The following is a 284,098-nucleotide window of genomic DNA, read 5'->3' on the forward strand; positions in this document are numbered from 1 at the left end:
CTTTTTTTTTTTTTGAAGAGAAAGTACTGTTTTACTTTTGCATTACATAAAAAAACAAAACAAAACAAAAACAAAAACAAAAAAACACCTATAATCTCTGGAATTTCACTGTCTTAGTTCAGGTTTTATTGCTGTGAAAGAGACACCATGACCAAGGCAACTCTTTTTTTTTTTTAATTTATTTATTTAATTAGGTATTTTCTTCATTTACAGTTCAAATGCTATCCCAAAAGTCCTCCATACCCTACCCACCCACTCCCACTTCTTGGCCCTGGCGTTCCCCTGTACTGAGGCATATAAAGTTTGCAAGACCAAGGGGCCTCTCTTCCCAGTGATGGCTGACTAGGCCATCTTCTGCTACATATGTAGCTAGAGACACGAACTCCGGGGATACTGGTTAGTTCATATTGTTGTTCCACCTATAGGGCTGCAGACCCGTTTAGTTCCTTGGGTACTTTCTCTAGCTCCTCCATTGGGGGCCCTGTGTTCCATCCAATAGATGACTGTGAGCATCCACTTCTGTGTTTGCCAGGCCCTGGCATAGCCTCATAAGAGACAGCTATATCAGGGTCCTTTCAGCAAAATCTTGCTGGCATAGGCAATGGTGTCAGCGTTTGGAGGCTGATTATGGGATGGATCCCTGGGTGTGTCAGTCTCTAGATGGTCCATCCTTTCGTCTCATCTCCAAACTTTGTCTCTGGAACTCCTTCCATGGGTGTTTTGTTCCCAATTCTAAGAAGGGGCACAGTGCCCACACCTTGGTCTTCATTCTTCTTGAGTTTCATGTGTTTTGCAAATTGTATCTTGTATCTTGGGTATTCTATGTTTCTGAGCTATTATCCACTTATCAGTGAGTACATATCATGTGAGTTCTTTTGTGATTGGGTTACCTCACTCAGGATGATATCCTCCAGATCCATCCATTTGTCTAGGAATTTCATAAATTCATTCTTTTTAATAGCTGAGTAGTACCCAAGGCAACTCTTATAAATGAAAACATTTAACTGGGGCTGGCTTACAATTTCAGACATTCAGTTCATTATTACCATGGTGGGAAGCATGGCAGCATGCAGGCTGACTTGGCGCTGGAGGACCTGAGTGTTCTACATCTTGATCTGAAGGCAGCCAGGAGAGTACTGTCATCCACAGGGAGCCATGACGACGCACTGGGTGGAGCTTGAACATAGACACCTTAAAGCCCCACAGTGACACACTTCCTCTAACAAGGCCACACCTCCTTCAATAGGCCATGCCTCCTAATAGTGCCACTTCCCTTGGGCCAAGCATATTCAAACCACCACATTCACTGTTCACCACATTCTATCAATTATTTGGGAATTTTATACAATACACGTGGATCATACTCACTTCCCATTCCTCCCAAGTCTACCCTTCCACCCTTGTGCTCTCCCCACCAAAAAAAGAAAGAATAAGAAAGACTCCAATTTGTATTGCTCATAAATTCATTGAAGCAAGGTCAAAATCCCAGTGGCCAGCCCCTTAAAGAAAACTGAGTCTTTTCCCACCCTCACTAGAAGCGGTCGACTGTGAAGAGTTCCACTTCAACATTGTTATCACAATTTTTTAAGAACTACGTTCAACAGATTCGTAGATCTGGACTGTTTCCTTTGGGGTGGGGGAGGGGGCTCGAGGAGGTTGTCACAAAAGCCTTCCATGTCTTCCATTCTGAGTTTGCAATCATTGATTCCTCTGCAACAGAAACTTTCTGGCTCATAGAAGCTGGCGGCAGCATGGGTCATGGACTGCCACATAGTTAGTTTCCAGTGGAAGAATGGACTGTGGATACATGGGTATTAACTCGGTCTCTGTCAGCAGCTTAGATCATGGACATCAAAATGGCCTTAGTGGCAGTATGGCCCCCAGTGGCAGCACGGGATCCGGACATCAACATGATCTCCTGTTCATGATCATGGACATCAACATGGTCCCCGGCAGCATCACAGACCATGGAAACCAACATGGCCTCCAGAGGCCACCACGGACCATGGAGGTCTTTTGAAGAGACTTAATCCAGAAAATGAACCATCCATTTAGATGCCTTGTTGTTGCTCCGAGCTAGGGTGATTGTGTGACTGGACAGCACATTTAGAGCTCCAGACTACTGGACAACACCTGCCCTCGGCACTGGCTGCTCTGCATGTAACCCTGGCGCTACCGACGGGTTTGCGGCTCTCCGCCATTGCCGCTCCCATGCCTTCTCTCCAACGGCGAGCAGCAGCAGCAGCAGCAGTAGCAGCAAGCAGACAGACAGGCAGGGCCTTCAGGACAAGCAGCAGCCCTGGCTTAGTGGGTGGCCTGTGCCTTCTGGTGTGCCAAGGGCCAGCCCTGTTGGGGTCCTTTGTCTGCTATGGCTGCACTCCCATACCTGTTGCTACAGCTGCAACAGTCTTTATTCTACTTCTCTGCCACATACTCAACTCCGTTTGTGTCATCTTTTTAAACAAACAAACAAACAAACAAATCCACGAACTTTTAAAAAAGCATCTTCCCATAAGACTTGCTTTGTTTTTGTTGTTGTTGCTTCAGAGATACTGTGTGCTCATCCTCTGTCACCTATTGTCCCCTTGAAACCTCCGTGGGTCTCTCAGGCCCCTCCAAGTGGCCTTGTGTCCCAGCAGTACCTCCAGCCTCTGCTGTCTTGAATCAAGACCGTTGGTATTATGTTTTAGAGCTTTCGGGTGCGCTGCTACGTTGTTACTAATGACTCTTCAAATTCTTTCTTTCTTTCTTTTTAATGTTTTTTTATGTAGGCACTGAGTGTTATGAAGTTACCTCTTAGAATTGCCTCCATTGTATCTCATAAATTTGGGTACATTGTGATCTAATTTTCATTCAGTTCTGTAAAGCTTTAAAATTTCTGTTTTGACCCTAGGTTGTTTCATTCAGTAGCTACTTGTTCAGTTTCTGTGAGTTTCTGAGCTTTCTGTTGTTTCTGTTGTATCAACCCAAGATGACTCCACAGTGGTCAGACGGGATATGGGGTATGATTTGATTTTTTTTTTTTTAGTCTGTTGATACTTCATTTGTGTTCAAGTGTGTTGCCAATTTGTGAAAAAGGTCCAGGAAGTGCTGAGATGTTATATCCTTTTGTGTTGGGGTGTGTGTACTGTAAATATGTTAGATCCATTTGGTTCGTGATGTCTGTTTTTTTTTGTTTGTTTGTTTGTTTGTTTTTGTCGGAATGACCTGTCTATTGGCAAGAGTGGAGTACTGTAACCAACCTTTATCACTGTGTGAAGACTGATACCCGGTTTAAGCTGTAGCAGTGTTTCTTTTATGAGCTTGGGCGCCCTTGTATTTGGTGCAGAGATGCTATGAATTGCAATGTCCTCTTGGTGGATTTTTCCTTTGATGACTTTGTAGTGTCCTTCTCTAGCTCTTCGGATGAGTTTTGGGTTGAAACCTCTTTTCTCCGATGTTAAAACGGCTATACTGACTTACTTGGAATATCTATTTCCTTAGAATATCTTTTTTTTTTTTTTTTGTCTTTTTACCGTGAGGTGATAGCTCTCCTTGACATTAAGGTATGTTTCTTGGATGGATCCTGTTTTTTTTTTTTTTTAAATCCAGTCTGTCAGTCTGTGGCTTTTTACTGGGGGACCAAGACCATTGATATTGAGCATTATCATAAGTTATTGATGAACAGTGCTTGTTAATCCCTGTTATTGTGGTGCTCTGGTGTGGGTCCCTCCACCCCATTCTTTTGATTTGATGGCCTGATATTATTTATTTCTTGCGCTTCCATGAGTGTGGGTAGCCTCTTCAGGTTGAAGTTTTTCTTCTAGCACCTTCTGTACGACTGGCTTTGTAGATAGATACTGCTTAAATTTGGTTTTTTATCGTGGAATGTCTTTCCTTTTTCTTCTTTTGTAATTGAAATTTCTGCTGGTTATAGTAGTCTGGGCTGGCGTCTGTGGTCTCTTAGAGATTGTGGGATATCTGTCCTTCTGCCTTTTAGGGTCTCCATTGAGAAGTCAGGTATGATTCTAATAGATCTGCCTTTGTTTGTTATTTGGTCTTTTTCTGTTGCAGCTTTTGTGTTTGGACTATAAAGTGACACAGGGAATTTCTTTTCTGGTCCAGTCTATCTGGTGTTCTGTATGCTTCTTGTACCGTTATAGGCATCTTCTCCTCTTCCTCTTCCTCTTCCTCTTCCTCCTCCTCCTCCTCCTTCTTCTTTTTGTTTGTTTGTTTTCAAGACAGGGTTTTTCTGTATAGCCCTGGCTGTCCTGGAACTCACTTTGTAGACCAGGCTGGCCTCGAACTCAGAAATCCACCTGCCTCTGCCTCCCAAGTGCTGGGATTAAAGGCATGTGCCACCACCGCCCGGCAGCCATCTCCTTCTTTAGGTTGGAATTTTTTTTTTCCTATGAGTTCAACAGAAAATATTTTCTGTGCCTTTGATCTGGGTTTCCTTTCTTCCTCTCTCCTTGTTATTTGTAGATTTGGTCATTTTAGAGTTTTCCATATATCCTGGATTTTTAAAAAGATTTATTTAGTGATTTTATGTAAATGAGTACACTGTCCCTATCTTCAGACACACCAGAAGAGGGCATCAGATCCCATTACAGATGGTTGTGAGCCACCATGTGGTTGCTGGGAATTGAACTCAGGCCCTCTGGAAGAGCAGTCAGTGATCTTCACTGCCGAGCCATCTCTCCAGCCCTTAGAGTGTGTTTCTTAGTATTGGAAGCTGGCACTTAGGGATGGAGATGGTCTGGAAGTGGTGGGGTGTATGTACCAAGAAGATGCACAGGAGACAGGAAAGCAAGGTGTGCCTTGAGCATCTGCTTGTTTCCTGGAAATGGGTGCAGATAGAGGCACAGACAGTCTGCCACAGAGCTGGGGTTGGGACTGGGGGATTGGGTTTGGAGGAAAAGAGGGAGAGCAGAGATCTGAAGCTCTCACTCCTACCTGCTCCCCTGCACGCTCTGCTTCCCTGGCCAGCACAGCCAGTGAGTTCCAGGGAGTTGACTGAATAATTTATAAAGAGCATAAAATTATTGGCTCACAGCTCTGGAGCATAGGAAGTCTGATATTAGCGTTTTGGCATCCGTCAGGGCCTTCTTGAAGCATGCTAACATGATGGGAGGCAAAAGTGCTGGGTGGGGGGAGAACTGCCTCTTTTCTAACAGCCCCACCCACACTCCCACCACCACCCATGACTGTGGGAGCCCTGATAGTCTCATCTCCTCTCAAAGGTCTCACCTCTTCATACAGATTGCAACGGCAATTATAGTCCAACCTGAATGTTAGAGAGGACATTTAAATCACAGACCCCAGCCCATGCCAGTCATTTACTATGATTCTTGGTTTTAATAAGAAATAAATAATACTAGGGATGAATAATTATAACAAATAGGAAAGAAATAACATCCTTTAATTAAAATTTTAAAAGAGTGGGGCAGTGGTAGCATGTGCTTTTAATCTCAGCACTTGGGAGACAGAGGCTGGGAGACCTCTGAGTTTGAGATCTGGTCTATAGAATGAGTTCCAGCACAGCCAGGGCTCTGTTAGACAGAGAAACCCTGTCTTGACAAAAAACCAAATGTATACACACACACACATATATGTGTGTGTGTGTGTGTGTGTGTGTGTGTGTATATATATATATATATATATATATATATATATATATATATATATATATATAGTGTTTTGAATAGGTTTGGCCCTAATAAACTCATGTGTTTGAATGCTTGACCCTCAGGGAGTGACATTATTAGGAAGTGTGGTCTTGTTAGAGGATGTGTGTCATGGTAGAAGTGTCGGCTTTGAAGTCTTAATTGTTCAAGCTCCCTCCAGTGTCAGAGTCCCCGACTGCTTGCATACAGATCAAGTTATAGAATTCTCAGCTCCGTATCCAGCACAGTGTCTGCCTGGACATTGCCAGGATGATAATGGACTAAGCCTCTGAACCTGTAAGCCAGCCCCAATTATATGTTTTACTTTATAAGGTCATGGTGTCTCTTCACAGCAGTGGAAACCTTAACTAAGAATGTCTGTATATATGTGTGTGTGTGTGTGTGTGTGTGTGTATGACAAAATAAAACAAAACAGAATTCACCTTGAAACTGGGCTTGCAGTCTCCACATCCAGGGAAAGCAAACTTGAGTCATGTACCCTGACCAATCACACTAGCTGAAAAGAAGAAAAGAATTGCCCTTGGCCAACCTTGGCTCAGGAAGACTGGATCATGCAGCCAGAACAAAGGGCAATGTTGTGGACTTTCGTTCCTTCATTCATGTGTTGAAGCTGTAAACCCCAGGACTGCTGTCTTTATAAAGAGGAAGGAAGTGTGTGTTACCCACCCCATTTTACCCTCTCTGCTCCCCGAGCACTAAGAGGAAAGGTAAAGAGGAAATAACAGGACGAGTCCCCTCACAGGCTGCCGAGAGGCCACCTCAGAGTCCAACCTAGAGGCACCTGGATATTGGATTTCCAGCCTCCAGTCCTATGGAGTGGCCCATCTGCCATTTCATCTTCTTAGTCTATAGTATTTCGATATGACAGCCTGAACAGATGGATAGAGAAGTGGTTTCCCAAAGTGAAGAAGTTATTGGGGGACGGGGCTGGGTGGGGTGGGGTGGTACAGGCAAAGTGTCTTAGTGCTGTGTACTGGCTGGTTTTGTGTGTCAACTTGGCACAAGCTGGAGTTATCTCAGAGAAAGAAACCTCCCTTTAGGAAGTGCCTCCATGAGATTCCACTGTAAGGCATCTTAGTGATCAAGGGTGGGAGGGCCCAGGGTAGGTGGTACCATCTCTGGGCTGGTAGTCTTAGGTTCTATAAGAAAGCAAGCTGAGGGCTGGTGAGATGGCTCAGTGGGTAAGAGCACCTGACTGCTCTTCCGAAGGTCCAGAGTTCAAATCCCAGCAACCACATGGTGGCTCACAACCATCCGTAATGAGATTTGACGTCCTCTTCTGGAGTGTCTGAAGACAGCTACAGTGTACTTACATATAATAAAAATAAATAAATCTTTTTTTAAAAAAAAAAAAAAAAAGAAAGAAAGCTGAACAAGCCATAAGTAACATTCCTCCATGGCCTCTGCATCAGCTCCTGCTTCCTGACCTACTTGAGTTCCAGTCCTGACTTCCTTTGGTGATGAACAGCAGCATGGAAGTGTAAGCTGAATAAACCTCCCCAGCTTGCTTCTTGGTCATGATGTTTGTGCAGGAATAGAAACCCTGACTCAGACATGCTGGGAGAGACACTGAGGCAGGGCATGCTCGCTCCACTCCCAGTTTGTGTCCCACTCTTCCTGAATGCTGTCAACAGGAATGTGGGTGGGGTGAGGCAGTACCCCCTGGGATGGGGGTTTATAGACATGGGTGGCTCTCTCTGGCTTTCTCCCACCCTGGTACTCTTATATATGGGCTCCCATATTGACTCCACACACTTCCTCTGGGGTCCTTTAGATCATTTAGTCACTCACTGGTGAGTATCCACACACACCTATGCAGACACAATTTGGGTTCACACTGGAAGGTAAGGGACGTGCTCAAAACACTGCTGGGAATGTGTCAGAAGGGCCGACAAGCTCACTCAAAGGGATTCCCAATGGCTGGATCAAGGACAACTTGAAATGAAAATTAACAATGACAGGGCAGGGGCATTGGCTCTGTCAGTAAAGGGCTTGCCTTGCAAGTACCAGGACCTAAGTTTGGCCCCCAGAACTCCCCATAAACTTGACATGCTTTGAAAAAGTGGGTGTGGTGGCATATACTTGTGATCCTAGCACTGGGGAGGCAGAGACTGGCTGATCCTCAGGACTTGATGGCCAGTCAGCAGAGCCTATTTGTGGAACTCTAGGTCAGTGAAAGACCCTCCTCAAACAGGGAGAGAGAGAGAGAGAGAGAGAGAGAGAGAGAGAGAGAGAGAGAGAGAGAGAGAGAGAGAGAGAGAGAGAGAAGGAAAAAGAAAAAGTGGGGCTGAGCTTGGGAGATGGCTCTGCAGGCAAAGGTACCAGCTGCCATGTCTGGCATCCTAAATCCCATCTCCAGAACCCACATGGTGGAAGGAGAGAACCACTTCCTGCACGTGGCCCTCTGACCTCCGCATGCATGCTGTGGCATGCACAACACACATACCCCAAACAAGTAAATTTAATTTCAAAAATGAACAGCATCTGAGGAAGGACACTGTGGTTGTCCTCTAGTTGCCTGCCGTATAGGCACATGGACACACAAGTGAACCTGCAGGTACACATTCACACGCTCACACAAAGACACAATGGTAGTAATGCATTGGAAGCTATGGGGGGGGCAGAAGAGCTCTAGGTTCACACTGATAGAAATAAATAAATAAATGGAGAGGAAGACATACTGTGTGCCCTGTGTAGTGGTACAGAGGGCTCACAAGGCTGAGGGACAGATGACAAGAGTGAGGCTAGCCTAGGCTCTTCGGCAAGACCCTATCTCAAAAATTAATTCATCAATGAACGGGGAAAATCTTTTTCCTTTGCAGTGAAGACTGAGTCAGAATATCTCCAAAGGATGGTAGAACTTGTAGGTGACAGCCTAGCATGGAACAAGATATCAGAGTGGCCTCAGAGGATCACCCCATGTTACTAGCTACAGAGGGGTGCATGGTAGCTTTAGAGAGGAGTCTGCTCTCACCAAGAGACCAAGGTCCGTCAATCTGATCTATTGGGTCTGACGCCATGTGCTTCCTGATAGGTGCACGGCATCATGGTTGTGCCAAGGGGAGTCTGCACTTGGGGGTCCTCTGATGTCCATGCAGCCATATTGGATTTCAGAAAATGTGTGTGTGTGTGCGTGTGATTGCCAGAAGACATCAGGTGTCCTCTTCTCCCTCTTTCCACCATATTCAGGACATGGTCTCTCACTGAACTTGAGTTTGGTTTTCAGTAACCCTATGGTCTCCATCCTCCACAGCCCTGGGTAGCCAGACTCCGGTTTTTATGTGGCCGTGGAGAATTCAAAGTTAGTCTTCATGCTTATGCAGCAGAACCCTTGTCCCCTGAGCCATCTCTTTAGGCCTCAGATTTAAAGAATAACCCAACAGACTAAAATCCATTTGCTTTTATTACTGGCATGTGCCAATAATTTGGTGATAAAACAAACAGACGTCCTTGAAAACATTTGACACCAATTGCTATAAATGGGCATACACACGGACTTGTGTGGGCACACTTCCAGACCGTACAATTTAGCAAGTGTTTTGTTGTTATTTTTCTTTTTCAGCTCCGGTTGTGGAAACTGAGCCCAGAGCTTCGAACGTGCAAGGCAAGGGCTATGTAACTGAGTTGCATCTCCCGCACCACTGGCAACATTTAATTGCTTATCTAGTAAAGCTGTGTGTGACTTTAGCTTGGTATCTTTGTGTACCCCCGTAGTCCCAGGATCTGAAGCTGAGGCAAGTGTAATACCAGGTTGAAGACAGTGTGTGCTTTTCATAGTGAGACTTTAGCTTTAAAACAAACAGACAGACAGATAGACAGACAGACATACGAACACACAAACAAACAAATAAAGCAAGCAAGCAAGTGTAAGGTTATGAGAAGTCCTAAATTTTAGTGAACTATGTAAATGGGCTTGTGTGCCTATCATCTATTTTCTGATAAAGTTCAGTTGGCTTTTTCCCCCAGGAAAACCAACGTGGGTGGGGTCTGTTCCCAGCCTGTTGTGTCATGTGTCCCTGTGTGTGAAGAGGACACTGGGACCAGGGGAGGCTAGAAGAACGATGAGCAAGAACTGAAGAATCTAGTATCTGTGTGACTTGGGGGTTTTTGTTTGTTTGTTTGTTTTTTGTTTTTTGTTTTCCTCCCAGAGGTGATACTGTGGGACACTTAGGGGAAGCTCGATCATTCTTTTCAGTCTCCATTCACTGACAGGAAACGCTGCAGGATACAGTTGGGAGAGTGAAAAGCCTTCCCTGGACAGAACCATGTGTCTCTACACGGAACTGAGTCTGTAGCAGAGACAGTGCGTGGAAAGTTAACCTTATGTTTGAAGTGCGAAGTCGTCTGAAGGGAGAGCCCTCAAGCTAGCACTCTGCCAAAAGGGAAGACTTTCCCACCCACTGAGTTGTCTTTTTTTTTTTTTAAGTGAGAAGTTACAGGGGAGGTCAATCAGACACAAAAATATTCCGTTTCAGCTACAATCAGCCACTTTCAGTAAAACTGCAAGCTTTGACGAAATTGCTCCTCGTATGTTCATTCCAGAGGTCCTCGGGTTGTGCACGCAGTGGCAATGTGAAGGAATTGAGCGTTTACACAGTAGGGACAATCAGCAGGCAAGGAAAACTGCAGAAAAAGAGAAGTGCTCGCCTTGGGTTGTTAGAAGAATTACAGGGGAAATCCTGAAAGGCATGGCCACCTTCATCAAGAACTGGGTCCTCTTCAGAGACGATGGAGCCGTTAATACTACTGTGCAGCCATTTTTTCTGTTCTTGTAAAAGAAACAAGACATTTTGTTTTTCTCTTAAACATTTATTTACATTTGAGTGTGTGTGTCTAAGTGTGTGTGTGTGTGTGTGTGTGTGTGTGTGTATACATACCATGAGTTTTGAGGTCAGAGAACAACTTAGAGGAGGAGTTTCTTCCCTCCCACCATGTGGATTCTTTGGATGGAGCTCAAGTTTTCAGGCTTGGTGGCACGTACCTTTGCCCACTGGGCCATCTGATTTTTTTTTGTTGTTGTTATTGATTTGCTTTTTGTTATTTTTTTTTGTTGTGATTTTTTTCTAAAACCAAACATAACAGAGATAGCTGGGGGCTGGCGAGATGGCTCAGTGGTTAAGAGTGCTGACTGCTCTTCCAAAGGTCCAGAGTTCAAATCCCAGCAACCACATGGTGGCTCACAACCATCCATAACGAAATCTGATGCCCTATTCTGGAGTGTCTGAAGACAGCTACAGTGTACTTACATATAATAAATAAATAAATTTTTAAAAAAAGATTACTTTCTATTTTTTTAAAAAAAAAGAAATAGCTGATGAATCTGTGGTAAATACATTATGTTTACTTATTTGTGTGTATGTATGTATGTGGTATCTGTGCATCTGTGTATGTGTGCCTGCATGTGTGTAGGTACACAAACGCTTCTGTGTGTGTGTGTGTGTGTGTGTGTGTGTTTGGAGGCCAGAGGTTGACATTGGTTTTTTTTTTTTGTTTGTTTGTATTTTATTTACTGAGACAAGATCTCCTTCAGAACCTGGAAATCACTGACTCTGTGAGTCTAGTAGCCTCCTTGTCCCAGGGGCGCCCCCACCCCTGAGGTCCCCCCTCCACCTCCTGATTACTGGCTCTGCACGTGTGCCATCATACCCATCTGACTTTTTCTGTGGATGATGAGGATCTAAACCCTGGTTCTCATGCTTGAAATGGCAAGCACTTTAGCCACTGCCTCCGTGTTTATTTATGTTTGAGACAAAGTTTCACTATGTAGCCCAGGTTGTCCTGCAAAGCAGGGTCTTCCCACACCGAGACCTGACTGGTGAATATATGTTTAGCGGGAACTGCTTAGTGGAGGAGTGTTCCAATCAGTATCAGTTCCAAAGAAGCAGCCACGGGACTAGAGGTACTGCTCAGTGTAGGTAGAGCACATGTGAAGGCCTGAGTCCATCCCTATCACCGTTATAATAGATAATAATAATAACAATAGTCTGTCCCTAGTAGTAGCAATAATAGTAACAATTAATAATAACAACAACAAATATTTTGAAAGGAACCTTTGTTTTGTTTTAAGACAAAGTGTCACACAATGTCTAGGTTGGACTGTAACTCACTATGTAACCCAGATTGTCCTTCAACTAGCTGCAATCCTCCTGCCTCAGCCAAGTCTTAGAACTGTAGGCATGAGTCACCATGTGTGCCTTGATAGGAAATTTTTACAAGTGCTTTTGACACTACAATGTTTAAGGTACTTCTTGTCTATAGAGCAAACAGCTAGGTTCTTGTGAAATGACTCATGAAAATTAAAATTAATAAAAAATACTTTCATCAATTATGAATACAAATGTATAAGTGTGGCCAGACTTTTACTACGTGTAAATATCAATTTTGATGAAAAATTTGTAGAGGTGAAGGTACAGAAACAGTAAGTATGGATTAATTCTGCGTCTCTCAGACCAGTATATAGGTCCACATTTCCTCCCTTCTTTTAAAAACTATACCAATAATTAAGAATCATAAATCTGACCTGAGGAAATGGCTCAATGGGTAAGCCATCGGCTGTGTAAGTATTAAGACCTGAGTTCAAATCCCCAGAGATCAGGTAAAGTTGTATGTAGTACCACACGTCTATAGACACAGCACGCTGCTCTGGGAGGGGGACGGGAGACCAGAAAATCTCCAGGGATGTATAGGCCTGTTCTTTTGGGAAGATTCATGAATGAATAGCAAAAACCACTGTCTCTCACAAAGTGGACACCGAACGTCATCCACTGACTTCCATGCTAAGGGTCTATGCTGTGGATCAAGTGTGCCCCCCCACACACACACAAGCATACACACATGACATACATGCACACACACACACACACAAATTGTAAAAAAAAAAATCACAAATCTATCAATTTTGTGTGTTAAAATATCTTACTTTCTGATATTGTCACTGGCATCTCTGTTTCTTTTGTAGCCATTATCATTTATATAACATTATGATTATTTCTGAAAATATTTGTGTCATAGGAAAGAGAATATTAATAAATTATCTGGCCTGGGTATTGAATGCCCGAGGACAATCACCAAGGATGTAGCTTTCATTTGATTCCTATAAGAAGTGTACAGTACACTTCTGAAGGCAAGGAAACATCAGACCAAACAAACTGAAAGACATTTACAAAGTAACTCGTCTAGAAAACCTTCCAAATGTCAAGTTGTTCAAGGAAGATGGAAACGGTCCTTACTGTTTCAGATTAAAGGAGAAGGGAGTGGGGGCGGTACACACAAACACACCATCTTGGGTTATATAACTCAACCGGAAAACAAATAGTTCTCAAAGGCTTTATTGGCGAGACCGGTAACATTTAGCTGTGGACCGTGGCTTAAATACAGCTGTTACCCCGGTCTGATTCCCATTTTCCGTGATTGCAGTTTTGCTTCTTCTGGGAACTTTGTTCGCAGGGCGCACACTCTGAAATGTTTAGGAAGCATGATGCTTTCCTCTGCATATTTTTATGTGAAAAATATGTGTTTACAGAAAGCTGCAGTGAGCGCGCGCAAACCAGCAGAAGAGACACCCGGGGGTTCTCATGCTAGCTTGCAACTTTTCTATAAAGTCGAAATTACCTTAACAGGAACGTTTAACTCTTCCCAAAAACAAAAGAAAACAAAACAGCCCAAACCATAAACAGACTGTGCTCAGCGGTATGCTACACTGGGGATTGTTTTGATTGGGGGTGAGGGACAAGGAGGTTGGGGGCAGGCTACAGTGGGTTCTGTGGTTACTTCCCAAAGATAGGTTCACATCCTGCCTCCCAGAACTGAAAAAGATAAAGTGAACTTATTTGGTAAAAGGATTTTTGCAAATGGAATGAAGTGATTTTTTTAAAAAAAAAAGGATTTATTTATTTTATGTATATGAGTACACTGTTACTGTCTTCAGACACACAAGAAAAGGATCAGATCCCATTACAGATGGTTGTGAGCCACCATGTGGTTGCTGGGATTTGAACTAAGGACCTCTGGAAGAGCAGCCAGTGCTCTCATCCACCATCTCTCCAGTCCCAATGAAGTGATTTAAAAAAAAAAAAAGTGCTGTATTTATTGATGTGAAGATGTATGAGTTGAGGCACGTGAGAGTGCAGGTATGTATATGACAGACCATGGGGAGGTCAAAGGCCATCTCTCAAGAGGTGATTCTCCCCTTCTGTCCTGGGCCTGAAATTTGGGTCACAAGGCTGTCAGTAAGAGCTGTTACCCACTGGGTTATCTAGCGGACAGGAGTTACAGAGACCAACTCCTTTGAGCTAGGATGCAGCTCAGCGCTAGAGGTTTAGCCCTGCTTTCAATCTTCAGAAGCACAAGAAAGAAAAACAAAAAAATCATTCTGGATTTCCCATTTGGATCCTCACCTACTGACTAAAGTCCTTCGGAGTGAAAAGATGGAGAAGGGCGGAGGGTGGGTGAAGGTGAAGATTGGAGCTGGCCACACATCGGGGGTGAAAGGAGGAGCCTGAGGTTGGAACTCTGGCCTATGGGCATCTGCTTTTGGACTCCCGGCCTCCAGAAGGAAGAGAATAAATCCCCATTGTTTCAAGCTACCATTATGGTAACTGAATGTAACAGCCCCGGACATTAATACAGCTGCCCAAAGGGAAATTTGACTGTAGCCGAAGGCCTGTGGGGTGGCTGCACTCTGGGGCAGCTGTGGCCAGGCAGGAGGGCGACTGCCTCTCCCCTCTGTTGTTTCAGATGGTTTCCTCCCAGCAGCTCCAAAAGAAAATGCAAAACAAGGGGTGATTGGGCGGGCAGGCTTGTGTCATGGGGCCCATTAATCCCCACTAGAGATGAAGGGTGCCTAGTTGAGCCTCACCCACAAGAAAGGAGCCTGTGGGCCATGAAACACACAACAAAACAAAACACTGCAAAAAGTGTTTCTTTCCACAGTGGGTGTCCAGCCAGAGGAGTGGCTTCTGAAGTTAAGCCTACCTCCGAAGTTCCGGCTCTCTTTCCTCCTCCTGGGTAAACCTCTAGTATTTCTGCATTCCTGGAAGTTTCTGTTGTCACTTTGGTTTAAAGACATCTTACCTAGCCTATTGGGCAGGGCCAAGGCAGAACATCTGTTCCCGCTGTGAAGCTACCTAACTTCTTCGGGCTCCTACTTCTTCTGGGCCTGGCCCCTTCTCTTCCCTCCCCTCTGAAGTGACCATAGGGGGTGAAGAATGTTGCCCTACTGGCTGCAGATGATTAATCCGTAGGTGGTCCCCTGACTCAGGCAAGGCCAGTAAAGGCCAATGCCTTTGGGTGGCTGTGGCTCTGAACTGTGGACTCAGATAGTGAGAGGGAGAAAAGATTTTTGAGTCATGGTCCTGGAGAATCCAGTCTGATGGCCTCATTGCATTTTGGACCACATCCTTGCCGGAACGCATGGTGGGACGATGCTTCTCACTTCATGGGCCGGATTTGGAGACTAAGGTCTAAATATGCCCCTCAAGTGTACACCCACAGCCAGCAGAAGACCCCCTCCCTACGCCTCACCCCTTCAAGTCCCTGTCCTCCCTAGGACTGCAGGATGGAGAACCTAGCCTTCAGCCATGGCCCCGTGGAGGCCATTCCACATCTGAACTGAAATACTAAGGTCCTGGATTTGCTCACGGTTTCTGCTGCTCACCCCCTCCCCCTTTTGGATGTGGCCTGTGAGCCTAAGATAAGAGTTCTGTCTTTCGCAACATGGAGCATGCAAAGAGATCATGTATGGGCGGAGTAAAACTTGGAACATCCACTTGTGGCGAGTGAACACAGCATTACAGCCGCAGTGTTGGGTTCAGCTCATGATGCACGTGGGGAAACTGAGGCCTAGAGAAGAGAGTGAACCACTGAGGCCACAAGCGTTTGCCCAGGGGACCTCAAACACACCTCCTCAGTCGTCTGCCATTCTGAGCCCCTCTCTAAGGACCTTCTCTAACTCAGGGGTTTGTGTGTAACGTAGGGTGGCTGGCTTTATTTTTATTTGCCACAGTTTCCCTATCCTGCCCCTATGGGCTCTCTGTTCCTGGCAGAAGGGAACCAGATGTTACCATGCAGTTTGTTTTGAGGTCTCCAGGGGACAAAGGCCATGATTGTTTAATTACTGCGAGTGGTAATTAGAGGAGAAAGTAATTGCTTGCCCTTTCATTAATGGCACTTGCACCCATCTCTCATAGCCTCAGGCCAGGAAGAAAAGGGAGCTGGTGAGGCTCTGCTAGGTGGGTCCCGCCCAGCCCTGAGGGGAGAAAGGTCATGAAGGTTACTGCCAGGGGCATCACCTTCCAAAGGTGGTTTGTGGGTCACTCCACCTTCTTACAGCCTGGAGCTCCTCCAACCCTCTTAGGAATAAGGATTCCTGGGCATGTACTTGACATGGGTCTAGGTACCCACTCTTCTCTGGACAAATTCTTCCACCAAAAGCCCAATAGATGCCTTGTTTACAGCTAATGCTTGGCATTTGGTGGTGTGTTCTAATCCTGACACCCTGCCCTGTTGAAGGGAGATTGCCATACCCATTTACATACTAGAATCTCAGGGCCGGAGGAGGCAGAGCTCACTTGGAAGAGTGTTTGCCTAGCATGCTCTGGGTTTGATCTCCAGCATTGCATGTACCAGGTGTGGCCGCATATGTGATACCAGCAGGAGGATTCCAAGTTCAAGGCCATCCATGGCTACGTACTGAATTCAAGGTGAGGATGGAGGTGGGCAACGTCGAGGGGGAGCAGAAGACTGACATCTCCTAGGGTCCTATAGCTAGTGGAAAGCAAGATTTGGCCCCTAAGTGCCCGATCTCAGGACCCTGGTATTCTCACCATAGATGGAACTTGGTCCTTATACTATTGGCCAATTCTCACATGAAGAGCTTGAAGCCCAGATGCACCAAATAACATGCCCCCGACAAGCTCAGGAGGATAGCTAAAAGGAGGCCTTTACCACTGGGCAAGTGAGAACCAAGCTGAATTGCAGAACTGGAGTTACAGACTTCTGGTGGCCTCTGGACTGTCATATAAGCCCAGTCAGGACATTCCTTCCTCTTGTTCGAACCCCGGGTTCCTCAGCCTTCCGGATTTGGATAATAGTTAACCAGAATTTCCTCCATACCTTGGTAGAAATCCAATAATGTGCTCAAGAGCTTTTCAGTTCCCAGTGATTTACAAAGTCCCGATCACTTCTCGATCCTGCTTTCTGATCTCAGCACATCTCCACTTGTCTTTACTCCCCACTCAGCCTTCCCACCCCACTCCCAAGAGCCAAGCTAGGATATCTGGTGCCACCCGACTGATCACAGTGTGTGTGGTCCATTTTGCTAAATACTTAAGGAGACAGAAGATGTTTACATCACTCCAAGGCAAGGGCAGCAAGCAGAGCAAGAGATCTCCTTTCTCATACAGGGCAGTGAGCTATCTCTCTCCTCAGGGTCTCCCCTCTCCCCAGTCACCACACCCATCAAGTAAATATTGGATTACAGATTTCAGCTCATCCATTCAGAGCACCTTTCACCTTCAAAATTTTGATACCCATTACATTCTTATGAAATAAACGAGCACAGAAGCATTGAGTTTGCAATCTGATATCAGAGTCAACTATTAGGAATCTGAAGACAGAATTATAGCTGCGCTAGTTGTGTAAAAAGAAGAGAGTCTCATGAAGCTACGAGAGCAACCTCAAGGTTGTATAAGGCTGTCCTTAGAATGCAGCTATGGGCCCTGACAACAGGGTGAACAAGGGTTTCCCTAGGTGAACAGACTGTGGGTGTGGTTAGGTAGAGCATCTATTCTGAGCAAAGGAGGACTGTGTGTGCAAAGCCTTGCCAGAAAACGAAATAATATGCATTGCTCAGGTTTGAGTGGCTGGAGACAGACGCCAAGATGGAAACTGGTGATAATTAAGGACAAAGATCAGTAAGGGCCAACGTCAGATTGGGGGCTCAAATCCGCCATGTAAATCAGTGCAGAGCTTCTTCAGTTCACATACAACTGTGGATTATCCCAAACTCTGAAGATATGTCTGCTTAATAATGATCTGGGGGTGGGTGGGTGGGGTGGGAGATGGCTCAGTGGGGAAAGTGTTTGCCACATGTGATGGGTAGCTTTAATTGCCAACTCAACACAAGCTAGAATCCCTGGGAAGAGATTCTCAGGCAGTGGTGGACCACATTGAGATGGCCCACGGGCGTGTCTGTGGGGTTCTCTTGATTGTCATAATCGATGAGGAAAGAGCTGCTCCAAATGTGAGTGGCAGTTTCATCTAACTGGTCTCTGTCGAAGTTGGTTCCTTCACTGATATGAGAACAGGCTTCTTCAGGCTTCCAAAGGTGAACGGAGGACCAGCAGCTCTCCAGGAATCTTCTAGGCTGCCAGTGCCAGACTGGAACTGTTGAAGCAGCCAGTCTTGTAGTCCGAGCAACTACTGAGCTGTCTGCCTTTCCAGTGTGAGACAGCTATATTGTTGGGCTACCCAACCATATTATGTGAGCCAATCTAATAAATTCTCTCTCCTCAATATTTACTCTGTAGGTTCTGTTCCTCTAGAGAACTCCAACTAATGTACCATGCAAGTGGAAGGACTTGAAGTGAAATCCTTAGAGCCCACAGAAAGCTGCACAGACAGCGTCTGTAATCCAGTGTTTCTATAAGATAGGAGGTGGGAGGCAGGAGAGTTCCTGTAAGCATGCAGGGTGGCAAGTCTGGCATAGAGAGGTAGAAGGTGAGGATCTACATCTGAGATTAACCTTTGACCTCCACGTGTGCTGCGGCACCCATACCCACTCCCACACACACCCCACACAAGACTTTTTTTTAAATAGTGAACTAAATACTCAGTCTCCCTTGAGAATGTGGGCTACCAGGGAAGCCTCTTGCTTCCCCCACGCCTGTCCTGCACTGAATTAGAGTGTCTCCACTTCCGCCAATACCACGTGGTCCAAGTTGGATTCATCCTTCCTGAAGAAGACTTTGAAAGTCTCCCCATTTGGTACCCCTACTTCCCCGCTTTGTCCCATTCCAGTCTGTTTGCTTCCCGTGACCATATGACCACTTCTGATAGAACTTGGACCAGAAGTCATGCCTGTGATCTTTCCTAGGGAGAGGTGAACGAGGAAACCTCTGTTCATCCAGATTGGGCACCAACAACCGGCCAAAGAATCCATCCTACTGGAGTGACTCTAGTCTGGCAAACAAAGAATTGATGGGGCTTACTTAACAGGAATGTGGGTGAAGGGCTCATAGGTGAGCCCCAAACAGCCTCATCACTGAAAAGCCCTTCTCCACCATGGGTGATGCTCTTAATAAATAAGTTAAAACGGGGGGGGGGGGCTTTATTGGACTGCCCATCCCAATTAACCACCACCCTTTAGCAATTCTAAATAGCACCTCCCAAGGCCAAATGCAGCTAAGACAGGATTACAAGGATGCCTCTTGGAGGGGTCAGGAGCAGGTGGGTCTCAATCTCAGCTGAGGCTCCAGTGAACTTCCCTACCCACTTCTATTTGAGAAGTCTTTGGGCCACATGTGTGTGATCACAGCTTCTGTGATTTCAAGCCAGCAACACCATGCCATACTCAGAAGACAGAGGGCCATAATAGAACTGCTACGTTGCCTTATTTCTATAAAACTGAAACCCTAAATCCTCTCCTCCTTGGGCCCACACGAAGCATCCATCCCTCTGAATCATGTCACGGTTGCCTCGTTTGGTTGCAGGTCTGTTATCCCTTCCGTGTGGCAAGCTCTTCTTTGCTCTGGGCCTCTACATGCCAGTCTCTCTCCTAGAATCGCCCTCTTCCTGGTTTCAGCTTAAATCCCTTTTCCTCTGGAGAGTTCACCACGATCTCTTCTGTCTCCCGGCACTTCGGATCTCTCCTCTGTAGTGCTCATGAGCCCTAAATAAATAATCAGTAAAGGAATTCTTTGCTGAGCCCTGTCTCTTGAGAGCAGACTTTTGGAGAGTTCACTCACTCACATCACGAATAGCCACCGCGCTTCCTCACCGGGAACTCCATCTCCCAGCTTCTATTGCGGTTGAGCAGACCATGTGACTAGTCTTGGCCAATGGATGGTGAGGAGTGATATGAGTCATTTCCAGGCAAGAGCAGTTGAAAACCCATGCTCTGGCCATTCAGACAATCTTAAGTTCCAGTAGGTACTGTTCAAAGATGTCTGTGACTAGCCAGTCTAAGGTCCTCGATGACTAGAGCTGGGGACCCATGTGGGCAGGTGGTACAAGCCGGCAGCAATCTCCTGTGTTCTACACCTGAGGTTTGGAGCTCTTTGTTCCCACAGTACAGTTTGGGTAGACTGTGCTCCGTCTGACTGGGGACCAGGGTTTGTCCTCTGCTGCCTCTCCAGAACCTCGGGCCTTGAATAAGGCCCCTGAGTTGGCACTTGGGGAATGTGTGCTGAATTATTAAAAATGTAAGTCATGGTTCCTTCCTCAAGCAAATTACCCTAGCCTGGCCTGAGGGTATATGCGTTTAATCCTAGGACTCAGGAGACAGAGGCAGGCAGGTTTCTGCACGTTTGAGAGCAGTCTGATCTACATAGAGAGTTCCAGGTTAGCCAGGGTTACACAGTGCGATCCTGCTAATTTTTTTCTTAAACTCATATTTATGGAGCAAATACATCTACAGAGCAGGTAGGATGTAGTCAGGAGCTGCACTGTCCACATTAGAGACACGGGACGGGGAGAGGAACAGCCTCAGCCACAGAGGCTTCCTAAGGGAGGGTAAAAGGATGCGCATCGTCTGTAAGTAGAGTTGCAGGCAGTTGTGAGCCTCCCATGGTGGGTCCTCTTAACCACTGAGCTCTCTGTCCCGCGCCTTCACCTCTCCTCATAGCTTTTAAGTGGCTAGGCTAAAATCTGAAGGGTGAGTTGAAGCTGGTCAGGGAAGTTAAGCCTGGGTTGTTTTCTTTTTAGGCTTACTGTGTGTGTGCGTGTGTATATACATATATATGTATGTATTATGTGTGTGTGATTGTGTGTGTGTGTGAATATGGATGTATGTGTATGTGTGTATTTAGGGTCTCACTGTGTAGCTCTGGTTGGCCTGTAGATCAGGTTAGCTCCAAATTCACAGAAACCCTCCAATTTCTTTCCCTGAGATATGCAACACAACACCCAGTTAGAATTTATTTTTAAGGGCTATTTTAATATTTACCAAAACTTGGAGTATATAGTAGAGGGTTCCCCTTATATACTCCCACCATTCTTCCCTCATTACCAATATATTATGACTAAGTGATACAGTTTTCCACAATTATTGGTAGATAGTTTTATTGACATAACTGATTAGACTCTATAGTTTGATTAGAGATTCTTGGTTTTGCTTTAACACCTATTTCTCTGCTCCAATACCTCACCTAGGGCAATCACAGTACACTTAGTCATCCCGTCTCCTCAGGCTCTGCCAGCCTGCGACTTTCAGACTTCTCTGTTTTGGGTTTTGTTTTGTTTTGTTTTTTTAATGATCTTGACAGTTCTGAGAAATTAGGTATTTTGTTTCAGCACTAGTGGAGTGTGCCTGATATTTTTTTTCCTCGTGAGAAAGAATACCACCGAGGTAATGTGCTATTAAAATAAAATCATGTGGGGCTGGAGCGATGGTTCAGCGGTTAAGAGCACTGACTGTTCTTTCAAAGGATCAACTCCCAGAACCTCCATAGCAGCTCAGAACTGTCTGTAACTCCAGCTCCAGGGGATCTGATGCCCTCACACAAATAGTAAACCAGACAAAGCTCCAATGTGCATCAAATACAAAACAATAAAAATAAAGAAAAATATTCTGCGTGTGTGTGTGTGTGTGTGTGTGTGAGAGAGAGAGAGAGAGAGAGAGAGAGAGAGAGAGAGAGAGAGAGAGAGAATATGCACATTTGCAGGGTTTTACTGCCGTGAACAGACACCATGACCAAAGCAAATCTTATAAAGGACATTTAATTGGGGCTGGCTTATAGATTTAGAAGTTCAGTCCATGATCATCAAGGTGGGAACATGGCAGCATCCAGGCAGGCATGGTGCAGGCAGAGCTGAGAGTTCTACGTCTTCATCTGAAGGCTGCTAGTGGACGACTGACTTCCAGGCAGCTAGGATGAGGGTCTTAAGCCCACACCCACAGTGACACACCTACTCCAACAAGGCCACACTTTCTAATAGTGCCACTCCCTGACCCAAGCATGTACAAACCATCACATTCCACTCCCTGGCCCCCATAGGCTTGTTCGAACACATGAGTCTATGGGGGCCATACCTAAACATTGCATAATGCAAAATACATTTAGTCCGATTTCAAAAGTCCCCATAGTCTATAGCAGTCTCAACAATGTTAAAAGTTCAAAGTCTCTTCTGAGATCCATCCAATCACTTAACTGTAATCCCCAAAGCAAGGCAGGAAACCAGCTGGGCCAACTCCAAGTTCTTCACATCCATGGCTGAGGTCAAAATGATCTTCAGCTCTCCAACTCCTTTTTCATCTTTGTTGACTGCAACAAACTTCTTTTCCTAGGCTGGCTCCACTCTCTGTTAGCAGCATTCCTCATCAGATATCCTATGACTCTGGCATCTCAAATAGCTTGGTTCTCCAAGGCAACTTCAGCTTCACAGCTTCTTGTTTCAATGTCTGGGATCCACACATGATCTTCTGGGCTTCTCCAGAGAGCTAGGGTCACTTCTCCAGCTCTGCCCTCTGTAACACTCTAAGCTCAGGTTGGTGCACTCCACTGCCTTTGCTGTTCTTGGTGACCATCCCACAGTACTGGCATCTCCAATACACTGGGGTCTTCTGCTGCAGTAGGCTTCATCAATACCCTCTCATAAGCTTTCTTCATGGTGCTAAGTCTCAAATCCTTTGCATGACCCCTTCAGTCCTGGGCCTTCAATTGCAACTGAGGTTGTACCTTCACCAGAGTTTCTCTGGCTTCTGCCCTGCCCAGGCATCTTTTGGGTCCTAACATGTGCGTTCGTGCTCCACCCCACCCCACCCCCACAGCATGTTGGGGGAGACTGGTGGTGACCCCTCACTGCACTGGAGGGGCCTCAGGATCCCACCTCGCTGGGGGGCCTTCACCTTCATTGCACCACGGAGGCTTTTGGATGAGACCCTGACTGGCAAGAAGGGAGTGTCTGATCTCCTGGAGGTGGAGTTACAGGCAGTGGTGGGCTCTTTAACATGGATGCTGGAATCTAAACCGTAGAACCATGAATCCTGACCAAGCCCTCCAGCTCTCCAGCCCCTAAAGTTTTTTTTTGTTTGTTTTGTTTTGTTAAGAATGTTTATTGTTTTTAATTATGCTAGGGGAGGTGGTCTGTGCATATATGAGAGAAGGTTCTGCAGGAGTCCAGAAGAGGGCATCTGATCCCCCGGAGCTAAAGTTACAGGCAGTTGTGAGCCACAGGGCCTGGGTGGTAGAAACCAAACTCAGGTCCTCAGGCCCGGTGCATTCTAGCTGCAGAGTCATGCCTTCAGCCCCGGAAGGCTTGCTTTTCATCTCGTCAAATGTGCACACCGTCAGCATGATTCATGGCTGCTGATGTGCCCTTCGTTGGTTTTCTTCTTCCTTTTCTGACTGTGCACTTTGGAAGGAAGTCACTCTAAAACCCACGCCCCACGTCCGCACCTTGATTCTTGATTCTTCTACACAGGTGATTTCTCTCTTCATTCCCATTGCTGGCTAGTGTTTTTCCTCACAGAACCTTCTCAACTCTGGGCTAGTCTTTTTGTTTCCAGAACAAAGGTGTTCCTCTCTTCTCCAGGCTCATCCCAGAGCCATGTTCTGAAAACAGCCCCTATCTCTCTAGGAGAGTGGCCTTCTCTGTGTTGTCAATACCATATCATTCCAGTTCATTCTTGCCGCTTGTTTATTGTGCCTCTGCCTCTGCCCAGAATTGTGTGCTTGATGCTTTGAGAAGGAACCAACGACCTCCGTGGGTCCACCCTCCAGCTTCCCCAATGTGTGACATCCTGTGCTAAACTGGAATCCCCACGAGGACAGCGACTTTGTCCACACTTTTTAGAACTGTGTTCCCAGCCAACTAGCGCACGTGCCTATGAACTTTTACTTCCCAGAAAGCAGGATGGTTTTTTGTGTCTTTCCTTCTCTGGGATGCTTAGGACAACAGAGGCAGCCTTCATCCTCTAGGCCTGCAGGTGGACAGCAGAGCGTGCCACAGAAATCTAAGCGGGTTCGGAATCGGGAATGCCTGCCTCCTCAGGTAGAAGTGAAGTTTAGAAGTTGACACAGCCCGCGAGGCCGAATCAAGAGGACTTGGTGACTGATTGGCTGGGGAGGGTGAGGCGGGAGGAGGAGTCGCGCAGATGGCTCTGAGGTCTGGAGCTGGGGGGACAGCCGGTGCCACCTCTGATAGACTTTCCAGAAGTGCTGTCAGCTCCTGGTCGCCCCACCGCTGAGACTCAGGCCTAGGGTTGGGAAGCGGTGTCCTGGCTTGTGCAAACTTCTGCACCCCCACCCCGCCCCCACGTCCTTTCTTCAGAAATAAATAACCAAAATCTTAGCAGGGATCTTGAGCCTGGCCGTTTGTCACCGGGGGTGTGCGGGGGGGGGGAGCACCGTGGGGGTCTGCACCAGCCTGCGGTTTCCCAAGGAGGGGCACCCCCACCCCTCCCGGGAGCAGCGTGACCAGCCAGTCCCGGGTCCCCAGGCCACCGCCACCCGGGAGCGGAGTCTGGGCGGGACAATGGCCGCGGCCGCCGGGGCCCCGGGAGCCCCCGTGCTGGGGAAGGGGCTGTCCTAGGGCCGGGCGCCGGTGCCCTCCCCGCGCGGCTCGGGCGGGCGGAGGGGGGCGCGGAGTTCCTTTGTGGCTCAGCCTCCGGCGCGGCGCGGCGCGGGCAGGGGGCGCCGCGCAACTTTCCTTGGCGGCGGCGGCGGCGAGCGCGAGACGAGGCCCCGGGGCCGAGCGGGGGCCCCCAGCGCGCGGCCCGTCCCCGCCCCGCCGGCCCCCTCCCCTCGCCGTCGCCAGCGCCGGGCGCTGCCCACTCGCCGGAGCCCCGGGGCCGGGCGGGCTGCGCAGCCGAGAGGCGGGGGGCCGGACACGGCTCGCTCGCGGGGCCCAGCGCGCCGGGGCCGCGCGGCTGCACAGCCGGCCTCCGCCGCCGCGGCGCCTGCAGAACCCAGAAGTGAACAGCAGGCGACCCGGAAGGTTTGCGCGCCGCTCCGCACCGAGCCCCAGCCGCGCGCCGCCGCCACCGCCACCGCCGCCGAAGCCGGGAGCCCCCAGCCCGGCCCTGCTCGGGCCGCCGGGCTCGGGGCTGCGGCCGCGTCCCGGAGCGCCGCCAGCACTGCCAGGTCCGTGCGGGCCCGGGGCGCGCGGGGGAGCGGGCCCGCCCGCGGGAAAGTTGCGCCGAGTTGCGGGGCGGGGGCCGGGCGGGCGCGAGCGCTGTCAGCGCGGGGCGGCCGCGCTGCGTGGGCCCGGGGGTCGCCGGTGCCTCAAGCCGGGCCCCGGGGCGGCCGCGGCGGCGGCGGCTGCGCGCGCGGGGTAGGCAGCGTCTCCCGCGGCGTGTCTGGGGCTCGTCTCCGAGTGTGTGCGTGTGTGTTTTCCTAAGCCGGGCTATTCAAACCTGCTGCAATTCTCCGGTAAACAATGATTCATGGGGCTTAATGCAAATAAACGGATTGCAAACGGCGCGGTTCGCGCACTTTGCAGCCGGCCCGGTGGAGCGGCCAGTGCCGGATTTCTCCGTTTTTTTGCAGATCTGCAGAATATGGCGTCCCTGTCCTGTTTTAAAAATAAGCCAGGCTGCCATTTTTGTTTTTCTTTTGTCTGAAGATTTTAATAAAACTGTCTGAGAATGTGGGAGAGGCGGCTGGAAGCAGAGGGGGCACCCGAAGGGTTGGCTTTTTTCCTTTTCTTTGGAGAGAGCCGGGAGCCTTTCGGGGAGGTGAGACACAATACAATTACACTTTAAAGGAAAAATAAGGGGGAGAGAAGCTGCCGGGTGATTTGGGGGGAGGGGGCTGGGAATTTAAAGTTAACTCTGAAAGTTTTCTTTTCTTTCTTGCTTTTTTTTTTTTAAGATTTTTTTTTCTTCCCCTGAGGGCCCTGAGATGCCGCGAAAGGATATGGGGGCCCATTTCTCTGTTTCTTCCCACCTAGCTAGTCGCCTTTGCAGGGTTTTTGGGAAAAGTTAACTGCCGGTTTCCCCAGAACTGCGTGGGTGGGGATGTCGTGTGTGTGTGTGTGTGTGTGTGTGTGTGTGTGTGTGTGTAGGGCTGAGGTGAAAGGTTTTGGGAGGAGTCGTTTGGACGAGGCTCTGTATCAAAGTGGTATTGTAAGGAACTATACTGTAGCCCCAGCTTTGGGGGAGTTGGCTGGCTCTAGGGGCTTAAAGTGGGCCCAGGGTTTGGAGTTAAGATCCCTGTCATGAGGACATGACCCTTCTTGCCACCCTGTCCTCCAGCAGTGTGGATCCTTTAGGAGCTGTGTGTGTGTTGGAGATGGAGGGAGGCTTGCCCCTTCATGGGTGGCCAGAGCCCCCTTGGTGGACAGGAAGTTTTGGTAGCCCCCTCTTGGGGCAAGTCTGGTTGATTGCAGTGGAAGAACCCCCTTCAGGTATGGGTGGTCTTCTTAGCCTCCAGAGATGGCCTCTGTTGATGAATGTCCTTAGTGGTGGGTTTTTAGCTGGGTACAGGCCTGCAGCTCCTGTGGGTCCCGATATACACAGGAGTAGCTGACTGCCTGGCCCTTGTGATCTGGGCCTGTCCTCTGCTTGTGTTAACTCCTTTATGCCACCCGGCCTGCCACTTTGAAGTCTCCTGATTGGACATCAGTTGAGTTTCTGAAGTGGCTGACTGGACTGGCTGGTGGCTGTGCAGGCAGCAGAGTGGTATGAGGCCAGGCCCATAAAATCTGAACGTGGTCTTTTCCCCTTTTGGGGGAGACTCTGTCCTAGGAGGACCCTGTTCTGTATACACGCTCTGAGCCTTTGTGCTTATCTAGGGCCCTCCCCCCTCCCCCCATTTCCTGGAGGGAAAACACTCCGAGTCTCCCTTCAGAGCAGTGTCCTGGCTTCACCAGGCCAATGTGAGCTCCCCAAGGGCAGTCATGGGAACAAGGTCTGAGAGCGTTGAGCTGCAGAGCTAGGCATGCCTGGGTCACCCAGTTCTGAACCAACAAGGTTTTAGATGGAAAAACTGAGGCCCAAGAGTCACTACTCTGCCCAGTAGAGGAGAGCTGAGACTGGAACCCACGTTTGGGTTCTGTCTACTGTCCTCTGTTTTGGAGTGCTCTCACCCCCAGCATAGTTTGCTTCAGACAAAACTGAACAGGAATAGACAGTGTGACCCCCTTCCTTTTCCCCCTGGACCCCATTATCATCACATTTCAGGAAATCAAATGTTACAGTGTGTACCATGTCCTATGTGGTTGCAGCCATGTCAGGCGCTCCCCAAAACTGAGTTGAGCTCAGATGTTCAGGTGGGGGCAGTTGACCTCATTTTAAAATTAAGAAACTGAGGCTTAGAGAGGCTGGGCAGTGACGGAGGAGGGCTGGCCTGCAGACTCCCTGTGTGGGCCTTTCCTAAGTGGGTGGTGCTGTGGGCAGGACCTTTCCCAACTTCTAGTTTTTGGTCTGAAATTCTTCTGCTGACCCCAGTGGCTGTGTAAAAATCCAGAGGCTTACTCCCACCCCAAAGAATGTCAGAGATGAAAAGGCCCCGGGAGGTCATCTGGACTCAGAGAGGAAAGCACTGGCTCCAAGTCTGGCCCTAGCCTGTTCTGGAGCCCCGATCTCCTGTCTCCTTTTTCTGTGAAATGCTCAGAGAGAGAGGGAGAGAGAGAGAGAGAGAGTGAACCACTGGGCTGGGTGTAGGGGAGCTCGCTGGTGCAGGGGCTGGTGGGTAATGGCCACACTAGATAGGTTGGTCCTAGGGGCTAAAGGATAGTCCGCGGTGACCTTGGGAAACAGAGGCCAGCTTGGTCTTAGGTGGGAAGAAACTGGTGTGTGAGCAAGTTGTGGCCTCTGTCTAAAGCAAGCTTAGCCCTGCCCTTCCCTAGGCAGCCATTCCTTGCCTCTCTCTTGTTGCTCCATATTCTTACTGTTCGTATAGTCTCTCATTTATGACTAGGCCATTCATTTGTTCTTCCACTGTCCACTTCTTAGTCTATGGGTTAGTCAGTTCAGTAGTCCTGCCTGTCCCATCATCCATCCATCCATCCATCCATCCATCCGTCCGTCTGTCCATCCATCCATCCTCCATCCATCTGATCAGTCCAGCTCCCCCAGCCCAGGCTGGACAGATAAGAGATGCAAATGTAACCCTGGCCTGTTGAATACCAACAGAGGAGAAAAGCCAAGGCTTCGGGTGCGTTCCTAGGGATTGAGAGTATCAGAGGCTCTTTAGCATTTGTGTCTCAGGGCTCTGAGCATGCCCTGTACCTCTGTGAGCTTCCACCTGTACAGTGGGCGCTGTCCTTATCTCACCGATGATGGGGGGAGATAATAACAGTGGCTCTGATGTCTCCCGCCCCGGCCAGGCATGTGCTGCTGGACATGTGCTCAGGACATGGTCACTGCCCCATAAGGACCGTCATTTACTTTTCTAGGCCAGGCCTTGTCTTTGTGAACCATGGTGGGGATTTTCAGAATGCCAAGTGATCTGTAGACCCTGACAATCCCATTCTTCCCCTTTCTCCCCCTGCTGAAAGTTCCACTGCTTCCTGAACATTTAGAAGAAAAATAAGTAGCCTAATTCTGGCCTACGGGGATGGGGAGGGGGGGCTTCTGTAGTTTCAGCCTTGCCCGCCTTTCAACCTCTGCTTTCACACGCCAGCCCTGCTCTGCCCACCCTCATATCTTACCACCTCTGGCCATGCTAGCTTCTTCGCGTACCTTCCCTGACCTGGAATGTTTTTTTTTTTTTTTTCCTGATTCCGTGGCACCATCGAACATCACCTCCTCAAAGGGGCCTTTGCTGACCGTCTGCTGTAAATAGCTTCCCACTGTTACATGAGCCCCTGCGTATTTTCTTTTGTGGCTCTGGGCATCTGAGACCTTCTCATTTGCTTGTTTGTTTAAGCAAACACATGTCTGCCCGGGCACATGTTTAAGTTCTAGAGCAGCTTAAGGGCCACTCAGGCTTCCAGTGAGGTGTGGCCGGGACTTCGGCAGAGGTGAGGAGGGACTGTGGAGCCAGGTGTGGTGGCAGCCGTGGTGTCCTGGCAGTGCCTGGGAGGTGATGTCACATCGAAGTCTATCATCTTCCCCTGGGAATGTTGGGGTTGTTGTTAGGCAATGGTGAGATGATTGGATCACAGGTCCAGACTCAGAACGGTAGAACCCAAGCAGCTTCCCCACCCAGAACCTTTGACACTTTGACCATGACCCCATCATGAATTGTCACCATGTGTTTAGGGAGCAACAGAGGGTGGTCACTTTGAGCCAGACCATGTTCTCTGAGGCTTTGTGCATATGGAGATATAGTTGTCACTGTTATCCTCTTTTGCAGCTGAGGAAGTGTGGGTATGGAGGAGTCAGGGAGCTTATCTCTGGGGAGTCGAGGGGCGTCTGGTGCCAGGTGGGAGCACTGCTGGGTCTGGTTAGGATCCCACAGTTATGGGGAAGCCCAGCCTTACCTGACTCCTGCCCACATCCTAACCGAAGAGCCTCTGCTCTCTCTCCTAGAACTCCCTCCCTCCCTGGAGCCCTTGTCACCCATGTAGTCAGGTGGCTGTCACTGCTGGGACACTGTTTCTTCTTTACACACTTAGAGTTCCTGCACCTTCCAGTGAATGACTGTGGGAAGCCAAGCTAGAGTGCCGGCTTCCGGGAGTGTTGACTGGGTCAGTCTGGTGGTCTTGGTGCACAATATTGAACATGTGAATCAATGGGTACACAGAGACTGCTAAGTATTACCTGAGCACCACCCCCCCGACCCCATCCCACTCCTGTCTCTGTAGCACCATGCTGACACTTGCTTGGGGTCCCTAGAGAGGCTTGATGTCCTCAGGGAAATGAGACCCGCTTTCTGCTCCTGTAGTGACCATCTGATGATGCTTGTGTAGCCAATGTCGTCTTCTTTTTTTTTTTAATTTTAAAGCTTTTTTTTAAAGATTTATTTATTTATTTATTTATTACATGTAAGTACACTGTAGCTGTCTTCATACACTCCAGAAGAAGGCATCAGATTTCATTAAGGATGGTTGTAAGCCACTATGTGGTTGCTGGGATTTGAACTCAGTACCTTCAGAAGAGCAGTCAGTGCTCTTAACCGCTGAGCCATCTCACCAGCCCGCCAATGTCTTCTTACTCACTGGGGGAACTACAGGGTTAGGGAAGAGGGGTGCTCTGTGCCTAAGACTTGTATGTGTCTCCTGAGGCTTTCTTTACCTCTCTGATCATCACCAGCCTTTGCCTGGGGGTTCAGGGGAAGCAAGAAGCCCTGGCGGGAGTAGCGGTGCCCCATTCAGTACCACCCCCCCCCACCTCGTGGAGCAATGGTCCTGAAGCACAGAAAATTTCCCCGACACTGAGGAAGCCAAGTGTTGTAGATGTGTGTTGGGAACAGCTGTGGTGTTAGGAGAGCTTTCTGGAACCCCAGAGCAGAGGTGGGCTTCAGAGACTTGGCAAGTAGCTAGGTGGTGTCACTAGTAGATCAGGTGTGACAGACAGGCTGAGAGTCTTGGCTCTGAGGCCTAAGGAGTCTTCAGTCTGCTGGTTCTTGCCTCACCATTGTGGCCAGCAAAGGTGGCCATTTGAGCTTTAGGCAAAGGCTTCAGGCTTGTCAGAGCAGCCGTTCTCAACCGGTGGGTTGTGACTCTTAGTGGGTGTGTGTGAACAACCCTTTCACAGGGTCACAGATCAGTTATCCTGTGTATCAGATCTTTGCATTACCATTCACAACAGGAGCAACATTTCAGTCATAAAGTAGCAACGAAAATAATTTCATGGTTGGGGGTCACCACAACATGAGGGACTGTATTCAAGGGTCACAGCATTAGGAAGGCTGAGAACCTCTGCCTCAGAGGATAGTCTAGTTAGCCAGGTTCTGGGCTTCTGTCGGGGGGCACCTGGCTGTGGTGGGTAGACTCCCCATTCCACTCAGACATACACAGTCATACACATATAGTCATCTGTTCTGCCGCCATCCCTGAGTCTTCATGCATCCCATCCCTGAGTCTCCATGCATCCCATGGCATTACGGCGGGCCAGTGTCCACCCCTTGCCTGGATCTGCCTGGGGAAGTGGAGTCGCTCATGAACAAGAGAAGGCAGTAGAACTGAGAACCTGGCGGGTTGTGAGCTACCAGGTAGGGTTGGGGATAGTTCAGACCCCTTTGTAGTAAGTCTTCCTAGGTCTGCCCGCCCACGTGGCCACCCAGTCCTTCTGCGTGGGGTCCACATCACTTGCTATCCTTTACTCAGGCCTGAGCCTTTCCTGGCCTGATCACAGACGGCCTACACGGGAGGGGAAGGGGCTACTTCATGGAGGAGTTATGAGCACATGCTAGGGTTCCTAGTTTGGGACCTATCTTGAAAGACAGATGCGTCCATGTCAGCAGAGCAGCCCTGATGTGGGGAGTAGTCAGAAGAGCTGAGGGAAGCTCCCGCACCTCAGATACTGGCGCACGCGTGTGAGGTTCCTCGGACCTTAGCAGCCCATCACTGGCAGGGTAGCATGTGTAGTGGCTGCATATCACAGAGCTAGGCACCATTCTGGAATCGTATGCCTCTTCACCTGTACTGGCCTCCCTGCGTCCCTGTGGCCTGTACTTTGACACACTCTCTACCCTCACCAGTTACAAATGGCAACTTTGAACTCTGGGCTTTGTTGTGATCCCGAGGCCCAGGCCTAGCTGGGCTCTCTTGACTGTAAAGTCCATCCTTTCAACCTAGGCCTACCTCTTCCTAGCTGTGATTGGTTGAGCCCCTTCACTTCCTAGAGAAGGACCCAGAGACCCAGAAAGGTTTGCCAGAGGTTTCTGTTCCCTCGGCCCTCATCAATTCGGGAATTTAAGTGGCTTGGTAACCACAGAGCATCGTGCCCGACCCTAAATCAGGAAACACTCTGAGAACCAGGAGGGCAGGGGCAGGGTTTATGGAGCTGGGCAGATCTGTAGGAAGGACAGGGTAAATGCCCCCCACCCCCACCCCCACAAGATGTCCTGCAGGATGCCTTTGATACCTTAGCTCAGGTGTGTTCTAGACATCTTTCTGGGAGTGTGCCACACTTCAAAAATGTCCACAGCATCTTTCTTGCGAAGTTGGGAGGGAAGTGAGAAAGACTTGGAAAGCATCTAAAGGTATCTGGGAGAAGGAAGGGTTGGGGACTGTCACCCTGATCAACCTGGCATCCCCGAGGGAGCTGCCAGCAGAAAGTCAATAAGGTGATGGCGTCTCAGGCTGCTGCGGAAGGTTCATTGCCCTGGGTTGTCACTGGGTGTCGGTCGGGAGCTGGGTGTGGAGCTGCCGAGGATACAGGGATGGGGGAGTGGAAGGTCAGGAGGTCACTGTGTGCACACATGGATCACCCCTCTCTGCCTTCCCAGGCCTGTGGGGCTACAAACCCTGCCCTAATCAGATCCAGGGTCCTCAGTCTTGTTCCTCACGGGAAGTCCACAGAAGCCAGTTTCTGAGGCTGCAGCTTGGCCTGGCTGCAATTTTAGGGGTAGAGTGGACAGGGCAGCAACAGGACTTCATGGAATGGGGGACATGGAGGACAGAGGGGCGGTGGGAGGCAGATGTTCAGAATGGATGACTGGGTGGGTCTCACAGAGCCAGGCAGAAGGCAGTCTCACCGAAGCCTCTCTCCTGCAAAGCCTCTTGCTTGTCCTTTCTCCGGCATCCCCCTGGCCACATAAGGGTTGTTACTCTGGACTGCTCAGGGCCCTCCCCCAGTACATGAACTGCTCAGGCCATTGCCTGTACCTGCCCTACACTCACCATGCCGCCATGGGGAGCTCCTGATTCCTGCCTGTGCAGTTCTGCTCTTCTGGGGTGGGGTGGGGGAGCAATGTTCCCTCTCTGTGCTGGGAATGCTTCTGTCTGTACCCCTCTGCTCTTCTCCAGGCCTTATGTAGCACCAGTGTGAACTGAGCCCTGCCCATCTCCAATTCGGAGGGTGCATGGCTTTGCTGTGATCCTAACCTTGAGTGTCACTCTTGGCTGTTGAGGTGACCAGTGTATTTAGAGGTATGATAAAGGAAGGATAGAAATTTGGAAGTGGGTAAACTGATTCCTGTTAGGGGAAAGATCAGAGAAAATTTGCCTTGAATCTAAGACCCGTCAATTGAGTCATAAGGCCCTGTTGAGGACCAGGGAATATAACCATGGACCCTCAAATAAGCCATCTTCACCCAGCCCATGGCTCGTGTGGGGAACTGGATAGACAAATGACCAGGCTATTCACCCCTGGCAGTGTGATCTCAGCTGAGATTTGATGTCAGGATTCTGGCTCTAGAACCTTCAGATGGTTGACACAGGCTGGCATATAAAAGCAGCTTGTTTAGGGTGGGTGGTATAAGTGCTGATAGGGGCAGAAGGGTAGGTGCAGTGGTTGGATGGCGGGAAGAATGTGGCCGACAAGGACCTCTGGAGACCTTGGCTGACCAGCTGCAGGGTTACGACTTCCCCAAGCAGTGGACCTATAAAGGACTTTCTGCGGGAGAATGAGTGACAGATAGGCAGGCTGGGCTATCCCTTGGCCTATCTTCCTGGCTGGAGCCCCTGGATGCAATGAGACTTCCTCACTGCCCTCCCACTGGGGGCATGGGTGGTGCTAGGGCTTACAGTAGGACCCTTATCTTCTCTTTTGGAAAAATTTGGAGATCTTCATAGTTTGGATAGGAGGCAAGGGCGTCTTGCTTTCCAAACAAAGCTTGCAAAAGCTTCAATTTTATTTTAAAGGTATTCTTCGAGGCAGCCACATAGGCACACTGTAGAAAAGTCATAAAAGACAGCTATGAAGTACATCAGCCCCCGGCCCTGTCTCTGCCCTGTTCCAACCCTCACCCTGCTGTTAGCATTCAAGTCACTTAGTGGCATCCCGTCTTGAGAGTGATTTTTATCTTTTGGCCTCCTGACTACTGTCCCACAAGTATCTCCTAACTGCCCATGGAGGGTTATTAACTATACCTTTTAATGGGTGCGGTAGTCTGAACTCCAGATCCCCCATAGTCTGGATCAGAGCCCCACATTCCCTGCTTGCCTTTGGGCAGCTGCCCAGTCCCTCTGTGCCCCCGGTCCCTCATAGGCTCATGTGCACATTGAACAAGTCACAGCAGTGCCACTGCGGACAGTCACAGAGGAGAGTCATTTCAGAGCCATCTCTATCGCTTGCAAGTTTCGTCGTTCTAGGTTCTCGCTCCTAAGAACCCATGACCATAAGCAGTGTCATGCATAGAACTTCAGGTTGTTTTCTAGGGACAGCTAACCAAGACTGGCCTCGCTAGGCCGTGGGGTCTGAATACCTTTTGAGCTCTTCATATATCATGGGTCGATCCTTTCTGGTAGTGCTTGTTCCAGTTCACACTCCCACCGATCACCCACAGAAGTGTCGCTGTCCTCCCTGCGCCCCCACCAGTATCGGGTGTTCTCGGTTTTTCGTAGTTCCCTTTGCTCTGTTGGCAGGGGGAGCCCGTTGGCTTTTCATGGCTGGTGAGGCAGAACCGCAGGCCGTGTTCACTAGCCACTCACATCTTTAAGGATCAGCACACACGCCGCCCCCTGCTCAGGCCAGCAGGGATGGGGTTGGGCAGATAGAGGCAGCAGATCCGAGTGTACTGCAAGGGGCTTTCAGAGGAGGGAGGGCATTTACTTCTGTCCAGACTGTAACATTTTTAATTCCCATGCATGCACACTGTCATTCATTCATTCACTCATTCACTCACTCATTCGAACACCAGGTGCTGCCAAAAGGTCTCTAATTCTTTCTGATGGAGTCCTGTGACTAGGGTGGCTAAGAAGAGACAGATATGGGAAGTGCCTTGATGATGGGCATGCAGGGCACAGAGCCCATGTAGGGTTAGCAGACTCCATATGCAGGAAGAAGAAACTGTGCATCAGGAATCATGGGAAGGGGGAGGGGTAAGGAATTGGACTTGGCCAGTGAGTGGCCCTGGGGTCCTTGAAGGATAGAAAGCAAGAAGGGAAGCAGATGCTGTAGAGAGAGGAACTGTCAGCCTGAGTGGCCATTGTTCACTGGGTCAAGCAGTAGGGACAGAAGACAACCAATGACCAGCAAGAGCTGGTCCCACAACCCAAGTCATCCTTACCATGTCTGAGTAGGGAGCCCTGAAGTCGTAGAGGTAGGGCGCGGTGCAGTGACTGTAGTAGACTTAGGGTAGGGTGAGCCTGCAGGGGTGAGGCTCTTGCAATAGCTGAGGCCAGAGCTGAAGGACTGGGCCAGAGACCTACATTGCGCCCAGCCTGTGAAATTCTAATCATGGTCAAAGAGCAGATTGTGTTGCCTCTTTCAGGAAGCGCTCCTATATTCCCCCAGCTTAGTTTTAGGGTTAGGTTGCGAGAGGCCTGATGCATGGTGGGTCTGGAGTGCCCCCATCAGCTGAGCCGAGCCTCTAGCTTAGCCCCTTAGGCTCACAATTACACACGCTCTCTCTCTCTCTCTCTCTCTCTCTCTCTCTCTCTCTCTCTCTCTCTCTCTCTCTCTCTTTTAAAATACTAAATGCATTGTTTTCATTTTAAAAGAAACGGAATGCCTTGACTGAGAATTTGGAAATGAGAGAAACAAAGACAAAACCCCAAGCAACTGAGGCTAGCACCGCCCCCTCCTGCCGCTGAGGCTAGCACCGCCCCCTGGGCTCCGTGCCCCTGTGGGCGTGGTTCCCTGAAGCCTCCTTATTATCAGGGGTCCTGCTGTCTAGGTCCGGCTCCTCCCACTTCCCCCATCCCTGCCCACCCACCCTCACCCCCATTGGCCTTTTCAAAAGCCTGTTCCCGTGTAGGACTGGACAGATCTCAGTTTTATCGTCTGTGGTGTGGCTTTGGGGGTGGGGTGGGGGTGGGGCCTAAATTTGTTGAACTGACGACCCTCTCTTCCTCCACCCTAGCAGCAGTGCTCCCCTACTACCTACAACCCACTATGGGCTGTGTCTCCTCTGTGTCCCCAGGAGGCAGAGCCTGGTCCCTAGTGTGCCCTTCCCTCTGGAGTTTGCTAGAGTGGCCTCCGAGGTTTTCTGGGAAAAGGTGACAGAGGGACCTGCTTTGAAATCTGTACTGAGGCTTTGTAACCTCAACCTGGTTGCCTAAGTTGTCTGGAACTCAGTTTCTTCATCTGTACCATGGGTCTATTGTTGCTGTAAATATCCTGCCACAGTCCTCAGCCTATTGTAGGTGGCCACCTGGGTAAGACACTGGCCCAGGTGAGATGCCAGATACCAGCCTACCTGGGAAGAGCTTTTAGATTCTCCTAGCGGCTGCGTTAAGAACCACACCAGAGTGCATGTGTCCCTTTAGGGCTGGGCCAGGGTTGGGTGGCACCCTCACTCCCTCACTCACTTGCTGTGTGACCGAGCAAGTTGACTGGCGTCTGTGAGCTGTACTTCTGTCAAGTGCTCATTCCACAAAGTCACCGGGAAGAGTCAATAACTTGATTCATAAGATGTTCAGCACATTGGTGTTTAAATCAACAGTAGCTGCCATTTTATTGTTATTGTTATTGTTATTCCCATATACAAGGTGCCGTTGGGAACACAGAGGAAGTGACTGACTGGGGGTTCAGGGCAAGCTCCGTAGAAGAGGGAACCCTTGAGCTGGGTCTTGAAGGATGAGTAGAAGCTCACCAAGTGGGAAAGGACCCTCTAGGTAAGGAGCCTGTGACTCCAGGCTGCGGGTCTGTTAATGAGGGGTTTGTTCTTTGGGGATCAAGACACTGTGTCCATAAGAGTCCCGAGTGCCCCTCACTGCTGTCCTCTGAGGGGGTCAATGGGGGAGGTATGCTTGCCCTGTTAGTGTTGGTGGCTTTGGCTTCCCGTTCCCATGGGTTCATGCTTGTGGCCACAGGTCTGTGTCTGTCCCCTGTCTGGGTTTGGTGCTGTCTGCATGTTGTGTTAACTGTATTTGTCTCTGTCGATGTCCAGAGATCTGGGCCAAACTGTGAGGACAGCTGTATACTTCCCTGGCCACATGGCTCTCTAGAGCCTCCAGGCCCCTCGGGTAGCCAGGCCCCTCGGGGCCCAGGCTCAGTCCTAGACTCAGACCTCTAGCTGGGAATTCCCCTGCCACCCACTCTGGCCTCTCTAGAATCTGCTGTAACTGACAGGTCTAACTCGCCACACATTTGTCCCCTTTACCTACTGCTGCAGACCTGGACTCTGGGCCTAAGAACTAGGGGTCAGCCAGGCCCTGGCGGACTGCCCAGGCTCATCTCTTTGCCAGGCTCTCTGAGAGGCTGCACCTCCCAGGCACCACACGTGTGCGTTGCTTGCCCACAGCCCTTTGCAGACACCGTTCCCGCTACCCGAATGCCTGCCCCCGCCTTCTGGTTGAGTCCCACTCACTCTCTGAGACTCCAGGCAGGCCTCATGTCTCCCCAAGGCCTCCTTGGCTCACCTTTCCAGGTTAGGCCAGCATCTCCGCAGCTCATCCCCTTATTTGGAAGTTGAGCAAGAGACTTGCCCAAGGTCGCACATTCAGTGAGGTGGAATCAGGATTAGAACAAGAGCCTGCTGTTTCCTGGTGGGAGGGAAGTGCTCAAGGCCAGACTGCTGGAGAGGCAAGAGTGGACTGGAGAGTGTCTGAAAATAGCCTCTCGACCCATCTCAGCAGGGACTGGTCTGAGGTGGGAGGGTCACTGTGTGTCTGTGACTTGCTCAGAGGTGAGTCACTGGGGGAGGGGCTTGTTACGGGAGAAAGTCAAGACCAACGCAGGCAGACTGATACAGAGAAGTTTCTAAGATACAGTCTGGGAAAGGGCAGGGGCCCCAGGGAGCTGGGCCTAGACTCAAGGTGGAGGGTCAGGTTGGTTGGTACTTATAGCTCCTGGGTAGAGGGCCACTGTTGCTGAGCTGCTACGGAATGGGGGTCGTGCCCAATGCTGAGGAGCCCAGTGTGAGAGGCTGGGTGGGAAATCGTGAGAGAGATGGAGAGATCATGAGGGGATGCATAGGGACCCTTCATGCGCCCAGGTGGCTCTGAAGGGAGTGGCCTGGTGATGTGTAGAAGGCCTCATAGGTAGCAGCTCTTTCCTGAGTCCCTGTTCACTGCTCCCGGAGGCAGGCACATCCAACTAGATCTGTTGCTGGTCCCTGGTCTGGCCCAGTTTGTGAAACAGCTCCAGGAGATGTTAGTCATCCACGGTTAAACTTTCTCTACCTTTTAGAGCAAGAAAGACAAACGGCAGCTGTAGGTGGGCCGCAAGGGTCAGGGTCAATGTGTGTGGCTCCCTGCCCCCACTCTCTGCCCATTGCTGAAGGCCCCAGCTGACTGCTAGTGTGTTTCCTCTGCCCATCCAGTGTGGACACTCAGCCCTGGCAGGCTTGGCTCCTGCTTCTACCCCAGTATATTCCCACTGCCCCCCACCACACACTTGGTGTCCCCCCCCACCCCCTTGCCACATTGCTCCCTTGGTCTTGCATGCTCTTTGTTGCCTTCGTTCCATCCCCTGTCTCATCTTGGCATTCAAGGCCCTAAGGCTGACCTCAGTGTCCCGTGCCACCGTAATACTGGGAAGGTGCCCATCTTGCTCATCTTCCACATCACTGCACCTTCCTCCTCCTCTGTCTGTCCGGAGTGAGTACCCGTCCTTGCCTCTCTCCTAACATCCTTCCTTAGGGCAGGTCTTACCCACATGCCAGATTGCCTGTGAATACCAGGCAATGGCCCCGTCCTCCCCCTGTATCTGGCACACAGTAGGTGGATACCAGGGCAAAGGTCATTGACAGACGCCTAGCTGCAGAAGGGCAGAGAAAGACCAGGAAGAGGATGTGTAGTTCCCTGCCAAAGCCTCTTCTTATGTGCTTGGCTGTGCAGCTAAGGTTGTCCCTGGCTCCTCAGTGGTAGATGATAAATGGTAGTGTATATTTCATTCTAGCAGTGGGACCCTGGGCAAGCCCTCGGCTCCCTAGAGGAGTGGAGGAGTGGAGAGTAACTTCCCCAGAACATTCTGGAAGCAGCCTAGTGCAGTGGGCAGAGAGCCCTGGAGCAGGGCAGCCTGTCTCACCCATCTTACTGATGCAGAAAACAGCTCAGGGACTGTATTGTATCCAAGGCTGCTGGTACCAGTCCTCGCAGCCTGGAACAGGTGTCCTTTCTAACGACTGGTGGGTTCCTCCATGAAATGGTGACAGAAAGTTGTCCCTGCTTGTCATCCTCGTGGGCTTCTGAAGAGTTCACAGAGGGCACTTTGAGCAGCTAGAAAGCAGGAGGACTTGCCAGTCAGAGAATTTGGAATCCTAGTCTCTGTTCATTCCTTCCTGAAATTCACACTGATGGACTCCGGTCCTGGAGGCCGGGGCCAGCAGGAGGAAGAGACAGGTGGACCTATTCCCAAGCTACTGCAGGTTAGCTCCTCAGTCCCCCCCTCCCCACACCTCCACCTCATGTCCACTCATGGGGATACAACCATGCCTCCCTAAGGCAGGACACACCTACAAGCCTACAGCCCTCTGGCCTCTCCCTGAACAGTTCAGGGGCGAATGCACTGGACGTGGGGTCAGGCTAAGGGTAGCGGAGTCTCAGTAGTAGACTCACCGGCTGTGTGATCTTGAGCCAGTCACTCTGCCTCTCTGATCTTTGTTTCCTCCCTTCTAAAAGTGGGCATGGTGAGAGTTCCTGTTCTAGGTGTCAGGGTGCTTGGGACAAGGTGGACACTTTGTAATCCGCAGCCTCCTCACATAGTCTCGCGTGGAGGTTTGTTTTCTGGGAGAGAAACCTCAAAGGCCTGGCCAGTCGGGGAGATGAGCAGACAGAATAGGCTTTTTGTCTGTAAGAGGCCAGCATGGGTTTGATGGGCAGAGGGGCCTCCAATGCCTCTGGGGCCAGAAGGCTGACAGGATGGAAAATATCCTGGTTACCCCTCGTCCCCAGAGTTCTGCTTCAGCCCAGGGGCTGAGACCAGACTCTGCTGAGGTCAGGAGTGAGGGGTAGGACTTTTACCTTAGAGCTGCTGGCCTCCTTTCTACGGAGGACTGGAATTCATAAAGCAAATGACCAGGGACCGCAGCTTGAACAATCTTGACTTCCACGCTAACGTAGCACCCTAGAGGTGCTGGGCGGCCTCCTTCCTCTCTTCAAACCCCCAGCCTCTTCACCTATAAGAGGTAGAGAAGGGTGCCTTTTGTGCCCCCTTGTCAAGCAAAGATCACAGAAGGGAGCTCTTTTTGAAAACACTCAGATTAGACTGTGTCCGAGTGGCAGCTGTCCTCAGACTCTGCCACGGTTCCAGGAGGGACTTCCAGGCTCATCGGAGCAAGCCAGGTTGCAGTTATTTCTTTGTGGTCTAAAGCTGCAATACCAGGTAGGGTTTGCAATCAGAAGTGATTTCTGAATGATTACCTCCGTCTACATGGATAGGAAGCAATGAGTGAGGGGACACCTGTGTGCACCCAGTCTCTGCACATCACTTGACTGACTGGAACCACAGAAAACTCAACCTCTCCACCCCACCCCCAACTCCCAACCCCCTGCCCCCGAGGAAGGACAGAGCTAGTCTTGAGGGCCTGGCCTTTGTATTGCCCTGGTTTAAAAGGCCCTCCAGACCATAGGCTGCCAAACTTGCCAGCAGTGGGGACCGCCGGGTACCCTTGTCACATCATGTCGACCCCTGGTCTCCCCAGCCTCCCCCCTTAAGCACAGCATCCTGACACCCCATCTTTGCAGGTCAGATGTTACACACCTGTCAGTCAGTGCCTGGACTTTCCAGAGTGTAATTGTTGAGACGAGAGAAGTGCTTATTTGGGGCTGTGTAAATTCTTCTACCACCTCCCTTCAGAGAGGCCGTGTCTATGCCCCATCTCATGTATTCCGACGGGGATGTCTTCCCTAAGGGAGAAGGCAGAAGAGCAAGGAGGCAGAATGGGTAGTCAGTTGCCTCTGCTCTGTGGCTATTAACAAAGGTGTTCCCTGGACTCTCCAGGTTGTCTGGGGTGGGGGAGGGTTCTGTGTAGAAGAATGCTGCTATGTTGGCTCTGAAACCTAGGGGATGGAAACTGGCCTGGCAGCATGTCCCCTCCCCCAACCACCCCCACACCCCACCCCCGACTGGGAGCACTCTGGTCTGGATGTAACCTTTGCCCCTTGAGGTCCACCCAGGGAGACACTGAATTCCTGACTTTTCAGCCTGGGAATATGGGTCTCTGGGCTCCGTGGGAGGCCCACTTGGCTGAAGAATTTGGGTCTCACGGGGTAAAGAGGTCTCATAGCTGATAGTGACAGGTGCTCTCCCTTCCTGCAGGATGGCCGAACCTCGATTTAACAACCCGTACTTCTGGCCCCCTCCTCCCACCATGCCGAGCCAGGTAAGACTGACATCGCCATTCCCTGCTGCCTTCCATGGGAGCTACTATGCTTTGCTTGGGGCTTGGGCAGTAGCTTGCAAGAGAGAGGGCCCTGGGGTGCGGCCCACCCATTCCAATTTGGCTCCTCTCCCTTCTGCAGCTGGACAACCTGGTCCTGATTAACAAGATCAAAGAGCAGCTGATGGCCGAGAAGATCCGGCCACCTCACCTGCCACCCACCTCAGCCTCTTCGCAGCAGCCACTGCTAGTCCCTCCCGCGCCCGCCGAGAGCAGCCAGGCGGTCATGTCGCTGCCCAAGCTGCAGCAGGTGCCCGGGCTGCACCCACAGTCCGTGCCGCAGCCCGACGTGGCACTGCACGCGAGGCCGGCCACCAGTACTGTCACAGGTAACCTGAGTGGGCGGGGCTGGAGGTGGTAGGGGAAAGTGGGTGGGGCCTAGGGAGTGGGCGGGGCTGGCAAGGTCTGTTAAGAGTGTTGGGGCGGAATCTAGTCCAGGTAGGACTTGACTGTTTGAGAACAGGGTGGGCAGGGCTTGGGGTTGTAGGGGACACTTGGCAGAGGCTAGTGGAGCTAGCCATAGCCCCCAGGCTTCTTCCTCTGACCTTGAACTATGAGACTCTCCTCTGTCAGATGGACACTCACTAGGAAAGTACTATCTAGAGGACTCAGACCCTCCAAAAGTTTGAACAGATGTAGGAGACAAGAGACTGCTTGAGAAGAAAAAGGAAAGGCTCAAGGCAGAGGAGAAAAGCAAGGCAGAAGACAGTGTGCTCTACCCCACAGCTGGCTGTGCTCCCTCAGTGCCCAGACTCTGCTACCAGCCAAGTGCCTTTCTCCCCCTTCTTAGAGATGCCCGAAAATTGTGGGCTCTGTGAGCCTCCCCAGGCCCCAGCTGTACTCTGCACATTTCCCGTTATTATGATTTTATTAAATTTATTTTTTCATTGTAAAAGTAATATTAAAAAAGCAATATACGCATATTAAAGGAAATTTGGAAAAAGGAGGAACTGAGAAAAAAATTATTCATAATCCCAAGTGCCTAACCCAGAATCTTTTTTTTCCCCTTTAACCCAGAATCTTAAAGACTCTCTTGGTGCATTTTTTTTCTTTTCCATATCTTTTGTTTATTCTTTAATATGCGTGTGTTTGCTATGATTGTGGGTGTCCATGACTTGTTTTGGGTTTTTTGTTTGTTTGTTTGTTTTTGCCTTTTGTCTTCACCCCCTCTGCAACCTCCCAGACATCTTTATTGCACATCTATTGTAAAAGCAACAACGTAGTCATTACTGAAAATTTAGAAATTTCAGAGAACCTAAAAAAGGAAAAACAACCCAGGAGCCTTGGCCACTTTTGTTAGCATTCTTACGTGTTTATAATTTATCTTATCTTCTGATCACAGATATTAAGAAAGATAAGTGAATTCACCAAGTAAAAGATTCAACTAATTTTGAAGTAGACAAACAAACTACGGAAAATCCCCCATTACCAAACCTTTCCCCTCCCTCGGTAAAGAGGGCTGTGTTAGCCGGCTGGAGCGTCCGGGTCTAAGTCCATACTGGCTCGCTCACGGCAGGCACGTCCATGCATGTGGTTAGAGTGTGCTTTCTGGGGTAGGTGGGCCCTCATGGGCTTGCACAGCCTGGCGTTCCTCTGTGTTCCTTGCGTTCCAGCTCACCTATCTTGGAGACTGTACAGGCCCCGTATCCATGTCCATAACCCACGCTGAAGACAAGCACTTTATATCTTTGTGGGGAATCGTGGTTTTGTGTGGAAAGCCCCTGTGTGGAGATCCTTGTGGTCAAGGGTGATCATTTCTTTGTGGTGATTTCTAGAAGTAGAATCAGTTGCCTGGCTAAAAGTTATGAGCATTTAAGCTTTTAATAGTTAGTTATTGTCAAACTGTCCTCAGTGAATCAAGAAGTGTGCATTCCTGCTGCCGGTGTGAGCACAAACCAGGCTCACACCCACGCTGGATCGCATCTTATTTGCTTAACACACAGATTCTGGCTTTGTTAAAAATATAGAGGGATATAAATAAATTGAGCCAGATGATAAATACTAGGATCATATTTTTTATCTACTATAAGAGCATTTATCTATAAATGCTATTATAAATGTTTGTAGGGCCTCCCTCCCTTCCCGATGGGCCTCAGTGTGTAGTCTAGGCCGGTCTGGAACTGACCTTCCTCCATCTCAGTGTGCACTCCCAAGTGTGTGCATTACAGGCAGCAGCTATCCCTCCACTCCTGCCTTTATTTCTAAAAGAAGTAACTTTCAGCTGAGCATAGTGCTTATGTGGAAGGTGAAGGGAAGAGGTTTAGGTCTTACAGACCAGGCTAGCCTGGGCTACACAGGACCCCATGTCAAAAAGCAAAACTTCGATAAGAGAGGTAAATAAATAAAAACAGACATTTCAGAATTTGGGAGGGTTTTCTTTCTTCTCTTTTAAACTTCATTGTATAAAACCAGAAAACAGTTAAACTATTTTAAAACACACACACACACGTATGCATGTCACCTATCGTTTGCCCCACCACCACCACCACACGTATGCACGCCGCCCATTGATTTTTCCTGGGCTTATATCCACAGTCTTTTGAAACAAAGACAATGGGAAGTTGGGGAGAAAAGACTGACCCATTTGCTCAACCCTTCCCCAATTTGCATAATTCAGTTTTCTCTGAGATCTTGCTATTATAAATAACACAGTGGTGAGCGTCTGCGTGCCTGGGACTTTTTCTGTGGGTGGATTTATTTCCAAAGTGCTTCTCGGTTTCGGTAGTGCCTGGTACAAAACCGAGGCCTCGTGCTCGTCTGCACTCTACGAGTGAGCGATACCTTCAGCCCCTACGCTGACTTTTTAATATAACTTAGCCCAGGCTGTCACTTATCTAGGGCATTTTATATGTATGCAAGCTGTCCTTTAATTACCTCTGAGTAATCACTTTAGGACTGGGAACAGCTCAGGAAGGCAAGAGGACCGGTCTGTCACAGAGCTGGGTGACCTGTGGCTCAGTTGTCTTTAACCCAGTCCCCATGTGTGTCTTCCTAGGTCTGGGGCTTTCCTCTCGGACCCCTGCTGTGAGTACATCTGAGTCAACCCCAGGTACTGGCACAGGCACCAGTACCCCGTCCACACCCACCACCACCAGCCAGAGCCGCCTCATCGCCTCATCCCCCACCCTCATCTCAGGGATCACCAGCCCCCCACTCCTGGACTCCATCAAGACAATCCAGGGCCACGGTCTGCTTGGCCCCCCCAAGTCTGAACGCGGCCGGAAAAAGATCAAGGCAGAGAACCCAGGGGGTCCCCCTGTCCTTGTTGTCCCGTACCCCATCCTGGCCTCCGGTGAGACCGCAAAGGAGGGCAAGACATACAGGTGGGTGTCTCTTCATATGGGGCCTGGCTGAGGTTGTGGGTGTGTGTGTGCCTGGACCCAGAAAGTGTGGACCCAGGAGTAAGAGTGGAGAGCTTAGATTCAAAGAGCAGAGTAGACCCACACCCATGTATCAGGGAGAAGATGGGAGAGGAAAAGAATTTAACCCCATCAGAGGTGACCCATGGCAGGCAGGACCCTGGGGTGCTGAGAGCGCTGTCCTCCTGAGCCACGTTAAAACACCTTGTGCACTTTCACAAAAAGCTACCGCCAGGGCTGGACCTCTACAAGGTCTGACTTAGTTGGGTGGAGGTGGGAAGGTAGGTACATGTACTTGTCAAAAGGTCCCAGAAAATTCTAACACACAGCCAGGTCACAATGATTTAGCCTGTCAGAACCTCCTTCCCCAGGGCCACAGATATGGCCATAGGCAAGACCTTGCATGTTTCCCTGTGGCTGTATGTACGGTCCCCCAGATAGCTGTTCCCAGATGTCAGAGCTCCCTCCAGACTAGAAGGTGCCTGCGCTGGAACTTGCCCCTGTCTCTCTCAAGCAGGCCTGTGTCCTCTGGACTCCATAAGTAGAATCTGCCCCCTGCAGAGAAGGTCTCCCCGGAGACCTGCCCTTTGAGAGAGGTCTCCCTGGAGACATCCTGATGTGGGTGGGGATCTTCCCAGTTGTGAAGCCGCCTCTTGCCTTGCAGGTGTAAGGTCTGCCCGCTCACCTTTTTCACCAAGTCTGAGATGCAGATCCACTCCAAGTCGCACACCGAGGCCAAGCCCCACAAGTGCCCACACTGCTCCAAGTCCTTTGCCAACGCCTCCTACCTGGCCCAGCACCTGCGAATCCACCTGGGTGTCAAACCCTACCACTGCTCCTACTGTGACAAGTCCTTCCGGCAGCTCTCCCACCTCCAGCAGCATACCAGGTGGGTGCCTCCCTCCCTCCCTCTGCTGTGGGCCCCCGGAGCTCAGCACCAGTGCTAGAACGACTGCAGTCAGGGGGAAGGGACTCTCGGATGTCTGTCGCTCCCAGGGTCAAGACCAGAGTCCTCTGATGGGCCTTTTAGGCCACACTGGATGAAGCCCTTCACTGAGAGTGCCTGGATGGAACCCTCTAGCCTCTCTCATCTCCAGGTCTTTGCACTTAAGCGTGCTTTACTTGACACACCCTGGCCGCCTCTTCTGCACCTCTTCTGCTTGGTCCCATCTCCTCCGTCATAGCTGGAGTGTGGCTTCTGTGTGCCCACAGGTCCTGAGCATCCAAGGACCACTTGTCCCCTTTGAATCAGGGGTAGGCTGCCTCATGCTTGCCTGTGCATTTTTCTACCTCCCTCAATCTTTTGGGAGCTGTGGCAATTCAGGCCTTGGTGTCCTGTATTTCTGTGTCTGTCCCCCGTGGGCAGCAACATGCATGAGTGTTTAGGCGTCTGTTAAGTATTTGTGGAATAGATAGACCCAGTTTGGACATCGAACGTGATTCATCCATGTAACAGACATTTACTCAGTCCCTGTGCTGTGCCAGACAGACTTCTAGGAACAAACCAGACAAATCTCTGCCCGGTGGTGTGCATAGCCTAGCTGAGTGCGTGAAAGGAGGTTTAGGGAGATGGCAGCGTGCTCAAGGGAGAGCAGAGGGACGCCGGAAAGACCGGCGAGTTTAAAAGAGAGAAAGGCTTAGAAGGTCTAGTAGGTGTGTTCCATGCGTTCAGAGGGGAAGTACAGCTTGCTCATGTGACTTAAGTAGGTCGAATGTTACCAGTGCTAATGGGAAAGGACGGTTTGATTGCAGAGTCTGTAACTACTGACAGCTAAAGTTTTCCCCTCCTGTAATGGACTAAAGCTATATATGAAACCGTGTTTTATTGTGAATGTTCCTTTAAAAATTGTTTGGCCTTTGGTGTTAGGAATCAAACCTTTGGCCTCGTGTGTGCTAGGCAAGAGTTCTACCCCCAGCCCTGGTAAATTTTCATTGTGGTGATTTATTTATTTATTTATTTATTTGTACCATGGATTAAACCTAAAACCTTGTGCTTGCTAAGCAAGTTGGCTACCACAGACATTTTAAATGTTCTTTTTTATCCTTTTAAAACAAGGACTTGTTCTATGCTGCTGCTGACGAACCTGCCATTGTCCCTCTGTCTCCGTAGTAGCTAGCTTAATAGTGTGTGCCTGGTCACAGTCGGCCTGGTCACAGGGTTGCTCGTTGCTCGTCTGCCGCCGTGGTCTTTGCAGCGTTTATCTCAGGGTGCAGATGGTTTGCCTTGTCTGTTGTTCTGCTGTGTGTGTAGGTTCAGTGGTAAGAATGCATCGGCCCAGAGAAAGCCATCAGCCTAATTCCCATCTCTGGGCCTCCCCAGTCACAGATTTGACTGTGGATATGTTCCAGCAATTTTCTGATGGTGTCATGCCTTGATTTTTTTTTTTAATTGGCTGCTCTAATGTACATAGGTATGTGAGACATGGTATCAAGGAATAAACAAAGAGCTTCTGGTAGCATGGTTTGGAGAATTACAGCATTTGGTACAAAATACTGTCAGGAGACTCTGCCAAGTCCCCGGGCCAGAATTTTCATCATTGTGTATATGTGATTTAAAAAAAATATTATTAGGGATCAGTGAACAACTAACTAAGTGATTTCACCTCTGCCCGATTGTAGGATAGCAGGGATCCCCCCCCCACACACACACACACACCTTTGGGAGACCAAGGCTCTTGTGTCAAGGCTCTCGGGCTGTTTCTTGTTCTGTTTGGTTTGTCTTTAGAAAGGGGTAATAAGGCACAAGTAGCAGAGATAGGAGGATCGGGATTTCAAGGCTAGCTTCAGTCACATAGCAAGTTCAAGGCTAGCCTGGGCTACATGAGATCCTGTTTCAAGAACAGAACAAAACCAATCAACAATTTTTAAAAAAGACTTATTTATTTTATGTATGTGAGTATGCTGTCGCTCTCTTCAGACACACCAGAAGAGGGCATCAGATTCCATCACAGATGGTTGTGAGCCACCATGTGGGTGCTGGGAATTGAACTCAGGACCTCTGGAAGAGCAGTCAGTGCTCTTAACCGTTGAGCCATCTCTCCAGCCCCTGACAACCTTTTTTTTTTTTTTTTTAATAACATAAGGCTTTGCCTCCCCAGGCTGTGGAGCATATCCAGCCATTTACCATGGTGGCCTCACTCTCGCAGGACGCTCTGTCCTATCAGACTTGTCATGCCTAATTAAATGAGATTTGTCTTTAAATGTGACATTTCTGGCATGGTCACGGTTACAAATTTGATTTAGACAGTTGTATCCTGTTAGAAAGGAGGAGGCTCCTTAGGAGCCTGCTCACAGAGCTAATGATGGTGAAGTGTGTGTGAGTGTGTGTGTGTGGGGGGGTCTCCCCAGGCAGAGAGAGGGTCTCACTGAAGTGCCATTCTGTGTGGTTTTGTAGATGAGGCCAGTCACGTGCATCCATCGTTTTTTTCAGAAAGATGTGATTTTAAATTCTCCTTGGTAGTTTACTCGTATCTAAGGATGTGAAGTTTCTGTAGCAGCCCCCCTCCTCCGTGAATCTGAAGGGTTAAATGAAGCAGGCTGTTTGGAGACTGTTTCATTCCATCTTGTTAAATATAGCTTCCTAAATGAAGAGTCGGAGGCAGACCACGTAGACCAAGTAGAGGGTGGTTCTCTTGGGTTCTTTAAACAATGAAATATTTAACCACGATGAAATTGGCTTCGTTCTCCTTGGAGATAAATCCCTGTCTTCTGACACCATGTCTGTCAGTCCACTGGGCTATGCTGTCCTTATCAAGAGCAAAGACTCAGGCAGGCAGCGTCAGTTCTCAGGCTGATAGCACATTCAAGGCCCGGGAACTGAGGTCTGCTCCAGGCCTTTCTCAGGCTCCATTTTCTTGATTTTCGTTGGGAAGACTCTGGAAGTTTCTGACCTGCTGCTCAGGGAAGAAGCCCTAAGGCAGACGTGAGGGGCCCAGAGAGCTTTGGATAGGACTGCATGGTTCTGCCCCATCAGCAAGATCTGGAGGGAGCGTGGAGCCCACCGTTAAGGTCTCTCCTGTGCTATCCTTTGTACTAAGAACACGATGCACGCAGTAAGGCTGGCTCACCACCTTCAGAGGCCTTCAGTTTATCCTCTATAGCTAATTGAGAAAGGCATTTTATATCTAGGAAGAATTCTTGTGTGTCTGTGGTTCAGGGGATCAAACCCAAGGCCTTGGGCAAGCATCTACCACTAAGCCGCATGTGCGCACATGCGTGGGTGGGTGGGTGATGTATGTATCTGTGTATACACATACGTGGATACATCCATGAGCACATGTGCAGAGGCCAGGGGAAGAGATCTGGGCCTCTCCTGTCATTGGCAACCTTACTCCTTGAGACAAGGTCTCTGGCTGAGCCTGGGGTCATGCTGGCATCCAGCCAGGCCTGGCCTTCTTCCTGTCTCTGCCCTCACCTTCCACACTGGGATTGTGAGTGTGAGTTTAGCCACACCCAGCTTTTGTGTGGGTGCTGGGGATTCAGAGTAAGGCTCTCACGCTTGCCCCCTGGTCCCCAACCCTGGAGACGTGTAACAGTCTGGTTTTGATTGTCTGAAACGGTCTCACTATGCGCCTTTGGCTAGTTGGGAACTGGCTCTGTAGTACAGGCTGCTCCCAGACTTCCAGAGATGCCCTTGTTTCTGTCCTCTAGGTGCCAGGATGAAAGGATTGTGGCCCTGTGCCCAGCTAAGATATGTTTTGTTGACATGTTCTGGGGCAATATCTGTACATTAGCATCTTTGGTCCATCTTAAAAAGTATATGCTGTGGGCTGGAGAGATGGCTCAGTGAGCAAGGGGACTTGCAGCCAAACCCACCTGTTATTCTAGTTATAGAGATCTGGAATTGCCGTGGTGGAAGGAGAGAACTGACTCTTTGCAGTTTGTCTTCTGATCTCTGCACGTGCACTGTGACATTAGGGTGTGTGAGCATGCATGCCTGGACACATACATCCACAAAATAAATACATCAAGGCAGTAAACTGTTTTCGGAAGAACAAGCCATGTGTGCTGGGATTGGGAGCTGGAGGCCCAAGTGTCAGAAGTTCAAGGCCACCCCCAGCTACTTAGTAAATCAGAGGTCTGGGTTATATAAGACTCTGACTCCAAACAACAAGCAGAATGGGAACAAAAGATCTATTTGCATTAGATATGCGTATATGTATGAAGTGAACCCATGGGCACTTAGCTTCCTGTTTGGGGATTTGCTCCGTTCTGAGGCTGTGGACTTCATCGGGCGTTTGTAGTCTTATGTCCAACTAACTGGAAACAGGGAGGGTGCACACACACATATTGATAACTACAGCTAGGAACTGAGTCATTTGGCTTTCTTAAGTCTGTTGACAATAATTACAATATTAAACAGCTGTTCAGCACCAAGGGGCCCCTAGGCGCCCAACACACAGTGCTTTAACACAGGCGGAGCCCCTGAAGTCTTTGTGTGTGGTGAGTGTATTTCTTCCTAGGAGAGGGTGTGAAAGGAGAGAGAACCCTCAATACTGACTTACTCCATCTACCCTCATTTTAATTATGAAATACAAGATAGTTAAAGGCACACAGTAGTAGGAAATGCCGGAGTGTGGGGGCTCGTGTCTGAAATCCCAGCAAGAAGGAGGCTGAGTGAGGCAGGAAGAATACCATGAAGTGCAGGCCAGCCTGGGCTAGAGTGAGACCCTCCTTAAAAACAAAACAAGGGTTGGAGAGATGGCTCAGCTGTTAAGCGCACTGACTGCTCTTCCAGAGGCCTGAATTCAATTCCCAGCACCCACATGGTGGTTCACAACCATCTGTAATGGGATGTAATGCCCTCCTCTTGTGTGTCTGAAGGGAGCAACAGTGTACTCACATACATAAAATTAATAAATCTTCAAAAGGAGGTTGGTGAGATGGCTCGGCTGGTGAAGACACTCTGCCAGGCATAATGATATAGGGTTTTGGTTTTAGGTTTGGGTTGTTTGTTTGTTTATCAAGACAGGGTTTCCCTGTGTTGCCCTGGCTGTTCTGGAACTCACTGTGTAGACCAGGCTAGCCTTGAACTCAGAAATCTGCCTGCCTCTGCCTCCCAAGTGCTGGGATTAAAGATGTGCGTCACCACTGCCTGGCAGTGACGTAGGTTTGATGTCTGCAGCTCACATGGTGGAGAGTCGTCTCCCCTAACCCTGCGATGGTGGTTTTTAAACAGCCTTAGATGGAATCTTTTGTACCCACGAACTTCATCATTATCCCTATTTTATACATGAAGACTTGGAACTCAGGGAGACAAGAAGTAGTGGAAGTGTGATTCACTACGTGGCCTGGGCTTCAGGAGGAAGGGAGTGTGTGTCTGGGTCTGTACTGCTAGGGCCGTGTGGAGGGCAAGCATTAGGTAAGAGAGCGGGTCTGGTTTTGAGGTCCCCACATGGGGCTGGGATCATGGGATTCGGGGTGGGGGGCAGGCAGCATACCTGTTTCTGCTGACTTGTCTTGTGTTTGAAGAGGGACTGGCCCGAGGTCAAACTGAACATCCTACCTTACAGATGGGGGAGCCAAGGCTGTAAGCTCTGCTAGCAGGAAGATGCTAGGAACAGGATCCTGGTGATGGGCGTGGCCTGACATTCAGGGCTGGAAACTGAGAGCTTTGTGGGTAGTGGGAACAGGCAGTCCAGTCCTTTGTCCAATGGCTACCCTCCTTGAATATGTTTCTGAGGTGTCCCTGAGCTGGCAGCCTCATACAGGGATAAGTCAGTGGGAGGGGCCAGGCCTTGGACCAAGGGGATCCCCTCCATGATTCCAGAGCGACAAGGCCAGTGTGTGTGGACATGGCCCCACGTACCAGCAGAGGGCAAAGGCCTTCCTGAGGCTCAAGGCTATATGTGTGCCACGGAAGGAAATGTAATACAGAAATCAGGGACAGAGAGGAGGTCTCAGAAACTAAGGCAGAATGTGAGCCGGCCCTGAATGCTAGGATAAGGGCTGAGGACCCTGTTCCAGACAAACAGGGACATAGTGGGGGTTTCTGAGCCAGGACACAACATGGGCAGGCTCTAGGGATGATATCATATAGCTGAAGTCAGGAGGCTACTGAGACTGAAGACCTACGGCGGACGCTGGGCAGTTGGAACAGTCGGGTGCTCAGAGGCCAGAGTGGGTAGTTTGCTGGTGAAGAGCCCAAGTCCCTGGAGGACCACACGGTAGTCAACCAACCAACAGTCAAGCAACACCCTCGGGCAAGAGCCTGAATCTTATATGAATCTTATTTCTGCTGTCAGTGGCTAACTTTAGAGGTGAGGAACCTTCTCCGTCTGTAGTCCCCAGCTGTCTATTGCGCTATGTCAGACCCTGGGGAGAAGGCAGAGAATAAAACCCAGAGAGGTCTCGCTCTCACGGAGGGAGCCGAGAGAACCGAGACTGTAGGCTATCACAGGGATCCGAGGGAGTGGGAAACTGTGTTCAGACCAGTGGCAGAGTCCAGAGAAGGATGCTGGCGGCCTTTGCAGCCCTAGCTCTTGTTTGGGAGCCTACTCTTGACCACCAGAGAAAGCAAGTTGAAGGCTGGAGAGAGAGAGAGTACTCCAGCAGCAGAGGTGTAGCTGCGGCCAGGCTCGGGGGCTGGAACTGCTGTGGGGTGTGGCAGGGGTAATTCCCTCACTGGGCATGCTCTTGCAGAATCCACACAGGCGACAGACCCTACAAGTGCCCGCATCCTGGCTGCGAAAAGGCTTTCACTCAGCTCTCCAACCTCCAGGTGAGTGCCCCACCCCACCCACCCCCCACTACCACCCGCGCCCACCCCCTTCCAGGGGCCCAAGCAAGGGGGTGGATGTTGGGTAGAGTCAGCGCCTCACAGCCCCTTACCGTGCCCTTTACAGTCTCACCAGCGCCAGCACAATAAGGACAAGCCCTACAAATGTCCCAACTGCTACCGGGCCTACTCAGACTCCGCCTCCCTCCAGATCCACCTCTCCGCCCATGCCATCAAGCACGCCAAGGCCTACTGCTGCAGCATGTGCGGGCGGGCCTACACCTCGGTGAGTCTTGCTGCCTGGCGCCAAGTTCCAAAGCCTAGGGGCAGGACTGTGGGCCTGGGATTCTCTTCTTAGCCTAGGAGCGTCTTAGCCCACGCTTCCTACTTGGGACAGCTGCAATACCCGCCAAGTCCAGCAGGGGGCACAGTCCCATAGCCAGAGCCACCTATCCTTCGGAGAAAGGGGACCAGAGATGGTTCCTGGGTGGGAAAATCCTCCAGTGGAGAGCCTTGGATACTCAAGTAACTCAGTTATGCGCACGCTTCTAGCCCTTTGACTGTTCTGGGAACACCACCATAGCCAAGAGTGTTCACGAGTAATACTGTCTCCTCTCCTCCCGCTATCGAGTGGTTATTCTCAGGGCTTCTGGCTAACAGGCATATCAGCGAGCCAGTGACTCATTCGTTAGTGTTCACTGGCCACTGAGCCAGACACTAAGGAGACAGGAAACGCAGATCAGATAGGGACTTTAGGGACTACTGATGGTGGCAGGGATTAAATACATTATCACAGGTAAGCTTTTACTGACAGGCAGAGGTTACTGTTTCAAAGCAGAGCTGACTGCTCAGATCTGCCCCAAGGACCCTGAGCAGGAGGCTCTTCTGGGGCTGGACACTTCCTTGTGTCTGGTAAGAACTAAAGAACTAAAGAACTTCTGTATCTACCCACTGGGTGCCAGTAGCAACCTCTCCTTTCCAAGATGAGGTCACCAGAAGCATCCAGACACTCCATGTGTCCACCGGAGGGGCAGCCCTCTTTTCTTGTTGAGAGCGAGTGTTTTGAGAGACGGTAAAGAGTCTGAGGAGACAAAGTTAGGGACAGTCCAAATAATAAGGTCTTTTGAGGAAGGGACACATAATAGCTTTCTGTCATGGTAACAGAATACCCCAGATGGTGGATTTAGAAGATGAACGGTTTGTTTTGGCTCCGGGATATGAAGGTTTCAGTCCACGGTCAGGTCCTCGTGTTTTCTCATCGTACACGTCGCTGACTGTCCTCAGCCCCTGCTCTCTGAAGCAAAATCCAGACACGCTATTATTTTGTTTGTAAAAGCTTTATGTCTCAAAGGGCCGTGGCTCCTTTTTAAAACATACCCATAATATCTCTATAACCCTTATTCAGAGGCCCGTTGTCCAGTACCCAGACAGCATAGACATATTCATTTGTCTCCTAAATGCCATATTTTTATTTATAGAATTTATTTTTTTTTATTTATTTATTTATTTTTTTTGGTTTTTCGAGACAGGGTTTCTCTTTATAGCTCTGGCTGTCCTGGAGCTCACTTTGTAGACCAGGTTGGCCTCGAACTCAGAAATTCGCCTGCCTCTGCCTCCCGAGTGCTGGGATTAAAGGCGTGCGCCACCACACCCGGCTTAGAATTTATTTTTAAAGAGCAAGACCCAAATAAGATTCCTATATTATCCTATGTCTTAATTAGGGTTTTGTTGTTGTTAAGAGACACCATGACCACAGCAACAATTATAAAGGAAAACATTTAACTGGGGCTAGCTTACAGTTGAGAAGTTTGGTCCATTATCGTCATGGAGGAAAACATGGCGGCACACAGGCAGGCATGGTGCTGGAGAAGGAGCTGACAGTTCTACGTCTTGATCCACAGGCAGCAGAAGGAGACTGTGTGCCACACTGGGTGTAGCTTGAGCATAGGAGACTTCAAAGTGCCGCCCCCATAGTGACATACTTCCTCCAACAAGGCCACGTCTCCCAATAGTGCCACTCCCCATGGGCCAAGCATTCACACACAGGAGTCTGTGGGGGCCATCTCTGTCCAAACCACCACAGCCTGTGTCAGTGTCTTTTAGGGCCCAGCTTGCCTCGCCCCACTCCTTACCTTGTACTCACTGGAAACTGGTTTCTGTCGTGGCTGTTGCTGACTGCTTCCTCTGGGATATGTAGCACCTTGCTACATTCCTAGGCTCTCTCAGTCTCTGCCTGGCGACCTGTCTTGAGTGGCAGCCAGGGTATGTTACCTTGCTCCTGGCCAGAGCCAATGGAGGATGTGGGCATGCAGACAGACAGCCCAGGTCACCTCACCGATCCAGTGATGATGCCCCAGGGCAGGGCAAGTGGGGAATAGGATGACGTGGGTGTGGCTTTACCCCCAAGAGAGGGTCACCTGGAGGTTTACAGGGACTCGGACTCCTGCTTCTAACTGGAATAAAATGTTAAGACTGGGAAGGAGTGTCCCCATAGGGCTCTAGAGACAGCTCCTACTTACAGAGGAGGAAATGGAGGCTTGGGAGCAGGTCGGGGGACATGACTTGCCCTGATGCTAAGAAATGGCAGAACTCAACTCCTGCCAGGCCCCTGCCTCAACCCCACAGGGAACACACAGTTATAGGTTGGAATGGCAAGCAGAGCTGGAGATTGCAGGGCTTGGGTGGAATCTGTTGAGGGTGAGCGTAGTTGCCAGTCAGCCTTGTCCCACTCCTCCAGCAAGCACTGTGTAGGACTGGACTCCAGCAAAGCAAAGATCACCCCAACATCAATAGAACCCTTAGAACCCATTCCAAGGTCCACCTGAGCTCCAAGGCTGTGGCTGCAGTGAGCTGCCCTCTAGTGGCTGAATTTGGAACTACAGCCTCTGTTGTGATGGCTTCTGCATATTCCTTCTGTCCACAGGAGACCTACCTGATGAAGCACATGTCCAAACACACAGTGGTGGAACACCTGGTGAGCCATCACTCACCCCAGAGGACCGAGTCCCCCGGCATCCCGGTGCGAATCTCTCTGATCTGAGCCACCTGCGGCGGCGCCCCGCCCACTTGGCAGACACAGACCCAGGCAGCACCCAGCCTAATTCCCGCTGGGGCCTCCAGGAACCACCAAGCTCTCTCACGACCTTCCAAACCTGCCAGAAAGCTTGGTCCACAGAAGCCCTCCCTGGCTGGCTCCTGGCAGCCAGGCCAACTGCAAGATTCTGGACTGTTCTGGTGGCATCCAAAGACGATCTCAGAGCACTTTGAACCTGTCTGTTGGGTTTTCTTTTTGTTCCCCCTCCCTCACTTGCTTCACTGTTTCTTGTTTTTAAGTTTGTTTTGGAAATAACAAAAAGGATATTTATTGGCCAGAATGTTGGTGCTGCTAAGAACGGGAAATTAAAAGGACTGGACAGACGGATACAGAGAACCAGAGGGCAGCGTGGGAACTTCTCTGGCCAAAACCTCAGGTCTTGAGGGGAGGCCTGGGGTTCTGGACTTCAAAGGGGACACCCTCCCTCAGGTGGGAGGAGACAGGAGACAGCTGGAGTGAGCCCTTCACCCGTCACCCAGTCAAACTGCCTGAGCTTTGCCCTAGCCTTCGTGAGCAGAGGGCACAGCAGCTGCCAGGCCTGCCTGGCTTTAGGGCACGGAAATGAGAGAGGTCTGGAGACCCGCGGGACCAAAGGGTGCAGTGACGGCTGGGTGGCAAGCCCAGGGAATGGGTTGGGGGCGTGCCAGGTGAGAACTGGCCCCTCCCCTGCTGCCCTGAAGACCACCCCAGTCTACCTCGGTGCTGGCCAGGAAACCTATCGGCTACCTCTCCCACCACTCCAGACTGTGGGCAGGGGGATGGAGAGGGAGGGGGCCTGGGACTAAGTGCCCTTTCCAGAATTTCCTTCAGAAGGGTACAGTGCCCAGGGAGGGGTTGTCCTTCTCGACACAGATGAGGACTCCCCAACCCAGACCCCAGGCCCTGCGGCAGGGATAGGAGCCTCCAAAGGAGGACCCAGGAGCAGACCCTGCCCCCAGCCCCCCAAGACATATCCCAATCCGAAAGCCATGCGTGTCCGTGTATATAGGAACTATGTACAGAACCCAGAGAAGCCCCCTTCCACATCACCCCCAGAGAAGAAAACTAGACAAAACTCATCTATATATTCTGTACCTGGAGTCCGTTTGAATATTAACTGTGTTATTTTTATACACTTTTTAAGCCTTAACTCGCCATTGATTTACCAGTTTAACGTTTCCTGGGGTTTCTTTTCCACTGGGAGGGGGGGTCTCAGCCCCCCACCCCCACCCCTTTGTTTGACTTGCGTCGTCTGATACTCCGTATTGTAGCTTTTGTCCGCATGTTACTACCCTGTAAATATGCTGTTCCAATACTGTTAACAGCCTTTGCTTTTTTTCTATGGGACCTCCAGGCCACCATATTTAGAAATAGTTACCTTATTAAAAAAGAGAAAACAGTCTGTCGGCTTTTCAGTCTGCATCTCGGTGGCAGGGAGGCGAGGGCACGTGGCCCTCGGAGCACCGGGACAGGAGCTTCTATTCTATTCAAAGAAGGCAGTGAAGCCAAAGAAGTTGGGTGTGGGAGAGGACTTAGGGGGGCAGAGAGGACGGGATGCAGTCGCTCTGCTCCTTGTATTTGTCTGACGTGAAGAATGCACTGCGTATACTCGCCAGGTGGTGGCGGTGAGGAGAGCAGGCAGGACCGCCTTGGCACGACTCTGCTCCAGGCTAGGGAAGGAAGGTGATGGCCGCTCACTGTGAGCTTTCATGCTTTGTGCTGGAATGCTACTTAACGTTCCCACCCCCAACCCCAGGAAGGGACTGCATTTTGCCCAGTTGAGTGGCAGGGGAGTTGCACATAGCCAGTTTTTCTCATTTTGAGATGGGTACGCTGCCTCCTGTTTCCCCACCTTCTGATCATCCACCCCAAGGTCTGGTTTGTGGAAGCTGCTCTAGGGTTGGGGTAGGATGGGCTCCTGAAATTACATCCACATAGGTTTTCCTCCATGGTGGAGTTAGTGTGTTGATGTCTAGAAGGAGGAGGAGGAGGAGACAAGAATTATTCCCACCGAGTTGACCAAGGTTGGCCCTGTGGAGGTATCCTACTGTCTCGGCTCCTGGTCATCACAGAGCCGGTATCTGAAGTTCATCTCCCCAGGAAGGAATCAGAACATGTGTTAGACTCTGTCACTGTGACAAATACCTGGGATGGGGTGGGACAGTTCACAGGAGGACCGATTGTTTCTGGCTTCTGGTCTCAGTCCAGTGGCTCTTGGCCATCAGTTTAGGCCTGAGGCTTGAACATGGAGGGGAGAGGGGTATGTAGTGGGAGATGCTCACCCCTGTGGCAGTCAGGATGCAGAGAGACAGGAATGAACGGGGATGAGGTATGCCCTCTATTGTTTCTGGGTCTGTATAGGGCCAGCATCAGTGTTGAAGGATGTGGATGCAGGGGAATGGATAAATTCTCTGCCTGACTGTAAAATGGGGGGGGGGCTTCAGGTTCTCACAACAGCGTGCCCGTTCCCGCCTAAAACCCAGAGAGCACAGGGTCCGGTTTTCACAGTCCCATCCACACTCCAGCCTTCCAAGCTCCCAGAAGACTTTCCCAAGAGCTCTGCCTACAGCATTCTAGGCTTTGTCAAGACTTTTCCCAAAATCTTCCCACAAACCAATCCCAAAGGCTTCAGATAGTCACAGTGAGGACCTAATACTCTGGTATACATTTTCCTTTTCCTTTTCCTTTTCCTTTTCCTTTTCCTTTTCCTTTTCCTTTTCCTTTTCCTTTTCCTTTTCCTTTTCCTTTTTCTTTTTCTTTTTCTTTTTCTTTTCCTTTTTTTGGTTTTTCGAGACAGGCTTTCTCTGCGTAGCCCTGGCTGTCCTGGAACTCACTTTGTAGACCAGGCTGGCCTCGAACTCAGAAATCTGCCCGCCTCTGCCTCCCAAGTGCTGGGATTAAAGGCATGTGTCACCACGCCCCGCTTCTTTTTCTTTTTAAAGATTTATTTATTTATTATATGTGTGTACACTGTAGTTGTATTCAGATACCCCAGAAGAGGGCATCAGATCTCATTACGGATGGTTGGTGAACCACCGTGTGGTTGCTGGGATTTGAACTCAGGACCTTCGGAAGAGCAGTCAGTGCTCTTAACCCCTGAGCCATCTCTCTGGTCCCCCTGGTATAAATTTTTCATGTTACAGACTTTTCATCCTTCTCATCCTGTAACAAATACCAGATCGTTAATAGGTACAGCCCCTCGCTGGCTGGCTGGGACTGTGGGAGGCAGAACATCCATGTGGAAGGGTATGGCCGAGTACAGCTGCTCACCTCAGAGAGAGGGAGAGAGAGAGAGAGAGAGAGAGAGAGAGGTGAGAGGCATCGTGACCTCGTGGTTGACATGTGGTTGATGACCTGCTTCCACCAGCCAGGCTCTATGTCCCCAAATGTCATCATATTACAAGTTCCTGAATGGGTAAATCCATTGATTGCATCGCAGCCTTCAAGAGTTGCCTCCACCCTTGAGGACTAAGAATGGAAGTAGCATAGACCCACCATGTTTTGGGAACCTCACAGGCCTCTGGTCTTTCTCTAAGGTTGATCTCCTCTGTTCTTGTATGCCAGAAAGAGCTGGACTCTGGCAGCTGTATCTGTGTCACATTACCAACACGATTCACAGCTGATTGGCCAGAGATTGACCACCTGACTCAGTAAGTCCCCACACAGAGGCGACCAGAAGTGCAGTGGCCGCCCTGGCTCATTAGAACAGGTGGTGCGTAGCTCCTCCCCAACTATACATTCAGGAGTGTTGGTGGCTTGCCATTAACCATGATGTGTTTGCTGTGTCCACAAGTGTGGAGGCCAGAGGTTTACCTCGAATGACCTTCTTCAGGCTCTGCTCTGTGCACTGTCTTAGTCTTAGGCTATCTCACTTCCCCGATGCTTACTGAATGGGCTGGCCGGCCCGGAGCATAAGAATCTGCCTGTCTTTGCCTCCCCAGCTCCAGCCTTTGGATCCTCAGGCTTGCACAGGAAACACTTGGCCAGCACAGCCCATCTCCTATTTTCCTGAAGCATCAGTTGATAAGTATTTACCAGCAAGTCATTGTTTGACAGTGCCTCTCCAGTCTGCTGCTCCACTCCCTGTTAGTTAAGAGATGGTGGGTAGCTGAACTGGGAGATCCTGGAGACCAGGTGCCGGGATGGCTGAGTTCAGCCAGACTCAAGCAGAAGACAAAAGAGGCAGAGCATGTCGAAATGGCCAGAGGAGACTGAGAATGGTGGTCGCCTCAGTTCCGAAGACTCCCAGTCTTCAGTCTCCGGCCATATTTCATTTCCTGTTTGTCCTTGGCGTTCAGGAACGTAAGCTGTGAGTGGTGTGACCATGCGTCATTTATTTGGCCTCTCAATGCCTGATTGCACCTTTTGTCAAATGAGATTAATAATAGCAGCCATTAGGAAGGTGGATGTAAGGTAATGCCAACCCGCAGGTGTGAAACACGTGAACATGTTCCAGGCATGTAGCATCATCACCCCCACCCCTACCTCACACCACCACCACCACCACCACCACCACCACCACCCCCCCACCCCAGCCCCGTCCATAGACAACTGGAGTTTCTCAGGAGTTTCAGGGTAGGACCTGTACTGGTACAGCAGAGTGGGGGCTCCTGGCCACATCTAGATTTTGGCTGTAGTGCTGATGTAGTCAATGAACAAGATTCTGATTTTCATCCTCTCTGCTAGGAGTCTACGGGCAAGTCCTGTGAACTCAAGGACAGCGGTGGCCATCATGGAAATGTCTGTAGAGGTGGGGGGTTCCTTCCTTCCTGTTTGGCTGCCAAGCATCTGTAACTCCTGCCTCTAAGAGGGGCAGGGAACTAACTGTTCCCAAGGAGGTACCATCTTACTCCACCCTGCCCTTTCCTGCATCCTCTCCCCCGTCCTCAGAGGGTCTGCCTCAGAGTCTGGGTCTTAGAAAATCTTGCTCATTCTATAAACCTTACTCCTCTGTAAACCTGGGATCCTCTGTTCTCAGGAGCATTAGTCTCTCTCTCTCTCTCTCTCTCTCTCTCCTCTCTGACCTTGCTTGCCATGGGGACAGGCAGAGAAGGGGAGGGAACAAATAGACACTTATTTGACTGAGCGAACCCCAGCGCCCCGTGTCTGTGTCTTTCTTACAGAATGGTACTGAATGCATGGATGAGGGACCTCAGCCACTTCCTCCTCTTCTTCCTCTTCCTACTCTCTCTTTCCTTCTTTTCCTTTCTTTTCTTTTTTTAATTATCCACTCAATAGAAGAAAATATCATACGGAACATTTTGAAATTACTTGTTTGTTATAGCATTCCTCAAATATGCACAAGCTGTGCTGCGGCCACGGGAGATAATGTATGACTGGAACGCCTGCTTGCCTTTCTTAGTGGCTCCCTCCTAAAGGGGGTTGGGCTGGAAGGAAGATCTAACTCTCATTCTTCCACGGCTGATGTCACAAGGGCCCGAATGGGTCCTGTGTCTGGGCAGTTTGGTCCCTCTTTGTGCCCCAGTCTCCTCATGTTAAAAATATCACGGCAAAAGAAGCACTCAGGAAGGTCAGAGGTGAAAGGGGCTAGGGGAAGGGTCTCATCCCTTCCTGGGGCCCTGGGTGGTGGTAAGCAGTGTGGAAAATCTCTCACAATTAGTACACGTGTTAACAATAAGTCCTTCAACCCCCTACTGTTAACATTCTCCTGGAGCTCGCTGTCCTGGAAGTAAGCACTGTCAACTTGACTCCCATGCCAGCAGGTGTTGGACTACCCCCATGCTGGCACCCTTTGTCTTGCACAGCCCATGGACACCTTGAGAGTCCCACACAACAGTCAGAGCTCCTTAAGGCACAGCCATAAAACCATGGTGATTTGAAACAGACCTTCTGCTGCCAAAGCCTTTGAGAACTCCAGAAGACTCCATACCCATCACCACACAGAGAAGAGGTCTAGCAGAAGGGATACCTGGGAATATCCCAGAGAGATGAGGCTGGGTCGGTTCAAACATCTCACTTATGGCTACTACACTGGATGTTCAGCTGCCCTTATGGGCCAGCCTGCAGGGGTTGGGGAGGGGAGAAGGGCTGACACTCTCCTGCTGCTTTCCTGACACCGCACTGTTAGGTCCCATGAGAGACTTCCCTTGAATGGCCTTGCCAACAGTGAGGGCTGTCCGGTAACAGGAAGAGCCAGCATAGCAGTGGTGGTGGCAGAGGCAATGACAACCGCGTGACCTGCCAGCCACACAACAGCGGCAAGGGAATTGAAGGGGAAGTGCCCATGGGGCAGGGAGCCAGCCACGCTCCAGACAGGAGAAGCCTGCTTGACGGTGGAAGAAGAGGCAGTCGAAGAAATAAACGCAGGCAGGGACCTGCACACGAACAAGAGGACCAGCAGAGGCAGACAGGACGGAGAGCTGAGGCTGAAGTCGGTGAGGTCCAAGGGATGAGAAATTGCAGATCCTGGTCACAGGAATGGCTCCAGACAGTTGTCAAGCCTCAGATACTAAAGGCTCTGTAGGAGCAACCCTGGTCATTGTCAAGGTGTGGGAACCCCAATATCTAGGTCCACTCAGAAGCTGAGACACTAGCCAAGGGCTAAGGAAGGCCTTGTCCCCAAGGCCTCTGCAAAAGCTTTAATCCTGGTAGGTGGTACTTGCTGCACACTCCCCTGCTGACAAGCACCTGGGATACAAAAGCTGCCAGAACTCTTGCCTTTCCATAATTTGCATCTGGTTGGAGCAAAAAGGCTCTCCAGTCAGCTGACAAAGGGTCTACAGGCCCCAGGCACAGGATCTCTTTTCAATATCTCTGAGTTCCAAAGTCCCCCTTCCCAGAGACGCTAGAAGTGGCTCTAACTGACCAACGGTAGTGCCAAAGATGCTGGGCGCCTGCTTGGCCAGGGAAGGGCTGCTAGTTTCGCACCAGCGTATACTCCTTGGGTGCCCAGAGCAGGCGTGGGTGGTGGATCTCTCTCCTCCAGCTAATTTCCTCTGTCCAGCAGAACTCAGGCGACAGCAGCTTGGTAGGCTTGTTCAGCCAGAAGAACTTGTTGAGGTGGCTCTCGTCGTGCCAGAGCGCCTCAATGCCGCGCTTACGGTCCAGCTGTTGGCCAGTCGCACAGTGGGCCGTCAGCTTGAGCAGCGCAGCCACACTGCCGCCAAACACCGCAGCGTGGTAGTAGAAATCGCCTTCGCTTAACGACAGCGCAGCAGCCGATCGCTTGTCCCTCTCGTAGGGCAGCAGCCACCGTGGCCAGCGGTAGTGCCAGGCGTGCAACTGTGCTACCAAATCTGCCAGCACCTCGGGCCCGAAGTTACCGGTGAAGTACTGGTCCACGTCCAGGCAGAACACAAAGTCAGCTTCTTGGCCCAGCTGCCCTCCCAGAGCCTCGTGTAGCGTGGGCATGCGTGCCATGGACACGTCCTGCCAGCGCCTCTCTCGCTGCACGGGTTTCACCCGCAGCAGGCGACCCTGGCCTAGAGCCACATAGGGCACTGCTTCCAGGCGATCCGTAAACACATAGTACACCACGTTCTGGCCGACCATGAAGTGCTGCTCTGCCGATACCAGGAAGTGTTCCAGGTACTTCTCCAGGTACCTGCCAGGCAGTCAGGCCAGAGTCAGTTCTGACATCCTCCAACCCTGCCCATACCATGCCATGCAATCCCAGATCTTCTGCTTTAAGGCGGTGCATTAAAAGATTGAAAGCTGTCTGTTGGGTGCCTGGATGCTGTCTGTCAGCTGCCTGGATGCATTGCTCTGCCCTGTTTCCCTTGAATATGGACTCCTGATTCCTCTGACCCAGGCAGTACTGAGCTGGACAACCCTTGGGGTTCAGGAGGTGTCTGAAGTACTCTGAGCCTTGTGAAAGGGGGTCCCAGGACCAGAGGCTGCTATGATGTAAGCAAGCCTGTGCTGTTTTTTTTTTTTTTTTTTTTTTTTGGTTGTGGTTGTTGGGGATTTTTTTTTTTTTTCCAAGTCAGGGTTATCTGGGAAGAAAAAACTTCAGCTGAGAAAAATGCCACCATCAGAGTGGCATGTGGGCAATAATGTGGGAGGGACTAGCCTACAAGGGCTACAAGGGTCTGTCCACCCTTGGGTCCTGGGGTGTATAAGAAGGCAGGCTAGAAGCCATTGTGGAGCAAGCCAGTAAGCAGCACTCCTCCATGGCCTCGGCTTCAGTTCCTGCCTCCAGGTTCCTGCCCTGACTTTTTTCTTGATGGGCTACCAACTGAAATAGCTGAGATAAACCCTTTCCTCCCCAGCTGTTTTTAGTTGTGATGTTTATCACTGCAATAGATAAGCAAATGAATTCAAAGCCCAAGCCAGCCATGGAGGGAGCTTATGTGAAGTGAGAGGTATCCAGGGGTCTTTAGTTGTTGATTTCTCGGTTGAGACCCAGATATTCAGTGGTGAACAGCCCCTCTTGTGACTTCCTGAATTCCTGACTATAGCAATTTATTTTAAGCCATAACGTCTGTTGCTTTCCCTTACAAGCATGCTCAGAATACTGATAATTTGCATCCCTCAAAACCTGCAATACCAGAAGTTTGAAGGAATAGTGACCAAGTTGAACAGTTTGAATGTTTGCCACATAGCACGTGCTGCTTTTTTTTTTTAAAAGCTAGAGTCACTTGAACAAATATACAGAATTCTAAGGGGTGGAGGCAAGAATTGTGCCCAGCTTGGAGTTGGGCCAGACCCTTGACTTGCATATGCTCTGCTTCTGGTGGACCCTGCTAAATCTGGGGTCATGGGTCAGCACCTCAGAGTGTAGGGCTCACAGTCCAGGAACTCAGGGAGGTGTCCTGAAATCTTAGTTTCTGGAGCTCCTGGTCCCTAGAGCATTTAGCTTGGCCCCCTAAGGCACACAGGCACATAGGCCCAAGGGTGCACAGCTCTATCCCCTTGCTCTCAGGCCAGCCCTGTGGATCTTTCAGTCACCTTGTGTTGCAGTGGCTCTCCTATCTCTCTCTCTCTCTCTCTCTCTCTCTCTCTCTCTCTCTCTCTCTCTCTCTCTTTTGTGGGGTTGGGTCATGGTTGGCAAAAACATGTTTTCTGGAGTATCTAGTGGCTCAGAATTCTTTGCCTGGGTTTTTTTTTTTTTTTTTTCTTCCTAGGTGGGTGTTCCCATTCATTTTGAAGGAGCCTCTCCCTACCCTGTCCTGTATTCCATTGCTCTGTGTCTTAGGGTTATAGGTCTGACTCCACACCCAGCCAGGAATCCCCTTTGTATCACTTTGGAAAGTGGTCATCACCCTGAACTCTCCCTCTCGTCCACAATGGGAGGGCACTGTCCTGCCCTTTTCTCTTCCCCCTACCAAGCTCCTTCTATAAGCTTGGGGACTACCCTTTGTATTGCAGGATATTCGATGATGCCATGACCCCTGAGATTATGTTATGGTATGGCTCAGTCCTTAGCACACACCTTTAATCCCTCTGGCTGGAATACAGATATGCCCTTAGTATAATCTTTAGCTCCAAACAATTAAGGTAAAGTTAGTTTATAGAAGGAAACACTCATGCTTAAAAGTGATGTCTAATTAAGTGACAGACAAAGTGATGAATCAGAGAAAGATTTGACAGAATAGGTGCTACATCCACTCCAATAGTGACTCGCATTACAGGTTTAGAAATCTGGAAGCAGTCCTAAGGCAAAGAGTTTCACAGAAACTTAGCCTCCTGGAACCTTGGCATTCCCATAGCACGTATACTCAAAACCTGTCCCCATGTTAGTCTGGTGTATGGATCCCTGTGCTCTCTTTCAGAATTGTTTTATTATACGTGCCTTTAAGGATTGATTTTGACATATAGCTAAGCCTTCGAGAGTGTTCCAATGTCCTAGGCAGTCCTTAAAGCTGACCCTGAGCTTTGAATTCAGTAAGAATGTTACCTATTCAGTAACATTGAAATTCAATTCTAGTAGAGACAGTGAAAATAATTAGGCATTACAATTTACTTGAACAGAGCTAGAAAAGCTCAGGGCTAATCTACATAGTAATTACTTAGAACAATAGCCAAGTCACACCCAAACACAGGAATACACAATGGCCTAGGAAATAGGTAGGTTGTAGTATTATTCATAAAAGGGCTAATAGAAGGGAATTCCCCTGGTATAGGTTTTTTCACTAGGCCCAGAGGAATAACATAATCAGGTATTTACTAACAGACCCCCAGTGGTGGTTTTAACAATAGACTAGTGTAACCTCCCCGCCCCCCAAGCCTGAAGCCTGGCTGAACAGGTTTCACTGTTAGCACAAAGAGAGCATCGGGGGTGGAGTCAGCCACCCTATCGTTCTGCCACTCCCACTGCTACTGCCTGCCGCCTAGCTGTTCCTGAGCTATCACGTGGTCACCTGAAACTGGACTCCAAGGATGATTTGGCGGGAATGGGCCCCTTCCCCTTCTTCATAACCCAGTGTCTGGGAATAGTAAAATTGAACCTTGATCAGACCATTGTCTTGGTTTCATCTTTCTCACACCGCCTAGTTCCCTCTTCTCTTCCAGATTCCAAGATGCCTCCCAGACTAGAACCCAGACATGTGGGCCGCTGGCTGGCCACAACAGATTTGGCGCCCAACGTGGGGCTGGGAAACGGCAGAGGACATTTGGAAGAAGCACTGCTGGTTTGGAGCTCCATGGAAAAAGAAAATAATTAAAGGAAATTTGTACCGGAAAAGGTGGGTACAGTCTAAGTTGAAACAGCATTAAACCTGTGCGGTAAATTCACTTAGGTTCAGCAGTGAGGTTTATCAGGGGCTAGGAACGTAACAGGCAGTTAGCCGTAGCTCCCAGAAGCTACATTTTTAGGCGTGAAAAAAGAAAGGGTTTAATAAAAGGGATTTAATAATCAGGCAGATGGCCACAGTTAGAAACTGCATCATGCGGGAGGAAAATGTCCCAGAAACAGAGAGAAATTTCAGGAGTGCCCTGATTTGTTCTCTCTGGGCTTTACAACAGAAGTGTTCTGCCCTTTTTTGTCTTTGTCTAATGTCTGGTGCACCGATCTGTTCACGTGTTATCCAAATAGGGTTTTCCGTGAGAAAAGTTAGGAAATCCCACTGAGACAGGTTTCTTCACTAGGCTCTAAAAGTTCAGGCAGAAATTAGAGCATAAATGAATTTTATGCCTCAGCCCAGCCTTTTCTTTTTTATATTAACAACAGGGAGGAGATGTAACCTCCCCCCCTCAGCCTGAAACCTGGTTTCACTGCTAGCACAAAGAGAGCACGGGGGGGGGGGGGGGGGGAGGGGGGAGTCAGCCACGCTATCGTTCTGCCACTCCCACTGCTACTGCCTGCCGCCTAGATGTTCCTGAGCTATCACGTGGTCACCTGAAACTGGACTCCAAGGATGATTTGGCGGGAATGGGTCCCTTCCCCTTCTTCATAACCCAGTGTCTGGGAATAGTAAAATTGAACCTTGATCAGACCGTTGGTTTGGTTTCATCTTTCTTGTGCCACCTAGTTCCCTCTTCTCTTCCAGATTCCAAGATGCCTCCCAGAATAGAACCCAGACATGTGGGCCGCTGGCTGGCCACAACAGACTAGCATTGTATCAGAGCATTCACCTTGCTCCTGTGTTTAGCTGATCTTAATTAGGGTTGTTCCTATTCTCAGTTGTAAACACAGCCGGGCTCCCGCCATCTTTTAATGTATGCATTCTTTTTTGTTTTGTGTCAATGTAACTTGGCAGATGTGCTTGCCTGACTTTCTTGTTTTTCTTCTGTATTAAAAGTCTGGTGTTTTCTTGGAATTCAGCCCTCCCTTGTGTCTGTGTCTGTTTGTCAATTCTTGCCAACTCCATGCCCACCTGCCGGAACCCCTAATTTCCCATGGATTGAGGGGAGCTGATTGAGACCAGTCCGTGGCAGAATGGTGCTCGAAGAGGGACTCCCGGACAGGTAAGACTTTATCTCTTTTTTCTTCTTTATTTCTCAGGCAAGGATAGGATCTTGTTTTGGTGCTGCAGACTGACTGATAAAGGCTAATCAATTTGAGGATGACGAATAAGCTTTACCATGGGGCAGTCTGACATTAAAACATGTTTAGACATCTCACCAGCCATAGTAAAGGCCTACGCTGTAGTGATGAAGAGACAGAAACTCGGTGCCAATTTTAAGAACACTTGTGAGAATGAAAAGCTTTCTCAAGGAAATAAAGCTGAATGTTTCAGTTGTAAAAAGCCGGGACACCGGAGGAAGGATTGTAAAAATTCCTTGGGAAACAAGAAGGGCCTTCCTCCAGGTCTCTGCTCACACTGTGATGAAGAGAACCTTGGATGAATGAATGTAAACCAAAGTCCCATAAAGATGGGACTCTGCTCACTAAAGAAGCAGGTAAGACAAAAAGGGGCAGCCTCTTAGCCCCATTCAGGAACTGTGGACCTTGTTATAGGACACAGCCCCAGTTATAGGAAAAACTTCAATTTGTGGATTCTAATACTTTAGGTAAAATTAAAAGTTATGGTTAAAGAATAAAAGGAAACTTCATAAAGGTCAAATTATAGCTCAGTTCTTACTGTTACCTTATTTACAACTTCCCAATCCTACATTGTGCCAAAAATTCGTAGATAAGGCTTTATTGGAATTTAGGAAATCATTTCCTCAAACATATATAATTCATTTTGTGGTTGGTGTTTTTGTTGGTTGCAGAAAGTGGAGAGCAGGCTTTGCAGATGGCTGTAAAATGTTTGACTAAGTGTGGGCTGATGGTGCCTTCAAAAAAGATTCGCATGGTAGACCTTTAGGCTATTTGAGACATTTAGTGTATAGAGATTGTGTGTTTTCTCAGAGACTTGCCCTCAGATTAAATAAATTGGAAGCTTTGGATGCTTGCCAGAAGCTGTTAGAGAATTTTGGGTTTTAATCCTGGTTTGACAAGCTGTCTCTTACAAGCAGGAAAGGAAAGGAAAGGAAAGGAAAGGAAAGGAAAGGAAAGGAAAGGAAAGGAAAGGAAAGGAAAGGAAAGGAAAGGAAAGGAAAGGAAAAAGGATAAAGGAAAATGGATTTTGGAACTCTCCCAGGAACAGAGAAATCGGGAGACATCCTGTTAATTCTCTCTGGCCCCTAGAGGAGAAGTTCTCTACCCTCTTTGTATTGTCTATGTTTGGTGCACCAATCTGTCCACGTGTCAATTCATGTATATTTTTGTCTGAATGACTGACTGTTCTATGTTTCATGTTGGAAAAAAATGGTTAAAACTTTATCTGCTGATTCAGTCTCAGTTTGCACAGCAGATCCTGAGAGTGGCCCACACTTTAGCCAAAAATCAAGCACAGCAGGAGAGGCCCTGCTGTAAAACTGTTTTATAAAAAGGAGTCTGCAACCTCTTAGTTCTAAGACAAATAAGCTGATAGTTGTTTTTTCCTAGAAAATTCTCTGCAGTTGTGATTATTGTGTTTAGCAAATGACCAACTTTTTATCTTGAAATTATAACTAGAAAAAGTAAAATTCTTTGATTGGTATAAATTTATAAGATTCGTGTAGCTGCTTCATTTGGTTTTTGACTGGTCTTAAAGGTATATAGAGTATTAGCTTATAAGTTAGGATTTGATTAAAAAGGTATAACATCGGTAATAAGAAACTTAGCTTTAAATTGGTAATTCAGGGTTGGAGTCATTGTAAATAACAACATGTGGCAAAAACCAGCCCACAAAACTAGGCCTCTAAGGATACTTCTGATTGAGGTAATATTTAATGTGATTCTTATCCTAGAAATTAGACTTATAAGAGATAAGATTCAAAACAATGTCTCTTTAATAAAGCATTAAAATTTACACTGTCATGCATTCATGAATTGGCAACCAAACTTCATAACGTGATAGTGATGTTTCTAGTATTGATTTTAAAGAGAATAAATTGTTTAAAATTGGGTTTTGCTTCCAAAAGTTGTAGATAATATTCTAACATTGCAAAAGAAACTTAAAAATCATGGTTAATATTGCCAATGTTCCATTGACTGCAGTTTGCAGTTTGATGGCAAATTTAAGATCTTTTACTCACCCATATATTATTAATTAAGATTATTACAAGAGTAGTCATCTTATGAGAGCGCAAATGCAGCTCATTGCGGCCATCTGGCCATACAAAGCAAAGACAGACTTATCTAGATATATTCATCTTTGTGTAGAAATTAGACCCTCACACAAGCAGTTTGGCTATGGTTGCGGCCTTGCAGGACCATAAAAGGTTATAAAAAATGTTTTAAGTATAACTCTTCTTAAGAAAGACTGTCCAAAATTAGAGACATAGACAGACAGTCAAATTGTTCCCCTAGAATCTGTCCTCACTGCAGGAGGGCCAAAACTCAGAGAGTATGCTTGGATTAAGGAATACATCTGAGTTAAGGCAAAGTTCAGAGGAGCCTCAGGGAAGCTTGTGTGGCATTTCTTTTGTTTTGCAAACCATGCCCAAGGAAGTTCATGAAATCTCACCTCTCCCTGCCTTCAGGGCAATTTCCTTTTAGCTAAATGACTTTGTACCCAGGTGTTGTTCATAATAAAGTTTAAAGTTTAAACTTAAGATTTATAAAAGGTCAATCAGGCTATAGAACTTATAAAGGCATTACCAGCTGGCTTGCCTACTCCATATAAAGTTATTATAGATTTGAAAGTTTGTTTTTTCCTTTGCATCCTGATTGTAATTGTAAAGTGTTTGCTTCTAGTGAGCTTGTGATCACTGGAAAATTTTGCCTCTAGGTATGGCTGATATAGCTTTACATCATGTAAGAAAAATGTTTATTGTCTCTGCTTCAATACAAGAAGCTAAGACTTTGAATCTTTCAGTGTATATTGTTTCTTTTCTTCTTTTTCTTTTTTGGGTTTTTGTTTTGTTTTGTTTTTGGTTTTGTTTTCAACAGGGTTTCTCTGTGTAGCCCTGGCTGTCTTGGAACTCACTCTGTAGACCAGGCTGGCCTCAAACTCAGAAATCTGCCTGCCTCTGCCTCCCGGGTGCTGGGATTAAAGGCATGCGCCACCACGCCCGGCTTGTATATTGTTTCCTAATTTATAGTATTTTATTAACAAATGCCTTTAAAGGGAAGTTTATTTCAAGTCTTTGCTTTCACATAAAGAACTTTAAAGTTCTGGGGAGTAGCTGTTGCTCCAGAAATGACTCAGAGGCAATATCTTTTTAATAATTAGGGTCTTAGTTATCCTAGAAAAATTGTGGTACAGAAAATTTAACATAGAAATGATGATTTGCTTACTTCAAATTATTTTCAAAAGCTTCCAGGAGATGTTAATTGGCTAAGACCTCACCTTAAACTCACCACAGGAGAACTTAAGTCTTTGTTAGGTTCTATCAAGTGAGATTCAAATTAACTGGTGAGAAACAAAAAGGCTTTGCAGAAAATAAAGATTCTGTGATCAATTGTTATCAATTGTAATCAGTACAAATCAAGTATTAGGTGTGTATTCTAGTTATTGTTACTCAATTTGCACACAGCAGTTCTTTGGCAAAGAGAACATTAATGTAAAATCATCTTTCTTCATCTCCAAGTATCCTATTATAAGGCTGCTGTAGTGCTAATTAAGAATTGTAAGGTAGCTGGGCATGGTGGCACACGCCTTAAATCCCAGCACACGGGAGGCAGAGGCAGGCGGATTTCTGAGTTTGAGGCCAGCCTGGTCTGCAAAGTGAGTTCCAGGACAGCCAGGGCTATACAGAGAAACCCTGTCTTGGAAAAAAAAAAAAAAAAAGTAAGGTAAATTCATGTATTTTAGAAAAACTCTAACAAAAATTGTGTCTTAAAAACCTGACAAAGTGTCTGTTTCTTGTTCAGCAATCAAATTGGTTATTGCAGAATATTGATATTTGGTCTATTGCATACCATCATCTTAGATAAAATTGATAATCATCATCCTAAAGATAAGTTAAAAATTGCCTTTATGCATGTTTTTGTACCTTCTATAAATTCATGCATGCATGCATCCCATTTACTGTATTTAAAAACAGCCCTTCTATGGGAGAAAAGTATATGTGAATTGGATCACATGTTTATTCTTTTGAGATTCCTCCTGCTTCAGCACAGATAATTAAATTGTGTGCTGTAGATGGTGTTTTAAAATGTTGAATAATCAAGTTTTAATTTGTATATTAATACAGCTGAATATTATAGATAAAAATTGAAGGCAAAGGTTAAGTAGTTTTAACAATAGGACAGTATATAGCAAATATTAAGGCTAGAAAGGCAGAAATTTCAGATATTAGCAGAAGTCATTGGGACACTTGGAACATTGATGAATTGACCAGAGATTTAAAAAAAACCTAAGTGCATTGAATCCCTTGGATTGGGTTCAATATATAATCCTACTTGCTATTATTATTGTCATTATTTTATTAGTAATCATTGTGTCTCCACTCATCTTTAGAGTTCTTCTGAGATCTGTAGTGGGACATTCTGGAACTTTGGCTGAAAAATAATAAAAGAAAGGGCTTTTGGCTACATCCACTCCAGTAGTGACTCGCATTACAGGTTTAGAGACCTGGAAACAGTCCTGAGGCAAAGAGTTTCATGAAAACTTAGCCTCCTGGAACCTTAGCATTCCTATAGCACGTATACTCAAACCCTGTCCCTGTGTTATTCTGGTGTATGGATCCATGTGCTCTCTTTCAGTATTGTTTTATTATAAGTGCCTTTAAGGATTGATTTTGACATATAGCTAAGCCTCTACCAGTGTTCCAATGGTTCCTAGAAAGTCCTTGAAGTCGACCCTGAGCTTTGAATTCAGTAAGAATGTTATCTATTCAGTAACATTGAAATTCAATTCTAGTAGAGACAGTGAAAATAATAAGGCATTACAATTTACTTGAACAGAGTTAGAAAAGCTCAGAGCTAATCTACATAGTAATTACTTAGAACAATAGCCAAGTCACTCCCAAACCCAGGAATACACAATGGTCTAGGAAATAGGTGGGTTGTAGTATTATTCATGAAAGGGTTAGTAGAAGGGAATTCCCCTGGTGCAGGTTTTTTCACTAGGCCCTGAGGAATAGCATAATCAGATATTTACTAAAGAACCCCTGGCTTTAACAATAGACTAGCATTGCATCAGAGCATTCACCTTGCTCCTGTATTTAGCTGATCTTAATTAGGGTTGTTCCTATTCTCAGTTGTAAACATGGCCTGGCTCCTGCCATCTTTTAATGTATGCATTCTTTTTTGTTTTTTGTCAATGTAACTTGGCAGATGTGTTCGCCTGACTTTCTTGGTTTTCTCCTGTATTAAAAGTCTGGTGTTTGCTTGGAATTTAGCACTCCCTTGTGTCTGTGTCTGTCTGTCAATTCTCACTAACTACATGCCCACCTGCCAGAACCCCTAATTTCCCATGGATTGAGGGGGGCTGATTGAGCCCCATCCGTGGCAAGTAGGCTGTTCCCACCTAACTCTCATGAGGAGAGAAAAGAGGGGCTCCCTAAGATAAAGAAGTACAGAGAGAAACAGAGATGGTTTTCCTGGGGGAGTTTTACAGAGACAGGTTGAAGAGAGAACAAGCTAGACACAGGTGAAGACAGAATGAGCCAGAGAGTGAGAAGGATTCAGAAGATTAGTTCAGATTGCTAGAGTTAGTTTGAGGCCAAGTGGAGCAATTCAAACAGCAGCAAGAGGAGCCAGTTTGAACCAGTCAGCTTGGACCGGAGTTGGAGCCAGAGCAGTTGAATTGAACCAGCCAGGCAGAACTCAGAGAGAGCTAGAATAGGCGAGCTGATTGAGCAGTTAAGTCTCAGAGGCTGAAAGCATCCTAGGCTTAGATTAGATTGTACAGAGGCTGGAAGCTTCCAGGACGAGGCCTAGGTTAGCAGACAGAGGCGGCAAACCTCTGAGACAACGATTACATTTCAGACTTAGAAGAGTTTTACATTTAGGGCTGGTGAGATGGCTCAGAGGTTAAGAGCGCCGATTGCTCTTCCAAAGGTCCTGAGTTCAAATCCCAGCAACCACATGGTGGCTCACAACCATCTCTAACGAAATCTGATGCCATCTTCTGGAGTGTCTGAAGACAGCTACAGTATACTTACCTATAATAAATAAATAAATAAATAAATTTAAAAAAAAGAGTTACATTTATACCTTTGTATGCCTTACTTGCAATGATTTTGTCTTTCTCAGTCACCTGCTTCTGTGGCTGCCCCCTTGACATGGTCATTATTAATGTTTCACTTCCAAACAGTGACTATGTCACTATGTGAGAGCCTCTTTCTTTCTTTTTGTTTTGTTTTTGTTTTTGTTTTTTTGTTTTTTGTTGTTGTTTTCTTTTTTCTTTTTTCTTTTTTTTTTCAAGACAGGGTTTCTCTGTATAGTCCTGGCTGTCCTGGAACTCACTCTGTAGACCAGGCTGTCCTTGAAATCAGAGATCTGCCTGCCTCTGCCTCCCAAGTGCTGGGATTAAAGGCGTGTGCCACCATAGTTTAACCAGTTGCTAGACCCCCTTTTCTCGTCATTGATCTGAAAAGCTAGTTTATGCCCTCACGGCAAACCCCCAGTGTTTCCACGTATGCCAGACCTAACTCCAGGCACATTTCTTTTTTAGGGGCCCTGGCTGCTGGGCTAGGTGGACTCTGGCATTGATGTCCAGGGAGTAGGGGACAGTTGAGAGTGCTTCTGTGCTTGCCTGAGAGTCTGAAACAGTGGGTACAGCCTATAGCTGCACTGTGAGCTCCCATGGCATGGAACAAAGTTTCATGAATCCCTGTCCATGGGCACATCCTTCTGTTCCTTACCTACAAGCATGATCTCTTCCCTGGGCCTTACCTGCCTACAGCAAACACAGTCAGCCCGATAGTGAGGTTCCGCCGTCTTGCCTCTTTCTGGGCTACATGAGGGTCGAAAGTGCCATCCCAAATAATTGGTGCTCCCCAAGAGGTACAGGTCAGGACTTCAGGCCGGGCCCTGGTCAGGAGCAGGTGGAGTAAGAAAAATAGTTGTATTCACTCAGCTGCTTGGCAGCTAATTATTGCCACTGCCCCATTGCTGGGCCCTAGGGACCCACAGCCATATCAGACCTGTTCCCTAAGCACCCCTGTCTTAGAACCAACGTGATAACTTGGGTGGCATGTGATCTGATGGGCCCCCTTTGGATTCCCCAAACCAGAATGCCTTTGTGTGGGTGAGCAGAAAGCCAGGGACCAGGGGCAGACCTTTATAGTTTGTGGACATCCTGCATATGAGAACACTGGATACTTACCAGTGGTGCAGTACTCCTGTGAAATTGTCCCTCAGCAGAGGCATTATGGCTGTAGGGCAGGTGCCTATGGGGATGGAGCCTTCTATGAGCCTGGGCATGGTGGAAGCAGGAAGAGACATTAGGCGTGCTCTTTGTTGGGTAAGGAGAGCCCAAGCTGAGCCAGCTACCACCCTTCCCTTCCTCCAGGAGGTCCTGGGAAAGATCCACTTTAGCCCTCGGCCCAGGGAAGGAATTGTACCTGATAATAATGAACCTGTAACAGTACAGGCCTAAGAAACCAAATGCAGACAGGAAGAACCGCCACAGGAGTCTCTTCTTGGCCCTGGGGAAGTGGGAATGGGGAAGGGCATCAGAGACTGACTTAACACAAGGAAAAATGATTGCCTGATTTCCCTGCTTTGTTTGATTTCTGAGTTAGAACCTACTCTTCTATTCACACAGGACCAACATTCAAAAGGATTCAAGAATTTGCACGGCACAAAGCCTTTGCAGTTCTGCATAGAGGTGATCAATGGTATCGTTGTGTCACACATCCTTCCAGAGATGGTCTGGGCAGAGAAGGCACATACAGATGTTATAGCATACTTAGTTCTCTGAGTCCCCCCCCCCACACACACACAGATGGCATCACAGTGGACATCTGTCCTACATCTTGTAGGTTTTGCTGACTCTCGTATGTTTCTGCTAATAAATAAGGCGTCTTATTTATACCTCAGCATTTAAAGATAGCATTGTCTTTACAGTGCTAGGGGATCAAAGCTAGGGCCTCACACATTAGGCAAAGTTACCACCACTGAGCTGCGCCCAGCTCCATCTCAATACTTGAAGAACCTCCCATCCTCTTCCCAGCTGCCCTTCATGCCTTGGGTTGGATGAGCTCTTCTTCCTGGCAGGATCTGTCTAAGGAGCTCTGAGTCTTGTCCTTGGCTTTGGACAGCACCGTGGCAGGGCTGTGAGCCTGCAGGCAGGTAGGACAGTGGCATTTGGGTTTGGTGCGCTTGACATGTGGTGAGGCTGATCTTGGATGGGGCCCGGTGAGGTCCAAGAGGAGAAAGGAATTTGTGGCTTGGTAGCTGAGAGCAAAGAACTGGGCAGATACAGGTCGGTGGCATCCAGTTCCACCTGGGCTGGTATTCCTCCCACATAGCTCAAAGGCCCAAGACCTGGCTTGGAGGGAGTGGGCACTGGAATTTGTCCATGGTTAGGTCTTTTGTTTGTTAGCTTTGTCTGTAAACATCTCATCTGTAAGAACAGATACGGGGCCCAGGTATCTGGTATCACATTTGTTAGCAACACTCGCTGTCTGGGCATCAGTCCTCATGTATGAGATGGAGTAATGAGAATAGCATCCTCAGAGGCTGAGCCTGAACTTGGAGTTAATACCAGCCAAGTGACTGGAGCAAGCCTTTGCTCCACTGACTTTAGCTGCTAAGGGCACTGGCCAATGCACCCCACTCACATGGTCTCTTCCTTCTGATAACTCATATCTCCATCCTCCACCTGCCCACTCCCCGCAATAGTTTCTACGATCTCTTTCAAGAAGGCCACTTACATCAGATTCCCTAATCTCTTGGAGTAGCTCCACACCGTATGTGCCTAGGATTTACTCAATGAGCCCGCCTTGCGCTTATGCTCCTGTGGGAAGCACTCTGCATAGGGTGCCTCAGAAGGGTGACTAAGCCAGAAACCTGCATGCAGCCCAGTCCCTCCCTCTGCCACACTCACTTACCGTGAAAGTCCACAGGTTGGCTTCCCTAGGCCTCTTTGTCTCTGTCCTTCTTGTTCTCGGCAACTTCCATGTGACCCTGGCCAGCTCACTCCCAACTCTGTCCCCAGAGCCATTTCCTAAGAGACCAACCTCCTTTAACAGTGCCTATGGCAAACCAGAAGCTTAATTCTAGAAGGGGGGAAAATGTATTTAGTAGTCAAATAAATGGAAAAATGTTCACCTCACTAGTAGGCAAAGACATACAAATTAGAACCCACGGACAGGTTTTGTTTATAAAAAGATCGCCTTAAAAAAAAAGAGCTATGGCAAAAATAGACAGGTTGCCAGCATACAGTGTGAGAAGCCGTCTCCTGGGAACTGTCTTGGCCTTTTAGGGAGCTGCTTAGCTTTTGGTCCTTGTCCTCTGATGTCCAACAGCGCCAGCCTCTGTCCATCCGTTCGAAGAAGATGCCTTTTTGTATAGAAGATGGTCATACATCAAGATGTTTGCCAAGGTCTGTTCGGCCCTGCTCATGGTCACATTGTGGCATCAAGCCTTGTGCTGGGTCCAAGACATCAAGGTAAGTGAGATGGAAAGACAAAACCTGTCTTCAGGATGCAGAGTGAAGACTGAGGCAGGTGGAGTAAGAGCAGGGCTCTGCACAGTGAACCCAGGGGAGGAGGCGACACACAAGGAATATTGGTTAATGAGCCTGGGAGGGGATGGGAGTGGGCAGGAGGCTTTCAAAGACTTCCTGGAGTTGCTGACCTGTAAGCCAGGCCTCAGAGAACTAAAAGCTACTTAGAAAGGGTTGTGGAGGAAGGGCAGCCTCTAACAAGGAAATACCAGTGTACCCTGGGACCTCCTCCCATTAAGGGAAGGTTTTTACTGTTGGGTGGTGATGGGGTGGTGTTGGGGTAATTTTATTTGGAAAAAAAATATGTAGAAGTATTCAGATTGTACTCTGTACGTAGACATAGTGGCTGAGTGGGAGGGCAACACTAGAGATGAGAAACCCAGTTAGGGGCCAGGGATCAATAGAGAGTCCTGGCATTCATCAGGAGCATAGGAGGGAGACAGAGGTGCAGGAGGCCAGCCCAGGCATTGGGTGCTAGGTTTGTGCGTGTTAGCTAAGGGGATAGAAGCCAATGTAGGTGAGAGGTGGTATAAAAGGGTGTGGAGGGCCATGATCCTTAGCTGGACAGTAAAGAGTAAAGACGGGTGGAAGCTGAAGAAGCCAAAGGTTTGCAGTTGATGGAGACACAGCTTCGTTGGCAGCTGCCTGGAAGGTATTTACAGAGTGGGTCTCAAGTCTGGGACAGGCCTTGTTTGAGCTGCTTGTAGACACCTGAAAAGGGCTCCTGTGTCTTGCCAAAAGGAGTAGCTAAATGCATCTGTCATGAAGATGGGGAAAACTGCTTTTCACGGGAACAGGAAATGACAATGGTGGGAACTAAAAACAACACGCATCATTGACAGTTACTGAGCAAGAATAGAAGTACACCCCAGAAAGTGGGGCAAAAGGAACCCCTTAAGGACATGTTACAATCATTATAGGAGGGGTTTTCTGCATCTCCTCAGAGGCTGTGTGTCTGTGTTACGTGTATGTGTTCATGAGTATACAGATTCATGCATGTGGAGGTGTGGAAGTGTGTATGTAGTAGAACCAGAGGTCATTCGAATGAAACTCTTAAGTTCAATTCCCAGCACTGAAAAAAGGGAGGGAGGGGGAAGACAGGTTTTTAGAAGGATACCTGGGGTTGACCTCTGGGTAAATGCCTGACGTGCATCTGAGGGTGGAGGTCTGTGTGGCCAGTGAGAGGCGTGGCTGAGGCGTGCGCACAGCAGAGCAGAAACTGGACCAGAACTTCATGGAGAGGCAGGTCTCACTTCCAGGGGGCAGGGCTCTTCTAGTGTGGCCACAGCTGATAGGCACAGCATCCCTGATCGCTGTATTATCATCTACTGAGGGATGCTAGGACAGCAAAGCCCCCAGGACCAAATGTGATCCACACACTTGAGACACACTGAGACATCACTGAGTACCCACGTTACAAAAGAGACGCAGGTGGAAATTTTTACGGACTTTTATTTATACCAACATATCCATCCAAAATGTCCTTTGAATATGCAATCAGTGTGAAAATTGATATATTTCCTTGCCTATTTTTTTCTAAGTCCTAAGTCTGATTTCTACTTTCGACTTAACACAGCGTGTTTCGGCAGCTCAGCTGCCACATGTTGCTGCTTGCTGTTAGATACAGATTATGGGGGACCCACCGGACTGGTGGCGGTGATTGTTGAAAAGTTCCAGAGACAGAGGCAGGGCCTGTTAAAACTGCTTTTGACTCAGTGCCCTCTGATTGTCTTCAATGATGCACAGTAAGGCTCCTCCCCGTCTGTTAACTAGTGTAATGTACCTACCATCCCATATTCCTGAGGCAACAGCCACAGGTATCTTTCTTTCTTTCTTTATTTTTTTTATATTTGTTTATTTTATGTATATGAGTACACTGTAGGTGTACAGAGGTTGTGAGCCTTCGTGTGGTTGCTGGGAACTGAATTTTAGGACCTCTGTTCACTCCAGTCGGCCCCGCTTGCACTGGCCCAAAGATTTACTTATTATTATAGATAAGTACACTGTAGCTGACTTCAGACACACCAGAAGAGGGCGTCAGATCTTATTATGGGTGGTTGTGAGACACCATGTGGTTACTGGGATTTGAACTTAGGACCTTTGGAAGAGTAGTCAGTGCTCTTTACCCACTGAGCCATCTCACCAGCCCCAGCTCCAGCTCCAGCTATCTTGTATCCTCAAGATTGCTGTGTCTGTCCAGGTGTTACCCACACGCCTTAAATTCACAGCATCTAAACCACCAGTTTGTGCGTTCCTGCCTGATCCATCCTTTCTCTCCTTGTGTTCCTGGGACCCCCCCAAAGCCTGTTCTCCCGTGACAACAGCTGTCTCCAGGTTCTGCTGTTTATACACGGAAGCTCCTCTCAGGTTCACCTGCAATCTCCCCTCCCTCTGCCTTGCTGGTTTACATGTGGATTTGTGTAGCGACCTCCCAGTCAGGCTGCTGGCTTCCACCCTTCAGCCCCAACCATTCCGTTTCCTGGGTTTGTCACTAGCTTCCTGGGATTGTCACCCCTGACTTTGCCCAAGCGCTTCCCCCAGCTTCTGTCACTCATCTCCAGGATCCTTGACATATGGTCCCCTTTCCTATATCGCTACCTTCACCAAACCTCCCCTTTGGCCTTTGCCTAACCCGTGTCTGCCCTAGGAACTCTTCATTATCCTAGTAGACTCTGTAGTCTTGGTACCAAGTCCCAGAACCTGTTGGTGGCATTAACAATCATTTGCTAGAATTGAATGAAGTCATGAAGTGTAATGTAGATTTAACTTCACACTTTCCCCACCCCACTGCAGCTTCTTTGATTAAAATTCCATTTGCTCCAGGAGATAAGTGCCTGGAGAGGAACCTGGATTGCTACCATGCTGTTAGTGAGGAGACTGGGTCTCATGTGCTCAGGAAAGTGGCTGGTACGTGCTGGGGCTGAGCCTTGACCTACCCAGTGTGATTCTCCGTTCCTCTCACAAAGGTCCCTGGATCCCGAGGTCTCATGCCTGGCTAGTGTGGCTCCTGTGAGAAGCCTGACCCTTCCCATTCTGCCTGAAGCCTACTCTGAACCCCGATAGCAGGCTAGAGTGGCCCCGCAGCAGGGACAGGGAAAGGCTGGCATGGACCTCTCTTTGTCACCGGTGACTGTCGCACATTCTTAGCCAGTCTTCCCCCTTGTCCTCTCCCACACCAGAGTAGGGAAACCAATGCTTATCTTGGACACTGGGTCTTAGTGGGGGCATTCAGGCAGAGCCGGCTTGGAGTGGCCCGAGCTCCAAAGGGATACATGCGGACAGCTGGGACCCAGATGGCTCTGGGATGACTGTACTGCCCTGCCACTCTGCTCCTCCAGGGCACCAGTTTGGAGCTTTACTCCAGAAAGACCTGTGTGGCCTTCACATTTCTTGGTCAGATTTCGCCAAAGGACCTGTGGGCTCCAGCTCATTGATCCCTTTCCCTGCTCTCGAGAGCTCTCAGATACAGGGGGTAGAGCAGCCCTGAACCCTGGCTTCCTGCCTCACGGGGGGGAGGGGGGGGGACAAAGGAAGTGATCTCCTTAGCTTGCCTCTGCCTTCCCCCCTCTCTCCTCTCCTCCCATCTTGTTCCTGGAGCTACACTGTTCCCTCAGGTACACTACCTCCTGATTGAACCCCTCTTGTGTCAAGTCAGTCTGGAGCTCAGAATTGTAGCTCCCACCTGGCCAGCACTGAGCTCACTCACCTGAATTCAATGAGAGCCATTGGGAGAAGCCATTGGTGATAACCGGCCATGCAGGGTTTTTTTTTTTTTCCGGCGCAGAGAGGTAGAAGAAATGACCTACTCACAATGAAAATGACAAGGTATGGGGGAGGGGGGGACCAGTTCCTTTCTGCCTCCTGGGCTCAGGAACCACACCCCGAGGCAGTCTGGGATGGACCACCAATAAACTCAGAAACTAAGAGTGAGGCTTACAGGAAAGAATTGATGGCTAGAGCTGGGAAGTCCCTTGGGGCCAATCATCTACAGAGGAGTGGGCAAGTGAGCCTAGACTGACCCATGGGAAGGCCTGAGTAGCCATTTGGTCTGTTCCTCCTCCTCCTCCCTTTGGGTCCTAGAGCTCTCCATCAGGGCTTGTTTCTGGGAGGGGCTCAGGTCAGAGAATCGCATCATCCCCCACGGGGCACTCACACCAGCTGGAGCCAAAACCCTCTGCACTGTGACTTGGCTAACTTCACTCCTCCCCAAGTTCTTTGGCTCCCCAGTAATGTGGGGTGCACATAGCTGTCACCAGGTCTCGGTCACGGAAGATCATGACTCTGAAGCTCACACTGGTAGTACGCTAAAAAGCTGAATTTTTTTGGATAGCCCAGAAGCCAGCTAAGTGGTATGATAGGTATTTTTATGTTAGATAGAGAAATGATTGACAGAGCATCAGAATGTTGTATTTAGCCTTTCCTTTAGGGGAACTATTCATATTTGTGTGTGTATATGTATATATGATTTATTTATGTATGAAGTGTTGTCTGTATGTATACCTGTATGCCAGAAGAGGGCATCAGATCCTAGTATAGATGATTGTAAGCCACCATGTGATTGCTGGGAATTGAACTCAGGACCTCTGGAAGGTCAGACAGTGCTTTTAATCTCTGAGCCATCTCTTATGTGTATGTTTAAACATGTGCACGTTTAAAGTGTGTATTTCCAAAGTTTAATTAAAAAAATTTTTATGAGACAAGGTTTCTCTGTATAACCACCCTGGTTGTCCTGGGACTCTCATTTGTAGGCTAGGCTGGTCTCAATTTCAGATATCTGCTAGCCTCTGCCTCTGCATGTTGGGATTGAAGGTGTGTGCCGCCATACCCAGCAGAAAAAAAAAAAAAAGTAAATTGTGGGTCATGACCAAACCTTTGTGAAAGTCTAAGTAAAGTGTAAATACCAGGAACAAATGTATATTCCAGAGTATGACCTTCAAATTCATGGGAGCAGCCAGGAGCAGGCTCACTCTTGTAACCCTTAGCACCCGATCAGCTGTGACTACACAAAACCAACCATGTTGGGTGGGCCCTTTCATCTGAAGTGATGGACAATTCAGCCAACTTAAATTCACTGATTTCTGAGTAGCCTTGGCTTCCTCTCCATCACACACTTAAAACTTGAGTGGGACCTGGTTTTGTTGTGGTTTTTCCTAACAAAGGAAAACAGAGGTCCCAGTGGCAACACTGGCCAAGGCCATCTAGGCTGCCTAAGCACACAGCCCACAGTGAGCAAAAGGACAGGTGGATGGCTCTCTTGACTCGGGGGGCTCCCTGGGATTCACCCCACTCAGGCTAGTTCCCCCAAGCTCCCCTGGCTTTCCAGCTCTGAGACAGCAGCCGGTCCAGGTCCTGTTCTCACAGGGGGTTACTCAGTATCTCCTACAGTGTGCAGTAATCCCATTTTATTAGGTCCTCAGGGTTAGGAGTGTTGATTCTCACATGACCATGTCCAACCTCCCCTCAGAGGTTCTGATGGGTTCAAAGGCACCTTAAGAAAGGCCCAGCGGACTGCAGCTCAGTGGCAGCCAGCTCCTTAGGCTACACACACCCTGGGTTGTCACCTTCACACAAGACACAGCCAGCCAATCCCAGTTAGCACCTGGCTGTGTTCAGCTCCGTCTGGCCAGCTTTGGTCTCATCTGCCCTCACTGTGCCTTTACAGTATCACCACATCAGCTATCTTTCCTCTCTGAAAGGCTAAAGTGCCTCTTCTTCAATGTACATCTCTACTGCATGATTAGCATACAATGCTTGGTCAGTGCTGGGTGGAGCCGAGCCATTCTCAGGTCCCGCTCTCTTGTGAACAAGGAGCAGCTCCATCCAGACACACCTCCTGGAGGCAGGAGTCTGAGATGCGGCCTCTCCAGGTGGCCTTGGTGGGAATGGCAGGTGAGGAGGCTCAGAGCTGGGTTTTTCCTTTGAGGGATGTTGATCTGGGGTCTGGACAACTCAGTGATCCAGCCCTAGGCAGGTGCATCCTTCCCCAACCCAGGGCTCGTCCTTTTCCTCACCTTAGGTACGTTATCACTGGGAGAAAGCCACAGAAGAGGCAAATTTTACAGATTTATTTTTTAAAAACAAAAGAAAAGGTTAAAAAAGTCCTTCATTTCCAACCCTGCCTGGAGGTATGGGGAAGGGGTTATAGCAAGCTGAAAAAGTGCCCGCCCCTCTCGGGCAGAGCTGACTTCCCAGAGTTGGTAAGGACAGAGGAAGGCCCTGGCCCTTCCTGCCTTGGCCCTCCTTAGGTAGCTGGTACACGTTTCACAAGCAAGTGTGGGAGTAGAAAGCCAAGGGCTGCTTCTGCAGTGCCTTCAGCCAGTCTTCAGTCCCACACTCCCTGCCACGGGTGTATGTGCGAAGGGTGGGCAGGCAGGTAAGCCACAGGAGGTGCAGGCTTGGCCACATGGTCCAGCCCTGCAGCTTCCTCGTGTTCGCCAACCAGCTGGACATACTGCAAGCCTGCTGTGAGGTGACCTCCCTAGAAACCTCCTGCTATCTGGAGGGGACCTCTAATCTCCAACTCTTGGGGTCTGCCCTTTCTATTCCCCAGCCTCAGGCTGAGTGGAGTCCAGGACAAAGCACTAAGTGGCTGTTTGCTACAAAAAACCTGGAGATGCCAGCGGGTAGCTCATGGCCTGTCAGCCGGTCCAGGCTCCCAGTCACACAGTCATCCACACAGAGTTAAGGCGTCTGTGCCAGCAGGCATGGCCAAACTGGGCCCAGCTTCTCTCTCTCCACCTGCAGAGGGTACAGGGGTAGAACCCCCGGTGCTGTGGGAACAGGCTGAAGTGGGAGAAGCTGGCAACGGAAGGTTAACCAGGCTTAGGGGGGTGGGGGGAAGAGAAGGCAAGGGCTTTCAAGACCTCTGTCCAGGCCTGCTGGCTGCCCTTGGAAGTAGCCCAACTCAGGTTGGGGAGCCCTGACCATAAACCCCCTGGAAAATGGGGGACAGAGAAAGGAGAAGAGGGGGGTGCTAGAACATTGGGACTTTGGAGGAAGCCAGTGCTATCAGTATTTACAAGCGCAAAGCCCCATCTTCTGTGCCACCTACCTCTACCCCTTCCACAGAAATGGCCCCTGAGAGCCACTGAAGAGGTACTCGGACCTCCTCCCAGCTGCACCCCTAGGGAGAGCCCCTTCCCTCCAAGCTGGCCCTTTCCTGGGCTCCTCAGGAATGTCCGTGAGGCTCTGCTCCATCCGGAGGCGGTGCCTGCATGGGGTTAGAATCCTGGCTGCCTGGTGGTGCAGTGGGCAGGCAGCAGAGACTCTAGGAGTCCTTGAGCATGCTGATGCGTGCGTAGATCTTCAGGGCAGGCCCCAGCTTGATGTTCATGGCGCTCATTAGGTGGTCCTCCTTGAGCAGCAGCAAGGCTTGCCCATCAATCTCCTGCGCACGGAACTCCTCTGCGATCTCCTGGCAGCCTAAGGACCATGGACGAACAGTAGCAGTTAGAGACAAGCCCTGGCTCAGGAAGGCCTCAGGATGCTACCTCAGGGCAGTCCTGCTTTTCTTGTCTCAGCCTGAGAGGCTCACCACTGAGCCAGGGAGTCTTGGACACACCCTTGTTCAGACCTCTCCCTCCACTAAATGTCCTAGGGTTGCTGCAGAGGGCAAGCATGTGGCTGCTGAAAGTTCACAGGAAGAGCAGCGGCTTTGTCTACCCTTTCAGGCAAACTGACCACCACATCAGAATGCTCCATCCGCCCCCTGTAGGCAGATGTTGGTAGATAGCAGGAGAGGCCTCATGGATGCTCCCACACAGCTCTGAGAAAATGAATGGGTCATTACTGCTTAAAGCTAAGTTTTGAAGTGATCTATGTCATAGAAATATATCAATAATACAGATTTTGTACCTTACAGAGAGGTAGAACATTAAAAAAAATTTGAATTTGTAGGGATAGCACTGTACTGGCCAGGAGCAGCTAGGATAGGCAGAGCAACAATGACTGCCTAAGGTAATTTGGGGCCCTGAGTCTTGTAGTGCAGGAGGACATTGTTGGAGAGAGGAGTTGCTGGTAGGTGGAAGGGCTGGGATTCCACTGCATCCAGCCAGGAAGCTGCAGATGTGGCAGCATGGGGCTGGGAACCAAAGTGTAAAGTTCCCAGTGAGCTGAGTGGCAAAAGACATTTCAGGCAGAAGGCTGAGGGTGCTGTCTGGCTTCTTGTTGGAGAAAGGAGGAAGGGAAAAGGAAAGAGTGGGCGCTTCTGTACTCCATGACTAGTATCTGCTGGCTCAGGAAGCCCTGGGCCCTTCAGATGGCCAATAGGTCTGGGGATTAGAAAACAGTTTCCAGTGTGGTGGTGCACGCCTTTAAACTCAGCTCTTGGGGGGCAGAGGGGCAGAGGCAGGCGGATCTCTGTGAGTCTGAGGCCAGCTTGGCCTACAGAGAGAGTTCCACAACAGTCATGCATTTACATAGTGAGACCCTGTCTCAAAAAACCAACCAACCAACCAACAAATCAACAACAAACAGAAAAACCCTAAAGCAAGCTGTTTCTAGGCTAGGATGAGGCCGCCTGTGAAGCTGACGGTGTAAGTTATGTGTTTCCTTTAAGCCTCTGCTGTGGTGGCTCTCGCCTGTAATGCAAACACTGGGAGACTCAGGCAGGAGGCTGTGAGCAATTCAAGCCTAGCCTGAGCTACATAAGAAATCTTGTCTTAAACAAAACGCCAGCCTTCTGAAGACTGGAGGAGAGAGCTCTCCATGGTGTTCCTAGGCCGGCTTCGTAGATTCTGAGCAGTTGGAGATGCCCAAGCATCCTAAGAGCTGCAGAACAAGCCCAACATTATAGAAAGACTTATCTGAAAAAGAATTTGGGGTGTATTTTTTGTTTGAGGGAGTGTACCCCCAACAAGACTCAGAGACTATAAAGATCTTAGGAAAATTAAGAAATATTTCCAGGTGGGACTGAAAAGCTCAGAGGTAACACAAAATAAAAGCAGGAATTATAATAAGCACTGTAATTTAAGTTGCACTGAACACTCAGGCTGCCTTTCACAGAAATGGCAGGTTACTCTGAGGGTGGGACCAAGCACAGGTGGTAAGAACAGCTCCAGGCTTTAACTCCTCAGAAGGAAATGGCAAAAAGGGCTGCCCAGGGCTGGTGTGGGTCGGAGCTGCTTCCATGTTCCCTTTCTCTCCTTGGTTACCTATTAGATACGGGGGTGTGGTGTGGTGGGCAGGAGACAACCTGCGTTAGTTCTCAGATCTCTAGAGTGGGGAACCACACCTGTGCAACAGGGCCAGAGATCTTCCTGCCTAGACTTGACTCAAGGAAATGCCTCCTGAAGGGTATTTTCTTAATCAGTGACTGATGGTGGGTGGGGTTACCCCTGGGCTGGTGATCCTGGGTTCTGTAAGAAATCTGGCAGAGCGAGCCGCGAGGAGCAAGCCGGTGAACAGCACCCCTTCATGGCTCTGCATCAGCTCCTGTGTTCAGGTTCCTGCCCTGCTGGAGATCCTGGGCTGACTCTGCAGTGACGGATTACACGTGGACTGTGAGCCTAATGAACCCTTTCCTCCCATCTTGCTTTTGGTCGTGGTGTTTCAGCACAGCAATAGAAACCCTGACTAAGACAGCCTGGGGGCTCCCGCAAAGGACAGAGCTTATTTGTGTGACCAATGAGACACTGTAGAAACAGCAGAATGTGATTTCTGAAGCTAGGCCCAAGAGAGCATGATGGCCTTTTCTGGCTGCTCTCTAGTTATGGGGAAACCCTGCTGTCGTCATGCTTGCTACACAAGGCTCAACAGTCAGGCCCTTCCTGCAAACCATGTATGAGAGGACCCTATGATCCCAGAAGTCTCCAGGTTGTCTCAGCCTTGGCTGACAGACACAAAGTTGCCCTGTTATAAGGGACCCTGAGGCAGGGCTGCAGGGGCTTCCTAGTCTTCACCATAAGTACCTGGTCTGTGACAAGTGTGAGGTCCAGTGATGGACAACAGACACACTGGGCTACGTGAGAGTGCTACAACTAGATCCAGTCCTGTCTGACCTCCAAGTCTGTGCTCCTAACCTCTATACCACACTCTATCCTGGCACAGGCTCGTGGCCACCAGTGCTGCTGACCTGGCAGTGGATGCATGAGGCTAGCAAAAAGCTGAGAAGTTTCAGGGTTCCCCTGGAAGAATCTGAAATACTAGATCATTTGCCTTTCCACGTGTGAGTCGTGACAGCAGCCTCGGCACTATCTGCCCCCCATCCCAAGGGCTATGCACAGGCCCCCTGAGCCAAGCATGCTTGTCCTTGCCCTTGCTCAACTGCTCCCTCAGGCAGTCTCCCGACCTGCCAAAGCCCGCTTCAGTTCTGTCCTCAGGGTCTGTGCTGTGCTAAAACAGATGCGTTCACATGCAGGAGCCTTCTGGCCCTCACTGTTGCACCCTGGGTCCTGCTCCTCCTGGAGGGAGGCGAGGTGCCCCACTCCCTCTCCGTTATCCTATCAGGGAAAGACTTTCCAAGGAGCTTACCTGGCAGAGAGCGGATGAACTCATAGACATCCTCTACATTCCATTTTGTGGGTTCGCTCGGCAGGAAGTGGTGTCCCACGCCCACAAGGTCCCTCATGTGCATGTCAGGGAGCTCCAGGTCCCTCTGGCCTTGGCGCCGTCGTGAGGTGGACGAGCTGGCTGAGATGGGTGACAAGGGCTCCTCATAGCTGGAGTTATCTGAGCACCGGCTGGAGTCCTCCTGGCTGTGTGCCAGCTGCAAGGCGGCAGTAACTGAAAGGGGTACAGTGCCTGAGGGCTGCGAGCAGAGAGAGACATGGCTTCAGGACGGCGGCACAGACCGCTCCGGCACCAAGAGGGGCAGAGACAGGCCCAGCTCCCTCTTCTTCACTCTTTCTGGAGGGGCAGCTTCTGTGTTTCTTGCTCAGAGCCCTCAGTCCCTCGGCACTGCCACATGTACTGTTCCGTGTGCGCCACAGTGGTCTGTTCTCCATGTGGTGTCCCACGTGACTTGGACTAGCAAGAGGGACTCCTTGGAGTGTGTATATTCTGAACTGCAGCTTTTAGCAGATTCTTAACAAGGTGCAAGACAAAGTTATTACCACCCACTGACAGCAAGACAGACATAGGATGAAGGCTGCCATGCTAGGGTGTGAGTCTCTTTAGGACCATGTCTTTGGATCATTAGTGCCTACCAGAGTTCCTGGCATGGACACTGGGAAAATATTTAATAGCTGAATACCCATGGCTCTGACAGAGACCTGCAGTCTTCACAGGGGCACAGAGGTAGTGGGGGACAAAGGGGGCTGCTGCCATGTCTCCAGCCCGACATAGAGGGAACAGCCTGCCTGCACAGGGCCAGCAGGGTGAGACCCAAGAAGTAAGAATGGATAGCAGCCCCAAGAGGGGGTAGTTCTAGGAAAAGACTACCGGAAAGGGTAAGGTCTATGTCCTCAGGCCCCGGGAGGCTGGGTATGAGACCTGTCAGAGGGGAGAGCGGAGTGCTGAGAGGAGCAGCCGCTGAACCCGGGAGCACCTGTGGGAATAGGCTGTGTGGCCTCTTACCTGCTTCTTGGTGTCCTTGGTGAGTGTGGGCAGACTGGCCTTGCTGGCCCGTCGGCGGTTGTGGGTTGTGGTCCCTGCCTTCTGCAGCTTGCTTCGGTCTGAGTGAAAAAGTCCCACTCGTTTGGTGCATCCCACATTATACCTGTCAGACAGGAGCAATCGAGTCAAAGCAGGGGCCACTGTCTGGGAAAATCCCAGCTGTCTACAGGTACAAATCCTGACTCCAGGGCACTGAGACTCTGGGCAGGCACTTGAGCTCTGAGCCCTTCTTGGGAGGCAGGGCGTGATAACAGTTGCCTTCTAAAACTGGTCTCATGAAGACATGAAGGACTGCCCCTGACATGCTTAACTCCTCAGAGCATGAGTGCTTGTGGTTACCACACACCACGATGCTAGGAAACTCGTGTTTACTGTCCTGCTGGAGTTTGGCCTGATAAAGCTTGACCGAGGGGCTCTGGCTCCATCAGCACAGCCTGGGCGACGTGGCTGAAGACGGACTCCAGCGCATCACACACAACACCCTGCATGAAACCTACAGGGTTCTTTTCGGGCTCTCGGCTTTCAAGGCAGAGCTGCTCCTACAAAGGGCACAGGGCACGTGTGAGCCTAAAGCCCTCATCAGCTGGCTTGCCTGCGTTGTGCACAAGCGCTCCTTCATGCCTTAGTTTTCCAGCCCGGATAGAGGGCACAATTACAGACAATGCTGACAGCAGTCATGGCTGCTAACAGAGACGCTGAGACACTCCTCTGACCAGTACCAAGTCTCTCTGTCTAGCTGTCTGCCAGCCTGTTCCTTGTTTTGGGTTGAGACAAAGTCTCCTCAGGTAGCCCCTACTGTACAGTGGATTCTAACTTCATTCTTGAGTCAGTCCTGCATCAGGATTTCAAGTCCTGGGATTACAGCTCTGCAGCACCATGCCCACCCTTGGAGTAACTTCTCAACAGACACAGAGGGTTTTTTATCATCATCAATTTTCCAGGCTGGATAAAAGCTTGCCATGGCTCTGGGCTATGCTAGTTCTTGGGGCACAGCTAGTGGACTGCTTTCTGTGCTTGGATAGCAGTTCTTTCTCTCATAGCACTCCCTTCTCCTGGTTTCCTGGGCCATGTGCACCCACCTGGTGCACTTGAATACAGTGCCTTAACCAGGCAGGCCAGGGAACGGAGGATGGATGAGCTACAGCATCCAAGGTTTGATGACTATGGAAGAAGGACACTAGGTACAACCCTAGGGACAGGACAGGGGCGGGGCACGGCAACGGGGCTCAGACACTCACCTCTTTGCACAAGCCATGGAACAGAAGCGCTTGGAACGCTTGAACTTGTAGGCAAAGTCCACCCGTCCACAGAGCTCACACTTGAGTTTGAGGGGAGTGCCCTCCTCTTTGGATTCTGTAAAGTATGGAAATGACTGAGTGTGGGTGAAATTGTGACAGGCTCTAGACCGGCACAGGTGCTCCCTATCCTGCCCCTTCATGTCTCTGGGGTGTGGCACCCAGAGGCATCCACTCAAAAGATGACAGGCTTTGCCTCTGCCTTTGCAAGGTTAGGTCTCCCACTGGAGCTGCACAGCGTGTTTCGTGATGGATCCTGCACACTGAGCCAGGGCACAGCAGACATGGGCAGGGTCAGCATCCCTCTCCCTCTCCATGAAAGAAGCAGAAGGCTCACACGACCTAACGTAGTTCTTGCCTGCCCATGGCCTTCGAGTCATCCCACCTCAGAGTCAGGCTCTTGAGCCAGCAATGGGGTTGGGGCACCCTGACTGGTGCTACCTTACTCTCATTCTAGAACTTGGCAACGGCCACTGCAGGAAGTGAATCGGAAGCCGTGTGGTTGCCGGAGAGGCAGAAAACGAAGGCTCTTATTTCTCCTGTCCCTGTTCTACAGAGACAGAGGTTGAAGGGTGCTTGCTAGTGAAATGCTCAGTGGGAAAGGCTGTTACTTAGTCCTGGTCAGGGTTCTTCCAGATACCGAGAAAGGAGAAGTGTAAGGTCTGTCCTTCCGCCTATACCAGGAGACCTGCGCCCCTGAACGTGACTGTAGCTCGTACCTTGCAGGTAGGGCTCCTCCATCTCTGAGTCGGTGGTGGTGGTGTGGTCCTGCTGTGGAGGCTTCTCAGGCAAGAACCCTTGTGCATACTTCTTCTTGAGATTCCCTACCAGCAGGGACGAGCGTCCCACCTAGAGGACAGGTGACAAGGAGGCCCCAAGGGTTAGAATCTAGACTCCCTGTAATGCAGCCTCATTATATTACAGGTACAAAGTAACCAGGCAGATATCAGCCCCACCCCTCCAAGCCACCTGCATGCCACCATCCAAGGATGCTCCACTCAAGGCTCTGTTCTACTGTTTGGTTCCCAAAGCAAGAAGCAGTGGGCACAGAGTACAGCGACAGCTCAAGAGGTCAGAGGTAGTCTCTGCCCAGGTCTGCCCAAGGGGAGATATCACATTTTCCTCACCGTTCCCCAACTAGGTGCCAGGTCCTATACTTAGAGGACACCAGGAGGGCATGGCTACATGTGAAAGTAATCATAAGAGACTCAGCGCCCTGATTTGATTTCATACTGTTTTATAACTGACCACAGCCAAGCCAGAGGCTCAGGCAGCCACATGGGAGAGCAGGACACACTGACCCCAGCCACAGAGGACATGCCCTGTGGCCAGCAAACCCCCAAGGCCAGCTTTGCCTCTCTTTGGCCCTTGCTTTGTTTGGGTAACTGGTGGCCAGCTCACAGAGTAGCAGTATGGCTCCAGGATGGTGTGAGCTGCAGTTCTATCTGCCTTCACGCTGCAGGCTCAGGGGTTTCCAGTGTTTCTCCACAGGTAGGAGGAGAACCGAATGGAGTAGAGAGGGGGCAGGGACCAGAGCTAGCTCCTTATACAGTAAGCTGCTCCCAGGAGATCAGCCATTGGATCAACTTTCAGAAAGAGAGGCCACAAATGTGCCTGTCTGTTGGTGGTTCACCGAGACTCGTCCACTGCAGGCAGGAATCCCACTTAAGTCTTGTGGCGACTTATAAAACCATGGATCCAAAGCATGAGTCCCCAGGAGGGTGGGGGTTCCAATCCACACAACCCTCCTGAAAGGGCCCTGTGTGAAGGCCCCTTCAGCTCACTCGCTGTCTTTTCAAGGTCTGCTCCCAGAAAGCACATCTCAGATCGCACTCCCATGCCACCATTTTGATTTCTAACATGTCAGAACTCTGTACTAACAAGTTCCTTTTGCTAACTGGCCAAAGTTTTGCTGTTCATGTTTTGGCATTGAAAACAATAAAGTCTAATTTTCCAAAGCCCACTGTTTTTCATCAAATATCCCCAGGGGAACTAAGTCCCTCTATTTAAGGGGTCTCAGGTCACCAGTCAGGAGTACAGCTGAACCTGTGTGCATAAACTTGTAACCAAGGGGTCTTGTCTTATCAATTAGCCTTGATCACCAAGTCGGTTCAGTCCTAGAGAGAAATTACTCTAACATCTGGAGATAGGGGAATTAGCAAGGGAAGAACAAACTGTTCACATTTTCAGAAATTTTACATGGAATTGTAAAAATATTCTAGTACACATCCAAAATATACTTTTAAAAAAAAAGAGGGGAAAAGAAGTAGTCCGTACCGGGAAAGGCTCCGCCCCCTCCTGGATCACAAACCCTTCGATAACATGCGTCAGGATTTGGGGTTTCACAATGGCCTGTGGTGGTTTATTCTCACCATTCTGGGGGGCAGTGCCGGCGATGCTGGAGGCAGAGTTTCCGTTCCCTGAGGTCATGCCGGGGCTGCTGAGGTCGGTCAGTGCATGAACAATGCCCTGCCCTGTCTCTGTGAGACAGAGAGAGAGAGAGAGAGAGAGAGAGAGAGAGAGTGAGAGAGTGAGAGAGAGAGAGAGTTAGTTTAATCAGAACAGAGGCCAACTTGAAGATGAACAACCAGCACTCACAGTGCACACCCAAGCCACAGCACCAACCAGGCAGTCCCCAGCCCCACAACCCACTGGCAAGTGCTGCAGCGCTAACGGTCGCACTGCCCAGTGTGAATGCGATCAGTTTTACAATAATTTGGCTTTGCACCCAGCAGCATTTCTTAAATATTCTTTTCAAGACAGATCTAACCAGGTGGACGAGGCCTGAATTCTGCCCCTGAGGAGGTAAAATTTCAGCCAGTACTGGGTTAGACAGAGCAACACTCAGTTTACAGAGAATTCCAAATAGTGACCAAGATATTTAAAGCCAAATCAAGAAGCTCCGCTAAACATAGGCTCATGGTATCACAGAGCAGCTTGGTGGAGAGAGGTTAAAGGAACCTTCTATGAGATTCCTTGGAGGGTCGGACTTTAACAGCACTGTGAAATGGACGCCCAGGGAACCGGGAGGCAGAGACCCCAGCAGCGCCTCCTTAGGAGGCCACCGCACTGACTTACAGGGTGATTTTGTTTCTCCCATGCTAAAGCTGTTGGCACTGCCGCCACTTTGCTCTGCTGACTCCTGCTTTTACTCAGACCTCTTGCTCAGAGTGCAGTGTACACTCCACTCCACCCAGCCCTCCGCAAACTATACTCCCTCCATCTCTCTGTGGACAGCCTTCCTAACCTGTCCTTTGGAAAATTCAACACAATGCTCTGGAGAGTGGGATGGGGCCCTTCCCATGCCCATCAGGACCAGCCTCCTCCCCTTCTGCCAGTGATGTGTCACACCCTCTCCCCAGTCCCTTTCCCAAGGCTGTTTTCTGTCACCACCAAGTGCTCAGTGAGCTGAGGTACCTTTAACCTGGAACTTCCTAAAAGAGAGATGCGGAAAAAGCTGTTTCTTTACTGCAATAAGCCTATTACTATTAAGCATAAACCAGTGGTATATGACAAAGTTAAAACACTATTAAAATAATAAAAGTAACTGCAGTAACTATTGTTACTTAGGTAATTTTTGTACAACACTTCCTAAGAAGATGTTATTTCATTATAAGAACCCAAAATATTCCCAGGAAATGGAAAATCATGCACACAAGGAAATAAAAACATAAGCACTTTAGTAACGATTTCTAGCTGGGCTTCAGCACACCTCTGACTTCTGCTTCCCTTTCTTACAGCACTCCTGATTGAGAACACCAGGACCAACCTTTCCATCTGACCAAGTACAGGCTATGCAAACATTGTCTTTGGTGCCTGTTCCTACAGACACTAGTGAGGAACAGCTGAGCAGAAGGCACCCAGGAGAGGTGGCTGGTGAGGGGCTCAGTGGGTGTCAGTGTCTTCCAGCCTTCTGACCGGAGTCTGACGCTTAGATCCTAATGTGGAGAACACAAACCTCAAAGTTGTCCTCTGACCTCCACACCACAACTTTAATGTGTGCTTGTGCGTGCGCGCGCACACAAATAATTTTTTAAAATCTTAAATTTTGTTTGACTCAAAGCCACACCAGCAAGTTTAAAAATATCCTTTCAGTGTTTGTGTTAATGTGAAATAAATGTTATCAGGTTTAGCTTTTCTGTGGAAAACTAGAGACAGTTCGATTTTTCTTTTTTTATTTCTTCTTTTGCTTTGGATTTTTGAGATAAAGTTTTCATATTCAGTCCTAACTGTCCTCGATCTCACTGTACAGACCAGGCTGGCCTCAAACTCACAGAGATTCTCCTGCCTCTACCTCTTGAGTGCTGGGATTAAAGGTGTGGGCCACAACACCCAGTTGGAAATTCTCTTGTCTAGAATTATTCTTTTTAATCAGTTAAAGTGTTTAGAAATGGGGAGAAAACCCACAAAATTTTATGATGTAATAAATCTCCAACCCCAATAAGCCCGTGTAAAGAACACACAGCTGAGTCATAGTACTTATCAGCTGCGCGCCTAGACTGGGCAGATCAACCAGTGCTCTACTCTGTTCCCAGCTATGGGGTCCCTGCTACTCGTAGCTCCTCCAGGCCATGTGGTTCTGCTCCATCTTCCTCCCATCTCCTCTTCCTCTGTCTTCTTCTGTCTCCTTGTCTCCCCCTCCTCCTTCCTCTCTCTCCTCTCTAAAACCTCCAGCCCCACCTTTCCCTTCCCCTGCCCAAACACAGGCTTTCGCCTTTATTTGTCCTGTTAAAATGGGGAGAAGGTCCACAGAAAACCGCCTGAGTATGTGATCTACTCCTTGTTGGGGCAGCCCCTCTTGAGGAAGTAGAATTAGCATCAAATACAAACAACACCATGGCAACCTACAACATTTCCCCCTTATTGCACAATTAAAAGGCTCTTTTCTCTCAGATATAAATTGAGCACAACTCTTACAATTATGTAATTTGTAAAGTATGATACACTTAACACCCAAACATCAATTTTGTCTATGAGATAAAGCCCTCTACCATCTATCCTAACTTAAAAGGCTTACAATTCTCTACCTGACTTATGTCCTGGTTTTAGATTATATACCATCTGGAAACCATCCTCTCAAATCTATATCATCTCTCTCAATGCTAAACAGCTTGAGTTGGCTATGAGACTACAACCAGTTCTCAACCTCGTCAGAAATCCGAGAATGACTTAAATATTACCTGAAAATATAGGAAGCACAAAAAACATAGCTTCCAAAACGTAACTAATTTGTAGAGACATCTGACTACCTCAATCTTCAAAATGTTGGAGCATCAGTCTTCAGCCTTCTGGACCAGGAGATCATCTGACAGAATTCTGAAGGACTGCTTACCCTGTCTTGGCAGAGCCATAGTCAGAGCTATTCTGACTATGTGTGACATAGTGTGTCCTTTTCTTGGAGAACACTTTTGTCTGTAGATGAACTGAGGCAATTCTTGCCTAATGGCTGTCTTGCTACAACTGGAGCAACTCCACTGATGCTCAAGAAAGGGGTGCCGTCTGGAGCAGACAGTGTCTCTAGTCAAGTGATCTTTAATAATGAAATGACCTGAGGCTGGTGAGGTGGCTCAGTGGGTAAGAACACTAACTGTTCTCCCAAAGGTCCTGATTTCAAATCCCAGCAACCACATGGTGGCTCACAACCACCCATAATGAGATTTGACACCTTCTCCTGGTGCGTCTAAAGTCAACTACAATGTACTTATGTATAGTAATAAATAAATCTTTGGGCAAAAGCTAGCAAAGACTGAGCGAGCAGGGCTGACAGGAGTGAACAGCGGGCCTAAAAATTCAATTCCCAACAACCACATGAAGGCTCACAACCATCTGTACAGCTACAGTATACTCACATACATAAAATAAATAAATAAATCTTTAAAAAGAAATAATGAGGGCTGGAGAGACGGCTCAGTGGTTAAGAGCACTGACTGTTCTTCTGAAGGTCCTGAGTTCAATTCCCAGCAACCACATGGTGGCTCACAACCATCTGTAATGAGATCTGATACCCTCTTCTGGGGTGTCTGAAGACAGCTACAGTGTACTTACATATAATAACAAATAAATCTTTAAAAAAAAAAGAAAAAGAATGAATGAAATGACCTAAATGTCATATTCTATGGACTTCTGATGCCTTTGAAGACTATGCAAAGCATTTCTGAACTGTTAAACCTTGACTACTCTCAGTCATTTCTAATTGAAATATCTTGAAAATACCCTTTTATAATTAACGCAGAACCATGAATTTGCTATCTGGCCCTTAACTTGTATTGTTTAATCATCTAAAGACAGTGTGTAATAGCAGTTATAGAAGGACTGGGTCTAATCTTTGTATTCTTTTTTTGTTTTGTTTGTTTGTTTCGAGACAGGGTTTCTCTGTTTGTTTGTTTCGAGACAGGGTTTCTCTGTGTAGCCCTGGCTGTCCTGGAACTCACTTTGTAGACCAGGCTGGCCTCGAACTCAGAAATCCATCTGCCTCTGCCTCCCAAGTGCTGGGATTAAAGGTGTGCGCCACCACCGCCCGGTGAGGAGGACTTCTGAGAAGAGAAACCCTGTCTCAAAAAAAAAAAAAAAAAAGAAGTCCTCCTGCCTCTGCCTCCGCCTCACAAGTGCTGGGATCAAAGGGGTGTGCCACCACTGCCCAGCTTGGTATGAATTTCTTATATTGATACAAAATTGAAATTAATATTGCTACTCTTAGACAGGCATTGTGCCTATACAACACATTTAAGAATACAAAGATTAAGAAATTATAACTAACTTTGCATCACTTATAAAGATTTCTACCTATGTAAGAATTTACAACATAGAAATAGCTAGGATGGAGCTAATAACACAAGCAATCAAACTAAATTTCTCTTTTAAATTTTAAAGTCTGTGTTTATTCACAGACTTTATGTTTTTACTTGCTCTTATGTTCTAATATTTTAAATATACAAAGAAATATAGATTTTATTTAAAATGATGGACAAATGTTGTTCAAATATAAGAGCTGAACGATACATTTGATGGCTGTTTCCTCCTAATTACAGCTTAGTGGAACAGCCTGTGTGGATTTGAACACCCTGTGGATCAGAAAAAGCACAAGACCAGCTCCAGTCTCTTATCAACAACATTCTCTACAGTGCTCCCTGTCCAGTGACTTTTAGCCATTTGTCTGTCTGAACGCTTCTAGCAACAGAAGAACTAACTCAGAGCAGTCTACTGCTACCTTAGGGAGTACAAGTTCTTCATAATGAGCACAAATCTGTCTTTGTTAATTTCTGCCCAGTAACCCTGGCTATGTTCCTTAAGACCAGAGACAGAATCTAATACACTGTCTATACTGAGCAAGCACAGGCTTAGACAGGGTCTGGGGACTGTTTCCATCAGTGGGTGGATTATGCCCCGCCCTGGCCCTCTCAGCCTGTTCCATGGGCTACCTTAACACGACCATCAATTGTGTATCTCAGAGAGCTCACTCATAAGCTATTTTTGGTTCATTATTTGTCTCCCTATCTAGAGAAGGAGGTCTCACCTAGTTGCTCAGGCCAGCCTTAAACTTGAGCCCCTCCTGACTTGGCCCTGCTGGGCTCCTGCCGGCCTCCCAGTGCTTGGATCACAGCTGTGCACCGCTGCACCTGGTTACTGTTTGCTTCTCAACAGCCACTTTGGGGCTTGCGAGCACAGGCTGAGGAAGAGAGTACTTTCCAAGCGCTGGTGTTCATTATGGGATAAACTGGAAGGAATGTGCTCTCCTTGCCACCCTGCCCACCCACCGTCACTGAGTCACTGACACTCGCCCCAAGCTGCTCCGGCTACTCTTCTGTGGGCTCTTTCTAGCCCTGTTCCAAGCCCTTTCTTACTGTCTTAGAGCCGTACCTGTTGCTGGACCCTGTGAAACAGAGGAGGCCAGGCTTGCAGGCAGTCATCTGCTGAAGTTACACATCAGTGCTTACAGATGGGAAGCAAGGGCTGATCTCAAATCTCCAGGCTTTTTCTTTCTTTCTTTCTTTCTTACTTACTTTTCATTTCTTTTCTTTTCTTAAGGTCTTATAACAAGAAGATAAACTCCTTCATGCTGACACCAGAAGTTCTAGTGTCCATCATAATCCTGGGACAGATTACAGGAGGCAGAACCCCAGGGGCAGCGAAGGGTGTGTGTTCTGTGAACAGTAAGGTTCACAGCTGTGCGGCTTTGCAAGCAGGAAGGCCTATAGCTCATCACCTGCTCTGGTAACAAAGAGTTTGGGCTATTTCTGGAATGACCCAACAGTCTCACCCCCTGCCATGCTCAGCACACTGAGATTAATTTAATCTGCTTCCCACTCTCCCAGACTGCTTTGCAGCCAGTTGGGAGGGGTCGGGTTGGGGAGCCGCTTTGACAGGGAAACTTGCAGAAACCCGCCCTGCTGGCCTGAGGCAAAGAAAAGAGACAAAGGAACCCTGTCTTTGGAATTCAGTTCTTCAGTGGCTCCACCAATTCCCTGGGCTGAAGGCTCTGCCAGGGGGATTCCCACAGGTCTCAGATGCCTTCCTACAGTGAGCACCTCAACAGAATGGTGGGTACTCCTCTAGCTCCAGGGGCTGGAGGGGAAACGGAAGGCCAAGCCGCACTGGGAAGAGGCAGGTTGCAACTGCTATTAAGTTGACCACACTGGACTACTAGTATGTGCCAGTCTTAGCATATGATCAGCAACTAGGCTGATCTCACTCACAGGCTCCAGCAGAAACAGCTTTCAAAGGAACAAACAGGAAAGCCTACCCAGGGGCCCTGTCTATGCTACAAGTTCTGAACCCATTCTCTTTGAGACTGGTCACTTCTGCTAACAAAGACAGGGGCTGTGACCCAGTTTACCTCCCCGCCCCCCAGGAGACTAACCCAATGTCCAATATACGATACATGCTCAAGGCCTGTTAAACTGCAATGAATTCTAATATAAAATAATAACTATGAATAAAGTCAGTGCTCATCACCATAAAGAATATAGGTCTCTTTGGTACTACAAAGAGATCTGTCATAGGTGATATTAAAAAACTACTCTCTAAAGCTGTGACAGCGAGTGGCTTAGTTAGTGTCTATTATAGAAGTGGCATTTCTGCAGACCAGCTTATGACAGCTACTATTCTTTAGTCCACTTGCCATCTCACTGTAGAGGATTTCCTCAGCACAGGAGAGTGAGAGCACCAACTTAGATCCAGAACCTTGTCAAGGTCGGATGACCTCTAGATGCAGAGGCAGGAAGGCACCTACAAAGACACTCTCCAGCCGGCTGGAGAGAGTTCAGGCTGGTCCAAGCCTTCAAAAGTCTGACCAGTTCAGAACCAGGTTCTTCCTATCTACAGATAACACATACAGACACATAAACTATGTTATACCAGAATGCTGAGGGGTTTTCCCCATGTGTGTATGTAAGTGTAGAAGTCTAAGGTTGACAACGGATGTCTTGGCTGGCTACAGCATGAGAACAAGCTAATGAAATTAACAAAGAATTTAAGGAGATAGTAACTGGTAACCTGGCTCAACAAGCAAGCCACTCTGGCAGACTTGCTCCAGGGTCAGCGCTGCCACCAAGCTGCTCCCTGCTTTCTTTTGCCCAGCCTGTTGAGAATATGTGAAGCACCTGCAAAACGATGCAAGCTGAGCCTGTATCCAGGAGACAGCAGGAGGCCACAGCTGGTCCCGGAGAGGAAAGGAGAGTGGTTAGGCCAGTGAAAAAGACTGGGGCCAACCTTCATAATCTCTTTACTTATATTCAAATCCCCAAAGAAATTACTGGCACTGTGACAGTGAGGGAGGTGTCCCTTCCCAAGAGAGAGAAGCCAGGCATGGCAGAGTCGGAGTGGTGGGCTGGAGTTCAATCTAGGCACTCCACAAAGAGATTTACAGGGTGAACGCTCTTTTAAAAAAGCAAGTGCGGTTACAACCATTCAGATCTTGCTGTGAGTTAGCTGTTTGCTCAGGCAGGCAGACCAAATCCAGCTGAAAGGCCTTACTTCTTCAGATAAGGCAACTCGGCCTCAGGACTGAGGGAAGGCAGAGTCAAGTGTGAGTTAAACTCTGGGCTTGTTGTGAGCATGTTTCCAGAGAGGTTTAATGGAGGTGGGAAGCCCCACCTTGAATACGGGTTGGCACCATTCCAATGTGACCAGTGGCTCCCAGCCCCCGACGCCATGCCTGCTCTGTCACGTGACCGAAACACGCCCTCTTCCCTTAGGCTGCTCTTGTTGCCTGTTCCGCCACAGAAACATGAAGAACTCTGAAGGTCATGAAAGACCTGAGCAGAGGCAGTTTCATTTCCCTGCAGTGGGCTACGAGGGTGAAGCAGGTAGGGAGGGGAGGGCTGTGCATGACTAGCTGGGACCAGTGTGAGGGCACTTGAGGGAGGTGGCAGGAAATGACAAGGAGGCTGAGGCGTCACCTGTGGTCTGGGACCTCAGGGTAGGGAACTGGCAACGATCTAGGTGAGAGACTCCCGGATGGGAGGGAGCCGTGGACTGATAGGAAAAGGAGCAGGGCAGGCAGGATCCAGGCTACACTCCGCATCCCTGTCAGAAGGGAAGTAGCACATGATCTTTCAACAGGCCTAACACACCATTAGTTAACGCCATATCTCCCACATCTACAATTTAGGATGAGTCATTTCTCCCACCAAGTTTTACACTAAATTTAGACAATGACCACACATGCATCTCCCATGCAGATGGCACAAGTTACAGGTGTGCTTTTTAGAATTCAAGCAAAAGTGAATGTCATTTGGAAGATGGTATATTCTAGGGCATATACCAAAGGAGCTCTTCGTGGTGAGAAAATTGCAGGCTCCTTCCCACACTGGGCCCTCGGAGTCCTAGAGGAGTCAATGGCCTGTAACCTTTTCAGTTCTTCTAAGGACAGAGCTGTAAGACAGAAGGCCTGTCACCTGGAGGCCACAAGCCATGGCTGTTGCAGTTCTGAAGACTCTCTCTAGAGAAGGAACAAACGGCGGTGACAGAGGGTCCTGTTGGCTACTGTGCCAGCACAGCAGGGAGATTCACAGACACAGAAGCAAACTCTGGATCCAGACCTCGGGGGAGGTAGCTGGCCAGCAGAACGGGAAAGTAGCTGAGCCAGGGGACCTCAAGCCAGCCTGAGTGTCACTTCAGGATGACCTCATGGAGGCTAGGTTAGCAGGCCAGGAGGGCAGACGAGCTTCTCAGTATTTTGGGTAAGAGCTGAATGTCTCTATCTACAACTTGGCTGGAGGACCAACCCCTCCCTCCTGGCAGCCACTACTGTACAGCTGACTCTCATGCCGTCTCTCAGGACAGAGGCAGACTCACCCCAAATCACAGGCTAGAGTGTGCAGAAGCTCAATTGTAAACAGCTGGATGTCTTCCAAGCTGTCACCCAGAGCTAGGAGGGAAGCAATCAAATCAGGCAGCAGTCACCCTCCCCCATGCAGTGGAGGACAAGGGAGCAGTGGGCGTGTTCCACCCAGAGCCCTGACCTGCTCCCTAGCTCTCAGGCTGAGTGCCACAATGGGCTGAGCTCAGATGAAGAGGTTGCAGTGGGAGTGGAATTAGCTCCTGTAGGACCACAAAGTGACTTCCAACAGGCTGTCCTGGCTTCTAGCACCAGGAATGCTGGCTAGTCCTGGTTGCAGAGGCAAGGCAAAGCCTTGTCTGTTCTGCTTAACAACGAAAGCCCAGCTCTGGGTCTCGCAGCTTGTCTCCATCACAGTGGTCTGTAGACACTAAGATTTTATACAGCATCTGGGACCAAGGGCGAAGCTAGAGATCAAGGGTGGCAGGCCAGTGGGAACTCTGGCTCTGGGTCAGGTCTGGGCTCATTCTGGCTCCACCTGTGATAGCTTTAGGCACACAGTCTCTACTGTGTCTAGGCATTTAAGTGTATGGGAAATCCTGGTTCTGAGTAAAGAGCAAAACAGAAAGACACTGGGTTTAAATCTTAGCCTGTGGTGCTGTCAGCTCCTGTAAGCAGTGTCCCCAACTATGACATGTATGCCCATGCCTGTCGTGCCTGCAGAGAGGAAGTTAAATACAAGCATGAAGCACAACACTCAGAAGTGGCCCTGCCCTCACTCTCACTAAGGCTGACATCACCCAGGCCAGAGGCTCTGTTCCTGTTCTCCAATGCTTTGTCTGTCCACCAAGGGTTTACCCTGTGCCTTGTCTCACGAAGTGTCATTATTTACCTCTGCTTTGACAGGATTGTAACATAACAGAAGTGCTCTCCTTTCAGGGAGAGCCAAGCCAATGCACAAGACCAAAAGCCAAGAAGACAAACCCCAGATTTCCTTCCTATGTCATCTTTCATAAAGAGCCTAGGGATCATCACTAAACAATGCAGGAGAAACCCAGAAACCAAAGGAAGGTTTTGTAAGTCAAGTCAAAGGAAGAACCCCTACCTAGGAATATAAGGGTTGGGGTGAAACAACTTAGCCAGGAAGTGGCTTTGCCTGTGGGGAAAAAAATCAGTTTAAAATGCTAAAAATAAATCATGGAAGAAAGATTTTCAAAATTCCATTTATCTCTGGTAAGCGTTGTAATTATCTCCCAGGCTGGTAATAAGGAAAGGCAATCGTGCCCACTAATAACTCTTAGTTTTTGGCTTCTAACTGCAGGATCACCAAGGGTAACAAGCGGCAGGCAAGGTCAGACTGCACAAGGTGGCACCCAGCTCAGCCGTCCATCCTGCCAACATCGTGGTCCAGATGACTTTTACAAGTCAATTCTGATGGCTTCTCTCAGAAAACACTACTTTCTTCAGTGTTTATTTAATCCTGTGACAGAGGGATACCACATGGATATGAGAGTCAGGTCTTTCTTTCTTTCTTTTTTTTTTTTTTTAAAGATTTATTTTATGTATATGAGTACACCATTGCTGTCTTCAGACACACCAGGAGAGAGCACTGGCTCCCATTACAGATGGTTGTGAGCCACCATGTGCTTGCTGGGAATTGAACTCAGGACCTCTAGAAGATCAGTTGGCGATTTTTTTTTTTTTTTTTTTTTTTTGGTTTTTCGAGACAGGGTTTCTCTGTATAGCCCTGGCTGTCCTGGAACTCACTTTGTAGACCAGGCTGGCCTCGAACTCAGAAATCTGCCTGCCTCTACCTCTCAAGTACTGGGATTAAAGGTGTGCGCCACCACACCCGGCTGCAGTTGGCAATCTTAACTGCTGAGCCATCTCTCCAGCCTGGGTCTCTCCTTCTTTCTGTATGGGACAGACATCAGGCTTGGCAGAGCCACTTACATTAAAAAATATATATATATATTTTATATATACATATGATTTATTTATTTTTGCTTCCATTTAAGCTTTCAATCATCTTATTTGCTGAGCAGTGATAACTGGATGTCTGGTAAATGGAACAAACCCCCTTTTTAAAAACACATGAGTGTTTCACAGTAATTTTAGATGCCATTTGCTTTGCTTGTTCCGTATGTCAATACAGCTGTGGAGCTCTGGTGACATGAGCATGGGTTAAAATATTCTGAGGATGTCAGTAACTAGGAATACTATGCAGTGTGTGAGGCTCAAGGTCGGCGCAGCAAGGGCTTTGAAAATAACTCTTGGTAGTCAGAAACTCTGTTTTCTCGCCACGGGTTCCAACACAGCATCAGGCCTGGTCCCCTCATCACTGGCAAGGCCTTGGTTACAACGTGGCATTGGTCAGTCATCTTGTCTTTATAGAGAGGTGAGAAGACATTTACTGCTAAGTATGCTTTACAGAACGTGGGCATAGAAAAGCGAGCCTCTGTGGCATCTGGCCTCCTCTCACAACACTGGCCAGTTATATCAAACAGCAGCTACCTTTGAGCAAGTGTGCAGTGTTGTCTTTGGACTCATCTGAACTGAAATGATTGGGATCTGAAAGACAGGGCAAGCATGTGCCCTTTCACTAAACAGAATGGGGTGTGGGGGTCAAGTTTATGAAGGGGCCTGTTAGTGCTACAATGACTCCCAGAGTGAGAATTTACTATTCAAATTACGTTGTTTCTGACTACACTCCTATTTTCAAAAGCTAATAATTCTGGGGAGATGGCTCAGTCTATATATAAAGTACTTGTTTCAGGAGTTCAGGTTCCCAGCACGTGAAAAAGACAGGCATGGTGGTACATGCGTGTCACCCCAGTGTTAGGGGGAAGGGGCAGGAAGAGGATCATCAGGGCTTCCTAGCCAACTAATTTCACCAATCAGTGGTCTTCAGGTTCAGAGAGAGACTGTGTCAAAATGAGGAGTGTAATAAAGGCAGATATCCACATACATGCACACACATGAACATGTACGCACACACACAGAAACATGTACACACATACCTTCGTACTAATTTTATATTCTGTAACTCTTGGTTAACTGTAAAAAACATTTTGGGGCTGGAGTGACTGGTCACTAGTTAAGAACACTTGTTGCTCCTGCAGAGAACCCAGATTTGGCTCCCAGTACCTACATGGCAACTTAAGCGGTCTAGGGTGTAACTCCGGTTCCAGGGATCTGATGCCCTCCTCTGGCTTCCCATGGGCACCAGGCATACATACAGTGCACATGTAGGCAAGACACACACACACAGAAAATTAAATCTAAAAACTCTTCAAAGATAGCTCACTTCTTGGTCATGCTGGTTAGATTCCATTTTGTTACTAATAGTAGAGAAAATCTAAAATTATTAAGAATATTATCTTAGGCAAATGGCTATTTTCATAACAATTCCCCAAGTATCTATGGTATGAGGTAGAACTAAAGACAGTTTGCCTCTGAATATCTTTACAAATACCATATCTGTAACCAGGATTCTGATGTAACTAGGAACTCAAAATAAAAAATTTAAATGTCAATTTTTAAAATAAAACCTGCATCTATTTAATATGTAGATTATAGTTATTCTAAGTGGCATGTGTTTTTAACAAGAAAAAGCATGCTCCAAGACTTTCAAATGGTGACTCCTACTGAAGTTTGTGCCATGCCACACCAAACAGCTAAATAATAAACCTGTGCACTTTCAGGCCTCTGTCTTGATGGGAGGCCAGCTTTGAGTCACTAAATCACTGGTGAGAGGTTTCTGTCACTAACACAAAGGCCCAATCACAGTGCTCAAAGCACCTTGCTACCCCACTCCAAAGAGCACAACTTTTTGAGATTTTTCCCAACTCCTATAAACCATCCCCTTCATCATCCCATTGCCAAGAGGCACAAGACCAAAGAAGAACTTAAGATGGCGCCTTACTGTCATTCCTGAAAGAATCCCTTCTGTGTGTGGGACCAAATGCCTGGAGATTAACTACTGGAAGAACTTCAATACAAACTGAACTCACTCAGGAGAAGAGTCTACGCTACTTTTATGCTAGCGTGTGATAGGTCCAGACTCACCACCCTGTTCCCTAGTTTTTAGCTTTCATTTTAGTTTGCTGGAAGGACTGATAGGAGATAGGTGGGCCTTGTAGGGCAAGAACACAGATCTAGAATGCAGTCAAGTCCCCTCTCTATATATTAATGATAGGAAAGAAAAGAGAGAGAGCTAGAAAAGGTACTCCCCTGTAGCATCCTCTAACACAGAGGTAAAAACTCCCAAATACTAGCTAGTAACTGTTTTACCTGTGTGTCCCCCAGAAGAGACAACCTCAGGAACAGAGGAGCGAGAAGGAACGTGTAAGCCACCCACAAGGAGCATCTCTCCCCTCTATCCCTCTCCAATTTATTCCCTCTGCCTCCAAAAAATCAGAACTAAAAGATCCAAAGCATGTGAGACAGGAAATGAGTAAGGCAGGAAAGAGGATGTGGTCTGAAAAAGAGTGGATTCTGGGGCCGAGCCAGAGCAAACAGGCCGCACAGGTCAGAGCTGGGGGAAGGGGTCTCTTGGCAAGAAAGGCAAACTCAGGGTCAATGGGCTTAAAGTCAGGGCAGACTTGGAACAAAACACCTTCCTCAAACAGTGTCCTCCAAAGAAGGGTGTGGAGCACACAGAGACCGCCTGAAGACTTGTGGCCAGAAAACTGTTTCTGTCACAGATGGAAGGGGCTGGAGTTTTCCTCTTCTCTGTTAGGGAAGGAAACCGTGTATGAAGCTCACTTGGCAGAGCTAAATGGACACATGAAGCCCAGGAGAAAGTGGGGAGGGCCTGAGGCTTGGGGTTCCACTCCCTGGGCCATAAACAAACACCCAGAAAAGAGCAAAGGGCTAGGCGGTGGATAAAATGCCAACATTCAATAATGCCCAAGCCACATGAGCAGAGAACAATTACAGGAGGGGAGGAGGGAGTGAGATGAGGGGTACTCCCCAGCCTCTGTGTCCACAGCACAGTGAACTAAGAAACTACCTGCTTTCTCAAGTTTAAAGTGTCAGGGGGGGAAAGACATCTGCTCTCTGTGGTGTATAAAGACAAGCCTGGGAACATCTTGGGGTGAGCAGGGAAGCAGAACTCATATGCCAGTGCCAGGAGAGAGCAGGTGCCAAGAGAGCACCACTCCCCATCTGCCAGACCCTCGGTGGAACCTGCCACCCTTGTGAAGAAGCCAAATCCCCACCTCACCCAGGCTGGCACTCACATACAGAAACGAATGGTGGGAAAGAGTTTGTGGACAAAAGTTTGAAGGTTTCCAAACAATCTGGATGTTGAGGGCTACCTATTATTAAACGGTCTGTGGGGCCCGACAATGTTTTACATAAAGCAGGAGCCCGATAAAATGTGCTGTGGGAAGATTCAAGAGAAAACTCTCTTGCCCTGATGACTACGTTAATAAACTACATTCTATTTTCCAGGCAAAATGATGGGACATCCTATATCCCTGGTGGCCCAAATCTAAATGCTAGCCAACAGGCAGTGCCACAGGTCTGCAGTGTGTCTGTGTGTGTGTGCGCAGAAATACAAGAACAAGGAACAATTCCCTTGCTTCATTAGCCTGTAATGTTCACACTGACCTAGAAATCCTAGCAGTTCTAACATTTGGGTTGAGTCAGGAGGGGTTAGAGAAACCCCAGGTGAATGATAATTGGATTATCCAGTAATGCCCCAGGGCCAAATGGCTGAGAAAGGCCAGGACAGTGCGGTGAACATTACACTGGTATAGTGAAAGTGACATTACTTTCTAAACCCGAAATTGAAAGCTGAGACTGGCAGGCAATGGAGATGGAATAGTTTAAAGTGAGGCCATCCTAGGAAAATTGCAGACAGCCGGGAGGATTTAGGTCGGAAGTTCACTTCCCAAGAGATCCTCTGGGCCTAATATGCTAATGGAGGGATTAAGGATCAAGGATGGGAAAAGTCGGAGGGTAAAGCTGTCATTGATTTGTAAAGCAGGAATAAGAGTGAGCTCAGCGGACAGCGCCAAAAGGTAGGCAGACTAGGTCTGGCCAGGGAAGGAAAGTTGATGGGAACTGTTAGTATTAAGCTAGATAAACCTTCGGCAGTTAAGGTGCAGGAGGGTCTCACTACTGGTACAAACTGGCACCCGACGCGGGAATCCGGGCTTAGGCGCTCTGGCGACAACTTCACCAGTTCGCATTCTGGCCGTGCACATTACCTGCCTCTCTGGACGTCAACTTAAACAGACGCTCACAGATTCCGGATTTAACGTAAAGAGCCCGCAGACGCAGCATACCTTCGCTTGGCACGGGAGGGCGAGAAAACGCTCTCCTAAAAATGGAAGAGGACAGGCACAAAACAACTTGTCCTTTCCCATCAATACAAGTCCCCGCGGGGCCCTGGGACCCAGAGGCCCCGAGCGGGAGCGGAGGCGGCTCGGGCCCTCCCCGGAGGCCGAGCTCAGCGACGCGGCCCACAGGCCTCCGCGAGGCCCAGGGCGGCGCCCGTTCCTGGCACGGCAAGATCCCTCCCCGCCGCAGCACTGACCTGTCCGGGGCCCGGCCGGGCCTGACCGGGCGGGGCCTACGCAGCCCCTGGGCCCGGCGCCGCCTGGAGCGGGGGCCCGGGCGGGCCGCGTCCTCCGCGCCGGGAGCCTCCGAGCCGGGGCCCGGGGCTGCCGCGGCGCATCCGACCGCAGGGCCCGGCGGCCTGGACAAAGGGCGCAAGGCGCGGGGCGCGGGGCAGGGAGGGCGGCAGGCGACGGCCGGGCTGCGGCGAGAGCTCAAGGGCTGCGGCGCCGCGGAGACAATGCGGCGCGTCCGGGCCGGCTCCCGGGCCGCCTCCGCCGGGGCGGGGCGAGGGCGGGGCTAGGCGGCGCGGGGCGGAGGGGCGGCCGACGCGGCCCGCGCGCTTCCTTTGTGCGCCCGAGCCCCGCCCCGCGTCCTCCGGAAGGCTCGAAGGCGTCCGGCTCGGGGGCCCCCGGGGACCCGTGGCCTGTGACCCCCGCCCCGGTGGCTCACTGTGGGGTCTCGGAGGCGAGTCTTAATGATTGAGGGTTAGTGCGTGTCAGGGCGAAGTGCACGCACCCTCTCCCTTATTGTCCACAATAACCCTCCAAGTGGTCATTATCCTCCCCACTGGGAGCGAGGATCAGAGGTGAAGTAATGACCAAAGGGACCCAGTCCTACCTCCATAAAAGGCGTAATCCCTACCGCCAGGTTTAATGTGAGGGTTAACAGATTTACAAATTGCCTGCAGTGCCTGGTGCACAGTGGGAGCCCAATAAATGTTAGTTTTCTTTCCCAAACACTGTTGTAGCTTGAACTGTCCTGGCGAAGTACCTTCCCGGAGTAAGCAGGCTAGGAGCGCTGGGGGTACAGGGACACGATAGTAGCACCATCCTCAAACAGTAGCTGTTGGATGGACACAGTGACTCCCATCCCTAAATTCCTGACTGCTCTCTAGTATCAGTATTTTCCCATCCGTTCATTATCTTCATTCATACAGGCCTCTCTACCAGGCTGCCCACCCCCAACTTCACTTTGTCCACATTTTTCTACTTCCTGCAGGCTTACTTCTCTCCCTCGTTCCCCATTCCTCCTCTTTCCCCTTTACTTTCCAAACTTTCAAACCTTCTTTGCAGTAAAATGCACATTGCTCATTCTCACACACTGACATTTCGTTTTCAACAGGAAGATGATAAGCGACCAAATATTCACCTTCTGTCAGGCCCTTGCCCACTCTTCTGCCCTCCACCTTAACTCTGTCCCTAGCTTTACAAGCCCAAGTCTTACCCATCCTTCAAGGTCGAGAGACCAGCAGTTGGCAAACTTCTTCAGAAAAGAGCCATAGAGGAAGGAACTAGCCTATGCTGGATGTACCAGCTCTTCCAGTGCACACTGTTGCTGAATCTGAGAGCTGCCATAATGGATATGTGAGCGTGGCTGTGTTCCCACAGACCTTCACTGTGAACGCTGACATCTGAATCCCATGTATTTTCACACATCATGAAACATTATTTTGATCATTGCATTTGTAATGTACAAACACTGGCGAGGTAATAGTCGTAGCCTGAGGGCTATGGCTTGCCAATCCCTGCTTTGTAGCAATGCCACTTTCGCTCTGAGATGTAGCCTGCTAATCTCCACTTGGCAGTAACATTCCCCTCTGTAACCTGGAAAGCACTTGCCCAGTAGCGTCCTGTGGCACTCATCAGATTATTGATTTCATTGAAATTTCCTGTGTGCTCATCTTTCCCAGCAGACTCTAAGCTGTGATGACAGGGACCAGTCCTTATTCCTCAGGGCCTTACCATCCATCCTGCAGTGCTTTGCCCCGGAGTGGGCATTCACAAATGCATGATCTGTGCAGGTGTCTAAGGCTCTGGTGGTCGCCAATCGCCTCCACTGTACAAAGCTGAGTTCTCTTGGAAGACGGGGCCCTCCAGAGCAGGATGCTCGTGTTATTCTTACTGCCTTGCTTGGATTTCAGAAAAATTGAGAGCCTTATGGGCCAACTAGAAAAAGGAAGGCACATCCCAGTTGATTTAGGGGATTTTGGATAACTATGCTTGAACAAAGCGTGTTGATCACCAGCATCCTAGCAACACCGTGAGGATCCTAGGCAGCTCCTCTCCACCAGCAAGCTGGTAAAAGAACACATATTCTGGAAGGAACTGGGATGCTGCTCTTTCCTAAGTTTTAGAATAGAGAGCAGGGCAATGCTTATTCCTGTAAGGCACCCACAGCCACACTGTGCAGTGGAGTTTACATAATGAATGTCAGAATTCAGGCATAAGAGATTCCTGGTCCACCACTGACTCTGCAACTTAGTTTTCTCGTCTTTAAAAGGAGGATAATAAAATCCCGACTCCCGAGGGCTATTACTGGGATTCGGGGAAGAGATCTATATAAAGCCTGGCAGAGAAAGTTCAAGGATAGTTTTATGAACGATTATTATTCTCTGGAACTGTGGGCACGATCACCGGACAGAAGTAAGTAATTGTACTTTGGTTGGAAATATAAATAGCACAGGTTGGAGACCAAGGAGATCTAGAGAGCCGGCACCTCCTATCAGAGAAACAGCCACAGCAGCATTTCTGTTGGCACAATCCACTACCCCAAGAGCTGGGCACTGCTGGATTGAGAAGGCCCAATAAAGGTGCGTGAAGGAGCTGCCACACATGGGGTGGGACTGGAGCCCTCCCACAGCTCTGTAGCCCCCGAGCTGCTCCATCTTGGTTTTTGTCCCCACTGTAGAATGAAGAGGATGGTGATGCTCCCCTCTAGGGGGAGGGCAGCACGGGTGAGAAGGAGTTAGGAATGGTTCTCAGCACACAGTGTCTGATCATCCCGAATGTACCTAGGGGACAGTCCTGCCTCTTCCTAAGTCCTGCCTTAGGGAGACGGTAGCTTTTGATATTTGCATTAGTGAGTTTAAGTGGGGGAGTTCCGTTTTAAGAGAATCAGTGAGGAGGTAGAACGCAGAGAAGCATGGCTAGAAATGTGGGCGTGTCACCGAAGGAAAGAAAAGGAAATCAAAGGACTCTCAGGTCCTTAGACCCATCTCTGCCCAAGTCAGGGCAGATCTCTAGAAGCACTGAGATGGACTGGTAACCAGTGATGGCCAAATTCCAGAACAGCAGGTTATGGTGTAATTAGAGTGCATTCTATAAGGAAATGGGTTTTTCCCCACCCCCACTTCCCTTTCCTCAGGGTTGGGGATAGAACCCAGGGTCTTGCACATGCCATGTTCTGGCCATGTCATGTTGGCTGGACCAAGCCATTTGGCCCAGCCTCAGGCCTACTTTTCAGTACTCTTTCTCCTTTTGAGCCTGCACAGGGAGTGGATGCCCGCTTCTCTTTTCCTAGTCGGAGTCCTTTCTCCAGTATCTCTTCCTTTCTTTCTCCTCGAGCCCACCCCAGCTCCAATGCCAGCTTCCTTCCTCTTGTCTCTCCCCGCCCCACTCTCAGCATGCACTTCACAGTGTGCCTGGAGCTGTCAGCAGCCCTTGGCTCCGGTCACTCTGAGATCTAGGCCAAGAACACTACGCAGACCGGCTGAGAGGAAGGCCAGCAAGTGGCTCGTGATGGCAGAGGGCGGAGGTACCACTGTGACTCTCCCGCCAGGGTGGAGTGCTCTCGCAGAGTGCCCTGAAGCCCAGGCCATGGGAAGTCACTGGTCACTCAGAGAGACAGATGGAGACCCCAGAGATGAACACAGTGCCCTCAGAGATGCTTCTGGCAAGCAGAACTCATGCTGAGGCCCCTGCCTGCTCTCCTCCCAGGCATTTCCTTCTCTCGGAGACTCTTCAGTCCTCTGGCCATAATTAAATCTCAGTCCCTCTGACACCTCTGCTATCAGCCTGGCCCACATATACACAGCATTCAAAGCCAACGGCCAAAGAGCTGCAGGGTCTGCTCTTCTCTTCCCTCTGCTCCTCCTGCTTTTCTAGGTCCTGGGCCACCTCTGTCCTTGGCCCGTGCCCTCACTTCCCCTCTCTGTTTCCAGCTATGCAGCTGCCATGTTGCTTCGTTAGGTTTACGGCAGTTTACCTCCCCTCCTGGACACCGAGAAAAAGATGCCAGGAAGCGGCAGGCAAAGCCAACTTCCTCCCTTCCCCAACACTCCATACCGTGAGCTGGACACTGCTGGATGTTGGGACTCTTGGGTCCAGGCAAGCCACTGGGTATGGCAGGGATGATGGCTTGCTGGTGTGGGGACGGGCCTGGCCGAGCCACAGACACACTCTTCTCCGCTGGCACCACTTCCTTCCAGTCATCGGGAGCGCACTGCTGGGGCTGTCAAGGGGGCAGGACAGAGACGTCTCGTGAGCCACCTCTGCGTTCTCGGACACTACCCTGGTTTCCATGGAGCTCGGGCAAAGATGCAAAGATTCAGTCATCTCTAAGTCAGGGAGCACCCTCTCTTCTTCCTGGGGATATTCAACTTTTAGCCTACACTGATGTACCTGGAGTCAGGAGTGCAGGTACCACCTGAGCCATGGCCCTCCCTACTGTCCCCAGTGCCTTGATACCAGCCTCCTTACCGTAACTGGAGAAGCGGGCTGCACCTGTAAGATCACAGCTGAGGTGTGCTGGAACCTTCGCTGGGGGGGATGGGACCCACCCTCAGGATGTCCATTCTGAGACCCGGTGTCTAGTGTGGGAAGGTGGCACTGCTGGCTGTTCCCTGGCTTGTGGACATGCGTGGTAGAGCACTGGAGAGGCAGGGCCTGTGTCACTGAGCCTAGAGGCAGGGCATGGTCTTCTGGACTGGACTGTAGGGCCAGGCTTGGAGAGACTGAGGCAAGCTGGGGTTGGGACTGGACTTGGGGTGCAGGTCGTGGTGGCTGTGGTTGCTGCTGGGCCACAAACTGGGGCTGTGGGTGCTTCGCTGGCGGCTGTGGGAGGAGCTGGTGTGACTGCAGGTGAGCGTAAGCTGCAGAGAGAGAGAAGCCAGATTAGACAGCGTGGTCAACCTCCTCGGCCTGGTCCCTTTCACACACAAAGGCAGTTTCCCAGGGTCTCCTGTTTTCCTCCCTGTTATCTTTCACATGGAGATTGGCCTGCCCAGTGCCAGAGCCCGGAAGCTTCTCTCATGTTAGATCTTCCTTATCCAACGGGGAACCTTACCTTAGCAACTACCATGTCTCCTTTACCCAGAACTCAACCTAGTACCTAAGAGGACATGTTAGTTCCTATATGTTGCCTGTTTTCTTTCCATTTTAACAAGGCTGGCTCTCTGAGGTAATGATCTGGGGTGTGTGTGTGTGTGTGTTTGTGTGTGCGTGCGCGCGTGCATGTGTGCACATGTGCTTGTGTGTCTGCATGTGTGATGAGGCAGAGGTCCTAGCTAGGTGTCTATCACTCTCTATTGATTTGAGACAGGGTGTCTCACTGACACTGGACGGCGTCAGTCTGGCTAGGCTGCCAGGTCATTGAGATCCAGGAATCTGCCCATCTCTGGTCCCTCAGGGCAGGGGTTGTGGATCCAAACTCTAGCACCTGTTTGGTTTGTTTGTTTTTTGTTTGTTTGCTTGGTTTTTTGTTTGTTTGTTTGTTTGTTTGTTTCATATCTTCTGTTCTGGTTTGTTTTTGTTTGTTCATTTGTGTTTAATGGATGCTGGGAATCCAAACTCAGGCCCTGATGTTTGCATAGCTGGCACTTCGCTGACTAGGCCATCTACCCCCCACCCCACCCCTCGGATTCTTACAGCTTTTAGTAGTCCCTGGTGTGTTTTTAGCTTTTGCCTTATACGTAATAATGAGCTAGGAAATCCAGTTCTGAGTGCAGATACTGTACCTGGAGAGCATCCAGGTCAGGCCAGCTCAGACTGCCAACAGGTCAGCTGAGTATGTCCTCCTGAGAGTGATGATCCCTTCCACAGTGACTCTCACAGCTACAGAGCTGAGTGACTAGGTACGCCAGCCAGACATAGAGGGCCACAGTGGCACACCCACACCAGATCTGTACAGCCACATAAGGACAGACAGACTATGGGGGCAAGCTAACATTTACCAAGCACCTGACTGAGTCTGTCTGCAACCACAAAGGCTTCAAACTGAGTCAGGGGAGGCGTGTCCTTCCTTTAGTTTCACCTCTTCACATCGCAGGTTTCTAGCTGTCATCATAGCCCCACATGGAATTCCAAGCAGGTTGCCAACAGGAATAGAGAAGGAGCAGAAAGAAGAGCTAGCAGGAAGCGTGAGAAGAATGAAGCTCACCGGGGCCAGCCCCCATGGAGATGGAGTGCAGAAGGTCCGCAAGACGCGGTCTTGCGAGGACAATGAGTGATGAATCGAGAAACTTGGGGATCGGTGTGAATTTAAGGGGGGATGTGCTAGTCTTGAGGGGAGGGGTCTCCACAGACACCACCAGTAGGCATTTGGGGATTACAAACTGTACAGTGGCTGCAGCCTAAGCCCTGTCTCCTAATCCCTCATTGGATAGCTCAGAGTTTAACAACCAAATAAAGCAAACCAAAACCAAAACTGTTCATCAGGCACAAAGATAACTCTTGGTAAGACACCTGGGAGGTACTGAGGGGCCCTGTGGGGGCCACCAGGCTCCAGCGACTAGAATAACCAGTAGATGAGATGCTGGCCAGAGTCCTTCTAGAGGCTGCCCTCTGAGGGAGAGCTGGAGACCAGCCAGGTCTGGGGAGCTAAGAGCATCAGTGGATGGCTGCTCCACCACCTGCTGCTATGAGACCCTAGACAACCGCTGCTTCCTTTCAGGGCTTCAGTGCATCAGAGATCTATCTGGTCTAGGAGGCCATATATGTCTTTCAGCTCTAAATCTTAGTGGAAATCACTGGAAAAATGGTTTTAAAACTCAGGATGTCTTGTAGTTGGGAAGCCCAGCAAGGAGGTTGGGTGGGGGGGAGGGTTGCTTACTGTGTAAATATGAGAATCAGAGTTTGGATCCCTGGTGCTTACATAATGCCAGGGGCAGGGTGGGTGTGGCAGCCCACCTATAATCCCAGCACTTGGGAGGTGGAGAAAGGGGTGGGGGAGGGGTTCCTGGAGCAGGCTGGCTAGAGAATTAGTCAAACTTGTGAACTTGGGATTCACAAGAGATTTTTGTCTCAATATAGAAAGTGAAGAGTGATTGAGGGAGACACCTGATATCAACCTCTGGCCTGGACACATGCACACACATATTCACACATGCACGCCCATGCACACCCATGAACATTCACATGCACAGAATATTTCAGGATTTATGAGGTGGAAAAACAAGGTTGAAGAGGAAAAAAAAAAAGCTAATTCTAATGCTAAAAGACGTAAAGGGTACAGTTAGGAGGGAAAGAACACACTTAGCTCCTGGCCACGAGGGGTATGTTTTTCATCTTGCCATTGGGCTCCCACCAGGACTTGTGGCCTTGCCACAGGCCTGAAGCAGCAAGGCCAAGCAACAATGGAGGAGAAGCCACAAAGCTGTGAGCTGAGACGCAGTCTCTCTCAGTCAGCTGATGACGACAGCAATGTGTTATAGAGCTAACACACCAAGAGATCTGGGACGGGGACTGCTGGCCTCCTGCCCATCCTGTGAGTCTCCTCCTACTCTTGCTCCAAACTGTGGCACTTCTGTGCAGCTACAATTGTTACAGCCAAATGATGCCATATCTGCCCAAGCCAGGGGGAGCTCCTGAGGGTGAGTGAGCCCATAGATCAAAGCAGGAAAGGCATTTTGGGGAAGTGTGTGTCATTAATCTTTGGAGGTTAATAAAAAGCAAAGACCGTGGTTTAACTGCAGCATTATCCTGGGTCAGAAATCCTTTTGTTCAGCATATTGCAGTAGCTTTCTACTTAGTTTTCCTGATTCGGGTTTCTTCCTGCTGTAATCCATCTTATGGACAGAGTTCTAATGAATCGCCCCAGTGCACAGATACAAACCCTGACCAAGAAGCAGCAAGGGCTCCCTTTTGTCCGGTTGTCCACAGCCCTGGGACTCAGTATCTCTTTGTAGCATAAAGTAATGTTTTATTTTCAATGATTGATCTGACCAAGCAAGCTTTGCTGTTTCCTTTACAGCACCGATGCCATTTGGTCCAGGCCACAGCCCGAATGCTGGCCCTGGTGCACCATCACCAGGATCCCTCCTTTCTCTGAGCTGCCACTGAGCATGCTCTGCTCTGCAGTCTCAGAGAAGTGGTATGCCGAGTGTCAGCGGGGTGTGGTGGGGCAGGGGGTCCGGAACCGATTTTCTTGGATCTGAGTGCCAGCTCTGCCACATAGCAGCTGTGTGGCACTGGTTAGCGCTGGATCTCTGTGCCACCATCTTTAAAATGGGTTAAGCATGTTGCCACGTCGTAGTTATTTCAGTAGAGCACTACTCTCCTTGCTGGGCAGAGTTTATGCAACCCACTCGTTTCCTCTGAAACTACTTGAATGTAGTAGCTGCTCAATCAGTAATGCTCATTGACTGGACAATAACGAAGTACGGCTCCATTTGTGGGATCTGTTGCTCCCACAAAGCTGCTTCTCTCTGGGCCCACCCTGGAACCCCTGTCCCATCCTTGCCCTTTACCTTCTTGGAGGAGCCTTCAGTGACCTTAACTGACTTCCGTGTGCCATGGCATGGCACGCTGCTGTGTGCCTTTGGGGCCCCAGCCTCAATGCTTCCACTGGCTGGAATGTGCTCCTTTTGGTCCGGTGACCTCTGGTTTCAGGGTTTTTGGATCAGGCTTTGTTCCCATTTTCTCCATTTGCCAGAACTCATAGCTACTGATGTTTTCTTAGATGCGTCCTCTGTTATATCCATTGTGAGGTAACTTAGCCTTGCTTAAATATGCATGCCATTGATCTTTAGACATTGATCACCTTCCTCCACATTAGCATCTTCTAATTAGGATGCACGGTGAAGCAATGTCACTCGACTGACAGCGTGTTCTTTTCTAAAAGTCAATGAAGGTGCAGCTTTCAACCCCCGGGGTCTTTGGTAAAATCGACTTTTGGGGAATACATTTGGTAAGACCCCCAAATGCCCCGTGTACAAGTCTCCTTGCTAAACAGCTTGGAGCCTTAGAGGAAAACCTGGTATATTTGTCTTACCCTGCCCTTGGCAGAAGCTGCACTGCAGGGCGGCTCCAGCACGAGTTTTAGAGTCAGATCCAGGATGGAAGTTTGGCTCTGCTAACTATGGCTCTGCAATCTTAGACAAATCACCTAACCTTCCTGAATCTTCATGTCCTGTTCTGTTAATGCTGACATATATAACATAGGGTAGGCACTAATATCAAATAGAGTATTATACTTAAACCACACACACTCACACCACCACCACCACTTTTGCTCAATGCTTGGTACACAGAAGGTACAAGGAAATAGTAGCTGTTCTTTTTGTATTTGTTTGTTCTTTTGTCTTTCTAGACAAAGTTTCTCTGTGTGTAGCCCTGGCTTTCCCAGAACTTACTCTGTAGACCAGGCTGGTCTTGAACTCACAGAGATCCGCCTGCCTCTGCCTCCCTAGTGCTGGGATTAAAGGCGGGCATTATCGCGTCTGGCTAACAGTAGCTGTTCTTAAATACTCTATTGCTTTGAATGTCTCACGTGACTTTTATAACTCGACTTTCACCTTTTCCTAACAGTAAGCCTGCGGGCAGTGTGCTCATCTCACAAGCAAGAACTGAGAGGGGTTCCCAGTGACATCTCCCATCCAGAAGGCTGGGAGTTTTGAGGCTGACAGATGACATACGGAGTCTTGCATGTAAAGGTAAGGCTGAGCAAACAACACATCAGCAAGCATGCATGAACACAGCAGGCCCCTGAGTGTCTCCATGGCTGCTGAGAACTGTGAAAGTGACCCTGGAGGGACAATGAAAAGGGTAGGTAGCCAAAGGTGCATGACTGACAGACAGACAGACAGACAGACATACTGACTGAGTCTCAGGTCAAGTCAGGCCCAGAGGGATTTGGGTATGAGAAGAGAGCTGAGTGTGTTTGCTCGGCTGTAGCAGTCAGTCAGTGTAAGAAAAGATCAATTGTAAGCGTGGCAGTTGATATGTGGCCAGTGTGGCAGGGCCTCAAAGGTCCTTATAGTCAGAGTTAGGCCACAGCCGTCATCAGCATGTCACATAGGAGGCCCTCACATGGTCAGGCAGGAAAGAGAAGACAAAGTGAAGGTATCTGAAGATCAAAGGAGCCAACAGGACATATACAACAGTACTGAGCCAAGGCTGTGGCAGCCCGCAGACCGGCATTCTCCCAGCTGCGTCTGGGCAAGACAGAAAGCCAGTCCAGAGGAGGAGGGTGTCAGGCCTGGCAGTTGCAGAGGGAGAGACTCTGTCTGAGTCACTCAGGACTGGGGTGTCCCCCGGTGCTGGCTGAGGCAGCCCTCCTGTTTGCTCCATGCTACAAAGTTCCATCTTCAAAGCACAGCTTGGATTTCCACAACCTTTCATAGACTTCCAGCTCTTGCCCGGCTCTGCACTCCCATGGCGTGGCGTAGTAGCAGGCACAAAATATGTGTCAAATGAATATTTCTTGAACTGAACGGAACAGTTGAAGACGTGGAGAAAATGATTGGGAATGGCTGTTGATTTGGAATGCCGGTTCACCGACGCGTCTTCCTTTGTGAGGTGGGAGGAAATGCCTCCATGAGATCCAACTGTAAGGTATTTTCTCAATTAGTGATCAAGGGGGGAGGGCCCCTTGTGGGTGGGACCATCTCTGGGCTGGTAGTCTCGGTTCTATAAGAGAGCAGAGGCTGAGCAAGCCAGTAAGAACATCCCTCCATGGCCTCTGCATCAGCTCCTGCTTCTTGACCTGCTTGAGTTCCAGTCCTGACTTCCTTGGTGATGAACAGCAATGTGGAAGTGTAAGCCAAATAAACCCTTTCCTCCCCAACTGCTTCTTGGTCATGATGTTTGCACGGGAATAGAAACCCTGACTAAGACAGGGTTAAAGGAGAAATTCACACAACTGGTTTTCTCTTTCTTGGCACAAACACACGCATGTCCACACATAACGCAGGCACATGTGTATGCATGCATTCACACCCACCTATGCCGGGAAGGATCCTGGGTAACCCCTGACCCCACCTCCCACTGATAATTAATGTGTTCTGAGTTGTCCCTAAGCCTAAGGGTTTTCATAATCTAAACCTGGCCCTACATTGCTGGAATAATCGAGGCTGGTTCTATGGTTTTAACAGGAAAATCGCTGGCAATTTGCATCTGCAGCTGGATAGCAGGTTCACCTGCATGCTTAGCTGTTTATTGCATTTTTTCCCCTAGTGAAAGTGTGACCCATTAATTTAGCAGCTGCTTTGGGAGGAATATACACAGTACTCAAGAATCCTTGAACGAGAAAGCATCACTCTGCCCAGCCTATCACAGATGGAAAGCTCTGCCCCCTGACACAAATCCACTCTGTGATAAAACAGCTCCGTGGCAGGCCTGCCTCTCAGAAGATTTCCCCTCGGAGTCAAAACTTGAGGCGGCTAAGGAGACTGAACAAAGGCCTGGCATCTGGAGGTGCATCTGAGTGAAAGGGGCCCAGGAGCTTCAGAGACTCTCCAACCCCCCTTTACAACAACACACTCCTCCTGGTCAGCAACTGTCTCCTCACCATCGGGTTGGGCCTGCGTGTTACCCAGAGCGAGTTTATCACCTAGAATGGTGAGTCAAAGGACCAAGCCTCTTAGCTGGAGCTATGGTCAGGTTGCCTTAGGTCTTGGCTTCCCCAGAGGCCGGGCCCACAGGACCCTTCTGCCTGTCCTCTTCTGTCTTCTATGATCCAGTCTCCCTATCCCTAAGAAGGGCAAGGCCAGACCCTTTGCCTTCCCTTCCGAGGCTCAACATCCTAGGCTCCGCTCTCCTGCCCTGCCTCCCCTCCCCCATCCACACTCTTTCAGGGCATAAGGGACCTTTTCTATTTGCACAGCCTAAAGAAGCTGGTTGCCAAGGTGACAGGAGCAGGAACAGCAGGGAGCTTGCCATGGGGGAGGGGCTTTGCCCCCAAACAGCTGTCAGTGGGAGCAGTCCCAGCTGGGGCAGGAGGGCTTGCCTCTCTGGAGGAAACACCCCCAGGGAAGACACATTCCTCTTTGCTGCCCCCCCCCCCCCGCCCCCCAAGTCTCAACTGCCCACCTTCCTCCTGGGGTAGCTAGCCAGCTTTAAACAAAAATGCTCCCGTAACAAAACAGACTCTCCTCCAGTACACAGCGCTCTCTCACAAGCACAAGCATGCCTGCTCGGCGCTCCCGCCTTCCGCCCCTTCCTCATTGACACACAGTGGGCTGGCTGGGCAGAAGGCCAGCCGTCACCTCTGCGCCCCGAGGAACTGTGCAGTCTGACAGGTGCTGCTTTGCTCTGTCCCCCCAACCCCCATCAGGTTGAAAGAATTATTTCCGTCTTTTTTTGTTCCACAGGCCCAGAGAGGCCCAGTGGCTCCTAAGCCTCCCCCAGCTGCCTTCCTTTTGGGAGGTGAGAGTCGAGGAGTGGAGAGGCTTATGGAGGGGTGGGGGTTGGAGAGAAAGGAAGAATGGGCCAGACAGTGGGAGGCAGGAACAATGCCAAGCCCACTGATCTGTGTCTCTGGGGAGAGGGTTTTTGTATTCCTTAGCACACAGCTGCTCCACGGAAAGTTCTGTGGGGCCACCAGTCTCATCTGCATCACACCCACACTGTCAGGCTCAGACCATACCTAGGCCCCAGGCCCTCAAGCCTGCTGTGGACCTTTCCGGGGCTCAAGAGCTTAGAGAGGTGGCCATTTGGATCTGCAAATCAACATACAGCCTTAGTTAGAACCCCCCAGGTTCTCTGAGCGTTGGGCTGGGAAGAGGAGAGGCAAGGAGGCCCCAAGTCACTGTAAGAATTGGGAGTGTCTCTTGGCCTGGTTGAGGGTGCAGAGCTGAGGATATGGGGTGTGGAGTTGGGCCCAGCCCCTCACTGACTACCCGTGATTCTGAGGACTGTATGATGTAAGTTCTTGGGGCCATCTCCCTGGGCCTCAGATTTCCCAACTGCCAAACAGAAAGGGCTCTCTCAGAGATAGAAAAACATGGCTTGCACAGGATACATGCTCTCCAACCAAGGATAGACTGCCTGTGGGTATCTTTCTTCTCTCTGTCCAGCTTCTTGGAGATCATAGAGATGCCAGCAGCCTTGGGAGCTACTCAAGACCTGCTTTGCTGTGTTTCAAAATCCTTAGAATTTGGGGCTGGTTTTGATCTAGAGAGAAGCTACACTTTGGTCTGGGCAGGATTGAGATTCCCAAGGTACTGGGTCCTGAGATTGCTCCAGTGATGGAACTTAGAAGTGGGGCCTGGGGACCCTTGTGGAAAGGGGTTGGAAAGAGTGCTGGAGCCAGAGGTGATGAAGAACACCAAGGAAACAGAGTTTTCCAGACACAACAGGGCCGATGCACGGATGAACTCACAGAGACCGTGGCAGCACATACAGGGTCTGTCACTGACGAGAGGGGCAAGTGGACACGGCTCCCAGCCCTAACCAAGATGCTATCTACAACTGATACCCACTGGCAAAGGAACCACTCGTTTTCTCCAATGGCGTCTCACTGGTATATTAACCACACTTGAGGATAGGTCCTACACCCAAGAGTAATTGGCCAACACAAAACAAAGTCAATGCTAGTTTTGGAGAAATTTTATCTCATTTTGTTTGGGCATGTTTGTCTTACTGGCCTTTGGCTTCTATGATTTCCATTTTTGATGTTTGTTTTTGTTTGCTTGTGTGGTTTTTAAGAGGGAGAGAGAAGGTGGGTGGTTGGTGATGGGGAGAACCTGGTAGGAATGGGGCGGGGGGAGTCAATATACTGTATGATTTTTTTCAGTAAAAAAATTAAATGTTATTGAATTAGAGGAGGAGGAAGAGGAGGAGGAGAAGAAGAAGAAGAAGAAGAAGAAGAAGAAGAAGAAGAAGAAGAAGAAGAAGAAGAAGAAGAAGAAGAAAGAGGAGGAGCTTTGTTGCTCTAGCTCCAGGCTAACGTTCTCATCACATGTGCCCCTCCCCACAAGTCTGACTGTCCATCCTGTTTCTTTTTCCACCAAAGAACACAGCTGGAGCAGTCTCTGGAAATAACAATGCCAGGCAGGGGGCCAACTGGGAACCTTAGGCCTCTGCAGGGGGAGCCCTTCTCAGCTCAGGTAGGACCGCAGTTAACCTGTCCTTTGTCCTGGGTGACTTCTGAAGTCTCCGAAAGGTGAAGAAATGACTTGTACTCATGCGCTTGGCCTGTGCTTCCTTCAGTCTGCCTAGGGTGCCTATCCCTATTTGGTGTGCTGGGCTACGGCTGCTCATTCTTCAAGATTCGGGTGCCAGCTGGGTGTGTTGGCACATATCTGTACCCCAGTATTCATGAGGCTGAGACAGGAAGATGGGGAGTTTCAGGCTGGCCTGGGCTACATAAAAAAACTCAGGTGCGTCCTCTGAGAGACAGCACCCCAAAGTCAGCTGCCTGGTGCTGAGCTGACTATCTGTGCCTGCCACACCTACAATGGATTAAAAACCTGAATGGATTTGCTTTTGACTGTATATTCTCTTAGGTAAGAAAGCATAGGTTGACTTTTTTTTTTAAACCTTTTTGGTGATAGGTGGGCATCAAAGCCAGGGCTTCACATAGTCTAGGCAAGTATTGTTGTATCACCAAGTTACACCGCAGCCTGATCACCTTGGTTTTAATCTAGTCATAGATTCTCAAGAAAACTTCAGAGACCGTGTGGAGTCCACTGGCTTCTCAGTGGCGTGCGTGGGTGAGGATGAGGGTTGGTGGCTTTCTCAAGGGCCTAGCTACAGGGACTGTTTTTAATCTAAGCAATATGGTCCCTGCTATATTTACTTCTGTGGTTGAGTTGCTCACACTTGTTCCTCCGACTAGAAAGTTTGCTTCCAGGCTTCCAGAGCTCTTGGCAGATTTTCTCATTCACAGCCAGTGCTGGGAGGTTCAGTGGGCAGGGCTGGGGGGAGCTAGTCAGAGGCCACTGATTCACCCCCATTTGCAGAATGGGCCCAACAAACAATCAGCTTTTTTTTTTTTTTTTTTTTCAATCTTCTAGATTTACTCTCAAGTGTGGAGATCCCAGGCTCCTGTCCATGAGGTAAGGTGGTCCTTCCACTCTCCTGCGGGGCTCGGAGCTTGGACACAGAACAGGCGACAGTGCCACCCTCCTTTACCTCCCTGACCTCTGCGAACTCAGAGGAGTCAGAAAGCCTTGCCCACATAAGTTAGCCAAGGCCTCCTGAAGGATGAGAGTCAGCTTCCTGCCTCTCCTCTGCCTGTGGCTCTCCCAAGCTCTGGTTGGCCACATCCCTTTCACTAACTTTGGGAATCCCAAAATAGTCCAACTACCAGTCCCCACCCATTCAGAGCTAAGGCTGTAACCGGTTCCCGGAGCCTGGGCTCTGTCGGTGAGAAGGCTTATCCCTAGGGATGTGGTTTCTAAAGTCAGACTAAGCATGAACCGGAGCCTGGGGCTGGCAAACACCCCACTGGGAGGGGACAGGGAGCCTGGTGTCTTAACGCACATGTGGGAAGGAAGGTTTGGAAGCTTTGGAGGGTTCTCTTGATCCATAACCCAGACTTCATCGTGCTGGGACCTTACCTGGTGCAATGAGCGAGTGAGTAGCCATAGCAGGAACTGCCCGGCCAGGCCCTGGCCGGCCCTCCATGTTGCAGCTACCATCTCCTGCCTTGACTGGCTCCGGCACATTGTCAGTCCCACTAGGCTTGGCACCCGCAGGGGAACCCTGAGCCATGGTCCTGCCCTGTGGTGGGGCAGGCAGAGGCTGGCTACTGCTGGGTGTGGGTTTCAGGGCCAAGCTGGGCAGGACAGGCTGAGTGGGGGGAGGGCCCGAGGCTGCTGCTGCTGGTGTCTGCTGGGTGCGAAGCGTCAGGTTCTGTACCTGAAAAAGAGGGGCCCCATGAGAGTCCAGAGAATGCAGGCCCGGGCAACAGCAACATACACCTGAGAGGGAGTTAGGGCAGATCCAGGACTACAGACATGAAAATGGCTTCTAGACTGAGCAAGTGAGAGAAAGAGAGATAGAGAAGAGACACCAGAAAGAGAGACGCACAGGGTGGGTAGTTAGGGGCTGAAAGAGAAGCCCGGAGTGGGTGGAGTTTGTAAAGAACACAGGAAGTATGGTGTTAGTGATCAGAACGGAATTCTGGGGCTGCCCGGCTGGGGCAGACAGGGGCAGGGAAGCCAGCGCCTTTCGTTCACCACCCCTGACACTATCGGGATTCGCTGCATCCTACTACGGCCAAAGCACGGTATGGAAAAAAAAACAGGACAAGACTGACAGGCAAGCAGAGGCTCAGCGTGTCCTCACAGTCAGGGTAACGCCAGGTCGTTTCCAAGACAGCCGCATGCTTACTCAGCCTGGTCCCTGCTGCCCTCTGCTGGACAAAGGGGGGCAGTGCCGGACTCATAACCTAGCTTCTCCATCCTCGAGCTTGGGTCCCCCTCCGGAGATGGCGTAGGAAGACAGACTGAGTAAGAGGTCCGTTCTCAGGTTCCCACAGACTTCTCACACAGAATAATAGCTCCTCTGGGCTGTAGCAGAAGGCCGGAGCACCCATGCTGTTCCTTCTCTCCGTATGCCCCTGCCTCTGATCCCCTCCCCTCAGTGCTGGCTCATGGTGCTCTCTGCTGCCTACCTATATTCAGAGGAGCGAAGACAGAAGCCAAGAGGTGCTGAGGCCAGCTGGATGGTAACGAGCGAGTCCATTTTCTTATTGCTTCATAGACGAGTCCTACCACTGCCAGCACCCCTGCCCCTCTATGAGCTGCCCACCCCCCTGCCCACCCACGAGCCCGGGGTCCTCACCTGGGCAGGGGTAGGGGGCCGAGCGGGGGAACCAGTGCAGAGCTCAGGCTGAACAGTAGCGACGGTGGCCGTGGGCGTGAAGATGAGCTGAGGGGACAAAGGAACAGAGGGCCTAGGCTCCTAGCTACCTGCACCAAGTTACCTAGCTGGGCCTGGAATCACAGGAACGAGGCACCTTTTACCTGCCCAGTGTAGGCTAAGCCACAGGGGAGAGCAGTTTAGCTAGGGGATGGCTAAGCAAGCGGGACCCAAAGCCAAGAAGGCAGGAAGCCCAGGGACACCGAACAGTTTCTTAAAAGGCTTGGGGTGTGATGAACCAAGCCAGGCAGTTAGGGGAGAGCCCTCTGTGAGGGGCTTGTTCTGAGGGACTCTGTTGCCTCAGAATCTGTCACTGTCTCCTCAGTCCTGGTGAGGAGGAACCTTGGGCAGCTGTCATAGGCTGATCTTCCAGGTCTAAGATAGCTTTGTTCCCCAGGGCTAGACCAGAATAAGATTATCTTTCAAAAAGGATTAAATCGGTATGCATAGTGGTCACTTTCTAGTCAAGCTCTGATTCAGCAGGGGTGGGGAAGTCTGGAAGCAGCAACAACAGAGGAAGGAGAGTCACCGTATGGCTACAGTGACTGTGTCTCATCTGGAAGGGTGCAGGTAAAGAGGCAGCACTGGCTGGCACCTTGACCTCTGTGTGGCTTGTCTCTGCATGCATGTGGATAAGCTGGTGTCGGGGCAGGAGGCCTCCTTCATCTCATGGCTGGGGCCTCCTGGATCACTCCCTCTGTGTACATTCTGCTCTCAGAGGGCAGCAGATGGGCATCAGGACCCCAGTGGGGACATAGAGTAAAGTGGAGTGTGGCTGCCAATTGGCTGGGGACATGGAAGTCCAGTCATATGCTGTCTGAGGCATTGCGTGGGAAGGGGGAAGAGTACCCGCAGCGACAAGCTCAGACTCAGGAAGAAAAACTAGGGAAGAAGACCAGAGCAGCCCCGAGTGTGACAGAGCAGCCCCGAGTGTGACAGAGCAGCCCCGAGTGTGATGCTCTGGCCTTAACAGCAGAGGCAGGGAGGGACTACACTGTCTTCAGAATGGTGTCGTCATGGGTAAAAGAGAACACTAGCTTCTCTTCAGCCTGGGCGGCATGGGCGGCATGAGCGAGGACTTGTCGGTTGGAGCCCACCACGGTTACATGGTTGCTTCCTAGTCGGCTGTTCCCAGACCTAAGGACCCCTTAGGGGCAGACAGTGCCAGGTCAGGTATGTTCTATATGAAATAGAACGGGGCAAGCTGAGAGGACTGTCATGGGAGCCAGCTCATCTCTGTGGAACAGCTAGAATCTGTCTGCTCACCTGTGAGTTCTAGGCACCACCTGGGCATGCATCCTGCCCCGTCTCCCTAACTTAGTTCTGAGATGGGCAGGGAAGGGAGGCACTGTGGGGTGACTTTCCCTGGTTCCATCTTGGACCTGACCCTCCCTGAGCCCTACGGCCTCCCACTCAGCCCTCAGGCTTCTTCTACCCCCTTCTTCCTGCTCCTGGTTCCTTGCAATCTCTGCTCCTTTCTCTAGTCTCCTATCTTTCCTGATTGTGTCCCTGAAGTCCAGGAACACACCCAGGATGCACATACTCACCATCTGCGCCCTGAGGTACATCTGTGCTTGGCTGGCAGTCAGGGCAGGGGAGGACGTGTTGCCCAAGAGCACGGCCTGCTGGGCAAGGCCTGAGGCTGTGGCTGAATTAACACTCTGCGCCCGGTTGATAAGCTGGGCTGCTGCCGGGGAGGCTGCCAGATTGAGCTGATGAGAGAGATGTGCACATCAGAAAACAGGAGGCTGGGTGAGCAGTGTCCCAGAAGGCTGGGGCGAGCAGTGTCCCAGGAGGCCAAGCAAGCAGTCCCCTCTATTTTGCCTCCCTCTCTCCTGTTCTATGGCCTACGTGGCGGCCTTTAGGACCATCTCCTGCTCTTGGCTCTGGGTGGTTCCTCTAACTTTGCCCCAGCGCTGGCTTGGACACACAGCTGCAGGCTGGACCCTATGGTGCAAGCACAGTTAGCAACCGAGCCTTGACACCAGAAAGATGATGGGGTGTTAATATCAGAGCTAGCAAGAGCACACCCATTTTTTTCCTGGCAGGAGCAACCGATCCCAGCTATGACCCTACATGGCTAAGGCATCCCCTCAGCTGGATCCAGATAGTAGGGAGAATCGTATGTAGGCAACAGCCAGTCCATGGATGTGGACTCTGCCAGCCATTCCCATACCATACTCACTGAAGAAGTCTGGGCGGGAGCCTGTGAGGACACACTGCTACCGGGAGTACTTCCTTGTCTGTTGGCCACCAGGCTTGCCTGGGAAAGGACAAACTTTGGTCATTAATGTCTTCCACCTCGGTGATTTGCAGACCCCGATTTTCTGGGAAGTGCTCTGAACAGTGATCAGGAGAGCAGCCCCTAGGGCCTAACCCCATTTCCCTCATCCACACGGGCTTGGCCTCTGGACTCATAAAGGGCCAGGAATAACTGAATTTGTGGCGGAACCATTGAGAGTGCAGCTACTCTGCACCAGTTTGCCATCACCACTGCCCAGCAAACAACTCCAGCTCTCTCCAGACTTCTGCCCCACCTACTCCATCCATGAGGCCACTGGCATCACACGAGAGCCTTGCATACTGGAATGCCCAACCTGTCCCTCTCCTCTGGCCACTCAGTGTTACCCTGGCAGAGAGAGCTTCCCTGACCACCTGATGTCGGGCAGCCTCCTATGGTCCAGCTGCAACTGTGCATTCTTTTCTAGTGAGAATTGCAGCATAGGCAAAGGGCTTGCTGATTTGCTCCAAGGAGGCAGAGTCCACAGTGCACACTGTGCCTGACATCAGCTTCACCCACAGAAGGTGCATAAAACACTGCATCGGGTGAAGGAATGAATCCATCAGTGAACGTCTGTCTCCCTCAGTGGAAGGAGAGAGCATCACCACACAGGTAGACTTGCTGGGCTAGTCACTACATGGGCTCACCCAGCACTTGCTGGGCTAGCGGGTGAGAACCGCGGATATTCCATTCCCGAGCAGTAGGCCTTGGTATCTGTCTTTCACCTGCTTAAGGACATGTAACACTAATACCCGCTTCTGGGGGCTTTGTGGGGACTCTGAGCGATAAGACTTGTTTCCTCTGGCATCACTCCCGTATTACAGCGCAGGTTCCGATAGAGCCTGGGTTAGCCCGACCCTCACCTGCTGCACTGCTGCCAGGCTCTGGAGCTGCGCGCTGCTGAGGTGCTGCTGCTGTAAGGCCGCTGTCTGCAGCATGAGGTGTTGTTGCTGGGCAGCATACATCTGCTGCAGGTACTGCGCCGCTGTGCTGGGCTGCCTGTGCAGGGCCTGCTGGATCACCTGAGATGTGTGGGAGAGGAAGCAGGAGTATGGACTGGCCCAGAGAAGACCCCACGTGACTTCCCAGGCGGCACAGAGAGCCATCCGCGGAGTTTTCTGCCTGCCTATCTTCATCTGTCAGGTGCCTGTCGTCAGCTCCTGCCTAACAGGGTCCTCTGCCTCAGCCGCCTGTACCCCACTCCTCAGCCCACACCTTGGGAAACACAGCCTCCCACGCCAGACTTGGTAGACACTCCCCCTTACTCTGTACCCTCACATTCAAGGTCACAAGCAGAAGGGACAGAGAAGAAAAGGTGAGTCAGAAGAGTCACTGGGAGCCAGGGAAGTTGACTAACATCAAAGTGACTGCTTCCCCAGAAAGCCAGCCTGACGCTCCCGGAGTCCTGTCATCCCCTTAAGAAGGCCTTTGTGGCCTCTGGCGGGCATGGCCATACCACGGAGGAGACATACTGGGGTTAACTCTCCTTTCCCTCACCTCGTCTTCCCTTCTCTTTCTTTTTGTAGCGGCGTCTCCAAGCAGCTGTAAAGGCTACTCTCAGTTCCCCAGTCACTGTCAGCACAGAATGAACCAGAAACCCTTTTCCTCCCTTCACAGTCACTCCTTCCACGTGATGTCCCCTGCACAGGCCTAACCCCTGCTCCCCCATCCCAGTGCAGTCTCCGGTCTTGGGATTGTCACCGACCAGCAGTGACTGGCAGCGAGTAGCTCTAGGACTCTTAGCTTGGATTTTGGGGTTCAGTTCTAGCAGGCTGATGTCACAGATCCTCCAAGGTCTCTGGTGTCCCCCAGAACCCCATCTCCTATGAATGCGTTTCCGATCTCTCTCTGCTTCATTGTGTTCTACTCTGGAGCCTGCATAAAGGAATCCCGTTCTTTCTGTCCCACTGTCCCTGTTCCAATTGTGCTTACTCCCACACTAGGCCCATTTTCTTCAGATTCCTGAAAGTGACCCCCCCTACCCCCAGCAGCCTAGCCAGCGGTGGCCAGGATGGGGTGACTTTATCTGGAGTCTGTCAGAGCCTGCATGCAGAGACCCACCAGAGCAGAAACCCCCGACAGCCTTTTGCCTACAGTTCTGATGAGTGCCAGAAGGTGGACACATTCGACTGTGATGCTGAAAACCAGAGCTAAAGCCTCCGGTGTGAAGGGAAGGGGAGAGCCTGTGGTGGGACGGGAAATGCAACTTGATGAAGTGTGAACAGAGATAACCGGAGAGGACAGGCCAGAGTGTCTGGCTTGGAGTTTCCCAGGCTTCCCACTCTCTGCCGTGGCTCCTCCCCCATTTCCTCTTCTGGGTTTAAGACCAATGCAGGATGAGGTCACTTGCCTAGTTTGTCCAAACTGCAACAGCAGAGTTCCTTAAAGTAAACATTTCCCAGTAGTGGTTCCTCTAACCTGCCCTATTTTCAAGGATGCTCAAATAGCTACGAACAACAAATGGTTAGTGCCGTCCGCGTGAGCATCCTCGAGAGTTAGCTTCTTTTCTCCCTCTTTACGCTAGTTAGCCATTATCTCATCTGAGACTTTGTTTTGTCAATGTGCCTGATACCAGCCATTCTCATAACTGAAGAAGACATATGTGGTCAGCCATGGTGGTGTGTGCATGTAAGCCCAGCATTGAGAGACTGAGGCAGGAGGATCATCGCCATGGATTCTAGGCTAGCCTGTGCTGAACAGAGAGCATCCTGCCTGGGATAGACTGAGATTCTGTCTCACAATAACAACAAAGACTGCAATGTAAAATGCTTGGCGCAGTGCCAGGCGCACACTGTGACTGGTGCAGCACACGATCACAGGCATGTTTTGGGACTGTGTCTAACTCCCTGGAGGACCTGACAAATGGCACCCAGCAAACTTTAGAGAAGTGATCAAGCCTCAAGGACAAAGAATTGTCTGGGGCCACTTGTCTTCGAAAGCCTTAAATTTATGTGTATGTGTGTGTGTGTATGTGTGCATATGCGTGTACGTGTGTATGTGTGAATGTATATGTGTGCATGTGGGTGTGCTTGTCTGCATGTGTATATCAGCATGTGCATGTGTGTGTATTGTATATGTGTGCATGTGTGTATGTGTATTGTTTGTATTATATATGTGTGCACGTATGTATTGTGCATGTGTGAGCATATGTGTGTTGTATATGTACGTGTGTGTATGTGTGCACATTTGTGTGTGTGTGTATATGTGTGTGCATGTGCATGTGTAGACCCGAGGTCAATGTCAGATGCCATTCTTGATCACTGTTAACCATTTTTTTCCTTTTGAGGCAGGGCATCTCACTTGCAGAGCTCACTGACTGACATTGGCTGGTCCTTGTAGCCATCCCTCGGGAAAACCAGGGCTTTTCTCCCACCTAAGTTCTGTCTCTCAGCTTCCTGTGTTGGACCCATCTGGTACTACTTCCCCTCTTTTAATGACACACAAGTGTGTATCCACTGGCCCATCCTCCCTTTCGCCCATTCTGGTGCTGTCCTGTCTAGCCCATCAGACCATGCCAGCACTCTTTCTGGGCAGCCCTGTCAAGGAAGGGGCAGAATGCCAGGCTGATTGGGATTTTACCTGCACAGTCTGCCGGTCAGGAATCCCACTGTACACAGAAATCTGGGGTGCAGGGGGGCGGCCACCGCCACCACCGCTGCCGCCGCTGCTGATGCAGCCACTGCTACCATTGGTCCCGCTGGTGTTGGTGGTGACACTGGCCCGGCTGGATGCGTGGGGGACTGGCAGCTCATTCTCCATGGCCTATGGGGTGGTACAGTCAGGGTGCTCAGGTGGCAGAAGAGCAGGTGGATGCTAGGAAGGAAGAGAAAAGAAATGAAAAGCTTAGCAAATGTTTGTGACGCAGGCACGAGCATTTGGCCCTTCATGTCCCAGCCTTCTGATTCTGTGGATTCTGTCACCTAGGGTGGAAAACACTTGGAAAAACTGTGTCAGAATTAAACATATATGGAACCCCCCCTTTTTTTCTAATTCCCAAATAAAACAGTACAAGATACTTAGCATCCTAGCTTCTTAGCTGCAGAAGACATCTAGAGCTTATTTGGAACACATGGGATGATGCAGGTAGGTTTCATACATTTGCATAAGGGGTGTAAGCAGTTGCAGAGCTGAGGGTGGCTGGGCAGTCTGAGAACTGTTCTGTGGCTCAGCCAGTGAGACTGGACAGGCGCACCCCAGCTTTCCAAGCAGGCTGCCACGGGGCCACCGATGAACTCAGGCTTTTGTTGATCGTTGGTGTCATTTTTTAGAGAGAGGATCTTTCTATGTAGCTCTCTGCTGGCCTCAAACTCACCATCCTCCTACCTCGGCCTTCTCAACACTCAGAGCTCAATACCCAGCTCTCAACTGAGGCTTTGAGTCACCAGACCCCAGAAGAATATGGACAGGACGGTTCTTTAGGACACTTTTGAAATCAGGTGTGTCTGCTCTGAAGTCTAAGTCTTCTGCTAGAAGCAATGGAGGAGAGGTAAGGGAGGAGGGCTTCTGGCACGATCTCTCTCGGGTAGGGACCACCTTACACCCCTCCAACCTCTTCATCTTTCGATGGAGAAAATGAACACCTGAACTTATACCAGCTCTACACAGCCTAGGTAGTGAAAGAAGTGAAATTTTAAAAATCTCCATCTCTACCAGGGGTTGTGAGCCCTTGGGGGGGGGGTGTCAAATGACCCTCCCTCTGGTGTCCCTAAGACCATTTAAAAAACACAGATATTTACATTATGAAACAGTAAAAAATTACAGTTATGAAGTAGCAACAAAAATTGTGTTATGGTTGGGAGTTATCACAATGTGGGGAACTGTATTAAAGGGCCGCAGCATTGAGAAGGTTGAGAGCCACAGCTCTGGAGAACACAATGGGAGAAAGGCAAATCAAGAAATGACAGAAATGGCTGTTTTGCTCTCAGAGGCTAATGAGCCTCAGGTGTTTGCAATCTCTGCTCTAAGTCCTCTCCCATGCCCGAGGGACTCAGCGTGGAGCAAGGTCTACCTCGGGTGGCTAACTAAAATCCGCTTTGAACATTTGATGGACTAGGGTCTGATTCTTGGTTTAGGCAGTTTCTAGTTGGGGACCATACACAGCACCCTGTTTCTTAACCCATCAAATGTGATAGTCCACAAAGAACAAAGTAAAAGGCCATGCCAAGTGCCAGCAGGCTATCACCTACTCAGTCACCTCCTCCAACCGCCAACTGCTGCCATGGTTATAACACTGTCCTTGTCTGGTTCCCATTGTCTGGTTCCAATAAATCATGCTCCCCGCCCCCATGACAGGCTTGATGTAGTCTCTAGTAATCTGATGTCCTAGCCAGGAGGGAGAACCAGAAACTCCTTCAGAGGCCATTCGGTGGTGCATATGTGTGCTCTCACCATCACCATTTGGTGGTCCAGATGTGTACCCTCACCATCACCATTTGGTGGTCCAGATGTGTGCCCTCACCACCACCATTTGGTGGTCCAGATGTGTACCCTCACCATCACCATTTGGTGGTCCAGATGTGTGCCCTCACCATCACCATTTGGTGGTCCAGATGTGTGCCCTCACCACCACCATTCTGTGAGCCAGATGTGTGCCCTCACCATCACCATTTGGTGGTCCAGATGTGTGCCCTCACCACCCAGCCGCACAAGCCCAGTGCCTTGATGGAGAAATCTTGGGAAAGAAGTGAAGAGCGGTGGGAGAGGTGCATCAGGCCTGAGTGCAAGCCCTGCTTTTGATATTTCATTATCTTTCTAAACCTTCTCTCTATTCTTTCCTGTTTGCAAGTGCACGCACGCACACACGCGCACACACACAACCAATATCTTATCTATCCATCCATCCATCCATTCATATATCCATCTTGTTTATGTATCATCTGTCGGAGACATCAAACCCTCTCCTTGTAGATGACACCAAATTCACAAAGGAAAATAGTATTTTTCATATTAATGAAAACACTGATTTGTGTAAAGAACTGAGACAGCCTTCAGCCTTCGCCAGCCTTCTCTCAATTTGAGGTTGACAATCCTCAAGCCACTTTCCTCAGACAGCAGGTTTCACTGTGGCATTAAAAAAAAAAGAATAGGAAGGCAGCTGAAGAAATGGCTCAACAGGGGGACTGGCCAGGCGAGCATGAGGAGCAGAGTTCGAATGCAGCACCCACATAAATGCCAGAAGGATGTGATGGCCTACCTGTGCTCCTGGAGCCTCCGCGGCAGATACGGCATCTCCACAGCAAGCTGGAGAGCCAGACTAGGTAAATGGAGCTCTGGGTACAGCGAGAGACCCTGCCCTACACATAAGGGAGATAGAGTAATTGGCACCTGATGTCAACCTTCAGACCTCACATGCATGGGTCACATGTGAAGGTCAAATGGCAGGAATGTTGGAGGTTGGGAAGCTGATGCCACTTCCGGGTGGCAAGTGGGTGCTTTGTCAAATACCCATTGCTTGTGACCTGGACCACCAAGCAGGTTCTCCTTGAGGCCTGTCTGCTTTTACTGCCACTGGGGTCCCTGTCCACGAATCCCTCAGCCCTGCCTTGCATTGGAGCCAGGCTTCATGATGGCTGATCATCTGTTAAGGATGCCTGTGGATGAGGATGAGATGTGTGGGCCAATGGCACAGCTAAGTCAGCAAGGATTTCCTGTACCTGGCTCTGTCGAGATCTGCCATATCTATGTTCCAGGAACAGACGTCTAGGCTGATGAAAAGCCATGCAACACTCCTGGCCTTGCAGGAACTGAAAACCTAGCTATCAAGTGAAATTTAAAATATATATTAAAAATTATTTTGTAGATTATGTATGTGGTGGGCCTAAATGCATATTTGTGTTCCAGCAATGTGGGGGTCCGGGGTGATGTTGGGCACTTTCTTCATTTCTCTTCACCTTATGAGGTAAGGGCTCTCACGGTTCTGGCTAGTTTGGTTAGCCAGATTGCTCCAGGGATTCCCTGTGTTCCACTCCCATGCACCAAGTACTGGGCGGGCCATTATACAGGTGCTAGGATCTGAGTTCTAGTCCTCATGCCTGTGCAGCAAATGATACAGATGCTGTCTCATCTGTAGCCCACAACTATGACCTTGGCTAACCAGGTAATGATGGCAACCTCCAAACACAGGCTGCCCCAAAGGGTCCTTATCTCCCTTTTCCTAAATGTTGATCAAAACTGGGGTTCAGCTCACGTTCTAAGACATCGCACCAGGCATGGTGGTGCACGCCTTTAATCCCAGCACTGGGGAGGCAGAGGCAGGCGGATTTCTTAGTTCGAGGACAGCCTGGTCTACACAGTGAGTTCCAGGACAGCCAGGGCTGTACAGAGACACCTCCGCTGAAGCATTTGGAAGAGTTGGAAGAGGTCAGACAGGAAGTAGGCAGCCCAGCAACTGAGGAAGAGGTTGTCTGAGGTTAGCTTGTAGTCTTTGCTTTTGGCTGAACAGGTGCTGCAGAGTGTGCTCAGGCCCTGTTGTCAAACACTAGTGGCATTCCTCTGTGGAAACACTGCCAAGTAAGAACAGCATGGCTCCCACGCAAGACTGACACTTCCCTTAGCCACTGGGGACGCAGCTGTCTCCTACCATTGCTGGCCAGAGCCCATCCTTCTCTGTTGGCCTTGCGCATGGCTTCGTACCCCCACCTCCTCTCGTGGAGGGGCTCGTTTGGTTTTGTTCCCTTAACCCCGTCCCCGCTCTCTGTGACACCTGTGCTCACGCTCACCCTCCACTACCCACGCATCTATCGCTGCATCCTGCCCTGTGTCCTCCTGGTGCGCATGCTCCTCCCACTGAGCTCTCTGGAAATAAAGCGTGCTCCCTCATTCCCACTTTCCCCCTGTGTGATGCATCCTGCCCAGCTCTCAGCCCCCTCCTCTCAGTCTTGATTTGTCTTCCCTCCCTCTCACCCCTCACTGACCCGGCTCTGGTTCTCTGAGACAGCATCCCTTACTGCTCAGCCTCCTCTCAGGATCCCTCACACAGGCTGGACCCAGCACACGTCTCCCACACGCACACACTTACTTGCTCGCTCCCACTACAGCGCATGCTCACTGATGATGCACTGTCTCTCTGGCTCCCTCTGTCTGAGCTCCTGCTTTTAGTAGCTACAGCTGTCTTCCCAGGGTGCATGCTTTTAGGGTCTCTGTGGACCACTCATGCAGAGGACAGGGAAAGGCAGGCCAGACTGGTTTGCACACCAGCCTTTCAAAGTGTGCAAAAGCACTGACTACACTCAGGTGTTAACCACCACCACCACCACCACCACCACCACCACCACCACCATCTTCTGTTTTAGAATTTCTGTGACCATTAAGCAGCAATTCCTTCCCTACTGTCCAGCCACACTGTCCAGCCGCCCCTGGTGGTCTGAGATCTGCCTTTATGAATCTGCCTTTTCTAGCATCTTAGATGAATGGAGCCACATCTTCTGTCCTCTTCACAATGTTTTAAACATTTATTCACATTGTATCATATGCAACAATTGTATTCCTCTTTGGGGTTGACTAATACTCCTCTTTCTATATGTGTGCACATCTCTCCATGTGTATGTATATGCGTGCATATATTTGCAAATGTATGCATATGTATTTGCATATGTGCATGTGTGTCTCTCTGTGTATACCGCAGCTTGCTTCTCCATTCACCTGCCTATGACACTCAGGTTGTTTCCGCCATTGGCAATGGCCACTGTGCACAATGTTCTAATTCTCTACTATGTAAGAAGCAGTGAATCATGGGGCAACTCCATGGGGGTACATGTGGATATCCAGATGTTCTTGTGCCATTTGTTGAATTACCACAGTGTTTCTGTGACTCACAGAGGTCCCCTCAAGCTACCTGGTATGTGTCAGCACCTGTGTTGATCCTTCCTGTCTTTCCCACTTCTACACGCTGCAACCCCTCAGGCTCAGGATTATTGTGACTGACCTGAAAAATCTTGGTCACCTGGCAGTATCTCACCCCGGGGCTTACTGCTGTGGCTACTGATGCTGTCCCTGTCCCCCGAAATGCCTTCCTTCCAGTTTTCATGACCACACTGTTCAGGTCAGCAGTGCAGCGTGAGTCCTGGGCAATAGCATGGAATGTGGCTTCCTTGAAGTCCTCCCCCTTCATAGTCAACCATCCAACGGGAAGGCTGTCGGCACAGTTGGTGATTGCCTGTCTCGCATTCATAATGGCCTACTGCAAGGAAGTCATGTTCTTGGTGTCTGCTCCTGTACCCATGGTGTCAACTGTAGCCCTGCATGCCTGGGGCTTCAGGCCCTGCTCCTTCTGCTCACCGAAAGCATAGTTTCTGCCTCTTTTAGAACATAAACTACTCATGGTTTCATCATAGCTTTACCCGTGGTCGAGATGGCTCAGTACCACTGCCTGTTTACTCGACAGTAGATGCTCTGGGTATACTCATGACTACTATGAGAGTAGTCATTAATGTCCCATTTTGTCAATAAGAAATTATCTAAGCCAAGTGTTCTGAGGCAGGAGGATTACTGTGAGTCTAAGGTCCGTCTGGGTTAAATGATGAGTTTGGGTTAGCTTGGACTATAGAGTGGTAAGATTGTTTCAAAATATAGACACAGACACATTTATCTAAGGTCTACCTAATTTATCTAAGGTCATCACAAAACTGGCAGAGTCCAAAGCCAGGTGTGTTGCCCTGGCCCACTGTTGCAGTGACACTGGGCCCAGTCCCTGTCAGAACATACCAGAGCAAAGGAATGGCGATTACTAGGCTGAATCCTCTAACTACTGTTTATCAAATATTTGTACAAAACCATCATCCTATATCATTTATACATACACGACATTACACATATGTACCCATCAAACAGGTCAAGAAACCAGACATTACCACAAACTGCCTTGTTTTTCCTAGACAAAAACCAAGGCCTAGTTTCTGAGGAAAAGAATGATTTATTCAAGGTAACATGGCTTTGACTCTTCTAGGACCGTGGGAGGGATGCCCAGCAGCCAGGGCAAACTGGACTTACCCAGCCAGAGGGCTGGGACTCATCCTGAGGGGAAACCAGAAGTGCGTTGGTCTCCTCACGTAAGGAGCGTGGAACACTACAGCAACATTCAACTCCTGCTTCTACAGTTTGTGTGGCAAAGCTTCCCTCTCTCCCTCCTCACACGTTCCTTCTGCCTCAAAGCTTGGGGTGGGTGGGAAGCGAAGGAGGCCTCCTGGAGTTTTAGCTAGGGCTACTGATGTGCCTGTCTGTGGACTCTCATTAGGGCCTGCCTGCCACGTGAGAAATATGAATCTGTACATTTCACAGCGCCCATGCTTTAAACATTTATCCACTCCTCCTCAATTTCCTCTTCCTAGTCTCATTCCCCTTTCTCTTCCTTCTAATGACTGCCTTATTCCGTCCCAAGGCCACCCACCCCTGTGGACTCCCACTGTGAACCACAGCCAAGTCTCACTAATGGCTGACAGCCAGAACTGGAAATATGTTTTTCTCTGGTTCCAACTCACTGTGTGGTTCTGTGTGAGGCTGAGCTCCAAAGCTGCCGTTCCTGTTTCAGTCAGGCCTCCCTCCCAACCACAAGGGACCACTTTGAACGATGTGCTGACTGGAACTGGCTTGGATAGCGATCTTATTACAGGTCTCTGAGGCCTACAGGGCTTGAGACTCGGCAGCTGGAGAAACGCTGATGGTTCTGCCCTTTCAGGAGCCGCCAAGTCTAGGAAACACTAGGCCTTTGTCCCCAGGGTCAGGGAAATCCATTTGCTGTGGATTATGGCTGTGATGGCGTTCCAGGGAGGCAGAGGGGGAAGATAGTGAAAACAGCTCTTAAACCCTCACCAGAGACCGCAGGTCCAGCGGGATGAGGCTTTCTAATGGGATCAGGGCTTGACAGGAAGAGAGAGGTCTAGGGAGCCCCCACAATGGCTGCTCCTGGTGCCAACATATTGGCCTCTGTGTTGAGTCTGAAAAGGCAGCATGAAGGGTTCCTCCTGGGTGCCTCTCTCTTCGAGGGGGGAGACAATGATTGAAAATTCATTTCTCTAGACTGAGGGAGCTAGGGGAGACCCCCTTCCACCTCCAGGTTGCAGGGTGAACCCCTACACCCCCATCCTGTGCAGAACTCAGGCAGCACAGTGAAGGTACGGAGACACTGGGCAGCTCAAACCTCCCTCCTGACCCCAGCCCTCTGTGCCTGCCGTGTCTCTTACAAACCAAGGTCAAGGTAAAGAGAACAGGGAGATGGCTCAGCGGATAAAATGCGTGCCCAGCAAGCTCAAGAGCCTGAACTTGATCCCTAAGGACCTAAAAAGCTGGACGGCTCAGCGTGCACCTGGAACCCCAGCACTGGGTGGCAGGGTGCAGAGAGGGCAGGATCCCTGCCTGGGCTTGCTGGCCAGCTAGTCTAGTCAAATCAGCAAGCTCCTGGCTCAGTATGAAGCCCTGTCTTAAAAAATCAAGTGGATAAGCAATAGAGGAAGACACCTGACAGTGACTTCTGGACTCCATGCACATGCATGCGCCTGTACACATGCACTCATAACCCCGCCCCCCCCCACACACACAGGAGCACATACACACATGGTGGCAGGGGGTGGTGGTGGTGTAGGTAATCAAAGAAAGTAAACCAAGTATATTAAGGAAAGGCAACAAGACAGAAGTGTCAGAGGCATAGCTAGAGCGGACCACTGCTCTAGCAAGCCAGACAATGTCCTCATAGCAAAACACAAGAGCGTGCGCTCACATCAGCAGCCTTTTCCTGCTGAGGCCTGATATTTCTTGGTACCATATAAAAGGCAGATTCTATTGAGTGTTTATGCTCCAACCTGGCGCTGATTTGTTGACAAGCGTTCGCAGAAGAAAAAGAAAGATTTGATCTTACCCATAGACACATTTGGCTAAGCCACCCCTGCCCCCCCTGCCGCTCTGGGCCGGGCTGGGGAGTAAGGTGTGAGGGCGGGGTTTGTCTTGGCTCAGGAAGTCTCATGGTTCTGAGGTGGGCGAGTCTCCCTGAGGTCTATAGTGGATGTGAGGAGTGAAAAGAGGCAAGGATTGGTGAACATTGCTGTAAGCCAAGCAGCAAACCAGAGAGGCCAGAAGGACTCAGAGGGGCACTACCCAGGACCCTTCCACTCAGATTTCTGGTCTCCAGAACTAAGAGAACAAAGTTCTCTTCAGTTTCAGACAAGCTTGTTGGTCACGGCAGCCCTAGAAAGTACTAAAGTGTACTTACTGCCTACATCTAACTCTCATGAGCCAAACGAGGTCAGATGAAGCTTGTAGGAAAATTGCAGAGACATAACTCAGTCTCGCCAATGTAAGGGCCCTGTGGGCTTCACATCAGGGGGTCCCAACATGTGGTGCCAAGAATGTCAGCTCTCAGGCCCCACTTCAGACCCAGAGAAGCAGAGATTCCAATACTGGGGCTCAGCAACTGTGTCATGATCAGCCATGCAGGGTTTCTGATGCACTGAAGGCTGAAAGCCACTCTCAGGCCTCTAAGAGATGAAAGAGGAATGGCCATGTGCCTGAGATGGTCCACATGAAGTGCCTCAAAAGTGCTAAGTTAGGAGACTGAGAGGAGAGACTTAACAAATGGAGTGTCTCCCCTGATGGAAATCGAGGAGCAGCTATGTAAAGGGGCACAGAGCTGGCTGCTCTCAGAGACATTCCCAAGGCATCTGCCCCATCTGTCCCATGCTGCATGGTCCAGCGTTCTGTCTCCCATTACCCTTTGCCGAGGCCACTCCCTATGTCCCACCTCCCTAGCCGAATTGGCTTTTCCTGTGCCAGCTAGTCACATGTCTGTTCTTCCTAGAGCCCAGCCTTTGTCACATTTGTCTTCATCCATCCTTTGTCACATTTACTCAGTGTGCGTGTGCACGTGTGTGTGTGTGTGTGTGCATGTGTGCATGAGTCAGAGGTCAACTTGTTGGAGTTGGTTTTCTCCTTCTATTATGTGGGTTTTGGTCACTGAACTCAGGTCACCAGGCTTGGTGGCAAGTGCTCTTACTGTTAGGCCATCTCCTTAGCCCTCCATATCTTTGATCTGCTAACAGGCCAGCTGACTTTCCCGGCAGGTGGTGACTGGTATTTTCATTTACACTGGACACTGTGAATGGCTAGCAACAGTGACGTTGGCTGTGTGAAGAATAGACCTGAAGTCCTGCTGATACATCTCGCTCCTGAAGAGAGCTCTCAGAGATACCAAGGCACCTGTGACACTATTCTGTTATCGTGACGCCTTTGAAACCTTGAGGCAGCATGGACACATTTACTCAAGTTGCTGGTCCTGATTCAGACTCAATGAACAGGGCCATTACATATAAAGTTTGACTTGGGGAAGGAGTAAGGAGACAGACAGGAAAGAGGTGTTGATGTGATGGCTGTAAAGACCCAGTTACTGTGCAAGGCACACGCGGGAGATCCTGCTCAGGCAGCCTGGCCTCCAGCCCAGGCTGCACCATTAATTAGCTGGGCTTGAAGCATCAGCACCAGCAGAGATGATAACGTCCTACCTCCTACCTCACACAGACTCTGCAAAGATGAACCAGGATGCGTAGGCCTAAGGAAACATTTTTAAACAAAATTGACAAGAATTCAGTACGGTATGAGTTCAGAAAGGGGGAGGGTTGAGATCAGGGAGTGAGTGTGAAAAGGGTGGAGTGCACATACAGGAGCTCGTGCCAAGTCCAGCTCTTTCTCACTCATTGTCCGGTTTTGCAAAACAGATAGGGTAGCAGCAAGACACCACATTTGCTTGAATGAGTACATATATGCTTTGAGACAAGGTCTCATTATGTAGCACAGGTTGACTGGGACTTGCTCTCTAGATCAAGCTGGTCTTAAACAGAGAGAGAGAGAGAGAGAGAGAGAGAGACAGAGAGAGAGAGACAGAGAGAGAGAGACAGAGAGAGAGACAGAGAGAGAGACAGAGAGAGAGACAGAGAGAGAGAGACAGAGAGAGAGACAGAGAGAGAGACAGAGAGAGACAGAGAGAGACAGAGAGAGACAGAGAGTGCCATCTGCCTCTGCTCAAAGGCATACACCACTGCACCCTAAGAGTATAAGGTTTGGAAAGCAGCCTGGCCTGTGCACTGAGTCCCGAGCCTTGCACAGACCAGGCTGTGATGCAAGACCACTGAGCTCTGTTCTCAGTTCTACCTTTGCTTTTTGAGACAGTCTCTCCAGGCTGGCCTTATGCTCACTCTGTAGCTCCAGCAGGCCTTGAGTTTACAACCACTCTCTCAAGTCTCTGGAGTGGCTACAATTACAAATCTGTGCACCACCATGTCTGGCTAGAGTCAATTTAAAAAATGAGTATGGGTGTTTTGTCTACATATGTCTATGCACAACTTGCATGCCTGGTCCCCACAGAGGCCAGAAGAAGGCATAAGATCCCCTAGAACTGGACTGTTGTGAGCCACCATATGAATGCTGGGAATCTTCCTCTGGAAGAGCAGTCAGTGCTCTCAATTGCTGAGCCATCTCTCCAGCCCCAGTTAATTCTTTCTTTTTAAGTAGGCCTAATAGAGTTGTACATTTTTGGGACATAGAAATCTTAGTAGCTAATGCTATAAAAGATCACTGTAAGATTCTCTCTGTATTGAATCTCACTATAAAGTATACAAACATTTGTATGCACACACATATACACATATGTACATATATGAACACACACACACACACACTCCTAGTATTTCTAGAACTTGCATGATCTGCATTCCAACTTGGCTTTGGTCTGGCTTGGAGCAGGTTAGCCCAGACAGGCTAGCCTGCCCCTGCTGCGTTCCCACAAGCCTCAGTGGGACAGGGATCGAGAGGCACCCCATTGCCAGGCTTGCAGAACAACCGTTCCAGGGCTCGCACGTTAGTGTGGACATTTTTGAGGAGCCCTCCTTTCTCTTCCTGTCATACCTATCCCCTGGACCATGGCTCAGTCTCAAGTGGCCTACAGGGTCACCTGACATTTTGTAGCTCTTGGGGGGGGGCCTGACAAGTTTGCTGACTCTAGAAAGGCAAACACCAGGGACTATGTTGGGGTACCCTGCTGTCCTATGGCCACTGGGGTTCTACCTCAGATCCTGTAAGACTATAAAGCTTAGCCCTTTTCCAACACCAGGAGGAGATGGCAGGGTCAGGGCTGGTAACAGATCCTCTGAACAGACAGACTACAGGGATAAATGGGCACCTCTGAAGCCACGCATGCAGATGTGAGGGATTGCTCCTGGGTAGGAGGCCATCATTCTGGGACTGGCATAGTGAAGGAAACAGCTCTTGCCACTTGCTTAGAGACAGGAGCTGTACTATGCGTGATCTCATTTGATCCTCCTGCCAGACAGAGGGGTCACTTTATCACCGTTCTCACAAGAAAACAGAGGTGGAATTCCCAGAGGCCACAGAGTCAGCAAAAGCACGTGTTGTATTTGAACTTAGTTCACATACCAGATGCAGGCTCTCCCGTGCTTGCTACAGCATGGGCCAGCCGGTGCTTAGGAACTCGGCTCCTACAGCCTTCTCTCTAATAACAGCAATCTCAGGAGAATCATCCCAGCAAGGTCAGTCCAGACCAGTCAGTGCCAGCTCTCCCAGGTGCTGCCTGCTCTCCCTCACCCCCAAACTACACTTGGAGAAAGAGTAGGGAGCCTGTAATATTTTCTGGCTCTCTCTGTTCCTAAGTGTTCTCACACAACACATAGAAAGCTGGTCACAGAGTCGTTCACATGCCCCTTGCTGTAACTAAATTCAAAAGCAAAAATAATAATAAAATAAAATAAAAGCTGCCCAGCAGTGCTCTGGGGGAAGGGACTGAGGCGGCCTTTCTTTCCTGAATCTCCACACACTCTGGGCATCGAGTCAGAGTCAGGATGCCATGTAAGAAAGGAGGAGGTGCCTAGTCTGAGAAGGCTGTTGGATTCTTGCTTCTGTCCCAGTGGGGATGCCATGGACAGGTCACACAGCCTCTCTCTATGGGCTCTTTCCTTATCTGTAAAATGATGCCAATAACACTGACGAAGAGTTACTGGGAAAATCCAAAGAAAAGGTGAGCTAAACACAGATCCCCAGGTGCAGCACAAACACACACTTAGTCGAAGCATCCCCACCCCCCTTCCCCTGCCTCGGCTTCTCTGTGTTGCTGTGGAGCAGTGGTTAGAGACAGGAACAAGTTCCCAGAGAGAACAGCACTACCCCCAGATCCAGCTACAAAGCAGAGCGTTCCAGAACAGCCCGAATGAGGCGCGCATGTCCAGAACAGCCCAAATGAGGCGCACATGTCCAGAACAGAGAGAGAGAGAGAGAGAGAGAGATCTCTCCCCCAAAAAACTTCCCTTCAGTCCCTGGTCAAACTGAAGGCATATAAGACTGAGTGTATGTGTGTGCAGGTGTGCATATGTGTGTAAGTGCATGCGTGTGTGCATGTGACACACATGTCACGCATTTTCTCATGAACATATGTGGTCTGAGAGAAGTGTGAGACTGGAAGCTAGTCACTCATTCATGCTTCCAACTCTCCCACACTCTGTGCTCGCTGTCCTTCAGATGCCCAGAGTGAGGCTGCTCCCAGAACGTTCTTTGCAGGCTACTTCCCATGTGGTGGTTGGGTTATCAGCACTCAAGGCGACTACCTGAAAACTACTGCACATCACAGTACAAATAGCTGGAAATCTGAGCTTCTCTCCTCCACTCTCTCCTCCTAGCCTCCTCTTACTCTGGCTCAGTCCACTAGCAGAGGGCTCAGCCCTCCGAAGGGGCTTTCTCCTGCTCTGCCTTGCCCCAGCCACTGCTCCTGCCAGTTAATCCCAGCCCCGAAAGTGATCCCAGAGGGCAGAGGATGTGGTTCAGTTGGTACAGGGCTTGCCTCATGTGCAGAAACCCCTGAGTCCAAGCCCCCAGAACCCCATGAACTGTCGTGGCTACAGAGAGTTCACTGCCACCCTGTGATACACAAGAGCCTGGCTCAAAGGTTCAAATAGGGGCTGGGGAGATGGCGCAGCAGATAAGAGCACTGAGGGTTCTTCCAGAGGACCTAGTTTCTGTTCCTGGCACCCACATGGCAGCTCACTACCATCATAACACCAGTTCCAGAGGGTCAGACACCATCTTCTGGCTTCCATGGAGACCAGGCACACGCACACAATGCACAGACATATGGAAGTAAAACACACAAAACCCCCAAATATTTACATTCTTCTTCTTAAAGTAACTCTTTAAAAATTAAGCAAATAAACAGTTCACAATTTGTAAGTCTAGCTCTCAGGCCTCTTTGTACTCAAGTTATCGTGTTTAACCACAGTTAATGTTCCTGCATGTCCAGGAAGCCTGTGGTCTACTGTGACTACCAGCCTTTCTTCCCTTAGCGTCGTTGTTGGCTTTACCCAGACCACCAGTTTACCTCCAGCTTCCTGGACTCCTATGAGCTCCCTATTATCTGCAGGAGAATGGACCCACTGGGGCAGAATCAATATTTCACTGTTATCTGTCAACTACAACTCTACAGCCTACTTCCTTTTTCATATTTATAAACTGCAAGTAGCTAGTTTGGACTGAGTCTCTGGGAAGAAAAGGCAGAGAGACTGGGGTGGTTAGGAAGCAGAAAGTGGACAGACAGCTCCCCGGACAGACAGCTCCCCGTGAGGCTGCTTTCTTCCCCGTGGAGCTGTCTGAGCAGAGCTGGGTGGCCCAGGCAGGTGCACTTCCCAGGGGAGTGTCCCCCGGAACATGCCTGCAGCCTGCTGTTATGTGACTTCTCAAAGACACTTTTCTGGACACCATGAATCCACCTGAACAAGCTGTACACTCCTGCAGTGTAGAGCTCTGCCATATAAGGATGTTTTCAAGGCTAATGCTATTTGTTTTTTAAGGTGTGGGTCAAGCCCAAACTGGTTTTACTTAATAAAGAAAAGGGAAAATTGTGTTAGTATGAACTTTCTGATGTTCCCCCATCCGCTTAGAGGGGAGGAACTCACTCCTTTCGCAAGTGGGGAGGGGCGCCGAGAGCTGACTCTTTCATGAACCACCCAACTAGCCCACTCATGCCCACTCACTCATGCCCACTCACACCCACTCATCCAGGCTTTCCTCAGGTTATGTACTTGGTACTGGGTGGGGAACAAAAGTGATTGACTGCTCTTGAGGAAATGACCATGTGAGGTGTGAAGCAAGATGAATCCACAGGTGTACCAGCGGTTAGACAACTTGATGTGGTTTTGTTTTTGTTTTTGTTTTCCCCACAGAGGGCCAGGCAGTATATAAGTTAAGCTTTGCGGGCCTCATGCAGTCTGGATTGTATATTCTCTCTCGGCTGCCTTCCATTTAAAAGTGTACGGTCTGTTTTTTAGCCCGAAGGCTTTCCACTAGGTGTGCAAGATAACTTTTAGCTCAGTCAGCTCAGGTTTTGTCTTAGGAGGCTTCTTTAGGCAGAGCCAGGAAGGATCATCCCAGGTGGGGCTCAGGCTGTTGTTACAGATCACCCCATTAGCTTAGAGCTGAGATTTGCTGAATGGGCTCTGTCACTTAGGAGATTTACTGAAAGCGTAAACTTCCTGGTCCACAGTGGTCTTTTAGACCTGACCATGCATCAAAATCAGCCAGAGTTAGAACATTGCCCAGTCCCTCCCCCACCTGCACACACACACACACACACACCCCGCCCGGAGTTCTCATGTGCCCTCCAAGGGCCAAGCCAGACTGTATGAGCAAGCTGGGCTGAAGAACTGAGACCCGAGAGATCGTAAGAGGTTTAGTGGCACCAGAGAGGGGCCTTGACCATGACCCCTGCAGTTAAGGATGGCTCACCCCTCCCAGGAAGGCTCTGAGTCTCCTTGGGCAAGATGTGTGTGTGTGTGTATGCGCGCACATCTTCCCTTCAGCATCTGTGTTGGCACTCATCCCGTCTAGCTTCTCAAAAATTTACATATTTTAAACCACGCCTGCAAAACGGCTCTTATGCAATGTGCCTAGTATTGTATCCTTTGATAGGGCAGTACTTCTCGTTTAGCATATACATTAAAATGATTCCTTAAAAAAAAAGTCAGATGTGGTGCTCAGAGAGAAGGTGGTGAGAAAGGAAAAAAGTCATAGTGAAGTCCACAGAGCTATCCACAGAGGACTCTGTGGGCATCCACACACACAAGAAGTCATTAATCTGAAAGACAATGAATGACAAAGGCAATTAGCCCACCTGGGGTCTTAGCAAGCCAATGAGAGATGCAGCAAGGCTCCGGAGGGTCTAGTGGAAGGGCAGGGTCATTGCTGGGGAACTGAGGAGGAGGACAAGGCAAGGGAGGTGGGGAAGCCACCAGGGGCTTCATGAGGGGAAAGGAAGGCGTTCAGGGTCTTCATGGTTAATGTCAAACTGTGGAAGCAGCCAGGAATGGCTGTACCCTTGCCAGGCTCTACCCACTGCTATGCTTGGGCACGATCTTGACAATAAACCAGGTGCTTCAGTTGTGCGCGCGCGCGCACACACACACACACACACACACACACACACACACACACGTCTGTCATCCACCTGTAAAGTCTAACCTGGCAGAGGGGCAGGCTGAAGACTGCCTGACTGAGTAACGCAAGGAGCGCATGCCAGGACACTGGTGGAGTTAAAGAGACAGTTCCAAACTTCAGCTTGAGGCCCTCCCCTGCACACTGCACAGCGTGCTTGTTGTCTTGGCCACAGCCTCATCCGCATGCACGTTCCCACGCTCTGTTCTCTGCAGACACTCTAAAGGCACGTGGATGGCTTCTTCCTTTCTAGACACATTTTCCAGACAGAGTCCCTTGTCCACCCTCAGTCATCTGCAGGTGAGACACCACCTTCTGTATCTATAAATCACTCAAATGTCAAAGTCGCCTCCATAGCTTCTGTCCCTGATGCCTGCAGGGCCCTGCCAGCTTTGTCATTCTTATAGGAAAACAAAAACTAAATAAAATAAAAACAAAAACGAGGGGAAAACAAAAAAAAAAAAAGGAATGAACCACAGCTGGCTTGACGGCATAGAGCCCAACCCGAAGCAGATTGTCCTACCGTGGGGTGCAGGTTTGTGGCTGTGGTGTCCCCGCCTTCAAGACCATCCCATTTATCTCTCTTTGTTCCACTCCCTCTCTCTTCCTGCACAACGCTGCAATCACACACATACTCTGGGTTGGGGGGGGCGGTGAGGACAGCCTAATTTCCTGATGATTATGTTGTTACCTAGCAACAGCCAATCAGGGGCCAGGCTTTTTGTCTGCAGTATTTCATGCAAATAGTTTGGAGAAATTGCAGGGTAACACAGGCTGCTTAGTCTGTCTTCTCGGGGGACACATTACAGAACACAACCAACCCAAAGGGGGACTACTGGAGCCGGGCCCATGTGCGTGAGTGCAGGCCATCTGACCTCAACACTTACCCTTCTGCCCGGTACAGAGAATGCAGTTCTACAGAGATACTCATGGGGCCAGAAACTTGGGAGAGTGTCTGAGCAGCAGCCATCTGGACCCTGGATCTAAAAGCTGCTCATCTGGTCCACAGCACACTGACCCCAGAGACCCCTTGCTTGCTTCCCAGCAAGGCAGAGACATCTCCTGCTGCGGAGCTGTCTGTGGAGGGATGGGGTAACTTCCTATATTCACGAGCTGAGAGACTGCTGCACTCTAAGAAGGCAGTGGCAGCTCCCCAACCTGTGCGTGCCCACGGCCTCATCTCCAAGGCCAGATGTTGGCACCAAAGACTCCACCTTGGTCTACTGGTGGAAAACTCTATTCTTACCCTCATATTCAAATTCCAGAAAATTCTGAGTCAGGTAATTTTATGCTCCTATCTCTGGAACCTATAGTAGTAGAAAGGAATTCAGTGAATAACTTGCCCAGAGTGACACAGGCCAAGTGTCAAAATGTAGGACTAATAGGCAGGTCTCTTGATGTAAAGTCTCTGCTGTGGCCCCAGTGATTCTAGAATACTCCCAAGACCTTACAACAACAAAAGAGATGACACGTGAAGGTCAGTCCCTTGATTCAGATGCCAGGACTTCAGGGACCCTCAGCACCACTGAACGTTAGAACCTACAGGTGAGCATGTCAGACCCGGCTAGGCTTGCATGCACTGCCCCAACCAATTACTTCATTAAGAATTTTTTGAAGGACTGGAGAGTTGGTTCAGCGGTTAAGAGCACTGGCTGCTCTTGCAGAGGACCCAGGTTTGATTCCCAGCACCCACATGATGGCTCACAACCATTTTAAATTGTATTTCCAGGGAATCTGGCACCCTCTTCTGGCAACACCAGGCACACAGTGCATTGATACTCATGCAGGCCAAGCACTCATAAACAAAATAAAAATAAAATAAATCTTAAAAGCTTTTTTCTGGGGAGGGGCAGCAACACCTCACCCCAGTGTGTGTAACTGTGTGTGAGTGTGTATATGTGGGTGTCCATATTTGTGTGTGTGTGTATGTATGCATGCATGTGGGTGCCCATATTTGTGTGTGTATGTGTGCATGTGGGTGTCCATATTTGCGCACATGCGCATGTGTGTGTGTGTATGGATGTCCATATCTGTGTGTGTGTTTGTATGGAGGTGGGCGCCCATATTTTGTGTGTGTGTGTGTGTGTGTGTGTGTGTGTGCATGTGGATGCCCATATGTGTGTGCCTTTGTGTACATGCTGAGTTGAATATCGTCTTCATCCCCTTTTTTCTTCACCATCCTCACTGTTTTCTGAGGCAGGGTTTCTTGCCGAACTCAGAACTCACTCATTTGAGCAGGCTGGTTGGCCAATGGCTGCCTCTGCCACTTGCTCCCCTCCCCCGGTTTATAGATGCACACCACGCCAGGCTTGTATCAGGGTGATGGGATTTGAACTCAGGCCCTCATACTTGCACACAAGGCACTTTGCCCACTGAGATGTCTCGTCAGTCATCAGGGGCATGAATGCCTAAAACGCTTTTTAGAAATAGAACAGCTCACTTCAGAAAACAGATTGGCAATTTCTTTCCATTTGTAAAACTGTGTAAGACACCCATATGGGCACTTGACATGTAATAATTACACATTTAAGGGGTACAGTAGAAACCTCTGACATATGGCATCAAATCAAGGTGACCAGTAGGATTGTCACTTCAAATATGTACTGTTTCTTATATTCAGAACTCTCTCTCTGAGGTATTTTTGGAATACAGAATGAACCACTGTTAACTAGGGTCATCCTTGTATGCTGTGGGACACCAAAACATGACCGTTTCTCCTATGTTACCTACCATGACTCTGCGACTTCTCCCTGTGCCCTTTCTAGCGGCAACAGCCACGACTCTCTTGTCCATGAGATGCTCAATTTCCTACAAAACCGAACGTTCAGAACGATCTGGCATCCAGAAAGTCCATGGCAACCAAGCACAAGAAAAGGGATTCTCATGAGGAGTCAGGGACAGTTCTGTCCCAAGTAGCTTCAGTGACAACTACAACCGTGTGAGTGTCCTTACAAGAGGGAATAAACTCACCAATGAACAAACTGATCTACTCCACATGGGAGAATCTCAAGTGTGGAGAGCCTTTTGGGATGCCGCTGGGCAGGAATCTGACATTGGCCATGACAGAGAAGAAGCAAGTTCTGGCAGGGACTGACATTGGCAAGCACTGACCAGGACAAGGAAGTAAGAATCTGATTTTAGGGTGGAACAAATGATGTAGGCTTCAGGCAAGATTTTGGGCTTGGACAAGGATGTGGGCTCAGGTTATTTTGGTCATTGTGACAAACCCTTGGTAACAGCTGTCACGGGAGTCATCATGGGACTTTGCTTATTGCCCTGCTAGTTCCTTTTTGTACTGCTTGCCCTTAATACTTGCATATAATTAAAATGGTACAGAAACAGATTGGGAAAAATTAAACCTGCCTTCAGTCTCAGAATTGACTGGGGTCATGCCACAATGTTGTCTAATTGTCTTTTTTCTTTTTTAATCCTCACTCCCACGCTGGAGAACCTGCTGACTGACTGAGCGGGCTTGGTCACTCAAGCATACCATAACAGGGACTGGAAAGATGCATCAGAGGTCAAGAGCATGTACTGGTCTGTCAGATCCAAGCCCAGTTCCCAGAACCATGTTAGGTGGCCGGTAATCACCGATAATTCTAGGACCAGGGGATCTGACATCTTTTAGCCCCCTTGGTCACCCACAGACTGGTGGCTCACACATATATACACACACAGGTAATATAGTAATTAACTAAAAATATTATAGCAAATGAAAGAACACATATACATGAAGAATTTTGTAAGGACCATTAAATGGGCACAAAAATATAATCCGACCGGGGAATTAACTTCTAATGCTCTAAAGCAATTAGGGTCGCCATACAAGACTATGATTTTGAGAGCGTTTTTGAATGTGCCAACGTGAAGAAAAGAAGAAAAGGTGCTCCATTTATATGAGCGTCTATGGTGGAAACTCAGAGCAGTGGTGGCTCCTGCAAGCCATGGGCGGGATACTGACCGGGTGTGTATCACTTGGTAGGCACTGGTCAGGCTCAGAGAGTGAGGCTCTTCAAACTGGTGTCTTTCATTATATGGAAATTTTACCTCAAAAGAAAAGAACCCACAAATACTGAACTCGACTGAACTATTCAGGGATGAATAGAACAAAGTTCTAAAGTTTAGTCTGAAATGCTTTGTTTGTTTGTTTGTTTTGTTTTGTTTCCCTTTCCTGAGACAGGGTTTCTCTATGTAGTCCCGGCTATCCTGGAACTTGCTCTGTTGACCAGGGTGGCCTCAACAGAGGTTTTTCAGCCTCTGCCTCCGGGCCCACCACCCGACTGAAATATGTTCTTAAAAGAGGGTGTTTGTTGATGAATGGACAGAAGGCTGGATAATTTAATAGTTATGTGGTGAGGCTAATCTGGTAAGATGTTAAGTGTAGACTTTAGATGTGTCTAATAGCCACTGATATATCTGAACATTTCCATAGGGAAATTCAGGGAGACCTCTCAGGTGATTTCGGTGAACAGGCACAAGGAGAGAGGAGGACATGTTTCGGGCAGTCCTAGTTGATGAGTGTAAACGGAGTCACACGAGGCTCCTCTATCTCCCGAGATGAGTCCACTCACCCTCTCCAACTCCCAACACCCCCACAGAACCCTGAGCCCGACACTCAGGCTGAAGCAAGACTTCCCAGAGTCAGGCTGTGGATGTCTCGTTGAAACAGATATGCTCTGCAGGACGTGTCATTCAACATGTGGCCTTGTGAGGTGACACATTTGAAACTGAGACAATTTTGAAGCATCTGAGTGATAGACTTAATACACCTCTCTCTGAATAAAAAGCAAATGTACGCCGGCAGGCACGACAGCCCTGAGCATACGGCTCAGTCAGCTCCATCTAGCCCCATTCCTCTGCCTCTGGTTTTCTGATCCTGTCATTCTCCGCAGCTGCCCGCCCCTCCCCGTCTAGAGCCACAGGGATAGTGCCAGCCCTGGCCCTTGGAGAGAAATAAACCCATGCGTGGCGCCATGAAGAGTCCGAGTGGAGAGTGGTTCTCATGGGGTGGGAAGCGTGTGAGAGGGACTAACAGTCAAGGGCAATGTGGAGCCCCTGCTCCCGAGCTGCCCCATTTATTCTGTGTAATTGCTTCATTTCCACTAGGAGTGCATCCCCAAATGAGTTTCATTACTGGTGCCTGGAATATCATATTGATTACCGGTTTCATCGATCCCTATCTCGCTAATTAGCATATAAATTAGCCATTTGGGGGCAGGCATTAGGCACAATTGAATTTTCTCCTTAATCTTCTTTCAGAAGGTAAATGAAAATAGATGTGGCCTGTTAAGGCTGGTGGCCTCCCTCTGACATCAAGTGCTGTTCACAGCCAGGAAGCCTCCCATGGAGAAAGCACAGAGGCTCCTGGGAGAAGCCTTCCCACCCGTCTCGGTATAGCTGTAGTGGGAGCTCCTTCAGAGTTATGCAGCGCTGGAGTAGAGGAAAGCTCTGCCTGCTGATTGATGGAGCATCCATCCCACGGAGCCCCAACTAATGTAGGTTCCCATGGCACCGGCCTCCTGGGCTGGAGTGGAGGGCATCCCTGCTCTAGTGTTCAGAGAGATGCAGACTAAAACATCTGCTGGCCTCTTACAGCTGGGTACTCCAGAGCAGTCAGCTTCCCTGAGCCTTGGTTTCGTTTGTAGAACAGGGGTAGAAGCACCTAGCTCACTGGGTCACTGCAAAGATGGAAAGCGAATATATTTGGAATATTTAATGTGGGGCCAGCCACTCAGCAGAGCTCTCGCCAAACCATCACCTCCAGCAGTAAACACCACCAGGGACCTAGAGGCCACTCAGGAATCTGAGGTCACTGATGCTAGGTGCAGGACAGAGCCTGGCACTGCTCAGCAGGGAGGCAGGGAGTAGTCGTTTCCTCACTGGAGGGTGAAACACTAGGCAGAGCGTTCAGTGACATAAGACATAAGCATTACTTAGGTCCCAGCTCTACCCTGGGAGGTCACAGTGAAAGGGAGGATTGGGCTCTACACCAATATGAGCTTTAAGGAATAAAGGGGCAGGATGACAGAGGCTGGGGAGACCACTCAGTCGGTAGAGTGCTCACTGTGCAAGGATGAGGACCCAAGTTCAATTCCCCCTGCCCCTTCATAAAAAGCAGGCTATGTTGGTGCACTCTTAAATACCAATGGGAGGCAGAAACAATACCAAATTTGGGGGAGGCAGAAACGGGTGGGTCCCTGGAGCTCACAGGCCAGCTAGCCTACCTAATTTGTGAGGTTCCAGTTGACAGACTCTGCCTCAAAAAACAGGGTGTATGGCGGCTGAGAAACAACACCTGAGATTGACCTCTGGTCACTAACGTACCCACACCCAAGTACACAAACCCTCACACTCATGAGTATCCCACATGAACACACACACACACATACACACACCCAAGTACACATACCCTGGAACTCATGAACACACACACACCCAAGTACACATACCCTGGAACTCATGAGCACCCCACATGAACACACACACACACATACACATACACATACACACACACACATACACACACCCTGGAACTCATGAGCACCCCACATGAACACACACACACACACATACACATACACACACACACACATACACACACACACACATACACACACACACACATACAGAGCTTCTTATCCACAACTCCCACCAACGAGTAGAAAAGAAAGGTAAAAATAGAAGAACACCACGATTGCTACATGGAATACCGTATAACCCAGCCCACTGAGCATGTGGTGGTATTTAATTTAATGTACAACTCAGCCAAGGAGATCCACTCTAAATATTAAGAAAAACTGCTTTGGGCAACAGGGTTATTTAAGAATTTTCATTTCTTTGTGTTTTTTCTAAGTTGACAATATTTTCTTTAAAAAAAAGTTTGAGCTTACACACACAGAATCCTTTGCCTAGAACACCAGTAACAGATAAACTTTAGGGAAGGGACACTGTCTCTTCATCTGGGCAATGGCTTACTCAAGACAACAGCCACGGAGATCTGTCTGTAAGGCCCTGGTGTCTGGACACCTGCTGTTCCAAGGGCTAGTGACATTCTTGGCTTCCTCTACATCCGTGAGGAGCGCCACATCCAGAAATTTATGGTCATAAAGTATTTTGGGGGCAAATCCAGTGGATCTCAACAGCCTCACTTCAAGCCACTCGGGTGGTAGTAAAATACGCCAGCTTCTGCCTTCAGTAACTCTGACATTATTATTGTAAGAATGATTGCAATAACAGATAGATGCACAAGGCAAAAAATACCAATAATCCTTCCACTGTTGGACAAAGTGAACCACGCAGCAGAGCGTTGCGGGTGCCAGGGGGTGACCTACTGAACTCCTTGAATCTTCTCGTCCTCAGAGGAAACCCAGTCCGGTGAAGACGCATGGGAGAATGAGGCATATGTGTGTGGACCACATCATGGCAGACCCTCCCTTAGGCATGCAAGTTATTTCAGACCCAGAGCTCCCAAGCACCACGTGACAGCCAGACTCTCACCATCCTGTTCACATTTGGGAAAAATCCCAAGAAGTAGGTGCGTGGGCACCGGGAAGCTCCATTCAGAGTTCTTACTGTTTCCTCCTGGTGGCAGACACACAAGTGCGCATGCGCGCAGGTTGGGGGTGGAGGAGTGGTTTTCTGTTCCAGGCCTGAGCATCTTGGTTTGTACACACACACACACACACACACACACACACACACACACACACACACACACACACACAGAGCCTGCTTAGACTTGCTCTAGCATTCTTTTTTTTTTTTTTTCAGATGTCACAAGATCCAGTGGGTGCTTTCCGTCTTAGGGCTGCAATTCAGGCTACCCTGGAGACGTCTACCAGTGAGGCCGTTGTGCCAGTCACCGAGTCTGGCAGAGGAACTGATTCGAAGGAAGGTGCAGGGAACAGAAGGGGATAACGTAACAGAAGCTTCGACCGTGACCCAGAAAGGGTTGGTGTGCATGGTCCATTCACATGGAGACAGAAAAGATGAGTGGAAGCTTTTAACTATGTACAACATGATGTATGTGTGTGTTACCAACTCAGTCATATCTGACTGTCACAGTACCTGCGTTTCTGAAAATTGATGTCGGTTTTCTTATTTTTAAGGCACCGTGGACTCAGAAAAAAGCATGAAGAAGATGATTTAGCAGAAAAATAAGAAGGGATAAGGAAAATGAAAGAAGTGTATCAATGTGAAGAAACAGAAACGTTATGTCTGTAAAAGCATTAACCTTACTCATAGTCAAAGAGAAGCAAATCGAAGTTAGGAAGCATAGCTCCGTGCTAGTCAGCCAGGGCTGGGGTGAGGTGGGGATGCGTTCCCTACATTGCTGGGAAGAGTTGTAATTTGGAACGCCAGTTTTAAAGAGAAAACTGGCAATAAGCAACATTTGTAAGCATATGCCCTTTGACCCAAGAACCTCCTCTTCAGGAATTCATTCTCTCTCCTCTCTCTCTCTCCCTCTCTCACCCTCTCTCCCTCTCTCCCTCTCTCCCTCCCCCTCTCTCCATGTGTGGAGGTCAGAGCACACCTTGGGTGTCGTGCCTTGGGTGCTGTCTTGTTTGTCTTATTTTCATTGACCCATTGCTCTGTCAGCCGGCTAGCTGGCCCATGAGCCTCTGGGGCAGTGACCACTGTCTCTGCTCCCATCTCACGGTCGGAGCAGGGATTGCAGATGCTTGCTGATGCTCACAGCTCTCCATGGGCTCTGGGCAGGACTCAGGTCTCAGGGCTCGATCAGTGAGAGCTTTCCTATGGAGCCATTCTCCAGCTTCACACAAGATTTTAACATGTATGTCCAGGGAAGCGCATCACAACGTGTCGTCTATCACAGCAAAAAACGATGGCTGGCCTGTGCTATAGGGAATAGTAAGCCAGGCCGACTACCTTGCAAGATCTTGTCTTAAATAAGTAGCCAAACCAAACCAGACAGGGGAAACCATTGCAGGTGGTTTATGTGCACAAGTGGGCAGCTGACGTGACATTGTGTTTAGAGGAAGATTGCACCTCAAGAGCCATGCGTGTGAGAGAACAAGTTTACGGAATCAGGACGGGCATGAGCAGGTCCCACAGGAATGTGAGTCCAGGTGTCACAGCCTGGCAAGGTGACAGACTGAGGTTGGTCGGCCCTTCACGAGTTTCAGTGCTACTGGCCCAGGCAGTTTCCCATCTTCCTCCCTCTACTGCCGCCGCCATATTAGTGTGGGCCCTCATCACCAGGCAGGCAGTTCAGTGGCTACGCAAGGCTCCCTCTGTTGCTAGGCACTTCTCCAGCTCACCAGGTCACTACTTCCCTCTTCCTGGAAAATGGTGTTCACAGTCCATTCCTCTGCAGATCTTGACGATTCCTGCACCTTGGGGGTGACAGTCCCCAACTTCTACCCAGTTGTTCTTTCATTCAACAATACTGAGCCAGGCAGTGCTCTCAAATGAGGGGCAAATGGTGAACAAATCAGGATCCCTTCCTATGGAGCTTGTGCTTCTGGTTGGGGAGACAGAGTAGGAACATGGAGTGATAGCGCGTGCTTTGGAGAAATGTGAGGCAGGGTCAAGGCAGGGTCAGCGAGGACTACTGGCCTATGATTCTACACATCAGCACAGACTTAGAAAACGTGGAGCCAAGGTTGCAGGGCTCAGAATGCAGTCAGTGTTTCTCCAACATCCACACTCACACACAGTGATAACAACATTACAAAAACAAACAAACAAACAAACAAACAAAACAACAACAACACAGGAAGAAACAAATTTAAAAAGTTCATGTTTCAAAAAAGGGAAAATCGCAGGGCACAGTGGCGCATGCCTTTACTCTCAGCATTCGAAAGGGAGAGGCAGGCTTCTGTGAGTTCAAGACCAGCCTGGTCTACATAGTAAGTTGCAGGCTAGGCAGGGCGACAGAGTAAAACTCTGTCTCAAAATACCCAAACTGCTACAACATCAAAAACTAGAAATAAAACCTCACACCTGACAATTCAGGTCCCTACACAGGAGGAGGATAAAACAATTACTTTCTTTCCCTTTCATTAAGAGATTAAGAGGGTTTCCAAGATGTAAAGTAATACTTAAAATACTTTCTTCTCTCTTTGTGTCCATTTCCACACATTTCCTATCTCTTCTTTTCACTTTTTTTTTACATAGTTAGTGACACAAAAATGGTCGCAACAAAGTTGCAAATGCAGCCTATAAAAGACCATAAAACAAGATTTTAATTTTGTACTGATAAAAGGTTAAAAAGATTTAAATTATTAATAAATAATACTTTTTGCAGTTTTTAACCCTTAAATCTTCTGTAATTGAAAACATAATATTTTCCTAAGAAAATCCTCAACATGTATTATTAAAAGATAAATTAGAGTAATTTTGCATTTAATATATACAAGATCAGCCCCTCAGAGTCACCCTTTCCCCATCCAAAGCCCCTCCCCCCACTGGTTAGCAGCTACATTTATATGCTTGTAATTTCATTGTTAGTGAAATACATACATATATAACTTCTGGCTGCCCGGAACAAAGAGGAGCATTTGCCCATGAACACGTGAGCGGCACACATTTACTGAGCTGAACTGATGGCTAAGAAACAGAAAGATGTTCACAAAAAGGTAGGATTTCAAATACATTAAAAAAAAGCTGGTTTTCTATGAAATAATTTCCACTGTACACTGTCGCCATGTCTTTCTGTTTTCTCGCACCCAATCTAAATGAAAAGATTTTGAAAGACCGCTCAAAGGGAAAACTCATCTAACCGGGTCATACGTGGGGAACGTATGAAAGCTCTGCTGTCAGCCTGGTGGTTTGTGACACTCTGACCAACCAGGCTTAATTGCCTCTGCTGCTGAATGGCCTGAAAAACACCTGCCCCCACTCCATTACAGACAAAAACGCATGCCTGGCATGAGCTGGGATTTCCAGGAAAAACATACTGGATCAATCTGTATTAATCCCTGTGGGATTGCTGTGCTGATGTCATTTCCAATGCGTCTGACTCTTCCCCTCTGATTGGTGTGATTGTTCACCTTTCTCAGCTGACTTAGCAGCTTCCCCCACGGAGGGTATCTTTGTGAATGACTCTCTCAGGGAGCATGTGCGGTAGGTGTCCAGAGCATCCCTCCATGGGAACGAAAGAAACGGGCTGAAGAATGGGCTGAGGGCAGCAGCAGAATGGGGCAGGCCATGCTGCTTCTGAGGTTGCCAGGGCCAGTGCAGTAAAGAGAGCTGATGGGATGTGTGTGTGGGTTGTGCCTGCCTGGGGTGACCCTGCAGGCTGTGTGTGCACAGAGAAGGGTACACAGAGCGGCTTCACCAGATGCAGTGGGATTCCAGTGTGGCTCCTGCCATACTTACTTCCTCTTCTGGTCAGGTTCTGTTTGTACAAAAGATGGTGTGTAAACTGTGCCCACTAGAGATCACAGCTCTGCACACAAACCTAAAGGAGGGCTCACTCTACTGATGGCCCCCTTGGCATCCTTTCCATTCCTAGGTCTGCAAGTGACAACCGGGGGACTGGATCCTTCTATTCATTTATATGTCCTTAAAATGCATTTAAATTACTAGTTAGACAGTCTCAATCTAATCATTTTTTCTCACCCCAGCATATACTATTGTTAATTATTACCTCCTTAACATTGTATTGTACAGCTGAGATAACTAGAGAATAAGCCTAGAGATTCTGAACTACCTAAAAACATTGCCAGTTCCCAATAAAGCTATAAGAAAACATTTCTTTTTCTTATATTCAGGAACTGGCTTAACATTTGAAAAATTATCACTATACATCATATTAGTAACAAAAAGATGAACATATGATTATCTCTATAGTTCAGTGGCTTTCAACCTTCCTAATGCTGAGGCCTTTTAATACACATTCTCATGTTGTGGTGACCCCCAGTCATAACTGTAATTTTGCTACTGTTGTGAATCATAATGTAAATATCTGATATGCAAAATATCTGATATGTGACTCCCATGAAAAGGTCATTTGACCCTCAAAGGGTTGCGACCCACAGGTTGAGAACTAGTGCTATAGCTGAAAGAGAGTTATTTGGAAATTTTATACCCAGTCTCATAGCAACTCTAAGCAAAGTAGAAACAAAAGAAAATGCCCTCAACCTAAAGTGGTTATGCGATAAAACCTACAGTTAACACGTTCATTTACTGAAAGTCTGAATGCTTTCTCCTAAAACTAGGAACAGCAATTGAGTTCAATATTAATCTTTTACACTAAAGATGCTATCCCACACAATAGAGCAGGTTTTAAAAAAAGGTGTAAGGACTGGAAAAGAAGACATAGAACTGTCTTTGTGTGTAAACATGCTCATATTTTCAGAAAAATCACAAGAAACCTGTCAACTTTTATTAGAGCCACAGTGAATTCATTAACACAGAGAGGTTGAAAAATGTGACTAAAGTCACATTTACAATTAGTAATTGGGAAAGTCAAGAGTTCAAGTCAGGAAATTTCTAAAGAAGTCTGGCCTAGAGACCTCCTCTTAACCAATAATGTATAGTAACTTAAAGACTGATATGTTATTATTCACAATGAAATCTTTTCACACAGCACAAAACAGACAAAACCAAAAGTCACAGGGTTAAGTAAAATAATCCAGAAAGACAAATGCAATGTGTTCTCAGCCATATGAAAAGCTAAAAACCTTAATGTCAAGTAAGAAGGCTGGAGGCTGGGAAAGGCTGGAGTAAGAGATGTAGAATTGGGATAATAATTCTAAAATTAGGAGGCCTTAAGTTCTAGTGATCTATATACAGTGTGTATTAGTAGTTTACAACCACCTATGATTATTTTATGAAGAATTAGAAAAGAGGAGTTTGAAGGCTCTGTCTTAACTTACTTTTCTATTTCTATGACAAAACACCATGACCAAGGCAACTTATAAAAGAAAGCATTTAATTAGGCTTACAATTTCAAAGGGTGAGAGTCCATGATAGTGGGCCAAAGGCTTAGAAGCAGGGGTAGCTGAGAGCTCACATCTTTATCCGTTAAGTAGGAGGTATAGAGAGAGGGTACACTGGGAATGGTGTGAGTCTTTCTTAAGTACAAAGCTGCTCCCACAAGAGACACACCTTATCCAAGAAGGCTACACCTCCTAATCCTTCCCAAACAGTTCCATCAACTGGGACTAAGTATTCAAATGTATGAGCCCATGAGGACAAATAAAACGACCACAGGCCCCAAACACAAAGATGGAAATGTTAATTTCCTTGGTCTGATCATTTCACACTATATAAATGAGTACCCCACAAATATGTACAATTATATTTTTGATTAGAAAGAGAGTGAAGCTCTGCATCAAAATAAAGAATAAAAAGAAGGGTAGGAGTGTAGCTCAGTGGTGTAGTGCTTGCCTTGTGTGTGTGTGAGGTTTAAGTCTCAGTAACTGAACTGAGTAATTGAACTCAGTAATTGAAAAGAAAAGAAAAAGAAATAAGATCCTAAACGCTAAATGCAAATACTAAACCTCATGTCTCCTCTCCAACATCTACGAGTTTCATCCAAATTTTGTTGGGGATGAATAAGAAAGCCAAGACTTGAGTCCTGTCTCCTTGTTCTGTATTTGAGAAGCCTGACTACTCAACTGACTGGCTTATCATGGAAATTATAGATGTGAATACCACACAGGCCTGCAGAGGTCACACTAAAAATGCCCTTGCAAATACAGTGACAGGTATATGGACCCTGCCTCACCCTTACCCCAATACATGGCAAACATTTGAATTTGGCATGACATGTCTCTAATTACAAAAGACAAAATCAGAGTGTTGAAAGTACATTAGGACATCACCCTCAGGTCTGAAGGAGGGCAGAATTTTGAAGCCTGGTGTAGGGTTTGAAAGCAAGGAGCTAAATGCCCAACTATCCACAAACCAAAGTAAAGGCCCTTATGTCTTTTTAGGGGTAATCATTAAGGACTTTAGAGAGAGTTGCTCCGTTCAAGGTTCATAAGCGAAACCAGGAGGTAACAAACATTGCTAAACTAGCAAGCACTTCTCGAAACTGCCCTGTAATGCTCAAGTTCCGACAGGAAGCTCTCCATCAACCCCAGACACCAAGGACAGGCTGAGAGAAGCTACAGCCTCAAGTGCTCGAATGTGAGAGCAAACTCAAGGTAGCCACAAAGCACAGGCTAAAGCCCAAAGCATCCTTCTCTCAAAAATCCCGCGTCCTCCCAACTCTGAGGCCTTTCAAGCACCTACAAGACACCTTTGTGGAAAATTCCATCATGAGACTTGTTCTCATGAACAAAGGTATTTAAACACCATATAAAGTTATACTCAGCCTCTCTATATAAGGTACACACAAAACACAAACTTTATGTGAGAGTTGGGTTCTATCTCCAAAATATCTCATTAGTTAGAAGCAAATATTCCAAAAATTAGAAAGCCATACTCTGAAATGCTTCTCATTTCAGCTTCTTAGGGAATCTTTTGGTTGTTGTGGGTCCAGCTGGAAATCACCAATGCCTGCTAAATTTGGGGATTCAGACCCTGCTAGGACTAAGTCTTGTTTCCCAGGCTACTAGGGAGTTAGGCTTTGAGACTTTGGTCTATCGATAGTGAAGATATCACAAGTGGTTAACATAACTGTGACTCTTGGGTCTTTTCACATATTCTATGAAGAAATTCCACTGAAGAGTCCACAGGCTCAGTCAGACATGTTAGCAAATGTCCTTTAGAGCTTGGCCTGCAATCCCAGTAGCAAGCTCTGACCCTCTATCATAGATCTGTTCCATGCCCAGGCCAGAAACAAGATTATCTTGTGGGAGTCTAGAGGTGGCTTTCCTGTCAATTGGAAAGAGATCTAGACATTATTAGTCATGCAAAAGCAGGAAGAAGCGATAGACAAACAAGATATTCTTGGCTTGAAAGAGAACTAAGGGACCTCATGTTAAGGGTCAGTGTCAAGGGGCTGATGTGATGGCTCAGCGGTTAAGAGCACTGACTGTTCTTCCGGAGGTCCTGAGTTCAAATCCCAGCAACCACATCGTGGCTCACAACCACCCGTAATGAGATCTGAAGATAGCTATAGTGTACTTACATACAATAAATAAAATCTTTAAAAAAAAAGGGTCAGTGTCAATTGAGAAGGAAGCAATCAATAGACCTGCAGTGTTTGTGGATGTCACAGATGGGATCCTAAGAATGGTAGTGTAGGGAATGATCATGCCCAAAAGTGGACTTAAGCCCATCTCTTACACTGTGTATTCATCACAGAGGAGAGAGCATGCCCCTGTCAGCCCTGTGCAAGGATCCACAGTGACTGAATAATCCATGTGTGATCATGGATTATTACATTAGGCTCTGCCATGTGGTTCTCTCTTGAAAGGTTCAGTCAGTGTTGGGATAGTCTCTAAACTTGTCACCACTTTGAATATATATGGATGACTTCATTATGATTTTAAGCTTTGATTTGACCTAAAAAAAATTCATTGATTTTCAGGTATTCCTATGTGACTAGAAGCCTCAAATCTAGGAAAAATATAATAGCTTGAAAGGTGCAAAGCGAATATTGGGCTGTCTGATTAGAATGTAATAACTTGGGCAGATAATTAGATTTTCTATTTTTTCCCCCGGAAGCTCATAATAGCAGGAAAACTTGTGTTCTTTTAACTTTTAGTAGAAAATAAATGCACAGAGGAACTGATAATTTTATTGTATTTTTAAAAAATCCCACGGTAGCAATCTCAAATGTGAATGCTGACTTTGAAAGAGTCAGCACAATCAGACATGGCCAACAGTACAACCTCAAACTCAAAGACTCCAACGTGTGGCAGGGTGTTGAATTAAAAGGGTATATCAATATCTATGTCTGCCTATGTCTATGTCTTTGTCTATGTCTTTGCCTATGTTTTTATGTCTATGTCTATGTGTATGTCTATGCCTTTGTTTATGTCTGTCTATGTTTCTCTATGTCTATATCTTTTTTTTTCTGTGTCTGTATCTGTCTATGTCTGTATCTGTCTATGTCTTTGCCTATGTCTATGTCTTTGTCTATGTCTGTCTGTGTTTATGCCCTGTTTATGTCTATACCTTTGTCTTTGTCTATGTATTTGCCTATGCCTTTATGTCTATGTCTTCATATCCATGTCTCTGTCTCTGCCTATGACTATGTCTACATCTCTCTATATAATCATATGCTGGCTTCACTGTTTTGTCATTGTTTTGATCCACTGTATGCAAATCATGAGTTTCAAATTTTTTCCCAATGAAAAAAACAATCATTTATTTGTCCAGTTCTGGCTTATCAGGCAGGCCTCCTGCAGCCCTAGAGTACATGCCTGTGAGGACATGACAACAGTCCAAGGTTGCGTCTGTGCTCTGATGACAGATGAATGATGGGACTACTGAGGGTTGAGCTGTGGTGTAAGAGAAAGCGCAGTGCAATGCAACTCATGGACGCACTGTGTAGCTCCCTTATCTCTCGGCTCATTAGATACCCAAGAACTGAATTCATGCTGTGCTGGAGACAGAGATGCCTCACACACGGAAGATTCTAAACAGATGAGTGTGCATTTGCACATGTATACTCCCCCCCACACACCATGTGTCCTATCCACTAGAGGGTTAATAGCTGAAGTTGATTTATTAATCTACATAAGTTGGTCCAAAGGCAGGTGTTTAGTTTATGAACTCTGATGTCAGGTATTGGCAGCTTGGAAACTGCCAGAGTCTAAAGAAAGCCATCCCAGAGCATGAGCATCTCACGCTGGCTTTAGTCTTCATCTCAATGACCCTTGAGATCCTTTCTCTCAGCAACTCTGTTTGTACTGGAATGAGAGGCCCAAACAAAACACAGAGAGGGTTTAAACAGAGCAAGGCAGCTTCAGGGTTGATCGCGAGGGAGCTGCTCACGCTCCTGGCAATCATGGACTCCCAGGGAGGCAGAGTCAGGTCGGTATGAGCCTAGTCTGAACTCCCTCTGAACCCTTGAATATCTGTAACCGCGATTTAGTCTCTGACCATACGATAGAAGCTGTGGGAAGATGCAAATCTCCCACATCTCCCTTCATCTAGTGTATCAAATATAGGTTTATTTAAATATATACATCATGAATTATTCAAAGACCATGCTTTGAGCGAAAGTGTGTGTGTGTATGTACATGTGTGCACATGTGCCTGTGCGTGTGCGTGTGTGTGTGTGTGTTTGCATGGTGCTGGATATTAAACCCAAGGCCTTGTGAATGCTAGATCTAAAAAATATAAAGCCTTGTGGAAATTAGAGATTTATTTTATTTTATTATTATTATTATTTTTTTTTTTTTTTGGTTTTTCGAGACAGGGTTTCTCTGTGTAGCCCTGGCTGGCCTGGCTGGCCTCAAACTCAGAAATCCGCCTGCCTCTGCCTCCCGAGTGCTGGGATTAAAGGCGTGCGCCACCACGCCCGGCTGAAATTAGAGATTTTTACCAAGAGGGTAGGAGAGGAGGAATATGATTTATCCTTCCTCCATAAACAACTGAAAACTGGATAAAAGACAGAAAACACTGTTTTTCAGATATATTAGCAGATAGATAACACAGGCTTGTGATGCCTGAGCAAGAAGACACAAAGTGACCCCTGGAAAATACTAGGCTGCTCCCTGGGGGCACCTCCAGGAACAGTGCGAGGAGGGAACAGGTGTTCAGAGAGCCCCTGGGTAGAGAAGATGGTGATCTGGAAGGGAAAATGGCTGGAGTACCTGTAAGGAGGTGAGTGAGGAAAGGAGAAAGGAGTGGGAGAGAGAGGAGAGGGGGAGAGGAGAGGAGAAGGGGAGAAGGAGTCGGTGGGGGGGGAAGGGGGGAAGGGAGAGGAGAAGGAGGGAGAGGAGAAGGAGGGAGAGGAGAAGGAGGGAAAGGAGAAGGAGGGAAAGGAGAAGGAGGGAGAGGAGAGGAGAATGAGGGAGAGAGAAGAGGGAGGGAGAGGGAGAGGGAGGGAGAAGGGTGGAAATAGAGGAGAGGGGAAAGAAGGAGGGAGAGAGAAGAGGAAAGGAGAGGGCAGGAGAGGGAAGGAGAGGGAGAGGGAGGGAAAGAGAGGGAGAGGGAAGGAAAACACTCAGGAATTGTGCACACAGGCCTCTCTGGATTGTCATGGGTAGCGCTGAGGGACATGTAGACACACATGAGAACTACTCCAGACCACCTGGAAGGAGCAGATGGAGCAGCCCCTGCTCACACAGAGCAGGGCAGGGCAGGGCAGCTTGTGTTCCTCTGTATTTCAAAACAATTTAAAGGAATAGAGCAAGTGTCAGCAACAGGAAGATCAAATTCACAAAGCCTCGTTGGACCCAGTGAAAACAAGAAGGCAGACAAAAGACGTTGGTGAGAGACTCCAGGAGTGGGAGAACTAGCAGATGAGGTATTAAAGCAACATTAATAACTGCACCCCACGTGATCAGGAGGCAGCATTAATAATTGCTCCCACATGTTCAGGAAGTGACATTAATAACTGCCTGCCATGTGCTCAGGAGCGAGAAGACACAGGATCGTGAGGACAGGGCAACCCCAAATCCAGCTTCCAGTGACCAGAAAGGACAGCCAAGACAAAAGCAAAGCGCACGAGAGTAACAACAGATTAGGAGACTTGGCATCAGGAATGACCCCGCAGGAAAGAGACTGGAGGAAGGCTGGAGAGACACGGGCTACCCATCAATGGCCTTATTGGGCAACCTAAGGTTCCCCACATCACAGTTTCAGGAGGGAGAGACCTGGGTGGAAAGGAGCAGAACCAGTAAAGCTTCCAAATTCAACAAAAGCCATGAACTTGCAGACCCAAGAAGTCCAGCTAAGCAGAATACATGGAAAAAATTATTGCAAGGACTGTCACAGTCAAACTGCTGAGATGATGACAAGAAAATCCCGAAAATTCTCAGAAAAAAAGGACATATTACATGGGAGCAAAATCCAGGCTTTTTTACATACCATTACACAGCTGACAGTCAATAGACATCTTTAAAGAAAAACAAAAACAAATTAAAAGACAACCTCAAATTCTATACTCAGAAAATATTTCTCAAAATGAGGGTAAAATTGATCTTTTGAGACATATGGATACTGAACAGATGAACTTTATCATAACTGTACTATTGAAAATGTTATAGGCTGGGCTCAGTGGTGCATGCCTTTAATCCCAGCACTCAGATTTCTGTGAGTTCAAGGCCAGCCAGAGCTACATACTGAGACCCTGTCCCCCAAACAATCAAAAACACTTTGAAGAGAAGTGAAATCACAGGAATACACTAGAGAACAACATTTAAAGTCAGTAAGAGAGAGCCATTAGGAAACTCCCTAATATTTGAGAAACAATGTGTTTTAAAATAGTTCATGAGTCAAAAACTAAAATCTCAGGGGAAAGTAGAAACTATTTTGAATGTAACAAAATGAAAAAGTGTCACATATAAAACCTGTGAGAGAAATGGATGCATGGTCCATAAAGGACTTGTTAGCCATTCCAGAAAGAAAGTTCTTGCATTTTAACATCGGCTTCCTTCTTAAGAAGTAAGAAAAGAGCAAATGAAATACAAAACACAAAGAGAGGAATAAGAGGGAGGTAAGACAAACGGGGTGGGACCGTGGCAGGCAAACCCCGAAAAGAAAAGCCGGGTCTTTGAAACTAACAGTAAGACAGAAAACTCAGCCAGAGCGATGAGAAGGGCGAACCCAGAGATGACAGCTCTCACAGACGTCAAAAGGACAATGAGGCAACACTAGGGATCATTTCCTGGAAATGCACAAGTTATCAGAGCTCACACATGAAGAGACAGACAAGCTGAATTGGTCTATGGTTCTCTCTCTTTATCCCACCTCCTCCTCTCAATTTTATTTTTGTTTATTTACTTTTTGGTACAGAGTAGCTAGGATATATATATGCTGGCTACACTGTACCTATTAAAAATAATTTGTGTGATAGCACACTGTCATTAATCCCAGGACTCAGGAGGCAGAGGCAGGCAGATCTCTGAGTTTGAGGCCAGCCTGTGAGTTTCAGGACAGCCAGGGCTACACAGAGAAACCCCATCTCCCAAAACCAAAACCACAAGAACAAACAACACACCAAAATAATTTTAAATTAATTGGTGTGAAACCTTCCTAGAAAGACAAAATGACTTTACTTGTGAATTCCACCAAGTATTCAGGGGAGATATAACGTCACTATTATATGAATACTCCCAGAAGATAGAGGAGGGAAACCATCTATTCATTCTGTGATGCCTAAATCCCTTAGAAACCAAAACCACAGAGAATACTGTGGAGGTATTAGAGATGAAGGCTCCAAGTAAAAAGCTGATCACAGGGACATGCTTACAATACCATAGTCAGAGACATGCAGATCCCTGGGTTCCTTGGCCAGACACATAAGTGAGCCCCAGGTCACAGTAAGAGACCATCCTTCCAAAACCAAGATGGATACCTCTTGAAGAATGACACCTGAGGTTGGCCTCTGGCCTCCACATATATGTATGCACATATGAGTACACACACACATTAATAAAGAAGAAGTGTGGCCAATGCTTACGCAGAGCTTAGCATGTGGAAAACACTTCATCCATGTCTAGTGAAACCATCCACGTGCTAGCTATTCATATATTTACCCTCAAAAGGAATAATGAAGTAAGCTACTGTCCTCATTGTGTTGGTCCTGTTGCTGCTGCAACAATTTGCTACAAATTTAGTGGCTCGAATAACATAATGTAACTCTTCAAAGTTCTGGAAGTGGAAGTACAACATTAGTTTCTTTGGGCTGAAATCAAAGCAGTCAGTAAGGCTACATTGCCTGCGGGAGAACTAGGAAGGACTGTTCCCCTAGTCTTCCAGCATTCCTTATGGCTCACAGCCTTATCTTTCCAATCTCTGTCTCTAAGCCCACCAGGCTGCCTCCTGCACTCTGTGCCTCCCTCTTACCAGGATGTCTGTGATCAAGCTGTTCAAGACACTCTCCCTGGGTCAAGATCTTTATCTTAATCACATCAACAAAGAGCCTTTTCCTTTTGAGGCAACATTTGTAGGTTCCAGAGATTTGGACTTTAGATTTGAGGGGTCATTATTTAGTCTACACCAGTGTGGATAAATTGTGTTGCATGGCAATTACAATGTAACGTTTATCTGTAAAGGATACTTGGTTCGCTCTAAAATAAACTTCTTAGTACCCAGCAGCCACATTCCAGTCATATTCACCTGAAGCACAAGCAGGATATCCCCAATGTATTGAAGCAATATATATATATATATATACATATATGTATATATATATATATATATATATATATAGCTACTATTATTACTATTCTAAGAATGTGTCCAGGTACTCGTACATGTGGAGGTCAGAGTACAGTTTTGTGGAGTCAGTTTTCTTCTACTTTCAGATGGGTTTCAGGGATCGAACTCTGGTCCTTAGGTTTTCTTTTCTTTTCTTTTCTTTTCTTTTCTTTTCTTTTCTTTTCTTTTCTTTTCTTTCCTTTCCTTTCCTTTCCTTGTCTTTTCTTTTTTTATTTTATTACAGCGAAGCTTAAACCCACAGAACCATTTCTGTGACCCTAAGACAGCTTTTTAAGACCACTAACCAGAGTCGAGAGAACTGGGAGCAAGTGTATTTGATGGTGGCAATTTAACCGATTTCCCTTGTAGAATTGCTGAAAGCATGGAATAAGAACTTAATTCCCAATGCAAATGTTCAATAAATTACACTCCCAGTCATCAGTATGTAATATAAACCATTCTGCACACGGTCCCATCTTAGGATGAAGTGGAAAGGTCATCTTATCTTTGATTTCTTTCTTTGTAGGAGCAGGGAAGTTACTCCTTTGGGGACTGTGATGTCTTAGGCACTGCAGAAAAAGTGAGAGCACAGTGCATATGTCAGCAGTTGTGAGCTGCATGTCCTTGGGAAACAGGAAGTAAGACTGGACTTTCTGACTGAATGAGGGATGACAAGCAGAGCCCAGAGAGTCTCCTGTGTGGCGAGGAGGCCTGGAGGAAGCAGGAGCAAGAGGGAAGTTTCAAGGGAGCCAAGAATCTCATTCTCTGTGGGAATGTCCTGAATGATGACGACGCAAGGGCCTGACAAGGGAAGCTCAAACTCAAGGCTACTGGCAAATAGGACCTCACGGCTCCGGGCCACGGCTAGGGGGCCAGCCACCTCCCAAGCTGGGAGTCAGTGCCTCCATCACAGTCAATAGCTTAATCCTGATCTCCAACCTGACTGGATTAAGAACATCTACACACACAGAGAAAACAAATGGTTCAAAAAATGGTTTGATTCTAAGCATTTTCTGTAAGAGAAAAAAAAAACATTGTTGCCAGCAAAGCTGTGAAAAATTAAACACTTGGTGCAAAATTTAATAAAAGCCTAATTGCTTCTTTCTTGGAGATGAGGCACATTGCCACAGGCCAAGTTGTGACGATCAAGTTTATACTTGCATTATTCCTGAGTAATAGAATCAGGCATGGATGATAAAATACACAAAAACTCAACTCCCAACACTTCAGAACTGTTAATAAAAATAATGAAAGAAATGACATCTAGCAGGGGTGGGGGTGGGTGGTGCCCATGACCTTGCCATCCACAAACGTGTAAAGGTGCTGGCCCAAATCCACACCCACTTCTATTCATCCTGGACACACACAGGTTACAGGCAATGGAGGTTTAACTAAGGGAAGCCCCACCCTAAGCATGGGTGGCTCATCCCATGGGCCTGAACCTAAGGACATCTCCCACTTTCTACGATAGCCTGAACTTGCCTCTGAGAGAGTGTTGTCATGTCCTTGTACTTCATCAAACTGTCTTTCCTCTTACTGGAATTCTCCTTTTCTTTCCCTCTTGCTAACTGGAATGAAAGAGCATCAGTGCTCAGTTAAGGATGAGAATCCTCGGAGTCCAGACTGTACAACTGCAAGGAGGTCGCTGTACCTCTGTGCATCTCAGCCTCCCCGTTTCAGATAGGATTAGTGGAAGGTCACAGCAAACAGCAAGAGGTAAGTTCTGCACAGAGCTCACAACGTAGCAAATGGCTCACAGCAGCCATTCTCATCCGTGGGTTGCGACCCCTTTTACCGGGCTGCATATCAGACATTTACATTACTTATTCATAACTGTAGCAAAATTACAGTTGTGGAGTAGCAATGAAATAATGTTATGGTTGGGGTCAGCACAACACGAGGAACTGGATCAAGGGATCACAGAGTTCGGAAGGTTGAGAACCAATGTACTAGACCATCTCATTTCATTAACCCTTTGAGGTACAAGTTATGGGTATTCCCACCACTCACAATAGGACTGGGGCACAGAGGGGGATGGGAAGAACATGAGGTTCTTATCTAGGCATCAGAGGCAAAGCTGGAACCTAAGTGTCCTACTGACCTCCACTTCCTGCTCCGTACAGGCCAGTGACAAGCCATTCATGGCGCAAACCATCATTACATTAAAGCAGAAAAGAAATTACATTTCTTTCAGACAATGCATAAGAGGGCCTTTTGTGGTCTTAGTCCCAATGGAGACAGAGTTGTCTTTAGCTGGTCCTATATTTGCAGAAGATGACTTTGTCCCTGGACTCAGTCTTGCAGGTCAGTATGGGATTTTCCCCAGGCAAGAACCAAAGGTAAGAAATGTCAGTAGAGAAGCTTGCTGTGTTTGCCCACTTATTTCTTTTCACATTTATGTCTTTAGTTATATAATTATGTATTATGTATGTGTGTGTGTGTATGTATGTATGCATGCATTCAGTGTGAGTCTGCATGCATATGTATGTGGACCCACACATGCCATGGAACACACAGAGGTCAGGGGACAGCTTGCAGGAGTCACTTCTGTCCTTCCACTTTGTGGATTTCAGACATTTGAGGCTGTCAGGCTTGGTGTGAGGTGCGTTTACCCGCTGCGTCATCTCCCAGACCCATCTCCCCTGACCCCTAACTTTTCTTTGGAAACAAGTTCCCACTATGTAGCCCAGACTGTCCTGAAACTCAGAATGCTCCTGCCTCAGACTTCCAAGTGCTGGAATCACAGGCATGCACTATGATGTTGCACTGTTTTTACAACAGAATCAACAATATTTTTTAAATGCAAAGTATTTAAATAAGCTCAGATCTCCTTACAGTCAGAAAAGAAATTCAGGGTCATATTTACAAACATCCAGTTGTGCCAGACAGTGGTGGTGCACACCTTTAATCCCAGCCCAGCACTTGGGAGGTAAAGGCAGGCAGATTTCTGAGTTCAAGACCAGCCTGGTCTACAGAGTGAGTTCCAGGACAGCCAGGGATATGCAGGGAAAAAAAATGTCTGGAAAAACCAACCAAACAATCAAACAAACAAATAAACCTCCAGGTGTAAACCCTGCCTCCAGGCCACTGCTGAGCTCAGCTTTCACTTCCTCTTCCATGCATTGGACAACTTGACAAAATGTCCAATAAATCATTGTTAAAGAAACCAATTGTAGAAATGGATTCATAGCAACTTTCCAATTTCAGATAGTTCCCTGGAGGAGTGGGTATCCCGTAGCAGTCATCATTTGTCCTGGAGAACTCCCCTGCCCTGCTCTGGAGAGAGCCGAGTGCTTCCTCCTCAAGGACCTGGAGAAGCCTTGCACCTCACTGACCTGTGCTTGTGGTTCCCTCCTGTCCTTCCCCGATGGGAAAGGATGGAATAGCAGGTCCCCTAGCTTCTGCACTGTGTGCATCCTTTCCATATTCACATTTCTGTTGGGAGAAGTCCCCTGGTAACCAGGTTTACCCACCTGCTTCCCTCCTCCCTTTGATTCCTGGGTCGGTATAAAAATGAACACGCAGTGACTTGATGAAACTTTTATGTCAGTCAGTGTCATGGACTAACAAATCGCTGACCTTAGATCTGACCATAAAGGATCTGCCAACCCAGAAGCAGAGTTAAGGTTTATCAAAGATGGCATTTTGGTATGGATGTTAAACATGAATGGAGACAGACAGAGAGGGGGAGGAAGAGACAGGCTGAGAGAGAGAGAGAGAGAGAGAGAGAGAGAGAGAGATATTAATGTAAGCATCTCTAAGAATTCACTGTCTCTTTTACTTTTTTTTTTTTTTTTTTGGTTTTTCGAGACAGGGTTTCTCTGTATAGCCCTGGCTGTCCTGGAACTCACTTTGTAGACCAGGCTGGCCTCGAACTCAGAAATCCGCCTGCCTCTGCCTCCCAAGTGCTGGGATTAAAGGCGTGCGCCACCACCGCCCGGCCTCTTTTACTTTTAATGTGTATGTTTGTTGTGCTTGTATGTCTACATGTGCACTACATGTGTGCTGGTGCCTGTGGAGGCCAGAGGAGGAACTGGGGTCACAGGTGGTTGTGGTCTGCCTGATGCACTGGAGGATGAGCATGCTTACCCACTGAGCTGCCTCCAGCTCCCATAACCCATTGCCTTTACAGTAGTTACAGATACTACTCTTGTGATGTTTGAAGCTATCGTGGTAACTGGTTGCCAAGGATCCTGAAGAGAATCCTAAGACAGTTCCTGAGAGAGCATCTGAGGGGACCTTAAATGGTAAGATCACCGAGAGGCAAGAGGCTCGGTGTTCTCACTGTAAACATGACCAACAGTCTTGTTTCTGAGTCCCAGAACATGTGTGGGAGGGGAGTGAGGCCACATACAGTCAGGCCTTCAGCCTGGCTCATGGCTCTCTTTCTCTCTCTCTCTCTCTCTATGAGAAGAACACATTCCCCACCACAGAGGCTAACTGAGCTGGGATTCTTCCTCCTGAGCTGGTGAGATGCTTTAAGGGAACTCCAGGCAGAGGGGCTTCTTTCCCTATAAATGTCCCCGTCCTCCTTCCTGACTATCAGACAGCATCTGAAACCTACAGCGGAGCCTTCCCTGCATGGCTACAACCCGCCAACCTGATATTTCCAATGCGTTTTTCAGCTAACTTCCTTTAGAAATTTGAATGCAATTCCAGATATGAACAACACATGGATTCTGGATGGTTTTGGCGACAGGAAGAGGAAGGAATACTCTCCTACAGACACGGTGGGAGGGGTGTTCTCCTGGGGAATATTAGGTTGTTATGATCACGAGACAGAGAGGTACCTTGACTTTGCATGGGGGTTGGGGGAGCGTCAAGAGCCTAGGTGACAAGTCTAGGTCCCATGGAATGATGATGCCAAACAGAGGTCCTGGATGACAGTGATTCAGGACACGGGTGGCAGGCATGGGGCATGTGCTATCAACAAAGGAGTTGAGTTCGCTTATCTGACAAGTATTTATCAAAGAGCTTGATGCTGGCAAACCCACAGTAAGCTGGAAACAGACCCTGCCATCAACAATGAGCCAATACTGACTTCGACACGTATGGTTCTTTTTGAGGCCAGAGACAGCTTCAGAGTGGGGATGGCCCAGGGACCTCGCCAGAGCAGGTAAGTTGCCAAGCCTGCATTGGTGTGGTTTCTTTACAATTTCTTCCTTTACACATGAGCCCAGAGGAGGGGGAATGAAGAGGAATTTTTTTTTTTGGTTTTTTGAGACAGGGTTTCTCTGTATAGCCCTGGCTGTCCTGGAACTCATTTTGTAGACCAGGCTGGCCTCGAACTCAGAAATCCGCCTGCCTCTGCCTGAAGAGGAATATATTTATACAGGGCACAAGCCTGGATACTTTGCAGTTTTTTAGAGGCAGTGAAAGTGTAGGGTTGATTTGTTCAACAGCCATCTATTAACCAACTATTACATCCAACGACTAGTGCTAGGAACAGAGTCATACAGTCCCCAGAAATTACAGTCATGTGGCCAGGATTAAGATGATGGGAGAGGAAGGGTGCTGACAGGAAAGTAAGCTAGAAAAGGCTTCTGGGAAACGACAGTGGGGATGACTCCTAACAGATAAGGAGAAGCTGATGGCTGTAAGCAGAACACGTGGGAGGAGTGGGAGGGGTTCCACAGCAGCAGGTACCCACCACCTGACCCACCCTCGCATCCCGCTGCTCCTGTTGCTATGGCACCTGACCATACATTTGTTCTTCATATGGTGGGGACTCCGTTGGGTCTAGACTGGTAGGTTAGAGGACAAGAAGAGAGCCACGTGCCCAGAGGGAGCCTGTGAAAGACTTAGCCCTGGAAGGCTTGGTTCAAGACATATGCTACAGATTACAGTGTACCCAAAATTTTTTTCATGTTTCCACCCGTACACATTCTTAGACTTACTTGGCAGGGTTGGGAGTGGAGAACAGGAACACATGCAATGAGAAAGCAGACAACGAAAGGAGGCGGAGCACCATCACAGTCTTGTCTGCCTTCCCCCACAAGGCTAGGAGGACTTGACCGATGGGTGGTTAGTCTCAAGCTATACCAGGATATGGTCAAGATTTGGTTAAATTATTACCCAGAGGAGTGGGAGGGATAGGTGGGTGAGTGAAAACTGGTTCTGAGACAGCAATATCAGTGAACACAAATATTCTCCTCACTGTCAGTTCCAAGTGACCATGAGTGGAACCCAAAAGGGGAAAGGGCACGAAGAGGGAACTTTCCACATTTTTCACCATCCTGTGTGTAGAGGAACAGAGCGGGAGCAAAGGCAAGGGCGTGACGTGAGCAGTGCAGACAGCTGTGGCCAGTTGTTCAGCCCCGCAGGGAGCCTGTGGTTTGAGGAGCACTGCCTGTCCAGATGGGGTGGACGAGTCACAGCACACCTGTGCTCATTTTTCTCTCAGTAGGCTGACAAAGTCCCCCGGCCTCCCACGAACAAATGGCTTATAACTGACCACAAAAAGAACAGAAGTGAACTCCTGTTTAGTATCCTCAGGACCGCAACTCCATCCTGTAAGCCTCTCAAATGATGGGTGGCTTTCCTAAGTTGCCAGTCTTTCATGCTGGTTAGGTAGCAAGGTGATGTTCAAGATACTTCCCTGCTGTCCTCGAAACCACCAGTCTAGACCCAAAGAGTCCCCACAATATGGGGAACGAATGGAATATGATTAGGTATCATAGCACAGTAAGGACTTTGAGCCACCAAACCACTTGCCCAAAATAAAGGCTACGGGAAAAACAAAAACAAAAACCAAGACAAAAACCAAAAAACCTTTCAGCTTCAAGGGGAACCCTGCTGACAGTTTCAGCCAGAACCTAGTCTATGAGGCCTATCACACGAGGAACGAACATTCAGGACAGCTTGTTAAAAATTATAAAGATTTCAAGGGTCAGGGAGATGGCTTAGTAGGCAAGCTCGTTTGCTGTACAAGGATAAAGAGCCAAGTTCAAATCCCTGCAAAACAAATATAGCTGGACATGGTAGTCCATGACTGTAATCCCAGCATTCCTAACCATCGGAGGTGGATCCCCAGCAGCTCACATGCCAGCTATTCAAACACAAACAAGGTAGAAGGCAGAGGCCAACACCACACGTTGTCTGCCCTTGGACCTCCACACAGAAGCAAGAGTGAGAGCATGCCCCATCTCTACAATTGAGTTCCACCAGGCAGTAAGCCAAACATGGGGTCCTTCTGACATCAGGATGTAGGCTGCCTTCTCAGAAAACCAATCCTGCTTTCCAAAACAGTACAACATAGTTACATGTAAGAGCTGAGTCACAGCTGGCTCTGGCCCTATCCCTGACACACATTTGCTCAGCAAGGTTAAGGTGACATCGCATCTTCCAGCGTTGTGAGGAACTTAATGGGATAAAGCACAGAAAGCAGAGAACTCCTAGTACACTAACAAGCTCTCAAGAAATGACCACTCGATGGTCCCTGCTTAAAACGATGCACAGGTAGCAATTTTAAGAGTGAATCGCTGGGGCCGGAGCTGACTCAGAAGGTAACACGCTTGTCCCGCAAACATGAAGCCCTGTGCTCCAGCCACAGAACCCGGGTGAAGCCAGTGTGGCAATGTGCTCTTGTCATCCCCAAGCTGAACAGGTGGAGACAGGTGGATCCAGCCAGCCCTGCCTGAATCAGGCCGTTTCAGGCCAGCAAGATACCCTGTCTCAACAATAGTAAGAAACAGTCACAGTAAGAAAGCCAAGATTGGCAGTATCTGAAGGACAGCGGAGGCTGCCTCTAGCCTCCACATGTATGCACACACACACACACACACACACACACACACACACACACACGCACACGCACATGCATCGGCACACACATGTGCACACACGCAGACAGAAATAACTGCTATTAAAAGTTGTCAAGGAAACAGTATTTTAGGACAGAATTATGAAGCAGGCGGAGGGGGCCACGTCTTCTGCTAGACTCTAATGGCTTCCTCTTGTCTTCAGTGGTAAGCACAGACGGATAAACTGCACTGCTGTCAGTTCTAATCTGTACCATGCTTCTCTTTTTATCTAGCCCCTTAGTGTACCTATGCTCCATCCCCCAGCTAAGGTGATGCTATCGGTCCAAGAGTTATGAATGGCCTCCTGTTTATTGGACAAGACCCATTCCTCACAAGCCCTGTACACTTTCGCGTTGCAGACTCATTCCCTCCTTAACTCTTTCTCTTCTCTTGGCTTGTGTGATACTACATGCCCGTGGCAACAGCATGGAGTTGAGGATTTTGTGTTAACAGACCCAGGTGGATCCCAGGAGCTCTTTGCCACCCCCACAGGCCTGCAGCAGTGTCTGGCTTGGCTGTCCCTCAATCTGAGTCAGCTGGTCCCGTGTCTATCAGAGACATCACGCATGATGGTGGGTTAGCATGCCTGTGTCACATAAATGAGTTCAAAGGTGCTTTTGCTTCTCCAATACCCCTTGTTCTCTGCCATGCTGACTCCGTCTGCTGTCACCAGCTCCCTAAGGGAGGCAATCTCTGGGCCCCATCTTCAGATCTCTCTACCCTGGTATTTTTATGTTCCCACAGGTGAACTCAGCTAACTTCCTGGCTCCCACTGTTACATTCTCCATATTAGATGCCAGACCTCTCTCTCTCTGGAACATCAGTCACTGCCTACTCCCGAGCACAGGGCTTGTCGCCTGAGAAGTTCTAGGATCACTTCTGGATACTTCAGTATTCACCTCTTCTCCCCCAGTTTTCAGTATGGTCTGCCTCACTTTTGCTAACTCTTTACCAGGGTTGAGACTATAACGATGCTCTCTTGTCTTTGTTATTCGGATCCAACTCCAGTCTTGTTCGTTACAGACTGGACTCGCCTCTGATTTTCTTCCAGCCACCCTAACCCTCTCACAGCCGCCCTGTTTAAGTAACTTGCTAGCTGGCTGTGTTGTCCATTCTCTCCCTATCCAACTCCAGTCTTTATCCTACCGCTGAGAATCTTCTCAAACACTGCTTTCACGACACCGAACTTACCTAACCCCAGATCTTCCATTTCCCGTCTGTAGGATAAAATTGTAACTCTTCAGATGGCATCCCATGCCTCCCATGGGCCTGTCTACTTGAGCTTGATCTTGCCGGACTGGTTAGCCCTGTCACCTGACCCCTGAAAACTCTCAAAATATTCCGGCCTCACAGTTTATGAGCACTGTGTTTTCGGTCTGTGGATTCTTCTCATCTTCGTTCCAGAAGAATCTACCATGGCCCTGAGTTGATTTGGCTGCTGCTGTTGTAATGCTATTTGTTGTTGTTGTTCCTGTTGTTGTTCCTGTTGACAACTTTAGGGACTTGGCTCTTCCACCTTGTTGGGGTGTGAGTTCTTATTTCCTCTGCTCAGCTGTACCCCAGGCTGGCCCATGACTTTCCAACTCATGCTCCAGGCTCCCCCTCCCACCTCCACAGAGGTAAGGAGGGGATAACGGGCATGATGCTTCTGCGTGCCACTTTTAGTGAGTTCCAGTGGTCTGTCGGGCATGCATGGCAAGAGCTTTCACCCACTAAGTCATCTCTCTGCCCTTGTTTAGCATTCTGAGATAGGGGCTCAAGTAGTCCAAGCTAGCCTCAAAGTCACTACCGAGCCTGAGGATGACCTCTGCCTCCCAAGGGTTGGGATTACAGGCGACCGCTTTCCCAGGGCCCTGAACAATTCTTCCTTGGGAATCACAGTGCTGGACAGTTTCCCGTTTTCCTTTCTTAATCAATGTAATGCTTTACAGCTCAAAGAGGTGCTGAAATGACTTACATTTGGAATCCATTTACTTCACAGGCGTGTAAGAAGCCAGTAGAACCAAAGTCAAGGAGCTTGCCCTAAGTCACATGACCAGTAACACTAGAACTAGGATCCAGATTCTTCTAAGCTGAGAATACCCCAACCCCCATGCCACCTTCCTCATTTCCTGTGTCCATCAAAGCACACACGCCACACAGTGTTTGCACACAAATTATGTGTGACTACGTTGACTGAGGCGGTCAATGCTACCTTGAAGTTCACAGCACTGATAGACTTGTCTGCTCCGCCAGAGCACATCTGAGACCACCAGAGTCATCTCCTTTACTTGGCTTAATCTTTGACATCAAAAACTCACTACGACTCATTCTCAAAAGAAATTTGGGGGTGCCAGATGGGTCAGTGGGTAAAGTACTTGCCAAGCAAATGTGAGGGCCTGAGTGTCAGCAACCCCAGTGCTGTTGCAACAGGATGGAAAGTGGAGACAGGAGAACTCCCAGAAGCTCACAGGCTGGCCAGCCTGACCCACAAAGTGTAGCAGCAATAAAGAGACCCTATCTCAAAAAAGGTGGAAGGTGAGGACTGACAGCTGAGGAGGCCCTCTGACCTCCGAGTGTGCTGTGACATGCACATACACACACCACACATGAGCACACACGTCACATATGCACACACACATTGTACATGAATACTGTCCCCCCCCCAGCACACAAAGGAAATTTGGGGTTAAGTGAAGGTAAAAGGCCTTTATCCGATTCAAACACGTATTGAGTTCTGGGAAATGAGACCCACCTTACACATCTGGGCCCATTCTTGCTCTGTTTCATCATGACTGGGAAGTAAAGACAAGCTGGCTAGCTGGGGCAGGTGACATAACAGACTGCTATAGTTCTGGACATGGGTACCACGGAGAAGGGTGTGGTTTCTCTGCTCTGATAGTTAGGATCTCAGTATGAGAAACTACATTAGTGAATCATAGGTGGAAGTGGGACTAAGGGGAGGAAAGGCCAGGAGAGAGGAAGGAGTAAGGACAGAAAGGTGGCAGCCCCGGAAATACTTCATGAAAGACATGGACTGGTCCTGTTCTACGAAGACAGCTGAAGCTGTCAGACTCGCCGCTGCTGTACACGGCTGGCACCATTAACAGCAGGTTCCGGCCTGTATGCATGGTTTGTAATCTGCCTGGAGCTCACGTGTTGTTCAGACTCACCTAGAACTCTATATGTAGCCCAGGCTGGCTTGGAACTTGAGATTCTTCCTTCCTCATTCAGTTGCTTGTGTTAGGATTACAGGCATGTGCAACCTCCCTGGCTGCCATCCCTCCCTCCCTTTCTTTTCTTTCCTTTTTTTTTTTTTTTTTTTTTTTTTTTGCTGAGCATTGTGCCCAGGGCCAGACTCTCTACCTTGGAGCCGTTGAAACCACTCCTTTCTGCTTCCACTTGTTGAACCTTTTCTCCGGTGACAAAGACCAGGAGTGAGGTTCACAAAAGCTCACAGGGTGGAATTCACGGGAAAATACCACTGGAAAATCATGATAGGAATGAGACATGTAAGCCAGCTTTTAGAAAGTCACACAGTAAAGGAGGCAGGATTGCAATATAAAGCCAATTCCCAAATAAAAATGAAAGGGCGGGGGAAGCTATTCACCTGAGAGAATTTTCCTTAGTCACACCACTCACTGAGCCTTCTGTTTCAATGTCCTCCCTAACCTTTGCAACAAACTCCTATTCATCCTTCAACACTTTGCTGAAGTATGCTCTCTGGAAAGCCTTCTTTGACTTTGCATACATTTAACAGATCCATTCTTGCATCCCCATCTGTTCTTCTGCTATCACTTTGGCTAACAGTTTGTCTCTTCCACCACCTCTCTGAGGACAAGGGCTAATTATCTTAGTCAGTGTGGCATCCTCTAGACACAACAGCGTGCCTGGTTTATACCAAGTGTTTGTCGTTGTGTTGATAAATACGCAGCCTGCAAGTACAATTCGCATTTGATTTGCAAACCTAGGTTTGGTCGCTGGGACTTTTCATGTGGAAGCACGTTTCCCCTTGTTGTGAAGAAACGATTTGAGACTCGTAAAGTAAGCTCCGTCCATGAGAGCACATTAGCCTGCTTTTCATACCCTGGAGACTGGAGCATTTCCCCTCCACACTAAACCTCCTGGGGCTGGCTTGATATTAGCAGCACAGCTCCGTGCTAGCATTTCTATTGTGGCGAAGGCTAAATTACACCATGAGCCTAATGCGGCCACCAGTCTTAGTGAATTGGGGGAAGGGGTAATTAGAAGACAACATTTCTGTAGCAGACCTAGGCGCGGAGATGGAGGAGGAAGTTGATTTAAACCTAGCCATTAAAGAATTCGCCAGAAACTAAAGCAAAACAGGAGCTTCCTCTGGACATGACAACATACTCTGGTGCCCAAGGTCTGTTCCCCACGGTTGTCAGGTCAGAAAACAGGGGGCAGTGCCTACCTTGGGCACCCCTCCTTCTCTACCGTGGGACCTGCTTTGCTTAAGGAGAGAGCTCTTTTCTTCCAGTAACAACAAGCACAGTTTGCTCCCCAATGCACCATCTCGACCTCGCCTTCGATGCCCAGCAACCCCCACCCAGCTTAACTCGGGATCTAAAGAGCCTGTGGCTGGGCTGTCAGGCCGCGGAAGAGCAGGCGCGCGGTGGGGAGGCCGGACCCCGGTGTCTCCACAGTCCCCGAGAGGACACGGGCCGCAGGGGCGGGCCTCTCCACGTAAGAAGGCCACGCGCCCCCGAGATCGCGCGACTGCAGGGACTTCAGCGGCTCTTCTACTGCCTCCCGCAAACCCTGACTCCAGAGATCGCCGCGGTCCTCATCGCGGCCGGGTCCGCGTCGGCGGTGAACCGGTGTCCACCGCGCTGCCCAGCCTTGCGCCGCAGGGCCCTCTCGCCGCACCGTGACAGCTGGGTGCCCAAAGGGTTAAACCCGCCGCGCGGCGCCGGGTGTCCCCCGCGCGCCGCCCCGCCGCCGCCAGCCAGCCCCAGCGCGCACGCGCCCGCCCGTTACCTGCGGTGGCCTCCGCGCTCCTCCTCCACCTGGCCGCGCTCTCCCGGGGCCGCCCCTCAGCCCGCCCCCTCGGCTCTCCGCCGCGCACCCTGCTGGCTGCCCCGCTGTGGCCCGCGGAGGAGGGGCCTGGGGGGCGATTACCATGTATTAGCATACCGGAGAGTGTCACGTGCCCACTCCAGCCAATCGTCACTCGGAGAAGGCGGAGATTGAATTGAACACGCCTTGGTGCTGCTCTGGGACTGAACCGGTGGCCATGGCAACGGAGGGGAGGGCGGAGGAGGGGGCGCAGGCTCTGGAGCCTTGCCATCCCTTTGGAGCATCTCCTCTACCTGAACTCCGCACCGGGACTCCGGGTACTTTTCCTATTCTGCATATGGAGAGCACCTCAACTTGGTCTAGCCAGGGAAATTTACATTCCGGAAAGGCTCTGAACACTTAAACCACGTGCCTAACACTTTTCTGCAGCTAACTCTCTGGTAGCGTTAGGAAGTACATATCATAAACTTAATTTGATCACTGGGGCGAGTTTATACTCAGAGAGGCTCAGCCACACACCCAAAGCCACACAACCACCATACTACATTGTAAAGTGGAAATGTGAGAACATCAGGCCCAGGGCTCTCCTGCGTTCTTCACAATTCCAAGCGGTCGAGGGGAAGACTGTATACAGACAGTCGAAAGAATTTTCATACATCAGCAGTGGAGCACCTTTGCACTGCCGGACAATGACCTTCTGAGGCATAAACCTGGTACACATATTACAGATGAGGCCTGGGCCAAACAGCTGTTAGGAGCCGATAGTTAATCATTCAATCCATGTGTGCTCAGGCTATCGAAAAATTTTACATCCACTCTTAATTGCACTGTTGCTATGGCCACTTTACTGATCCAGACACTGAACCTTCAATGCAGGGCAAGGAAATGTCCATACTTATTCCTCCAGTACTTCACACACTTAGATTCCAATCCTGGCTTATCCTACTCCAAAGCTATATTCTAAAGGCACCTCATTATACCAGGCTCATTTAACTTAGGTTTAGGCATAAGAACACCTTCCCTAATAGGACTGTCACTCAAGATTGAAATATATTCCGTGACAAGTGGCAAGTGTTGAAGTCACAAAACATAAAGTCACCCAGTTGGTAGGGGACTCTAGGATTCTGTGTCTCTGCCTTCATCTCTGTTGATCTGGTAATTCACTTAAAGGGACAAACACTCCCATGGATTTGTTTAGTTCAGTGGTTCACTGATTTTAATGTAGCATAGATGGATTACTGGATTAGGCCCTGTGGTTTAAATGAACTATCTAGACACTTTAAGATCATTTAAAATATATGAACATTTCTTCCCACCAGACTGACTTAAAATCCAATTTCCTTCTAAACTGAGACTTAAGAGCACAGACAGAGAGGCAAACTGACTTGGGTTAACATGCTGCTTAGCCATTCATCAGCCGTGCGATCTACGGCAAGTTCTATAATCTGTTTGTGCCTCAGTTTCTTCACCAATAAGACAGGATAGGAATGTTGGAAGCATTAAAGAACTAATGTATTAAAGACATGTAATACAGGCCTGGTCCAGTGGGTAAGACTCCATCCTTGCTAACTGTGGTCATTTCCACATCTGGCCCAGGATCTCCCATGAGATACACAACCCACGTGTTCAGATCTCTCCTCCCTTCCTGGCAGTGGGACACAGAAGTTGCCCGTCATCCCCTGTGGCACATTAAACAGCCTGTTGTGCTGGTGGAGGCTTGTTATCTCTGCAAATGTCATTCTCTTTTCTCAGGACCATAAATAATTCCTGGGCTCAAAGGACCTGGTCTCTCTTGCACATCTCCTAGCACCAAATTACCGGAGTGGCTCCTTGTCCAAGAGGAGCTTGGCAAGCGGAGAGCAGCCATTAGTCAGGGCCCTTGAAGCAGTTTTATGAGGGCCTTAATGAGGGAGATGAGCTGTCCTCAGGAACTGGTGCCGTCTTTCCTGGACACAGGAAATGAGCTCTTTGTGCTCAAAGGGTCTCAAAGCCCAGGCACAAGGAGTGTTCAGGAAGTGGCCTAGGGACTGGGCATTGTTGACACAGGCAGCCCCAGGGCTAAACAGCCTCTGCCCTGCTCCTCTCCATAGAAGGTCAAATTACTCATGCTTCTACACAGCAATAGCACCCAAGGGTGGCATGTGGTTTGGGGTGTTAAACCTCTGCCTCCTGCTATGTGCAGTGTCGCCCCTAACTCCCCTGCCCCTTATCCCCCAAAGACACCACAGTATAGAACAATGGATGATGGCAGTGTTCCTGGAACTGGAGGTGAAGCCCACTTCTTCCACATGAGTGTCAATGTGACAGTGGGAAAGTTCCTTAAACCCTTTGCACCTCAACTTCCTTATCTGTAAAATGGGACAGAGAGTAGTCACTGTCCCAAGTTCTTGCTGGGATTAAGTGAATAACTAAAAGAGATAGCAGGACACCCTCCAGTAAGCATTGCTAGTGCACTAGATAACTGGGCAGAGATACTCTAGTCCCGTAAATGTGCATTCTGTATGTGTACCCGTAGCCTCAAACAGCTGGCCCCAGGCCCTCTCTCCAGCTCATGTTAGCCCCAGTCCCCTCTAAGACGAAGAAAAAAAGGGATTCCCAGGAAATGAAGACCCTAAGCTAGAAAGCTTCAGTCAGCATCCTGGATCTGCCACACTCCTTGAGCTATGTATGAACCAGAACGAGTTATTGGATACATCAGAGCCTCAGAGCCTTTCTTTGTGAAGAGATGTTAACTCCCCTGGAGCCATTCCTGAGCCCGATGGGGGTTGGCAGGAGATGGTGAAGGCCTGTACAGAATAGAGGTTCTACATCCCCCTCCTCCTCTTTAGCTTAGCTCTTCAGGCCTGAAAAATAACTAAAGACTATGGAGGGCTTACCCCAGGCCTTCTGTTAGATATATCATTTTTCTTAATCCTCAGGCTGGGCCAAGGGCCCAGGGAGAGACAGTAGCTCGTCCAAGATCTCCATGGGTGTCTGTGGCTAACCGAGAGTCCTGCCAAGACTATCAGATTCCCAAGTTCATCCCAAGAACCCATCTGCTCTCTGGCCTTCAACTCCAGCTAACAGTTAGGAGCCGTGTGTGTGTGTGTGTGTGTGTGTGTGTGTGTGTGTGTAAAAGAGAGAGAGGGAGTCCCCCCATCTGCCCACTGTCTCCAGTATAGGGAGCACTCCATATGTACATGTGCATTTACAGAGTGACTGGAAAGAGGTGAAGATGTCATTCTTATGAACTGAAGGTCCAAGGAGAAGGATGAGGAAGAGGGAGGAAAGAGAGGGAAAAGATGGATGCACTTGTATTAAGGGGTCTACAAAGTCCAGTGACTACATTCTGAGAGCAGGGAAAGTTAACGCATTGCAGATCAGAGCCAAATTTTCCTGGGCTATTTTGAGTCCCTTTGTCTCCCTGGAAAGCCACTCACTGCCCACACCGGTATCTGATCTAACATCCTTGTGATGCTCACAACTTTACAATGTATTCATCGCAGATCATCAGCTTTCCCTACTCCAAATGCTAAGGATAGCATCTGATAGCATCTGAAACCTATAGCAGAAATCCTCCCACTTTGCTGTAACAGCCCATCCATGCCCACCTCCCCAGAGTGTTTGGGCCACACTTTGATTTGTGGTTTTTCTTCATCCTGTAACTATTAAAATGTCTCGTAACCTCTCCCACAGTAGATCATAGTATTTTGGGAAACACCAATCCATGTTCACGGATTGTGATCTCTTACCTGTGGTTCCAGAATAAACTCTTACTCTCTTTGAGATGAGAACTGGTTTGGGGTTTACATTCTTGTACGGTGATGGAAACTGCATACCTTGGGCTGTCCCAGGAGGAAGGCTTCTCACCCGCTGACACCCTCTGCCTGCTAAACAGTCATGTGGAAGGGCTCCATCTCTTTGTTGTGGGGGATTCAGCTTTTAGAGTTCAGAAGTCTGCCATGTATCCAAAGATGACTCTTCTTCAGCACAAACTCTGGGAGATCTGGGGGTCCTGCTGGAGCCCTCCGGGGACTCTATTAAAAACCATCAGAAGGGTGATTTCCACAGGACCCTTAGCTTCCAACTGTAACGAGATACCAGAGATTGGATGGCTTAAACCAACACAGATGCATTTTCTCACAATCCAGGATCCCAGAATCTGAAATCCTAGTGTCTTAGTCTGGATGCTCAGTGAGAAATCTGTCCCGACTCTCTTTTCTAGTTTCCTGTGACTGCCAGCAACTTCTGACATTCCTTGGCCTGTGGGTTCCTCAGTCCAGTGTCTGGTTCTGTTTTCTCATGGTGTTCTCTCTCTGTGTCTGTGTTCAAATTTTCCTTCAGTCGCCCTGATACAGAGCAGCCCTGTTGTAACCAGATGATTGAAAAAAGTCTCATTCACAGGCACTGGGCTATAACTTTGTTCTGGAAATGCAGTTCAACCCTCCACAGTATGCTTGGAACAAGCTGTGCAGAAGATGGGGAGGGAGGCAGCGGAGAAAGGAAAGGAATGAAGAGAAAGAAAGGGGGTGGCAAAAGAAAGGTCCGTGTTCACGGTAGCAGCTAAAAAGAATATGACCAGGGTCCCTCAGGAATAGGACCAACCTTTCCTTCTTGGCCAACTTCAACCTTTCTCCATAAAAGTCTCTATATCATAGACTCCCGGAGCAGATCAGAGCACCTGCAGAAATGTGTTTATTTATTTCAGATGCCAGTCAAACTCTGCCGGGGAAGGTGTGGTCTGGAGAGTGGGTATAAGTGGTCTAGGATGTCACATTAAGTCTGAACATGGCTAGGAGCAGAACAAAATATCCCAAAACCCAATCCTGAGCCCTGTTAATGCCTGCTAAGAAGGCTGCCTCTTACTCTGGACCCAAATATCTAGTTTCCTGAGAAATCTGAGTTATTAAACACTATATTGTAAGGCATCAGCCAGTTCCCTAGGCTCCACCAGCTGATCCAGTCTCTGAAGGGCCTTGGAGACATGGACAAAGCTAGAAGCATCCCAATTCTAAGTGTGATCTGGCATCCTTTCTTCACTTTCACCCAATTAATCTCCTAACCCTGAAAACATCGTCTCTGGATGCAAAGGCTAAATTGGGCACAAGGGAACTTCCTGTGGGTGGAGACAATGACTTGTTTATCTTTTTTTTTTTTTCTTTTTTCTTTTTTGGTCCCAGTGTTAATATAGAAGCCATCATAGAATTTCCCTTAAGAATTTATTTCTTCAGTGGGCTGGGGAGATAGCTCAGTGGTTAAAGCTCTTGCTGGGTAAATATGAGGATCTTAGGTTCTCTGGCATGGTGGGATATTGTAACCCATCATTGCAGGAAGATGAAGGGAAGTGGATCACTATCGCCTTGCTGGCTAGCTGAGCTGGCTTTAACAGGAAGCTCCAGGGTCACCCAGAGACTCTATCTCAAAGGATAAGATGGGAAGGTGATGGAGGAAGATATACTGATGTCAACTTCCGGCCTTCATGTGCATCTGCACCGCATGCACACATGCATGCATACATGCACCCCTCAACACACCCCTGGCCAAGAAGGAAAGGTTGGTCCTATTCCTGAGGGACTTTGGTCACATTCCTTATTGCTGCTACCGTGAACACAGACCTCGCAAATCATTTATCCAGTGAATGAATTCATGTGGCTCCAGACAGTGCCAAAAGCTCTCTGTGGGTTACTGGTCTACACCCCACAGACACAAGCAGACTTGGGTTGGCTTAAGTTGCTGGAATTCAATTGTCAGAGCTCTGTTGATCTGAATATTGCCTTTGCCTTTTCATCGTGACAAAGGATGGTGTTTTGATCTTAATACTTGTGGCTGGTGTGAATATGGTCCTGCCTAGAGCTGTCATGAGATGAGAGATCAGCCTGGAGCAGCTAGGCTGAAAACTAGTCCAGGCAGAGGTCAGAGATGGGGTCAACCCAGCAGGAGTTGTCAGATGAGAGCAGGGGTGAGAGGCAGGTCAGATGTGAGATCAAAGCTCAGGAACTGGGGCAGGTATGGTCACTCCTGACTCTCCTGAGGAAGAAGGCTTGTTAGCTGGAGCCCCTTGGGAAGACAGATCATCAGGGTCTCTGAGTTAAGCCTTCCACTTACAGGTCCCTGGACGTTCTTAGTAATTGATCTGGATTGGAGTCTCGTACTTCTGAAGGGGATGCAGGCAGCCAATGCTATTCATTAGGCTTCAGGTTCCTATAGTTACATCAGCTGTGGTATAGCATGCTTGGCCCTTAGATAGTGGCATCATATAGGGAGGTGGGACATAGAGAGAGGAAGTAGGTCGCTAGGGGATAGACATGCCTGGGCACTGGTTTCTTCTCTGTCCGCTCCCTCTCTGCCACAAAGATGTTCTGTATCACAATAGGCCCCAAATCAGCAGAGCCAAGAACTATAGATTAAAATCATGAGCTAAAATAAACCATTCTTGTTTGTGTCCGGTGCCTTTATCACAGCAATACAAAGTTTGGCTAATACAACAACCCAGGGTCGGTCGATGCTGCTGCTGCTGCTGCTGCTGCTGCTGCTGCTGCCGCCGCCGCTCGTTTTGCTTTGAGTTTGTTATGATCTTTCTTTTTACAAAGCTCTAGAAGAGATTTGGAAATACAGTTGTACACTTACTAATCCATTTGATATTTAATCATTTGTTCATATGTCGCTTGTTTTATAACTAAGTACTACACACTGCCCCCCCCCCAGACTTCTGTTAGGCACCTACAATCCTCCTCAGTCTACACTCTAGCAGGGAGTCAGAACTGGGAGTATGGTTCTCTTCTCTGCCTTCAGCTCTCTGTGCCCTTTTGGACTCAGAGTTCCTGGGCTTTACCTCTGGTTCCACTTGGACACAACAACCTTCATTACAAAACCATCATTATATTGAAACGAATCAAACAAATGAAGAGGTCATTTGTACTTGGTGGTCCAAGTTTCTAGTTGGTCGACATTGGGTAAGTCCTATGGAGAAGCTACCGTCTATTGCCTGCCCTGTTTTCTCTAAAAAATGCCTTCTCCCTTCCATGTTTCTATAGGGTTGGCAAAAGAACAAACAAATACACTGATGACTGCACTTCAGCCCAGACAACAGACAATAGGTCAAGGTTGGTATTCTGACCCAAGATGTTTCCATCTTACCCTGTCTCTAGGCCCGGAACACCTGCCTACTCTGGCTGCTTCTGGAGTGCAGGAACAGTTGTCAGTAGACATTTACCATGATGCATGTCACAGGAAATAAAGAGCTAAGCAGTTTGCAGTGAGGAGGAAAAGCCAGTGCTCAGGTACTCAAGGCACAAAAGGTCTGGATGGGCTATCCTGGGACACAGTAATCCCTCCCTTTGCACAAGTCCCATGGAGAAAAATATGGAGGGCACTCCTTACCTACCTGGTGCCCAGAAGGTAGGATTTTCCCCTCACAGCTGTGTCTCAAGAGCTGTTCAAGAGAGCAGTGTATACCAGGCAGTGGTGGCGCACGCCTTTAATCCCAGCACTTGGGAGGCAGAGGCAGGCAGATTTCTGAGTTCGAGGCCAGCCTGGTCTACAGAGTGAGTTCTAGGACAGCCAGGGCTACACAGAGATTGTGTGTGTGTGTGTGTGTGTGTGTGTGTGTGTCTGTCTGTCTGTGTGTGTGAGAGAGAGACAGACAGACAGAGAGAGATCATTAGATTATAAGGGCTCTTACACAATGAACATGCCTGTCCCTTGATAGAGTCCCAGTACGGTAGCATTACTGAGAGGAGGTGAAAGATGAGCAAGGTCCCGGTGGAGGAAGAGAGTCACTGAAGAAGGCTGCGCTTGGCTTACCCAGCTTCTCCCTCATCCCCTAGCTGCTTCCTGGCTATAGAGAAGGGAACAGTAAAACCTTGAGCCAAAACAAATCCATCCTCCCTTAGGCTGGTTCTGTCTGATATTTAGTCAGAGTGACAAGAAAAAGAAAGAAAGAAAAAAGCAAACAGCATAGGCAGGAATTTCAAGAACATAGAATGGAGGAAAGGCCCCCCGAGGTCCCGAACCTGGCCAGGGTTTCAGGGGAGGCATTGTTAATAGATAACATTGTTTAGTTAGAGAAATGTCTAAGAGCTTCACAGCCTTTCCCACCTCAGTCACGCTGAGTGTGGCTCTGTTGCCTAGTGTTCACCATTCGTCCTACACTGGCATCTACACACCTGGCATTGATGGTTTGTGGTTTCAATGTGAATTGTACCCCCTACGTGTAGAGAGAACCACTAGTAAGCATCACCTGTCAATAAAAAAGTCCATGGCCAATGAGCTGAGGCAGGAAGTAGAAGGTGGGCCACTGGCAGAGAGAGGATTCTGGGAAATAGTGCGAGAATAAAAGGAGACCGGAGCGTGTCTAGAGAAAGTGGAGAAGACCGACTGAGGCTGTAAACTGAGGCGCTGAAGACAGGGCAGTGTGAAGAGAGGCGCTGAGAGAGAATAAAGGAGATGCATGGGGAGGTTTGAGAGAGATTCAAGGTAGACACAGAGGGGGATGCGAAGAAAGGAGGAAAGAAGCAGGCTGGGACTGAAGAGAGGTAAGTCACCAAACGGTAGACACAAACTAGTTCAAGAAGGTTAAAGAAGGTATGAGTTGGTCAGGGAAGGAGCCAAAGCTAATGGCGTAGACATTTATTAATAAATAATTACTCTTGGAGCCATCATTGTGGGAGCCAGGACTAGGAAAGGAAAACAGGAAATTTAATAATTTTATTAACGCCTTCAGTTTTCCCCGGGGGTGGAACTGTTTGCAAAGGTTGTGGATGGTTAGGAGGTGGGATCTTGCTGGAGGAAGTGGGTTGACTGACAGGTGGGCTTCCTAGCCCAGCCTCACTTCCTCTTCATGCGCTGCTTCCTGACTGCTGCAGGGATGTGACCAACAGCCGCTGGCTTCTGCCATCTTGCTCTTCTAACCCTACCATGATCGACTGTACCCTGTCACAGAGTGAGCTGAAGCAAATCCTCCCTCCCTCAAGTTACTTCTTGTCGCATCATTTTGTCACTGCCACAAGGAAAGTAAGAAACCCAGTAGTGAAAGTTTGTTCCTCTTGAGGTTGGGGAGGGGGTGATAGGTAGAGATGTGGAGTACAGCTTCCAGGGCCTCCCTTCCTTTAGGCCTGTCTCTCTCTCTTCCACGCCATGGAGCTGATGCCTGTTACCCCTTTCAGCACCTCTTTCTTTCTAGATCAGCTGTATCTAGACCTCCGTCCCCCCCACCCCACCCCCCGATGGTACAAATGGTGTTGACATTCAGCTCAAATTATGAAGCCATTGAAGTACGTTTCTGTTGATGGCTGCTCCTAGCCTCCTGGCTGCCCTCCTGCATCCTTTGACATCCTCCATTTCCCCTTGGAATCCCTCAGATATCTGTGTCTTTAGTAATTAAAGGGTTAATATCAACCCAGACTATCCAGCAGACTCTTCAATAGCTGAAGGCTGGATACCGGCATGTTTTCCAATTCGGTTCTGCCCCTGCTTCTTTCAGAAGTCTCCTTATTTATACAGAAGGTTTAGAGACTTTATAATTTTCTCTGTTTTTCCTTTCAGTCATGCACTTAACTAGGTTTTCTGTGGCAGCTTTGGGCCAGCTCTGGGCTAAGTGTTGAGGATATACACACAGTGGTACAGAGACAGATAAGAAAAAAATTAGGAGAGAAGCAAATAAATATATACAGTTTGGGCATTCTCAGTCCCGAACCCCAAATCTAAGACATTTTGAGCATCAAGTGGATATGATGACGTGCGTCCAAAACAAGTCACGTGTGGTCTGATGAGTACCGTCAGGAATCTAGTTATCATCAAGAGCACTGGCTGCTCTACCCAAGCCTCATTCCCAGACCCCACATAGTGCCTCACGACTATCTGTAATTCCTGCTCCAAGTGGGCTAACATTCTCTTTTAGCCTCTGTAGGGACCAGGCATGCACGTCATACACAAACATACATGCAGGTAAAGCATCTGTGCACATAAAATAAAAATAAATGTTTCTTAAAGCCCAGTTAACACTAAAAACATTGGACACGTAAGCTTCAGGTTATTTGTTTATACTGTACATGAAACAGAAATGATTTTTATCTTTGGTCTTGGGTCCCATTCTCAAGAGAGCCTGTATATGCAAATATTCCCCAACTGGAAAAATACCAAGTCAGAAATACTTTTGTCTTAAGTATTTCAAATAAAGGATATTCGGACTGCTCCCTCAAGCTCTGACAGGGCTGCTAATTGAAAGAGGAGGGAGGAAATTATGAGGAAACCTGGAACAGATGTGCTTTTAGGCAGGAGGCTTTGAAGGATTCTAGGCAGAGATCCTTATGCCTGGAGACCCAGCACATAGGAAAACCACAGTGTCAAATGAACTGGACTGAGGTCATCCAGCTCAGAAGGAGCTGGTTTGTGGACGATGAAATTTGGATTCCTTTTCTCCCCTTTGGATTACTTTGCCATGGTCATTTGCCCACCTCCCTGAGATTCTTAGGGACGGGCCTCAGATTTCCTGCAAATCACTGCTGGCCTGTCTAGACCATAAGCGGATACTGTCACGATGTAAGACAAAACCAGAGGCCTCCTGCCTCCTCAGCCAGTATAAATATGTCTTCGACTAAACTGGGCTGGACCAGGAGAGTCTCCTGGGAGCTAAAAACCCTTGGAAGGGATGCGAGAAAGAGCTCTTCCCATTTCTCTGATGCACAGTATACTTAGCTCCTCAATCTCGACTTCATGGTCGAGGTCATGATGCAGCTTCTCCATCTCTGGACCAAGCTGAGTAGTTCGAGGGCAGATACCTAGCCCCAGGAAAGGCAATCTCTAGGCAGAAGAGATGCAAAGACCAGAGGGGCTAGCCTGGTGAATTTGAGACAGTGAGGATAGTACGCAGGGCTCCTTTTTATCAGGCATTTTGATGCCCAATAGATGTAAGAAGGCCAGTAAAGAGGGGGAGGAGAAGACAGCGCATGCGCCAAGAACCCAGGGCCTGGTGGTGGCACACATTGCTAAGTACCTCCCGGTGTCTTTTACCCTCAGTGCCCACAAGTTATTTGGCTGCTTCTTGCTGCCTGGAAGGTGTGGAAGGGTCACAGTCCCGATTTCCCATCAAGGTTGACTTCAAGGCTGATGTCAGTGAGTGTCTGACTGGCTGGGAGGTGGAGATTCATGTAGTTCTCCAGAGCCTGGATCATCTCCTCATAAAACATGGACATGGACATCCCTTCTGAGGCTTCTTTGGGCAGGCGGCCACCTGATTATAAGTGACATTTTTGCCTCTTAGGTGTGGCCGTATGAGCAAACTCTGACGGGTGGACAGTGAGCAGCCTTGATCAGGCAGTCTCCCCTTCCCAGCTTTGAAAGCACTGCCGATCAATCCGACCTTCTCTCTCCTCTCCTGCAGGCCAGACTGTAGATGTGCCGAATTAGTTATTGTCCTTACTGTGGACAAAATACGTGATAAAAAGAAGCCCAGAGAAGGAAAAGCTGACTTCGGTTCACAGCTTTACGGGACACAGTCTGTCATGGGCGTGTGAAGGGAAGTGTATCAGTGGCAGGTCACATTACGTCCACAGTGAGGATGCCAAGAGACATGTGTGCTAGAGTTGTAGAGCCTTGCCATCAAGTCTAAGACATTAGCCCACTGGATGGTGCCATCCACATCCAGGGCGAGTCTTTCTCCTCACCTCAGTCTCTGGAAACATCCCAAAGACGTGACCATTTTCCGGATTATTAACATCCCAGTGACGCTGACAGTGAAGTCACACATCTTCACACACAGCGATGATGAGGAAAATACACTGGGGCCAGAAGCAACAGGATGCAAGGGAGGCCCAGATCTTTGTATCCACGGAACCCTGGGGGACAGATGCCATCTACTTAGCCTGTGGTGTTTCTTAAGAGAACACTCAGTGTGTGTCTTTTGTTGTTGTTGTTGTTGTTTTGTTTTGTTTTTGAGACAGAATCTTACAAATAATTCTGATTGTCCTGAAATTTGCTACATAGACCAGGTTGGCCCTGAACGCATAGAAAACTGCCTTTCTTTGCTTCCCCAGTGCTGGTATTAAAAGAATATACTACCATGCCCAGCATTGTGTGTATCTCATTTAAGATGTGTATTTTGGAGTCCCCTCCCTCCCTCCATTTCCCTCCCTCCTTCCCTTCCTCCTTTCCTCCCTTCCTCCCTTCCTCCCTTCCTCCCTTCCTCCCTTCCTCCCTTCCTCCCTTCCTCCCTTCCTGCATTGTTGTTCTGCCTGTATGTCTCTGTGAGGGTACCAGATCCTCTAGAACTGGAGTTACAGAACTCAGGTTGGAAGAGCAACCGATGCTCTTAATTGCGGAGCCATCTCTCTGGGCCCGTGAAGTCTCATTCTTATGTCAGTTTGTCATTAATACTAATACTCATGCCTGGAGCCACCCAGGAATTAAGGCAGTCGGAGGGTATCTTCGTCACAGATCCATCTTGTCTATTTTGAATGTACTGAATGAGTCCATCTGTATTATAGAAGATTTTACTGTCTTCTGAGCTTGAATTCCAAAAGACTCTGGAAGTCTAACTTATGTATATGTTTGCTGATAACAGCAGAGGGAAGGAATCCAGGATTAAGTTTAGGATCAGCCTGTAGGGTGTAGGAAGAGAGGGGAGGGCTGCGACTAAGCTCAGCAGGCTTAGGGCCTGCGTCAGGGCTTTGCAGTTAACTCCTCATTCGAAGCTAGAGCTGGTTAATCTCTCTGGGTCTCAGCTGGCTCTAGATGACAAGGTGTGACCCTAAATAGGGTCTTAGTTTGGTGGCTGTGCCTTAATCTGTCTTCTCTTGCTACTATGAGGTAGTTTATAAAGGAGCCCTGTTTAGCTTACCTTTTTGGAGGCTAGGACATCTAAGGGTGGGATGCCAGCATCTCTCCTCTGTCAAGGGCCTTCCTGATGCATCTTAGCATGGCAGAGGACTTCCCACGACAAGACAGAGCAAGCCCGCTAGCTTGGATCTACCTCTCCCTTTCCTTCTATAGAGAGCGCCCCCACTTCTTACTATTTTTTCAAATCTTACTTTCTCAAGGCTCTGCCTTTGAATACCAGTAACATGGATTTGAAGTTTTCAGCCCAAGAATGCAGGGACGGGGGGCGGGGGGGGGGGGACGGACACATTCAAACCGTAATAAGCTTCAAGAAATTAATATCAAACTTCACTGCTTCCAGTGGAATCTTAGGAATTGTTCTAATGAAGACATCAAAACTGTCCCCAGGGCTGGGGCTGGGGCTCAGATGGTAGAGTGTTCACCTAACATTCATGAAGACCTGGGTTCGATCCCTAGAACTACCTAAAAGAGGACACCTATACACACCTGTAGTCCCAGCACTTGGGAGACAGAGGCAGGCGGGTGAGAAGTTCAAGGGCATTCTTATCCGTACAGTGAGTTTGAAGCCAGTCTGGGTTATCTGAGACACGGTGTTTAGCTTACGTATTTTTCCCTCGCCACAGACAGTCTTACTAAACTGTCCATCTCTGTTCATTTGCTCATCCATTCAACCCTTCAGCCAAAAGTAGGTGGCTCTTCCTGCATGCTGCAGCTACAGGGATGACTGAGACCCAGCCTTGTTGCCAGGAATTCAGTCGGTTCGACTCACTGCAGGCGCCCTAAGTACAAAACAAAGTAGCCAGTGCTGTAAAGGAGCTGTACCGAGATGCTGTACCATACCAGGGAAAGTAGGCTTTCCCCAGTCTCAGTGTGGGGCTCACCAGCAAGAGAGACTCGGGGACGGAGCACAGAGCGGTGAAGATGATGTATTCAGCCTGGAAGTGGAGCATCCTATGAGAGGAAGTGGCCGGTTGGAACTGAGGCTGGAAGGAGATGCAAGTTCAGGGTGTGGCTGGAGGACATTTATAAACACAGAGAGAGAGAGAGAGTCACAGAAACCACAAAATGAGATTGTGATTTTTTTCCCCCTCCCATTCATTGTCCACAGCTGCTGGGCCAAGATCAGGATTCAGAACTCCTAGCGACCTGACCACACAGGGTGGCCACACACACCATTTCCCGTGGAGGATACTGCAGGGATTGACCTCGACTGGGAGCACCAGAAAACAAGCCAGTGGTGAAGGGACAAACATGCAGTACCAATTCTGTTTTATGGCCTTATCTGATGCTCAAACACGTAGAGAGGGCACCAGGTCATCTCTGGTGCAACGGGGACATAAATCAGGCAGCACCCTGCTTCCTGAGGCCCTTGCCAAGGAAGACAGGACCTGCCCGGCTCTCACCGAGATCAATTACGAGGCCATTTCTCTGCGTGTCCCAGTTACTTCCACAGGCTGGTGCGGGTCTGCTCCCAGAAGCAGCTCCCTGACCGTGTCTGTGACAATATGCAGAGCCCTACTCGGACAGGCCAGAGGCCAAAGAGCTCCACAGGCAGGGTAGGAGGAAGAATGGCTGAGCAGGCAAAGCTGCTTTTGTTATGTGCAGCGAGCCAGCCCCAGCCTCAGGGAGCTGAGGCCCAGCAAGGTTGAGCTTGCCTAGGACCACCCGCCTACGGATTGGTGGAGCCCTAAATCCAGATTCAGTTCTGCCTGCCTCTCTAGGCTGAGTTCTTAAACAATGGTAAGGAGAGAGCCGGTCTAGACAGGGTTTTTGTTTTGTTTTGAGTTCAAGAGGTTTGGATTCAAATTCTGACTTTTCTACTTTCTCCTTATGTGACCGGGAGAAAGCCAATGAACTTCTGGAGCCTCAGTCTTCTCATCTGGAGCCCAGGGGAAATAGACCCTATCCCATGGTGTTGTTGTGACGATTAAGACTAATCTATGTAAAGTGCATGGAAACGCACCGTAGGTGCCAGAGTTAGTACCACCTCTGCCATCCACATTCTCACCTCCTTCCCCCATCACAGTCAAGTATTAAAGAGGGGAGAGTGCTCAGAAGGATCTGCCAGCATGAGACAGACAGTTTGTCTGGAGACTGAAGTGATATGCCTGACTTAGAATGGAGTGGCACAAGATAGAGGCAAAAAGCAGTCGAGGACCAGATCCCACAAGGGCGCTGTGGAATCCAGAATAAGGATTTGTAGATTTATGCCCCAAACCATTGGGCGGTCCTACCCAGATGGAGGAGTAACGTCATTTGACCTTCCATGTGCTGTGTGCCAGGCACTGCTATAAGGCTCAGAAGGCTAGAGAGGAAGCCTGTGCCGTTCATCTTCTGATGTCAGGGATGGAAGAGGGTTGTGGGAACCCGGAGGATGGAAGAAGATATGAAGAGTCATAGGTAGATAGTACTTTATTTCCCCACACTCGGGCTGCTAGGGAGGTAGATGCCAACAGGAGGTGGATCAGACAGCCGTGACTGAAGCTGAGAAGAGAGTGTGTGGAGCTGGAGAGTAGAACTCTGAGGCACAGCTTGGAGGGGAGAGAAGAGAGGCAGACATAGTGAAATCTAAACGAGGCGCTCTTTGCCTGTCTCTCCGTACTCCCCACCTTCCCAACCCTGGAGCATTTACAAAAAGGAATGTTTTGGTGGAGTTCAATCTAAAGATGGAGGAAAGAGAGAACCTTTTGTGGTCTCCCTTTCCCCCACCTGCTTGAACCTGCTTGCTCAAGGGTGGAGCTACCTGCTCATTCGTCCTGCCACGCCCACTGCTGGACCCTGTCGCTTTGTTGCCTGGAGGCACACACGTGTTCGTCCTGCTACTGGACCCTGAGTTACTTGGCGGGAAATCGGGTTCCCTCCCCCTTCCTTTAAAACTGAGTGTCTGGAAATAGTAAAATTGAGCTTTGATCAGAATCTTGTCTTAGCTTCATTCCCTTCTCTCGCCGCCTAGCCCCTCTTCTCTTCCAGGTTTCCAAAATGCCTTTCCAGGCTAGAACCCAGGCTGTGATCTGCTGGCCGGACACAACACCTTTACTTTTTCTAGGTGAAGCTGACCTCCGGCAGACAGGAGGCACGGGGATGGTTAATCTGGACTGTCAGCCTGACCGGATTTACAGTCGCCTAGGAGACACACATCTGGTTGTGTGAAAGGTTGAGGTTGGGTTTATTGTAGTGGGAGGATCTCCCCCACCTGGGGGCAGCACCATTCCACAGGATGGGGTCCCAGACTAAGTAAAAGGGAAAATGGGATGTCAGCTCTCATTCCTCTCTTTGCTTCCTGTCCGTGGATGCAAAGCGGCCAGCAGCTTCAAGCTTCTGTTACCTTGTCTTCCGCAACTTGGACCCTCAAACTGTGAACTCCAATAATCCTCTTCTCCTTATGTTGCTTTTGTCAAACATGTTTGTCAAAGCCACTAGAAAAGTGACTAGTACAGAGATTATGTGCAAAGATGCAGATGACAGCCCTGAGCCTCTCTCCAGAAAGCAGGGGGAGTGGGGAGGATGGGCGGTGAGGTGGTAGTGACACCAGTAGATGCAAGGTGGGAGTAAGTGTCAACTTTTCCTTCCTAAAAGCTCATTTCTATGCATGATCCCAGGGGAGGGAATTCTGATATACAATGGGCCATGGTTAGAAAAAAGGGAAGGGACCCATGTATGGATCTTTGACAGATATATCCAGAGTCTACCAAAGCCAGTCTGATCTAATTGAGAGACTTATAAATCTAAATATTGTGTGTATGTGTGAATATGTGAGTTTCTTTGTGTGTGTGTCTATGTGTGTGTGTCTGTGTGTATGTACATATGTGTGTAAGTGTGTATGTGTGTTCCTCTTGGTATCAGGAATAGCCTGGTTCCAAGACTCAGGAATCTTAAAATTTTAGAAGACATTTGAACTCCTTTGGGTCTCAGGGATGGGACCTCTACCAACACCACGTGATCTCATCTGCCTGGTTTCATCCTGTGGCTGTGATAGAACCTTCAGACCAAAAGCAACTTAAGGGAAGAGAGTGGGGTATTCCATTTTATACTTCCAGGTCTCAGTCCGTCCCCAAGGGGAGTCAGCCTAGGGACTTAGGCAGGAACCTGAAGGCAGGGTGCTTGCTTTTCCATGCAGTGTGGTCTCTGACCAAGGAACTCACGGCCAACAGTGTAAGGCTGAAGCTGAGAAAGAACATCCTTGCTGGCTTGCCCCCAGGCTCAGACTCGCTTTCTCATATTCAGCTAGTTTGCTTACATAGCCCAGAGCCCAGGGAATGGTACCTCCTATGGTGAGCTGGGCCCACCCACATCAGTTAACAATCAAAGTGGTCCTGCACAGACCTGCAAGCACCTACACCTATCAGACACAGACAACTACTCAACTGAAACTCCTCTTTCAGGAGATTCTGGGTCATGTCAAACTGACAGTTAATGTTAACCAGGACAATAGCTCATGAGCCGATGAGTTTTAGAAAACATCTGGATTGCTTGGCAGGAGTTGGGGGACAATAGTAAACAGGATGCTGCGTGCCATCAGAACGTAGTCAACACCCCCGCGTTAGGTGGTCTGAAAAACATTTAATGAAGGGTCCTTGGAAAGCTGTAGGCAGAGTTTAGGGAAACCACAGGTAGTGCAGAGTCTGGGGTTTGGAGGGCAAGGCTGCTGCCATACACCCTTGGCAGAGAGAAAAGAGCAATTGCCTCCTCGTGTCAGGGGCCCTTCATGGGAAAGGTCACCAACAAGAGCTGAAATCTTCAACCTATGGCAGTTTGGCAGGGATAAGTCGAGGAGTAAATCCCCCCCCCCTCACCACTATACACCCCCCCATCCCATAGTCTCTTCTTTAGTACTTCTATGGCCTGAGGCCAGCCAGAAGCCCGAGGGTAAGAGTTCAGGATGGGGTGCCTCCATAACAGCTGCTTGGCTCCTGGAGGAGAGTTGCTGACGGCAGTGGTTCTGTGCGTGGGTGTGAGGGATGTTTCTCATCACTGTGACCGAACACCAGCCAAGAGCAGTCCATCATGGCAAGGCATCATGGAGACAGGAAGAGCTTGTGCCTGTGGTGGCTGGAGGTGACGCTGCTTGCTCACCTTTGGTGGACCAGGAAGTAGTGGATAGACAGGAAGTGGAACCAAGCCTCTGATGGCCATCTTCCTCTGGTAGGCTCCGACTGCAGAAGAGTCTACAACTCCTCAGAACACCACCTCTGTCTGGAGAGTGTTTGAACGGAAGACCGTCCTGGTCCACCAAAATGTAAGCTGCGCAATAATACCCCGCATCCGGTTAAGACGCTAGCTCTGTGCTTTGTAACAGCAGGAACCTCACAAGCAGTTATTATCACAGTCCATTAAACATATTACGGACTCTGCCAACAGCAGCTGACTGAAGAAGGCAGGAAAGAAGACGGAGACGGAGGAATGACAATGGCTGTTGGTTCCGGGTCCAGTCTCTATACGTCTCTGTGGATATGGAGGGTAGAGCTATCGCTCTAGATGACACACAACAAAAGTATGTTGCTGTGGCTCCCCTCATGGGGATACAGGGCACTCTCAAGGAGGGCGGCAGACAATAAATAGTCTCAGCAAGAGGTGAGCTGGGAACATGAAGTCAGTATAGGGTAATAGATAGCTCCTCATGTGGGGCAGAGGCTCAATGCTTGAGGTAGAGTGTAGGAGATGGCAGGAGAGGCCTGTTAGTGCAGACAGTACAGGAAGCCAAGATGCTGCTGGCTGTGGGGGAGAGAGAAAGAAAGCATCCTCTAAGGGTCCTGAGCCCTGCGGTTACTTGGACTGATGGCCAGGCAGAATGTGTCCAAATAATATGATGTCTCCATGCATATGAATCAGAGCTGTAGCTGTTCCCGTGAAAATAGAGCCCATTAGTGGTAAAGCTGGTCCCTTCTCCCAAAACAGGTATGTTAGTGTTTTAACTCCAGTACCTCAGAATGTGATCTTTTAAGATAATCTTTCAGAGGTCATTGAATTAAAATAAAGTCATTACCCCAAGCAACTGTTCTTAAGAACAACAGAAATCTGGACATAGAGACAGATATGAAGAGACATGGGGCACAGAAAGATATAGATAAGCCAAGGAGAGTGGCCTGGGTTAGACACTCTCCTCATAGTCTCCTGGGGGGACCAATCCCGAGACACCTTCACCTCACCCGGTGGCAGCCATGCAAACCCTGCCTCCTGCTGCTGCACATGCAGGCGGTCTGGGACCTTCAAGATGTGGGGTGTGGGAAAGGCTGGTCACCAACGGAGCAGGAAGAGTCCTGCAGAGGAGGAGAGGAACACCCATTTTTGTGGCCAGCCACGTGGCTGCAGGCCTCCGCAGACAACAGCTGTGTGGGTCAGGAGCAGCTGTGGGAAACTGGCTTCGAAGGACGGATGAACGCTGCAGGATGTTGAAGACCCTGGGGTCAGCAGAACGGCAGGGCTGCTGTGGGAACGGCTTTGTTATTTTAGCATAAGGAAGATAGAAGATAGAGCCCAGGGACCTATAAAATGTGGTGGGAACACTTTGCAAGGGCCTGGAGTGAAGGCGATGACTTGAGAGTCTTCTCCACAGACTCAGCAATCACCCCTAGTTTCTTCTTCCCTTACCCCTCCCTCAGCAGTCAAGGTTACACAGCAGCTGGCAGTAGCATCTGTTCTTTCTCTCTCTCTCTTCCATCTTCTCAGGCGTCTTTGCACAAAGTCACCATGCCCTGTCTGCTCCTGCGGGGTAGTCTCCGATCTCAAGCTTTTAGGCAAATGAGTTCTTCCCATAGGAGTCTCTTGGACCCTATTTAGATCAGAGTATAAAAAGCAAGCTCCTGTGTTTTGGGAAAGAGAAGGGAGAGGGAGAGCAGAGGCACGTCTGGACACTTACAGATCTGTGGGTGGTAGCAAGTATACAAGACTTGATCAAAGAATGGGCTTGAGGGAGGTCTGGGCTGGATTATAGTTTTTGCAAGGTATCCTCAGAACCTGGCCTGAAATGAAATCCATTTCTGGGGCTCCTCCACCCCCTTTAAAGATAGGATAGCCTGAAGTTTGTGAAATTCCCGCCTTAGTCTCCCCAGCTCTGTTGATCATGGACACAAGCTACCAGATCTCGCTTCAGGAAAGTTTAGCTGTATTGCTGGATAAGGAGCTGTGTCTGCCAGTGCATGTCTGTAGATGGCTTTCCAGTGTTCAAACATGTCTTCATTTGCCAGTACTCCAACTCTCTGTGACTGCATAGCTGTGGCAACCCCAAACAACATTCACGGTGCTCACAGACCTGCAGTTTGGGGAGAGCTTGGCAGGAATAACTCCTCCCAACTCCATTTAGTGTTGTGGGGACAGCTGTGATCATCTGAAGGCCCTGGGATTTGCAAGTCTGGAGGTGGAGGTCAGGAGCTTAGCTGGGGCTGAGCCAGACCCTAGAGGTAGCCTTTCATCGTAGCCTGGACATTTGTGCAATTACCGGGTCCCTCGGGTAGGTGTCCTCAGAGTGAGAGTCAGGTGGGTAGTGGGCTAGTAGCCTTTGAGGTCAGTGCACACTGGGCTGTGTTCTACTCATTAGCAGCTCACTGAGGTTGTCCAGCTGTAAAAGGGAAGAAACTAGAAGCCAGATCCTACCAGGTGGAATCTGTAAAACTATGCCACTTGAAGTCTGCCTGACTGTCTCTACATTTCAAAGAAGCTAGGTGGCTGTGATGGTTTGTATATCCTTGGACCAGGGAGTGGCACCATCTGAAGGTGTGGCCTTGTTGGAATAGGTATGACCTGGTTGGAATGGGTGTGCCACTGTGGATGTGGGTATAAGATCCTCACCCTAGTTGCCTGGAAGTCAGTCTTCCACTAGCAGCCTTTGGATGAAGACATAGAACTCTCAGCTCCTCCTGCGCCATGCCTGCCTGGATACTGCCATGCTCCCACCTTGATGATAATGGACTGAACCTCTGAACCTATAAGCCAGCCCCAATTAAATGTTGTTTTTTTATAAGACTTGCCTTGGTCATAGTGTCTGTTCACAGCAGTAAAACCCAACTAATACAGTGGCCCATACACAAAGCCATGAATTTTACAGCCACACATACGACATAGAAGTAGGGGGTGGGAGTGATGGCTCAGGGGCTAAGAATATTCAGAGACCGAGTTTGGTTCCCAGCACATTCACAGACGCTTATAACTGCAGCTGAAGAGAGTTCAGTGCCCTCTTCTTTCATTTCTTGTGTGCACAGATGTGCACATATCTACTGTTAATGCTGTAAAAATTCCTGGCTTTGTGTATTGGCCACTGCTTTAGAGACTTTTGGCCAGAGACAAAACAGTTCTCCAGGGTCATTAACTACTGAACCGTGTTCCCTGCCTCTCCTCACTTGTCTGAAAGCTAAAAGTTTCTAAAAGTTGTGTGTGTGCTGTTGCCTTAGCAACTAGCTTCTCTTATGTAACATGGCCCTCTTCACATCACATGATGATTTGGCATTGAACTCTTGCATTTTCACATTAGTGCGGGGACCATGTTTTGGTCTTTTCACCGGAGGCAAGACTTCAAAGTGTTTGGTTTGGTTTTAGGTTCAAAGTCCTGCTGTCTGCTAAGAAAGTAGAATGGGAGAACCGAACCTCCCCATGACCCCGGAGAACTGTTTTGTCTCTGGCCAAAGAGTCTCTAAAGCAGTGGCCAATATACAAAGCCAGGAATTACAGCATTAACAGTAGGTATGCACACATGTCTGTGCACACAAGAAGACACATCAGCAAAATAGCCAGTGCCCATGAAGGTCACACGCCCCAACACCTCCCCCCCCACACACCTACAGAGCAATAGGCAGACAAAGGAACACAGAGAAGGTCAAGTGTGGCTTGAGAGAGGGAGAGGAAGATGGTGTAGGAGGAGCTAAGCTGGGCTAGCTCAGGTCACAGCAGGGGATGCACTTTTATTCTCAATGTGTTGGGGAGCTGTGGAAGGCTGTAAGCAGAACAGCATCATGACACATGTATCATTCAAAGATTACTCTCCATTCTCCATTCGGAAAGTGGGTTGTAGGAGACCAGCAGAAGATCAGAGAGAATCAGGAGAACACAGCCAAGGTCTCTGTGGAAGGTGATGGCCACAGTATCTAGAAGTATGGTGGTGGAGATGGGGAGAAGAGAGCGGGTTTTGGAAGGGTTCCCAGGTGACCTCGCCAGGGCTGGCTTCTGGGGATAAATGAAGGAGCAATTAGGAGTGGCTTTCAGGTTTGTGGGTTAAAGAACTTTGTAGACCGAGTTATACTGCTCACTCATGTTTCCTTAGCTGGAGACCCATGGGGCTGGGGTATAGCTCTGTGGTAGTATATTAACCCAGCATGTGCAAGGCTGTGGGTCTGATTCCCATTGCTACCATAAAGGAGGCAGAGACACTGAGAATGAGTAGAATGGAGCAGGCTGGAAACTAGAAGTTTATTTTTAGCTAATTAAGTCTAGATTGCTTGCTTAATATACCCCACCTCTAAAGTGAAGATGGCACATAGGTGGTTGCTTAAGAGCCTGGTGCCCAGTGGGAGGGAAGTAGCCATAGGCAAATAGATGCTAAGAGCCTGGAGACTACAAGGAGACCCAGGGAGAAAAGGGAAGGGGAATCCTGAGCTTAGCTTCCTTTCTACTGCTGTAATGACACAAGAGACCAAGGTGAACTCTCAGATGATGGTTTATTCCATCTTGCACCTCACAGCCTATCATGGAGGAAAGTCAACAGGAGCTCACAGCAGGAGCCTGGAGGCAGGAAGGGAAGCAGAGGCCATGGAGGAGTGCTGCTTACTGGCTTGCTCCTTGGGGCTTGCTCTGCCTGCTTTCTTATGCAACTCAGGACCGTATGGCCAGGGATGGCACCATGCATACCAGTCATTAATTGAAAATAAAAATGCCTCACAGACTTGTTTAAAGGCTAATCATATGGAGGCATTCTATCAGTGAAGACTTCCCAGATATGTCTACATTTGTGTCAAGCTGACAAAACCAACTAGCAGGCTGGAGCTTGCTGGGGATTTTGCTTATGTTGAGATGATGAGAAGCAGTCTGGGGAGAGGAGGACTTGAGGGCAAACTCACTTCAGACCAGGTTGAGTAGAGAAGACGGAAATAAGGAAGCAATATCAGAAAACCGATGGGCCTGTAGGACTCTCAGAAGGCCCAGTGGAAGGCAACCTAGAAGAGGCCTGGTTTCCTGGGGTCTCGAAGGTTGTGAGCTGGAAGGGTGACTGCTAACACATTACAGGGAAGCGTTGACAGCTGACAGGAAAACCCAGGGGGCTCTGGATCCCTTCTTTCATCTCCATGTTCACCCCACCTATCACCAGCTTTCTGAGGTTGCTTCTGCCTTTGCCTTGGTGCGACTATGTTGCTCAGGACAGGTGTAACCCCTGTTTGCTGGCCTTTGGGACGATGAAAGAAGGGTATTTGCCTCTTTCCCTAAAACTATGTAGAATCCTATGACCCCCCCCCCCCAGGAAGAATATTCTAGCAAGCTCATTATACAGAGAGGGACTTTCTGGAAGGTACCAAGAAAGGAGGATGGTAGTGGTCATGTCTCTTCCAGTGAGCACCTACAGTGGATCCCATGGGCGGAGGGAAGGACATCAGAACCTGTTTCTAGAAGAGGAGGAGCCTCAAGCAGGCGTATTGGGTGGTGATAGGTGGATGGACCCTGTGATGGTTTGTATATTCTTGGACCAGGGAGCGGCGGCACCATTTGGAGGTGTGGCCTTGTTGGAATAGGTGTGACCTGTTTGGAGTAGGTTTGTCATTGTGGGTGTGGGCTTAATACTCTCACTTCTAGGTGCCCGGAAGTTAGTCTTCCACTAGCAGCCTTTGGATGAAGACGTAGAACTCTCAGCTCTGCCTGTGCCATGCCTGCCTGGATACTGCCATGTTCCCACCTTGATGATAATGGACTGAACCTCTGAACCTGTAAGCCAGCCCCAATTAAATGTTGTTTTTTATAAGACTTGCCTTGGTCATGGTGTCTGTTCACAGCAGTAAAACCCTGACTAATACAGACCCTAAGTGGGACCAGAATGAGGAAGGGTGGGGCTTTTACAGCCTCCAAATCCAGCCTTGGGTTTGAGTTCAACTTGCACTTCCTTGAGGGGGTAGTGAGAACAGGCAACCATGAGGCAGAGAAGCTGAGATGACTGGCCAGAAGAGTACAAAGTTGAAGCTGAAATAAAAGGTGTGGAGGAGAAGAGAAGAGGTGAATTGATTGCTGTTGTTGAAGTTGTTAGGGTTAGAGTCTGGCCCATTTGTCCTTAATAATAGGTCAATTAAATAGATTAATTAAAATTAAATTAAATAATAGGTCAAATTAAATAGTGCTAAGTGCTAGCAAAATGTACAAAATTGAGAATTGGTCAGTGTACCACATTTTATTTTGTGTGTGTGTGTTTGTTTATGTTTATGTGTGCGTTTGTGCACAAGAGGGCATCTGGAAACCCTGGAGCTGGACTCACAGGCAGCTGTGAGCCTCCTGATGTGAGTGCTGAGAACCAAACTCTGGTCCTCTGCAAGCAACCAACACATTCCTCACTGTGGAGTCATCTCTCCGTCCTATGACAGGGCCACATTGAGAAGAGGAACCAATAAAGAGGTCCAGTGACCCTCACACCTTCCAAGTCTGAGCAGAGCTGGCCGAAGGGTGCCTGCCAGGCATGGAGCCAGCATTATATCTACTTCAGTCTGCCTCCCAAGGATGCTCTGACAATTTCCCAGAACTATATGAAGTCTCTTCCTGAGACTATGTTGCTCAGGACAGGTGTAACTCCTGTTTGCTGGCCTTTGGGACGATCAAAGAAAGGTATTTGCCTCTTTCCCTAAAACTATGTAGAATCCTATGACCCCCCCCCCAGGAAGAATATTCTAGCAAGCTCATTATACAGAGAGGGACTTTCTGGAAGGTACCAAGAAAGGAGGACTCTCCTTTCGACTCTCCCAGCTTGAAATCCCAGGGGAAATGTCAGTTGCTTGGGGCCCCTTGTGCCAACAGTCTAAAGCTGAAGAGAGGGCACAAGCGTCTCAGTAACACCTTTTCCGACCTGCTCAGTCACCCTGCTGTAAGTACACGGCAGGCGTGGGCCCACTAGTACACACCTCCCCCAGACACTCCCACCCCCACCTGATAGTCCCACTTCCCCCAGCTAGTACTGCTGGGGAGGTCATTATTTATTTCTGTTTCTAGATATCAAAAACAAAACAAAACAACAACAAAACAACCCCTTATTCTGAAATGCTTAGCTGGGCTCTTTCATTTCTTCAGAGGATGGATACTATTGCCTCCCACTGGTCTTCCCACATCTCTGCTCTGGAGTCCTATTCATGGGGGCCTGGGAGTGGGAATTTCCCAGAGCAGCCTTCTGCAAATTTCTGGCACTTATCTGGACTCCTCTGTCTACTGACTAATCCTCTCCCAACTGAGCTCTTTCAGCTTAAGACTTGTCTATCTCTCCTAGTGATGGCTGAACTGTCAGGAAGCGAAAACTCCCCGTTCTTTGGGCTGTTTAAGAGTTCGCTAGTGAAGGCATGGGAATATGAAGCTGAAAATAAGAAGGGATTCCATCGTCCAACCACAGCCATCCCCTGGAAGCCCAAATAGCGAAGTGATAACCAAGATTTCTGGTCTTCTGCAGAGAAAGAAACTCTCTTAGGGTCTGCGGAGGTCACTGGACTTCCGTGGGCAGTAAGTAGGTCTTCATCTGGAGGTTAGGGAGGGGGAAGGGCATGTGCTCACAGGAACTGGGTCCTGGGGTTTAAGAGAGAAGCTAACAGGTCCCCATTTTCATCTCCAACATGGTGGGAGTGGGGTGGGGTAGGGGGCAGTGGGAAAGAAGGGAATACAGATAACATGGTCTTGACAAATGTTTATGAATAAAAGGAACCCTGGCTGGTTAAAGGGGGGAGTCTGGAATTTAAAACACTCTGGCTCTGTGATTCAAAGGCTTAGCAGGCTGTTTAACACACAGACAGTCTGTAAGTCTCTGAGATCTTTGAAGAGGTCTCCAGGGAAGGGTCCGAGGCATGGGCAGGAATCACAAAGACGTTCCTATCAAACACTGTCTTCCCCGCCCCAGTCCTCCCTTGTACTGGTGACATCAGGATAAAGCAAATTCATCTCCCATCTCCCACAAGAGAGGGGACCCGAGGAGATCTCATCCTGGTATTTCCTTCCTTTCTACTTGGCTGCAGATCCCACTCTTCTCACTTGTAATGAGTAGGCCTGTGAGGGTGGGGAGGGTGGGGAGGGTGGGGAGCCTTCTGGGCTCTCAGAGCTTAAATTCCTACAGTGAGAGGCAAAAGGCTGCTTGTTGCCACCAACGTACCCTTCCCATCTAACATACTTTTGTTCTTCGCCTCACCTAGCCTCACCTCGCCTCGCCTCGCCTCGCCTCGCCTCGCCTCGCCTCGCCTCGCCTCACCTTTCCCCTCCCCTCCCCTCCCCTCCTTCCCCTCCCCTCCCTCCCCTCCCCTCCCCTCCCCTCCTTCCCCTCCCCTCCCTCCCCTCCCCTCCCCTCCCCTCCCCTCTCCTCCCCTCCCCTCCCCTCCCCTCCCCTCTTTTCATCTCTCCTCTTTTTTCTTCTTCTCTTCTCTTTTCTCTCCCTCGCTCTTCTATTTTTTTCTTCATCACAAGAAAGGTAATGGGCTATGGTTACAGTATTGAGTTCTTTACTTTTTAAAGATTTATTTCATTTTGCTTTATTTTATATTGTGCATATAAGTGTTTTACTGACAAGTATGTATATACACCACATATGTACCTGGTGCTCTTGGAGGTCAGAAGAGGGTGCTGGGTCTCCTGGAACTGGAGTTTCTGATGGTTGTGAACTACCAATATTAATCCCAATGGTCAAGAATAAGACTACTACCATAATTTTTGATCCAAATTTGAAGAAGCTTTAATTAAATACTAGCAGGGATGATGGACTCTGGCCAGGTCCATTCTGAGATTCCCACATTTTTCTGAGGTTTATAAAGGAGAGTCCATGAGGCTATGCCCTCCCCACCAGGTCCAGTTGGGTATGCGTGTCTTCCTGCTCACGTACCACCCGCCTACATGTGATCAAGCACATCTGGTGCAGTTGGGCCAAACCAACCTGTTTAAGGGAGCAGAGACATGTGGATTGTTCTCTCTCATAAACAGGAGCCCCCAGCGCTTCAGGAAGTATCTGTCCTTGGGCAAGGGGCTTACAGGCCTGAGGCATTTTTATTTTATGGATCTCTTAGGCAGAGCAATTATAACTTAAAGTGTAACTTTGACTCTCACTTGATGTAGGTGCTGGGAACTAAGCACAGGCCTCTGCAAGAACAGCAAGAGCTCGTGACCACCAAGCCATCTCCAGCCCCAGTTTTGAGTTAAGTGAATTCTCTGCATTTGTAGCATGGGCAGTCAAAGGTGGAGCTGGATTCTAACAATCTTTCACACCTCGCTCTCCCACTAACCTGTGGGCTGCACAAGAGCAAAGACTGCGACATCACATTTAGCTAGGTCATACTAACAAAGGGAGAGAATTGAGGTGGCTCCTTTGCCATCCCCAGCTAGTGGAGTGAAATATCAGATGCTGACAGTGGACCTGATGACTTGAACCACAGATACACGGGCTTTATGCTATTGCAGCCCGGGACCAGTTTTCTCCATCTGGCAGAGGAAAGTGAAGGAGATAGATTGATTTTTCCATTTATAGGTCATTCTTGACAGAACCAGGACACAGAGTAGCAGATTAAGGTGTATATTCCCAAAAGGAAAGGAAAGAGGAAGGCAGAGGAGACATTCCCACTGTTTCCTCAAACTGGTCATTAATGTAAGTCCCACTTCCTCCCTGAAAAGGGAAGGGGAAAGCAAGCCACTGAAGGAGGGTCACACTGAAGGAGGGTCACACTGAAGGAGGGTCACACTGAAGGAGGGTCACACTGAAGGAGGGTCACACTGAAGGAGGGTCACACTGAAGGAGGGTCACACTGAAGGAGGGTCACACTGAAGGAGGGTCACACTGAAGGAGGGTCACACTGAAGGAGGGTCACACTGAAGGAGGTTCTTTTACATGGAAGGAAATGCCAAGTGTCCAGAAGAACGTTCTCTCTAACCACATGCTCCAGGCAAGGACCCTGAAGTCAAAGGCCAGTTAGTAGTGAGTATCAACCATACCTTGGGTGCTCCCACATCTCAGTCTTTTTGTGTTTTTCATGGGGGGAGGACTCCCCCACCCCTAGAGATGTAGGGAGGTAGGGTCTGATCATTTCTAGAAGAGAAGAAAGTGACAGGGTTCTGCCTTCTCTACTCCTCTTGAGCTATAGTAAGAACCATGGACTAGTACTTGGCACACCCTGAGTTGTAAGGCAAGACCTTCAAGAGTAGACTCTGCCATTGGTAATTCACTGGTGGAACAAAAGACAACTCTATCTGGCTTTTCTGGCAGCAGGCCCCGTGTGTCTGGGAGACTGGGCAAGCCACTAACCGCAGCAGCAGAAATGGTTTTCCTCATGGGACTGATTTTGGCTGTGTGGCCATGAAGTTGGGTTCTCTTTGTTCCCAAAGATTTCAGAAGTTAACCCAAATCCATTTTTTAAAGTTTCCTTTTTGCTTTCATCAGCCTGAGCTAGAGTCTGCAGCAGACAGGCATACCCAGAACAGTGATGGCAGAGAAGAGATTGTGGGAGAAATAGCTGTTGACAACAGGCTGAGGAAGTAAGGGTGAGTCTAAGAATTGGTTCTCAGGGCCTGCTGGGGCCAAAGATGGTGAAAACCCAGCTTTCAGCTCTGTGCTCTAGTGGGTTAAGAATATTTTTGTGAAAACATCTTATTATTTGAGCTTCTAGTCACTCAGAAGGATGGATGTGCCCATATCAGGAGGGGCTCTGAGGCCCAGGGGTCATTGCTTCATCACAGTGTGAATGATGGGACCTGAGGAACTGGAGTTGGTGTGGATGCTTCTAACTACACTTTACAAACTCATATTCTAACTCTTTTTTTTTAAACCTACTTTTAATAAGGATTCTTAAATACTTCCATCTCCCCCCTCCCCCAGTCCACTGTCAAATGGTAGGAGAGAAAAGATGGTAAGTAGGACAAGAGGATGTGGATCTGTGTAGAAGTAGCTCCTTGGGATGATTCCAGTCCATGGAATCCAGCAGTCCACTTCAATAGTGCCAGGATATCAAATCAGCAGTGGTAGCATGATCCAGCAGAAACCACCAGGTCTCCACCAAATTGGCAACAGTCAGCAGGAGTGACCAGGACCAGCTGGGGTGCCAGGAGAAGTTCTCGGCCATGACTGTCTCAACAAAGCGAAGATCAGCAAAGACAAAGGCTTGAGAGCAATGAAGCGTGGCACAGCTAGCTTCACAAGAATGCGGTCATTGTGCATTGAGTCCTATTTATACTCTTTCCAAACATCATGTGCCCTCCACGGGTCTTGCATGAGTCTGTCTTAGCAAAACACCATGTGAATCTGCATCACATGACATATCCAGAAATTTCCACTTGAGATGGCTGTGATTGAAGGCTTAGTATCCAGAGGCAGGGACCAAGGGAAGTGCTAGCATGGCTGCAGTTCAGAGTTCAGAGCCAGGGAAGCTGGCACTAAGACAGATTTGCCATGGGAGATTTGGAGCCATGGCCAGTTTCAGAAGTAGCTAGAAATTCCACCAAAGCAGAGAAGGAGGGGGAAGGTGTAGGGAACCTGGAAGTCAGCTCAAGACACCCCAAGCCCAAGTTCTCAGCACAAAGGAGATTTATTTGCCCCAGACAGACAGAGGTCAGGGATAAAGGTCAAAGACAGGAGACAGAGGATGAGGGAGAAGGGGAAGGGAACAAAGGAGAGGGGACAAAGTAGGGGGCAAGGGAGAGGGGTAAGGGTAATTGTCCTGAGAGGGGACAAAGGACTGCCTCTGGATAGAGAGGAGACAAGTATGGCACACCGGTAAATTAAGATTTATAAAGGTGGGGCTGGTGAGACGGCTCAGTGGGTAAGAGCACCCGACTGCTCTTCCGAAGGTCCGAAGTTCAAATCCCAGCAACCACATGGTGGCTCACAACCACCCATAATGAGATCTGATGCCTGCTTCTGGTGCAGCTGAAGACAGCTACAGTGTACTTACATATAATAAATAAATAAATCTTTAAAAAAAAGATTTATAAAGGTAAAGGGGGAAATCCTGTGCCAGGGTGAGGTGTTTAGTTTTGACTGGGAACGCTAATTTGAGTGAGTCACAGGGGGGTTTTGATTGCTGGACTTCAATACTTTAATAGCTGGACTCTGGCAGTCATTTGTAGAAGACGAAAGTGTCTAAATAAGGGAATAGACCTTGGTAAGTAGCTTTAGGAATGTAATCTAATAGTCTTCAGCAAGGCAGAGGAAATGGGAGAGAGAAGGGCAAGGCCTGACAGAATGTTTGCCATGCTTAGACTGGCTGGAGCCCTTCAGAAGACATCCCACTGGCTTCCCTTCTCATTCAGCCTCTTACATGGAAACTAGAACACAACCTGCAGGAAGCAGTGTAACTTTAATTTTTTTCAACCCTTATTTTTAATGATGGTTCTTAAACACTTTAAACCTCCCTCTTAGCCCACCACCCACCAGAGGTAGTGGAAAAGAAAGGATATATATGGGAGGGGGTTCTTTGGAGCAACTCCTATTTGTGTTGTCTGAAAACCGACAGTTCAGTTCACAGGTCAGTAGCAGCAGCAGCAGCAGCAGCTCCATCTATTCACAAACACTTCATGGATACATCAATAGTCCAGTTCAATAGAATAGGGATAGCAAACACGAATCATTAGCATTGGCACTACCTAGCAGAGACAGCCAGGCCCCAGCCTCAGCACAAGTCAGCAGGAGGGACCAACAGGAACGCTAGGAGTTCTCAGCTGTCGCTCTCTCAGGGAAGCAAAGATTACTGAAGACATGAGACCAACAAGCATTGCCCAGATAGCTGTACTAGTAAGCCAAGCTCTGTCTCCGTCACTCCATAGAGTCATATTTATACCCTCCAGGCATCATGTGTCCTCCATGTGCCTTGCCTTAGCACATGCATCCAATCAGCATGAGTCCTCAGAAGCTGCAAGAAACTACAGCACACCACCAGAAGATTTTTGGTGCATTTCTCTTTATGGAGTTCTGACAAATGGAGTTCAACTACGCAGTGTAAGACAGACCAATATATGGGTATCATTAGCAAAGAATCCTTCATCATGTGTCCTTTCATGTGCTTGCTTTAGCAAAACATCCTTTCACCTGTGTCCACTTCAGGAAAACACACCTTCGGGTGTTTGCCCCAGCAAAACACCATCCAACACAACTGACTTTCCAAAGAACCCTTAACTTTACACTTCACACCAGTTTGCTGGGATGCAGACTAGAGGGAGGCATCTGGGGAAGAGGAGGAAGAAGAAGAGAAGGAAGTGGAAGAGGAGGAAAGATCTGAGAAGAGGAGGAGGAGGAGGAAGAGGAGGAAGAGGAAGAAAGATCTGAGAAGAGGAGGAGGAGGAAGAGGAAGAGGAAGAAAGATCTGAGAAGAGGAGGAGGAGGAGGAAGAGGAGGAAGAGGAAGAAAGATCTGAGAAGAGGAGGAGGAGGAAGAGGAGGAAGAGGAGGAAGAGGAAGAAAGATCTGAGAAGAGGAGGAGGAGGAGGAAGAGGAGGAAGAGGAAGAAAGATCTGAGAAGAGGAGGAGGAGGAGGAAGAGGAGGAAGAGGAAGAAAGATCTGAGAAGAGGAGGAGGAGGAGGAAGAGGAGGAAGAGGAAGAAAGATCTGAGAAGAGGAGGAGGAGGAGGAAGAGGAGGAAGAGGAAGAAAGATCTGAGAAGAGGAGGAGGAGGAGGAAGAGGAGGAAGAGGAAGAAAGATCTGAGAAGAGGAGGAGGAGGAGGAAGAGGAGGAAGAGGAAGAAAGATCTGAGAAGAGGAGGAGGAGGAAGAGGAGGAAGAGGAAGAAAGATCTGAGAAGAGGAGGAGGAGGAGGAAGAGGAAGAAAGATCTGAGAAGAGGAGGAGGAGGAAGAGGAGGAAGAGGAAGAAAGATCTGAGAAGAGGAGGAGGAGGAGGAAGAGGAGAAGGAAGGGACAGAGAGTGGAGAGGGAGACAAAGGGGGTCTGAGGAGAAAACACTTTAGGAGACCGGAGATGCAGAACTAAAGATACATCGTTCAATACTCAGAAAGCAGTTTCTATAAAGTCCAACTCCAGCAGCGAGGCAAAAAGGGATAGAAAAATAATGGTGGTTTATTGGCAACATTTAGACACTGATGGAAACAGACTCTGAGCATGCTAGACCAAGGACGTGATCATGTGACTTTTGAGTTGGACTGAATTTATTGATGTGAAGATAAAGATCCTTATTTTGGTATAGGCGATTTGAGTAGCCAGAAGGTTGGTGGCTTGGCTTGTTGACTGAATCTTGGTTGAAACAGTGATTCACAGAAGAAAGCTCTTACGATGCCTTAAATTCCTCGTGTAAAATGGAAGAGAGGTCAGACACTCAGTGTGTTTCTATGTGTGGTGTGTCCTCCTCACATCCTCTCCTGTATTCCCACTGTGGACCTGAGGCAGGATAGAAAAGCGGAGGAGACGTGGGGACCTGAGGAAGGAGAGGAACCCCTCACACTAGAGCCCAGCGGAAGCCTCTTGCCAGCAGGAAAGCAAGGATAAAACCAAGGTTTCCAGCTGTTCAAGGCCTTCCCTCCTTCCCTGCTGGAGTCTCCTCGGCATCACTCCAGGAACTCACAGGAAACGAACACTGACTAAACCCCTTGTATACACTTAGGGACCCTGGTTTTACCTTATCCAACATCCATGATATCATTGGAGTCATTTTGCTCATCTCTGCTATCAAAAGGGACAGAGGGAGAAGAGAAAGATAAGGTACTTTAGTAACTTGTAGAAATAGAACTTTGATAGTTACAAAATTTTTTTTTAAAAAGGTAGCTATGGCTAATGCTAAGACAATTAATTGCAACCCTTCCTTAAGGATTCCTACTATTCTTGGGTATGTCTTACTCTCTATAATGTTCCCTTGAGGAGCCCTTACCCACGCTGTCTCTTGGGAAGCAATGCACACTCAAGAATGTCTTTCTTTCTGGGTGCCTCTTTTCTCCTTACCCTTCATGCGTAAGCCTATATTAAAATGTCTCCTATAAAACCTCTAAGGTGCTTCTGGTTGGCCTGGCCTGAAACTCTAAAGTGTCAAAGCCACAAATCTTAGTTTGGCCCCGTCCCTAAAAGGTTATTGGAGCCCCTCGGGCTTCTGGGGGTGACATCACAGAGCTAGATCTCTGTCCCAATTGCTGACATCCCTGGAAGTCAATGAATCTGTGAAAACATTGAGATATCCATATGCTATCACTTCCTAGAGCTGCTGTCATGGTAGGAACAGTGCCGAAATGAGCTTTCGGGTTTCAGTGGGGGCAACAGTTCCAGAAGTTTCATCTCATTTAAAACATTTCCCCATTATGTTCATATTTTCCTTTAAATCTTCAAGCACACTGAGCATATTTATATGTGCTAGTTTGCCATTTTGTTAACCCCACCAATCTCTGCCATTCCTGGGTGTGTTTACATTCATCCATACCCCCCCTCATCATGTGTCTCATTTTCTTACCTCTTCACTTATAACTTTCATTAAGTGCTGGACATTTTAAGTTATATATTATTGACAAGCTGAATTTTGTTGTTTTCCATTGGTGGCTATTGAGGTCTGGGCAGGGATCGGTGTGTGGGGTTATCTTGCTAATTTAAACATTTTCATTTAAGCCTGTGCTCTGGGTTACTTTAAAGATGTGGTGGTTTGAATAAGAACGGCTCCCATAGGCCCATGGGTTTGAATGCTTGGTCACCAGGGGAAGGCACTCTTAGGAGGTATGGCCTTGTTGGAGGAAGTATGTCACTGGGGGTTGGCTTTGGGTTTCAGAAGCTCAAGCCAGGCCCACGGTCTTTCCCTCTTCCTGCTGCCTGCAGACCCAGAACCACTTGAAGGGGATTTGTTAGAATAACTTACAGGCTGATGCAACAATGGCTGGCCATGAATGGGAAGTCCAAGAATCCAGAAGTTTCTCAGCCCACAAGACTGGATGTCTCAGCTGACCTAGAATAGACACTGGAATCCTGAAGAAGTAGGCTCTATTGTGAGCAAGGAATGTCATGGTTAGTGAGGCAAGAGCAGGCAGACACAGAGCCTGCTGTGCCTGCATCTTCATTCTGCCCCAAAGCAGGTACATGGCAGGGGGTTGAAGGGCAAGACAGCTGAACAGTGTATAAACCTTCTTTTATAAGAGCCATAATCCCATCCACAGAGGTGGAACCTTTACAGTCTAATCAACTTTCAAGACACTACATTGGCAGCATGGGAATTCATGTAGAAACCACAGTGATGGTTACACCTCAAGACTCAGATTAAAGGCCGTGCCTTCCTGCCTCAAGATGGGGCTAAAGGCCCTACTTTGAGAATGAAGCAAGATCACTTGGTGTGCCCTCTATTTTTTGCATTTTCATTAATTCCAGATGTAGTTGACAACCAAGAATAGCCATCACAAATCCTATTGCTAAGCTGTGACCTTGTCATTTAATCTCAGCAGAATGCTCTGTTTTGAACCATGGCCTTACTTCGGGTTGTTACACATAAGCGTCTCCCAGCCTTGCAAGAACTCTGGAGGAGACTGCTCTTACAGCTCTCCCACAGTTGTCCTTTGCCTCTGCCTTCAGGGTTTCATCCTGAACACTCAGTGTGGTGTTCAGCCCAGAGAAGACCCTATGAGGCTTTCTAGAACTCATCCTTTCCCTGGCTAGCTCTGTCCTGACACTTTGCCCCATGAGCAGCGGGTGTTCTGACTGGTGATTGGCTTCTTGGTTCAGTAAGGCAGGTGTGGTCATCTGGGCTCCTCACTTGCTCCCTGGGCTGGCTCAGAAATGCCAACAGGTAGAGAGGCCTGGCGGCTGTAGAGCCTGCCTCTCGTGTTCCCCTTCTCTTGGGGATAATCGTCCTTACCACCATCACCATGGTTTCTACATGAATTCACATGCTGCCAATGCAGGGTCTTGAAAGTTGATTAGACTGTAAAGGTTGCACCTCTGTGGATGGGATTATGGCTCTTATAAAAGAAGGTTTATACACTGTTCAGCTGTCTTGCCCTTCAACCTCCTGCTATGTACCTGCTTTGGGGCAGAATGAAGATGCAGGTACCATTTTGAAAGTAGAGAATGGCCCTCACCAGACATCCAAGCCGGCCTATGTCTTCTCTGAGGCTTCCCAGACCCTGGACTGTATAAATTGCCTTTTGTTTTTCAACACATTTGGAATACAGAAAACTATTTTAAGTAACCATCCTAGCTAGTTATGAGATACTTTTTTTTTGACACTGTAATTGTTCTTGTATGCCTCTCTGTTGCTGTAACAAATACTATGGCCAAAAGCAATGTGGTGAGAAAAATGTTTATTTCATCTTATGCTTCTTGGCCACAGTAGATGATTGAGGACATCAGGACAGGAACTCCAGCAGGAGCTGAGGCAGGACTATGGGGGAATGCTGCTTGCTAGCTTGCTCCTGGGCTCATGGTTGGCTACTTTTTTTTTTTAATACAACCCAGGACCATCTGCCTTTGGGGTGCTACCAATGATAATAAGCTTGGCTCTCCTACATAAATTAGCAAGTGAGAAAATGCCTCACAGACACGCACACAGTCCAAGCTTATGGAAGCAATTCAATTGAGGTTCTCTCTTCCCAGGCTTTTGAAATTGACAATCAAAACAAGTTACAGTGATCTTGGAGGCTCTACAGGTGTTTTACTGTTTTGTTTGCATACAGAATAGTGAGTTTCATCATGCATGCACATATATGTCGTTGTCTTTGCTGACATCCTCTCATTACCTTCTTTCTTCCTCCCACTTCCAGCTGGCCCCAAATTCTTGCCCATTTAAAAATACCTGGTCTGTGTTATCATGCTGTAGCAACCCAGACACCTTAGAGACAAGGCCCTCATCTATGGAAGACGTTGTTTGACGTCTTTGGTACAGTTAGACTGATTCTCATGAGCAGGGTTATCTGTAGGAGTTACTGCACAGTGTGGGAAGAGAGACTCTTTCTTCGTTCCTTTTCTAATCTTCTGAGGATGTCACATAGTCCATGACTTGGCAGCTTTTTTTTTTGTTTGTTTTTTTTGGTTTTCGAGACAGGGTTTCTCTGTATAGCCCTGGCTGTCCTGGAACTCACTTTGTAGACCAGGCTGGCCTCAAACTTAGAAATCCACCTGCCTCTGCCTCCCAAGTGCTGGGATTAAAGGCATGCGCCACCACCGCCGGGCTTGGCAGCTTTTGATGCTGGTTTCCAGATGAGACTGGGCATGTCTGGGTGGCATGGCTTTTGACTTGGTGTTGATTTTCAGACACAGACATTTAAAAGAGGATGTTTTCCCCCGTGGATACTACGTATCTTTATCAGCAGGTTTCACTATGTAGCATTTTCCTTATTATTCAATCGAAACGCTTTCTGGTTTTCACAGTGGTTCTCTTTTTGATCCGTGGGTTATTTGAAGTTATCATATTCTGCCCCATTTCTCTATAAACGTATTTCTAAAAATGTATCTATTTTATATGTACAGATGTTTCACCTGCATGTATGTCTGTTTACTGCCTGTGTTACTGGTGCCTGCAGAATCCAGATAAGGGCATCAGATCCCCTAGGACTGGAGTTACAGATGGTTGTGAGCCATAACATAGGTGCTGGGTATCAAATCCTGGTCCTCTGGAAGAGCAGCAGGTATTCATAGCTAATCCATCTCTAAGTTCCCACTTATCTATCATAGCTATAGATCCCCTCCCCCATTTATAGTGCTGCAGCTTGGCTGAACTTAAGGTTCCATGTATCCAGCACCTCTAACACAGAGCTGTGCCTGCGGAGTTTTTACTTGTTTGTTCGGGGACAGGGTTTCACTTTGTTTCTCAGACTGGTCTTGAACTCACTCGGGAGCCCAGAGGGAGATTGACTTTCAGTCTTGTGAGGATCGGACTGAGCCACCAGTCCAGCTTTAACAGTCTTTTATCCTGAATTTTGATTTGTTTATTTTGTGTGTGGAGGGTTGGGTGGGTGCATGTGCCAGTCAGAGGGCAAATTCACGAGTCAGTCAGTTCCCTTTGCTTCCAGGTAGGTCCTGGGGATCAGCTCAGGTCACCAGGTTGACAGCAACCTTCACCTGATGAGCCATCTGGCCAGCCCTTGACATTTATTTTTAAAGTACATGTCCTCCAGGTTTATGGTATTGTTTGTTGGAGCAACCCAAATGCCCTGTGACAATGTCCTCATATCTGAAAGTGACTGCTCCTGTGTTGAGCCCAGTTTGACAGGTGTTCATGCTAGGACGTCTAGTTGGATGTGGGTTATTGTATAAATGGAGAAAGTGAGACTCTTGTTTTTCTTCAGAAAAAATTTTTTCCCTAACTTTTGGGTATATGGCCTAGCTTTCTAATTTTCAGCTCTGTTCTTCCCTCCTTCCTTCCACTCCTCACCCTCTCTCAGACCATCTCAGTCAGGGTCTTTATATTTAGCTCAGTCGAACCTGAAACTCACAATGTAGTACAAGCTAACCTCATAATTGTGATCCCCCTGCCTGGGCACAGGGATTATGAACAACATCTAATTTCTCATCCTCTGTTGCCAGCATCTCTGTCGTCACCCCCACCCCCACCCCCACCCCCATTTTGCTCACTGCTCAGGGAAGTTACCAGAACTGATTATACACGGGGTTCGCCACTCTGATTTGGGGGCCTCTTGAGGCAAGATCAGCGCCATGAAGTTGGAGAGATGCAGATATTTAGACACCGGTTCTATGTTGCAGCTATTCAATGCTCCTCCAGGGTTCTATCACTCATGGACCTGTCCTCTCTTACAGCTGCTAATCCTGCCTGGGCTCCTGGACTACCCGTCAATGCCTTGCAAGCCTGCCTCCTAACCCCTCATGCTTGGTCTTTTTGCATATTTTGCATATTAAATTTTTAGGAACTTTTTTTTTTTTTTTCATTTTTTCAAGACAGGATTTCTTTGTGTAGCTCTGGCTGTCCTGGAACTCACTTTGTAGACCAGGCTGGCCTCGAGCTCAGAAATTCACCTGCTTCTGCCTCCCGAGTGCTGGGATTTAAGGCATGTGCCACCACGCCCGGCTTCTTAGGAACATCTTAATTTGAACATGTTTGTTCTGCATATTGACACTGACTAACACACAGGCATATTAGAAAAATTTTAAGAAACCTGACCTAATACTCAGCATCTTTGCTAACTATCCTTTTGTTTTATGACTTTTCATTTTAGAAATTCTTGGGTTTTCCATGCAGGCATCCCAGGGTCCTGCCCTTGTGGCCGTTGTGTTTCTCCTCTAGAACCTTTAATTTTGCCGTTCCTGTCAGTTTGGCCACTCTCCTGCCTCCATTCTAACACTCAGCAGAAATTCAGTTGTCTCGTTCTCGGCTGTAAGTCGGAGATGCTGAGAAAAATGCTCTTTTGTAGGTCTCGGGGAGCTATGCCATTTGCTGTTAACAGGATTTTCTTCTCTCTGAGTCTGTTAGTTTTTCAAATCATGAACAGATGTTGATTTGTGTCCAGTGCTTCATAGTTTGAGGTGACCACAAAGCTCCTTTCTTTCTCTTTCTCTTCCCACGTAGGTCCCAGCCCTGTCCTGGCAGTTCAGGTCGAGGGAAAGGCCTTTCTTTTCTTGCCGCAGTGTCTGAGAGCAGGGGTGGAGCCCTCCCTACATCCAGTCTTCTCAGATGCCTTTGGGCATTATCCTTGAGGAGCTGATAAGATGCCCACAACAACATCGTGTTGATATATCATTTTGCTTATAAAACATCCCCATTTGTGTTTAATCCAAGAACTCCAGGGGGTCAGTAAAGAAAGGAAGTCATAATGAAACCAACAAGGAGAAAACCCCAAGCTGATCTGAATCTGTGTTTGCAGCAATCCTACAGAGCAAGCAAGCAAGCGGGAGTTAGTCTACTTGGACAGAAGAGAACACAGGCTCAGAAGAGAAGAGGCGCTTGACTTGAGGATTGTGCAAAGCCAGACCAGACTCTACTTGTGGGGGGGGGGTTGGAGGGGGGGGATGTAGCTCAGTTGCATGCTTGCCTAGCCAGCACAGAAGCCAGGGGTCTAACCACACTGCAGACTGTTCTAGTGGTGCACAGCCGTCATCCCAGCCCTGGGGGTGGAAGTAAGAGAATCAGAAGTTCAAAAGGAATCTGAACTCACGGGACAGCCTGGGCTGCACGTAAAAAAGAAAGCAAGAACGAGAAAAGAAACTCTGTTTGCTTTCTCCTAACAGGAAGTGAGACTCCCATCCCCCTACCTTGCCCTGGTGTCATTTCCCCTCCCTTGAAGCCTCAGTGCTAAGTATTTCCAAGTCGGCCTCCTCACTTCCCAGCTTCCACAGTGGCCCTTTGACGGTGCTCCCCGACCTTGCAGGTACTCTGAGGTGGACGAGAGTATTGGTAACCCGGAGGCATAGGAGTCTGAAGTCCTCTCAGCTCTGATTCTTCTGGTGTCAAGATGGGCAGGTACTGGCTGCTGCCAGGTCTCCTCCTTTCATACCTGCCTCTGGTAACTGGGTGGAGCACTTCCAACTGCCTGGTGACCGAAGGCTCCCGACTGCCCCTGGTCTCCCGCTATTTCACATTCTGCCGCCACTCCAAGCTATCCTTTCTTGCTGCATGCCTCTCCGTGAGCAACCTGACACAGACCTTGGAAGTTGTACCTCGGACTGTGGAGGGGCTCTGCCTCGGTGGTACTGTGTCTACTCTGCTTCCCGATGCTTTCTCTGTTTTTCCTGGTCTCAAGGTCCTGGCACTGAGTCTGCACCTTACCCGACTCCTGCCAGGAGCTCTCCGGGGCCTGGGACAGTTGCAGAGCCTCTCTTTTTTTGACTCTCCTCTTGGGAAATCTCTCTTTCTACCTCCTGATGCCTTCAGTGACCTGATTTCCCTCCAGAGACTCCATATCTCTGGCCCCTGCCTGGATAAGAAGGCAGGTATCCGCCTGCCTCCCGGTCTGCAATGGCTGGGTGTCACGCTCAGTTGCATTCAGGACGTGGGAGAGCTGGCTGGTATGTTCCCAGATCTGGTGCAAAGTTCCTCCTCCAGGGTTTCGTGGACCCTGCAGAAGTTGGATCTGTCATTCAACCGGAATCTGAAGATGGCTAGTCCTGGGTCCCTCCAGGGTCTCCAGGTGGAAATTCTGGACCTGACAAGAACACCACTGGATGCTGTGTGGGTGAAGGGCCTGGGACTTCAGAAACTTGATGTCTTGTACGCACAGACTGCCACGGCCGAGCTGGCTGCTGAGGTTGTTGCCCACTTTGAGCTGCAGGGCTTGATTGTGAAAGAAAGCAAGGTAGGATCTATATCTCAGGAGGCTCTGGCTTCCTGCCACAGCCTGAAGACCTTGGGTCTTTCAAGCACTGGCCTAACCAAGCTGCCACCAGGCTTCCTGACTGCCATGCCTAGGCTTCAGCGACTGGACCTGTCCGGAAACCAACTGCAGAGCGCCGTGCTGTGCATGAATGAGACGGGAGACGTGTCAGGACTCACGACTCTGGATCTGTCAGGCAATGGGTTGAGCATCCTGCCTCCAGCCACCTTCTCCTGCTTACCACACTTGCGAGAGCTGCTGCTTCGGAACAACCAGCTGTTTTCCCTGGAGGGATACCTATTCCAGGATCTCCAGCAACTAGAGACCTTGAAGCTGGATGGAAACCCCCTGCTTCACCTGGGTAAGAACTGGTTGGCGGCTCTGCCTGCATTGACCACCCTTAGCCTGCTAGATACCCACATACGGCTGAGCCCAGAGCCTGGGTTCTGGGGAGCAAAGAATCTGCATACCTTGAGCCTGAGGCTTCCCACTTTCCCTGCTCCTGCAGTATTGTTCCTGCCCATGTATCTGACCAGCTTAGAGCTTCATATAGCCTCAGGCACGACGAAGCACTGGAGGCTGTCCCCATCGATCTTTCCTTCCTTGGAGACCTTGACTATAAACGGCAGGGGACTGAAGCTGAGGCTGGGGTCCCAGAATGCTTCTGGGGTCTTCCCTGCTCTCCAGAAGCTTTCCCTGCTCAATGAAAGCTTGGATGCCTTCTGCTCCCAGGGTACCTCCAACCTTTTCCTCTGGCAGCTCCCCAAACTTCAGTCCTTGAGGGTATGGGGTGCTGGAAGCAGCTCCAGACCCTGCCTTATCACTGGGCTGCCCAGCCTACGGGAGCTGAAGCTGGCGTCGCTTCAGTCCATAACCCAGCCCCGTTCGGTGCAGCTGAAGGAGCTGGTGGGTGACCTTCCACAGCTCCAGACCTTAGTGCTATCCAGCACAGGCCTCAAGTCACTGTCGGCCGCTGCTTTCCAGCGCCTGCACAGTCTCCAGGTCTTAGTGCTAGAATACGAGAAGGACTTGATGCTGCAGGACAGTCTGAGGGATTACAGCCCTCAGATGCCTCACTATATATACATTCTGGAGTCAAATCTGGCCTGCCACTGTGCCAATGCGTGGATGGAGCCATGGGTTAAGCAGTCCACTAAAACGTACATATACATAAGACACAATCACTTATGTCCAGGAGAAGACAGGCTCCCTGCTAGGGGTTCCCTTTCCTCCTTTCTCTGGGACCACTGCCCCCAGACGTTGGAGCTGAAACTCTTTTTGGCTAGTTCTGCCTTGGTGTTCATGCTAATTGCCTTGCCTCTCCTCCAAGAAGCCAGGAACTCTTGGATCCCCTACCTGCAGGCCTTGTTCAGGGTTTGGCTCCAGGGTCTGAGGGGTAAGGGAGACAAGGGGAAGAGGTTCCTTTTTGATGTATTCGTGTCCCACTGCAGGCAAGACCAGGGTTGGGTGATAGAGGAACTTCTGCCTGCTCTGGAGGGCTTCCTTCCAGCTGGCCTGGGCCTGCGCCTCTGTCTCCCCGAGCGTGACTTTGAGCCTGGTAAGGATGTAGTTGATAATGTGGTAGATAGCATGATGAGCAGCCGTACCACACTCTGCGTGTTGAGTGGGCAGGCCCTGTGTAACCCCCGATGCTGCCTGGAGCTCCGCTTGGTCACCTCTCTCCTCCTGGCTGCCCCATCCCCTCCAGTGTTGCTGCTAGTCTTCTTGGAACCCATTTCTCGACACCAGCTTCCAGGTTACCACAGACTGGCTCGGCTGCTTCGACGAGGAGACTACTGTCTGTGGCCCAAGGAAGAGGAGAGAAAGAGTGGGTTCTGGACTTGGCTGAGGAGCAGGCTAGGGTAGCCACAGCCAGCACTGGTATGGGGTGGTGCATGTGAATTTGGGGGTGGGTTGGGGGAGGGGAAGCAAGCCTGCCTGTCAAGGAGTCCGTATGTCTGTAGTTGCAGGGTTGGGGACAGTGAGTCTAAGAGGCTGAAGTCAGCCTTTTGCAGTGCAGGAATCCATGTGCTGTGAACACAGGTTTTGGGGGGCCTGGTGAGTTGAATGAGGAAAACTGAGAGATGGAAGGTGCCCGCGGGGTATGTGACATTCCCAGGATCTTCAGATCATCAGTAAACTTGCTAAATCCATGAAATGCGTGGCTTGGTTGAACTTTTTATTTAGTAGAAATGCAAGAGGCAGAAGGCAAAGCGGGAAATGAAGGAGGAAATTCATGGGCACGTTGGGAAGGAGGGAAGGTTTTCCTAAGCTATAGAACTTGGGGCCAGGCCTGACCTTCATGCTCCAGTGGGTTCTTTTGCATCAAGGGCCATAGAGGCTGTTTAGTTTTGTGAGACCCCGACTTAGAACGTTTCTCCCTGGAAGGTAAAGCCCCTGGATGTTCCCCATGCTTGTTTTCCCTGATCTTTAAAAATACAGCTAGAAAGAAGCTCTTTGTTCTCTATAGCCAGCAAAAGACCTTTTTGTTTCTATACTGTACAGAGATGCCTGCCTTCCTGTGCCAAGGACATGGAGATAGGCGCTGGAGAGGAGGCTGCAGCTCACTCCCCCCCCCCCTTACCAGAAAGGAGCTGTAGCCAACTCTCCTTCCAACTCCTCCCAACTCCTCCCAATTCCTCAGCTAGCTGTTAAAAGCCCCCTACTGTCACCTGCACAGCAGAGGGACTTCATCCTCAGCTAGCTGATAATAAAGCCTCTTGCAGTTTGCATCAGGTGTGGTTTTCTCTCGGGACACTGGGGTGCTGGCCAGCTCATCCTGGGACTTGAGCAAAGGCCCAGCTTCGGGGGTCTTACAGTTTCACTTCTGTCCATGTGATAAAACACCCAGGCCAAATCAACTTAAAGGAAGAAAGGGTTTTTGTTTGTTTGTGGTCCCCCTGCTCAATAATTTCAGGTTGCACTCTGTCGAAGTGGGACGTCAAGGCAGAAATTCAAGGCAGGCTTGCTTGTTATTTCACACAGCATTACTGTTCAACCAAGGAGCTCACTTCACAGCCAAGAAGTACAGCAAGAACCATGGAGGTGCCACTTGCCAGCTTATGCTCAACCTGCTTTCTTATCGGGTTAAAGGCCACTGCCTAGGATTGGTGCAGCCAACACTGGATGTGTTTCTCCAACTGACAATCAAGACAAGTCCTCCCACAAACATACCCCCGGGCCAATCTGTTCTAGGCAATTTCTCAGTTGCGATTTTCCTCTCAGGTGACTTTAGGCTATGACAGAGTTGACAGCTGAGGTCCAAACAACAGGGAGGCTACCCAGGAGCAGACAGATTGTTGGACCCCTGAAGGGAGACCCTCACTCAAGTCTCAGGGATCGCGAGCCCAGAAAGCCACAACAGTCAAGCTTGCTGCAAACACACGAGGTTTTAATGGCACACAAACCAGCATGCTGAGGTCGAGACCCATATACCACGCAGGGGTAGAGGAGTCTGACGACGACCCTATTTTCCAGCAGGCTTATAAAGGCAAAAAACACAACCTAGGGGGAGGATCGGAGAGGAAATAGGGGAATTCTAGGGGCGGATATTTACTTCAAGGCACCTGGGACATTGAAACATTTTGTGGTTGTTTTTCCCAAAAGTTCCAGGGAATTAGGCTATCTGGCCGGGGGCCGGGGCCCATGTTCTCAGGGCAGTCAGTATTTTTTTATTCTTCATTTCCCCACTTCTTCTTGTGAGTAGCTCTAATCTTAGAGTGACCCCTCTTCTTCTTTCGGCAAAGTCTGGTACTGTTGTCGTGTGGCCTCCTTTCCCCCAGCCTGGAACCTGCTTGCTCAAGGGTGGAGCTACCTGCTCATTCGTCCTGCCACGCCTACTGCTGGAACCTGCCTTTGCTGCCTGGAGGCACACACGTGTTCGTCCTGCTACTGGACCCTGAGTTACTTGGCGGGAAGCTGGGTTCCCTCCCCCTTCCTTTATAACTGAGTGTCTGAAAATAGTAAAATTGAGCCTTGATCAGAACGTTTGTTGTCTTGGCTCCATTCTTTCTTCCGCCCCATCTAGATTCCTCTCTTTTCAGCTTGAACTGCCATTCTCAGTTGAACCGTTCGTGTTGTGGACTGCGGGCAGGCCGCAACATTGTCGGAGCACCATTACCTGTACAGCACTAACCCTGTCTTTTACAAAAGTCACTAACTTATTAAGAATACAAGGTCCACATCAAAGTATTTAACTTAATCTTAGAGGTAGGGACCTAAAATGCCAGGTAAAGGTTTTTAAAATAAGATTAACAGGACTGGGTTCACTAAGTTGAACACCTATCAGTTTTCAGGTTCAGCTTTAGAACCCAAATTATTTCAAGATGCTTTCATTCCAGTTAGCTCAGCACATATCCAAATTCCTTTGTTCAAGGATCAGGAAAAGCTACCCCTGCTGTTTCAAAGACGCGCTGTAGCTCAGATCATGACCGCACCAGTGTTAAGGGACTCGTGTGGTTGAACCCTCAGCGCCGTCCATGCCTCTCCTTCCAGGCTGTGGTGGAGAAGGTGACCATTGGGGCCATTGGCTCTGCCTGCTGACATGTCCAGGAAGGCGGAGGAATGGCACTTTAGTCTTGTCGTTTAGCCCTATGGGGCTTATTTACTAGATACAACTCCCTCAAAAAGGTTTATGAAATGCTGAGCCTCAGGTTTCATAGACGTGTTTGTACACTAAGAATTCTGCAGCAGAATATTTTTAAACATTGGTTTTTGTAAGCTATATTTTTGTATATTTAATTGCTATTTTAAAACTTTAATGCATTTTTTGCTAATCACTTGTTTAAAAATAAAACATGCATGTAATCGACCCAAACGTGTAAATAAAGCGCAAATTTTGAAAAAAAAAAAAAAAAAGAATACAAGGTCCAAAAGTGAGCAAAAGCAACAAGATTATTAGGGGACCGGCCAATGTAGACACAAGGGTGGCAAACCAGGGAGCTTTGTTGAACCAACTTTCAAACCATCCTTTTTGACTTTCTCGCTCCTTCCTGCGCTTATCTAGCCTCTCCCTGAGTTTGGACATAGAGTCTCTAATTACCCCGGAGTGACTCACATAAAAACAACATTCTTCTCTTAAGGCCGAGCAGAGCCCTCCTTCTTTTAGAAAAAGCAGATCTAATCTTCTTCTATTTTGTAGCACTACCTCAGACAAAGAAGTTAGAGGTTCTTCAAGCTTGGAGACAGATTGTTCTAATGCACTTAAACCTGCATCCATAGCTGCCCTAAGCTCATCATAGTAATGAGGCATCTGAATCAGGGCTGCTGAGCCTGTACCTACCCCAGCAGCAGCCCCTATACCTAATAGGACCGCCAATGTCATGGTGACCGGCTCTCTTCTGTACCGAGTCTGGTGGTCAAACTCACCAAGAAAAGAACTGTCCTCATGGTAAATAACCCGGGGCACTAGCTGGACTAAGACACAGAAATCTCTGGAGGCATTAAAGACAGAAGTAGAAATACAAGGAGTGAGCCCAGTATTACAGGCCCATACAGTATCAGAGGGGGGAGCTAAGTATAGATCTTTATCCGCGGACAGTGTGGAGATGGTCTGGTTACAGAGGGATCTATGTCCCTGGGAGACCTTACCTAGGCAGAGGCCCTCTCCAGAAACTGTGGAGAGGGTCAACTTATGTCTGTCTCCCCAGGAACAGGCTGAATGATCTGAGGTCTGATTGTAAGACCGTACCTGGGCTATGCCTTCATAATAGGGAGGACTAGAGGCAAAACAGAGCCAACATGAGCGGGTCACATTTGGGTTGGTGCGGTTTAGAGCACTGAAGGCCCAGTCTAGCAAAGTGAGCATATGATCTCCTGTTCCCAAAAGAAGAGGTGTGGTGGTCTCCTGATAAGGGGTTACACCAGTATAGACAGGGACTTGAGTGGGAAGTAATAGGACTGGCAGAGGTGGGGGAACTAGTGGTTTTGGGGGAGGATTAGGCAGAACTAGGTTAGGGCCCACCGGCCTGGGAGGAGGACTCTCAATCTTTAGTCGAATTCTAAAATTTAGCCCATGATCTTATCCCGCAGCATATAATCGGAACCCCCAATTGTTTTCCTTAATCCAGGTAGTATTCCGTTTTCCTTGTTCTGTAAATTTTATAACTATGGGATTACAGTACTGGCCCTTACAGGGGCCAGATGGGCTATTACTAAAGGCACACCCATTTTCGGGATACTTGGAATTATCTCTTTCTCCCTGGTTAGACTCATCATGAGATCTATTTCTTCTGACTACAGTCAGATCCCAGGAAGAAGAGGGTTTCCAGCTGGCTTCCCCTGTGGTCTCACATCCCCAAGCAGCACAGTAAAAGTCTGTTGGCCCTCCACATGATCGGCGGAGTGCCCGACTCTGGCCTTGTCCTGGGCACACATAAAATTCTGCTGCCCTGAGATTAGCCTGGTAGAATTGCCCAGAGCATCTGTACGTGCTCCCTATTCCATCCGGTACACACTTGCTTTCGGATTGGGTGCCTCCTCGGTCTAAGTGGTCTGGGAGATCCCAGGAAGTTAGGCCAGCCGCCATCTTACAAATGTCTGGCGTAAGGTTAGGCCACCAAGTCCATAATGGGTGGGTGGCAGTAATGGACCAGGCTGCCTCACCTTCTTCATTAAGTACCTCCCAAGTTTGTCGGAGCGGGTTGTGAGGATTTAGAGGGTAAATGCCCTTGCCTGAAGTTACCCTCACGATGGAGACACAACTTAAGAGGGTTATTAGTAGTTTCCACCATCCAGTTACCTCCATCTTGGTCTGGTGCTTTTTTTACATGGGAGGCCTGTATCCAGGCGGCAATTCCGTCTACCTTGACTGCTGTCGGGGTAGTCAACAGCACCAGATAAGGTCCTTTCCACTGGGGCTCAAGCATGCCAGTGTGATGTCATCTGACCAAGACTGAGTCTCCAACCTGGAACCCGTGGGGCACTGCTGTGGTCCCCGGTGTGTAGGCTTCTTTGATCTGGTTCCAGATCTGTGTTCTGACAACTTCTAAGGCCTTTAAGTGGGTAAACAGAGCAGAGGGTGAGGAAAGGTCAGTGTTGGGATTCAATATCCCACCTGACTCAGTTAAGTGGGGCGGTCCCCCATACAGAATCTCATAGGGGGTGAGGCCTAAACTTGTCTGGGAGTGTTTCGGACCCTGAGAAGCGCAAAGGGAAGGAGAATCACCCAGTCCCGACCGCCGGTCTCAATGGCTAATTTAGTAAGGGTCTTTTTTAGGGTCCTATTCATTCTTTCTGTCCTGAGCTCTGGGGCCTATAAGCACAATGTAATTTCCAATTAGTCCCCAGTTGTGTGGCCAATTCCTGACTTACCTGGGCAACAAATGCAGGCCCGTTGTCCGAGCCGATTACTTTGGGGATCCCAAACCGAGGCAGGATTTCTTCAAGGATCATCTTGGCCACTACCTGAGCGGTTTCTGATTTGGTAGGAAAAGCTTCTACCCATCCTGAGAAGGTGTCTATGAAAACTAGGAGATACTTGTTACCATACTTTCCTGGTTTAATTTCAGTGAAGTCCACTTCCCAATAGACCCCTGGCCTATCTCCTCTTAGCCTCTTTCCAGGCTCCTTGAAAGGCCGAGTGGCATTGGTCAAGGTGCAAACTTTGCATGACTTCACTACCTCTTCAGCTACTGAATTTAACCTTATCACATAATACTTAGATCCTTTAATTAAGGCCTTGAGTTTATCACTTCCAAGATGGGTTAGTTGGTGAATACGTCTCACATAGTCCTGTCCTTCTTTGGAGGGAAGAATAATCTGCCCATCTTTAGTCTTTGCCAGTCCATGATGACTAAACATTTGGGCTTTTCTTGCCTCTGTCATATCTTCAATCTTATCACAGTCCTTAAAGGAGTAGTTGAAACTAGGATCCGAGGCTTGAGGATCTGGCACGGTTTCAGTTACCAAGGTTACTGTCCCTCGGGCTGCCTGCTTTGCCGCCTGATCAGCCATCTGATTTCCCCTTGAGATTGAGTCCCCCCCCCCATTCTGGTGCCCAAGACAGTGGACGATGGCCACCTTTTTCGGTAGATGTACGGCCTCTAAAAGGGCCAGTATTTCTTCCTTGTTTTTAATGTCCTTTCCTGCTGAAGTGAGCAAGCCCCTTTGCCTGTATATGGCCCCGTGGATGTGTGCAGTGGCAAAAGCATAGCGACTGTCAGTGTAAATGTTGATGGGCTTACCTTCTGCCATCCGGAGCGCTTGTGTTAGTGCTATGAGTTCCACCTTTTGAGCAGAAGTTCCTTCTGGCAAACCGCTGGCCCAGACCACCCGCGTTCCGTCCACCACTGCTACTCCTGCTCTCCTTTTTCCCTCCACCAGGAAACTGCTTCTGTCTGTATACCAGTTGGGAGCTCCCGGCCACGGTTGGTCGGTCAAGTCCCTTCTGACTCTGGTCTCTTCTGCCAAGATGTCAGCACAGTGGTGTATTGGAGTGGAGGCCTCTCCTTCTGGGAGCAGGGTGCCCGGGTTGAGGATGGCCGGTGGGGCGAAGGTGATTCTTTCAGTCAACAACAAGCTCTGGTAGTGGGTCATCCGAGCGTTGGTCATCCAACGGTCAGGGGGCTGGCGTACTACGCTCTCAAGGGCATGAGGGACAACTATAGTGACATGCTGTCCCAAAGTAAGTTTATCTGCATCTTTGACAAGCAAGGCCACGGCTGCAATGGCCTTCAGGCAAGAAGGCCACCCGCTGGCCACCGGATCCAGTTTTTTGACAGGTAGGCCACAGGCCTTTTCCATGGCCCTAGTGCTTGGGTCAATACTCCACGAGCCACTCTGGCCTGTTCATCTATATACAGAGTAAATGGCTTAGTCAGGTCAGGCAAGGCCAGGGCAGGGGCAGTGAGCAGGGCAGTCTTTATATTTTCAAAATATATTTTCAGCTGATGTTCCTCAGTCCAGCTGAACAGGGTCTTTTCTTTTGTGAGGGGGTACAAAGGGGCCGCCAGGGTTGCGAACCTGGGTATCCATAGTCTGCAAAAGCCCGCAGTCCCCAAGAACTCACGTACTTGTCGCAGAGTGGTGGGGGTTGGGATCTGCATCACAGTCTTCTTTCGAGCTTCGGTGAGCCACCGCTTTCCTTTTCGGAGGGTGTATCCTAGGTAGGTCACCTCGGTGCGGCATAGCTGAGCTTTCTTAGCGGATACCCGGTACCCCAACTTACCCAGTTCACTCAGGAGTTTCTTGGTCCAGGCAAGGCACAGTTTCTGGGTTGAGGCTGCAAGCAGTAAGTCATCTACATACTGCAAGAGAGAAATCTGAGGGTTCTGTGCCCTGAAGGGCACAAGATCACGGTGGAGCGCTTCATCAAAAAGAGTGGGGGAATTCTTGAATCCCTGTGGTAGTCGGGTCCAAATCAGCTGGCCCGAGTGTCCCCCTTCAGGGTCACGTCATTCAAAAGCAAACAAGAGCTGACTGGTAGGATGCAGCCGAAGGCAAAAGAAGGCATCTTTCAAATCTAGCACAGTGTACCAACGGTGTTCTGGTGGAAGGGAACTCAGCAAGTTATAAGGGGTTGGCACCATTGGGTGGATGTCTTGCACCTGCTTATTGACTTCTCTCAGGTCCTGCCCTGGTCTATAGTCATTGGTTCCTGGCTTGCAGACAGGCAGAAGGGGGATATTCCATGGGGACTGGCAGGGAACCAGAATGCCCTGCTGTAACAGGCTTTGGATGTGTGGTCTAATTCCTTCTTTGGCTTCTCTATTTATGGGGTACTGCCTTACCGATATAGGGGTGGAGGCAGCCTTCAGTTCGACCACTACTGGAAGTACCCTTTTAGCCAGTCCCATACCTGCTTGTTCTGCCCAGACTTCAGGAAAAGCCGTCAGCCATTCATCTGAGGGCAACTTTTTGGGTCCCTGATCATGGAGACGGTATTCCTCCTCTGTATCCAAAACCAAACATACTACTGAATCCTTTCCCCAACTGACCTCAGGTCCCTGAGGAGTAAATTGAACCTGTGCTTTTAGTTTAGTCAACAAACCCCTTCCCAGCAGAGGTGCGGGACATTCGAGAATTACAAGAAAGGAATGAGTTACTTGTTTTTTTTCTATTACTAGAGTCTGTTTCGTTGTCCAGGGGTAAAATTTGCTGCCAGTGGCTCCCATTACCATGGTCCTTTTTGATCCCAATTGTCCCAACGGTTTGGTCAAGACTGAGTGTTCCGCTCCTGTATCCACCAGGAAGTCGATGGGGGTCCCCTCCACAGAGAGTGTTACCCTAGGCTTGGGGAGGGGAGCTGAGTCCTGACTTCCCTAGTCTTCCTCTAGGGTCAACACTCTAGGTCCCCTCTCCCTCTTCCTGGGGCATTTTCTGGCCCAATGTCCCATTTCCTTGCAATAGGCACACTGATCCTTTTCAAGCTGGAGTCTCTGTCCTTCCGGAGGTCTTCTGGCCCTGTCACCCAGGTACCCTGACTGCCTTTTCTCTGGCTTTTCTTCACCTACTACTGCAGCCAAAATCTTAGTCAAATTCCTTTCCTGGCAGCGATCACGCCTATTTTCTCTTTCCTCTGCCTCTTTCTTTTCTCTTTCCTGTTTCTCCTCCTCTGTCTCCCTTTTGTATACTTTCTCAACTTCCTTCACAAGATCCTGTAAAGTGTAATCTTGGAGCCCCTCTAGCCTCTGCAGTTTCTTTTTAATGTCAGAGGCAGACTGACCGATGAAGGCCATGGCTACAGCAGCTTGGTGTCCCTCTGAAGTGGGGTCAAAAGGGGTATATCTTCTATAAGCCTCCATCAGTCGTAATAGGAAAACTGACGGGGGCTCCATCTGACCCTGAATAACTTCTCTTACCTTAGCCAAATTGGTAGGATACCTGGCGGTTCCTTTCAGACCCGCCACTAGAGCCCAGCGGTAGACCAGAAGACTCTCCCTACCTTCAGCAGTATTGAAGTCCCAGTCAGGGCAGTTTAAGGGGAAAGCAGCATCAATGAGATTAGGGAGGGAAGTGGGAGTTCCGTCCGGCCCGGGAACATTCTTTCTGGCTTCCAAAAGGATGCGTTCTCTCTTCTGTGGTAAAGAGGACCTGCAAGAGCTGCTGACAGTCATCCCACGTAGGTTGGTGGGAGAACATTAGGGACTCAAGGAGGCCACTGAGCCCAGACGGATTTTCTGAAAAGGAAGGGTAGTTAGTTTTCCAGTTGTAGAGGTTGGCCAAGGAGAACGGCCAGTACTGAAGAGGGGCAAGTTCGTTAGGGCCCCGGGGCAGCCCACCGACATATGCCCAGAGTGGCAGAGCTGTCACTGAGGACAGCTCCGGGCCAGCCTGGAGCGGCAGAGTGGTCACTGAGGACAGCTCCGGGCCGGCTCCATCCGGACTGAGGCCTGGCGACTCCGGGTGCCGGCCGCCAGCCCACTATCACTGGCCTCTTTTGTAGGCTAGGGGGCGCCAATGGAGGAAGAGGTTGAAGGGCAGGGGTAGGGTAAGGGGGTGGTTGGAAACCTAAAAGAGAGACCTCCTCAATTTCAGGATAAATATGTGGAGGGGCGGGTGGACCACTCGCCAAGGCTGGGACTTTCGGTTTTGCCGCCACGGCCATAGTCGCCGTCTTGTGTCCCGTGGTCCAAAGTTTGAGCCAAGGTGGTGGATTTTGGACCAGATCCTGCCAGACCAAGATATAGGGGACCTGATCTGGATGGCCTCCAGGGTTCTGAAAGACAATGCGCTTAACAGTGTAAATGATGGGAAGATTAAGAGTCCTGTCTTGCGCCAACTCACTCCAAAGGTGGGCCACTTCGAAGAACAGAACGTCCGCCAAGGTCTTTTTCTTTCTTTCTTTCTTTCTTTCTTTCTTTCTTTCTTTCTTTCTTTCTTTCTTTCTTTCTTTCTTTCTTTTTTTTTTTTTTTTTCGAGACAGGGTTTCTCTGTATAGCCCTGGCTGTCCTGGAACTCACTTTGTAGACCAGGCTGGCCTTGAACTCAGAAATCCGCCTGCCTCTGCCTCCCGAGTGCTGGGATTAAAGGCATGGGCCACCATGCCCGGCAGGGTCTTTTTCTAACTTCAACAGAAAGATTATGAGCCCTAGTCTTAACGTCCATCCAGTGGTCAAGGGTTAGCGTCAGGGGGGTCGTCACAGTCTGTCCCATTTCTAAATCTATAATACAAATGACAAAGACAAGACAAACGACAATTACTGAAATAGAGAAAAATCTGTCTCCTGTTCCGAGTCGACCAGAAAAGAACCGAGACACTGTCGACTGGCCGTGGCCCTTGCCGCCTCACATTGCCAGGGGGAGAGTCAGTCCCCCTGGTCTCCAAATGGGGGTCTACCAGGCGTCTCTGGCCCTCCCCCTGTCTTCCTGGGACGTCTCCCAGGGTGAATGGACGGTGGACACTTGAATACATCTATTTTTATCCACTCCGCACTCCCTCCCAGAGTGCTGATTCAAACGAACGTCCACAAAACCGAAACTGCGATCGCCAGAATTCAGACAGACGGAAATACAGATAAGACCTTACCTCCAAGTGACATTATGACTCCTGGGTGGTCGTCAAATCCCGGACGAGCCCCCACATGTTGGACCCCCGAATGGAGACCCTCACTCAAGTCTCAGGGATCTCGAGCCCAGAAAGCCACAACAGTCAAGCTTGCTGCAAACACACGAGGTTTTAATGGCACACAAACCAGCATGCTGAGGTCGAGACCCATACACCACGCAGGGGTAGAGGAGTCTGACGACGACCCTATTTTCCAGCAGGCTTATAAAGGCAAAAAACACAACCTAGGGGGAGGATCGGAGAGGAAATAGGGGAAGTCTAGGGGCGGATATTTACTTCAATATCCTGGGACATTGAAACATTTTGTGGTTGTTTTTCCCAAAAGTTCCGGGGAATTAGGCCATCTGGCCGGGGTCCGGGGCCCATGTTCTCAGGGCAGTCAGTATTTTTTTATTCTTCAAGATCATTTCTCCTTCTGGGAAAACATGAAGCTGTGCGCCTGTAACTCATCCTCCCCCTCCCGAGCCTCAGAGAAACACCGTCACCCCGGATGCTCCAGCTGTATGGAGCCAGCCACATGTAGCTCCCAGAGCACCGTGCTCTCGCAAACCCTTGCCCCCCGGGCCTTTGCACATTTTGCTTCCTCATGGACAACACCTTTCCCTGAGCACCTGCACAACAGCCTGTAAGGTTCAGCTCAGCCATCACTTTCTCCAGAGGCCTGTGCTGAGCTCCCAGCCTGGGACAGCATTTTGGAAGAAAGTACTATATTAGGATTTTTCTCTTTTTCTCTTCCTCTCACCCCGAACCCCAGCCAAGCCTAGCTTTGGAACTCTCTAAGTAACCGAGGATGGCTCTGAACTCCTAATCTTCTTGCCTCCGAATTCCCAGTGCCAGGATTATGGGTGTGTGAATTATCTGGCCCAGCTATATTCTTTTTCTCTTCAAAATCGTACCTATTTCTGAAGCTAGATTGTCTACTTTTTAAACTATGTGGCTTTCGTATGTTAGTTTGTACCTCAGTTTCCTGCTCTGTAAAATGGGGTTAGCATCACACCCCCTCCCCCAGTATTTTGTGAGACTTAAATGTGTTAATGTGATTGAAAGAATAAGAAAACCACCCAGTTTATCACACATGTGTTCAATAGGAGTTTACTATTACAGGACTGAATTAATAATCTATATTTGATGATAATAATCCATACTGTTCTTGACAAGGACCTAAGTTTGCACTAGCAACTCATTTTGGGGCAGGTGCTCATTACCACCTCTAACTCCAGCTCCAGGGGATCTGACGTCCTCTTCTGGTCTCAGAGTATACTGGCACTCATGTGAACATGCCAGTCTTAACACACGCACGTAATTAAAAAAATAAGAATCTTAAAAAAAACTAAAACAATGTTTTATATGACTGCATTTGTATCATTTATAAGCAAATACACATATGTTTGAAACATGTGCTCTGGAAGTGTGTTTTACGGCTAGGAGTACTTGATCCTGTGAGTTTGGAGACCCGGTCCTGAAGCAAAGACGAAGACTGATGTCTTCATCCTCAGAGCCTAGTCCTGTCAGCTGAAAAGATTCACATTGACAAATGCAGAATGCCTCCAAAACAGACAGAACCCGAGGCTTATTCTGGCTGGGATTTGGTCTCTTAGCGATTATTTTATTTTATTTTTTTAAATTTCCACTTCTAAAAGGCTAGGTTTTAATTAGACAAAGGCAAAGAGACATCTTACAATTCCAGGCTGGATTTAGGGTGAGGTGCGCCCTCTCGTGACCTAATAGTATATTTCTCTTTCTGTGCACTGCTCTTTAGGATGGAATGGCTGATGTGGAGGTCTCACAGGTCCCTGCAAAAGTGTCTTTCCACTTTCAGATGCAAACACTCTATCCAACACACTCAGCCCTCCTTACAGTGTCAATGTTTACCCAAGTCCTTAGCTTCTTCTTCATGAAATGTCAGGCAGCAAGCAATGTAACTTCTGGGGTTTTAGAATTTCAAATTCCAGCCTCGGTATTTACTGTGCATATGATTTTGAGCAGGCTAATTTATTTATATCTCTAAGCTTCCATCCCTTTCATAAAATGGGGTAACAGTACCAACCCCATAGAGCTTTGGGAACAATTGAACAAGGTGTGCTAATGTAACCTGTTAACACCAGCACACTACATACGCTAAGTAAATCACTGAGATATTAAGCAACGAATCAGAAGCCGGGTGGCAGTGATGCAGAGGCAGAGGCAGGTGGATCTCTTGAGTTTGAGGCCAGCCTGGTCTACAGAATGAGTTCGAGGACAGCCAGGATTACACAGAGAAACCCTATTTCAAAAAAGCAAAACAAAACAAGTCAGAATATAATTTCTTTTCTTTCTTTTTAGTTTTTTTTTTTTTTTTTTTTTTGACAGGGTTTTATGTGTAGCCCTGGCTGTCCTGGAACTCACTCTGTAGACCAGGCTGGCCTTGAACTCAGAAATCTGCCTGCCTCTGCCTCCCATGTGCTGGGATTAAAGGCGTGCACCATCACTGCCTGGCTAGAATATAATTTCTAGCTAAGGAATTTAAAGTGAGTTACTAAAACTAAGATGTAGAATTCCCCTAAATGCAACACTACCTGATGTAGTGAGCCCTTTCCCAATACTAGCTACTGTCAAATTTGCTCAAGTTTCATGGGTCTCAATAGAAATAATAGCCAGTAGTCGTTCAACCTTATGAACGCCAGGAGGGATACAAGTTCTTCACAAACTTTGCATATTTTTTTCCCGACAACACTCAAAGGAAAATTTCAGTATTATTACACCCATTCTCCTGACGAGGAAACTGAAGCCTTAGTAGTTTAGGGGAGTGTCTTAGTTTGGGATTTCCATTGCTATAAAGAGACACCATACACCAAGGCAACTCTTACAAAGGACAACATTTAATTGGGGCTGGCTTACAGGTTCAGAGGTTCAGTCCATTCTCATCATGGCTGGAAGCATGGCAGCATCCAGGCAGGCATGGCGCTGGAGAAGCTGAGAATTCTATACCTTGTTCTGAAGGCAAACAGAAGATTCTTTCCAGGCAGCTAGGAAGAGAGTCTTAAAGCCCCCCCCCCCCCCCCCGCAGTGACACACTTCCTCCAACAAGGCCACACCTCCTCATAGTGCCACCCCTGCGCCAAGGATATTCAAATCACCACAGGGAGGTAGCACAATTGATAAGGTGCCTGCCACATGTTCAATAAGGGTCTCAGCTCAGGTCCTCAGCATTCATATAAAAGCCAGGAGTGTCAGTGCCATAGGTAACACCTGTACTAGCGAGTGGGATGGGGAGGCAGAGACAGGCAGATTCCCAGAGCTCATGGGTTAGCTAACCTAGCTGGATCCTTCAGTTCAGTAAGAGATCCTTACTCTAGTAATCAGGGTGGAGAATGCTCCATAAAGGGCATTCATTTTGACCGCAGGCCTCCACAGGCACGTGCACCTGCATGCACAGTGCATCTATCCACACAAACATGTTTACAAAAGAGGCGTTTGGAGTTTGCTGGAGGCTTTGCAGCTAGGGAATATCAAGGCATGGATCCCACATTGAAAGCAAGTGGCTGGACTCCATGTTTTACCTACATATTATCTTTAATCTCCCAGGAACCTACCCTGAGATGGAGGTTTTGTTCTGTCACCTAAATTTTACAGCTGAAAAAAAAAAAAAAAGACAATCGTGATGGAGTTGTTTGTTTGTTTGTTCAAGGACATACAGATGGGATGTATGAATTGGGGTTTGGATCTATGGCTGACTGACTACAAGACCCACATTTCCAGCTTCCTATTAGATGGCTCATACCTCAAGAGTATTTACAGTGTTTATCATAGGGTTTCTATTGCTATGACAAAACGTAGTGACCAAAGCAACTTGGGGAAGAAAGGGTTTATTCAGCTTACACTTCCACATTGTAATCTGTCACTGGAGGGAGCCAGGATAGGAACTCCCACAAAGCAGGAACCTGGAGGCAGGAGCTGGTGCAGGGGCCATGGAGGAAACGCTGTTTACTGGCTTGCTCAGTCTGCTTTCTTACAGAACCCTAGACCACTGGCCCAGGGGTAGCCCCACCCACAACTGCCTGAGCCCTCCACTATCAATCAAGTCCCGCAAGTTCGCCCATAGCCCCTCTTATGAAGGCATCTTCTTAACGGAATCTCTCTTTTCTCTGATGACTCAAGCTCGTGTCAAGTTCGCATGAAACTAGCCAGGACCGTGGAACAAAGCAACTAAGTATTACACTAGGATTATTCAGCTACAGGGATTAACGTGTTTCCGACACCCACGGATTCAGGCACCGTAAGACTAATTTACATAAAAATGGCTAGTATCTGCTATCTACAGTTGGATCCTGGATCCGATTTAACAGTTCTAGGTTTATTGCCTCGCTGATGCCTCACATAAACCTGTCACATGGATGCTATTATTATTCTTACTTCACAAGTGAAGAGGTGAGATATAGAACTCTGCCAAACCACTCAACTAAGTTGTGAATTTGAAATTGTAGTTACAACAGACAAACTCTCTCTTGCCCAATAGATGGTCACTGTAGTCACCCTCTTTCCTTTTCCTTTTTCCCTACTCCAGCTCAACCCAGGAGGGCTCCACGCTTCTTCAGTAGACCCGACCCCACGCCCTTCTAATCTAGACTCCACCCAGTAGGCGGCACCGTCACCGCAGAACCAATGGAAGAGAATAGTATCGAGCTACACCCCCCCCAGGCATTGGCCCTGCAAGATTTGTTCCGGTACCAGAGCGCCTGAGAAGATGAGGCACTCATTGGCTGACGTCATCTGAGAGGCCGGCCGATAGGGGAGTTGCCGCCGGTGCTCGCGCGATGCCTTTTGGGAGTTGTGGTCTCAGAGATCGGGTTCCAGGGCTGGCGGCGCTGGGACTATGCGTCCCAGCATCCCCTGCAAGAGCCCGGGAGCACTTCCGGCCTGTTGAGAAGTGGGTGTCTCTGTGGGTGAGTCTGGGTGGCGGATGGGGTGCAGTTGAGAATCAGGCGCTGGGCTGGAGGCTTTGGAGGTGGTGGTACCCGCGGGGGAGGGGAGCTGGGAAGGTGAGAGGGGAAAGCAAGCAGCGTGGCGTGTGTGTGTGTGTATGTGTGTGTGTCGGGGCGGGAGTGCGGGCCGGCAGAGGCTGCAGCGTGTGGAGATGGGCAGGGTCACCGAGGGGTCGGGATGAAGAGTGAGTTGGAGAAGCGGGCAGTGAGACTGGTCTTACCGAGGTCTGTGGGTAAGGTGGTAGAGATGCGTTTTGGCTGTGAGGGGAAGTTACCTTAGGGTCTAGAAAAGCACAATCAAGGGAAGAGAGGACTCAAGGGCCCTGGCAAAGAAGTGAAGAGGCCCTGAGATGAAAGCCTGACCTTAACATAGTGCTTCATTCTCGACACCCGCGTTCATGTTATCTGTGAAGGGACTGGCTATTGTGTTCAATCCCAAACCTGTACTTCTTTCCTCATAACTGATAGAAGTGAAAGGCATCTTTATCTACTGACCCGCCCACCCCTACTGACCCACCCACTCCCTACTGACCCGCCCACTGACCTACTTGTTTTACCAGCTGATTCCACCCGCGCCTGCATTCTTCTTCATTCACGCCGTTTGCTGTACACTGTTCGAGGCTTGCCATTTCTTTAGTATCTCTTAAAATGACCTCTGTCTTCCGAGAGCCTCTGCAGAAGTGTCCACATTTTCATTTCTCCAACTCGGAGAAACACTGCAGCCAGTGTGGTCTGTTGAAACCCTCAACTCCATACCTTCTGTTTGTTCTCCAGCTTGGAATCCATCCCTGGCATGCAACACGTGTTGAATGGAATCTGATCTAATAGATTCTTCATAATGCTCTTTGCAGCCCACTTTTCCCATACTGCACGCTCCGGGGCTGCCAAGGTGTTCCCCATTCTCCAGGCGGGCCAGTTTGCTTCTCCACTATTTAATAGCCTGCCTCTCTGCTGTATTCTCTCTGCGTTGTACTCAAGAACCAATTCAACAGTTCCTTAAGCAAATTGCCACCTCCAACTTCCCAGCTCCCAAATCACACTTTCTTTATGACATTGGATTAATATAATTATCTGTGACTTTTTAAATTTATTAATTATTATTATTATTATGATGATGATGATTATTTGTCTCTTCTACTAGATAGCTTCATCAGGGCAGGCAGTGTCTGGATCATCTCCATTTTCGTTGGTCCAGCCCAGAACAGCAAACACCTAATGTAGATCCAGCAAATGAGTAAAGACTTGGTGAATGTGGGCTAAAGACTCTCAGGGGGAGCTTTGTTAGACCACGTTTGAAAATGGCTATGGACTTCCAGGGCTGTGAGCTTCAGTCTTCTTCCTGACATCGATCTCTGCTGGGAGCTGAGGTTGTTGGGGGCTTAAGGACAGTGTTGGCCAACACATAGGGTTGCATATAGCAGCTTCCTTTACCTGAGGCCTGGCAGCCATTGCCAACACATAGGGATGCATACAGTGGCTTCCTTTACCTGAGGCCTGGCAGCCATTGCTAATTGATCACAACATATATCCATATGGAGCTCATTTCTCAGCAGACTTCTCTAGGTAGCTTCCCCCATGGTGGAGGATGGTCGGCTAAGTGAGGCCTATCTGCCACCCCCAGTTCCAGTCCTTAGATGCGAGTCTCCCCTCTTACAGCCATAGATTGCATAGTTAGCCCAGTAGGACTGATAGCCATTGGGAGCTCCCAGTTGCTTAGAGGTTCCCAACCAATCTGGTCCTCTTTCTGGACTGAGGGAGCATCTTCTCTCCTCCTCTGTTGTTACAGAAGTGGGTGCAGGAGGGAACTTAGCTCCGCATTCACATCCAGTACCCAGTTACCAAGGCCCCACTCAGCTTCCCCATGGTAAAGTGGAACAATTTTTTAAAAAAGTTTTTTTGTTTTTGTTTTTGTTTTTTTTTTAATTAAATGTGAGAATTTTATACAATGAATTCTGGTGACCCTGATTTTGATTGAGTACCCTTTCTTTCATCATTTGGGGACTCTGCACCTCTCCTAAGTCCTTCTGGGAACTGGAAGTGAAACCTTTGTGATTTATTTATCCCAGACTTCTGTCTAGAATAATGCTGTAGGAAAGACACGCTGCTTCCATTCAGTGCCAAGAAAGGCTCGCAAAAAGAAAAGCAGGCGGGGAGTAGCGGAGACATGGGGAGTAGCACCACAGAGGAGACATAGTGGCAGCCCACGTGGGGTGAAGTCTGCCGTGAAGCCTTATTTAACCCTCACATGTCTGAAGCAATTCTGGCTGTTGCCAGCATGTGAACTCTAGAGGTCTGGTTTCTCTTGGAAAAGGCTGAAGAACCGGGGACATCCTGGGCTCCCCGTCCTCTCAGGGCTTCACGATGGCTGCCCATTTTTACTTTTTCCGTTTCAGGCTCACTGCCTGCTTATTCTATTCTTGTTTCACAAGTTAGCCTGTGTTAAGAGCTGGGTAGGACAGGAGGCTGTCTAACCTGCACGGTGTGACACAGCAGCTAAGAGGCAGAAGTGGATGTAGAGTCTCACTCTTCCATGGATGTTCTTCTCTGTCTCCTGTAGCATGATTCTAGCAGGTAGGAGGATGTGACGGGATTACGGAAAATGGTGGGAGACTAACCTGGGCCTAGGGCCTAGCTCAGACACTTGGTGGGTTTAGGACTTGTTCTCCTCCCTCTCCCTACCTTCTCTCTTTGAGAAGTTCTGTTTCTCTCTATACATCATAGCTTGGGAGTCCTGTGGTAAGGACTCAGTGAGCACTCAGTCTTGGCATAAGCTCAGGTTTTCTAGTGTGACCACGAGGCAGAAGAATTGACTTCTGTCTGATGATGCGGTGGGAAAGACAGCCCGTTGCCATTCAGTGACAAGAAAGGCTCACGAAACTAAAGGCAGGTGGGGAGTAGCAGAGACACCGGGATCAGCACCACATGTTTACCATGGAACAGACACAGGTGGAATCGACTCCAAGACTAAAGAATGTGCTCCTCTCACTGGTCTTCCTGGGTCATGGGTGTTATAGGTCAGTGACAGTCAGCTTAGCACTAACAGCCCTCTACTTCCTTGTCTGGAGGATTCTGTGCAAATCTAGATGGAGAACGTTTAGGACTGTACTTAGTGGGGATAAAAGGCACCTCTTGGAGGCCTCAATGTATCTCTGGTGGCCTCAGGGCTGGAGAATGCCCTTGCCCCGCTCCTGACTGACAGTGTGGATCTCTCTTCCCCCACCGTCGTCTAGGCCATATAGATAGATTGATATATGACTCCGACAAGGGTTTTTTTTCTATTTGTTTGGAATGAACCTTTGAGGTTTTTCGGATCTCTCTCCCCCGGAAGATGTCCTCGGCTCTGGCTTGGTGACCTGTGGCCGCTCATTGCCTGGCGGGTGTCTCCTTGATGCAGGAGCGTAGGAGCGTAGTTGCTTGACAACTTCCTGTCTGTTCCTAGACTGCAACTTTGTGAAGGCTGAAGGGACTCTCTGTCCCAGCCATTGTTGGGTCTGTAGCTCCCGGTACAGTGCAGGGCACATGGTGGGTACTCTGTGAACGCCTGACTCCTTGTGTATGACAGTGACAGATTGAGTGTTTGGATTAGTGTGTTGGGAAAAATGTGTGTTTAAAAAAAAGTTATGAAACATTAATTCTTCAATATAAATCATGGACATCTAGACTTTTGATGTAACAGATTTACATATTTAATACAAGGCAACAAAACTCTCTAATGGCCCTGCTGTTTGTTGCCTATGAGGCTGGGTCCCATCCTGGCCTGGTATAATACAGTGTAGTGGCTTTGTCCACTGTAGGGGTGGGTGGCTGCAAACCATGGGTGAGCATTTATCCCAGAGCCAACTATCAGCTGCTTTGGGAGGAGCAGGGATGGTGGCCGGGTGTGATAGAGCACACCAAGGAACACCTGGAGGAAGTGACATGTAACCACATGTAGCAGAGGGATAGCCAGAAGTAGCCCAGTGGCCCTGTGTCCTCTAAGGATCTTCCTATGTACAGAGAAGTCTTTTTGGCCAGTCTCTATCTTTTTTTTTTTTGGTATTTTGAGACAGGGTTTCTCTGTGTAGCCCTGGCTGTTCTGGAACTCACTCTGTAGACCAGGCTGGCCTGGAACTCAGAAATCCACCTTCCTCTGCCTCCCAAGTGCTGGGATTAAAGCGTGCGCCACCACGCCTGGCTTCAGTCTCTATCTTTTGTTACCCTTGCCTCCTACCCATCCTAGTCAGATGGCCCAGAATACCAGATGCCGCCATCCTTTGCCTCTGGTCCTGCTGTACCATTCCTACTTGTATGCAGCCAGTGGCCTCCTTCTGTTGGGTGTGTCTTATGCCATTAGACTTTTGACAACTAGCTTGTTTTTTAAGAGAACCCAGTGTGGGTGTCATCAGGGAGGCTGTACCTCCATAGGTGCCAACATGCACGTGTCTCCACAGAGTGTAATAAAAGATAGTGCCCCGGGAAGGTGGGAGTCGGGGAGAGAGGCATCCTTTTGATGTGGGCAGGCCACCAGTTGTCCTTTGGCTAGTGTGCTCCGGTCCTCATGAGCTCACAACATCACTGTCTGTTTTGTTTTCTCCATGCGCTGAGCACTGTGCTAGAGCCTTCGGAAGCTGTGGTCTGGGCACTGTGGTTATTACAATAGGGTGATCACGGTTGCAAAGGAGAGCATGAGATGCCATGAAAGCTGGTGACCTTGACTGACAAGTCTTGTATCAGGGAGCATGCAGTTTTTGTGGCACTTGCCACAAAAGATGGCAACTCAGGATTTTATTATTTATTTGCTTTATTTGTGTATGTATTTATTAATTTTTGTTTTTTGAGACAGGGTTTTTTTTTTTTTTTTTTTTTTTTTTTTTTTTGCTATTGTAGCTCAAGCTGGCCTTAAACTTAGAATCTTCCTGCCTCGGCCCCCTGATTGCTGGGGAAGGTACATTTGGTTTTGACCCAGTGACTATGAGGTATCTAGAGGATAGTCAAGTGGAAATGTTGGAGCTATGAGCTACACAGACAGCTTTGGCTGGAGTTTCGAGAAACTTCAATTTAGAGATGGTGAATAACATCTGGTGTGTGGGGTGACTGGAGAGTGAGGGGGATTTTGCCAGATGACCATCCCTAGACGAGGACCAAGGCTCAAGTTTCAGAAGGCAGGTCTCATGGAAAAGGTGACCCTCTTGGGGTCTGGCTTTGGGGAAGGTTGGCTTTGGAACCTGGTGTAGAAGGGAGGAAGGCCACACTAGGGTCAAAGCCCAGAGGTCCAGGGTTTTTGGATTAAACATTTAGGCATGTCCCAAAAGATGTAGCATAGTGCTGTCTTCTTGTAAAGGGAACTGGGTGCTGACATTGGTGCCTGATCCCGGTCTCACTTCCTGCCCTTTGCAAAGCAGTATCTCTGAGGCTTCACAGAAGTCGTGGAAGGTATGAGAGAGGCGAAGGAAGCGGTGTTCCTGGGTCCTCTCCCTCACCGTGCCCTTTGTCTTTCTGCCTTCACAGTCTTGGGGAGCTGTCCCAACCCCTTCATCCCCCAGGAGTCCCTTGAAAGACACATTGTCAATGCAGGAAGCAGCCAGATGAGACAGCTCCGCTGAAGTGAAGCACCCAGGCCAGATGATGGCTGTGGCCTCACCTCCGCCAGATCCGGAAGACCTCCTGATTGTGAAGCTGGAGGAGGACTCGTGGGGATCAGACTCCAGACCCGAGAAGGAGAGCCACAGCCCCGTCCCTGGCCCCGAGGTTTCCCGCCGGTGTTTCAGGCAGTTCCGGTACCGGGATGCAGCTGGACCCCACGAGGCCTTCAGCCAGCTCTGGGCGCTCTGCTGTCGTTGGCTGAGACCTGAGCTTCGCCTCAAAGAACAGATCCTGGAACTGTTGGTGCTGGAGCAGTTCCTGTCCATCTTACCCAGGGAGGTGCAGACCTGGGTGCAGGCACGACACCCTGAGAGTGGAGAGGAGGCGGTGGCCCTGGTGGAGGATTGGCACCGAGAGGCCTGGGCTGCCGGACAGCAGGTGAGGCTAATAGTCTGATCTCTAAGAAGCTGGTTAGGCAAGATAGCGGGCCTGAGGTTGAGTTAATAATTGCCCTCAAATTGCCATAATAGCGATCATTGAGCACCTACCGTTTCCTGAGCCCTGCTGTGTAGCAGGTAGTATTCCAACTGTTTGACTTGCTTAATTCATTTAATTCTGCCACAGATTAATAAGGTGGGTCGGTACTATTAGCCTAATTTTACTAGTGAGGAAGTGGAGGCAAAGAACTCCACTTAGATAATTTGTTCAAAATCACCAGCTACTGGATTGTAGAGGCAAGATTTGTACTTGGCAAGGCCTGACAATGGTGTGTGCCTAGCCACCATTGAGACTGCCTCCCTGTACCATTCAGTGTGCCTCCTCTGTATTATACTGGATTATACCCAGTCATCACCTGTACCAGGATCTCTTTGGATGCTTACAGCAGCCCATAGACAGAGAGAGTTTTACCTTCTCCATTTTGCAGAGTAAGGTTCTAAGAATCAGAGGGTTCATGGAGGTCACTCGGAAATGGAACCAGAGCCTAAATGGAACCAGAGCCTAAATGGAACCAGAGCCTCTGGGTTTCAAGGTCATGCATGCCTTTTCTACTACAGAACTAGCACCTCATCTGCAAATGTGCCGTTCAAATGCCCCCAAGGGTGAGGCTCAGGTGAGCACCCACTGTGCTTCAGGCCCTGTTCTGAGCCTCTCACATGTGCACCTCATTCAGTCAGCCACTGGGTGCTGTCTTTCAAGTGAGCTAACAGCAAGGTAAGTAACTTCTCTGAATTTGTGAGTGGTAGAGCCGGGGGGGGGGGGGGGGGGGGGGGCTTATGGATCCCACCTCCGGAGCTTCGGCAGTTTCCAAGCAGCTCTCAGAGCCTATGGTGTCATGTGTCATTTTCCTATGGCCCAGAATTAGGATCCTGCTTGCCGCTGCCTTGTAGAGTCAGCCCCGGTAGCCGGCTTCAGGCTAAGGGGCCCTTTCGGAACTCGCACCTCAAACCCTTGCGGCTCTGCATTTGTTATAGTCAGGAATTCCCAAGGTCTCATACTCGACCACACTTGGTTGTGAGGATTCTGTGTTTGGGAATATGTATGCTGTGAATGACAGGGTTCTCTGTCCATTTAAACTGTAAAGCACTGTACAGATGAGAGAGTCAGGTGAGGGAGGGCCAAGGTTGGTGGCTCTGCTCATGGGCTCCTTTACAGACTGACAGGAAGCTGTCATTTCCCATCAGAGCATATGCCTCTTAGTAGACATCCCCACTCCCTCCACCACCTTCCCACACCCATCTTCTGTCTTTCAAGAAGCCTTAAGAGACAATGGAAGCCTTGGGACTTGAGCTGGAGGATGGGGGACGTGAGACTCCTGAGATGAGGATTGACTTAAGGTGTTTTCAATGCACCATCTGTGAAATGAGAAGGCAGACGAGGCTAGTTTTTCAAGTGATACCCCTGTGAGGTAGCCAAAGGTTGAACCCCTCTAAAATAGAGAGAAGACATAAAACAATGGTGTTTTCTATGGTCCCCTTGTCCATGACCTCCACTTTTACTCTCCAGCTTCTCTGCCTGCTCCTGGGTCCTCACAGTAGTGGGACACAGGGGAGCACCTCCCTTCTTCAGTGCATGCGCCACACTTTGTAGCTTTGTGCTTCAATGCTCTCTAAGTCGTCGTCCTCCTCTCTGGAGGCAAAACCCAATTCTTCATAAGAGGATGAAATTCATGAGCCTCACCCTGTGGTCAGTGCCTTCATTCAGGGCTAAAACCCTAAAAGGGATCTTTGAGTACCACTGTCTTACAATCTTTAGCTTATTTCGTCTGGAACGCCACTCTTCATCAGGTATTCTGATGAAGCGTTCATTATTTGAACCGAGTTTTTATGTTCAAAATTGAGCCTCACTGCTGGAGGTATGCGTCGTATAGATTTTGGCAGGCACATGAAGACATGTGTCTGCTATTAGGGTGTCTCACATAGTTGCCTCACTCCCTCAGCAGTCCTGTGTGTTCTGTGTACCGATTGCTTCCCTTCCTAATGTCTAGTAACCATTCATCTTTCTCCTGTCATGTAGAGTGGCCCTTCCCTGAATGCCACAGAGGTGGAGTCACACAGTCTGTGATCTTTGTGCACAGCCTTTTTTTCTTCTTTTACTAAGTGATGCATGCTTCGTGTTCTCCCATGGCTTGAGAATTGTTTTTCTTTATAGCACTGAATTCTGTTCTGTTGTCTGGGATGTACCAGTTCCTCCAGTCCAGACAGAAGGATGTCTTGGTTGTGTCTCTATTTGGAAGATATGATTGACAGCACTATAAGTGTCACATGTATGTTTTTATGTACACATAAGTTTTTAGGCCATTTGGGTAAAACTGAAGAATTGTGTTGTTGGATCACATGGCAAAGGGATGTTTTTGTCTTATAAGAAACTGTTGGAGCCGGGTGGTGGTGGCGCACGCCTTTTAATCCCAGCACTCGGGAGGCAGAGGCAGGCGGATTTCTGAGTTCGAGGCCAACCTGGTCTACAAAGTGAGTTCCAGGACAGCCAGGGCTACACAGAGAAACCCTGTCTTGATAAAACCAAAAAAAGAAAGAAAAAAGAAAAAAAAAGAGAAAGAAAAAGAAACTGTTGGCCTGTTTTGGAGCATGGCCCTACTATTCTCCCTCTTTCGCTGGCAGCGAGCATGGGTTTCTGTGGTTTTGTGTTTGGATGCCAGGCATTCTGGTAGTTGTGAAGTGGTCTCACATTTTAATTTGTCATTTCTTATATGTGTTGATGGGTACACATGTGGGCGAGTTTGTATGCACATGGTAGAGGCCACAGGTTGATGTCAGGGGTCTACCTCAATAGTTTCTCCATGTTATTTCTGAGTGGTTACTTACTGAACCTGTTGTTTACTGATTGGCTAGAGTTGCTGGACAGTGAGCTTCAGGGATCCTCCTGCACCCTCCTCCCTTGGGCTAGGATGACAGGTGCACACTGTTTTTACCTGGGTGCTGGGAATCTGAACTTAGGTCCTTATCCTGCTGTGGCAAGCACTTTACTGACTGAGCCTTTTTCCTCCTACCCAATTTGCAGTTTGTTAATGATTATAAACACCTTTTCGTATGCTTGGTTGACATCTATGTCTTTGGTGAGGAGTCTGGGTTATTTTGGTCCTTTTGCCTCTCCTTATAAGCTTAGAATCGATGTTAAACAAAGATCTAACAAAAATTCCCAATAAAATACTTACAAAACAAATTCAAGAACACATCAAAAATACCATCTACCACAGTCAGACCAGCTTCATCCCAGAGATAGAGGGATGGCTCAACAGTAAATAAATGTAGTCTTGCACATAAATTGATTTAAGAGCAGAAAACACAGGATCATCTATCTCATATGCAGAAGAGGCCTTTGTGGAACTCCAACATCCCTTCATAATAAGAGTTCTAGAGAATGGGACAGGGGACATATCTCAACATAATAATGGGTATGCTACAAGCCCACAGCCAACATCAAACTAAATGGAATATTTTCACTGAAATCAGGAATAAGACAAGACAAGCATATCTCCTCTCTCCTTTCCTGGTCAATATAGTGGTTGTATTCTTAGCTAGAGCAGTAAGACAGGAGAGAGATAAGAGAAGCAAATAGGAAAGGAAAAGGTCAAAATATCTAATTCATAGCTGGTAAATACATTAAAAAAACTATTAGGATATAAAACAGACAAAACCCAGCTTCCTATATGCAAACAGCAAACACTAGAAAGAAATCAGGGAATCATTATTCACAATTACCACCCCCCAAAAAAACCAACAACCTTGGAATAAATTTAATCAAGAAACTGAAAAACTTGTACAATGAAAACTTTAAGACACTGAAGAAATTGAAGAACATACCAGAAGATGGAAAGACTGTCCATGCTCATTGCTTGGTAGGGTTAATATTGTGAAAATGGTCATTATACTGAAAGCAATCTACAGATTCAATAAAGTCCCCATCAAAAGTCCAACAGTTCTTCATAGAAATAGGAAAAAAAATCTTAAATTTATATGGAAACACAAAAGACCCAGGATAGCTAAAACCATGCTGACTAATAAAACACTGGAGATTATCACTTCCACTTTCAGGTTATACTACAGAGATGTAGTCATAAAACCAGCATGGTTCCGGCATTCAAGCCCACGCATTTGATAAGTGGGACAGAAATGAGGACCTGGATAAAAAGCCCACACTTCTACAGCCACTTGATTTTGACAGAGAAGCAAAAAAAAAACAAAAACAAAAAACAAAAAAACAAAAAAACAAAAAACACACTGGGGAAAAGACAGCTGTCTCAGTCACTGCTCTGTTGCTGTGCAAAGATACCATGACCAAGGCAACCTGTAAAGGGAAGCTACAGTGTCAGAGGGCTCGTCCATGACCATCATGGGGAGGAAGCAATGTGGTGTGTAGGCATGGTGCTGGAGCAGCAGCTAAGAGCTTACATCCTGAGCTGCAGGATGGAGGCAGAGGGAGAATAAAGCTGTGGCAAAGGATATTTGATCACATTGTGAACCCCAAGACTGTGACCTGTAAAAACCCTGTTTCTAATTGTGGTGTCGTATAGCTCAGCCTTTGATCCTAGAGCTTTCTGCTTACTGTAGACAGGTGCTTGTGGTGCGGCTCAGCCCTAGCACACACCTTTAAGCCAAGAGCTACATAAAATCAACCCTAGGTCAAGGGGCGGAGCTAGTAACCAGCCCATGGGGAATGAACATAAGCAAACTGAAGGAAGAGTCTTTTGAATTGAAGGGCATTTAAAACAGTGTGGAGAAGGAGAGCTTTTTCCTTCTGGGAGGTCAGTGGGGTAGGAAGGTTGGCTGGGTGCTTTCTCCGCCTCTCTGAGCTAGCCTGCGTTCACCACGGTATCTGGCTCCCAAGGCTTCATTTGGCAAAACCGAATGGCTGGGATTTTTGTATTAAAAACAAGACTGGGCCCACTGTGGGCTTTTAAAACCTTAAAGCTCATCTCCCCATGGTATATCTTGTCCAACAAGGCCATACCTCCTACTGCTTCTTGAACAGTCCACCAACTGGGAACCAGACATGCAAATATATGAGCCTATGGGGCTGTTCTCATTTGAAACACCACAATAGCATCAGCAGCATATGGTGATGGTCGAACCGGATAGCTTGCACGTAGAAGAGCTAGATCTCTCACTCTACGCAAAACTCAAGTCGACATGGATCAAGGACCTCAGCATAAGACCTGATAACTTGAGTCTGTCAGAGGGGAAAGTGGGGGGTGGGTGGGTGGGGGTATGCTGGCTGCATTACAGGCATCACGATTAACATTTGACAGACGGGACCTCATGAAACTAAAGAGCTTCTGTACAGCCAAGGACATCATCATCTGAGTGAAGAAACAGCCTATAGGATGGGGACAAAACTGTAAGGTTATACATCTGATAGAGAGTTAGTATCTAGAATTGACAGCAAACGAAACAAAACAAAACAACCCCACAAAACCCTAGACATCAAATAGACAAAACCCAATTAAAATTCAGAACATGGAACTATACAAAGAATTCTCAAAGGTTTCTACACAAGTGCTCATCTGAAAAGTTCTCTCTGTTCTCTCCTGCTCTTGCTCTTTCCCCCTGCTCTGATGTGATGATCATAGTGCCGTGACTCCCAGTGCTATGCCCTCACTTCTAAGTTCTTCTTGAGTTCAGTTCTGACTCTTCTCTTTGTCCTCAGCACTTAAACTTCTTTCAGAATACATGATCACATGGTAAAAAGTTCACAAGCTTACACATAAATTCAAGTCATAAATTGGAGAAGACGTTTACAACACAGAATGTTTACATGCATATCTGGCTAAACACCCATCATCTGTCACCAGCTCTACAGGTTCGTGGAGAGCTAACCACAATTTTTGTGACTGAGGTGTTAGTGAAGATAACCCCAGTCAGTATAGATAAACCCAGTCAGTATTTTATCTTCTGTCCTTGCACCTTAGTTCCCTTTTTATGACCTTCATTTAATTGTTTTACAACCTATTGGAATGTGCTCTAAGGTGTAGACGCCTGCTTGCTATCTCAGAAGCAATTGACTCATGACACGTGAAGGCTAGCAGAGTTCTCATTGCAGCTTTGACATCAGGAAGGACTTAATAGCAGTCCTAGTATAAAAGAGCTTGATGATTACTAATGTAATTTTAGGAATTCTTAGAGGGTCATCATTAAGAATTTGTCTATACAGCATCTATATAGCATCCCTACAAGACAGTACATCTTTGTTGTTCTGCAGAGATCTGTTCAAAAGGGTGAGCTAAGACTTAGTGATTGTTATATATATTTAATAATAACAGGAAAAGCATATGAATAGCAGGAATCTTTCCTAAAATGAAATTCTTCTCCGCCTTGCCTAGAGAAGCATTTCCATTATTAACTTTCACAGAACCATCTCAGCAAGATGACCTGCTCGTTGTTAGCTTCTCCTTGATGGCTCCGGGCAAAGTGCGAATTAGAACGGGTTTGAGATTTTACCTTACCCCAGTCAGGAGAGTTAAGAATAAAACAACAACAACAACAACAACAACAACAACAACAACAACAACGGCAAAGTCAACAACAGCAGTAGCAACAGCTGACAACCTGTAGTGATGTGGACATGGGGGCAGGGGAGCACTACTGACTCTTAGCAGAAGTGTAACTGGTCCAGCCCCTGTGGGAATCACTACAGAGGGATGCCACGAAGCTAGCAACATATCTGTCATGTGACCCAGCGGTGTCACTCCTCAGCATACCCTGCTGCAGAGCTGCTTTCTCACCCACATTCATTCTGCTTTATGCACAATACAGATAAATGGAAACAGCCTGGACGCCCTTCTGCTGACGATAATGGAGAATGAAACTGTGCATAGATAGAGTGGAATGTTATTTAACTGATAGAAAAATGAATTATGGAACTCACAGATAATGGTTGGGGCTGTAATTAATGACTCTGGGTGACATAACCCAGACCCAGAAAGACAAATGCTGCATATTCCCTCTTATGTGTGGATGTTAGCTTTGACAATTTAGATGTGTGTTCATTTTATTTTATTTTATTTTTGTGGGCTGACAGTGTCTGAGACAGGGTTTCTCTGTGTAGCCCTGGCTGTGTCCTGGAACTCACTTTGTAGACTGCACAGGCCTGAAACTCAGAAATCCACCTGCCTGTGCCTCCCAAGTGCTGGGAGGTCTGTACTACCATTGTCTGGCTTAGATGCATATTTAAATTAGAGTGCCCACAGAAATCAGGGGAGTAGTAAGGGACCCTGGGGTATTAGTTACTCTCTGGTATTATGAGAGAATACCATGGCCAAAAGCAACTTGGGGAGGTTCAAGTTTGTAGTTCAGCCCATAATCCATCATCAAGGGAAGTCAGGGCAGGAAGTCAAGCTGAAGCCAAAACCATGGAAGAACGCTGCTTCCCTGCTCGCCCTCTCTGGCTTGCTCAGCTAGCTTTCTTATACAACCCAGGCCAACCTACCTAGTAATGGCACTGCCTAGAGTGGCCTAGACCCTTCCACATCGATTAGCCTAGGGAAATGCCCTCCCCCAGTTGAGACTCCCTCAGATAGATCTGGGATATGTCAAGTTGACAGGTGAAAGTGACTAGGAGAAGGGAGAATCTCATAGGGAAGGGTAGAATACAGGTGTCATGAAGAGGGAAAGAAAAAGGGGTTAAAGGGATGAGGGTGGGCAAGGTGGAGCAGGAACTATAGGGAGGATAATAACAGGACCTTTGAATATGCCATATGGAAAAGTAACACTGTACATGCTTTCTAACACACACACACACACACACACACACACACACACACACACACACACACACACACACAATGGACTGACTCTACAAAAGAAGCAATGCTTTTCCCAGGTCCCAGGTTATCAAATAAAGAGCCTTGTTCTAGATATGGGTTACCTCTTGAGCTGGTCAGTGGGACTCCACAAACATTAGAGGACAAACAATGGCTACAGCCATTGCCCCTGGTGGCCTCTCCAGAACTTAATGGGAAGGCCCTGTTGCTGAAGACACCACATACTTGAATTGTAGCACAGAGAGAAATCAAGCTGGCACCAACCTGGGATCTTCATCCCCACTGGCTAGCTTTCCTGGTGGCATGAAGTTTGACAAGTGGCCTGGCCAGATCTCTCGGCTGGTATGATGTTGGTGGGAATGTTATGCGGATGAGATAGCCTGGTTGGATTTGAGGCCTGTTCCATAAGATGGTACTCATGTTTGCGCTGTTAACTAGGCTAAAACCCCACTGACGAGGTTGCAGGCCTTAGCGGAGAGCCAAATACTATTATTCTGCTAAATGGACATAGTATTAAACTGCCCCCTAAATTCTTACCTTATTCCCATGGATTGCTGCATCTTCTGTCATGAGAGAAACTACCCTTGCAGTAGACATGGATTAAAACAGAGATTCACAGCTGGTTATCATGCAGAGTAAGAGACTGGAGTAGTCAGCTCTGACTGGGCCATCTCTCCCATACACCCTCCCTTGAGGGTCAGGGAGCATCATAAAACAGAGACAGAAAATGTATAAGAGATACAGGGAGTAGATGCCTGCAGTGAAAGATTCTTTGGTGGGCATGACAAGGCTGCTCCACTCATGAACTCGGTGGTAGGAGCTGAACCTGGTCTTCTGGTACTCGCAACTGCCGAGCCGTCTCTCCAGTCCTGTGTTCTTCTGGATACAGCACTGGTAACTCACTTCCAAGCTCTGCAACTCTCCCTGCATCCCAAGGGCTTTTATCTATCTATCTATCTATCTATCTATCTATCTATCTATCTATCTATCTATCTATCTATCTATCTGTCTGTCTGTCTATTTATTTTAAGTTGTATTTTCGTGTAATTTAAAGTAATTTCTCTTGAAATGTCTTCCTTGACTCAAATATTTACTTGCATATTGTTTGAGCTCCGAGTATCATGGGATTTTCCAGCTACCTTTCAGTTTCTGAGTCACTTCCATGTGATCCGAGGAGCCCACTTGTCACGATCCTGCCCTTTGACATTCGCTTAGTGTGTTTTGTGGCCTGGCATGTGGTTGCCGTGCCAATGAATGGTCCATGAGGGCAGATCTTGTACTCCTTCGTTCGAAGTTCTACCTTGCAGGATTCAGCCATCCCTCTGCTGTTCTGTCCCACTAATGAGTCTACACCACTCATTGCTCTCTTCCCTTCAACTGACTTTGGTTTTGTCTGTTCCAAGAGCAGTGCTCCTGACGTCACTGACTGTACTCACCCTCTTCTGCTTCTGTCAGTTTTGGACCGTGTTATTAGAAGTATGGAGGATCAAGGTGTGTGCAGTCCTTACCTGGATGAGAATTATCATGCCTTTGTGGAGTATCAAACCTCTGTATCATATCATAAAGCCACTCTCCCAGCCCTGGGAACTTCTCTTGCTCTGAAGTCTCCTGTTCTGAAATTAATACAGCTTCTCTCACTCCACCCCCCTTCATGTGCATGTGTGTGGTGTGCATGCATGTTTGCATGTATGTTAGGGTGTGCTTATATGTGTGTGTGCATGTGAGTGTGTGTGCATGTGTGTGTGCGCGTGTGTATGTGTGTGAGCTTATATGTGTGTGCATGTGTGTGTGTGTGCATGTGTGTGTGCATGTGTGTGTGTGTGTTTGGAGGTTTGAGGTTGATGCCAGGATTCATCTTTAATCACTCTTCTACCTTAACTCATTGAGGCGGAGTCTCAGTCAGACCCAGAGATCACAGATATTCTTACTAGCCAGCTTGCTCTTAGAATCCCCAGTCTCTGCCTTCTAAAGCTGGCACTACAGACAGGCCTCCACAATTACCCTGTATTTACATGGGCTCTGGGGTCTGAAGTTTGACCTGAACTGCTTGTGTGTCAAGAACTTTAACCACTGAGGCATCTTTCGGCCCACTTCCTTTTGGTTAGGGCTAAGTTGGTATCTCTTACTTCCTCCTTTGCCTTTTATCTATAAGGTGTCTCTGTATTTAAAGTGGATTTCTTAGTTACAGCATATATTTGGGTCATATTTTATACAGCCTTGGCCTTTTACTTGGTTTGTTTATTTATCTTTGAGATAGGGTCTTATAGTATAATCCAGCCTGCTCCCAAACTTGCAATCTTCCTGCCTTAGCTTCCCAACTGCTGGGATTGCAGACGAGACTCACCATGCCAGCTAGGTAGTGTGTTCAGACCATTGGCACCTGGGTTATTATTTTTAAGTTTTGTGGTTTGATAATCCCAGCTCTGCCATCTGACACTGGTTCATGCTGATTGCTCTTCAGAATGTTGCTGGCCTTCCAGTAGGCCTTGAAAGTTTTGGTTAAAAGGTGGCATATGATGTCTTGGGTGGAAGGAGCTATGTAAGTAAGTCTTTTAGTGGCAGAGCATGTCTAGTGGGCAGTCTACAGCTCTGTGCTCTGGGCTCTGAAATTCATCAGTATTTCTCAGGCTTCCCTTTGTGGGTGGGGCAGGCTGCTAGAAAGGGCTTCAGGCAGGCACTCCTGTCACCTGTGCAGAACAGTAGGGAAACAGAAGGGGCAGCTCCTTTATGTAAAGTAGGCTATGCTCTGGCCCGCACTGTTCGCAGAGTACACTGGTGTGTTTCACAGTGGTTCCTGTCCCTGCTCCACCCCACCCTGCAGAATCATGAGGGGACTTTCCTGTGCATTCCCCTCATTTCGAGGACGGATAGAGCTCTTGGAAGTGACACTCGGTAAAGCTCACCTGCCCTTGTCTTGGTGACTGGGTTTCCTGGAGCCTGACTCTCAGATGGCCTGCCCTGTGCCTCTAGCTGTAGGGCTTTCCTGCCAGCACTGGTCCCTTCAGAGGTCTCCGCTCCAGTGAAGTCACCTCTCTTACTTCTCCAGCTTCGAGGGCAGGCCTAAGTGGTGTGGCCTCGCTTCTCTGATGGATCTAAGAGCTTTGAGTGTTGTTCGGCTTGGGTTTGTCTAGCTCACTTCTTGCTGAGGTGGAGCGATGATGTCTAAGCTCCTTCCTGGATTAGAAACTTGAGACAATCCTCATGGTTGTCTCCTTCATCGTCATTGTCAGTTGAATCTGCCTTTCTTCCATGTTGGCAGTTCTGGCCCAAGGGGTTGAAGGCTTCGCTGTAGTGTGGTATCAGCTGGAGGAGCTGGGTAGAGTGAGGATTTTCTTGCGTCTATCCATGCAGCTTCTTTGTTGATTGTAACTACTTAAGAGGCAAGCAGGCTTATAAATATGCTTATCAATTATTTTTAATGTCACAACATTTTATGTAATTTATGAAGCAAGAACATTTTGAATAGTGTTCACCTGCTTTAAATACTTGTGTAGCCTCCCAGAATTCCACAAGACAGAACTCATTTCGTAGTGGAGATAGACCTCATTTGGTAGCATAGACAGAACTCATATGATAGTATAAATGCTGATTTGTTTCCTGAAGTCAGTCTGATAGCTTTCTTACTGTGTTAAAACCCTCTTTGGATCCTAAGAATCTGTTAATCCCACGGAACACGTTCATACTCAAGATAAAACAGTCCTGTCCCATTGAGGGGACCACACTGATCTGATGGTTGGAAGCTTTGACTTTGTGTAGGGACTGGAGCTATGCTCTGAAGACTCCAGGTCCTTCGAAGCAGTTCAGGAGTTCCAGAGGTTCCAGCTGCAGCCAGTGACTCATGGCTCTGAGGGCCAGCCCCGAAAACAGTGGGTGGAGAATAGACGTCCAGACCTTTCCAAGATGCCACCTGAGTCCTTGAAAGAGAGTGGTAAGTACCAAGGATATGGGGATAGAAGAGAGTGAGGCTTTTTCTCCCAAAGGATGGGCTTGGGGGTGGGGTGGGGAGAAAGGACATACAGAATTCAAGGTACACAGTGGGATAAATGTCGGATGGATGTTGTCATTGAGCCAAAGGTTGAGAAGCTCTGTGAAACGGGATGCTTGTAGCAAGACCCGCTGGCTAGAGTCATACAGAAGGTGCTGGTATGTCAGTGGGCTGGGTGCTGCTCACAGGATGGGGAAGGGTACCTCACACCTGGTACATCACTGCAAACAGCTTAGGAGTCCCAGCCTCTAAAGGAAGTGAAATGGCAAGTGCGTGCCGGGCTTGGGGCACCCTTGGTGTGATTCCCAGTATGACCTTTGGGAAGCTGTGTCTCAGAAGAAGTGGTTTTAGAGAACCAAAGCTTTTATCTCACGGATTGCTCTCTTCTTCAGCTCTCCTCACACCCCAAGCCTCAACTGTTCCAAAGATGGCGAGCATTGGAGATTGGGAGGTGGCAGGCAAGTCCCAGGTAAACTACTGTTTTCTTTTCATGTCATCCTCTGCCTGTGCCCTACCCCTAACTCATGACCTCCCTAGGAAAGGGAGAGAGCATAGGCTATTAGCCCTTGGCCCCTGGGCCTGGTGCTAATTCATTGACAGGGGTGCTGGCCCCACATCACAGTCTGTGGTGTTAGAAGCTGTAGTGAGCTCTCTTAGGCCTGCTCAGGTTCCCAGGGGGTTTTTAAAGTGTCATTGATATTTAAGGTCCTCTGTGTGTGTGTCATAGGAAACCCCGAGCCCCAGTAGACAAGCCAAGAAGGAGCCCTGCCAGGACCCTGCAGGAGGTGATCGTGGGGACAGTGCGTGCCTGGGTAAGGAAAGCTCTCGGTAACTCTGTCCTGGGGTCCAGCTGGCCTGTTTCTGGTACACTCAGTTCCAAGAAAGGGGTTGCCACGCCCTCAGAACCAGAGCTCTGTCCTCTCTGTACTTTCAGGGGAGGAAGAAGACTGGCTCCTTGTAGCCACCCATGTAGAGAGTCTGCAGGTTGGGATGGGGGCTGCATGCTGTTACCTGGAGCCAGCCCTGTTGGGCTTATCACCTCAGTCAGTCACCTTAGTCCAGAACTGGCCCAGGCTCTCTGTCTCGAAAGTTCAGCACCCACTGAGAACTCCCCTTGTGGGCAGACTCCTGCAAACCAAGGTCACGAGAAAATCGAGTAGCAAGGGCTTCTAAATGCTCAAAGCTCATGTGACCAGCACACCTTCTCTGAAGGCCAACGCTAAAGGGTCTGTCCCCGGAGGGAGGGAGGGAGGGTGACACACAAATGGGGTAGAATAGAAAGGTTTCAACAGGGTAACTTGTGAAAAGTTAAGATAGATGGCTGAGGGCTGCCTACTGGATAGTGGGACCCCAATAGTGCTTGCTGATTGAACTGATCAAGAAATGCAGGATTAGAGTACCCCGAAAAGGCTTTACATCAAAACTCGTTATCTAGAGCACCTCAAACATATACTATAATGAAAGGCTTTCTGCTTTGTTAGGACCAGGTGCTGCTGGGAAGGTCTTCCTGTAGACCTGCTACATTTTTAGGACGAAGACATCCCAGAAAACGCGATGTTCCATGCATACTACCTGTTAGCTCAGCAATGCTCTAGGGCTCTTCATTCATTCATTCTCTCTCTCTCTCTCTCTCTCTCTCTCTGTCTTTTTGTCTGTCTGTCTCTGTGTCTCTGTCTCTCTCTGTCTCTCTCTGTCTCTGTCCGTCTCTGTGTTTGTTTCCTTCTGTCTCTATGTCTCTGTCTCTCTGTCTCCCTCCCTCCCTCTCTCCCTCACTTGCCTTCTCTCTCCTTCCCTCCAACAGTGAGTTGAGTCTGATGGGGATTTTTGAGGTCCTGTGTGTTTTCCTAGCCACCCTGTTCCGTGATGTATTTCGTAACAACAGCATGGCAGATGAAGAGCCGGCAGGTCCCTTTCATTTTGGGTGATGGTCCTGTGTCTTCTAAGCACCCCTCTCTAGGGAGATCATCATGGGAGTTTCTAATCGGCCTCTTGGAGGAGAAGGATGTGAGTTTCGGGAACAGTTTAGATAAACACAGTCTGACAGGGTTGTTTCTGCTCAGTTGTTTCTGTCCTTCCTTTTGTGCAGGAGTTCCAGCTTCAAAGCCAAGTGTTACCTCCCAGCAAGAGCAAGGACCGGTGATTTGGGGTCTTATAAATTCTGGGAATGGGAGTGCTGCAGACGATAGCCTGGACAGTGAGCAAGACAAGCCAGTGCAGGCAGCGGCCCAGGCAGACTCAAGGGCCTGGGGAGAGCCATGCCAATGGGGTGCGGAGGACATGAAGGTGTCAGGTGTTCACTGGGGCTATGAGGAAACCAAGACTTTCCTGGCCATCTTAAGCGAGTCTCCTTTCTCTGAAAAGCTCCGGACCTGTCACCAGAACCGCCAGGTATACCGGGCTATCGCAGAGCGGCTGAGAGCACGGGGCTTCTTGCGGACTCTGGAGCAGTGTCGCTACAGGGTCAAAAACCTTCTCCGGAACTACCGGAAAGCCAAGAACAGCCATCCGCCAGGGACCTGCCCCTTCTATGAGGAGCTGGAGGCCCTTGTGAGGGCTCGGACAGCCATTAGAAGAACCACAGGTGGGCCAGGAGAGGCAGTGGCACTCCCCAGGCTGGGTGACAGCGACACTGAGATGGATGACCAAGATGAAGGGAGCTGGGAGCCCGAGGAGACCATGGAAGACTGCAGTGGTTCTGGCCTGGCCGCTGAGGAGTCTCTTCAGGGGCCCAGGATTGCAGGGGGCCCAACTCTGCTCCAGAGCCGTATTGGTAAGAACATGGCATTTAACTAGATGAATATCAGCCAGGCTGCTGCCTCGTGAGGTTAGAGCTCAGCCTGTGAGTCAGATCACTGACCCTAGAGTAAGACACCAAGTACCTGGGCCTCCTCAGACTCACTCTCCTCTGCACCACCTCTCTTAGTTATAGGGGCAAATAACTCTGCAGCCTTGCTAGACCGGAGAGATTCCAGTTGCTTCCAAAAGGTGTCGCTGAGGACACTCCGAGGTGGTACCCGAGTGATCTTGTCATTTCCTTAGGCGTGTTTCTCGTAATGCGTGTGAGAATGGCCAGTTAATTCACAGATAGCAAGTCTTGGGTAAGAAAGTGCGTGAAATACTGGCGTGTAGAGAAGAAACTGACAGTGTAGCCTTGAGAGTCACTATGTGGCAAGCACCTGATACTGCAAAGGGAGAGTCTGTGACAGCCATCTGAGGCTTTGGAAGCCACATCGGCAGGAACAGAGCCTGGTCTCCTGCCTGGAGTTCATGCAGCCCCTCCCCCACACTGCCTCCTCCGGTTATGTCACTTACCCGAATGGAGACTAAACTGTGGCCCTCCCTGCCTGTGGACCAGTGAGGAAAGCTTGTCCTTAGCCATAGTCTGCGCCCTGGTTACCGAGGTCCATTGATGTCTCTGATCCTTGTGGATTCTCAGGTTCCAAATATTGTTGAAAGGAGGATCCACAAAGGAGACAGGGGATGCGTTTAGAGAGAATGCAGGGAGAATGTCATGGATGATACCATTTGTCAGCTGAAGCCACTGGGTGGGTCACTTGATGCAGTTGCTAAAGCATGGCCACTCAGCCTCTCCTTCAGCAAGACTGTCTCTTGAAATGGTGAGAGAGGATGCGTTGGCCGGCTTCCCTATCATGTCTGAGAATCGAGTTTGTGTTGCCATTGCTTGGACAGTCTGAGATCTGTGTTCTGGATCTGTAGACGTACAGGTGACCCCAGTCCTAATGACCTAGGTAAAAAGCTCCTAAGCCTCACATGTCTGAACTCTTCACTTCTGACAGCAGGCGTGCACTGGGGCTTCGAAGAGACCAAGGTCTTTCTGGCAATTCTCAGCGAGTCCCCCTTCGCCGAAAAGCTTCGCACCTGTCACCAAAACAGCCAGATATACCGGGCCATCGCTGAACGGCTGCGTGCACTGGGTTTCCTGCGGACGCTGGAGCAGTGCCGCTACCGATTCAAGAACCTTCTTCGAAGCTACAGGAAAGCCAAGAGCAGCCGTCCACCAGGAACCTGCCCGTTCTATGAGGAGATGGACTCACTGATGAGGGCTCGCACTGTGATCAGAGCCGTGGAGATGGTAGGAGAAGCCACAGGTCTTCCTGGATCTGGGTGGAGCAGTACCGAGGCTGATGACCAAGAGGCCTGGGGTGAGATGGAAGATGAGGATGCCATTAGACTTCTGACTCCAGACCCCCAGCCTCCAGATGCAGGTGAGGCTGGAGCCATTGGGTGTTGGCAGAATCTGCAGCCCTGTACAAAGATGGGAGCTGAAAGGACCAGGATGGGCACAGGCCACACCAAGACCAAGTTCTCAGCACAGAGGAGATCTATTTGCCCCAGAGGGACAGAGGGCAGGGAGTAAGAAACAAAGACAGAAGAGAGAGGATGAAGGAGAGGGTAAAGAAACAAGGTGGGGTAGGGGCAGGGCAGGGTGGGGCGGGCTAGGGGGGACAAGTGGTATTTTCCCAGGAGGAACAAAGGACTGCCTCTGGATAGAGAGGAGACAGATGCGGCCCACAGGCAAATGGCTTATAAAGTACAAGGGGAAACCCCATGTCAGGATAAGGCATATAATTTTAATTGGACATGTTAATTAGATGAGCCAAAGGGAGCTTTTGATTGCTGGACTTCAATACTGTGAACCTTTGAACCAATACTGGACCTTAGTGGTCAGCCTCAGGAGGAGGAAGTGGCCAAATAACAGACTAGACCTTGGAAGCCAGCTTTAGGAATGTCATGGAACAGTTTAGCAAGGCAGGGGGAGTGAGAGAGGGTCACAGTCTCCAAGCCAGGTTTGCCAGGCTCGAGTCTACTAGAACCAGGCATATCATCTTTGTCTCTGAGCCAAAGAATGGATGCAATCCAACGGGAAAAGCCTATGCACTGCGTAGCCGCTGTCATCTGTTTAAGTGTCAGCCTGCATTCTGGGTGGCTGGTCTAGCTTTTACTGGGACACACCTGGGTAACTATGGAACTGAGTGTTGACACGGGGTCTGCTTCATGTGCTGGATGACGAGAAGAGCTGTTTATTATTGAATACAGACTTCAGAGGAATGGCTGGGGAGGAAAGCCAGGCTGCATGGTCACTAGGGTGGGGTTACTGCATTCTAGACTGATGGGTGGGGAGGAGAGCCAGGCTTCATGGTGGCTAAGGTGGTGGGTGGGGTTACTATATCCAGACTGTTCATCAGCGTTTCAGAGTTAGAAGCACATGCTTACCCAAAAACTTGACAGCTTTTGTGCTAGTCACATTTGTAAGCTGTGGGCTATCATATATAAATCTGTTAGCCAAATCGAGAGAATACATGATATAGGTGTGATAACAGTAACCAGTGAATGAACTGAGACCTTCCGTTTGTCTGTCCTTTCAGGATTTGAGTTGAAGAGTGAGGATGAAGACCAGATTTCAGAGCAGGATGTGTTAGGGGATTTGCCTGGCGCCTTATCAAGATATACCACCACCAAAGCCGTTTGCCAGCCTTGTGACTGGGGGGAGGACCATGTGAACGGAAATGAAGGGGAGTGGGAAGAGTGCTCCTCTGAGGAGGACTTCGAAAAACTCATTGACCACCAAGGCCTGTACCTCACAGAGAAACCCTACGGATGTGACACACGTGCGAAAAGCTTCAGTCAGAAAGTGCATTTCTTTGCCCCGCAGCGGACCCATTCAAGTGAGAAACCCTACAAATGTCTTGGCTCTGGGAAGAGTTCTAGTGACCGTGGCAACCTCAGTACCCACCAGAGAATCCATATTGGAGAGAAGCCGTACAGATGCCTGGAGTGTGGGAAGAGCTTCAATGACCCCTCTAACCTCATCACCCACCAGAGAACCCATACAGGGGAAAAGCCCTATAAATGTGGGCTGTGTTGGAAAAGCTTTAACCAGAGCTCAAACCTGCTGAAACATCAGCGGGTCCACTTGGGAGGACCTCCCGACCAGCGGGATGAGCCCGGGGAGAACTTTGGCCAAAGTCTATCATACAGTGCTTCCTGGAGAAATTCTACACAGGAGAGACCTAAAGAACCTCAGAATATCAGCATGGGTGCCGACTCTCCTGGAGCCTGTCACCCCACCTCCGGGGAGAAGCTGTACTCGTGCCCCGAGTGTGGAAGGTGCTTCTCTAAGAGCTCTGCCCTCACGAGTCACCAAAGGATCCACAGCGGCGAGAAGCCGTACGAGTGCGCCGTGTGCGGGAAGAGTTTCAGTAAAAGCTCCAGCCTGGCTAACCACCGACGGACTCACAGCGGCGAGAAGCCGCACAAGTGTGCGGACTGCGGGAAGTGCTTCAGCGAGCGGTCCAAGCTCATCACCCACCAGAGGGTCCACACGGGAGAGAAGCCCTACGAATGCCCCGAGTGTGGCAAGTTCTTCCGAGACCGCTCCAACCTCATCACCCATCAGAGGATTCACACGGGAGAGAAGCCGTACGAGTGCAGAGAGTGCGGGAAGTGCTTCAACCAGAGCTCCAGCCTCATCATTCACCAGCGGATTCACACCGGCGAGAAACCCTACAAGTGCACGGAATGCGGCAAAGACTTCAACAACAGCTCCCACTTCAGCGCCCACCGCAGAACCCACGCGGGAGGGAAAGCGTTGTAGGCAACACCTCCTGCTCCTCCTCCTGACAGAAGCAATAATGTGTATCTATACCTCCCAAGTTCCTAAAACACTCTAGAAAGAAACCTTCCGATGTTTAAGCTTGGTGTAAATCTAGAGGTGCCATCTTTGTAAAATCCAGGTAATTTGGAAGTGAATTTCAGTGACTAAGATTGGAAGGTATTTCCAAGTGTAATTTGGTTTGCACACGCCCAATACACACATAGAATCCTTAGGCTGTCCTACAAATGCTGTCACTTGAGAGCCTAGTCTGAGGCAGATGGGTGATATTGGGGTTAGAGTTGAGTCCGTGGCCCAGCATACTGATTCCTGCTTCTTTCTGTGCCTTCGCTACCCTTCCCACGGAAACCAGTTCATGTTCTTGGTGATTTGCAGTTGGAGCAAATCCTCACAGGGGAGCCTTGAAACCTCACAGTGAGAGGAGGTGTAGACTGGGAACTAGTGCCTGGGGTACCCCACCTTGAGGTCAGCAGCAAGTGGGGCCACAGCGAGATCATTGCAGGATCATTACCAATAGAAATAGCTGCTCATTGACCATTTGCTCTTTGGCAGCCCGTGTGCCACGGCGCCTTATGTAACATCTCATTTAATCCTCAAAGTAGTCCCAGCGTAGAAAATGGAGGAGGCACAATTCATTAAGACTTGTGTGTCCCCAGAGCTTGAGGGGCTGTGTGCTCTCCCGAGTCCTCTTACATGAGGGCATTAATGAACTCTCCGCCTTTTACAAGTACAGAAGTTGAGAGTTCCTGCAGATGAGAGGATTTGGGACGTTCAGAAGTGGTGAGGCTCTCTGTGTGAGGCTGACTTGTTACCAGAGCGATGGGTGGGAGTCGCCATCTTTATAGAGTCATACGGGTGAGAGAGGTAGGTAGACGGAGACAGTGCTACTGTCTCTGTCTTTGGCTAAGAAGTGGGTTGAAGAGTCCTTTCTCAGGTCAGTCCTGCTTCTCTGTACCTGTGGCTGGGCACAGGTGACCACGTCTTCCCAAACTGGACTTCCCTGTGCTCAGCCTCACCTGCCTTTTGGTCTCTCTGGCTCAGTTTCTTCATTTCCAATCCCGATGCCTGAGATGGAAGGAGCTGACACATTGTTCTCTACTGAGAGGGCTTGAAAAGGGTTCCATGTTCTAGGTTCATGACACCATTTTAGCTTGAGCCCTCTTGTCCTAAGCTGCCCCATGTGGTCTCTTAGACCAGCCACTCCCACGACAGGCTATGGCAGGGAGGCCCATACACAATGCTTTTCTTGTTTGTAGCACTTTGGCCTCTATAGTTTTTCTTAGGGTTTAAAAACATTGAATAAGGCCTTTGGCTTTCATAGATTTTTAAAGGAAGGTGACTTTCTTATGTCTATGTGTGACCTTAGAGTGCCACTTGTATCCCAGTTACTTCAGGGCTCTGGAAGTATTGATCAGAGAATAGCTGTGAAGAACTTTGAAGACTGGAACGGTCTATTTGTATGTGAGAAAGTAGGTGGAAACTTTTGATTGCTGTACCCTCTAAAGGACGTCACTCCCTAGCCTTCTTCTAGGAACCAGAACCCCCTTCCCAGGAACGAGTCCACTGGAGGCTACATTCTGTCACCTCTCTTCAGCTTACCTTTCCTGCCTCATCTTATCTCTGAGGATCAGGAGTCATGGGGTGAGCCCTGGTTAAAGATCAGCAAATGTCAGTTACTGCAATAAGAAGATATGTAGAATACCCTGGGTCTGAAAGGAAGGGTCCCGAGGGAGAGAAGAACATTCTAGAGAAAGTTACCAAGGTATGAAAGACCTGGGTTCTAGGTGAAGGTAGAGGCCCAGGTTTGTATCCTGGGGTAAGGGACTGGGATGGTGGGAGGGTGGCATCAGGATTGCACAGGTGCTGGGACCAGGTCATTCTGGGTGCAGCAACTCCTTCAGCGCTTATCTTTCAGAAGTTGGAAGCTCAGCTGGGTGGGCCCTTAATGGTGCTAATCTCTATCGATTCCAGCCTCACATTCAGCACATGCCTTAGTTGTAATTAAATTGCCTAGTGCTTTTTTTCTCTCCAAACTGGGATATTTTGTATTTCTTTCTGTCTCACTTGCAGTTTTTGATTGCAGACCCACATAAGAGTTATTGGTACTAAACTATGCCACAGGCACAATGCTACACTGTTTTGAAATACTCCTAAAAAAAAAAAAAGTTCATTACTTTTAAATTTAGCTTTGGGCAAGTTCTTAGAGCACAGGCAGAAGGCAGCCAGGTTATTTGCCAGACTATCACACAAATGGTCTCATATCCCAGTCCCTGATACTTTGTTTCCTTCCGAATCCTCAGGAGCTGGGCCCTCACAGTCTGCATTTCCCTCAGCACTACTATTGTCCTGGCTCTTACTGTCGTGGCCCATTAAGCTTTGCTTATAGCATCCCATCCTAAACACAAAGCAGAGAGAACAAACTGGAACTGAGTGAGACTATAAGCAATCAAAGCACCCCCCTCCCGTGACATACCTTTCCCTGCAAGGCTGCGTTTCCTAAAGGTTTCCAAACAGCCCTGCCACTGAGGGTCAAGGATTCAAATACCTGAACCTACGGGGAACATTTCTCATTCAAACCATCATCGTCATGTGTGGATGGAGCTTAGATGGCAGGCTCAGGGTGATGTGTTCAGATGTGCATTGTCAAACTCTAACAACTGATTGGAGCTTAAATGTGTTGCTGTTTGGCTGAATGGTAATATTCCAGTTAGAAGAGGTAAGGATGTGAATGGCTACAGTGGTTCTGTTGAGGGAGAAGATACCTTTCTAGGGTTTCAGAGGAAAACTTAAGAAGAGCAGAGGAAAGCAAAGGGCCTTTCGTGCCTGGATCCACGATTCCAAGGGGACAGGATGTAGACACAGGAAAGCAGAATATGTAGGCTTAGTCTGTGACAATTTGAACGGGGGGTTCCTAATGGACCTTTGAGTAACAATTCATTTGTATGTCTGAGCCTGAAGTTGGGTGATGAATATGCCTAGAGAGTTATATATGTGGGTATGGAGGCAAACTCACAAGCAAGGGATTATACTCAAAGTCAAAGCAGTATTGTGCTTAAGACAGAACTGGAGAAGCACGAAAATGTGAAGGAAGACACCCCTCAAGGCAATGAGGACCACTCCCCAGCTGACTGTTGTCATCTTTTTGACACTGCCTCCCTTGTTTGCTAACCTCTGGCTTCTTAGTATAATCTTGAGCTTTCTGGAAGTTTTATTGTGGAGGACTGAGCTCCCTGAGGAAGTGAAATGGTTGCCGAGACTGTTCTTTCCTTTGCTGTTGGGACTGTGCTAGTGTCTCTTATTTGCATACAAGGATGTTGGGACTACTAGTTTATCTTGTTTGCAGGGACGGCTGTTGGGGCTGTGCCAGTGTATCTTGTTTGCAGTCATGGCTGTTGGGATTGTGCTAGTGTCTCTTGCTTTCAGTGATGGCTTCTGCTGCCCTTATTATCTTTTGCTTTCTTCCTCTTCACAAGTCTTTTGGTTTTAAGTTCAGACACAAAGCAAGGGTAACAGGGGCCAGGAGAACTGTCTACTCAAGTCTTTTGGGAACTCACTCAGGTGATGTCTGTTCTAGACCAGATCCACCACCTTGCCTATATCCCTTCAGAAGGACTTCTCCGCTTGAGTAAATTGGTATCTGGGTTTTACCTTACTCTCCTTGGGTGGTAGATACACTCTGCACAGTGGTGGACACAGTTCCTCAGCTCTAACTCTGGAACCAGAGTGGTGTTTGCTGCACTAGGAGAGTTTTGTATTTGGCTGAAAGCAGGCTAATGGCCTTCCCTTTCACTGGCTCAGCACAGAGCAGCAGACCTAAAGATAAGGAAGGTAAGGGAAACATGGGCAGGGCTTCTCTGGAGCCTAAAGCAGTTTCTCTCAGGTTTATTCCCCAGCACAGAACTCATAGCTATGACTTTCTTTCCTGACTCCTCTCGAAAGCAGAGCAAAGCAGATACACGTTCTGGCCCTGTGCTCTGTTACAGGCTGCAGAGGAGAGCTGGTGTTTACTGACTCTCCGGTCAGGGAGCAAGTCTAAAAACAAATAACCTCATTGCCTTATTGGTGGTGGTGGTGGTGGTAGTGGTGGTGGTGGTGGTGGTGTTTGATTCACACCACAAGAGTCTGTTCTCTCCCTCCACCATATAGATTTCAGTGATTAAACTTGGGTCACCAGGCTCGGTGGCAAGTGCCTTTACCTGCTGAGCCACCTCCCTGGCTCAGGAAGCCGGCAGCTTTTGAGAAATGAATGCCATGGTGTTTGGAATGGAAGTGGGCATGGCGGATATCCTTTGTGCTCCAGGGTGCTGCCAAGGTATGCTATCCCCAACACCTCCTATTTCCCCTCTCTTCCTCACTTCTACTGTGTGGATGTTGATGACTTGGCTCTGTCTCCTTCCCAGGCCTCTTGGGAGCCAGCTGTCTGCCATCCAGCCCTGCTTGTGGTGACCCCTGGCGCCCACAGCTCTGTCCACCTGCACCGTCTTCAGGTTCTTTGCCTATGCAGTTGTCACATATATGCACACTCAGCAGCCCTCATGCAGCCCCCCGGGAGCTTTACACACTCATCCCAGCCTTTGACTCAGCCCCTCAGACATGATTTCCCCTCAGGTGTTCCAGATTAGGTTGGGTTCCGGATGCTGGGATAGGCAGTTCCTAAAGTTAAAATGAATCATACAAAATACACTTCCTACCTCAGTTAGATCCCTCCCTTGCATTGGATGTCCCTTACACACTCCAATTTGGAGCAAGCACCGTTCTTATCTCCTCTCCCAGTCTGCTCCAAGGGGTCTGTGCAGCCTGTTGGGTGGAGGAGGGTAGGATTTGAAGGAGAGCTGGGTCTGCAGCTGAGAAGGAGTGGCAATGTGGTTATCCATCCTCATTACACACAAACCCTCACACTTACGAGCTTTTAGGCAATGTAGAATCCTCTACCTCTGTCCCACTGCTCACCTCTAAAGGAGGAGGAAGAAGAGGAGGAGGAATAGGAGGAAGCAGAGGGTATTAGACCTCCCAGTTCTCAGTGAGCAGCCATTTTTCCACTCAATCCTAACGGTGTTTTTTTTTTAATGTGTTTTTTTGTTTATTTTTGTTTTTTGTTTTGTTTTTTAAAACCACTTAGTTAAAGCCAGAGCCTCAGGTCAGTGAGGAGCTGCTCCTTTCTCGTTCTCTCTCTCTCTCTCTCTCTCTCTCTCTTAAAGATTTATTTATTATATGTAAGTATACTATAGCTGTCTTCAGACACTCCTCAAGAGGGAGTCAGGTTTCATTATGGATGGTGGTGAGCCACCATGTAGTTGCTGGGATTTGAATTCAGGACCTTCAGAAGAGCAGTCAGTGCTCTTGACCACTGAGCCATCTCTCCAGCCCCTCTCCTTTATTTTCTAAATGCATTGAACGTGGTCTGGGGATTTGCGTGGCCTTTGGCTTTTGACTGACAACATCATCGTGATTCTCTCTCCATGTAGATTCTTGTCATGTTTGCTGCTTATTGCTAAAGTCACGCTTACTTTATACATCTGTGTTGCAGGAAAATACGCCATAGTCATGCCACCTAGAGAATGAGGGTCACAGGAAGGGGCATTTAAAAAATCAAGTTCTGAGAACAGTATCAGGCACTCACCTGAGCCCAAGTGGCTGCCACTGAAAACTGTTGTCACTTAAGTCTTGAGAGTTCCTGGGGCTCAGGAAGCCCTACTTTGGTGGCAGGTGGTGAATCAGGAGGGAAGGGGGTGTCTCCACAGAGAAGCTGGGATTAGCCTCAGGGCCCTGGGCAACTAACAGACTACAAGAGAAGTTTGTGCAGTCCTAAGAGGCCCATAGGCCTCAGCGGCGCCCCCTGGTGGCAGTGGTCAGAAGCTTTCTACAAACCCATGGACCCAGAGCAGGAGAGAGAGGGTGCCTGTGTGGATGGCAGCTGACTGCATCTGAGAAACCCTATTCCTGAAGTTTCTAAGAAACATGAAAGAAGTGAGACTGGGCAGACGGGGGTCCCGCTAAACCTATCTGTCAGGGAAATGAAGTAGGTACAATCAGCGGGGATTTCTCGGTAGGCTAATTCCTTTAGAAAAGTAGACATTTTGCAATAGATTTTTAGTTGTATTGTGGTCACTGAAGTTAGAATTGGTTGACTCTTAGCCTGTAAGAGACTGACTGAAGACCTTAACTCTAAAACAAACAGGCCCTTCGCGGGTATTAAGTCACCTGGCTTTATTTTATTTCATTATTCTGGCTTTGCTTTCTCATTTTTTACTATTTTCTTTCTTTTCTATGCCAGGTGAACTCTAATTTTAGAGCGAGGTGGCCTGCAGAGTAGATTAAACGATGACCAAAAGGGGCAGGGGGAAGAAACTAGGTATGGATTCTTCTAGAACTTCTTTGTTACTTGAGAAGGGTGAAAGTGGAAGGGGACGTGGTTAGTGGTCTGACCTTCCCTCATAGGAGGGGTTTTGGAGAGAGTCATTAGCCCTTCACCTGAAAATAAGTATGCACTTACCGAAGGGAAGCTTTTGGGAGGTGGTCGTCCATGCAGCTACTGGTCGGATTTTTGATTTCCAATGGTAAGAGTGTTTCCAAACGTAAGACATGGCTTGGCGGCTGGAGAGATGACTCGGTGGTTAAGGGTCTAACTGCTCTTCCAGAGGGCTGGAGTACAGTTCTCAGCCCTACATTAGGCAGCTCATCACTGCCTGTAACACCAGCCCCAGGGGATCTGATGCCTCCCTCTGGCTGCCGTAGGCCCTTGCACTCCGTGCACATACTCACAGGCAAGACACAAAGTTAAAAATAAAATTAAAACTTTAAAAAGATAAGGATCAGGGATTTCAAGAAAATTGCCACACAATCCAAAGTACTTTGTTTGGCAAGGCAAAAACTTGGGCTTTTCTCCTAAAGGTGTGTAGCCTTGACGGATCAATTGAGCACGTCCAGCCAGGTCCTGCTAGGTTTTTAAAGGGTTTCCTGTGACTCCGCCTGAGTGGGTGGAGCTCAGCCTCACAGTCTCATACAATTGGCTGATCCAGAGCGGTGCAGTTCCTAGCGAGAAATGAAAGTCGAGCACATATTGGGACTTGAAGAAGGGCTAACCATGGCGGAATTTGAATTTCTGCCGTTTGGCTTCTTTATATTTCTGAAAATGGCATCTTGCTTATTCCGCCTTTTGATAATAGACAGTACATTTCTTTTTACATTTTCACAGTTTCCTGTTTCTTTACTACCTGGTGCTCGTAAAGGTGCACCCACAGAGGAGTTCTGTGAGTCAGATGTGCTTGGTGTGTCAGCCTCACTCTGCCTCCCAGAACAACAAAACAAAACAAAACAAAACAAAACAAGGCAGAAATCGTTTGCAGTAGCGTGAGTCTCTGTTGCTGTGATAAAACACAGATCAACACCAACGCGTGAGGAAAGGGTTTGTTGGGAGTTAGTTCTAATGGTTTGTTTTAATTTGGCTCCTAAAAGCCGCACTTCCAAACGCTGAGGGTCCCTGTCCCCAACTGGCTTCGATTAGTAATAAAGAAATGCCTGGTCTACAGAGTGAGTTCCAGGACAGCCCAGGTTACACAGAGAAACTTTGTCTCAAAAAAAAAAAAAAAAAAAAAAAATTGCCTTAACAACCAACCAATTGCTGGGCAGGGAGACAGAGGCAGGACTTTTAGATTGTGAGGGCAAGGATGGGACTGAGGGAAAGAAGCGAATCACATGACTCCGAGGGAAAAAAAATCATCCAGCAATGTAGGGAGAAAGGGAAAGCAGCCCGGGTGGGGGTGGGGCGCTTCCCAGAAGGTAACAGGGCAGCAAAGATAAATATAGATTTAGAAGGTATTAAGCAAGGAATAACGGAGGGGAGTGTGTGCTAGCCGCGGGGAGATTTAGAAGTGCCCAGCCATTGAGCTAGTCAAGGCACATCAAAGTTAGATGGCCTGTTGTATGACTTTCATTCATGAACCCAGACCTTATGGGTGGGGGCAGCATGCACAAGACCCACCAGGAGCCAAAGCAGTTAACTAATCAACGGCTAAATAAACTGGGTTTATTTAGCTTATACTTCCATGTCACAGTCCATCACTGAGGGGGAGTCAGGGCAGGAACTGATGCAGAGAACACTATGGAGCAATGCTACTTACTAGCTGCCTCCCACTGGCTCACTCAATTGCCTTTCTTACCCAGTCCAAGTCCACCCTTCCAGGGGTGGCAGCATCCACAGTGGGCTGGGCCCTTCTTCATCTATTAGCAATTAAGAAGATGCCCCCACAGAGATGCCTACAAGTCAGTCCGACGGAGGCAATCCCTCCATTGAGGTCCCCTCTTCCCGGGTGTGTCAGGTTGACAGCTGAAGCTAATGCTGAGGGCTTATTTTGGCTCACAGTTTGAAGGTACACCCATCATGTCAGGAATGTCACAGCAGCAGGAGCCTGTGGCATATGCAGTCAGGAGGCAGAGGATGGGAGTGTCTGTGCTCAGCTCATTATGTCTTTATATGGTCTAGGATCCCTTCATAAGGGATGGTGCTACCCACAGTGGGCGAATCTTCCCGTCTCTCAATGTGATCAAGACAATCCCCAACAAGCATGCCCAGAAGTTCATCTCCCAGATAATTCTAGATCTCACCAAGTTGATAGTTGAGGTTAACAATCCTAGCTGGTCTTTTAGAAACATTTCTAAACAATTCTGCATCCCTGGAAGCCTTTCAAATGGTGGCTACTCAGGTCTCAGAGCTGAACCGCTTGGGAAGGACATGGGTTGTGGAGTTCTCCTCACACACTGTTGTGTCTGCTTCCCACACACTGTTACTTCTTTGCTTCCCTGTTGCTTTGGTCAGTCACCCAGAGATCTTACCCGAAGAGGACTGGTGTGCAAAGACCATAAGTTCAGCCTCAGCCAGGTGACGTGGTTACCCCACTGAGAGGCCCAGGTTAGTACCTTGCTTTAGGTAATATCCAGCTGCTATACAGGAAAGCCTGAAAACAAAAGTCAGATGCAGTATTTAGGCCCCAGGGCCATTCTTCAGACCAGCATTCCATCCCAGTGTCCCTTGTCATGTTCTTTGTGTCTCCCAGCATCCTTCCTCTGCCTGAGTCAACTATTGTCCACTGAGCATCCTCCTGCAGCTGCCCAGGTCTGCTTCCCCTGGCTGGTTTTCCTTCTCTGCACCCAGTTCTTGCTGTCACCCTGAATGGCTTGGATGCTCACAGGAGCTCAAGGTGGCATTGCCATCTTTGACATCACAGCCACTCACTCAAAGCCCGGGCCTTGAACCCTCCACCCCCCAGCATCCACAATTAGTGTAATCTGGACTCTTGCCTCTCTAGAGCTTCAGATTTTCTCAGCTGGTTACCTGGCATCTCCCCTGGGTCTCAGAATGACTGTGTGGATTTAAGTCTGCCTTCTAACCTTCCCTGCTTCTTTGTTTCGTCCAGTAAAGAGTGTCACCCATCCAGACATCTGGCAGGCACGTTAGAACCTCTTCTCCCTTTGTTCTCTCCATCCACTCAACCATCCCTGTTCATTCTCACCACCACTCCTTCCACCCTCACTGTGTTTAACCCCACCGTTACCCAGTTATTGCTATCCTGAACCTAATTGTTGCCCCTTAACCCAGTTATTGCCCCCTAAACCCAGTTGTTGCCCCACCCATACCCAGGTGCTGAACTGCTGCATCTGCCAGGCTCTCCTTAGCTCATGCTTCTCTGACATTGCAGAGCAAGGTACCACCACCCCTTCTTTCCTGTTATGGATGTGTGATTTGCCCTTGTTTTCTGTCACACTCTCTTCTCCACAATTCCTTGTGCTCTGACTACCTTGGTCTCTTTCCATTCCTCCCACAGCCTGGGACCCTGCCAGGCTTTACACAAACCGGTCCAGCTACTGGAATGCGGATCTTGGCACTCATAACCTGGCCAACTCCCACCATCATCTTTCAGGTCTCAGTTGAAATCACAGAAAGTCAGGCCCTAACTCCCAGTTGACTTAGGTCAACCTCCCTCCCATTACTTTCCTTGTAATGCTCCTTATAATCTGTCAGTACATGTCAGTACATGTTAGTACATGTTAGTACATGTTAGTACATGTCAGTACATGTCAGTGCATGTCAGTACATGTTAGTACATGTCAGTGCATGTCAGTACATGTCAGTGCCCGTGCCAGACCAGGTTGGGCTCCCTGAGAGCACAATGATTTTGTTCAGGGGAACTTCCTCTCATGAAGCCAGTGCTTTGCACGACCCAGCAGAGAGACAGAATTGGGGATCCAAGCTAGACTGATCTTGATCAAAGGTGATGTCTGGCTTTCCTAAGCCTCAGGTTGGTCTGAGCCAGGCTTCCTTCCTCTTCTCCACTGCAGAGAGAAGTGTGCCGCTCTCCTTCATTCCGTCTCTAGCTCAGGCATAATTCAGATAGCGTTACCAACAGAACAAAACCTCACACGCCTTCTGTGTGTCTTTTGTCACGTGTGTCACTGGCACGGTCTGTCATTGGAGGATCCAAAAAAAAAAAAAAAAAAAACACAACAACCCCGCAAGGTCTGTTGTCAATATTCATGCTATTGACTGGGCCTGGAGGAAAAATAAGCACGACCAGAAAGATTGTCACCAAAATAAATCCACACAGGTCCTACACAGCACCCAGCAACCACCCTACGAGCTTGTTTATGGCAACAATATGATGGTAAAACATTTTATAATGGAAATACTCATTGAAAGGGGTTGGGATACAAATTACAGCACTGGCAGGCATGGAAAATAAGCAGCTACTTAAAATGTGGAAATAAGATGCATTAACGTGACTGACTGTACAAACAACCAGTCCACAATAACTAGTTAGCTCAGGAGTGGAACATTATCCATGCTCACGTGACCTGAGCCCTGCTAGATCTACAGCGTGGAGCTAATGTGATTATCTGGGAGTTACAGATATTTATTCACAATTAATCTTTTCTAAAGTGAGGTTATTTATTTCTTTATAAAACGAAGGCAGGAGGTGCCCAGGGCTGTTCCCGGGCGTCTAAACTCCACAGCCTCTCTTTCTGTTCTTACACTATATTCTGATAGCAGTGCTGGATACTGTGTGAGAATTTATTTGGGATATTATTTACAAAGTTTATGATGTCTTAGGTTCATGTATTATGCTTGTGTTTAATCTAGGGGATTGGTTTATTGTTCCCTACTTGTCAGGAACTTTCCTTCCTCCCAGCCCTGGCACGATTTATATAAGGGTCGGACTCGATCTATAGTCTGTGGAGAAATTCCCCTTTGTATGGTGTAACCCCAATGTGTATATGAAAAAGCCTTCTAATTGTCAGGGGATGCAAAGTGATCCAGGCTGAGGTTTCTCACCTTACGCCTGTTGGGACAGTTACTACTCAGATGATGTGAGAGAAAGATTAGGATCTGGAGAAACGGGGAGACCTGTGCGTGGCTGGCGTCAGCGGAAACTAGTGCAGCCATTATGAAAATCAGTATGGAGGTTCCTCAGAAAGCTAAAGATACAACTGCTGTAAGAGCCAGCTCTCCCACTACCGTATATCCAAAGGAAAGAAAATCCATGTGTCAAGGCAATAAGTACACTATTAACAAACATGTTTACCGCAGTGTTATTCAAAACAGCAAGTAGATAGTAACCTGCGACCATCCACAGGTGAAGGGCTAAAGACAATGTGGTGTATACATAATGGAAAAAACAAGAAGAGCTTCCCAGTCATCCCTGAGTGAAATCAGGCAGGGAGCAGAAGACAAACACTGCACAAGCTCATTTATGTGTAGAATTTAAAACAGTTGGGGAGGCCGGGCAGTGGTGGTGCACACCTTTAGTCCCAGCACTTGGGAGGCAGAGGCAGACAGATTTCTGAGTTCAAGGCCAGCCTAGTCTACAGAGTGAGTTCCAGGACAGCCAGGGCTACACAGAGAAACCCTGTCTCAAAAAAGCCAAAAAAAAAAAAAAAAAAAAAAAGTTGGGGAGGAGGTCACAGAACGATGATCGGTGCGGGGAGGGGGTCACAGAACGATGATCAGTGGGGGGAGGGGGTCACAGAACGATGATCAGTGGGGGGAGGGGGTTACAGAATGATGTTCTGTGGGGAGAGGGGGGTCACAGAATGATGATCAGTGAGGGGAGGGGTCACAGAATGATGATCGGCAGGGGCGGAGCTAGAGAATGGGGTGAGTGGAAGGTGCTGACCAAAGGACACAACATTGGAGGAGGCAGTTCAGAAGAGCTCACTAAAAACACCCCGTGCTTGAACACAGCCAAGGTGTTATGTTCTCCCAGCAATAAGAGTATGACGTGACTGGCTCGGCCGTTCTGCAAGGAGTGTATGTTTTGCAGGGTTTATTCTGTTCACTGGAACATGATATGTAGGTATAATTCACTCACCAACAACAAATAAAAAAGAATTGCCAGAAAAGTAGAATTTCAGTGCACATATCCAAATCAAACACCCTCAAAGCATGTTTTAAAAAGTAGTGGAGGCCTGATACTACAAGTCTTTTCCCCTTCCTTCCTCCCTCCCTCCCTCTCATTCCCTCCTTCCCTCCCCCCTCTCTCTTTCTCTCTCTCCTTCCTTTCCTTTCCTTTCCTTTCCTTTCCTTTCCTTTCCTTTCCTTTCCTTTCCTTTCCTTTCCTTTCCTTTCCTTTCCTTTCCTTTCCTTTCCTTTCCTTTCCTTTCCTTTCCTTTCCTATTCTTCCTTCCCCCCCCCCCTTTTTTTTGAGGCAAGTTTTCTCTGTGTGGCCCTGGCTGTCCTTGAACTCACTCTGGAGACCAGGCTGGCTTCAAACTCACAGAACTCCACTGCCTCTGTGTCCCTAGTGCTGGGACTAAAGCTGTGCACTGTCCCACATCTTCACTTGAAGTCTAAAACAGCTCATTTGGGAAGATGAGGATGGTGCGGGACTCACAGCCTTTGCGTCCTCGATTCCTGTCCCAGCTGTGTGGGACCCTGGCTGAGGAATCAGCCATTTCCCCAAGGACAGAGTTCCTTGGAGTGAATGGCATTGAGAAACCAAGAGTTGGGGCTCCGTGAGATGGCTCAGCAGGTAAAGGTGTTTTCCCTCAAACTCAGTGACAAACTGAAGTTCCATCCCAGGGCTCACATGGTAGAAGGGGAGGAGAGCTTAGCTGTCCTCTGACATCCGAATGTGCTCCATATAAAAACAAACAAACAAACAAACAAACAAACAAACAAACAAACGCCAAAAGATGGAAGCTGTGCCCATTGCTACTGGGGCATATCACTTCTGGAACCTTCCCATGGGTAGAAATAAGAAATAAATATATATTATATATTTATATGTATACACATGTACATATTTCTAGTATATGTTAATACATATAAATATATTTTATATTTATATAAACATAAATATAAATAGATAATATATTTCTACATATACAAATGTATGCATATACATAATATGCATATAATATATAAAAATCATTTCTACATATAAATATGTAATATATGCATATAAATATATATTGAAACTAAGTGAATTTATATTACTGATTACTCAAATTTAAAATCACATATTTTAAAAATGAAATATATTTATTAATTATTTGATACTTTTAAGCAATGTAATTTGATCATATTTATCACTTCCTTCCCCCTAAGTTCTTTCAGATCTGCCCCTACCTCCTTAATACCCCAACTTTGTGTCCTCAGTTTTAAAAAAACTTTATAACCCACCAAGTCCAATGTGTGCTACCCACACACCCCTGTGTGTCCGTTTGGGCTTGGTTGACCTACCAAGGACCATACCATGAAATACATTCCTTTCCACAGAAGGCATCACCACTCCTCAGTTCAGCCTAACAGTCCACCACTGGAGGAAGTCAGGGGCAGAGACCACGGAAGAAGGTTGCTGGCTCATGTTCAACAACCAATGATCCAAGGCCAGCATTGCCCACGGTGGGCTGGCTACCCCCACGTCAATCATCAGGAAAGATGATGCCTTACCGACATGGGCACAGGCCAATTTGATTTGGGTGAGACATCAGTTGAGACTGTCTTCCCAGGTGACTCTTGGTTGTGTCCGGTTGACAATAAAAGCTAGCCCGGACAGCATCGGGGCTTGAGCCTCTCTAGAGTCATGTGTTGACAGATTTACCTTGTGCCCTATGGTTGCTCTGGTCATGGGTGCAGAAGGCACAGCTTCACTCTGCTCCTCTCCAACCCCTGGCTCTTACCTTCTGCCCACTCTCCTGCCCCGGTCCCTGAGCCTTGGAGGGTGTGTGTGTTGCAGATGCTCCATTTGTGACTGACACTTACTCTGCATACTTTCACCATTTGTGCGTTTCTTCATTAACCAAAGCAGCTTCTCTGATGAGGTCAGCGAGACTTACCAATACCCAGGTATGGACACACACGTTTACAGGGCAGCTTGATACTAGGGTCAGTTTTGCAGAACAGTAGGAGGAGGTTCACTTCTGTGGCCTGTGAGCCCCAAGTGTGGGTTCTTGGCCAGATTCTCTTTACCAGGTAGGTCTGTGATTTCTTCTGTGGAGTGGTGGCTTGCTCCTCTGGATCATGGCAGGATTTATTTGAACTGAGGTTTTCAAATGGCAACTGTAGAATACATTTAATTAACTAGAAATTTCTATAAAGGAAAAAAATCTTAGCATTAGCTGCCCCCTTCTCTCACTCCTCCTCCTCCTTCTCCTCCTCCTCCTCTTCCTCCTCCTCCTCCTCCTTAGGATCTTAAACATAGCTTGTGTTCACCACTTACAATTGGGTTTCCCATGCTTCTTTGCATCCTTGTCAGAGGATGACAGTTTTTTTTTTAAATTGGACATTTTATTTATTTACATTTCAAGTGTTATCCCCTTTCCAGGTTTCCCCTCTGTAAAACCCCCTATCCCATTCCCCCTTACCCTGCTTCTATGAGGGTGCTTTCCCCCCACTCTTGCCTTACTGCCCTGGCATTCCCCTACACTAGGGCATCAAGCCTTCACAGGACCAAGAGCCTCTCCTCCCATTGATGCCAGATAAGACCATCCTCTCTGCTACATATTCAGATGAAGCCATGGGTCCCTCCATGTGTACTCTTTGGTTGGTAGTTTAGTCCCTGGGAGCTCTGGAAGGGTCTGATGGGTTGATATTGTTGTTCTTCCTATGGGGTTGCAAACTCCTTCAGCTCCTTTAGTCCTTTCCCTAACTCCTCCATTGGGGTTCCCGTGCTCAGTCCAATGGTTGGCTGTGAGCATCCACCTCTGTATTTGTCAGGCTCTGGCAGAGCCTCTCAGGAGACAGCTAAATCAGGCTCCTGTCAGCAAGCACTTCTTGGCATCAGCAATAGTGTCTGGGTTTGGTGTCTGCATGTGGGATGGATCCCCAGGTGGGGCAGTCTCTGGATGGCCTTTCCTTCAGAGCGGATGACAGTTTTATTGCTTCTTTGGATATGCCACATGCTCACAGAGGGAAGCCATTGTCTCTCTCTCTTTTTTTTTTTTTTAAAGATTTTATTTATTATATTTAAGTACACTGTAGCTGTCTTCAGACACTCCAGAAGAGGGCGCCAGATCTCATTGCGGATGGTTGTGAGCCACCATGTGGTTGCTGGGATTTGAACTCTGGACCTTCGGAAGAGCAGTCGGGTGCTCTTACCCACTGAGCCATCTCACCAGCCCCCGCCATTGTCTCTTAAAGGTTGAGCAACATGTAAAAACGTATCTACATGCACCGCACCCACGTGGTTCTAATAGGAATGTCCACACTTGTCCTGAGATCTGGTGCTTGTGTGCAGGTGTCTCCGCACTGACAGCCTTCCTCACCCTCACAAGGAATCTCTGCCACTTAACTGTTCACAGCGCATTGCTGCCATCTAACTGGGTCTGGGTCTCCACTATTCCGCTCCTTGCACCAGCTTCCCGGCATCAGTCTCTACAAACCAAACTGCCTCTGCCTATACAACGGGCTTAGATTTAAAGGGACTCAGAATATTCTTTTCCCTTTTGTCTTTGCAATGCTGGGGAAGCAACTCAGGGTTTTGCACACCATAGGCAAGCGCTCTGAAAGCAAGCCACACCCCTTTCTCTTTGTTTAAAATCCTAAAGTTTTGCCGGGATGACTCAGAGCTAAGCAGGCTGCATGAAGTTTTCTCAGAGATTTGGTGCGTCTCCTAACAGGTAGGCCACATTTTTCTGTTACTTCTAGTATTTTTTTTTTACATAACTTTAAATATTAATTCTGCTTGGTCTATGTAGGTTTCTTCTTCCAAGACTCCCACCACACATGAATCAGCTCGCTCTGCCTTTTCTCACTGTCTTTATGTTTTCCTCTTCCTGGGTGGGGGATGTTCTGACTTCTCCCATGTGGCCTTCATTGCACATTTGTTCTGTATCTATCATCCTCCTTTAATGTGCTTTTTATTTGTAAGGTATGTCTGTCATCTTAAAATCTATGCCCGCTTCTAACCTGAGGTCTTCAATTTCTTACACGTGCTCTACTTGTCTGGGTGTTTTGCCTGCATGTGTGTCTGTGTGCCCTATGCGTGTGTGTCTTTGTGCCCTATGCATGTGTGTCTGTGTGCCCTATGCATGTGTGTCTGTGTGCCCTATGCATGTGTGTCTGTGTGCCCTATGCATGTGTGTCTGTGTGCCCTATGCATGTGTGTCTGTGTGCCCTATGCATGTGTGTCTGTGTGCCCTATGCATGTGTGTCTGTGTGCCCTATGCATGTGTGTCTGTGTGCCCTATGCATGCAGTATCCTCAGAATCCAGAAGAGGACGTTGGATCCCCTGGTTGCTGGAAATTGAACTGGTGTTCTCTATAAGAGCAGCAAGTGCTCTTCACTGCTGAGCCATCTCTTTAGCTCCCTTTACTGTATTTTAATATTGGCACCTAATTTTATTTAATTAATGTTAAGCCACTTCCAAAAGGCATTCTCTCCTTATGTATTCCAAAAGGAGTATTTTAATTAGCTGTTATGCTCTACGACCATTTTCTGCATTCTATTTATATTGTGTGTACATATGTGTACATGTGTATATCCATGTGTGCATGTCATATGTGTATTGTGTATGTGTGTGGGTGCATGTGTGCATATGTACATGCATGTGCATTTGTATGTATGTATGTGTGTGCATGTGTGCATGCCATATGTGCATGTGTGCATGCCCATGTATGTATGCATGTATGCATGTAGATGAATGTGTGCATTTGTGTGTGCATGTGTGTGTATGTGTGTGTGGTACACCTGTGCATGTGTGTGTGTTCATGTGGGTGCACGTACCTGTATGTATGTTCATGAGTCTGTACATTTGTGTGTGTGTTCATGTACATTCTATGCACAGGTATGGAGGTCAGAGTGCAGCTTTTAGGAGTCGGTTCTCTCCTTCCACCCTCTTGAGGTAGTGTCTTCCCTGTTGTTGCTCCTGTCCCGTGATCTCCAGATCAGCTGGCCTTTGAGATGCCAGGCAAGCCTCCTGCATCCTCTCCCATTTTGCTGTACGAGTGCTGAGACTGCAGAAGCATATTGAGTCTGACTTTTCCAATCCTGGGGCTCAAGCTCAGGTTGTCAGGCCTGAGCAGCAGGTGCCTTTGCTCATGGCACCTGAACCCGTACTTCTTTTTACTAAGATTTATTTATTGTATGTATGAGTGCACTGTCGCTGTCTTCAGACACACCAGAAGAGGGCGTCAGATCTCACCATGTGGTTACTGATAATTGAACTCAGGATCTCTGGAAGAGCAGTCAGTGCTCTTAATCACTAAGCCATCTCTCCAGCTTGAACCCATACTTCTTATTTTCATGGAAACTATGAAGATCTGTGGATCATGATAAAACATGATAAAACACGTGTGCAGAGCTATGGAGCAATTCCGGTGGAGGGAGGGAGGGAAGGGTGCGGTGGATCTGGTTGCTTACTCGAAGGGTACTGTGTGAATTACTTTTCTTTTTGCTGTGACCGAGAACTCTACAGGAGCAGCCTCAGGGAGGTAGGTTTTGCTTTGGGTTACAGTTTGAGGATACAGTTTATCATTGTGGGGAAAACATGATGGCAGGGACTGAGGCAGCTGGTCACATTGCATGCGGTCAGAAAATGGGGGGAAGGGGCTCCTATTAAACCTTAAGCCCAGCCTCCACAGACTTACTCCTCCCGGCAAGGCTGCATTTCAGACAACCTTCTGAAAGCACTAGCCAAGGACCAAGTGTTCAAACACATGTGTCAGTGGGAGTGGGGAGACATTTTGTATTCAAACCACAGGTCCCTTCTTCCCTTGTGCAGAGGGGGTGGTGAGACTGGTGTGCCTTGGTTCTCTGGCACCATAGGTTAGCTTGCTCCTCTCTCTGTGTCCTTAGATTTATAGAACTCTCTCTTGCTTTGTCCTGGTGTTTGGGAGCAGTGAGAAATTACCTGCTGTCTTTCTGACAACCCGGGGCAAAATTCTGTTCTGAGCCATCTCCTTTGCAATGGGGCTTGTTTCCCCCATGGCACCTTCTGATCGTGAACCCTGGCAAACTGAGGGAGGTTCAGAGGCAAGGATCAGCCAATCCTGCTGGCTCTCAGTGGCTAGAGGGTAAATACCAGATGCTATGTACCAGACCAAATGCCTTCACCCAAACTGGGAAAGCTGGCTTACACTGGGTCACTGACGAGGGGAAGTGGGACCTCAGTTCAGTGCAGATGCGAGGCCAGGAGGCCGAAGGGAACCTGGATGTGCTTTCCACATAAGATGGCAACTTCCTAATTCCCACCAAGCTCTCTGTTCCTACCCGGAAGACCCCCCCACAGCCTGGAATCCGTGGAGCCTGACCTCCACAGTCCCAGCCAAACTCTATCTCCTCCTCATTAGAAAACACCTGCCCCCCAGCCATGAAAGAAGCCGTAAAAATGTAAGAAAACCAATGCAAAAATTTATATTTTATTTGAATTCAAAAAATTTAAAATTGCTTTCAAATTCCGGAAAGTACCATAATGCCGAACCCCAGGGGAAGCCTCATATACAGGGAGAGATAAATTAAACGCATAGACTGCAGACAAGCCGAGAAGGGGTGTAGATTACATATTTACAGCACGGGATGCTCTCTGAAAACCATATTTATACATTTTATTACATTTACAAAAAAAGGCTCCCACACCATTTACCTACAATAATGAAAAAAAAATGTACACCTTTTTTTCTGTCTTTTTTTGGTACTGTACAAACTTTGTATAATAAAAATATATCTCTGTACAAAAGATTTTTTTTTGTTTTTGTTTTACTTTTTTTTTTTTCCTCGTGGGATGGAGGTGGTAGATACAGGGATGGTGGGTGAAGGGCTTAATCTGCCTAGTTCTCTTCTGAGCCTCTGGGGATGAAGAAAAAGTGCCCAAAGCCAGAGAGAGGGTGACACACAGCAGATGCTGGGTGCCCACCAACCTTTGCTCCTTGAGTGTCTCCTGGAACCTCCCAAGCACACACAGTGGGGAGGGGAGGAGGCAGGGCTGGGTGAGCAGACTGGGCCAGCTCTGGGGAGAAGTGGTGAAGGAGACCGAAAACCTCCTGCATTCATCATCAAGGGCAGAATGGGCATGAACAAGTTTGTCTAGACTGGTCCTCTCCCACTGGATGCAGGGATGCTAAGTCCCAGAGGGCCAGAGGGGGTGTGTGGGCAGGAGTGGGCCTGCCCTTGCGGTCTTTGATGCTCCTGCTGGAAATGGAGACCCCCTCACTTCAGCCCGTCCCTCATCGAGCTCTTTTAATTGTTCCTGTGAACTGCATGGCTCTCCCCCGTCCATCCCCACACACATTCTATTTGTTATTTCAATATGTTCTACAAGCGTTGGAGACTGTGGTTCACACAGAAGCAGGGGTGTATGCTCATGGGGACCTTCCGTAAGACACGGGAAAGGTGAATCTAAATGTCATTATGTTGATTTCTAAACTCACGAGCTTCCCAACCACACTCATAAGGAATTCATTAATGACCTAAACACAGTGTCATTGTCTAATTCAGTGGTTCTCAACCTTTCTGTTGCTGCTGCCCTTTAATACAGTTCCTCACCTGATGGTGACCCCCAACATAAAATTGTTTTTGTTGCCTTTTCATAACTGTAATTTTGCTACTGTTATGAATTATAGTATAAATATCTGATATGCAGGATGGTCTTAGGTGACCCCTGTGAAAGGGACACTTGACCCACAAAGGGGTCGTGATCCACAGGTTGAGAAACACTGGCCTAAATGACTCTGAGACACTCGCCAGGAGCTGGAGAGAATGGGATTTTTGCTCCGTTCTCTTGATTAAGGAGCTGCCAGGTCCTCTGCTGTGGTTGTGGGCTGTTGGAAGCCAAGGGGCGAGCACCAATTCAGGAGGCTGGGGCATTGGGTGCTTCATCTGGTGCTGCCCAGGCACAGATGGCAGCATCCAGATTAGACACGCATATCCTCTTGTTGAGACTCCCCTCCCTTCCTGCCTTTGGTGCCCACTGTAGACCTGGGTATTCTGGTAGCAGGTGCAGCGGACGTCAGGGTCAGAGAGATTCGAGTTTACATATCTGGCGTACTTTGTGGCTCATGCGTCCATCTTCCCTGACCCCTGAATGGAAACAGCGAGTCCTGCTTTGGTGGTGTTTGAAGAACTAGAAGTGACACATAAAGAGTCAGGCACGGAGAATAAGTCAGCAAGTGGTGGCTGCCACCTTTTGGGAGCCAGGGCTGGTTTGCTCCTGTCCTCTCCAGGGTGTGCTGTCTGGTCTGTAGAGGTCTTTTTCTCTTCTTGTGGTCAGCTGACAGCCAGATGTGATGCCAGGCTCCTGAGTCAGATTCCTGCTGTATCCCCCACTCCACCATGACTTTACCCTTCTTTTCCAAAGATGCCCAAGACCCCAAATAACTTCTTAATTCACTGGGCTTAGAACTCAGTGTCATTATGGTTAAAAAAACAATTGCATTGATTACCTAATTATATCTGAAGAATGTCCCCCCTTTTCTTCCAGGTAATCCTTGCTATCGATGTGCAAATGGGGCCACCCCTGCAGCCAGGTGGCTTCTGCATGCTACCTCCCATGAGATGTGACCTTCTTACTCATTCTTCATGTCCCTACACATGGGGACACATTGGTTTGAGAGGTAATGATGCTTTTCTCATCATCTCCTCTGGGTTTGTGGGGAACAGTGTCGAGGGCATCTTTCACACACACGCAATACACACACCCACCCACCCATGCACCCACGCACACGCACACACACACTTCCCTTTCTTAAGCCTCTGTGGTCTCTTCTGTAGGACACAGTGAAGGAGAGGCTGTGTGCGCTCAGGTGCACACCCATCATTCATTCTGCTGTCTGCATCCATCTGCCTCCCTCCAGCTGCAGCCCTCTTCCTCTGCTGCCCAATGCAGGGCATCGTGGAGTCCTCTCCAGGGTGACGAGCACGGATGGAGGCAGGGCGGGCAAGGGCCTGAGGCCCAGCAGTGGCAGACGTAGGCGGAGGGACAGACGAAGATGGGCACTGGGCGCTGTGCTCAGGGGAGCTCCTTCCTGCCCCCTGGGGGGAGCTGGAAACCAACAGACCACAGCAGGTAGGTGGAAGAGAGGAAGGAAGGAGAGGTGAGGTGGGGGTGGGAACAGGAGTGGAAGGGTGAGGGGTGGCAAAGAGGCAAAGCCAAGCAGGAGGAAAGAACAGAAGGGCATCAGTTGGTTCTGTCTTTTGCTTTTGGATTTTAGTCTTCTCCAACTGGGGATGGGAACATGTAGGGAGTGTGTACAGTGGCAGAGCATTAATTACCCACCAACCCCCATGTGTATGTGTGTGTGTGTGTGTGTGTGTGGTGTCTGCATGTTTGCATATGCACAGACAACACAAAGTGCAGTGCTCATGCATGCATGCATGTATGTGGAGGCCAGATGTTGATTCTGGTCCCTTCACATATCAACTAGTCTGGCTACCATCTTGCTCCTGACACCTCCTCTCTCTACTTCCCCAATGGGTGGTTT

General features: G+C 48.6%; 6 protein-coding genes and 1 long non-coding RNA gene across 16 annotated transcripts in view; 3 read left to right on the top strand and 4 right to left on the bottom strand.

Moving 5' to 3' along the window:
* Positions 1 to 24,720: 24,720 nt before the first annotated feature.
* Znf362 (zinc finger protein 362) lies at positions 24,721 to 56,694 on the top strand. 2 transcript variants are annotated; one of them, XM_085838937.1, is made up of 8 exons: positions 24,721 to 24,967; positions 41,026 to 41,089; positions 41,229 to 41,475; positions 44,142 to 44,469; positions 45,170 to 45,394; positions 52,147 to 52,225; positions 52,350 to 52,508; positions 55,146 to 56,694. In XM_085838937.1, exons 2-8 carry the CDS (start codon positions 41,027 to 41,029, stop codon positions 55,260 to 55,262), a joined length of 1,218 nt encoding a protein of 405 aa, XP_085695063.1. In that variant the 5' UTR covers positions 24,721 to 24,967; position 41,026; the 3' UTR covers positions 55,263 to 56,694. The 2 variants fall into 2 exon arrangements, with proteins under 2 accessions (XP_085695063.1, XP_085695062.1); XM_085838936.1 differs by lacking the exon at positions 24,721 to 24,967 and adding an exon at positions 36,314 to 36,437.
* On the bottom strand, positions 36,247 to 41,427 carry LOC110292236 (uncharacterized). Of its 4 annotated transcripts, none has more exons than XR_015047311.1 (6): positions 41,309 to 41,427; positions 40,468 to 40,613; positions 39,729 to 39,883; positions 39,324 to 39,555; positions 38,794 to 38,953; positions 36,247 to 37,946 (listed from the first exon to the last, which is right to left on the bottom strand). It is a non-coding gene; the product is annotated as an uncharacterized LOC110292236 (long non-coding RNA). The 4 variants fall into 4 exon arrangements; XR_003836439.2 differs by having other exon boundaries at positions 38,794 to 38,984; XR_002377691.3 differs by lacking the exon at positions 39,324 to 39,555 and having other exon boundaries at positions 38,794 to 38,984.
* A 5,477-nt stretch (positions 56,695 to 62,171) lies between the features above and the next one.
* Positions 62,172 to 76,288, bottom strand: A3galt2 (alpha 1,3-galactosyltransferase 2). The gene is made up of 5 exons (XM_021159411.2): positions 76,176 to 76,288; positions 74,685 to 74,768; positions 74,447 to 74,536; positions 74,014 to 74,151; positions 62,172 to 62,859 (listed from the first exon to the last, which is right to left on the bottom strand). Exons 1-5 carry the CDS (start codon positions 76,286 to 76,288, stop codon positions 62,172 to 62,174), a joined length of 1,113 nt encoding a protein of 370 aa, XP_021015070.1.
* A 6,554-nt stretch (positions 76,289 to 82,842) lies between these two features.
* On the bottom strand, positions 82,843 to 180,170 carry Phc2 (polyhomeotic homolog 2). Of its 3 annotated transcripts, XM_021159386.3 has the most exons (15): positions 180,064 to 180,170; positions 130,154 to 130,387; positions 127,438 to 127,596; positions 126,479 to 126,556; positions 125,841 to 126,005; positions 124,216 to 124,302; positions 122,988 to 123,288; positions 111,967 to 112,358; positions 111,553 to 111,718; positions 91,918 to 92,120; positions 90,360 to 90,489; positions 89,584 to 89,698; positions 88,307 to 88,448; positions 87,263 to 87,539; positions 82,843 to 84,214 (listed from the first exon to the last, which is right to left on the bottom strand). In XM_021159386.3, exons 2-15 carry the CDS (start codon positions 130,331 to 130,333, stop codon positions 84,060 to 84,062), a joined length of 2,550 nt encoding a protein of 849 aa, XP_021015045.1. In that variant the 5' UTR covers positions 130,334 to 130,387; positions 180,064 to 180,170; the 3' UTR covers positions 82,843 to 84,059. The 3 variants fall into 3 exon arrangements, with proteins under 3 accessions (XP_021015045.1, XP_021015046.1, XP_021015047.2); XM_021159387.2 differs by lacking the exons at positions 111,553 to 111,718; positions 111,967 to 112,358; positions 122,988 to 123,288; ... (4 more) ...; positions 130,154 to 130,387; positions 180,064 to 180,170 and adding an exon at positions 107,466 to 107,758; XM_021159388.3 differs by lacking the exons at positions 111,553 to 111,718; positions 111,967 to 112,358; positions 122,988 to 123,288; ... (4 more) ...; positions 130,154 to 130,387; positions 180,064 to 180,170 and adding an exon at positions 107,137 to 107,342.
* A 39,102-nt stretch (positions 180,171 to 219,272) lies between these two features.
* Positions 219,273 to 222,151, top strand: LOC110293721 (toll-like receptor 12). Its single transcript, XM_021161582.3, has one exon. It carries the CDS (start codon positions 219,409 to 219,411, stop codon positions 222,130 to 222,132), a length of 2,724 nt encoding a protein of 907 aa, XP_021017241.1. The 5' UTR covers positions 219,273 to 219,408; the 3' UTR covers positions 222,133 to 222,151.
* Positions 222,152 to 237,610: 15,459 nt separating this feature from the next.
* Zscan20 (zinc finger and SCAN domain containing 20) lies at positions 237,611 to 264,320 on the top strand. 4 transcript variants are annotated; one of them, XM_029476627.2, is made up of 9 exons: positions 237,611 to 237,693; positions 243,220 to 243,732; positions 255,326 to 255,497; positions 255,947 to 256,023; positions 256,282 to 256,366; positions 257,641 to 257,690; positions 257,916 to 258,324; positions 259,352 to 259,780; positions 260,942 to 264,320. In XM_029476627.2, exons 2-9 carry the CDS (start codon positions 243,334 to 243,336, stop codon positions 262,168 to 262,170), a joined length of 2,850 nt encoding a protein of 949 aa, XP_029332487.1. In that variant the 5' UTR covers positions 237,611 to 237,693; positions 243,220 to 243,333; the 3' UTR covers positions 262,171 to 264,320. The 4 variants fall into 4 exon arrangements, with proteins under 4 accessions (XP_029332487.1, XP_029332486.1, XP_021016577.1 ...); XM_029476626.2 differs by having other exon boundaries at positions 257,641 to 258,324; positions 259,355 to 259,780; XM_021160918.2 differs by having other exon boundaries at positions 257,641 to 258,324; positions 260,942 to 264,319.
* An 18,965-nt stretch (positions 264,321 to 283,285) lies between these two features.
* Positions 283,286 to 284,098, bottom strand: part of Csmd2 (CUB and Sushi multiple domains 2) — a 574,744-nt gene continuing 573,931 nt past the window's right edge. Inside the window, exon 71 of the mRNA XM_029476560.1 lies at positions 283,286 to 283,659. The gene's annotated coding sequence lies outside the window, so the exon portion shown is untranslated. The remainder of the gene's footprint in view (positions 283,660 to 284,098) is intronic.

This window comes from Mus caroli, unplaced genomic scaffold, assembly GCF_978045245.1.
Source record: "Mus caroli unplaced genomic scaffold, Mus_caroli_1 scaffold_6, whole genome shotgun sequence".
Classification (NCBI taxonomy): domain Eukaryota; kingdom Metazoa; phylum Chordata; class Mammalia; order Rodentia; family Muridae; genus Mus; species Mus caroli.

What these genes read in the sequence shown, in the direction of transcription:
- Znf362 (XM_085838936.1), top strand. Translation starts at nt 36,400, where the DNA reads ATGAGTAGAAGCTCACCAAGTGGGAAAGGACCCTCTAG. An exon ending in GGCCACCAGTACTGTCACAG is followed by an intron (nt 41,476 to 44,141) that starts GTAACCTGAGTG and finishes GTGTCTTCCTAG; the next exon opens with GTCTGGGGCTTTCCTCTCGG. An exon ending in CACCTCCAGCAGCATACCAG is followed by an intron (nt 45,395 to 52,146) that starts GTGGGTGCCTCC and finishes ATGCTCTTGCAG; the next exon opens with AATCCACACAGGCGACAGAC.
- A3galt2 (XM_021159411.2), bottom strand. Translation starts at nt 76,288, where the DNA reads ATGGCTCTGGGGACAGAGTTGGGAGTGAGCTGGCCAGGGTCACATGGA. An exon ending in CCAACCTGTGGACTTTCACG is followed by an intron (nt 74,769 to 76,175) that starts GTAAGTGAGTGT and finishes CCACTTCCCCAG; the next exon opens with GGCCAAGAAGAGACTCCTGT. An exon ending in TACAGGTTCATTATTATCAG is followed by an intron (nt 74,537 to 74,684) that starts GTACAATTCCTT and finishes CACCATGCCCAG; the next exon opens with GCTCATAGAAGGCTCCATCC.
- Phc2 (XM_021159386.3), bottom strand. Translation starts at nt 130,333, where the DNA reads ATGGAGAATGAGCTGCCAGTCCCCCACGCATCCAGCCGGGCCAGTGTC. An exon ending in AGCCCGCTTCTCCAGTTACG is followed by an intron (nt 111,719 to 111,966) that starts GTAAGGAGGCTG and finishes CCCCCTTGACAG; the next exon opens with CCCCAGCAGTGCGCTCCCGA. An exon ending in GTTCATCCGCTCTCTGCCAG is followed by an intron (nt 84,215 to 87,262) that starts GTAAGCTCCTTG and finishes CATGGTCCTTAG; the next exon opens with GCTGCCAGGAGATCGCAGAG.
- LOC110293721 (XM_021161582.3), top strand. Translation starts at nt 219,409, where the DNA reads ATGGGCAGGTACTGGCTGCTGCCAGGTCTCCTCCTTTCATACCTGCCT.
- Zscan20 (XM_021160918.2), top strand. Translation starts at nt 243,334, where the DNA reads ATGATGGCTGTGGCCTCACCTCCGCCAGATCCGGAAGACCTCCTGATT. An exon ending in TGGGGACAGTGCGTGCCTGG is followed by an intron (nt 256,367 to 257,640) that starts GTAAGGAAAGCT and finishes CCTTTTGTGCAG; the next exon opens with GAGTTCCAGCTTCAAAGCCA. An exon ending in CCCCCAGCCTCCAGATGCAG is followed by an intron (nt 259,781 to 260,941) that starts GTGAGGCTGGAG and finishes CTGTCCTTTCAG; the next exon opens with GATTTGAGTTGAAGAGTGAG.